At 45.6% G+C, this 288,358-nt stretch overlaps 6 protein-coding genes and 2 long non-coding RNA genes across 21 annotated transcripts; 3 read left to right on the forward strand and 5 right to left on the reverse strand.

The window, feature by feature from the left end:
* Positions 1-5,443: 5,443 nt before the first annotated feature.
* Positions 5,444-12,707, reverse strand: CCNG2 (cyclin G2). Its single transcript, XM_065686658.1, has 8 exons — positions 12,268-12,707; positions 11,959-12,096; positions 10,862-10,999; positions 9,637-9,887; positions 9,390-9,468; positions 9,203-9,301; positions 8,074-8,279; positions 5,444-7,587 (listed from the first exon to the last, which is right to left on the reverse strand). Exons 2-8 carry the CDS (start codon positions 12,067-12,069, stop codon positions 7,455-7,457), a joined length of 1,017 nt encoding a protein of 338 aa, XP_065542730.1. The 5' UTR covers positions 12,070-12,096; positions 12,268-12,707; the 3' UTR covers positions 5,444-7,454.
* Positions 12,708-13,289: 582 nt separating this feature from the next.
* On the reverse strand, positions 13,290-28,074 carry LOC136017940 (uncharacterized). 6 transcript variants are annotated; one of them, XR_010614155.1, is made up of 5 exons: positions 27,922-28,074; positions 26,267-26,387; positions 20,170-20,432; positions 16,552-16,626; positions 13,290-14,388 (listed from the first exon to the last, which is right to left on the reverse strand). It is a non-coding gene; the product is annotated as an uncharacterized LOC136017940 (long non-coding RNA). The 6 variants fall into 6 exon arrangements; XR_010614152.1 differs by lacking the exon at positions 27,922-28,074 and adding an exon at positions 27,000-27,244; XR_010614154.1 differs by lacking the exon at positions 27,922-28,074 and adding an exon at positions 26,955-27,244.
* On the forward strand, positions 27,092-53,590 carry CCNI (cyclin I). Of its 3 annotated transcripts, none has more exons than XM_065686679.1 (7): positions 27,097-27,548; positions 40,277-40,433; positions 46,651-46,785; positions 49,828-49,902; positions 50,071-50,211; positions 51,055-51,285; positions 51,926-53,590. In XM_065686679.1, the coding sequence occupies exons 2-7, from the start codon at positions 40,320-40,322 to the stop codon at positions 52,382-52,384; spliced, it is 1,155 nt and encodes a 384-aa protein (XP_065542751.1). In that variant the 5' UTR covers positions 27,097-27,548; positions 40,277-40,319; the 3' UTR covers positions 52,385-53,590. The 3 variants fall into 3 exon arrangements, with proteins under 3 accessions (XP_065542760.1, XP_065542751.1, XP_065542742.1); XM_065686670.1 differs by having other exon boundaries at positions 27,099-27,548; positions 46,648-46,785; XM_065686688.1 differs by lacking the exon at positions 51,055-51,285 and having other exon boundaries at positions 27,092-27,548; positions 46,648-46,785.
* On the reverse strand, positions 43,151-45,138 carry LOC136017956 (uncharacterized). The gene is made up of 2 exons (XR_010614164.1): positions 43,556-45,138; positions 43,151-43,349 (listed from the first exon to the last, which is right to left on the reverse strand). It is a non-coding gene; the product is annotated as an uncharacterized LOC136017956 (long non-coding RNA).
* A 5,672-nt stretch (positions 53,591-59,262) lies between the features above and the next one.
* On the reverse strand, positions 59,263-123,233 carry SEPTIN11 (septin 11). Of its 3 annotated transcripts, none has more exons than XM_065686754.1 (10): positions 112,985-113,111; positions 87,461-87,575; positions 84,174-84,369; positions 78,802-78,988; positions 76,510-76,671; positions 74,540-74,636; positions 72,672-72,840; positions 68,469-68,601; positions 67,244-67,431; positions 59,263-59,293 (listed from the first exon to the last, which is right to left on the reverse strand). In XM_065686754.1, the coding sequence occupies exons 1-10, from the start codon at positions 113,009-113,011 to the stop codon at positions 59,278-59,280; spliced, it is 1,290 nt and encodes a 429-aa protein (XP_065542826.1). In that variant the 5' UTR covers positions 113,012-113,111; the 3' UTR covers positions 59,263-59,277. The 3 variants fall into 3 exon arrangements, with proteins under 3 accessions (XP_065542826.1, XP_065542836.1, XP_065542817.1); XM_065686764.1 differs by lacking the exons at positions 59,263-59,293; positions 112,985-113,111 and adding exons at positions 61,722-63,393; positions 123,144-123,233; XM_065686745.1 differs by lacking the exon at positions 59,263-59,293 and adding an exon at positions 61,722-63,393.
* SOWAHB (sosondowah ankyrin repeat domain family member B) lies at positions 118,024-120,423 on the forward strand. The gene has a single exon (XM_065686732.1). The coding sequence runs from the start codon at positions 118,060-118,062 to the stop codon at positions 120,265-120,267; it is 2,208 nt and encodes a 735-aa protein (XP_065542804.1). The 5' UTR covers positions 118,024-118,059; the 3' UTR covers positions 120,268-120,423.
* Positions 123,234-136,051: 12,818 nt separating the features above from the next.
* Positions 136,052-138,609, forward strand: LOC136007263 (16 kDa beta-galactoside-binding lectin). Its single transcript, XM_065665177.1, has 4 exons — positions 136,052-136,160; positions 137,563-137,642; positions 137,752-137,923; positions 138,385-138,609. Exons 1-4 carry the CDS (start codon positions 136,152-136,154, stop codon positions 138,535-138,537), a joined length of 414 nt encoding a protein of 137 aa, XP_065521249.1. The 5' UTR covers positions 136,052-136,151; the 3' UTR covers positions 138,538-138,609.
* Positions 138,610-145,954: 7,345 nt separating this feature from the next.
* Positions 145,955-244,878, reverse strand: SHROOM3 (shroom family member 3). 5 transcript variants are annotated; one of them, XM_065686797.1, is made up of 11 exons: positions 244,863-244,878; positions 218,565-218,624; positions 177,924-178,052; positions 167,726-167,857; positions 161,696-164,951; positions 158,874-158,950; positions 154,342-155,259; positions 152,691-153,203; positions 151,728-151,878; positions 147,577-147,849; positions 145,955-146,923 (listed from the first exon to the last, which is right to left on the reverse strand). In XM_065686797.1, coding segments are annotated over exons 2-11 (5,811 nt in total). In that variant the 5' UTR covers positions 218,567-218,624; positions 244,863-244,878; the 3' UTR covers positions 145,955-146,563. The 5 variants fall into 5 exon arrangements, with proteins under 5 accessions (XP_065542869.1, XP_065542861.1, XP_065542850.1 ...); XM_065686789.1 differs by lacking the exons at positions 218,565-218,624; positions 244,863-244,878 and adding an exon at positions 208,092-208,153 and having other exon boundaries at positions 152,691-153,200; XM_065686778.1 differs by lacking the exons at positions 218,565-218,624; positions 244,863-244,878 and adding an exon at positions 208,092-208,153.
* Positions 244,879-288,358: the final 43,480 nt, after the last annotated feature.

Consider the following 288,358-nt stretch of genomic DNA (forward strand, 5'->3'; position numbering starts at 1 on the left):
TAGAAGGGCATTTCCCCCCACTTCAGTATTTAAGGCACTTAACGAATAGTTTGTAGGCTGCCCATAAAAACAGAATGCCTCAGTCTCTGCCAATTACCCCAAAATCAGCCTAGAAAGCCACATAAATGTAAAATCAAAGAAAGAATGTTTTCAGTATAGTTCCAGTAGAGCTCCCTTGTTCAGAAAGAGTTGTGGAGAGAATAAAATGGTACCAATTTCAACTATACTTTTGAGCAAATCCATCAGATATGCTCTGTTCACCCAAATAAGAAAATCTTGGGATCCAGACCCTCAGATAGAAGCCCTGCACCTCTCACACCAAATGTCCACACTGGGGATTGTTTCAGAGAACATTCCCCCATCTGACATACCTTGGGCAAAGGCATCTCCCATCTAAATGATAAACACACACAACAGCTGTCTAGCACTCAGCTAACTATGAATGAATACTTTACATCTTACATGACTGCACATTCCTCCCTGCTTGGCAGGACAAAGTACATACATTTTTTACATGGGAACAGAAATCCATGTTTTCAGAAGCATTAAGAGCCCCACAGTGTACACATAGATCAGAAGAGCATATGTCATCACCATCACTTGCTTGATGTTAAAGAAAACACCCAGAAAACTAATGTGGAATTAGAGAGCTTGGAGTGCAAGAGTGAAGCCCTAAATTGGGCCTGTAAGAATACTACAACTATTAAAGTGGCAATATGGAGGTAACTGATCAAAGTACATATCCTGAGAACAGAACAAACCTAAATTCCTTCAACAGAGCCACTCTTGATTTCACAACTGATCTAAGTAGCATTTCTAGCATCAAGTGTGTGGCTTTTCTCAGTTGCCCAGACAGCAGGATGAAAGTGGCAGGTTTACATTTAATGTAAAAATAAAAGCTCAAAAAGCAAAAGGCATCAGACAAGTGACCTCTGGATGCACTGGACAGTGCCTCTAGTAAGATGGCACTGCTGAACTCACCGAGTGGCATTCCAAGGAGGTCTCTGCTTTGTGAGCAGTACACTGAAATTGCTTCTTAAAGCATGGTTTTGAGTGAAGGACAGCACACAGCTGCTGCAGGAGCAGAGAGCATCAGCTGGGACCTGCAGTGTCCGCTTGCTCTCCTGATATAGTGAGGGAGAAGTATGCTGCTTCGCTGTCACAGAACAGCTTTTCTCTTCTCTTCATCTGACAACTTGCCAATGTCTTGGGCAAGAAGCTGGCACATAAAACCACACTGAGCTTCCTATCACCTGTGGCACAAACCATTAGACTATTGGCCTTTGCTTTTCTCATCCTGGCAGGACAGTAAGCCAAAACCAGGCATCACCTTAAGTCCTTTTGCTCCCTAACATAGTTAATATGGATGATGAATACTCTCTAGATGCCTAGCTCAGTCACTCTACATGAGAAAATTGCTATTTAAACCACAGTAATGTTTTCCACAGTTCCTTGGAGACTTGAGATTATAAATTGAACTCTGACCTTTGAAACATTTTACCCACAGCTACATGAAATCCTAAGAGAACAAGCATACAGGCCCTTGCAAAGTAAACAGAGATGCTGCATTCCCACTGTCACGTAACTTGCACAACTGCAACACTCTCTAGCTTGGTCCACATATGCACACGTAAGGCATAAGCAGGAAAAGCTTTAAGTGCACACATGTGTCTGCTCAAGAACAGGAATCCTTCAAGGCACAGCACTAGACCTTGCCAGCAAATGGAGAGTATCTGTACTTGGAAAATATCAAATGCTTCCTCCCAGCGCAATCTGAAAGCCCTTGAGAACTACAGTAAGGAGCTATTCCTATCTTTGTTCTATTGAGGGGGAACAAAGGAAGTGAGAGATTCAGAAATAAATAGAAGGTCAAGGAGGAAGCGCATGACAGAGGAAGGAGCTGCATTTGCCTTTATAACTCCAGGACAAGATTCCTCACCATAGGCTGGTTCTCCCATTGACTTCACTGGGTGGGAATGAAGCCAGCACCAAGTGCTCTGGAAATCCCATCATGAATGCTTCCTTCATTTCCATGTTTTAATATCGTTAGCATCTCTCTGATGAAGACATACTTGCTGCAGCCAAAAAAAAAAAAAAAAAAAAACACACAAAAAAACCCAAACCAAACCCACCCCCACTCTTTGAAGTAGAAATGAAATGCTTCATTAGTTCAAAAATTGTTGAGATTGCAAATCAGGAACAGAACAGTACAGGTCTAGAGGCAAGATAACTAACAATTCATGAGCAAAATGCTATGTTTATGCAACACTAAGGATGAGATTTTAATTGCTTATTATTCTAATTGATTTCAGTCAGTTGTTATGGCAACTTTTGCCTTTTAGTGTATGCACTACACCAGACACAGGATTAACCCATGAAGTAAGGCTAGGTGACACACCACAGCTGTGACATGTACTATAAGATAAGTAATACTGATTGTCTGCTCATATATGAGATCAGAGTTAGAGCTAGCACCTTCTAGACTAATGTTTTATTAGTATATCCAGTTTCTCTCGCTGACTTCCATACTTACCTGCACCACTATTCATGGTTTACACTACTTGGTACTCTGCTTGAGGAAAATCAGTGGCCATTTTGTGAAAAAGCTACTTAGTAACAGCAGTTTTGTCAGCACATACGTTTTATATTATCTCATCAATATTCTCTTATCCAGAGCAGCTTTTACACAACAGGAATTCAGAGCAAGAAGTCAAAACCCGACAGTCAAAACCCAAAGTCCAAACCATGCCTTCTGCCATTTAGAAGTGGGTATGCAGTTCAGTTAAACAAGAACACTCAGCAAAGGCTTTGTTCAGCTGGACTTACACATCCACTCATGTTTTTCTCTCCTGTCCAGTCTCTCTCCAGTGATGGTGGATGGCTCATGTGTCAACACATCCATTAACTTGTGCACAGCAGAACAGATCTTGCTCTCTAAGTATACATGCTAGCAAAACACATTCTGCTGGTCCTTGGAGTACACCCTTAAAATCTCTTGTGAGTAATCTGTCTCACATGCATCGTTTTTAGGGAGCTGAAAAGAGCAGCTGAGAATTAAATGTTTGGAAATACAAAGACTGACATTTTCCCTCATTAAAGGAGCTATGCAATGTCAGTTAAACCAGAAACTGCAGAAGCTGGTTTCTGACTTTGAGTCTCGCCCCAGTATCTACCAGTTCACCACTCATTTGGCTTCAAAGCCTTGACAGCTACCTGGTATCATGAGAACATTATGAAACCAAGCAGCCAAGTCAAGTTTCCTGTTTAAAAGTCCATTATCATTAATTATGGAATAACAATTCACCAGGAACTGAAGTGGTTCCAGTACTGATCCCCTGTGGCCCAGCTCAGCCACAGGAGAGCAGGTGAGCGGAATGATATCATCTCCAGATCCCCTCAGAAAAGCTCATCTATACCCACATGACCCTTCAGCTCTACATTTAAATCTCTCACATGCTCTTTCACAAAGGCACAGGGAATAACATCCCACAGCTCATCCAAAGCCATACAGCTGTCCCAGAGGATGTCTTCCCCACTGAAACATTCCTTTTCATCCCCCTCAGTCCCCACCCAAACCAGTCTTACTAACGAGGCAGTTATGAAAATGAGCATGTACTTAAGCTTGTGAGACTGCAGAAGTTCAAGGTTTCACCTTGTGGTACAAGAAAGCCCAAAAGAGCATTTAAAAACCATGCACACCTCTGCTTTTAAAAATCAAGCCAACCACCAAAAGCTCCATTCTTTGAACAAAGGCAGGTGAACCTCCTTTGAGTGATGCACAGCTATCAGAGCCAGCAAAATCAAAGTTGAGCCTAAATTATCAAACCACAGAAGTAAACCTGACAACGCTTCTGCAAGCAGATTTCTTTCCATGCTGGGACAAACTTGAAAGGGGCTGAATGGTACACCTCAAGCTTTATTAAACAGACTAATTCCACAAGCTGTTAGTAAACCTAGGGACATTGCCCATGGCTTCCTACCTTTGTTAACAGCCCACCTACACAGCACACACAGTATCTGCCAGCTCCCCAGCAAGGCAGTTGCTCTGCTGAAGTGACTCAAGGAGGCACCTTTGAAGTAGAAGCTGAACACTGAGCATGGAAGTTACTGCAGCAACAGAGTGGTCACAATGGACAGCAAGGAAGCCATTGCTCTGAAAGTATAGCACCTTTCAAAGGCAAACAGTTCCACTCTATAATTGACTTTCTGGGGTACATCAGTTATTCTAGAAGCAAATTTTGTAAAGAACTCTTGGTGATATCAAGTGCCCATCCTAGAACAGTTGTGAGCAGCCTTGTAGTGTGTTCCTGTGTTTAAAAAAAAAGTAGCTATAAAAGCCATAAAAAAAAATTACAACTAAAATATTGTTTCAACAGTCCCAGTGGCCCTATTCTTCCCCAACATGCTCCCTTCCAATGAATGGCAGTGCTCACTGTTAGCTTCACAGCACCCTATTCATCCCCAGCTTTCTAGCAGTAGGAACATCTTTCCAGCAAGAACAATTTGTAGCCACTAACTTCTTAGTTTTTGCAACACAGGCACTGTTTGGAAATACTCTGACAAGATGGACAGGAGCAGTCTGAAAGGAAACAAGTTTGCCTTTGATGAAATACCATAGGCATTTATGGGTTGCCAACATGCAGACATATCCCAAGCCCGGATTTCATTGATTAGGAACAGCAGTAACCACAAATCCAGGGCTGGAGTACCTCTCCTATGAAGATAGGATGAGACCACTGGGCTTGTTCAGCTTGGAGAAGGCTCCAGGAAGACCTTATAGCAGCTTCCAGTGCCTAAAGGCACTGAAAAAAAAAAATAAAAAAAAAAATCAAGAAATCTGGAGAGGGACTTTTGAAAAGCACCTGGTAGGGACAGGGCAAGGGGGAATGGCTTTAAACTGAAGCAGGGGAGATTTAGATTGGATATTAGGAAGTTCTTCCCTGTGAGGGTGGTGAGGCCCTGGCACAGGCTGCCCAGAGAAGCTCTGGCTGCCCCATCCCTGACAGTGTTCAAGGCCAGGTTGGATGGGACTTGGAGCAACCTCGTCTACTGGAAGGTGTCCCTGCCTCTGGCAGGGGGTTGGAATTAGATGAGCTTTAAGGTGCCTTCTAACCCAAACCAGCCTGTGATAAACCCTAGACTTGTTTCGCCTGCAGTGACCCTACTCTCGACCACTAGTGGGAGCTCCCACTTGCTGGATGTGCAATCAGCCCAACAGCAGCTGAGTGATAAGCTCACACACAAGCTTCTTAAACCTGACAAGAGCACCACCAACTAGTGTTGCTTGCTAGTCATCCAGTAGCAAGCCATGCAGAAATCTCCCCTTTGTAAACTGCTTATGAGGACTTCTGTGGAGCCTGTCACACAGCTGCAATACCATACAAGCTAGACAAAAGAAAAAGCAAAACAAGAGCTTTTAGTAACCAACCATAACTCAGGCTAATTAACAAATACAGCACTTGGTTTATTTTTGTTCTCAACTGAAACAAGACTCAGGAGGTTTGTTACCTGCAACCAAATTACTCCATTTGAGAAGTAAGCTTCCAGGTGTAGGACTTGCGGTAACAAGTCTGCAGATGTACAGTAACATACAGAGTACACAATAAATTACTATGTACATGCAACATACCTACAAAAAGTTACACACAGTGTAAAAAAATACAGTATTTTCTGCTCATTTGTTTTAAATTTTTTCTGTACATTTTGTAATTTACATTTTCATATACATTTTTGTAAACTTTTTCATATTTTTATGAAACTGAAATCACATAACAGTTATGAACTCACAGCACTGATCTTACCTTTCTACAAGAAGGCTTGCACCTACCAAACAGCTTTTAGCTTGTTTGCTCCTTCATTTCTACTTTGGCACCAACACACTTCACACCATTGTTCTGAGCTACTTAGTCTGCTTGCTACCTAGCTGTGTCCTCAGTATGAAGAAACCAATCATACTTCAATTTGTGCTTTAATAAAGCAAGGTCTGAAAACAACCCATTACATTAACTACTTCATCAACATCACATTTACCTGATATTACTGCATAATATCAACTTTTCCTGCACTGTCTTATATAAGCATGCAAACAAGTCTGATGATGACTCAATAACATGAATATACTGAAAAACAACTACAAGGGTTAAATATTTAAAGGAATGTAGACTTACCAAGATTTACCATGTTAGTAAGTCTAAGCTAGTAGTATGGATTGATATGTTAACAGTTAGCACTTTAAACACACTGAAATTGACAAAGTTAATTTCAGTGTAAAACCTATCTGTATTAAAGAAAATATGAAACTACTCCCAGCCACACACTTGGACACTGTCCTTCAGTGAAAGCTAGCATTAACTGGAAACGTCCTTCTTGCCACGCATACTCCTGTTGGGAAACAGGAATTTCTCAAGTTTACAAAAAACAAGCTTTAAAAAAAAAACCAAAAAAAAAAAACCTGCTTAGAGTACAAAACTCAAGATCCTGCTGAAAAGGTGCACAGCATGTCAAGTGTTAAAGCACTTTCAGCATTTGACAGTAAATCATTTCAGGCTGGTATTACAGATACATCTCATTCCACATAACCTACTCAGTATTTTGGATTAAATCAAGCTTGCTAAGAGTGGAGATGCCCTCAAGAGGACTCTCACCCAACCTCCTGGCTCAAAGAAGGGTCAACACTGAATTCAAAGCAAGCTTGGGACTGCATCAGTGCTGAATCCTGCGCACTCCCCAGGACAGACTGCACAGCCTCTCTTCAACCATTTACATGTTTAACTGACCCCATGGAGAAAAATTCTTCCATGAGGAGAGAACTGCATATTTCAATTTAATGCTCCACGCTTCTCAGCCAAGACCCTGAAATAATCTTCTCCTCCACAAACTCCTCTTTGATACCAAAAGCCTGCTGTTCAGTCCCATTTCCATCCCCAAACTCCCTTTTGCCAGGCTGAATAAGCTCATTTTGCTTAGCCTCTCTTCACAGGTCCTGTGCCCCACATCACTTACCCATCTTGGCAGCTCCCCATTGAACTTGTGCAAGTTGATCAACATCTTGAACCCCAAACTGGACACTGTTCCTAATGAGGATGCCATGTAAAGAGAGGAAAAAACCCTACTTCCCTCAATCTACTAGCTACACTCCTGTTAACATAGCCCAGTACGCTGTCAGCCTCCATTACTGTTTGTGTGTGTAGCTGCTAAGCATTTTGGACCAACAGATACAGAACTACATTTATGCTTATTGACAACAGAACTATACATGAACTTTTTTGCTGAACTGGGAACCTGAATGGGATTTTTTTGCCTTCCTTAAAATTACAGCAACAAAAAACCAAGGCATTTATATACCACAGCAATTCTTGCCTTAATACAGTTCACACATTACCACCTCACTTATTATTGCCAAAACACTCAATGGTGCATTTAAAATTTCAACCTAATACAATCAAGACTTTATGCTAAGAATGACAGCTAAGAGCTTGCCACTTTGTTTTCGGTTCAAGTTCGAAGAAGAAGGTGCCTTCCAGATCACTCGGAGGAGAACTGCTAAGAATTTCTTCTCCACTGCTCATATCTTCAGAGGAGTCTTCACTACCAGAACAGCAGAAAAAGTAATTCAAACAAAGCACAACCCTTTCAAAATGGCACAGTACTCTTCAATCCTGTGTGTTTTTGCATGCTTTTCTGTTCCTAGTTTAACAGCCCAGATCTACACGTTTCTCAGCGCTAAAGTTTAAATCATAAGAAGGTAATTCTTCTAATGCCAAAAATATTCTACCAACCAAGCAGCAAGCAGTCAAGATATATAACAAATTATTTTAGAAGGCATGTATTCTTTGTAATCATCCCTGCCTTAAGAATGCTGCTTCTCCCCACCCTGCAAAGCGCTTATAGTCCCCCCATCCCTTCTCTTCCCCCGCCCCCCCCTTAAGGTGTATTTTCAGTCCATCAGTATTTTCAAAACTGGCCTTTTTTCACCCAAATAGTAGTAAATGAGCTTTGTTATACAGAGTTGCCATTAACATTTCCAGAAAAGGAGAATTCCCAACAAATAACCCTGGTGTAAGTTTTACCAACCTCTCACTTTCATTGAAACATCCACCCTCTGGTATTGTTGGCAACTCGGGAACACTGTAGTAACTGTTTTGTAGATTCTGGGCTGTACGTCTAGAAACAATCCAAACTAGCTTCTTATGATCAGGCTTGCAACATTCAGGAGAGGAATAATCTGCTAGGCATTTTGAGACCAGCTCCCTCCAATAAAGTAGGTCACTGTCACTTATCTGAAAAGCAGAAAGAGAACCTATTTAGTCTGTTACACACAAGCTCTAAAGTTAACCCCTTCCTCCATTTTGCCTTCTTGGAAAGTACTTGAAAGTATCAGTCAAGATCAAGAGTGGCAAGTCAAAGTTGTGCTGTTTTTAAAGTGAACTCCTCTACACTGCCTAGAAATGTTCACACTGACATTTAAACTGACAGTTTGGCTGCCAGTTGCTGTTAACATTTTCATTATCACTTCCAAAGAAACAATGAAACAGACATCATGCCCTTTAAAAATGGAATAATCTCATGCTTTAAGGAACAACTTCCACCTCTCAAGAAACTGGGTTTCAATTCGACTGCAAGAGTGAAAAGCATGTTCTAGATCACAAACTAATCCAGCATCCAGCTAGAAGCTATAAATCCTATGTTAGTTATTCAGGCAAAAAGATGCCTGAATGCAAAAGATGCAAAAAGATTAGTTATTAAGCCGAGCAGTCACTGTAGTCCTACAAAACTATTTGAAGTTTCTCTACAATGAACAGCTAGCACTGTACAAGTTAATCAGCTTCTTGTTAAAGCCTGTGCAGGTATTAAGTCAGCATTTCTTCTGAGTTTATATACTTAAGCTATTTTTTTAAACCATAATCTTTCTGCTTGCCAGGCAGCTGACAAGATGTTCCAGTACAAAATGACTACCTGACTTCATTCTCTAAGCAGGGGTGGGGGGGAAGGTGCATTTGGCATTCTACCAACAAAAACATGTTAAGTTACAAGAATTGCAGGCAGATGCTTAAAGACCCATTTCATTGCTTATTTCAGCTGGTGCCAAACAGTACCTGTAAAGATTGCACATTGACAGTAGGGGTCCCTTTAATGTAAGGTCACACATCATTAATCACACCAGTCCCAAAAACTGCAAAAACAATCCATGGAAAATATTTACCTTAGAATGCTTCTGAACACGCAGAAGGATCTCGAATAGCTCAACAGATTCCAGAGTCTGAACTTCTAGAGTGAGAAGGCACAAGGCCAAGACAGATGGCTAGAAGGACAAAAAAAACCCAAAACAACATTCAACCTAACATGAAACAAAACCTACTCAGGAGTCAAAGAAAGCTACTTCCACTTACTTTTGCTTTAGAAAAGACTAGACGACAGTTGCAAGCTTTTAGCTGTGCTTCCAATTTGTCAAGATTCAATACTTCTTTCCTGTAAAACACCCAAGAGAAGCAGCATGCACGTCAACAAGCATTTACTTGTCAGGAAGCAAAAACTAAGGAGCTGCCTCCTCTACAGCCAAGGCCATAAGCATTTAAGAGGCAGCAAAAAAGGGCTTAGTAAACTTACAGACCACCACCAGTATGCAACTCAACTCACCTTTCTGAGGTATGACAGAGTACAATAGTATGGTACAAGTGCAAGAAGGTTAAGGCAGTAGTAGCTTTAAATTCAAAGTGCAACTTTTCTGAAATTATCTTTTCCATCCGTTTCAGGTCAGACACAGTGCATTTACATTGGCTGATCCGGATGATCTCGTGAGCAGATGGAATATTGCATTCCTCTTCGACTACTCGGGCAGCCAGTTGGAAACAACAAACTCCAATGCAAGATAAATGCTTTGGTTTCACCTAAAAATAACAGGAAGCACTATGAATACCTCCCCCACCTTAAACACCACGCTTACCTAACAGCAATACCAACAGATCACCCAGCATAGGTAAGCTGTTTTGTATATTCAAAGTTCAATAGAAAGCTGTGCTTATCTCAGCCAGACCTGACGTCAGCCAACTTACAGACCTTGCCTACTCATAACTAGTTTCATCACTTCAGTTTCAGCCAAACACAGCTGGCAGACCAATTAAAGCAGTATCAATCTGACATAGCTATGTCAGAGGAAATGAGTTTGAGAGCAGAGAACCCTCAACTGAAATTGTTCCACAGCACTATACATTGAATAGGCTGCAGTGAAAACTGTAATACCTGGCTTCTCCAAGTGGCAGTGCTCACTCACCCTCACTTAAAGCCAATACAAATCCAGCCTGAGCCTGCTCCAGGCAGTCCCATCTCCAAGGATTCGTTCCTACCTCTGCTATCCTCCCCCATATACCAGCATACCGTTTTGTGCAACCTCGGTCAGACCAGATTACTGATTCAACTTTGGTTTTTCTGCCAATTTCATAATGGGGAACCAGTTTAGGTTCAAACTATCTGCCACAGAACAGCACAAAAACATCCATGAAATAATCATTTGGCATTATTTCCAGTCCTAATCTAAGCTTCAACACAGTACCTAGAAACAGTCTGTAACACAAATGGTTTTGCTCCTTCTTAGTTCCTCCTTGCTTAGACTTCTACTTTTACATGGTGAAAGCTACAGAGAAAATAAACAATGCTATTATTTGCCTCTATTGGTAAGAGCTGTACTCAACATCAGGTTTTCCGAAGGAGAACTTCGGTAATGTTGCTAGCACAGAATGTGCAAACAGCCACAGTTACATCCTAGATCACAACCTTGCCCTTTTTGTCAAACCAGGAAGTTCACAGGAAGCTCACATACTCCCTTCCCAGCTGACACTGTATCAGGTCCTCTCCCCGACAATACCTTCATAAGAGCCAAGAATCTGTCCAGAATATTCACAGCCAAAACAAATGTTTCAGTTGCAAAACCAAAGAAGTTGGTCAAACTCCAAAGATCTTCCACCTTGGCATTCCTTTGTCTCGGACACAGAGTATTTTCATTCTGTCACAAGAAAAGCCAAGTCAAAATTACTCAGTTGCAGCAGTAATGACTGTGACCACTCAATCCCTAAGCCATCTCTTACTTAGATCAAATAGAAGCAATTCTTTTATCCTTAAATACTTGATTTCTCTTAAATTTAGATACTTGAGACTCAAAACACGTCCAGTTATAAGGATTTCAGTCAGGTCTTAAGTCTCAGTGGTGCAAAACCCAGCACAATCACATTTCCAAGTATGCATTTGTTATTTTAAGACAATAGTTACCAAGTGCATGAATACACAGTGACTCCTGACCTTATGGAAACAGATGACAAAACTCAGCTTATTCTCCTCTCTGCTTGCATGCCAATATTTAAGCAACAAAAGATCTGCTTTCAAAACAAACACCAAGACTGATTTCAGAGACTTAGTTTGTGAAACATTTGCAAAAAATACTCAAGTATCTGCAAGAACGTGAGCCTGCCCTAAACTCTGTAAGGAACTCTGGTCATTAACCTGGAAGTATCTCTACTTCTTTTATTTTCTGCTTCTCAGCACCCGAGCTTTTCTAGGTTCATCTCCCCAGACCCTGCTAATGAAAAGCCAGTCACTTCACCATTTCCAAATTCCCTATTTGACATCTCACCTTTCCTGCAGTGGTACAACACAGTGGTATGAAAAGCTCCCGAAATGAAAATAACGCATTTCTGTGGCTTCCACTTGAAAGCTTATCAATAAATGTTAAATATCTAAGTATCTTGCTTGCCTTTCAAGTCAGAGTTCTCTGATGATGTAGTCTATGTTAATAACCCCAGATTAAGACAATTAAAAGGCGAAGTGGCATTTATAGAGAGAATTAACTTCTCCAAATTAACGCATGCCTCCCTTGTAGCTCAGAGTTTATTTATTTAAAACACACATATTTCCTGCCCTGAGGAGGCTGCCTCCACCCACTCTGCCCAGCTCCTCGCCCCCTCTCACCTCGGCAGCGCACTCGATGAGACTGAGTCCCTTCTCTCGGGGCTGAAACCGCCCCTCCTGCTCCAGGTGGAGATTCAGCTGCTTGAAAAGCCACAGCGCCTCGCTGCTCATCTTCTCCCCTACCTCCGGTTCCTTTACCTTCACGGCAGACAACATGTCGTCAGCAGCTAGTAGCCCACCTCCCCACCCTCCCTCCCAGACAAAGGGAACCTCCCCACCTGGGAACCCCACAGCAGCGGGGAGACGAACAAAAAGGACCCGACCTGCCGCCCCACAGAAGGTGCAACCCGGGCCTACCGCCACACTCACCCGGGGCAGTATTAAGGGGGCACCGGGCCCCCCCCCCCGCGGCCCTCACGGCTCGCTTCCTCCGCTGCCGGGAGGGGGAGGCGAGCCCGGCTCCCGTCACCGCACCGACGCGGGTCGTCCCCGCCGCTGGCCCCGCATCCAAGCAGGGTCACGACGCTGCCCAAGGGAACAACACCATCCACAACCACTGCCCCAGCCCCGCATCAAAATGGAGGCGGCACGACCCCGCCCCCTTGTTTTTGTCCTGGCGGCCCGCAGATGGCCCCGCGCGGAGCGCTCCCTGAGAGGCCCGGCCAGCGAGCCGCCGCCAGGAAGTAAAATAGTCCCTCTCGCAGCTGCTCCCCCTAGGCTTGCCCAGGCAGGACCCAGAGAACCAGAGAACATAGAAAATATCCATCATCCCTCCGTCTCCATGAGGAGCGGGGAGAGACCGCGCTCCTCCGGAGGGAGTGTTAAATCGCGGCGGAGGGAGAAAGAGATAAACACATCACTCCTTTAAAGGGACCGAGCGCGGCACCCCTTTTAAAAAGTCCGCCCAAACCCTTCCCCGTCCTGATTGGTGTGCGGGCTGCCCCGCCGCTGATTGGCTAGCAGCGAGGCTTCGCCCCTCCCCTTCCCCACCCGCCCGGGGTGAGTTGTTTACCGGCCGCGATTGGCCGCCGACTGAGGTTGAGTCTCTTCGGATTGGTCGGCTCTGCCCCGCCTGCAGCTCCGGGCCTTAGCGACCCTGACAGAATGGGGTTGGGGCTTGGGAGGCGGTGTGCGGGGGTTTGTGTAATGGCCGGGGCTCGAGTGCAGCCTGGCGCCTCAGCGATGGCCGCCGGTGCGTCCTCTGCCAGAGCAGCCGCCGTCAAACACCTCCCGTCCCCACGGCTCCCCTGCGCTGTAATAAAGGATAACGGCAAATGCTGAGCTGCTGCCCCGGGGGTTGGGGGAGTTGACCTGAGGTAGCTCTGCTCCAGGGTGTGTCTCTAAGGGACACTTCTCATTCTGTTTCTATAAGGTTCAAATACCTGTCTGGATTTAAAAGGTCTCCTTCAAGCCAAGAGTTTTATTTACAGTCTGGTGTTTCATAGTGTTCAGGATATTTGCTTCTAAGCTTCTCTACAACTGCAGTCCATTCGTGGGGAGTGTGAGTCCAAGGTCTGACGCTGAAGGTAAAAGATGGCGCCGAAGTGAATGGCTGGCATCTGTGCCTATCGGCCAGTCGGGGGCTGTATCAGAGGGTGTCTCAAGCTTACCAAGGGCCTAACGATGAGATAAAACAGGATCTCGCAAAATAAATCATCGTCTGGAGGATTTGTGTGGCTGTTTCAATGCATTCCATGATCTTATTTTCTGTGGACAAACACAAAGGAACAAATGTCACAGGACAAAACTAACGAAACCACAGAGACTCGTGATGTGTATACACTGGAGACAAAAGTCTGTGATGGCGACTCAAGCAGATTAGCATTCAGTTTGATCTAATGAGGTTCTGCAGTTTCAATAAACAGAAAATGTTTATTAAATGTTGCAGCCTGGAAAAATAAGCCACCTTCTCTACAAAACAGTCAGCAATGTTGCTATGCCAATCTCTATTTCTAGGCACAGTTCCTGTCTGCAATGCCAGTGATAACAGCCAACAATTTCTTCAAGTTTATTTTGATGACAAGCGCTCTTAAATTCCCATAAATATGCACAACTACTCCGTGGGATATTCCTGACACAGGCCAGCACTCCTGTAGCTGAGCTGTGATACATCAGATGTATCTGAGCCCCCTTAAACACAGCATCCCCATGAGGGAGATGAACTGGCATGCCAACCAGTGTTTTGTTGGGTGGGTTTTTTTTTTTGATAAAAGTAGTTTTAGGCCCTGAAGTACAAGGTGTGGATCTGCTGCAGTTTGAACAACAATGATTACTCTTAATGGAGCTGACTTCAAATTGATTCCTTGCCACAGCATCATCTGGGTGATCTTTACAGTATGAGGCTTAGAGCTCCAGTCTCTCTTTGTGGTTTGTTTTTTTTTCCTTCCACATTCTTAAGTGTATCTTGCCATCACAGAGGTGGAGTATGGATGTTCTTCCTCCTCTGACTGCTGTATTGAGCCACATAGTGGAACATATGTTTCAGTTTACCTAAAAGGCAAAAAAAGGTTCATTTTGTAAACACACACAGCACAACAATGCTAAAAATGCCAATGCAGATTTCTGTGTCGACACAGACATTCCTTTCCCTTTACTGATTTCAACCTAATAGAACACTTCAAAAATATCATTCATATAATTTGAGGAGGTGAAATCTGTTAGAGCATTGGCTCAACAATCTTGCAACAGAAGGGCTCATTTATGACATTTAGGAGAGAAGGATCCCTGCTGCATCTTTGTTCGTGTGCAATTCACTGACTGGTTGCAAAGACCTGAGGAGGATCAAGGAAAAAGAAACCCCCAAAGCCCAAGGATCCTTGCTGTAAGCACTGCATTATCAGCTTTGGGATTATAAACAGGGAAAATGAGTCTGCTCCCAATGCTGTCTGGACCTGGCAGAACAATCAAGTGTTGTGGGCAAAGGAGGAGTTGTGGTAAGGCCTTGAAATAAAATCTGGTTTTGTTTTGTTTGTTTGGGTTTGGGGTTTTTTACTTATACAAGGAATAATTTTCTTTCAATGTGGCATTTATTTGTGATTGAGGGAAGTGTGTATGTGGGGAGAAAAATGAGAAGTGTTTCCAGTATAATGAGGGAAGATGGTGTGCTGTGCTTTACAGAATAGCAGTTCCTTCTTGACATTCTTTCGGACCTGAAGATGCAGTAAGTGAAAATTCATTTGTACATTCCTTAGCTACAGATGCTGTAACACTCAAACAGCCTTTGAGAGGGGAATTCTTGAGTTACACTGAACCAGAAGGCTGGTGGGAAACCGCAGCAAAAAAAAAGGAATTAAAACTGGAGGAAACCCCATCTGAAATATTTTGGGATCCTAATAACTGAAGTCTTAACCTCTGCATAACGACTTTTAAACTAAAGAAAAGATATTTCTTGTGATGTGAGACATTCCAATGCCATCAAATTAAATAGGTATTATTTTATTTGTCCTTGCTAAACTGTCTCCCAGTATCGATTGGCAGAATTTGTCCTGGCATGTCTGCCCACCAATTCACTGGGAATAGTTATGGATGGGTAAGAGCTGTGTATTGACTAGCAGGTGATGATATTAGACACATTAATTTGGCCTTGTGGCATGTGGATTTCCAAACTGAAATAGGATTACAAACCTTCATGATTAAGGGACAGGTGGCAATTAACACTCTAGACACACGCAGCTATCCCACTCAGCAATTGGACACCCAGGTAAGAACAACATGGGTCAGAACAATCGTTTCCTTGAACCGTTTAACCAAAGAGCTCCACGAGCTTTACAAACATTAATTAATCCAAGTACCCCGCTGCTATCGCATTATCCTGGCATGGAGGATAACAGCACCAGGAGAGCTGCAGTGCTGAAAAGTGGGAGGCAGAAGTCAGAGTTGTGACTACTTCTCTCCCCGTAAGACTAAACTTGCTATGTGATGATTAGGGACACCACACCTGATGCTAGGGGAAGAAAAAGTGTCTCGTTTGGCCAACATCCTTGTTTTCTGCAATGATGGAAGAGACAACAGCTCATGGCATGAATTACCATTTTCTTCAAACATCATTCAAGCTCATTTGAGAATATGGGTGAATTATCAAACACCAAGAGAGCCCACATTAAATGAGATTTGCCCTAGGATCCTTTCGCCCTTGAGAGCTGCTTATTCTTTTGTAACTCCTTAAAAGATATCACACGGGGGGAAAAAAAATCTCTGTGTTAATTAAATTGGATGATTTGACAGTTGGGGTTTTTCTGTTTCACTGAGTGGGGTAAAAGTAGGTTCTTTAAGTAAAATGACCTTAGTGCATACATTGTGGTTTTATACAGAGATATACCTATTAGAAAGGCTATGTAAGTATGTACACACGTATGTATCTGGGAAATATTTTTCAGATTGTGTTCCTTTTTCAAGCAGTGGGACCAGTGCCTGATGTTAAAAGCTATCCAAACTGAAACCTTTGCTGAGGTTTCTCCTCACCAGGCCCTCTGTGAGGGGACAAATCTGGGAGATGAAATGATTCATAAATCTGCCAGAACTTAAACCTTCTTCTCCTGAGAGGGGCCCCTAAAGGAGAGTGGCATTTGATCCTCTAGTAGGAGTAGGCGTAAGAGTTCCAACAGGTACAGTGCCTGTCCTCAGTACGGAGGAGTATAATTTCACACTTCTCACCTTGTGCTCATGGAAATTGGTCAAGTTCAGACTATCCATAAATAGATTAATTTACTGCAATTTATGACACGCTTCCTAAAAGACAGAAGGAGAACAAGGCTTGTTGATCAAGGGTTAATGTAAACAGGAGGTTGGTATTAGGGGAAAAGGTTAATTGGCAACAGAACAAATGTCAAGGCCAGCAATGACAGCACATGTGTGTCTGTCTCAGTGACCACACCTCCAGTTTAAAATAGCTGTTCAAATTGGGAAAGGAGGGTGCAGAAAAAAGAAACCCTGCTTGCTGGCTCAGGAAACAGCAGAACATACTTTGAGCCGACAAGAGCCATACACAGATCAATGGAAGCTTCATCAGTTTGGGACTGAATGCAATACACATACCTTTTTTTACTGGGGGAAAAAAAAAAAAAAGATACCATATTTTTATCATTCCATCATGTAAGTATCCTTCTACCAGCACAGCTGCATCAAAGTCCTGGGACAAGAGGAAGTGCATCTGTGTAACTTAAATGACAAAACTTCCCCCTATAAAGAAGGCAAATGACAGCAAACCACCAAAGGAGTAGCATGAGACTTCCAGAGATGAAATGTCATTGCAAAGTGCTGGAGGGGACTACTTCATACCTCCATTTTCACTGCCTCAATTAATATTTGGTCTGTTTTCACCCCATTTAGGCTCTTTTAATGCAGTCTTCTCAACCCTACCCACTTCATCTGGTTTCATCAGAGATAATTTTGACACTAAACCGTCTCAGAAGGTGTTTCTCAATGCCTCTGACAACAGAGAAACAAATTTCCCTCTGACAACAGAGAAACCTAACTTGTGATTTGTAACATGAGGTTGCTAGAAGAAACAGATCAAAAAGTCTACTGGACAACAGATCTTTCCTAGAAAATGTTATTACTCCCTGTACAGTAGCTAGCATAAAACTTGTAAAATATAGCTAAGAACGCCATTGCTTGATTTGTGAAGGAAATTCCAAGTCTTCCCTGAGAATTTTCACAGATGCGAAAGGCTTTTGTTCCAGAAATAACACCACAAATAAGCCCCTGTCTATTATTTCATGGTCCTGAGTAGGCCCACATACAGTATGTCGGTAACCACAGATATCCACAATCCCCAAAACTGACAGAGTGTGAGGAAATGGCTGGAAATTGAATTTGGTGAGCCTGATTCTCTGCCTGTGTTTTCATGAAGACCCTTTTCTAGACAGAGCTGAAGAGACTGAGTGGTGTTGAGGAGCTAACTGCCAAGCCTGCCAGCACAGTGTCCAACACATCCTATTGCTGTAACATGATCAGATCTTATTTTGCAGGCCTTGACATGGCTCCAGCATGAGAAGAGGGAGAGGAAATCACACCCCCACCAGTGCAAACCCTCACCACTGCCACATCAAGAATACTGCAATTTTGTTGCCCACAGGTTGTTGTTGCTTCACCTCATTCAAATTCCACTCTCCATGCAGTGAGAAAAGGAAAGAACCAGGAAAGACTCCAAATCTGTGACACATTTCATAACTTACCCAGTGAATACAATTATTATTAATGATTTCTGTGCTGGGTGGTTTTAGTATTAGTCCTCTTGCAGCTCCTTTGTCAGCTGGCTCAGTCTCACTGGTTTCCATTATACCTACTGTTAGAAATCTATATTGCATCTTCAAGTCTATTAAAATACTGCTTCCCATCTTTTTTTTGATAATAATATCAGATTAATATGTAATTTTTCTGTAGGAAGACGTTGCAGGCAGTGTTGCCAATGGCAGCTGAAGATGTAGACTCAATTCTGATCCCACTGACATCTTCATGCAGCAAGGGTAACCTTTCAGAAGCCAAGAGAATTGCAGCAAATGCCTGAGCAACATGCTTCAGTGCTTTTATGGCAATAATTTGCCTTCAGTGCAAGTTAAATTGTCTTGAAAGGAAGCTGTATGTTTCAATAATCTTGTGCTTTTCTAAGCATGACCACATAACTAGCAGTTTTCTTAAAGGTCTCCTTTAATAATAATTTGTTACTGGAAGGTGCATTTCATCCACTGTATATTTTTGTCACTTATTTCAAGTGGATTCTTTTATTTAATTGACAAGATAATTCTAGGCAATGTTGCACTTAAGGCTTTTTAAAGTATGTTTTTGAAAGGTAGTTGTGCATAGTTTTCAGAAGGCATTTTCAAAATCATAGGGATTTTGCATAAATGGAATTTAAATTAGTCATTAAAAGTTAAACCAAGAAAAAAAGAGCAGTCACCTCTCTGACTGTAAAACCAGGCAGCTGTGGAGTAAGATGATTTTCTAGGAGGCATTCCGTTATGAGGACTGTGAATAGTTATTTTAAATTTATTTTCAGATTTAACAGCGTGCAAATCCATTTTATATAATTTGGATTAAACACCAAGAGGCTAGAAGATCCTTTGCAGAAAGGATCCACACAAAAACAGGAAGATACTTCCATCTTGATTTCTGCTTTTTCATCATGCAATGCAATGTGTTTATCATTATCATGAAAGAAAACAGGTAAAATGGCCAAGTATGGATGTTCTGTACCACAAAGATCATCCCTAGCTGCTGGGAGATGACATGACAGGTCACACATGCAACTTACGCCTCATCAGCTCTTAGCAGCAACCCTGCCTGAGGAGCAGTCACTGACAAATTGCTGGCCAGCAGTCAGATATCTCCCTCCCTCATTCCTCACCATGCTGCTCTGAATTCCTTACACACTCACTTTTCAGATTGTGAGTTCTTGAATACAACAGGTCATTACATTTCAGTAAGCACACCTTCTAGTAACTCAAGCTTTAGCTGAAAGCCTCAAGAGATCAAAAATCCCTTAGTTATCTAACTTGCTGTGAACAAAACACATCTCTCTGTCCCTTCCCAGGGTTTCTTAAGTTACCCTCTTTGTATGTCTTTTGCTAAAATTGAGTTCTCTGGGGTAATGCCTTTTCTGCTTTGCATAGGGTAACCATTATCTGTAAATAAGAAATCATGCCAACCTGTATATTCTTCCTTTTATCAGACTATACAAACACAGACTGTCACAAATTATCACAGATGGAAGGTTTTTTCCAATTTTAAGTGTAAAAAAATTCTCTCCTCCCTAGGGGTGAAATTCAGTGGATTGGTTATTCTTACACAAATAAGTAGCAATCAGAGTTCTGGAAGTCTTGTAGAGTCTGCCAAGCTTCCTCTATTTCCTATGCCAGAAATGGAATATTCAGTTTTTTCCCTTTGTTTCTAAATGGTAACTACCTTTAGTCATCTAATGTCCACTGGTGCATAATGTCCTTCTTATATTTCCCAATAATAATTTATACTTTGTTTCACATGATTAATTGCTCTGTGCTAGCATGAACAGAGATGTACAAATTTCCATGCACAGTAGCACAGATGTTTTCCAAGGAACAGCTGCAGGAACATTTCCAGTATAGCTCTATCTTAAGCTACTATATCCAGGCACATTTCACTAACATACTCCTGATATTTGCCAGAAGAAATAATATAGATGTACAGTCAGAAGGTAGCTTTGCCTGTCTGGAAATAGCTGGGTCTAACTCAAAAGTTCAAACTGCCTAACCTCATCTGCAGGATCACGTATCACACAGTTCCCTAAATACTTACAGAGCGTGCAGAAAATCCTCCAACACCTTGCTTAATCTGTGTCTGCTCCCCTACTGCTGTCACTGCAGTTGTGGCAAAGCTCCCATCTCCTTCCATCGAAGAAAAGCAAGGCCCCAGCAGCAAGGATCTGGAGCGAGGACAGGTAACAGAGACAGATGTATCCAGTTGAGGTGGAAGGTGGTTTTTAGCAAGCAGGAATGGATGTCACTTCTCTAACATCCACAACCTTTCTTCTGTCCAAAACAGCGTCAGCAAACATGATCCTGATCCACAGAGAAAAGTGCAAGTGATGAATTTACTGGGCAGCAAATTATCCATTTAAAAAGGCAGGTATAGAAGTGGCACAGAAACATCATGCATTTTTCAAGTTTATAAACTCCTCCCATACCGATACTCTTCAGGACATAAAATACACAATTGTAGATGAGGATGACGTCTACACTGAAGTATAACCACAGTCAGGTAATTAACGTGAGCTGCCTTTAAGTAGTCACATGGAGAAAAGAAATAAATTTCTAAGTTCTGGAAGGGAAAATATATCAAATGTATTAAATGAGCCACAGAGAACGAATTTTTTAGGTACTGTTATATGTTTCTCCTTTCCTGAAGACCGTGATAAAACTGCTTTAGCTGAGCAGGTATGCTTAGGAGTACACAGCTGTTGTTGCCTTGATTTACCTTGATGTCCATCTCCACGCACTTACCCATCGTCTTTGTTACATGCAAAGTGTAAAACTATTCAACCTCATTTAACTTTAAAATTAGCCCTGCTCTAGGAAGGAGTGTGGCTTAGAAAACCTTTGAAGGTCCCTTCCAACTTCAGTTATCCTTCAATTTTATGACTAAGTTAACACTTTTGCATTTATAATGTCCATTTACTTATTGATCTTGGACTGTGCCAGTAGGTAGTTTTCTGCTTCTCCTGTACTTATGTATTACCATTCAGTTTTGCTTCTAGCACTAGTAGAAAGGCCACAAGAAATTATACTGTAATTCAGAAAGCGATTCAAGAAAACACATCTCTTCAAATCAAATTATACAAGAATTAAACTTAATGGCAGATGATGGCTATTGAAAACAGTTTTTTTAAAGCTGGGCACCATGTTATCCTTTGGAAGGGCAGATCAAAAAGGTTTGGATGCAGACAGTTAAACTAAAAGGAATTTCTTTCCTATAGTAATTTGGATTCAGGCTTGCAGATCATAGATATGAAACAAAATTAAGGAGAAATGTGCATGAAATATTGCTTTTAGCTAGCTGTTCCACCATATAATTCACGCTGCCAATACTAAAAGTGTGAAGGGGTAAAATTTCAAATTTTAAAAGGGTAAATTTGGAAATGCTAAAAAGGTAAAATTGGAAATGCTGTAGATACATTCCTGTCTGCTGTTGGCCTTCTCACATCTTGCAACATGCGTGTCTTACTATTCATCTACTTCCTAGGAGGAACGACTGATTTACAGGTGTGATCCCTAGGGTGAGTGACACAGTCTGGAGGTTTTACCATTACCAAGTTAAATGGAATAGATTTGAAATAGATGAGAAGATTTTCCAAATAGTAAAGCAAACCCCTGAAAATATCTGTTCTGGTTAAGAAAATCACATTGTGGGGCCATTTCTTTAGTAAAAATAAATCAGGTAAAAAGGTTGATTTAACACCCACAGTTGTTCTTTCTGAATTAATCACCAACTGTTAAAGAGGTACTTCATTTGCTAAACGTAAGCATGTATTTCACTGTTCTGGTTGAAAGCAGAAACGTATCTTGGTGTTTCAAGAAGTTCTATGGTGGGAACAGATAGTAAGGGAATCATCTTCAGCTCAGATAGAAGGGTTTATTTTCCTAGTAAGTAATTTCAATTCCTCCTTTTAGGAAGGAGTTGTAAGAGACTGATAGAAGGCAGCGTGGTAACAGTTATGAAGTCCAAAGAGGCCGTGGAGATGTTAAACTGGATCTGGCATTCCTGTGATTCAGTTTACAATGATTTCTGCTGTCAACAGACTTCTTTTAACACGCAGTCTGCGGACCTGCAATCAAAACCAACTGGCTACATACCTGAGAGTGCCTCTCTCTGCATGACAGGTGATAACTTCTGATAAGGGAGAGCACTAAAACTGACAATTGATTCAAAAGAGGCAGAACAGACTGCACAATTACACAATGTGTTGACTGTGCAGGCTACACATAGCCATGGCTGCTCTCTCTGTTATCTTTTTTATTAAAAAATGCGTTTAGGTATCTTAGACACTTTGGGTACAAGCTATTTCATTTGTTGGTTTGTTTGGTTTTGGTTGTGTTTTTTTTCCTAAAGCTGACAAGTATTGGGACAGAGAATTTATGTTGCTTTCTTCCTCCTCTGTTTTGGAAAAAGTAAACCAAGGCAGAGTACTTTCAAAAGGGCACTTGCTTGCTGTTAGGCTCTCTGACCCAGCCAGATGCTGCTTCTTGTTCTATGCCAGGACAACAATTTAGGTTCAGTTTCATGCATGGAACAGCTGAATTCTGCTTGTGAAACTGAAGCCAGGGATGGTCTGTCCAGCTGCAGTGGAAATCTACATTTGAAGCTGAAAGAAATTAAGAAGCCTGCGTCTAGTTTCTTTTTTTCCTTTACCACATACTTCAGGAACAGTAGATTTTAATTTTTTTTTCAAAGGGCAATTCTTCATGCCAGTAAGAGCAGGCATAGCTAATGTACTTACAAGGTAGAACAGTCTTACCATTTATATGTACTGACTTTCACTCTATTTGGAAAATTATCATTACATTGATTTATGGCACAGAAAGGGTAAGATTTGCAAAAATAATGAGTGATTTTGGGCAATTCAGTTTTCACAAAGGTCAAAGACAGTTCAGTTATAGAATCCCAGACTGGTTTGGGTTGGAAGGGACCTTAAAGCTCATCTAGTTCCAACTCCCAGCCGCAGGCAGGGACAGCTTCCACTAGACCAGGTTTCTCTAAGCCCTGTCCAACCTGGCCTTGAACACTGCCAGGGATGGGGCAGCCACAGCTTCTCTGGGCAGCCTGTGCCAGGGCCTCACCACTCTCACAGGTAAGAATTTATTCCTTATATCTAAATTGAATCTCTCCTGTTTAAGTTTGAACTTAAAGGTCTTAAGTTCAAACCCATTTAATTTCTCTTTGAGAGTTCTGTTATGCTGATGATTTTTATTTGATGCACACTTACTCCCAGAAAGCTGTGCAAAGCCTTGTTAGGTAATTTCAGCATCAGCTGGGTGTTTTTTTTTTTTTTAGGGTTTTCCTTGTTTTCTTCTGCTGGTCTTCCCAATGTTCCACACAGTGTTTTGCAAACTGTGCCTCCAGACAAAGAAAACAGTCTATCCTTGTTTGCAGAATGTTCATTCCAGTCTTCGAAAAAAGGAGGTCCCTCAAAGAAGGGAAGGCTTTCCAAGCCCTGAGTAAGCCTCAGTAGGATATTTCTTCAGTGTTATCAGCAGACATCTCTCTTCTCATTGCTTTGATGAGCACTCAGATACTTCTGTGAGGGTTTCCTCTACCTGCAGCCCAAGCTTAGCCTGCCCATGGATGCTTCAGGCCCTTCCTCTTTCATGATGAACATGACTTCTGATGAGAACTCTGCTGCCCACCGAATTTGACACCTGAGATCAGTTTTGAATTTATTTTTAACATTTTATTTGGTTTGTTCTTTAAACCAACATCAACATTGCCTTTTCTGGACTGGTCAAAACTTGCTTGCTATTTTAAAGATCTGAGGTTAGCAATAAATGTAGACAAGCTACATACCATAATGGCTGGAGTCAAAGCACAAACACAGGAATAACAAAGACTTACTCTGCCACACTACAGTATCCTCGACAAGCTGAAGCCAAACAGAATTATTATTAAAGGTTTGCATGTCTCTAGCCCCTCAGGATATTCAAATGCTTTACAAAATGTTTTAATTTAGCCCCACAACCAACCTGACACAAGGGTAAACTTATCCTTGTTTTGAAGTTGCTGCCTATATACTTACATGAACTCATTAAGCCTGCCTTCCTGTGCTGGTCTTCGTGTGCAGAAGTCGGGTGGATATGAAAATTAGTATTAACCTTTGCATCTGTGGGTTTAACTGACTGGTCAAAAGTCACACAGTGAATAGTACTTAGGTCTCCAAAGCAGAATACAGAGCCAAACCACAAGAGCATCTGTTTTTCCCTCTGAAGGGTGTTTGGACAGCATAAACAGAAATGTCTGCTGCAAAGATCCATGTCCTTCCCTTTTTAACATCCTGGGATTTGGCTGTGAATCCTGTAGTATTTCTTCTTTCCCTCCACTCCACGGCAGAAAAATCAGGCATTGCATAAGCTGAGACACAGGTACTTTACATGCCTTGTAAGTGGGATTTTCTTGTTTCCACTAATGTGGATCTGTCCCTGGTCTAATATTTACTGGACTGCCACTTCTCTAGAGCCCAGCCTGCATTAAGGCAGTGGCCACCTGCATGCTTTCACACTGTACTGGGAGCCAGGCTGGGACATGTTTCATTTTGCTGTAACCACAGCAACCCACATTGCTGCTGCACAGCTGGACAGTGAGTCCACTGTACCTGCTGTCTGTGACAACACAATTGTCCTGTCAAGTCTCTTTAAAATAAGATATGCTTCATTCCACTCCCCACCTGACCCCCCTACCCCCAGGGATGAACAGGGGCTTCTCCCTGCTACCAAAGCGTAGTGCTTGCTCAGCACATATGGTGTCTTCTTGGCATACGTACAACTTGTGCTGCTGTGTTGACCACTGGGAAGTCATTCCCAGACCTAGGCTATCTCCTTACAGAGGCCTGAAGTGGTCCTGGGAGACCTTGCCTCCTGCTGACCACCCTGCTAGGGCAACCTGCTCTGAGGTCTCACCTGTGCCAGGTGACTTGCTCCTCAGCCTCCAGGATTTCCTTGAGGAGGAGTATCCATCCAGTAGCTGACTAGTTTATCATGCTTCTTTCAATTTAGCTGGGTGCTGCCCCAACTGTCCCTTCCTACTGTTACAGAGGACAAAGGACTGTAATTGTACCCATCCAGCTGAGGGCATATTCAGCACAAGGCGGATAAAAGGAACTCTGTTGCAGTATGTTAGCACTAGGGGTTCCTGCCAAGCCATCAATTCCACAGTCTACTGGTCTGAGGATGTGCTGCACTGCCTCAGGCTCCCAGTGCTGACATGTGGAATGTTCTGGGAAGGGCCCTGATGGAAATCCCTCCAGCAAATAGAATACACAAGAAGCGCTGAAACTGCGGGAGTGGAACAGTCTTGGGACAGCATTGGTCAGACCTCCAGCAAGAATTTCCCAGCTAATTCCAGCAGCTCAATTACCTTCATTGGTCACTGCCACAAATGACCAGTGGGACAACTGATTTTGGAAAACCTCAACAACTTTACAGACTTACTTAAACACCAAGACTCAGAAGAATTAGAATTACATTGTGAAAGCTAGATAAAATTCCAGTGGGACTTGCCCTTCTTTGCAATTTCTTAGTTCTAAAAGACATATCCTATTTCAAGATAAAAAGGAAGAGAAATGGAAGGGAGCAGCACACCACAAGCTTAGATTCAAAGAACAGTTCCCCCTATGCACAGGGGAGTTTGGTTGGTGCAGCAAAATAGCTTTTCCTTTAAGTCTTATAAGTGTGGCCTGAGAATTAATGAGAGAAAGGGTTAAAATAGCTTATGGCACATGAAATTTTAGCAGACTGGTTCAGAGTTAATTTGTCAGGAAATAAACAGAAAAAAATCTATGCTCTCTCTATGCTTGATTTATGTCACCGTGTTTATTATCTCTAGAGGAAATCCTCATTTGTGTGCTGTCTGAACAGCTAATAACTACAGATACTGGAAAGAGTTTAAAGAAAATGAGTTGCCTTTGCTCTGAACCTCTTGCTTTTATCTGTTAATTTCAACCTCTGGTGGTATAGCAGGGTTTTGCCACTCATCTTCGCAGTGCCAGGATTTTCATGCAAAGCATTCATTCTGTTCCTGGTCTTTACTGCACAGCATTATAACACACCCCCATCTCCTTCCGGGAAAGAAAAGATTAAAAAAAAAAAAAAAAAAGAAACCTTATATTACAAAAGATTTGAACACTCACAACTTTAGCTGTCCAGTTCTTAAGGTGAGAGGACAAAAGGAATAAATGGAGCTGTGAGAAGACATCTCCGTTTGCCTGGTACTTGAGGCCATCTATGTCAGTGGAACTGACAGTGTGCCCTCTGGAAAGGAGAAGAAAAAAGATGGTGAATCAATCCCTCCTGCAGGCCTTTGTGCTGGGGAAAAGACTAATTAAACAAAGCAAGTAAAGGGTAAATTCCTGTTTACATCTTGCACAGTGCTAAATAAGGCAACTCTAGAGGCGACAGGAAGGCGTTTCCTAGCAAACACCGGCCAGGAGACGCGGTACTGACATAAAAGCAACGAGAACTTGACCCTTCGCTGCGCGCCCGCACAAGGAGATGTCTATAAGCAAACGCCTTTGCTTAAAAGCCTTGTAAATGCAACCTTAAAGCTTTCACCTGCCTGCTGCCAGTGTTACGGGGGGGGGGCAATTTAAGCCTCCCTCGAATCGGGGGCTGCTAGAAAGGGCAGACGGGAGTCCCGAGCCCCCAACCCCCGCTAGCAGGGTAAAGGGCTTTCGAGCGCGGCAGTGACAGCGGCCAGCAGCCAGGCAGGGCCCCGCCACAATGGCGCTCGGGGCTGGGAGCCACTGGAGTTCCCCCCCGGGAACTCCTCGGCACCTCCTCAGCACCCCCTCGGCACCGTACGGGTAACACTGCCCGTACCCCAGCCGCGCAGCCGGGCCTCGCCACAGCTTCTTGCGGTGCTACCTCCGCGTGATCCTTCCGCCCGACGGACTGAGGGAAGAGAGTCCCCTCTGCTTTCCTCCCCTCCCGCCCCCCCGCCCGCGGGCGGCGGAGGACAGTGCATGGGGACCGGGGGGATTCGAACGGAGCCCACCGGCATCGGACGCCACCCTCCCGCCCAGCGGTGCTGAAGGCGGGAGGCGGGGATGGGCTGAGGGGAGGCGGCCCCGCCGGCCCTTCTTTCCTTCCCCTGCTCCCCCCGGGAAGCGGCTGGCTGCGGGCTGCCTCTCGCTTCCCCCCCCTTCCCTTTTAATTTTGATTTTATTTTATTTTAACCCCCCCTTTCCCTTCCCCTCCCGCGCGGCGGCGGCGGCGGCCCGCCTCTCCCTTTCTCCCCCCGTCGCCGCGGCCCCGCCATGGCGACATGAGCCCGCCGGCCGCCGCCGCCGCCGCCGCCCCGGACATGGGGCCCGCACGGTGCTGAAGCGCCGCGGAGGAGCCCCGCCGCCGTCGCCCCATCATGGGGTGCTGATGGCCGGGCCCCGCCGGGCACCCCGCCGTCGCGCAGGGGAGGTGAGCCGCGGGGCGGGAGCGAAGGGGAGGGAGGGCAGGCTGGGGGGCCCCGGTTGCGGGATCGGGCTTGCCGGGTGCGTGCAAAGCGTGTGTGCGTTTCACGACGTGTGCATTGTGCGTGTGTTGCCCGCGGGTGTGCAATGACCGTCGTGCTCTCCCCTCCTTCCCCATCAGTGTGACTCCTGGTCACCGGTAGCTCTTCCTGGCGCACGCAATTGTTTTGTTCTCTCGTCTTCGTGCACTTGGTTCGCAGAGATTATAAATCCCTTTCTGCCCTCCCTATCTGCTATGGAAGAAGTTTCCGTGAAAGAAGAGTGGCGTTGTGTTCGATAAATTTATCGCCAAAGGGGTGAAATTAGAGGAGCGAGGTTACCGTCGGTTGTTTCATGCGGGTGGTACGAAGCAGACTTGCAAAAAATCCTCCTGCAAACTTGAACACAGAAAAAACTGTTCCCTCATCCTCCCCTTTCCACCCTGTGAAAGAAGGAAAAAAGGATCGATCCTCCGTTTTCCCACTCTTCAGGGCGTTAGGAGGCAGACTGTTTCCAGCCTGAATTTTAAAGAACTTTTCAGCACCAGCATCTGCACTGTTCCAAAACATTATTTCCATTGTGTGCTGCAAGAGCCTGTACACGGAAGAGTTATTTTCATTAAATATTTAACCCCAGTTTAAAGCTGGGGGGGGGTCCCATGTACAGCCCAGGTGTTACAAGGTGAGGCTAGGGAGTAGTTTGGCTCTCAAAAAGTAAATCACATCATCTTTTCCTTGTGTCAAGGGTTTAGTTTTGGATCCCTGCAAATGATTCAGGTTTTGTTTTAAAGTAGTTTTGCTGGCTTGGAGAGCTGGGGGACCACTCGCTCTCATTTGTGCTTGCACAGACCTTGGCATGGGATGTGGGAAGCTGGCTTTTCCCCAGCAGGAATTGAACTTTCACATGGTGTATATATATATATGTACTTCTGATTATCCTTCACCCTGATTTAAGAGCTTGTGTAGTGTTTGATATGGGAGAACTGATCTTAGATGCCTCTTTCACTGCATCTGTTCTGTATTCTTACCAAGTCCTGTTTTTTGTTTACTCCAAGTCCTTATTTTAAAATACTCTGAGATTGCCTCTTTTTGTCACTGCATGAAAAGAGCCTTGCTCAGTCAGGATCCTTTCTACAAAAGATCTGGCTTGGTGGACGCCAGCTGGGGCTGGGCTCTCCCACAATTTCACATTCAGGGTGTCATGGGGCTGCAGCCAGTGTTGATGAAAACCGCTGTTGATGAGCGGAGCAGCGTTCCCACAGGGCGTTTCTGCTCCAGTCTCGCTGTCAGCATCCATTCCTGGACACACTTGAGGGCATTGACAGGCTTCAATGCGGCTCAAGGTTTGCTGGGTGCAGGCTACTTGGAGAGAGCAGCCTGAGCCTCACAGGAGCCTGGTCAAAGGGACCCCATTGTCACCCTGCCAGACTCCCAGGCCAGCTGTGTGGCTCATTAAGGCTGGCTGTGCAGCCCTCCCTCCTGGGCTCTTCTGCACAGCCAGCTGGTAGAGGGGAGTTTGGATTGCTTCAGGTACCACTGTAACTCAGTGATCCATATCTCTACATCCTAGAGGCCTTGGGATGGCTTTGTCTGTAGGAATGGATAAGTCTGATGTCAGGATCTATGTTTTCCAGGACAGCACAGTATCCAAGGCTATCTGTCTGCCATCTTAAATTAACAGTTTGATCATTTACTTCCTAAAATATACTATTTTTCTATTTTCAGATTGTCATAATAATATTTGCAGACATTTCAGTTTAAATATACTTTAGTCTCAGTACAGGGCTGTTCGATTCTGCTACCTTTGCTTGTACAATTGCCGTGGGAGAAACTTTTCAAGTCAGTAAGTGAACCCAAGTGTTCAACTTTTTACAGCTTCGAGCATCTCCCCTATAACTACTCTCTCACGTTTTCTCAACTTTTCTAGGCTCACCTAATTCTTAGCTTACATCATGCAGGCAACAAATGAGAACATGAGCAGTGTTTGTGTGCTGCAGCTTGCCATTCCCCAGGGCCTGTGTGGAAGGTGCTTTACTTTGCACACCTGCAGCAATGCACTGGTTAAAGCAGTAATTAATCTTGACCTCATGCTGAACTGGCTTTTTGGAAGCATTTACGTTCATGTTTTTTAATCTTTGTGTTTTTACATGACACTTTTTTTAGGGAATAAGATTTGGTGCAGCTGTCATGGTGATGTAAATGATCCATCTGACCTGGGTGGATGGATAAACACGCAATTTACTGTTTATTTCACACTGCTCCATAGCCTGCAGCAGGAAAGCTAGACATCATATTCTGACCACCACATGGTGGTCACCCTTTGACTCTGTTGTCCAAGCAAAATGTGACTGAAGGAGAACACTTCTGTCTCAAGACTGAGTGAAATATGGTTGAGGGACCTGAAGGGTCTTGCCTGAAAATGGGCATCCAGATCTAACCTGTCCAGGAACAAACTGTGGCTGTCTTCCTTTGCTCCTACGACTTTGTGGTACTACAGGAGGTACAAACCCAAGTAGTTGTCATGAGGATACTCTGATGAAGCAGCAGGAAATGCAGGTGGATTTCCACCAAGGAGGTGGATTTCAAGGAGAATGTTGGTTCAATGAGAACAGAGATTAGTTGCTTTGATAATTCAGTATACAACAGTATCTATTTTCACATGCCAAAACCAGAAGGTGAAGTCATTGAGGTGGAAGGAAAATCTCAGGTGTCTCCCATCCCAGCATGAAGCACACATGGTCTGAAATGTTCCCTTCCTGTGTGTTTGCAAACTGCAAGTATTATCAAGACTGATTTATTAACCAAAATGGGTATTTGCTCTTGCTATGCAGTAAAATCATCTAAAAGCTCACTCATGAACAACATGTTACTGCAGATACTCCATTTTGCTCTTCAGCCCAGACATCAAACATTTTCTTTACCAGGATGATGGGAGGTGCTGGATAAACCCATTTGCCAGAGGCTTTTGCACCTTTTTGGTGGTATTTTGCCATATACAGCAAGATCCCGTTTCTTGGCTGGGGTGGCTCTTAACTACACTCATCTGTTAGCCAACAACTTGGCTCCCAAAGGCTTCAACCTTTACCTTCCTAACAATTTTGACAGTAAATCTTGGGGTTTAACTGCTGCCATGCAGCTGAAAAGCGCTAAGGATGCAGCTGCTGTACTAACACGACCAGCAAATGCAGCTTAGTCTCCACTTACGAAAGCATTGCAAATGTGTCCATACTTGCACTGATAGGAGAAAAGAGGGGCTTTGCACAAGTGGAAACAGCGGAAGGAGAGCTCCAGCTGTCCCTATATGCTGCCTCAGATATACTGTTCTCTCTTTATCAGCCCCCTGCACCTCCCAGAGTTTCCTTCCATAGATTTATTTTAGGTTGAGGACCTTTTTAGATTTTCTGGAACAGAGGCTGTCAAGGTTGTTACATTTATACTTGTTAGGCGGGAGAGACCAGCATTTAGGGAAGAGCCAGGACCACGTCTGTGCCCTGCTGTTTTTGCATACAATTGGAATTACCATCTTTTCTGTATTGTTTCAACAAGAGGCTAATTAGTCAGCAAGCACCAGCTCCTGGAGGATAATTAAGCTTTATAACTGTGGGTTCTCTCTGGTTGATGAGAAAGAGGAGACAGTACCCTCAGAGCCTAAGAATGCTGCTCTGCAGCTACTATGCTGTACCTCATAATTGATCTATTGTTTCAATAGCTGGTAATTCCTCATAATTGTCTCTTTTTAGTGCCTTACACTGTATCCTGATATTAGCTGTAATCACTGATAATTTATCCTGAAGCCAGTCAGAATCTGCAAAGTGCTTGGTGAGCATTTAGGCTTTCAGATCATTCTTTTTTGTTGGTGTCAAGAGGAATCAAGCCATTGTAGTAACATGTTTTTTGGATGTGGGTGTTGAACTGGGTATAAACTTGTTTGGTTTTATTGCCGTTCATTTATGTTAATGACCAACTACTGCCGAAAGACAAAGAGAACCACTGCTGAAGCCTGTTTCTGTGCCTTTGCACATAGATGCATTGCATTTACTTGGTTTCAGGGGATTATATTACTCAAAAGGTGGTGCTTGATGCTTTAGACTCCAAATGCCTGTTGGCCCTTGCATGTAGAGAGTTCATTTTTATGAGCTTGCGGGCCTCTGGCCCTATTTTAAGAAATTACTGCTCATTCATACTTTGTGAGCTTTTATTTTCCTCGGAGCAACTTCCTTCTCTTTACCGTCGATTTACACCAAGCCCTGTGGGTGATGGGGGATTTGCATCATACTCTCCATGTGTTGCTTTTAGGATACCAGTAGTGAAACATTACATAATGCCAGGTTTGGTCATCATTCCCTTCCCCCCCCACCCCTGTTTGCTACCTGAAGAACTGATGAGCTGCTCTGGGCAAACAGCTGAGCCCTCACAACTGTGCAAGCTTAAAGCCCTTGAGAGCAGAGAGTGGTTGAGGCTGGAGGGGACCTCTGAAGGTCATTTTGTCCAACCCCATCTGCTCAAGCACAGGGGACAGCCAAAACCAGTTGCTCTGTACCATGTCACAACACCTTTTCAGCATCTCCAAGGATGGAGACTCCGCAGCCATATGTTGACGATCCTTGAACAATAACCAGCATTTGAGACCTTTTTCCCTTCAGGGCCTTGCCCTGCGGGACTTTTCCAGACATATGTTTGAAGAGTCCAGGATCTGCTCATGTAAGGTTGAGGGTTGTGAGCTTGCTTCTTAACCTTCCTCCTTGCCCTTGGTATCCTGAACTCCACTATCCCATGGTCACCGCAGCCAAGACAACCTTTGACTTTCACATACCCCACAAACCCCTCCTTGCAGGAGGGTATGAAGTCGGGCAAAACAGCTCTTTAGCTTCTCTATCACTCAGGCAGGTGTCATCAATGTACTCAAAAAACTTTCTGGGTTGGTTATGCTCTGCTGTGTTGTTCCTCCTACTTACATCAGGGTGGTTGGAGTCCCTCGTGAGGGCCAGCATCTGCAAACACGAGGCATCTTCCAGCTGTGTGTAGAAGGCCTCATCCACTTGTTTATCCACCCACAAGTGTTACCCTTATCCATTTTCTCTTTAAACCTCACCCACATGCTCTCAGTTGGCTCAACATCCATCCACACAGATCTCCACACATTACAGCTGTTCTCTCATATCAAAGGAAGCTCCACTGTCCCCTTTGCAGCATGTCATCTTCCTAGAGCCTTTAGCCCTCCACTGCAACACTGGAAGTAATGGGAGCCACATGCGATTCCAACAAGCCTGTAGTCTTTCAGCTTCACACAGGTCTCTTCACCATGTTTATGCCCTACACTGAGTTCATAATCATACATGAACTTAAGAGCAGCACTCCAACACACTTCCCAGGAAGGGTTTGGGAGGATTTCTCCATAATGGTACCTCATAGGGTGGTTTAGTGTCAGGTAGCTTTAACGCAGATCTGGCTCCTCTAGAAGAAGTATGGTGAACCTGTTCTGTAGTTATAAAGCCCTAGGTGGGGCAGGGTTTCCTTTCCTTCTAAGGCCAGAAATAACCCGCTTCCATCCTTCTCCAGAGGTTTCACTTACCTTGATGTGATGGGGTGGACACCACCTGCTTCTCTATTGCAAAGGGAACCTGAGGCTCTTCAGGCTGCTGAGTCCTAGAGAAGGTTGTGTCCATCTCCTGAAAAACTTCTGTGATGCTGCACAGCTACTTCCTCCTGTAACTCCTTCACTTGGCACCACAGTTCTTCTAAGATAATATACTTCCTGCAGCCCAGAGGGCTGTCTGTCCCAGTCTCTGAGAGAAGCCCTGGGCATGCCCCCCAGCCCATCATCCAGAGTTCTGTCAGCACCAAAACCTCTAACCCTGCAGGGGCAGCTGCTCCAGCATCTGCTGGGAAACTGCCCCATACTATGCTACCACCATATCTGAGACCACTTACACAGGAACAGACCCTGCTGAGTTCCACCTCAGCCCAGCCTCCTCCAAAAACTTCTTCATCTGGTGGTACCTTGGGCCTGGCTGTTACACAAGCCTCACCAAAGCACTGACTAAGGGATGCTTGACCCTCCCTAATTAGGAGGCAACTGCATCCAGGATCAAGGGCAGCTGATCATGCTCATTAGAAGCTGCTAGAACTCCCTCAGGCCCATGATCTTGTGGTTCCCGGTACCTTGTGTTCTCTTAGCTGCAGCAGCTTCTTCAAGTTTCTCACAGGGTTCCTAGATGTTCCCCAATGATCCTGGACCTGGTCTCCACAAGGTCCCCAGGCAGAACCCAGAAACTGCTGCACAAGCGTCTGTTGGTCGCCTCAGGGAGCTGTGCTCATTCCTTTGCCAGCAGTATACAGAGTTTGGTACAGGGCTCAGCCATTGCTTTCTTGGATTTCCCCATTATTTAGGTTGGAAGCAGCATACACTCACTTGTCATTGCCTTGTATCTGTCTCATGCTTCAGTTCTGAGCAAGGAGGTGGCACCATCTTTTTGGCATATGCCTGCAAATTGTTTCATACAAGGGCTGCCCACCCTTGATGTGATACCCCAGTGCACACAATCAGTTCCTGACTTGCCAGCACGGTGATTTTGCACATTGAGAGCTGTGTGCAGACCACTGGCAAGGCCCATTCCTACCAGAATGTTATCCCAGATGCCTTGGGTGATCTTAATAAACGTTGTGAAGAGTTCACATCTTCAGGAGGCATCTTGCATGCATATCAGGAGCCAGATGATGCTTGTTGAAAGAGTATAAAATGTAGGCATTTCTCTTGCAAGTGTTCATAAAAAGGCATAGAGGGGTTTTGGTTTGCAAGGGGCTTGGTTTTGCTTAGTTTAATCCATGCAAGCAAAGAGCCTCCATCAGTTAATAACTTTCCCTTTGATATTTAGGTTCAAATAAACAAGAATCTCAAAGCAGAACTCATTAAATTATACTGAGTTTCATCTCCTCTGCATCAAACACACACGTTGTGCAGCTGGAGCTGGTCTCCTAGGGCTGGATTCCGAGTTTACCTTTTATCCACAGTTTACTTGGTACGCTGCCACATGCTGCCTCAAAGCTGGGATTGAAACAGCTCGTTTGCATCACGCCCAAGCTGTGGCATGGAAAATTTAAGCCCTGCTAGTGACCAGAGGCCTTCCTGGGCAAATGATGCTTGGATGGACTGATCTTGGCAGTTGCTAGAGACAGCAAGGAAATGCAAACCTCCTCTGGCATTTCCAACCAGAGACAAGGGGGTAGGGCAGGCATGGGTTTGGAAGCATACCAGGAGGGAAGAAGAATGGTGACATTGTCTGAAAGTTCGCTCAGGAGTTCATCTTCTGCCTTGTTTTTTTACAAGTCCCTGCTTTGGAACATGTCATTTAAGCTTCTCTTAAAAGCAAAGCCCTGGTTTCAGCCAGGAGAGGTTTGGTGAATGAAATACAGCAGAGCTTTCTTAGAACTACCCTCATTTGTGGTCCCTGGGTGTGGGAGAGAGCAGGCTGGGCAGCAGGTATAGATTTTACAAAGTGTGGTTGCTGTTAAAAAAAGAACAGCTCCGGCTTGACTGTGCAGAACCCCCCCCGAGTGACAGCTGTCAGACAGCAGCTTTATACTACTGCCATCACCAGTGGCTCTGTGGCACCTTCTCTCCTATTTAAAAATGTCCTCATGTGGGCCTTTTTTTTTGTCTTTCCCTGAATTATTCCTCCTGTTTTCTTGATTTATTTTTTTGCAGCCCTTAGGGAATACCATGAAGAACAGAAACTGTTTTTATATTTTCTACCACATTGCTTTACCAGCAATGAACACCAGAGTGTTCATGGTGCTGTCACAAATTCCATCTGAGCTTTCCTTTTTGAACAGAATAGAAACAGAAGATGATGGTGAGATGGGTGAACTGCTGCTGGTTCAAGCCTCTCCAGAGGGCCCCTGCTGTTGAATAGGCCCTGGGATTTCTCTGCTTCAAAAGAGACTCAAAACCGCCTTCCTTCCCTCCCATCAAAACATCATTCTGTGTTCTTGTTTTGCAGTTGCAGACCCATGTCTTTAACTGGCAGGCTTCTTTAAAATGTTTGGAAAAATCCTTCAGTTTGGAAAATGGGCACTAAAATGAGGTCAGCTTTATTTGCACTCCCAGGAAAAATCTGGTTGGAGGAGGAGAAGTGGCAAGTGTATGATGTACATGAGCCTGTTTGAGTGATGCTGCCAAAATATCTCACAGACTTGCCTTTGTAGCAGGCTGTGGGAGTTAGCTGGGGGTGAGTCACACACACAAGTGGCAAGGGCCCTCTTCATTCCCCAGCCTGAATAAAATTACCTCTTTCCGAGTTTAGGTCTGTGGGCTGGCTTACACACAAAGCAAACAAGCTGCTTGTTAAAGGTGCAATATCACACACGTACCTGTGGGATGTTTATGTTTGATACTAATGCATTTCTCATGGGGGAATGCATTCTTGGTTTAGTGTGTATTAGTATTAATTCCACAGAAGTAAGTTTATTGCTTCAAATACATGTTCTTATTTAGATGATGCAATTTGAAACTATATTCCCGAACATCTTTTTTTTTCCAGTCATTTCTCTTCAAAAAGGTCATTCATATACTGCCTCACAACTCTGTCAAGTTATTTCTGGTAATGGGCTGCAGCAAGATTCACTCTCTACAACTAAAACCGGTTGATTTTAACTCTTGCTGGTCATCCTCTTAATAGCTATCACATCAGGCTTTGCTTTGGCAGGTTGAAAAGACAGAAAGGTAGATATTGATCTCCAGTAATGAGGCACCCGTGGGGAATTTTACTGTAAACTTACAGAAACATCCTCTTAAAGCTATTATGTGGTACAGACATGATGCAAAATTGTAGAAGTGGTTGATGCCTGCTGTTTTTTTTAATTCTCGGGTGGAAGCAACACCACTGTAGGTATTTCCCTTTGTCTGGCATAGATTTCCAGACTGCTTTACTGATGTGGGGTGAGGAAAGAGTTAAGCTAAGAGAAAGCCCCAGCTACTAAAATTCATATGAATCCCCATTCCCCTCTTCCACCTTCTCTCCACACACCCCCCCACCCCCCTGCCCACAGCTTTGAAATCCCTAATCACAACTTGCACTTAGTTTCTTCTAGCAGTGCAAACTACGTTTTGATCATGTGAGATAACAGATGGTTGGCTGGAGCTCTGAGGGATTCAGTCTCCTTCCTCTCCTCCTTCTTCGCCTGCCTCCCCCACCCAGAAATGTCTGCTTTCAGGTCATCTGTTAAAATTGTATTATTGCTTGCTAAAGCTGAAAATATGTAAAAGGTCTGCAGAGATGCGTGTGGTGGTTATGATGTATTGGGATTGCCCCTCTTGTTCAGGATACCCACTTGGGTTTGTGCACAAAATCAGGATGGCAGGGGAAAATCAGCAGCTGTCTTAGGAGCATGTGGATAATGTGTGTAATGCATCTTCTGTCAGCAGGAGACACTTTTTATTGTCAGTTCAAATGACTGCAAAGCCAAAAAACCCTCACGAATTAAAAAATAGGCTATTTTGTGCACACCCCCCAACCAAAAAGGCTTGGTAGCTGTTGCAAACATGAAACTGCTTCTGAAAACTCTACCCTGCAGCATTCAGCAGTGTAAAACTTCTCTAGGGAAAGTCAAAAGTACCTCTTTAAGTAAAGTTAGCTATAAGCTCAGATCAAAAAGAGAGATCTTTATGAGATGGGTTACATTTTATGGACTGAGTTGGGGTATTATCAGTGAATAAGCAGGTGATGTTTAATGCCTTTCACAAGTGAAAAGCTCACACCAAAGTTCTGACTGTAATTTCAAAGCAGGATCCAAAGTGCAGCTTGTGACCTTGCTCGTAGGAGATGTCAACAGAAAGCTAACATGTTGACTTGGCTCACTTCTCATTTACTAACTTTCCAACTATTGGACATTGCTTTTCCACTGTGCTTGGGTTTTATCATCTCCATCTGAGCAGAGGGAAGAGAGTTTGGTCTCTCCACAGTCATCAGCTGACTTCCAAGTGCTGGATTTTAGGAAGCTGTTGATGTGCATTTATCTGATCAAGAGCTATGTAAATTTAGATGCAAACTGGTTTCAGCCCTCGGGGTGCTTGGTGTGATGCCTGGCATGCTTTTGGTGCTGGAAAAGTCTGCGCACCACTGTTGCTGCAAGGGAAACTTTGAAGCATGTCATTCCCTTCTTTTTTTTCCTTATAAAGGTTATTATGCCTCAGTCCTCATTGAATCACCTGCCCATTTCAGAAAGGAAAAGTAATTTTTCCCTCTCCTTTCCCCTTGGCAACTCAGAACAGTTGCCATCGTCGCTTACTAAAAATGTCCCTTGCAGGGCCATCGGTATGTCAGGGTGCTCCAGGGCTTTCTGCAGGGGCCACCGACCTGTCAGGGCAGTACTGGGCCAACCTAAAAGGGCACCAGGGTAAGAAAAAGATTTTTTTCTGGGCCCAGAGGCTTATGAAACCCATTTGTGTTGTAAATACAGTGGGAAAGTTTGTCAGTCACAACAGAAAAAGAATGTGTGTGAAGATGCTTGCTTCAGCCTGAAATTTTTCATGTTTTTCCAGTGATTTGAGGGGTGGCTAATTACTCTCTCTTTCCTGCAAAACCAAGAAAGGGCCATCAATATTTCATATTAGGAGACGTGGTCAGGCTAAATATAGCTATTGCTTTCTTTCTGACAAGCATGCAGAGAGGAGCTCACTGTCTCCCAGCTCAGCTCTGGTCCCCAGCTTTGGTCTCTACTCGTTTGGTCGAGCTTTGGGTCTGGTCCTAAGATGACCAGACATGTCTTTCACCTGATACGTAGCAACTGGCAGTCTGCAGGCTCGAATAACTAACTAAATAAAAAATAAATCTAAAAATCACCCATCTTTTGCTGTGCACAGGTCTGGAGAAACAGACCTCTTTTCTGGGGCCCCTCAGTGGCAAGGCGTGAAGGCTATGCTCAGCTAAACCCCCGTTTGCTGGATTATCCCCCCTACATGCCTGAGGGAATAGAATTATTTCACCTGCACCTGCAATTTGAACTGCTTTTCTCCATCAGTGCAGGGGTGCAGCCCTCAGCACTGCTGTCCTTTCCCAGGGCTATACACCTCCTTTGGAAGCACTGATGGCTCTGGAAATGAGGGGCATCCAGCCTTTGGGAGCCAGCCCAGCCCACAGGGAAACCTGCGATGTCTGATCAGAGGATAATGAGATGCTAATTAAGCCCCTGAGTGAATGAGCTTGGGTGAGGGGAAGGCTGTGAATGTGCATCAGTCCCATTTACAGTGGTATGAGTGACATTATCATCGCCCGAGGTTTAAAAAAGGTGCAGAAATGATTAAATGAGTGTTAAGAAGCCATGGTTCAGAGGACTATAATGACCCCTCTTCCCAGGCAGAGTCCCTCTCTTGTCAAGTGAGGAACTTCTAATAGGTATTTTTCAGTCCATGGTGATACTCAATTAGCCATTTGGAGGCTGATGGGAAGTGTTTTTGAGACACTGCAGAGCATTTTGGGCCTGTTCAGGAATTCTGAATCCAAGGTGTTTCCTCCAGCTGAAGAAATCTGTATATGGCTCACATCACCTTGAGTCATTACAAGGCTGGAAACCTTGTATAGGGGTATGCCAAGCCAGTACAGCCTCTCCTTTGTTCGTGGAGAAGCATTTGTTTTATAAAAAAATAATGTAGAAGGGGTTTTTGTTCAGGACTGAGAGGCTTGGCTTTTACTTGCCACTTAAGACCTGCTTGTCTCTAAGTGGGACTTGAGTGTGGTTTTGTGCCTCATGCAGGTTCTGTGTGAACTGTGCCCATTAAAAACTGCTGTAAATTGATAAATACTTGTTTTACATTTTTCCCTTAACTCTGAAAGCACTCTGAGCTTGTTCAGAGCTGCTCTTATTTATAATAAACTGATGGTTTTCACTGTGATTTTTGTTTATTTTCTCTGGTTCTGTTCCCTTATTTCCTGTAAATCCAGCACAAACTTTTGTGTTAACAAACTGGTTTTTCTCAGATTGCCTGGTTAGCATTTGGCCAATATCCACCTGCTGTGGGTTTCACAAGAGCCCACAGAAGGCACTGAAAGTTTAAATAACTTTCCCATGGATTTACCCTTCAGGCTAAATTGTTTTGCCTAAGTGATTTAGTACTGGTATGGAATCTGTGGCCAGGGCACCGGTAGATGGTATTAGAACAATTAGAATAAACTTTTCAATCAGATAGTCTTCTCCATTTGAAAGCAGGTGGTGGAATCTGTTGCTTTACAAATTTCCTATCATGTCAGTGATGTTCTTCAAAGGCTGTCGCTGGTTTTGTCACTTTTTTAAAAACACATTTCATATCTAAAATCAGAGCTGTGTTGTGAGGTTTTGTGGATCTGTCATATTTTCAGATTAGATACAAGAGGAACCTTCTTGAACTCCCTGGTACATTTCCATTGCAGGTGAAACAGGTCTTACTAAAATCCCCTTTATATTTGTCATACAGCTCCTCCCTCTTGTCAGGTATTTTTCATGAAACACCCTGATTTTTTATTGCTGTTGAAGCAGGAGAGGTCTTGCCTAATTAGCTACGTAACAGAGAACCAGAAAACCTCAAAGTGGCAAGACTCTTGAGGTCACATAGGTGTTGGAGACCTGTGGACCATTTTGGCTCAGCTTCATCTGAATTCCATTTCTTGGAGCTTTAGTGCTTTCTTGTGCTCAGTGTTTCACCAGGCTGTCTTTGATTTTGCAGGTAGCTGTATCCAGCTGGGTGGCAGGTGGATCCAAGGGTTACCATGAAGTTTTCAGGACCCCTGGAGAGCCAGAGGTTGTCTCTCCTTTTGGAGATGGCAATCTCTAGGGAAGCTCAGATGTGGAAAGCACATGTGCCGAAAATTCAGCCCAATCAGGTAACATCTCTTTTTCATATAATTCATCTTAGTAAAGGCATGAGACCATCCTCTGATGTCTTTTTATGTGAACAGATAAAGCTCTTGCATGAGAAGTCACCTTCTGCTTGAGACCTGGGAAATGAGGCTGTGAAGTAAGAGGTTACTTTTGTGTTTCAGGGACATGCCTGCCAGCGGGGGTACAGAACACATACTGTATCTTGTTCAGTCTCTGCTGTTACTTGTGAAAGCATGTACATACATTGTCTTAATTAAACTTGTTTTACAAATTGTGTGGATAAATAGCATACATCTCAAGTGGGCACCAACTGTGCAGCAGTGCTTAAAAGCAGCTTCATTTTCTTGGACTAAGTTCACTAATAGCCTCAAAACTCCACAGAGTTTTGTTCAAAACAAAACGTGAAATGTGAGGTTGGTTGTCACAGTTTCTGCTACTTGGGTGTTGGGCTGGGAGGAAATCACCACACTGATGGACTCAGAACCAGCCTTGCTGTTCTTGATTCATATAAAATGTTCACACAAGCCTGTCAGCTGTTGTCAGAGCTAATCAGTGTTGTGGGTGTGTTTTCTGTCTGGTGAAAGAGAAATTGCTGTTGTACAGGAACAGATATGTTTTTAAGGGGCTCAGTATTGGTTTTGTTAACCCAGGTTTAGGTTTACAAATAAGTGACCTGGTTGTCAGAGGTGTTGAGTATGTTGTGCCTGTGGCTGACTTGAGGCACGTACAATTTGAGACCCTGGTTTATAGTAAACCAGCCTGTTATTCCATGCTGGTTTAGTGATTATAATGTAGGGAGATAGGATTACAGTATAACAAGATAGGTTAGGGACTCACAGTGTGTAACCAAACCAGAATCTTGTGCAAAGACTTAACAGGGACAAGGCTCTTGCAGTTTTGCCTTGGTGAGGTGGATTTTGGTGGCTTGGAAACCACCACCTGCATTAGGCAGCCTTCCCAGGAATCCCTCCCTTGCCCTTTGAAGATAAGGTTCCCCGCCTGTGCCACATTCAGGTTGTCCTGCAGCAGAAGGACCCTTCCCCCTGTCTGTGGTGAAGGACAGTTTCCTGCTGGCAGGAACCTTGAGGGGATCTGAGTGTCATTGCGGCTGAGGTTTGCAGCACGTCATGGTGTCCTCAGTGGTAAACACTCAGAGAAGTTAACAGGACTTTTGGTGGTCTGCTGAGTATGAAACCAGGGAGGCAATTCTGCAGCCTGCTGGGATAAGTCAGAGGAGGACCAAGTATGAAAACAGCCTCATGGCGAAAGCCAGTGTGAAGTTTCTGCTCAACAGCAGTCTGGAGTCTGGCCTGGGGAGATACCAGATTTGTCCTTGTAGTGTTCAGTTACATTATGATGGTGAAGGATCTCTTCTTCCCTTCCTCCTCTGCACTTAGACAGATTGCTGAGGCCTGTGCTTGGTAGTGTTTCCTGTCTCCAAGCAGGAGACATGAGTTTCTACTCCTGGCATTCCCATCCCCAAAACTGTTGGCTGTGTAACCTTTTCCTTTATGTTTTCCTACATGTCGGTTCAGACATTGACTTTTATCAGCTAGAATGTAATACTATTAAACATCTTCTAGCAGGAAATAATCATTAAATTGGATTGAAATGTGTAACGTGTGAAGGTCAGATTTAAAAGAGAACATAAACACAGCTGTGTGCTCTGGGGAGATCCTGGCTCTTCATGGTGTTGTGCATCTGCAGTCACGTATTTCCCTCTGTGCCTCCATTCGTGACACCCAGCTTTTCCAACTGTTTCCCAACTTCCACAGCGCTTTTTTTGGCAGTATGGCAGTCATGGATGTTTAGTGTGGATTATTACATTTGCTGTGATATCCCTCATCATCTACTGCCTGCTTCTGCAAACAGCTGCAGTAGCCTAAAACCTCACTTGTATGAAACTGTTGTTTATTTCCCATGACAGTCAGGAAATTTGCATCGTTCTGTGTATCAGATCTGGCAGCCTGAAGCACGTGTAACTTTCCATTTCTTGCTACAAAGGTAGACTGACTGCAGAAAGGGTTTTAATCAAGTCATCTGCTTTGCAAATGAGAAAATGGGAGTGCGGCTACAGAAGTCTAATGCTGAGATTGGAGGTACCACTGTAACTAGTTTTCTGGAGTAAACTTTTAAGTTTTGACTCTAGGAGTCATTTTTGATTCTCATGTTTAAAACTGGAACAAATTCAGTTTCTAAATATGCATCAAGAGTTGAAATCTTTGAAAGGAAGAAAGAAACTCATAGTTACAGAAACAGGAAGACTACGTTTTTAGTACAGGATACAGATTCTGTTGGGAATGTTTGCCCTGGTAATGTAATGTATGTGATGTTTCTGTTCGTTTTACTTTTTGTCTGATAACTCCCATTTCCTACTGGCATGTATATTTCTTTTAGTTTCTCTCCTCTAAATGCAGGCCACTGGCTCTTGAGTGTTTGCAGTATATCAATGCCAGATCTCACAGGGGCTTTTCAGTCTGAAATAATAGGTGGGCTGAGTCTGGAACCCTGCCAGGGCTGCTGAATGTATTTGGTCTTTATGTTTTCCTTCCATTTCCACCACCACCACCACCCCCCCCACCCCCTCCCTTTGGTTATACAGTATCCAGGTGACATTCAGAAGCCTTCATGTGACTAAGGCTTGAGAAAGCAAGCAGTAAATACTGGTCAAAGTTTGACTATTGCTTGTTACCAAGTAACTTTGCAGCAGACAGGTGTGTAAACTGAGGATTTGCCTTTATTTTCTTACAGAAACAGTGTTGCTTATATGGTCTCTCCTCCTTTGCCTGTTCTGGCTGTTTCTGTCTTCTCATTGGTTCTGTGTATCTTCTGAGGAACCAGGAGGCCTCAGTTTATTTCCAGTTCTTCCACTGTAAGACCTTGTGTTGGTGTTTTAACCTTCTGGTGCCTGTTTTATCCTGTGGGTGAGTCGGGGACTGACTTCACAGTTCTGTACAACCTTGTGAAGCAAATACACCCAGCTCTTCTGCTTTGCCCTTCAGTCATCTGTCTCCCCGCAAGCCTCCCAGCCTGATAAAGGTCACCCCTTGGAGCCCACAGGGGGACTAGGCAGAAACAAAAACAGGAGAGAGGGAGACAGCATGCAGTAAAGAAAAAAAATTACCAGGTATGGTGTTTTTCCTAGATTAGGCAGCAATAAAATTGAATCAGGATTGAGTTCGCAGATACCATTTTTTCTAGACTGCACTTTCTAAAAGTCTCAAGGTTGAGTCTCCTTACGACTGGAGGTGTTTGTGTTCTCTGCAGGTGAAAGACAGGAAAAGAGCTGGGAAACCTCTTCTCTTACTCTGTGGAGGTGCCACGCAGGACTAAGCAGGATGGAGGGGAAGGAAAGGAGCAGCAGTTGCTGGGCGTGGGTTAATTTTCCCTAATTAAAGCTGTCATGCTAGGCTAGTGCACTCTGCCACCCCAGGGTGAAGTTCCGAAAAGGTGGATTTGAGGTGACAAAACAAAGAGTTGACCACAGGCAGACAGGAATGAGGCAGACAGGAAGGTACCTCCACGCCACAGGGGAATTTCTGCCTTCCAGCCTAAAGGGACTTTCTTGCTTTCAGCCACTGTGGTGTCTCGGTTTTGCTTTCAATTTTATATAATTAAAGAACAGTGACCTCACTGCTTCATTAGTTGTATTGTGCTGCCTTTCTTACTTGTGTTGCTGGGATGACGTGAGAAGCCAGATTTTATTTTGAAGCTGTACGCCTAGATAGGAGTTTACTTTGCAGTTAGAGGATCATGGTGTTCCATGATTGTTTTGTTTGTTTCGATTTTCTGTGTTGATTAGACACACTGTTGTTTTTCAGTGGTTTAGATTAAACACCATTTCTTTGTCACATGGAAGGGACAGTTGTTACCAGGGCCTGAGGGTGCCATTGCTAGTCTTTATGTTATGGCGTTGCCATTTCAAGTTACCTCCCGAGTCTGAAACTCTGCCCTTAAAGGGTGAGAAGATAGAAGGACAGATCTTGGGAGAACTGAAGGCAGCACAGAAAAACTGTCTCACCCTTTCTGCACATGCTGTTTTTAGGGGGAGTCCTAACCTTTTGCTTTGGCAGGCACAGGGTAAACAGGGTTGAGCCATGACAGACACTGCCTGGTCTGTCATGCCTGTTTCTGCTGGGATCTGGCAGCAATGGAAGGGGATGGGGAAAATCCCCCCCTGCAGGCTGGTGATTTAAGAGACAGAGGCAGGTTTTTAAAGTAAAGTTCATTCTGTGTGATGGGCTGGTTTCAGGTTGGCTTTTAGCCGGTACTGGATTCCCTAAATAATCCTTTAAGCTGCTTGAAACCTTTCTAAGTCCATATTGTCCAAACCTAGTTGGGGTTATCAGCCCTTTAGTGTGGCTTTGTCTTCTTCTGTTTAAAAATGGGTGCAATGAATAAAGCAACAAGGAACTTCATCTTAACTACCACCTCTCCTTTGTGTCCCTATTTTCTATTCAGCTACGCAGGCCTCACTTTGACCCAGGAGAAGCATGGCCAGGATTTCACACAGCATTGCCTTTTTTTCCTCCCCAGATACATTCTTGGTTCTTGTCCCACTGTTCAGGAGATGTTCTTAGCAGAGCATTTAATAAATCCCTTACTGCCGTGTGGTGCATTCATTATACTCCCAGTATATGCTTAACTAGCATTTTGGGAATGAGTGTGATGTCTGCAGACAGTGGGTGTCCTGCCCCCAGGGGGGCCTCAGATGTCACCCTTACATTGCAATAATAATTTTAGAAAGTATCATTATTTCTTGGAATTGAGAAAATTCAAACCAGATACAATAAGGCATTCAGAAGGGAAAACAAGGCAGGATTTTGTTCCCCACTGCCAGAGAGCCCAGAACTCGGCCCAGTGCTTAAGCCCTGCCACAGTCCCCCCTCTTCAGTCCCATGCTGTGGTGCTCAGCACCAGTGAGGAAGCTGAGCACAGAGCAGAGATGTCACACTGTGAGTAACAACCAAAGGTGTGAAGCTGGTATCATCATGGAGGCCCGACTGTGACTGATGACAGTTCTGCCTACAGAACTCTGCTTGCATGTGTGTTCTTGGCTCTGCAGCAGTAGATGTGTGGCAAAGGCCATTACTGTCTCTGTAAGGCCCGTGGTACTTTGGTGATGGGTGTAGCCTGAAGTACTCATTTTACTTGAGTATTGGGTGGGTTTATTTTCTACAATTCTGCTCTTTCCTGCCTCCATGTTATTCCTGGGAGGACAGCTACAGCCCAGCCTGGCAGTGATGGGTGTTTGCACAAGCCCTCACCTTGCTTTTCCACAGTAGCTGCTCATTCCATTTCTCTCTCTCACACCCATCTCAGCAGTAGCCAAAAGAGCACAGGTCCCCAAGCATGGCAGAAGAAATGTGTTTGGTTTCACCACTCACTTCTGGACACACTCTTGCTAATCACCCCAATTATTCCCCATAGAAGTGAGACATTTGCTTCGTTGGAGGGAAAGGGTCTTCTAAAGCTGTAAATACTTCTTTAGGAAGTCAGAGAGAAAGCTTTTATGTCAGTATGTATGTGTGGTTGAAGTTGAGCTATTGTGCAAACAGGTCAGTGATAAGCCAAAAAGTTATAAAAAACCCCAACCAAACCCAAACCCCAACACAAACATTTTGAGGCGAAATTGTACCTGCTTTGCAAACCCAGGGCACAGTTAACTGTACTGCAAAAGATCATTTCGAAGCTGTTTGGAAGTTTCTTCTTCTAACATACACTGAGCTAAAAATATCCCTGTAATGTGAAGGAAAAATAAATCTTCCTTCCCAAAACACGAGCTTGGTCCCTCCCCTCTTGTGTTTGTCAGGAGCTGAGCACCCGCCTGTCTCCTCCAGCACATCTGGGTTTGCATCTGGGTTTGCTCAAGCCAGGCACATCCATGTGTCAACATGGTCCTGAGAAGGCTAAAAATAATAACAAATCTCTGTGCTAAGCTGGAGAATACTGGGTCAGTGCTGGAGAAACTACAAGACATCCTTCCTCATTTCCCCAGCATACAGTGAAATTTCTGAGTGATGCAAGGAAACTTGTCTTTTCCGGCGTAAATTGCTTGGGATGGGGGAAGTAACTGCAAGCACAAAGTGGTGATTCAGGCTGGCCCGCCCCCCCACTTTCCAAAGGAGCCTTTGAAAAACTCCCGTGGAGGTAAAATGTTTGGTCTTTTCTGACTTGCTGAGCCTTTGTGTAAGAATGGTTTGTTTTTCTCTCCAGCAGGATGTAGCCATTTCTCCAAAGCAGAGGGATGAGGTCATTCAGTGGCTGGCCAAGCTCAAGTACCAATTCCACCTTTATCCAGAAACGCTCGCCCTGGCCATCAGCCTTTTGGACCGGTTTTTAGCTGCAGTAAAGGTAAATATTTGCAGATACACGAACTGGAACAGATTTATACCACCCACTCTGCTGTTTCTGTGTTCAGTCCTTCTGGTGCAGCTATACGGAAACGCTCACTTCACCCTCTGCCCTCACACCCTCTTCCCTTCTCACATGTGTAGGATTGTACCTGTACTGCTCCAGGAGCTTAATTTAGGGTTGTGGAACTGGCAGCACACGCTGCCACCTGGAGCTTTTGGAGAAAGATCCTTTTTCACCTGGTGAAAGCAGCCATTGCTTCAGTGAGAACAGGCAGTGCTTTTCACCTGCCGAGAGTATTTTCCCTCTTTAGGCCGTTTGTTAGGCCTATTTCCTTCGTGTAATGCAGCTCATTAGTTTAATTGCACATTAACCAAGAAAAAAGCAGCACCCTTCCTCCTCAGCTCACTCAAACCTGGTTTGAATGTTGAGTTCAGCACCTTACCTATTCCTTTAAGCCATCAGAAAAAGAAGCTGAATAGAGGTTATGGCTTAGATGAAAAGAGAATGGCCTCTACCTTAACCTAAATTGACTCATAAAGCTAAGGGAAATGCCTGCAGTTAGAAACCCAGGCCCAGTGCCCTCTGACAGAGAAGTCATGGGAAGTCCCTGCTCACCTCTTAATTCCTCTGGTGTTTCTAACTGCATTTCATCTCATGTATCACCCAGAATTGCTGGGAGCACCTGGTAGTGATGTACTGGCTGGAGGAAACAAATACTTGAGGACAGGCCTGGGACACTGGCAAGCGTGCCAGTGCTGGGAGAGGAAATTAAAAACAACATTAAAAAATGGGGGAAGCATATCCTGCCAGAGGGGGCTGCTTTTTGGGGGAGTCATTCACTACTGACCTGCTCTATTAGCCAGTTGGACAGACTAATAGCTTAAGGCTGATGTCATCTCAGGAGATGTGAAGGAGAAAGAGAGATGAGCAAGCTTGGGTGCAGGCCATCAAAGTGATGGACTGTCACTCCTGCTGGGAATGAAGAATGTATATGGCCATTTGGGTTTAAGGCTGCTACAGCATAGAAACTGTTAAGAAAAGATAAAATCAGCATTTTGGCTATCTGCAGCTGGGATGTGTTGCCCTCCTATCCCTCTAAGTCCACCATAGAAGTGGGTTAGATGTGGTGATTTGGGGCTGTTTCACATGCATGCAAGTGACTGAACAAATGGGACTGATCCAGAATCGCCAACCTCTGGTTGTCATCAGGGTTTGGGTTGCCTTACGTCTTACCATGTTTGCTCAAGTATGTCCTGTGCCAATCTGTAGTCTCACCTGTGTGTCTCTAGTCTCATCACCAACACTGTCAGGTAAGCAGTAGGGCTCAAGAGGTCTCAGCAGCAGGTTTTCTCAGCCTGTGCACTTACATTGCATTTTGAGTTAGTTTGCTGGAACATAAGTGACATGATTAACCTACCTTTTAAGTACTAATAAATACTGATGGTTTAGTTGCAAGCCATGGAAATTTTATTTTTAAGAAGATAGTAAAGTAGCTGATTTAGTGAAAGACTGGGATGAGAAATAGATTTAAATCCCTCAACATCCAATGCCCTCGAGTACAGTCTTCCTTTCAGTACTTTGCAGCAGCCAAAGAATCACAAAGTATAAGAATATGACCAGGGAGTCCGCTGGGTGCTTCAGGCAGCAAGCAGCAATAGAGAAAAGTATTCTGTCTGGGTGAGCATTGTTCAGACAGCTCAGGGCTTGGTGATCTCTCCACGTTTTCCTCTCCCATAAAGTTGCCATTCCTCTGATGCCGTTTAACTAGTTTTTTTTACCAGGTGCTACCGTGTGGGATTTTATTAAAACAACCAGTCTGCCCTTCACTGTGAACACGATTTGAAATAGCTCAGCCTAGCTGCCCCTAAGGCACTCCTGCACAACACTTCTTAACCCTCAGAGGAGGGGAGTTTATTCTCCTTGCTTTCAGTGACACCTGGATCCACAAGCAGATGCGTGCAGACACAACTGCCACCCCCAAGTGTGGATTCTTTATGTGTATTTAAGTTTAAATAACATTGGAAAGCCAAAGCTCTAGGCACAGCATGGTCCTTTTTAAGTAACTGGGGCTGAATGTAGGTAAAGATGTTCAGCTTCAACACCGTCTTATGTTCTTCTGTTGCTTTCTGGAAACACTGTTCTGGATTTCTTGACAGCTGTTTGCATGAGTGAGTGTTAACATGCAGCATCTCACCCGTCCACCACCCCATAGCTCTGCTGCATCTGTTAAAATTTACCAAGCAGGAATAAATCATGGCAACAGATCAGGCACCAAGCAGATGTTCACAGTAAGTGCAGGATTTTCACTTACCTTTGCTTTCAGCATCTCCTAACATGAGCAGGAGAGGAGGCGTTGCCCGTAGGCTATTGGGTGCAGAGGCTATGTGGCTGGTCCGTCACAGGGACTGGCTGAACACCTCTAGCCCATGTGTCCTGCTTCCCACCTCACCTCCAGTCAGGGCCTGGAAAAGGAGTTTCTGACGCCCATGAAAAAAAAAAAAATCGCCTTTTCTCCTCCAAATTTCATTTACTTTGCCTAAAACAACTCCCTGTAGAAGAGACCATCTGTCCTGATAATCCGTGTGCCACAGTTTTGACAACTGCAATATGAAATTACCCAAGTGGTAATTTTCATGGGTGTTTTACACTTCCCTAGGCAAGGAAAGTGGCTTTAATTCTCTTCTCTTCCTTCCCATTCTGTGCCTGACCCCCGGCAGCACTAACAGCTGAAGCTTTTTTGGCAAGTGACAGTATGGCCCTTCTGATTTTCTCCTCCTACTTCTCACTCAAAGCGAGCTTTTTCCACTCCAGCGCTGCACATCAGTGGGTGCCAGTTACCATCACGGGGCCAGCAGATTGCTGTTCCTAACGTCATGGAGCATGGATTGCTGCTGGAGGTGGCGTAGCTGGAGGTCAGCTTGCTGATCCAGGATGCGCTGCATGGGCAGCCAGACCCTGGGGCTCAGGTTGTCCCACCAGAAGGGGTTACATGTACTTTTCATATCATATTCATAACTTCTCTGCTGTTCTGTACTACAGGCCCGTCCAAAGTACTTGAACTGTATTGCAATCAGCTGCTTCTTTCTCGCTGCAAAGACCATTGAGGAAGATGAGGTAATTTTTCTGCTCTTACTATCTTAGTATTGTCTGAATACATGCTCCTCCAGTCCTGCCTTTGCTTGTACACGGTGCCTGGCACTTGCCAGGACAGGAACGAAGCATTTTGTGTGATTTCTGTAATGAGTGGTTCTCTCGCTTCTTCCTTTGCATTGGCTTTTGCAGAGGATTCCAGTACTGAAGGTTTTGGCTCGGGATAGCTTTTGTGGTTGTTCTCCAGCTGAAATTCGCAGAATGGAGAAGATTATCCTGGATAAACTGAACTGGGATCTTCACATGGCAACGCCACTGGATTTCCTTCATATTGTAAGTAAGGACAAGTAAGGGGGCTATTTACATTCATTCTGGTGCTGGTCAGTGTAAGTAATGATTCGGGAGGTACCTCAATGAAACCAGAACACAGATCTCAGGATGTGTTCAGAATTCTTTCATACAAGTAGTTTCTGATAGAAAAAGCCTTGCCACAGAATTCCAGAAGAGACTTTTAACACTTTGTGTGCCATTTCCAAAGTGCAGACCTGCCATCTCACCACCTGACCTATATTAAGACATGTTAAGCTACACACCAGGACTCACAGTTTCTGAAAACCTTGCACCTAAGTCTTAACTTCTAATGGCTTTTCTCAAAGCTAAATACCAGGCAGCACAAAAGCCCTAAGCCCAACATGGAGGAAGCACATATGCTGGGCAGTGGGTGCACTCTGTGCCTGCCGCTGAAGCGCACTGCCAGAGAACCAGGTTCATGGGTGAGACAAGACACAGGCAAGGAAAGTGTCCTCAGGTTCTCTGTTGAATTTCCTCCTCTCTGCTTGATTGGGGAGTTTTTTCTAGGACACCTGAAGTGCCAAACCTGTGTAGTCAGAGAAGGGTGGAAGGGAAGAGCCTTTTGCAGAGCCCTGGGAAGCCCTGTCTCCAGGCAGATGATGTGTGTGATGGCAGGTCCCAGCCAGAGAGGCTGCACCAAGCTCTTGATGGGTTCAATGCATTAGTGTGTTTTCTATGGTGTGGAAATGGCCTTGGAGGTTAAGCTGGAGGATCCTTGTGCATCCAAAACGTACCACATGCGGCTTGCGAGATCTGCCCCAGCTTGGCCTGTGGGGTTGCCTGTTGGCGACGCCAGCTGCCTCACATGCTTGTTTTCCCCCTCAGTTCCACGCAGTTGCGGTGTCCAACAGGCCTCAGCTACTGACCATCCTGCCCAAGCTGAGTCCCTCTCAGCACGTGGCAGCGCTCACCAAGCAGCTGCTGCACTGCATGGCCTGTTACCAGCTGCTGCAGTTCAAGGGCTCTATGCTGGCGCTGGCCATTGTCAGCCTGGAGCTGGAGAAGCTGCTCCCCGACTGGCTGGCTCTCATCATCGAGCTGCTCCAGAAAGCACAGGTGAGGGGGTGCTGGCACTGCACATCACACTGGGGAGGGACCGGGGGCTGCGCCTGGCTCAGAACTCCAGGGATCCAGCCAGCAGGGCTTTCAGATCCCTCACTGACCATCTGTCTCTGCCTGCTTCTGCGAGGATAGTTGTGCTTCAGCCTGAAGGGCTTGTTGGGATAGTTCCACAAGGTCCTGAGCTTGACTGCATCCAGTTGGTGATAAAGGGAGGAGCTGCATGCCCTGATGTGTATGGGAACTCTCTGCACCAGGAAGCAAATAACACACAGGGGAGAAAATCCTAGTTAACCCCTCTTAGTTCATTCTAAGCATGTGTGGTGGTCCAGCAAGTACTGGAAAGAGAAAAGTTGCTGAAAATACTCAGTGAAACCTTTTAATATCTGAAAGGTTCCCCCCCCACACTATTCCTATGAGGTTTAGGGAGGAGGGAGAGTTGATCTTACAAAGTCATCATGTTGAGGGTCTTTTTGGTCCTCTTACTATTTACTTTTGCCTGCACCCAGTGTATTGAGAAGTGAGGTGCAGGGGTAGGCAGTGTGCTCCAAGCCTGAGCTCTGCCGTGGCTGGCAGCCTCCCATGACCATAGCAGTGATCCCACAACTCTGGTTCCTTTGTTGTCTTCCCTCTCCAGATGGATAGCTCACAGCTGATCCACTGCCGGGAGCTCGTGGCACATCACCTTTCCACCCTGCAGTCTTCTCTGCTGCCCAATCCTGTATATGTCTACAGTCCCCTCCAGCATACCCTTGTGACCTGTAACAGAGGAGTGTTCCCATGCCAGCCCTCCTCTGTCCCAGGGCCAGGTTTCTCCAAGGACAACGGCAGACCAGAAGTGCCAGTCACAGGTACAGCCGCACTCTACCAGCATCTGCCAGCTCCCAGCAGCTGCAAGCAAGCCTCTGCCAAGCGTAAAGTGGAAGAGATGGAAGTGGACGACTTCTATGATGGGATCAAGCGTCTCTACAATGAAGACGTTGCTCCGGAGGTAGTGGCTCTGGAAAACATGGGCTCTGTTTGTGGTGCTGATGTCTCAAGGCAGGAGGGCAACGTTTCCCCTTGTCCACCTTTACAGCCAGTGTCTGTGATGTAGCTGGGAGCACACACCACCCGCTCCACCACAGAAGAGTGCAGAACCTGGCCTCTTGTCTGCTCGGTGGGAGGAGAAGGGGCCATACCTTCTCAGGCTGGACTGAAGGGAGCCAAAAAAAAAAAAACCCAGAAAAAAAAAATCCTAACCCTTTTTTGATTTTTTTTTCTTGTGCGGCTAATTATAGTTCCACTATTTAAGCACTTAAAAACACAAAAAAGAATAAAAAATCTAAAAAAAGACCCAAAAACCAAACAAAAAAAGTAGAGAAAATTGTTCCTTTCTAGTGTTGTCAGTTCCACTTCCACTGTTTTTCTGCTCCTGTGTCCTGTAACCCATTCTCCACATCCCAGAGCTCCCATCACTCCTGCAGAGCTGATCTGTTTTCCCAGACAACTTAACACTCTCTGGTCTGTTTCCATCTGCTCCTCGCTCTTTTTGCTTGTTCCTCCTTTAATTCTCAGCCAGTCTTGTGCATGATGTCCTGTACCACCCGACTTCCACATCACCCTTCCTTTTCCTTTCTAAAGAAAAAGACCCTTCTTGTTTTGCTAGCACTTTGGTGTTTAAATGTGACTAAAATATTTTAAAACTGGATTTCAACTAAAGGTTAGTCAGGAACAAGAGAAAAACAACACATGCAGGCTGCTCCATACTTCAGGAATAATCCCAGGAGTGTGAAGAGCACTAGGGCAGCCAGCCACAGGGCTCTGTGCCTTGCACAGAGACTTCAGCGTTTTCCAACACAGAAAGCAGTTAATGGAGTTTGCATCACTTGAACAAAAATGGTATTTTTCCCTTGTTTGCACCAAGGAACTTTGCGTTCCATGTGGATTTTCACTCTCTACATCAAGCATCAGCCTTTAATTGTGCAGAGTGTTTTCCCCCCCGTGTGTTTGTAAGCTTGGTGTGTGACCAGCCCTGCTGGGTGAGGTGCTGGGGAAGCTCTGTACACCCCAGGTTTGAAAGGTGCGTCATTACCAGCCACAAACTGAAAAACAAAGACCCTAACCTTCAAGTTTTGTGTTCATGTAACTTCTAACCAAGAGTACAACCTTTAAAATCATGTCTTTTCAATGTTGCACCTCTGTTTCTGAGAATGACCCATCCCAATTGTAAGCTCTCTCCACAGCCCTGAGGAAGGTATTGTATCTGGAGCCTTCGTACTGATGAAAGCCTTCTGGTAGCAATAAAGAAAGTTGTCCTGGATTCCAAGTCTGGTTGTGTGATTTTCACCCAAGTAAGGGATCAGTTTTACCTGGAGGCTGGAAGGGAGCTGCGCCATGCCAGACCTGTGCCAGAGCAGCTTGGTGGGGGTACGGACTGAATTCTTGCTCTTCTGGAAGCTCATTGATGACAGAAGGGATAAGATTCTGTCATCTTGACACCTTCTTGCTGGCTTTGGTCCTGTGCACTTCAGGAGTTGGCCCCTCCTGCTGCCTGTCTCCTGAGGTGCCATCCTTTTTATGGTGCACAGCCCCCCATGAGCAGCTTCCCTTGGGTTTCAGCTCTCTTCCCACCTACATCCTGGAAACCACCTCCTGAGGCCACATTTCCCAGAGGGGTGTGCACCATCCTACCTCCCTCCCGCTATTCCCATCCTCCCTACCGTATAACCACTCCCTGATCTTTTCTGGCAGTCTAAGGGCTTCACCCAGCACACCCCTAAGCCTCACCTTCCATTGGGTTCTACCCCACCACAGGTTCCTTCCTCACAGTTTAAAGGACACATTCCCCTTACCCCATATTCACCGGTATCGACAAACAGGCTCGTGAGGATCACAGCCCAGACACTTCTGCAAACACTCAAAGAAGAGGGTCTGGCAAGGGGCTGGGAAAAGGAAGGTGCTGGCTTGTGCCAGCTGGCAGGGACCTGGCTGGAACAGAAGGGGGGGAAGCTGGGCCCAAGGGGAGAGGTTTTGGTGCTGCAGGAGCAGCTCCTTAACAGATGTGTTGCTTTGAGAGAAGGTAAGAGCTTTACTTCTCACCGTTTTCTTCTCCCTAAAAGCGACAACTTTGGGGAAAAGCAACAACTTCTCTGTTTGCAGCAAAGGAGCAGGGGATCCTCTCTAGTGAGAAGTAGCCTGTGAGAGTCACAAAGTTCATTTTACAGTATCAATCATCAGCTGCTCTTAGAAATACACTTGATAGTGTTATTTCTAGCTCTCCCAGAGCTAAGTGTGGTGCTGGGAGGGGTCACTGCGTGGAAACCTTCCCATCCTCCCCCGGGCTGGGCAGAGCTGGGAAAGACCTCATGAGGTTGGACTCAAACCCCTCCTTTGCTGCCGAGGAGCTTTCATGCTCCGGAGCAGCAGACACAGGCACCCCCAGCCCCAGCAGACTGCAGAGGGAGGCAGGCACCTCTTCATTTTGTTGGCACGATGGACACAGGCAACTCCACCACCAAAAAACAAGGTTCAGCAGATGAAACCTGTCCCCTGCTTGGTGAACCTACCTCTGCAGGGACCTGCTGTCCTCACATAGGCCCTAGAATGCTTGTGGGCCAGCTCCCTGGCTGTGTTGCCCAGGCCAGGACCTGCACATAGACCTCCATAGGGGACCACAGCAACATCTCAAGTGGTCTTCAGCCTTGCAGCTCTCCTGCTGCGGATGCTGCAGCCACCTGTGTCTCAGGCCAGCTGGGGCAGTGATGAGCCCAGGGAACACAGGTCTGGTGTGCAGGTTTGCAGTGTTTTACAGCTAAAAAAGTGATGTACGAAGACTGACCTGCATCTGAAAATGAGGCACATCCCAGCAAGATCAGCTCCCCCATGCAGTGAGGTCCAGCAGGTTTGGAAATAACCTGCATTACCAGAGAAAAAAAACTTTTCCCACATCCCATGTTCCCTTCCCACAAAAAAAACAGGCAATGATGCAGCCCAAACCTGACCCCTATCCATCGCCTTAACACAGTACTGTGACTGTCCTGGAGCACTGGCAGGGCTCCATGTTACCCACAGGGATATCTCGATGCCCAGGACTCCTCACATTCATGTGACCTTCCCACAAGCTTCATGGCACCCTAGTGCTTCACACCATGGACCTGCCAGCGATGCTGAGCACAGGGTCTGCCCTCTGTAAGGCACAGGTCAAGTGAATGGCTGGCCAGAGGGGAAACCACTCTCAAACTGAAGATCAGTTCCCTGCTGTGTCGTCTCCCTCGGGAGCACTGGGATAAACCTGCTGCAATCATCAGACCAGTGCTGACTGTGCTGACATGCATCAGCACAGTCCCCAAACCAGGAAACACTTGAGTGCATGGCACTTCTAGCAGTCATCCGAGCTTACCTTTACATACTGCACAGCTGTTACTCTCTGCAACACCCCATCTTCCCTTAGCGCCCCAGGAGAGCTTGCTCTGGAGCAAACTGCATAGCAGTGACCTCTGCAATTTACTCCACAACCCTGCCTCAGCGAGATACCAAAACACTCTGCTGGGGACGTTTGGTGACACCAAGTGACACATAACCTCTCTGGGCTGTCCAACAGCAGGTTTCACACTGCTGTCCCTCCCTATGCTGACCCATCTTCCCCTAACCCTGATGGAAGTGATTCAAAGGGCAAGTCACCATCCCTTCCCCTCTTCACTGAGGTGTGAGAAGGCCTCTCAACACTGCTCAGTTCAGTCCCTTGCTCCACACTCACAACTCACTGCGAACACCACGTGCAGTGCTGCTCATACATGCTTTCTGCTCAATGTTCCCTCCTTCTGTCCCAGCATCCATCCAGATTATGGAAGTCAGATGTTTCATCCTGTTTTTTCCCTCCTTAGAATATTTATGGCTCGGTTTCCAGTGGACTTACCTTAAAAAAACCTCACTCAAAAGCAAAAACCCCAAACAAACACCAAGACCTTCTGTCACTATCTGCCTCAACAACCTGGGACAACAAATTCCATAGGTCTAGTACCAGCTCTGTAAGAAACTTATTCCATGGGTTTGAGCCGATTTCTTCCTAGCCAAGTGCCCCTCTGGCTCCAGCTGTGGCGGTTCGCTAACTAGCAGTTCAGCGTCCACCACGCTCACAACTTGGTACCACAGAATCACAAATAACTTCAGGCTTCAAGGGACCTCTAGAGGACATTGGCTGCAACTTCCAGCTCACAGCAGGGCTGATCCTCCCTCTCATCTCAGCCTTTCCCTCTCCAAAGGGAGGCCTCCAAGCCTCTGCAGTCTCACGGGGCAGGCTGCTGCTTCATCCCACTGTATCATCAGCGCCCTTCTGTAACTCCACTATGTCCTTCTGGAGAAATGAATTCCACAGCTGCATGCAGGACTCAGGGCACCAGCGCAGCAAAACTCTAGAGCTGCAAAATAAAAGCAATTGACGCAAGTGCTGGAATTTGTTTTGTGCCTATCTATCTGCTTCTCCTTACAGAAAGCTTTAACAAAAGTCTACTGGGAATTTAGAAGTCAACCAACTATAAAGTTTTGCCCTCTGCAGGCCTTGACACAGCAGCACTACTGGTGCCCTGAGTTCTGCCACTGATGATGAACAATCTCCTCCACCACAACCCAGCACTTGTGAAGGGCAGAAGAAACATCCTAGAAGTGGAAAAGGCTCCTTCAAAAGCTGGATGAAATCCCAGCAGACGTGAGCCAACCAGGATACTTCTTAGGCATTCCCAACCTGCAGATCTGGTCGTGACTTCCTACTGCCACACACAAAGTTTCAGAGAGTTACAGGGGACAGCTACATGGGTAAGATGATGGGGTGAGTAGCACTTGGTACCCTCTCTTCAGGTACAGGATAAAAACAAACCACCACCAACCCACCTTTTTTATTTCTTACTTGCAGTAAATGATGCCCAGCCACCCACAGCTGAGCCTGAGTCCCAAACCACTGTCAACAGCACAACACAGGTGACCTGACATGAGGCAGAACCCAGCAGAGTAGCTCTGTGCTCATCCATGATCATGATCTAAGTAACAGCTGACTATTTCAAGAGAGAGGCTATAGCACAAAGGTGGGATTTCAGAGGCTAAGCTCCTCCTACCATGTAAACCCATACTACAGTTTTGAAATGGAAACAAAGGTCCAACGAATGAGACACACATAAGGAAAGGATTCCTGCCCTAACAGGGGCTCTGGGGAGGGTCTCACCATGCAGAATGCTGCCGGAGCCATGTGGTGGATGGGCTGGACTCTGGGCAAGTAACCTGCAGGGTACTGTGGCAAGTTGGAGGCTTCCATGGAAGGGGGTTGCACAGACAAGCCACAGCAAGGCCCCCAAGCCTGAGGTGGTGGTCCCTGACCCTGCCAACAGTGGAAGAAAGGACACAGCACTTGTGAACTTGGCAAGACATCTCAGTAAACCCTGTCCACCTTCATGCATGTGAGGCACTGGCCACTGTGTTTTGTTGTCCTCAGAAGGCTGAATGTGAAATGTTTTCCAGATGTGGCTATCTCATAGTAAGCACTTATGGCTGCAAAGCAAGTATCACCTCAGACCCCTTAAGCCTAGAGAGCAGAACAGGCTCCATTTTTGGTATTAGCACAAGTTCTGCCCTAAGCTACATTTGTTCAAACATCGATGTCTGTTCAGTTTGGGCAACGGTCAGCAATTCCACTGACACGGGTAAATCATTACAGCATATGCACAAGGCCAGAATTCAGTAGATTCTGGCTATACAATCACTCAGTTCATTGCACAGGTTTCCAGGACAGATGCCTTTCCTGACACTTCAGAAAACCAGGCCCCTGGCTGGTGGGAGCTGATGATCATCTAACCCTTGTCACTAGAGTGCTGAGAGGTAACAGGTTAGAGCAGAGACCCTCATCAGCTTGCGCTGCCCGCACAGCCTGGAAGAGGCAAAACCCAGACTGTTTAATAGTACCTTTCCCATGGCAAGTTAAAGGAGGTGAATTCCTTGAGTAAGGTTCACAGATGAAAAGAACAAATCACTAGTATTTGGTTAACAAACATTGCATCACCCCACATGAAAAGACATACGAAGAGGATCAGGCTGTGTCCTTCTGTCCCAAACCAGCTAGAGGTCACTACACCCCAAGTTTGCAAGCTTTGTTTTTACCTTCGAACAATACTTTGGTATTCCTGAAGCTTTTTGGACTGAATTCACTTCCAAAGTAAGCAAGTTCAAAAGTTTACCAACTATCCCACATTCAGGATTGTTAAAAAAATAATCAATAATTAGGCTCCATGAAAACAAAATGAAGCCCTCAAGCAATCTAAGTACAAGTCAGCACAGCTCAGCTGTACAAGAGATGCCAACTTTGCTCTTACAGAGCAAATCAGCCATAAAATAGTAAGGCCTTTGACCATCCAGAACAGGTTTCCTCGACGCACCAGCACCCAACACTGGCCATCTCTGCTTCGTGCAAACACATACTGAAAACAAGAAGTCACCTACGTCTAAGGACTTCTTTCCAGCACTTCTCGGAGGAGCACAGGACATACTTGTGATGAAGTCATGGTGTCCAGAGTAGCTAGACTTGATTGTTAGAGGCAGAAATGAAGTCTTCCAGCTGTGCACACTCGCCACATCCACAGTCTGTCATTCTATTTGTCATCAGCAACATGTGCGTATTATGGCAAAAGGAAAGAAAATTGGGAGAAAACCCAAACCAACAACTAACCCAGTGCAATATCTTACATTAAGGCCAAGCTCTCTTCTCCAGCCGTTACCTCTGTCACTTTTGGTAGCCTCCATTCTGTCGGAGACGCGCCGGGAGCGGACAGATCCCGCACAGAGACACAGAGCACAGCACACCCTCTGACGCACGTGTGAGAAACAAAAAGGGAAGGAGAGAAGGGCAGACGTGATGGAGAAATGAGATGGCTCTTCTCCTGGTGAGGGTGCCCGTAGCTGCAGGCTCTTCCAGTGCCCTACTGTCCACTGGGAGGGGGGGGTGTGGGGGCTTTGGCAAGATGACGGTTACATAAAGAAGAAGCTACAGAAAAAGAGAAAAAACAGAAAAGATAAGAAACAGTGGTTCAGAATTGAAATGAAAAAGTGTGAGAGAGGAATGAAAACAAAGAAGGAACAACACTGTAAAGAAAGCCATGAAGGAAAGAGTGCACTGGGGAGGTATCATACAAACCAACTGCACTAAAGAGACACCCGGACATCTCCAAGATACTGGCTGATGTGCAGAACAAGCTGACAACTGCCACAAAAAGCAAGGGACAAACACCAGAACAACCCTACCAAGGCATCTCAAAGGGACGGGATGGGAGCTTGCTGCGAAACCTCGCACTTCCTCAGCCCCTCTTGTCACACCATTACAGAATGGCAACATCAAAACTAAGTCACAAAGGCCACACCAAGACCAAAGCATTTGGGTGAAAACGTATTACCCCTCCCCACTTCAAGTGTTGGCGCTATTTGTACATATAACCTAAAGCACAGACAAGAAATAACTGAACTTATGCTATAAGGTTATTAATCAATTTGTAATTCAAAACCTGAAATATTTTAACATCAAATAAAGTGACAATATCTAACAGATGCATACATATAATTTGCATTAACACTGTATGTAGGTTACACAATTTAGTTACAAACATCGGTTATTTTCAAATAGCAAGATAATAATGTTCTACATCTATAGTTTAAGGCAATCAGGATATTAAAAAAAGTATACAAATACAATATTTCTACTGCTGTTCACAGCTTTATTTCCCATTAATTAAAAAAAACCCTTCATATTTGTACAGTTCCATGCTGAGACGTGCTGGTGAGAGAGCATCATGGGCATCATACACCGCAAATACAACCAGGGTCTGCAGAGAAGACACCACTATGCACTCTTATAACATCTCAGAAGGGCAAATGGCAATTGGATTCAAATGGACAGATGTGATATGATCACACACAAAAAGACATTTCTGTTCTCACCCAGATGGTTTAGGAGAAGCAGAATGAAAGCTACCCGCAAAAACACTGGTCATGTTAAATAAAGACATGCTCAAAGAGAGGCACAGAGATACAAATCTCCTTGACAGGATTTCAAGGTGTTAAAAGCACACACAGGAAGGGACAGGAGTCACAGAGGAGCCCAGGGACCATGCCAGTCATTGCTGGCTCCCCTCCTCAGCAGCACCACACACCACAGGAGATGCAAGGTGATGCATTTAACGACCGTGAACTCAAAGGGTACCTTCTTACTTAGCGTCCTCCTGGAAAAATAACTGTGCAACCCCAGTGAGGTTCTGGGGTTTATTCCATGCCCTGGGAACACCATCATTCCAGGAACACGTTTTAGTGCACTATCCTGCTCCTTTATATTATTCTAAGGTTTGAAATCCACCTTGTCAGGAATAGGCAGCATTATCAGACAGGTATCATCACTGTCTAATGCACATTAAAGGCTGCAGTGCCTCTCAAGCAAGGCTTATGCCCATGGTTCCACCAGCTGGCTTGCTAGCCTCAAGCATGCAGGGAGCCTATAGAGGGTTGCTTTAGGCAGTCAGCAGGAGCTGGATGTTGTGTTCCCTATGGCTTCTTTTCAACATCTCAGCAGAAGCAGATTATTGCAGGAAGTTTAGGAGTAGTTTTAAACATGCCACTTGTAAGTAAGCGGACTTAAAGAACCCATCCAGAAAAACACAGCTGATTTTGTATCAGTAGTGAGGCAGAAAGGGTGAGTCTCTTACTACTGTACTTACATGCAAAGGTGAGAGCACATCCAACTAGATTTGAGTGTATCATTTACTCCATGCAGAATCAGTGGCTACTGTGAAAAAAGGCATAAGAAAAGAAAGAAGTGCAGCAGTAACAAGCTAAACATGGCCCAAGGGTTTAAGGAAGGAAGAAAAATGTCATTAACATCTCCTTTCGCAAGAAAAACAAAACAGTACCTTTAACTTCTGTAAGTTTATGGTTTAGTCCCAGTTTCTCCACAGCAGCTTGTTTTTTTGCTGGAGAAAGAAACTGAATCAAAAGTACATTAATGCACTTGGCCACAGCTTTCTGACAAAAATATATATACATAGCTAGACTCAGCTGATTTCCACTGCTAAACATCCCTTGAAGGGCTGTTAAATGAAGCAGGACAAATAAATGTTAAAATGAAGTTTTCTACTTGGCACAAACCACTGGTAATTAAAAAGAGGACATGCACAGAGACAGCTGAAGCAAAGCACACTGCCACAAGCATTCCATGATGTGCCTGTGATGTGACTGTAAAAAAACCTCAGGCCAAAGCCCCAACTTTTTCTGTGATAACTCAAGATTTTAAGGCTGGGTTTGCCAGAAGTCATAACCACCATTTACTTTTTCCAAACAATCCCCTAGCAAACCTATTTACCTTGACAAAAAGGGCATCATAGACCAGAAGGTCAAAAAACCCCCCACAAACCAACAAACACCTCTCCAAAAAGAGAAAAAGGCTCAACTATTTTATTTCCAGCTTATTTATCTCCAATCAATTTTTGATGTCTGTTCATGATATCGTATTTAGATATGCTCTTCCCCAAGCCAATGTTTAAGCAGTGAGGGTTAAAAAGCAAGACAACCCATCAGCTAGCCTCCGAGCACATTTTCACAATGCAACACTTGAGAAAACGCGGTAATTCTGCCTTCTCCTGTCCCCCAAAGATGCAAAAAATTCCATTCCAGAACCAAGCAAAGAACTGCAAAGAACTGCAAAGAGACTCAGGTGGAAAGAGTTATTATAAGAGTGTACTACAGAAACAGGAGGCTACCTAGCTAGGAGCAGTGGAAATGCTGGGTGTGCATCAGCAGAAGAGAAAGATAATCTCGAAGCCATAAGGTAAGCAGGGCTTGCCACTTCTTGGGAATGAATGGAAAGACTCTGTCCAAAAAGCAACGGCATAGAAAACACACATTAAACAGACCCATTTCCTTATGATTAGTCTCCTTTGCACATTCAAGGGATATGTGAATGGGATGTTGTCCCTGCTGCAGGCAGGCTGGTGGAGAGCATGGGGAATGTGTGTTCAGGCACCCTCGGCTTGTGAACAGCACACAGAATGTGTGTCCAGGCACCATCATTGCCTTGACATGAAATTCTGGATCCCACAGCTTTGCAAATCTGTTTATAAAGACATGCAGGAACCCTTCTGAAGGGTCTATGAGGATGCTGATGCTATGTCCTCTCCCCACCCAGGTATTTGATTCCATAAGGGCTGCTAAGATGGTGCACATGGGAAACCAGGGACTATTTTAAATGAGGTTTCAAAGGTTATGGTCAGACATGGGAAGCAGTAATGAGAAATGGTACTTCTCCCAGGCACCTGCAGCACTGCTGGGCTCCCACTGCAGCATTCAGCGGATAGCTACTACACTGAACTGGAAGGGTGGCTGTAAAAACACACCAGCATATGACAGTAAATCCAAGCCAACTAATATGATCAAGTCAGACAACAAGAACAGGAACTAATCAAAAATATCATGCAAATGTAATGGCATGCAAGGTCAGTTAAACTTTTGTTATCTACACACATTTACTCCCTCCCACTCTCCCAACACCGGGACTCCTGCTGTTCTAACACATAAACTATTGAAGGAATATGGGTTGGACTAGACTCCAGGGCTCAGCCACAGTAGGGACTAGGCTCATACAGCAGTAATTCCCCAAGGTTGGTTTCTGTGGACCCAGGGACCCCTTCAGCACACAGCTGTTGCTACCACGAGCAGGGCAGGCCAGCAGCACTGAGGACCTGATCCAGTCAATGATGTTCATCCGAGCTACTGATGTCCGGCCCTGACTCTCAGCTCAAATTTGGGGCCAAGAATGACTTCCTGCTGCTGGTTTTGATGAGAAAAATACATGGAATCATTACCTTGCCCCTCCACCCCACCCTGAACTTCCAGTTGCATACAGTCCTCTACCCAATCCTTCTTCCTTCTTGTTCCCACTATGTTATTAGATGAGTTAATAGTTATTTATGTTAAATAGTGGGGGGAGGGGGGGGGTAGAAAAAAAAAAAAAAAAAGGCAAGAAAACAGATGGCAGAGACACATTACTGCAAAAGCAGGTGAATGCAGGAACATCCTTGGCTGGACAGGCTTTATGTGAAGCTTGCACTGCAAGTTAAAAAAAAGAACAAAAAACAAAAAAGTTAGCAATAGTAGAACTCAAAATGAAAAAATAATAGAAAAACCAAAACCAAAAACCAAAATCCAAGGAAGCTGGGGGAGCCGACACCAGCAACCCACTCTGGTGGGTGGGCATGCAGATGGATTATGGAATTATAAAGCCCTTCAAGGCTGGGCTCTACTCCAGCCTATGACAAGCAAAAGCAAGAAAAAACCCCAAGGGGGCAGAACTACTGACCGACCAACCACCTCAGTTAGTCAAGGCTATAGCCTGTAACCGCACCATGCTTGGTGTCTTTAAGCTTCAACTTGAGAACGTGCATGGCTGGGGGGTACGGTTGCAGGTGTCTGGTTTGGGTCACTTCACATGGGTGCTGTCGCAGCAGGCTGTGTGCTTAGCCTGTACCCAAACTTGGGTATCTCGCATCTGGGCGGCACGATGTCCCCCAGCACTTCAGCACATCAGCTTTCAGAACCATGTCAGATCCTTCAGACATCAACAAACCCCTCTTTTTACAGAGTGTTTGGCCGTGTAACGTGTGTTACAGCTCTGGGATTGCTTTGGGACTAAGCATGGCCTGTGATGGGCAGACTAGTCACGACGGACTGGAAACAAGTTTTTCATCTTATTTTCACAAGCAGGCTGTAATAAGCAGAAAGAAAGCCCAAACAGATGGTCCCACCTCCTGGGGAGTTGGAGAATGAGCAAGTAACACAACGACACATGTTGAGGCATGCATGTGGCTATCTACCAGACAACAGGCAAGCACCAGAAAACTACTTGCTGGTCCTATTTGGTTTTGCCAAGTCCATTGCCAGGAACCATCTCCAGATCGCTCAGATTCAAAACACAGTCCCTCCCCAAAATTAGAGCAGGGGCTTGATAAGTAATGTTCAGCCCCACATTCAGGGAAGTACTTGAGTATGCTTTATTCTACAGATACACAAGTGTCTGAAGTACATGGATGTGCTGTCCTGAAGACAGCACACCTTCTGTCATCAAGCCAAAGCTGCAACAATTTTAGATAGAAAAACACATAAACTATAGGAATCTGAGAAATGGATTACAAAGAAAAATAATAATTAAAAAGGTATATAAAGACAAGTTGTTCCTACAGGAACAGCCTGGAAATCAAGAGGGCCAAGTTCTCCTTCTTGGAGTTAGGCCAGCAGCAGATTTCACTCCAAGCCTTCCCTCTGGCTTACACAGCAGAAAGGAAAGTTTCTGTTGTCCAAGTTGGAGAAATTGGATCCCACCTTGAGAAAAAAGCATTCCCACGAATTAGTTCTGGGAAGGCTACAAGGATCGTGCATGGCAAGGATCTCCTCTGGCAACTGCACAGGAACCACCACAGTCCATGTCAGCACAGAGAAAGGTTGAAAGCCTTACCTATAGAAACTGCTTTTCATTAGAGTGCAAGGAGAAACTTAAAGCCTTTAGAAAGCCCAAGGTGTGCTACAAGGCAGAAGCATCAGCATTTCCCTCTAAAGCCACCATTAGTAACTCAGACACTACAGAACACTCGAAGCGGTTACAGCACCTGGTGTGGAGTGACACTGAAAAGACACTAAAACACGTGCACGTTCCTCATGACTGGATTTCTGTGAATGCATCAGCAAAGCAGAAACTTTGTTTGTCATGGCTGCTAGAAACATCTGTATATCACACCCACAAGACTGCGCATGTGCCAGCCAACTACAGAGAACCAAGTAATAGCTAACACTGCCTACCAAAAGTCACAAACCTCACAGAACTCCCCAGGCCGTTATATACTGCACTGGTCTATATCTGTATCTATAGCTAAGAGGTGAAAAAAAATGAGCACAGAGTTATTAAAAATGTTAAGCTACCAACTCTGTGCAAGAGGTAAGAAAAAGGGCCTTCAAAATTTTCTATTCTTTTTAGGAAAGAGGTCACCATGTCTGAATTCTCATGCGAGACAAGACTGGTGTTCCAGCCTATCCTGTTTACAGGCATCCTAGCAGAATGGTTTCAGCATGCTTGGACGTTAGCTGCCAACACCGTTCCTACAGCTCAGCATGATCAGTTTGTCATGATTACTTTACCCAAGCAGAGCATGCAGCACACAAGCACTCTCTGTATTTCAGCGGGTGCCCAAGGCTGGGCTCTCAATTCGCATAAAGCAGCAGGGCTCCATAGGAGCTACATCAATTTGTAACAGCTGAGGAACCAGCCCTAGGCCCCTCCCCACCTACCCTGGGGCAAGCAACAAATGGTGGGCACCGACTCAGCAGCAGAGACAGGGGACACGCAGTGAGCATCAGCGTTACTTCCCAAAGTACAAAAATAGACTCATATATGCAACACAACAGAATCTCATAGGCTCAGGCTGGAAGACAGCTCAGACCTGGCTTAAGTTCCCAGGTTAGCAAGGGAGACACAAGTGTCAATACCACATCCCTGCTAGCATTTTGGTTCTTTCAACAGTGACAGCTTCATGTTAATAGGGTAGGTTACTCTGCCAGTCTGTTAAGGAATGTACCCCTTCACTACCTGCTATTAAGAGAAGCTTGGAACTGTCATTTTTATGTGTGGGTTAAAGAAGCCTTTCCCAGTGAGATTTGCGGCATCACCATCTCCACAGCTTTCCCCAGTGCTGCTATCAGCTAGTGCTGTTATCACAGGTGACCCAGAAAGGACTTGCATAAGTGTTCCCTTACTCAGGAGGGAAAAAGCAAATGGAAACTGTGACAGGAGGCCTCAAAACAGACCTCTGTTGCAGTAACCTCTCTTGCTGTGCTAGACTTCACCACTGCAACATCTGTCTGGCTTCACTGTACATACCACATCAAAGTGGAGCTTGTGTTCTGGTTCTTAAAAGTACAGTGAAGTAACCTGTATCATGTAGTAAGTAGGGGTCTTTTGCACTGATGGCAAGGTCAAGATAGCCATCTCCATGCAGAGGCTGCCAGAAGTAGGTAACGTCAATTCAGATTAATCTAGAGCTCAAGGTTTTCAGCAGAGCTTTGCAGGAACTGAGCAGAAGTCAATGGCAATGTTCCTCCAGTTTCAGTGGAAGCGGAGTTAGGTCCAAACCGAGCACAGCTGAAAATCCTGCCTCTGAATACTGACCACGGGACTGGCTCTGACCACAGATACACCTGGTGCCTACTAAGTTGCTGGAATCTCAGAGTATTGGAGGGTATACGATTATATTCCTAGCATACAAATATAAAACAGTAGAAGACAGTGCCACTATCTTTACTAAAAAGTATGGCTTTCTTAGCTTATTATGTCAACTTGATACAACCACAAATGCCATTTACCTGCAAATATGGTACCATAGTTGTTTGTTTTTAAAAAAACCCCACAAAATCAAACCTTCTTGTTTTTAAAGCAAGTTCCCAAGTATCCACTTTTGGCATTAAGATTTCCCATGTGAAAATACCATGGTGGTTTTGGTTTCTAATCTACTTCTATTTACAATTAGAACCTTAAAGAATAAGACCTGGAGGCTACTCTTAGGTGAAACAAAGGACAGGGAGAGACCCCCTTAATAATTTTGGCTCAGGAGGATAAATCTGAGTCCAGAACATCCCAGAGCTGGACAGATCTCAGGTCAAACCTCCACCATCCGATTGCTCTCCCATACCAGTCAGACTGACATAAAATCTGAAGGTACTCTTCTAGAGAAAAATTAAGATCATGTCCCTGGCCCACCCTTTAGAAAAAAATACTTTATTTCATCAGGCTGATCAAAGCCCAGGTTCCAGTCTGGTAATGGGGAAAAGCAAATACAGACATGCACCAAGAAATGAAAAACAACCTCCCAAATGGTAACAAACCCTACAAAGGATGTGGGTGACATCCGCTTACTTTTTCTTGTCCTTGTCTTTCTTGGTTTGTTGAGAACCTGCCTGCTGAGCCTGTGACTGTAATAGCTGAGCTGCTGCCTTCTTCTTTTGAAAGTTGTTCAGCTCTTCCTCAAGTTCCTTCTTTTTGTCTTCCACTTTTTTCTTCTCTTCTTGGTGAGTCCTCTTTAGATGGTCAAACTTTTCATGAAGCTGTCAGGACAGAGACAATGAGAATTGGACAGGAAGAGAAGAATGTTTCACCTTAGTTACTGGTAATGCCTGAAGTAGTTTCACTGCCTCTGAGGCCTCCCTGCATTAATAACAAGTCACTGTCCTGTCCCAAGCATGCCTGACTTTGTGAGAAAAGCCCTGCAGTTACACACTTGCACACATGAATGGCAGGAATTTCAGCTACCGTAGGAATACGACAGATCAGGAATATGGTGGTGACATCCCATGTCCCATCCCTCATTACTTTGTATCTAACAGATGCTCTCATGATCAAGCAAAGCAAGAAAACATGGCCATTCAGGGTCTTCTCTGGGGCTCTTTACCTCTGTACAAGTACACGCTCCTCCATGAGGCCCAAAAACCAGTGCCTTCCGCTAGCAGGGTATCTACATTTTCTCTGTCCCATGGTAACCATGCTGACCTACACACACTGAGCAAGCCATCATAGAGCAGCTCTCAAAGAACTCTGTCACCTCCCTCAACTATGCTGAGTGGGACTTAGACCCTATGGGAAGTCCTTTTCTACTTACTGGAAGTCTCCAGAAAGGTGTGACTACTAAAGGGCAGCGCAGGCTGTACCACAGCTAAAGATCCACCGCAAATCAGCATCACTGAGCAGCAAATATTCTCTCCTTTGGGTGGGACTGAAGAGGTGAGGGAGCAGAGAAGACTCCCACATTTCTGCAGGGCATACAGCCGCTGCCACTGCCACTCTACAGCACTTCCCACTCACTCCATGGTACGTATCCTCCTCCAGATGCCAAAACCCAGGAAATACTCCTGCTCCATTTTACAGGCACAGAAGAGCATCAGAGGACTTGTGTGATGGGGTCACACCACCAGTCCATGGCAGGACTGGGAAGCAAGTTCACATCTGCTTCTTGGGACTGTTTATGCACAGCAAGCACCTTTGCAGGCTTCATGCTGGAATCTGGATCCTCACTTTCTCAGGGCTCTCTTGAGAAAGCCCCAGCCTAAACCCTCACACACAGCCCCACAAATTATAACATACTCACATCTTTCTCTGCTTCCTTCAACTCTGCTTCCTTCTCCTTCACTCGCATGACAAACATCTGCCTCATTTCATCCTCCTTCTTCTGGAGTTCGCCCAGGAATTCGTTCCTCTTTGCTTCATAAGTCTCTTGGAGACTATTAAAAACACAGGAAAAACAAATAGTCAGAGCTGTGTTTCAAGCAGAGTCAGGAGTTTCCAGTCTTTTGTGATCTTACCACATTGCCTTGTAACAAAACATCATCAGAAGTCCCTGACTACAAAAGAGGCACGATCACCTCCACCAAAACCAGTGCTAGCTTGCTAGGTGGCAGCAGTGGGAGATAAATTGGCAAGGAAAAAAACAGTACACAGTTCAGGATCCTGCATATCACTTAGCAGGGATGATGACTGTCATTAAAAATAGACAAACACTACATAAGCAGTCCCTGATACTTCCATGGCCTGTGATCTTTTTAAGTCACACCTTCTCAGTTCTCCCACTGTTTGTCCCTAATTTTGTCATTTGAAGTGCAAGATGTGTGGAAGAGACACACGCATATCAGAGTGTGAAATCTGGCTTTACATAGTTCATTAAGCACAACACAGCAAACTCATGTTCACTACTCATTGCTAATGGATTCATATCAGGGGCTTTATTTAGATCAAGCCATGCTGGAAGACCTCTCTTTCTCCTTGAGCTGTCAAAGGAGGAAAAAATCAAGCCTTTGTGACTGAGCTGCAGCATTCCTCCTCCAAATAACCATGTTACTGAATTCCTTCATTCCTTTATTCCCCCTCTACTTCTTGGCATTCCTTTCTTTCCTCAGCAAAGATCTGGGACACAAAATATGTTGTCCGCACACCTCTGAGATTTTCAGAGCCTCTTAGGAACTCTGGACACCACATTCCTCTTCATTTTATTCCTTAAATGGATTTGGCTATTTCCTCCATAATAACAGTGTGGGAATGACAACTATTTCCCCCAAGATGCTTTTTTGAAAATGCATTTTTTAAGGGAAAACTCCACTGATATCACACAGATACACTGCATTTCTGCACCTTTCGTTAAGGAACACCTTAACCAAACTTGACAGATGAAACTCTTTTAACACTGCTAACTGACATGCATTTCAGTTAGAACAGGGCAAGATGGATCTCTGGATTCTGAACTAAATCAAGAAGCACAACATTCACGGCAGACAGAGATGAGGATACTTGAATCCAAAGATCTCTAAATTTTAGTCTTGGATTTAATCCTCTCACTGTGGACACTGAAACTTAAATTCATAAACCCTTCTGAAAGGTCTGGCTCGAGCCCAGGAATACCCTGAGGGCAGATTAACCTTGAATGCTCAGTGAGCAAAAACTGAATCTGTAATTAGTGACACACTATACTAGGGAGCAGCAGAGCCTTTCAGACGGAAACGGAAAACTCCACACGCTGCTCATCGTATCCTGTATTGCACGCAATATCTTGCAAAGCGCATTTCCAAAAACACAATGCCAGCTGATGGGCAAGCAGGAAAAGGCTGGCAGGAATGACGGTGCCAGGGTTTTGCTGTTAAATTTTCCCAGGTTCAATGCTAAACCTGGGTTAAAGCTTCTAAAATTCAGCTCTAACCTAAAGCCAGCAAGCTTAATTTTCTACTGAAGTGACTCTGACTTCCAGACAAACAAAGTTCATGGAGAAACCGGCCTGGCAGCTCCAGGCTGCATCTGATAAGAGCACTTAGAGCCCTAAGGAATAACAGTCCAAAGTGACTGGGATCCCTGCAGCTTCTCCCAAAGACGACCAGGGAATTTGGTTTTTAAGTACACAACCACATGAACCTAGATTACAGGAGTAACTTGATTCCCCAACACACCCACACACACTGGATGATGCCCTCACAAATAACATTCTTTACCAAAAAGAAGTGTTCTGAGAAAACTAACCAGAGCAGCAGAGAAACCAGCACACACAGCGGACCCGTTTCACAGAGCAGATGTCTATGGGGGCATTGGTGCTCCCTCCTCACCTCTTGCAGCTTGGACAAGTGTTGACGTCCTGCCAGCAACGCCACCCTCCCTTTTTCACACCTCGCACAAACATCTAGACAGCACCAGTGGTTTGCTGGGGTCTTTTGCCCTGCTCACCCTGAGATTCACAAAAGGCTCCCAGCTCCTGGCTGTTGCAAACTGGCTGAAGAGTGTCGGTCCCTGTGGCTCCCAGGGCCCATTCCGAGGGGACAGGCATCCTTTGATCACTGGTCTCACAAGGAAGATCAGAAAGAACCAAACCTCCTGTTTTCCTCATTTCAGATATACATCAGCCTCGTCCAGACAGCTTGGGATCACGGATTTTGTTTGTTTATTGGAGGAAGAGGCACCCAGAGCAAACTGTTCTCAATCTGCACGTACCAGATGGAGAAATTCTGTACATTTTAATTTCCTTTCTACTTATAGCTTGGTTAAAAGAGGCCTCGTGTACAGGAAGCAATGGAAATTCCTCAGATTCCTCAAAGGGAAGGGCTGAGCCCATCTTAAGCCATTGCTCTCCAGAAAGGATATCCAATAAAGCCTCACACTTGGGCTTTAGTAACAGAACTGGCCTTGACTGATTCCAGCAAAGTTTTTGTGCTGCAAAAGAAATGCAGCTGCATAAACTCGGCAAGTCAAATTCTGAACTGATGCAAACTCTGTGTTGTAGTGCAGACCTTGCTCAGCTCACCACGGAGTACTGTTTCCCAGAAACATGAACACAAGGCCCCCACTCTGCTTCTGCTCTGAAGCCAGCTAGCTTTCTCCTGTTGAGGATCAGAGATGAACCATGTCTGTGGTTACCTGTGGAAGCCAGTAGCATGGCTGCTGTCTCAGGGATTAGCACACCAATTTCTGACATGTATGTGTTATGGGGATAAATCCACACTGATAAATTTAATTAATTCTGAATGCCTTCTCCTGGAGCAGAAAAGAGTGTGGAATGTTGCTAAGGCAGTGGGCTCAACTATTGGGGAAAAGCTGGGGAGGAATGGGAAGCAGGAAATTAAAGGAGAAAACAAACACTCCCTCCCAAATTCCCACACAGCTGTTGTCCTTAGCTAATGGCTTGGGCTTCAGACCAATAAAGCTGACAGCACAAACTGTGCATTTAGTAATAAGCCAAACCTTGAGAATGAGACCATGGCACCCTCTTCACAGCGCACCTCGGACCAGCTACAAAAAGCTCTAGGAGGGTCAACAAGAACATTTATCCCAGGATATCCCCCTTGGTAACTAGTTATACCTCAACATGTGATGCTTTCATCTTCACATAGACATAGCTGCACTTTTCAAGCCCAGCAATGGCCCTGACTTGCAGAAGAGCAAGCTGGCTGCAAAACACAATTGAGTCTGCAGGGTAAGAAAGGGGCACTAATGTATCCCCCTGACCATCTCAAAACCTGCCCTGCATAGGCAAAAGGTGTCATGATGAATTTCTGAAGTCATTAACAAAGTCACTAGGCAACAGATTAACCCACGTCTCCATGAAGCTCATAGTACTACCAGTAGGAAGATGAACATAAGCTTCACTGCAGACTGGACAGTTCACAGGTTTCAGGAAAGCCGGGGGTGGGTAGAGGGAAGAAAAAAACCAAACAAAAATCGATTTCCCAACCCCAAATACAGGAATCTCCCAGCTTGAAAAAACGACAAGTCAACAATGTGAACAGCTCTCCACAAGGAGTGACAGGAGGAACATTTAGATATCAATCCTTTCAACACTTTCAGTACTGGCTGACAGATAACAGGTAAGAGGGAGACTGAAAGGCAAGCACTTGTTAAGAAACACTATCAGGAAACTGACACAGTTTCAGCAGCAGGGTGCAGGCAGATCCATGGACGTATGCTTCTTCCTCCTAAACTCTCCAGGCTGATCTCAAGTAGGTCATATGCCCCCCTCAAAACACATCACCTTCCATACCCTGGTGACATTCTGCAGGCTCTAGAAAGCCTGTATAGCCTCGCTGCAGAGAGTTAAGGCAAGAATTGGCTTTCTCAGACACCCAAGCTTTTCCCATGCTTCTGTACAAATTCTAAGCCCTCAGGGCAAGACTGCATTGCACAAAGGTCTCCTCTCCAACCGCACCTTAGATCTCAGCTGCTCTAAGTGACCATGGGTATTCCCTCCCTGCTTCTTGCAAACATCCACAACCCCAAAACTTCCAGTCTCTGGTTGTACAAGGCCTGAGTTATGCTTTCCTACCTGAAAGGCTTGCTGTCCGGATCTGTGTCCTTGAACCCCATCTCCTCAAGCTTGCAGCGCCTGTAGAGCTCATAGTGTCGGGTGTGTGTCTGCTCTCTCAAGTCCTCCATGTTCACTCGGATCAGCATTTCCCGCAGCTTCACAAAGTCACAGTGATTTTCATTTTCAACTGCAAAAAAGACAGAGAAGTTAAACCCAGGAGCCACGTCCCCCCTCCTTTCCCTGGACCTGGAGCTCCAGTTGAGCAAGGCTGATTGGTACAAAAGGAGAACCCCAAGTCAGCTTGCACCAAAATGCCTCACCGAACTGGGATGAAACCATCCCATGCCAACACATGAGCACCAGTCCAAGGCTTTTCACTGGATTTGCAAGATCTCTGTGTTTCCCTTCGTATCAGAGCTTCCATCTCTCCACGCATTTCTGCGCCAACAAGGGGACAATCCATTTGCACACAGGATTTCAGTTCTCACTCAAATCCACTCTAAATCCACTTCACCAATGGAGGCCCGGACAGGCAATGAAGTCTGTTTGCAGCAGTGATGAAAGGAAAGGTTATGAGAAGACCCATCAGAGACGCTGTACCCTTTCCATGCCAGCAAACCTTACAGAGGAGCCCTGTACCCCTGCTCCTGGCACTGAAGAGAAGCAGCACACAGCGTAAATCATGGCTTTACATAGCAACTTCTATGCGAAGTAGAGTCGGGCATGCCACTCTCAGCCCTTGGGTGACAGCAAGCTGGCCAGCCCACAAAAGGCCTGCAGCCAGAGTGCAAGCAAACAGATTGGGTCTGCTTAAATACTGCAGCTGCACGCATCTCTGCTGCTAACAGACCAGTCTGCAGCACACCTCCAGGGACCGAGTGAAGCGCTCCAGCTGCTCCCCTTTGGACTACAGCATCTGTCTCTGGAAAGTGGCCGTTCAGGGCTGGATCTTCAAAGTCTCCCTGGTACCCAACTAAATTTCTTGAACTATCTGGTTCTAGCTTCCTGGGAACAGCAAGAACCCAGCACGATACATGTCTAGTCCAAGACCTGCCAAGCATATCAACTTCCTTCCTAATTGTGATTATTCCCAGTATTATCCTCTGGTGTACACAGCTGAAGACAGCAAGTCTGAGGCTGCTTCAGGGTCAGCTTGTATGACTGAGAAAAAACTTGGTGAGTTTTGCAGAACTGGCCTGTGGCTGTTCCCCTGCAGCTTGCTGGGCCATCCTCCAGCTGGACACACAGCTGAAGCCACAAGCTGACCACTACCAGCTCAACCCTGTACTCCTCAGCACTGGTTGGGAAAGCAAACATCAGCCCTGTCTTTGGCAGCATCAGTACAGCCTGGACTTCAAAGGCTGCCCAAGCCAAACTGCTCTCCAACAAAATGGAGCTTTTGGTTGACTTCAGGGGGGTTGCATACTTCAGCTGCACATCTACATCAAGGATACCAGGACAAGACATACCAAGCAGCCAGTGCAGTCAGCAGGGCACCTGCTGACCTCCCTGGAAAATCCCTAACCACATTTTCATTCAGGCTTGGGAGCAAGGTCCAAACCACTCGGCTGCCCCAGCCTTCCCTTTGCTCACACATCTCTGCTGCCAGAAAAGCATAAGGAACAGAAAATGGCAAGTTTTCACTTTTCAAGCTAGTCATTTAACATCTCCCAAAACTGATCGCTAGGTTGACGTCACCACCCCGCCACCAAACCCCCTTCATGTCTAGATCTAGGTTGCAAAGCTCTGATTTTAAGGAGAATTCTTAAGGGCTGTGATCTTCCTTTCTCAAGACAGATTTTGATAAGGACCATGCAGAGATCAATGCACCTTTCATCAGAATGAGACAGGATGACAAGGTCTTATTCATGCTTTTGGTAACATACCCTGCACAACACCCCAGGGGTACTGCCTGGCTTTTGCCATCTTATTGCCGATCTTCACTTCTTCAGTGCTGCCAACTACAGCAAAAGGAAGGTGGACCTATAAAAGGAAAGGGACAATGAGGTTAGGGATTTCCTTTGTTGCCTTGCCAAGGATTGTATCTGAAGAAAGCTGTTTACTGTGGCAGCTGTGCCAGATTTAAGCTGCTTAAACGCCTTTGCTATTCATCTGGTGCTTTAGAAAGAGCAACAGGACAACTGGGATGAGAAACCTGACCAGACTTAAAGTCCAAAATCCTGAAGTCCTAAAAATAAGAGATGTACACAATTTTCATGTAATTACAAAGCACAACTGTCTTAAGCACAGAAGGCAGCTTACAAACTGGAACTGAATTTGAGCGCTGGAATTGAAATTGAGTTATTATTTGGAAAAAATAACTGTTTTACAATAAAAGAACAAAATGAAACACATCCTCCCAAGAAAGGTAGGCTAAAAATTCAGGGTGGTTCTGCTGCTAGAAATAGCTGCTAGTGCTTCCTCCTAAAGAAGGCAAAGCTGCGAGAAAGGGGAAGAGAGGAGGCGACCCAGCCCTGGGCTGACACATCTGAGTCATGGATCTCTGCACGCTCCCAGTCTCTCCAGGGGTGTGGTGGTGACAATCTGGGATCTGCTCCCAGCAGCCTGGCTGCTGCCAGCAGGGAACTCTCATCTGCAACCAGTCCACACCCAGGGTGCTCTCCCTGCATCCAAAAGGGCTGAGACTGGGTGCTTTGCTGGCCAAGCCATGGTCACAGGCTGGGCGGGGAAAGGAAGGAGCCAAGTGACAGAGGAGACATGATTAACTGCAAAGGAGTTTCAATGCAGCCAGGCGGCACCAGAGGAAGGCAAAAGACATGGTGCACCCTGGCACAGTCACATCTTCTCTGCCAGCTGCTCCCTGCTGAGAACACAACACAGGCAGGGAAAAGAGGCAATACAAAGGCTTGGAGAGGGTCTCATATCCAGCTGGATGTGCCAAGTGCCCATCTACATGCAGTTGTGCAAGGAAAAAAAACCAAAGTCACAAAAGCCGCGAAGTCACACGGAAATGTCTTGATCTTAATGCCTCCATTCCCTGTAAAAACATGGTTAATTAAACCCGGTGCTTGCACTTGCTTTAGAATTGGCACTCATCTTGGGTGTTATGCACCCTACTAAAGCCACCCAAGTGCCCTATAAGCACCGCTGGGATAGACATCACTGACAGAAACCCTGAGCTCAGGCTCTTCTCCTTGCACTCTGAGTTGGGCCCATGGGAAACAGTTGTTTCCCCTCTGTAAACTCCACTAAAACGATCTTACCCTAGCCCTGTTTGCCCTCAAATCCCACACCTACTGCTAGAGCAAAGGAGGGGAGGTGAACACAAGAGCGCTTATACTGATGGCCAGTGGCCCTGCCAGAGCTGGAACATCACTGATGGTGCCCCCACTCTCACCGGAAAGCGAAACAAAGGCAGAAGTGAATCACCCCCCATTACGCAACAAGTGGTGGTTTGGGACAGGAAACCCAAACCCCAGCCCTTTGCCCTGACCGTGCCGGGGCCCTGCCTCCCATCCTCTTCCTTTCCCAAGACGGGAATACTACAACAGGGGAAGGATGTGAAAAAATGCTCAGAGGAGAATCATTTGTCAGACAATGAAGCATAGCAGGCCAGGAAGCCCACATGTGACAGGTATCTCCAGCTCTGAAAGCCTTCTGGCCAGCCTGGTCTTTGTGCTTAGACTGCAGTTTTAAAGCCAAAAGAAACACGTTCAATGTGCCCTACCATCAAGGATGGGACCACACAAACCAAGGCAAGCAAAAGCGTGAGGCTTCTCTGCCCATACCAAGGGGTTGGAACTAGATGAGTGCTACTGCTGAACGCAGGACAAAGTCCTTTTCAACCCAAACCATTCTGTGATTCTACGACCCCCTCTCCCCCCAAGAAACATACACTCATCGTTGCATTTATCTCAGCCACTGTCTCTTCATCCGTCGGGAACTGGTAGATCTGGACACCGTTACTGACCAGCTCGCTCATGATTTTACTCTTGAACTTGTGCAACTCATTTTTTGCAATGGTGTCTGCCTTGGCAATGATGGGGATGATGTTCACCTGCAAGACAATGACAGCACCTTCACATACAGGCCTGCACACATTGCATCACCAGGAATGCAGGTATCCTGCATCAACAGTCCTCTGAGGGCCATCAATCACTGTCCCCCCAGCAGAAGATCTTCCCTGGGGCTGCTACTGACAGCACCACTGCGTTAGACAGGATTTTTCAGGCAGCTGTGATGATGGCCTTAAAAAGAAGTCGAATGTAATCTGGCAATATGCTGTTTCCTGTCCTGTTGTATTCCCCTCCTCTTCCAAATTAGCTGGACAGGAAATGCTGCCAAAGATTATTACAAGCTGTTCCAAAAAAAAGAGAGAAAAAAAAAAAAAAAAACAAAGAAGGAAATTGCCATCTCGGCACTTCTCTTCCACACCACAGCAGACTGTACTACTGCAAGAGACAAACTCAGACAACAGCCTCTCGCAGGTGTTTGTGTATCAGGGACACCCAGGTGGGCAGCAGTGCTGGTGTTCCCCTTCTGGAGATGGAAGCAGATGGCCCACATCCAACCACACAACATACAGAGTGGGTGATGGCAGGAATACAGGCACTATTCCTCCACCAGCACACCCTCACATGCTCCCAGACACAGCTGTACTATGGGAGGAGGGTTCATTTCTCCTTGCACAGCTCTAAGACAATCATCCAAAGGAATGCCATGATGGGATTAATACAGAAATGGAAGGTAAGGTCCTGACTCTTCCCTAGGCAGGCTGTTGGCAACACTGGCAGCAGGATACCTCTAGGAGCCAAGAGGAGATAACATGGTACCCCCAGTGTAGCTGAATGGCTCGATGCACAGCGAGCACCACACAAGCATCTGCTTTGTATGGAGAACGCAAGAATGCATTAGGACAAGGAATCCAGCTTGCTTTCCCTTCCTGCTCCCTCAAAATGGTGTATTTCTGCTCTAGATCTTGCAGGGCTTGCTTTTCCTTGCAACAGCAGACTGAACTGGTACTGAGGAAGATGCTGATATTGACCTTTACGAAGGGATTTTAACTACACAGTACCTGAAAATCCTCATATGCTTCATCACTTAGTTCTGTTTGGAGGGTGGCCTGGAGTTATTAAAGCCCCCTTTGCCAAAAGATAAAACATGAATGCCAATTAGCTTGCTTTGGGTAAATCTCCATAACCGTGTTTTAAGTTGCATAGGGCAGGGATTCTTCTCCATCACTGCACTAAACCCAGTTGATAGGCCACTCCAGGAAATAAAGAACCATTGTCACCATTCGTCTTCTGCTGAATCAGGATCAAATGAACCAAAGGTGCAAGATGGACTAATTTAAATTGCTTAAACATGATGTCAAGAAGCACAGGGAAATCTCAGTTTAAATACTCAGGTTTTCCATTTCTACCTCAGTTATTTTCCCTATATGAAAAGAGATTAAATATCTTTTCTTTAAATACAACCCCATGGCTGAAATCAAGCTCAGTTCTCGTTCTTGCTAGTCATAAGGGCAACTGAAAAAACATGTGCCAAGTAATGTATTTGTTCAGATTCTTCCTGTTTATCACATTATGGTTAGAACAACACAACATTTGCCATGAAATATCAAATCCCTGTTCGTGTCTAGCTGAATGCAGTCAGAGCACCCAGACACAGCATTTTGATTTGGTTTTCATTGATTAGTAAGACGACCTGAAGTGGTTTATATGTACTTATCTCATATACACTTACCAAATCAGGTTTTGTACAACAGCCTAATTGATTTGTTGGACAAAGTGAAACAGAGATGGCAACCACATCTTTGAGTGCTAGAACTAGCAGAGTTCAATTTGAACCTCTCGTTTTTAGTTACGCATTTAGGGAGGAAAACACACTTTTCTCTCTTTTTCAACAGCCAACTGAGCTTCTGCTTGTGAGCTGGGGAGCAAGCGGCCATGTTTCCCAACCCAAGATGGGAGTGGAAGAGACTTAAAAAATCTCTGCAGCATACAGATCAGTGAGTAATGATTCATTTTAGCAGCTAGCCCAAGATAAAGTTTTCATACAGCACCTCTGCAATTCCCCACTGCTAAAAACCGACAGCACTCTTCTAAACAGGTTTAACTAAGCCTGTGGCAAGACCACAGAAGCACTAGCAGGGCCACACAAAGGTTGTAACACAGGCAACAAGTACCTTACTGTCGAGCTTCTTCATGGTGACCAAGTCTAGGGACTTCAGTGAGTGTCCAGTTGGTGCAATGAAATACAGGCAGGCGTGAATTCTGGTGTCATGGTAATTGAACAGGGATCGCTTGATCTTCAGCTCTTCTTGCAAGTAGGCTTCAAACTGCGCATCAATATATTCTACTATAGGCTTGTAGCTGAAGAGAGAGAACACGGCACAGAGAAAACCAGGGCATTCACTGGTAGGATGACACAGGTCACTGCTGGACACTTCATGATGGAAGCTTCATGGGTGCCCGGTACATTATAGGACAAGTGCTGTTCTCACAACCCTCCCCACTCAACCTACAATCTCTCCTTAGCAAGTGTGTGCTCCCACTCAGTGCACAGGGAGCATCTTGTGGACCTATTAGCAAGATAAAGTGGCAGAGACCCTGGACTTCACGTGCATGGACACACAAGGCTGCCACCCCGAAAAACAATGTGTTTTGCAGTCTCTCCAGCTAAGGTCTGAGCTGCTGCTCTGCCCATGTCACTGAGCATCAGCTAACACAAGAAAATCCAAACACGACACTGCCACCTCACCGAGCTTGCCCAAAGGCTTGCTCGTGATCTCAACAAAGGGCAGACCTCCCGAGGTGGGCCGCTCCAGAGAGGAGCCTTCAGCCCCGGAGCGGGGGAAACGCCGCACCCAGGAGCCTCAGCTCTGAGCCGAGAGAGCCGCAGAGGGAGCCCCGGCCCCCCCGGACCCCCTCAGGATCCGGCAGCTCCGCTGAGGCGAGCGGGGGCTCTCAGGGGGCGGAGCCAGCAGGAACGGCCCCGCCCTGCGCGGTAAAACCCGCCCCAGCGAGCGCGGGAGCGGCGCGTGGCGCGGCAGCTGGAGCGGGGGGGCGCTCGCCTCAGGGCCCGGTCCCGGTCTGGGAGCCCCGGCGGCGGCAGCGCGGGCCCCAGGCAGAGCCGGGGAGAGGGGAGGCTGCGGAGCGGAGCTCGGGACGTCTGAAGGGCCTCCGCCGGTCTGTCGAGGCGGGGGTGCACAATGGGCAGGGCTGCACTCGGCTGAGGTCTGCCTGCAGCAGGGGCCGAGCTGTGCCAGGGGAGCTGAGAGGGAGCTGCTCTGCTTGGCCTGGGCCCAAACTGTGGGGCGGCCGCAAGCATCCATCATAGCACATCCAGAAAAGGAGGGCATTAATCCCGGAAGTTGGGAGCTAGTAACAAAACAAACAAAACAACAACAACAAAACCGACAAACAAACAAAAAACCAAAACAAAACCAACAGAAAAAGGAAGAAGAGGCCAATTAAAAGCAAGCGGCTTCCTCCTAAATCCTCCTAAATCTAAAGTCCCCACCCAGACCCTCTTCGCAGTCCTGCAGGATGCTGATGAGGAAACACACACCTCGCCACATGAACAAGCAGCTGATGCACCAGTAAAGCGGATCACTACTGGTGCCTCCAGGAAAAGGCGGTGGCTCATAGCAGTAGGGGACTCTACTTTGAAAGGGACAGAAGTACTCGTCTGTCAGCCTGACCCAGTCTCGAGGGGGGTGTGTTGCCTACGAGGGGCACGGATCAGGGATGCTGCAGAGAGGCTGCCTGGTCTAGTAAGTCCCACTGCCTATTACCCACTTCTGGTGGTCCATGTGGGGGCTAGAGATATATACAGCAGTAGCTCAGAGAACATTAAGGACTACAGAGCCCTGGGAGAGGTGGTTAGGGGCTCTGGAGCTCAGATAGTCTTTTCGTCAGTTCTCCAGGTTAAAGAGGAGGACCTTGACAAGGCCAGGTGGATTTGGCAGGTTAACAAATGGTTGGAATGGTGGAAGGCAGAGGCAGGGACTGTGAGAATGAAGACCCTAGGCCCACTGTAGGATAGGATCTGGTTTGAGACCATCTTAAGAACCTGAATGTGCACAAGTCCACGGGACCTGATGAAATCCATCCATGGGTCCTGAAGGAGCTGGCGAATGAAGTTGCTAAGCCACTGGCCATCGTATTTGAAAAATCATGGCAGTCAGGTGAAGTTCCCGACGACTGGAAAAAGGGAAATATAACCCCCATTTTCAAGAAGGGGGAAATGGAAGACATGGGGAATTACAGACCAGTCAGTCTCACCTCTGTGCCTGGCAAAATCTTGGAGCACATTCTCCTGGAAGGCATGCTAAGGCACATGAAAAACAACAAGGTGCTTGGTGACAGCCAGCATGGCTTCACTAAGGGGAAATCCTGCCTGACCAATTTGGTGGCCTTCTACGATGGGGCTACAGAACTGATGGACAGGGGTAGAGCAGTTGATGTCATCTACCTGGACTTGTGCAAAGTGTTGGACACTGTCCCACACCACATCCTTCTCTCTAAATTGGAGAGATATCAATTTGATAGGTGGACCACTCAGTGGATAAAGAACTGGCTGGATGGCCGCACACAAAGAGTTGTGGTCAATGGCTCGATGTCCGGCTGGAGACCAGTAACGAGTGGTGTCCCTCAGAGATCGGTGTTGGGACTGGTCTTGTTTAACATCTTCGTCGCTGACATGGACAGTGGGATTGAGTGCACCCTCAGCAAGTTTGCCAATGACACCAAGCTGTGTGGTCCGGTTGATATGCTGGATTGAAGGGATGCCATCCAGAGGGACCTTGACACGCTTGTGAGGTGGGCTGATGCCAACCTTATGAAGTTCAACCATGCCAAGTGCAAGGTCCTACACCTGGGTCGGAGCAATCCCAGGCACAGCTACAGATTGGGCAAAGAAGAGATTCAGAGCGACCCTGCGGAGAAGGACTTGGGGGAGCTGATCAATGAGAAAATGAACATGAGCCGGCAGTGTGCGCTCGCAGCCCAGAAAGTCAACCATGTTCCGGGCTGCATCAAAAGGAGTGTGACCAGCAGGTCAAAGGAGGTGATCCTGCCCCTCTACTCTGCTCTTGTGAGACCTCACTTGGAGTACTGCATACAGTTCTGGTGTCCTCAACATAAAAAGGACATGGAAGTGTTGGAACAAGTCCAGAGGAGGGCCACGAGGATGATCAGGGGACTGGAGCACCTCCCATATGAAGACAGGCTGAGAAAGTTAGGTCTCTTCAGCCTGGAGAAGAGAAGGCTGCGTGGAGACCTCATAGCAGCCTTCCAGTATCTGAAGGGCACCTACAAGAACACTGGGGAGGGACTCTTCTTTAGGGATTGCAGTGACAGGACAAGGGGTAATGGGTTCAAACTTAAACAGGGGAAATTTAGATTGGATGTGAGAAAGTTCTTTACTGTTAGGGTGGTGAGGCACTGGAATGGGTTGCCCAGGGAAGCTGTGAATGCTCCATCCCAGTCAGTGTTCAAGGCTGGGTTGGACAGAGCCTTGGGTGACATGGTTCAGTGTGAGATGTCCCTGCCCATGGCAGGGGGGTTCGAACTAGATAGTCTTAAGGTCCTTTCTAAGGGGATAAAAGGAACTTTTCAGGAACTGAAGCCTGTGAGCAAAGCTCAGCAAACAACTGCACTGTTTATGTCCTTTGAGGGGATTGTTTTATTGGAGGGAAAACAAACCCCAAGCTGGTGCAACATGCCCTGCTCTATATGACTGTGCTTTGGAAAGGAAGTGTTCCAGTCTGTTTCTCCCTAGACCAAGAGCAGCCCCATGACCTCCAGCCCAAGGAAACTCTCAAAGGAGGGCACTGAAACACCAGCAGCACTGTCTTGAGCACTGGATTTGCAGCAGTGTTAATACCACCCCTCAAAAGCAGCTGTGAGGAGGAACTAGACCACCAGCAGTTTTCAGGTTCTTCAGAAACACCCTCTAACAGGCAGGCAGTAAGGCTCTGGTCTGACCCCTCTGCTCCAGATGCCAGTGCAGCTGTGGAGCAGTTGCTCAAAACCCTTGCTGAAGCAAATAAGTGAAGGCTATAGCAGAAGACAGCCAGTGCTGTGTGAGTGCTGCCAACATCAGAGACCGGTAAGACAGTACTGAGCAGTGCTTGTTAATGTGCGGACAGAGAGGGTACCATGCATATCACTAGGTGCGTTTGTAATATTACTGCTGCTCTGGTTTCCTTGCTCTGACGATAAGACCCCAAAAGCCTCAGACACAGGTATGTTGCAAAGAAAGCAGTAAGGCCTTACACTGGGAGATCATATTAGATAAAACCACTATGGAAAAGCAGAGCAAAGGAAGACTGGGAGGACTCAAATCAGAAGTAAACCCCACCCACTGCAGCCATGTGTGTCAGGGCACATCAGGAGGACAAAAGCTCTCCCTACAGACTGCTGTGGCTGCCCCTCTCTCCAGCTGCCAAGAGGGGAAGTTGGAGGGGCTTTGCCACCAATACTGCTGGCTCTGCTTGTGTGCTGAATAAGGCAAATGCAAAACGACCTGGCGGTTAAGACGCTGCAGAGCATCCCTCCTCAGAGCACCTGCTCCTCCCCTGAACAGCTTTTGTTCTCACCTGGGAGCATATGGCAGTGTCTGGCATGCAGCACTCGCCCCTCGCTGTTCGGCTCTGCAGCATTAGATAGGAGCAGGAGCAGCAAAGCAGGGACAAGAGTTCCATTTTGGCGTCAGGTCAAGCAGCAAGCAAGCATTACAGAAAAAAGTATTTTAAATTTTCCTTATGGAACAGGAAGCAGAACCTGCTGATCTCCATGCTAATGGGGATCCCAGGGGAAACTGTGATGTTAAGCTGGTATTTTCAAAGAGCTGATGCTGTCTTATCTACAGTGCCCCAATAGCTCTTGGTTAGCACACGTGCTGCTAGCCAGTGTGCCCCTCACTTGGCAAGGTGCAGAGAAGAGAATCACAAGCAACCCTCCAGATGGAGCTGGGATTAGTCCAACGAGGGTATGTATGGCTCCAAGATACAGAAAATGCATTAATTAGTGAATTAGCCATAATAACAGAATGACAACTTTTAACACTACAGCAAAAGTCCATATGGATGGACACAAGTGATTGCGTAGGCTGCCCAGAGTATTTAATTCATGCATGCAACGTGACAATCAGCTCTTAGCTAAAAGTAAAACCCACTTAGACTTGAGCATCCCAGGATGGTGTGAACAGGAACTATGATCTGAGTACTGTTTCCCTAAAAGATGAAATTGCAATTTGAACTAATGCTTTCAAATATTTACATGTTTCAATGCAAACAGAGACTGCAACTAGGCTGCACAGAGCCCAGGGAGGCAGACAGTTTCAGTTCAGTATAGTTGATCTGTTTGTTCTTCACTTCAGTTTCTCCTTACTTCTACCTGTCTCATGTGGTGAATGATGCCAGCTGCCACACCTGGATCAGGAAACACCCCCAGTAACAGTGAGGGACCCACTCCGCACATAGGATCAGGCCCTTCTGATCTCAGGCCACAACAGTGCAAGGATTACTTCTCCTGACACAAATAAACTTACCTGTCATCTTTGTTAATCTGATCACCAAATCCAACTGTGTCAACAATAGTCAGCTTCAGACGGACATTACTCTCCTGGAGCTCGTAACTCCTGGCTTTCAACCTCACACCAGGTTCGTTGTGCGTCGCAGGTTCACTTTCAAACTTGGTATTGAACAGAGTGTCCATCAACGTTGACTTGCCAATGCCAGTTTCACCTGAGCAGACAAAGGCAACGTTAGTACGATCTGATTGCTTTTCCTCATCTCATTCTCAGGCACATGCACCAGTCTGAGGAGTTATTCCACATGGACAGCAATGGAACTGGGCTACGTGCACATGGCTAAGCAAAATCATCCCTTCAGGAACAGAGGTCTTTTGAGACATTCCCCATCTTTACCAATGCCAAGGGTGTAATCAGAGACTTTGTGGACACTGGAAGGTGACAGCAGCTATGACTTCTGCTTCTGGGCTCTGACTAGTTTCCTCCTCAGGTCACAGCATCCAGGTCTCTGCAGTGCACCTTGCAGACATACATGAGTAAAGCACCACACACTGGGGACATGAATCTGAAGTAAGGGCCTGTTAATGCAAAAGCATTTTACCCTGACAGACACCAAGATAAATCAAATGCCTTTAGAGCTAGAAGCCATCTCCCACAGGTGAACACTAGGCTGCTGGGCTGGGAATGGCAAGAGAAATTCGTGGGCTTACTGAACACACAGAGAGGCAGAGAGTCATTTTCTGTTATTAACATTTTCCACGGGATATGGAGAAATTGGAGAGGATGGGCTAAAGCTTATGGGACTCCCTGAAGAAATGATACTAAATTAAAAGGAAGAAAAATGCAAGTAAAAACACAGAACAACAGTTGATGCAGGCTCCATCCTGCTTAATGGCAGAAAGAGCCCCAAGCTTCTCAGCTTGCAAGTGACAACTGGATTCAGGACAGCAAGAAGCTGTTCTTACTGGAGAAATACTGAATTCTTTCCTTAATAGAACAGGCAAAGTCCTAGTTCTGATATAACTTTTTTTACAGAAGCAAGTTGTAGATTGTCTCAACTCCAAGTTAGATTCCCAAGGAGGTATCCGATTTTCTGCATGTTTTTATGCCTTTTTTTTCTCCCTCAGTTTACATTCCTTTTTCAAGAGCATCCAAAAAAATCCACAGTGTAACTTGGTCAATGAAAATATAAGACAGAAATATACATAAAAAGTTTTTTTTTCATCTAAAATAGCACTGCTTGAATACCAGCATTTAAAACTATTACAGGTTCACTAATCCCCAGTGCAATTAGTAACAATGATGAAAGCATTAGTCTAAAACCCATTTTTAAGTCATAAATGTTTGCTTAGCAATTACACTCTCAAACTGCTACTGCTACCCATGCTGTGAGCAGAGACTTGCTCCAACCAAAAAGATGCTGGGATATGGAACAGACCTCCTGGACTACAGTGGGTAGCTCTTGGCACTTGGAGGTCAGGCATCCCTACCTTTTAACACACACACACCCCCCCTAGTCTTAGTAGGAGTGAATAATAGAAAAGCAATGCAAAGCATCAGGAGGGAGAGGAGAGCCTGCATCTGGGATTGCCCATAAGCATCTCTGGGCTGTGTTCAGCTCTCCTAGCATGAATCTCTCTCACAAAATATGCTAACCCCCCACTTAAAAGGCCTCATAAAACCATGTAATATTTGTGTGCACAGAAACAAACACTACTCAGCAACTGCCTGTTATTCTGTCATACTCGACAGTTCATTTGACATTATAGCTCAAAATCATCAGTTGTAAACTGATGGCACAGACTGCTCATCTCTGAATCTCCCTGTTTTAGTGAGCTCCTGATGGGAATGCAGTGCTGTGCTAGATGGGCTTTGCAGCGTTTTATCCACGCACACCACAATTAAAAGTCTCAATTACAATGCCCAAGTTAATTTGGTCCTTTCTCAAAGCACAATTTCAAAACTTTGGAGTTTTATTAAAGGGGGAGATTTCTATTCCTTGGACAACTGCAGCAATTCGTGTGAAATTTTAATTTGGGGTGAAAAATGGTTGATCAGCACATTCTACAAGAAAAAAAGTTGAGCTGGACCAAATTAACGGAGACATATCAAGCCATGTTAAGAGAGGAATATTTACTGCAAGAGAAAAAGGCAATTAATTGATGCCATTTTGATCAAAGAGCTGCCTGCTAATCAGGCTGTTCCCTGCTGAATTTGAAATGGTTTCATGCTGCTAGGAGAATCACATGGGGGTTGGTGGCTTGAGTGTGCAGAAGTACAACTATTCTCTTATCTTGTTCTTAGACATGCAAAGCTAGAGAGAGGAGTCTAGTTTGTTGCCAGGTTTCTTTTCAGATGGCTCATCCTGTGCTGCAGACAAAAATTCTCAATTCAATGTAGAATAATAACAGTCAGAGAGTTGGGTTCTTTTTTCAGCTAATTAGTGTAACTAATTAGAAGGGACAATACTCCCTTGCAAGCTTTGCATGAATAGTGAATGGGAAAATGATGTTTGTAGGCTGCTCTGCCAAACTAAGAGTAAACCCCACTGTTTTTGTCAGTTTACTGAACCATGTTCTCGGGGTGTCTTGTAGAGGTCCAGCAAGGTTCCAAGCTGGTTTGGCATACAGCTCCCTAGCGCTGAGCAATGGATTTCCAATTGTGTAGTATCCAAACAGCATACCAAGACAGCAGGTATCTCTAGAGCCAACAGAAGAAGCTGCATCCCCGTATTTCACCTTCTGAAAACTAATGCAGTAACTCAGGCTATAAAACCAACTTGCAGCATCCATATTAAATACAGCAGAGAAGAGGTGACAGGTTTTGTTCTCAAGTACATCATCTGGAGACTAAATATGGCATTGTTTCCAACTGGAGAAACTAAGAATATAACAAGATGGCAGGTAAAGCCTGCAAGGGAAGGAAAGCAATTTATTGAGAAACACCCAACCCAAAGAAAGACAGATTTAAGTTCACATTCTTTTAAAAATACACTGAGTTCTCAAGTTAGCTCCATTTCCTTATGGGCTGCCCTTGAGGAAAGCAGGACCACAGGATGATTCCAAAGGTAGATTTTAACAGCCAGAAACTTCCATGTTTTGGCTTGGGGGACAGGATAGAGAAAAGGAAGAGAGGGATACTAGATTTGACACTGGAGCAAATTTGGGAAGAAACTGTCACTTCTCTGCCACTATGGTCCCCACTGGCCAGACCTTACCCCTCACAGGAGGAAGAAGATGTTCATCTGTGGATACCTGTGCACCCCTTCATGTGAGCTGATGACCCAGTGGCACAGGATGACTTACCCACACAGAGGATGTTGAAGCAGAAGCCCTGCGACGTTGACTTGTTGACCAGCTGATCAGGGAGGCTGTCAAAGCCCACGTGGCCAGAGAGGGACAGGTTCCTAAGGTCATCGTTCTGTAAGACCGAGAAGGAAGGCATTTAGCAGGGTTGCAATGCCCCTGTCAGGGAAGAAGGCTGTGCCTAGTGCTGTCAGAACTGTGTAACATCGCAGGAGTTTGAGACACAGGATCTTTCTGTCTTAGGTTCGCCTCCCAAACATGCTCTCCTTTTGCTTCTATCCAGCTCTCCCCTGTGTGGCTCAAGACCTAAAACATCCCCAAATCCCAAGGCATGCAAACACCACCAGACTTTTTCTACATACCATGATTCTATCCCAATTTGCAATACTCAAACATCGTTTCCAAGGCCTCAGTGTCACATATCCCTAGGGTTTCATGAATATTATTTAGGCAGACAGCTGGAATGGACAACCCACAGTGAAATATGGGTTCTCCTTGTCTTAGTTTGACAAGGGCATGGAGCAGTTCTCTCGGGCTCACTCTATCCTCCCAGCACTTTTGCTACAACCCTTCAGCATAGCCACATCATGACACCCCAAGGCCATTTTGTGGAGAGTAATGGGGCAGCACAGACATGGCAGAATGGAGACCTGAAACAACTCCAAGATTATATTTAGGACTCTTCCATAACAACTGTACAGTAATTCACAGAGAGGCTTGTAGAAAGAAGGCAGCCCAGTTATCTCTTCCCTGGCAATCTGTAGTTATGTCAATACCTGAGCATAGCCAAAACAGAAACCAATTAAAAAAACAGCCAACAGCTTGGTAGACCTAGAGCAGGTCTGCTGATATTTTACACATTTTTCTCCAAAATCTCTTATTCTTAACTTAAGATACTAACTTTTCTCCAAACTTAAACATTTCCAGCAGAGTCACTCCTCCAAGGCCATACTGTTGACCTAAATTACAGTCGTGGGCAGCTTCAGCCTGGTTTAAAGATGCTGGAAACACCAGCTTCTTCTCCACAAAATCAGTGGGCTCTGAACCATACATGGAAAAAAAGACACTCTTTGGTTGTTAAAATAAGAATCCAAAGCGGAGGAGGGCTTCTCATGCTCTGCACAATTGCTGAGCATCTCCACTTCCCTCCACAAACAGCCATCAACTGCAAGAAGAAATAGGTTACCTCTGGGCTGAGCGTTGATGAAAATACCATTCAGACTTGAAGACAAAAAAATGAAATTCTCTGGGAAAGGCAACATCGCAAAGTAAAAATGTCACCATATGGCACAAAGGGCTCCTTTTTGCCATACTGGCACACACAGCTTGACACCTGTAGTAGATCCCTAAGCTTTAACAACTGAACCGGGTTTGTCTGAAGGCTTAATGCCAATACACCAGACTGTCCATGTCCATCCCTCCATGTACTAGACAGCTATTCACCAGCACCCTACCACTGAAGCGGAGGGTGACTGAGAGATGCCACCTCCTTCACTCAGACTGGGTAAAAAAAAAAAAAAACAACATAAAAAGAGACCGTGACCTCATTTACCTGCAACAGTGATTTTCCTGGGAAAACCCTGTGTAATGGAAGACCACCCTGGGATTTATGCATGATGTGAATGGGTTAATTTAAATGTTTGCAACATTGGTATTTTTAAAACACCAGTGGGCTGGGTTTATGATGAACTGAAGAGAGCTCGGAGCAGATCCCAGAAAGCAGTAGATGCCCATGACTCACAGGCTTCACAGAAAGCGGTGGGTGTTGAACATCTCTCAGCAGAGCACCCATCTCTCTCTCTCTCTGATGTATTTTGGGAAAGCAAGTACTGCCTCATCATCAGTTACTCAGCAGGAACAGGAGTCAGCCTCATCTCCTGCATCTGTGTCAGTTATTTTTGCTGCATACCTTCTCATTTCCCTCCCCCCCTTTTTGTTTTCCTCCAAGTCCTAAACATCAACAGTGGAAAAAACAAAAGCTATCTCTACACTTTTCAATGTCAAGTGTTTTTCACAAGCTGTGAAATTATCAATTAGCCTGACTGACAATTCTGGCTTTATCAGCTCAACACTGCTCCAGTCTTCAGCCCTTGGCCTGCACAGCAAGGGGGCAAGGACTGAAACCACTACAAACTCAAGAGTAGCTTGTGACCTCAGGTTTTATTCTCATGGAACAGAAGCTTCTGCTGGAGAGCAACAAGCATGATTGCTCAGTGTATAATTAGCAGAATAGGCAAATGAGTCACACTTTCAGTCTGGCAAAATAGAAGTGTTTTAAAAACAATGGGATGCTAAGTCAGATGGCCACACTGCTCTGGCTGAAAATAGCTCTTGAGAGGAGTCAGTGGGCTGGGGTTTGGTCTCAGGTGAGTCACCCCACTGCAAACTGGGCACCTCCAGCTGAAGCATAGTCAAAGGCTGACCCAGGGCTCCTGCTGCACAGAGAAGAGCCCAGAGCCCCTGTGTGCACCCAACAAGCCAGGGGAGCCATGCTCCAAGCACTGATTTATTCCTTCAGCCACAGAAGGCAGCAGTGATGCCCAGGCACTTCACCCCAGGTGAAAAGGGATATCATCATCCTAACTCTTCCCAAGGGTATTCCTCATTTTCCCCCAGAAGATGAGCAGAGCTCACAGCATGCCTTCGAGTTCAGCACAACTCTCATCTTTCTCCAATCCTGCACCTAAATACAGTCCTGGACTAAACTCCTCAGCTGTCACTCACAGTAACACAGCCCTAAGAGATGCCTTATTAATGCACAGACAAGTCGCTGTATCTGGAAGCATTGACTTCTTACAAGAACAACTTTTGGCCAAGCACCTCCCCTTGCTTGCAGCTTCAGGAGTGATGGACAAGATCAGTGTGGGTAAAACCGCAGCTCCCCAGAGTTCTGGAGAGATCAGCCAGTTTGCAACACACACAATGCTAGACTTGGGTCTCTAGATGTTCTCACATGTCAGAGAGCTGAAGACATCAAAAGGGGTTTTTAAACTCTTCCTTATGACACAGCCATGCTTCCTTTACTGAACCTCACACTACAGGGCAAATCTTCCTTCCCTCTTCACATACCATCCCTGTGAGCGGGAAGGGATTCTGAACCTCCAGAGCTGTGTGCTAACCCCTACACAGCAAGACGAACAAAGGAATGCTTGTTTATTGGGAAAGATGCTGATCCATTTACTTTTCTTCACAGAGTGACCTATGAGACATCCCACAGTCGATATTTCTTGGGTCAACAACAATCTTTCAGATGCTGTTATCACAGCTGCTGGTTTTAACTCTAGCAGGATAAGGGAAGGGTAAGTAATGCAGAGACAGGCCTCCAGAGGCAGAAAGTCCACCATCACTATAGAGAGATTAACTGCCAGGACCCTATGTCCTAAGGCTCTTAATATTGAAGGTGGAGAAGGGGAAAGCTTTGCAAAAGACAAGAAGGGGTTTGCAGTCTCAGAGGTCTGTCAGGTCTGCTTCAGGTCTGGTTTTCTTCACACACAGCTCCTGGTGGCAAAGGTTTTTTAGGTCAAGCCATGCTTTAGCGGATGCTCTGTGGCAAATAGTGGGTTTGCCTGGATGGAATTCAATGAAGCTTTATAAAACAGTTTAGCTGATGAGGCACGTGCAAGGAGAGGATCAGCTCATTCCTCCTAAGCCACGGTGGCTTGGCAGAGCTTGCAGGAATAAGGGGAAACTTACTCTCCTCACCGGAGTCGGCTACAACACAGAATTACAACACTGTCTTCCTGTGTGCAGATGGAAATAAAGGTAGGTCCCATGATTAGAAATGTGTCACTTCTCCACGAGCCATACCCTTACACTTCAGGAGGTGTCTGGTAGCTCATCAGAGATGAAGCAAATTTATTCTTCTCCTGGCTTGATGAGCATCCCTCCCAAAGGGCAAAGGAGAAAAGTCCAGAAGGACACCTGCAGTTATTGCCCCGGTCTGCTCTCCTCAATTAGAACTTAACCATGATTATGGCTGTTCCCTTAACCCCCGCAAGCTCCCAGCTGAGCCCTATCTGCTTTAAGGCTGCCAGCAAACAACTCCCCTTCAGCCCTTCCTGGCCCACTGCTGCTGGCAGCTGGAGGTCACTTTCACACGGCCTCCCAAGAGTTAAAGAAAACAAAAAGTGAGCCTCAAATTCAAGAGGGGAAAAATGCTGGTATGCAAAATATTGAGCTCAACCACAAATATGGAGCAAGTGTTTAGTTATTTGAGGCCACATGACTTTGGAGGCACCTTAAAGAAATTCTGAAAGCTTTTATTGTCAGCATCTCAGGCCAGCTACATTTCTGCCCTATTACTAGGAGCATGTTCCCCTGTTTCTGCAGTAACCTTAGATGCTGCATCCAAAGCCAGGGACGTCAGATATTCTAGTCTGCTCAGACAAAAAGGCGGCTCAGAGAAAAGCAGTGAGCACAGAAGCAAAGAGCAGTTGGCAAGAGATGGATCTGTCATACCCTCTCCCTGTGTAAATGTGAGAACTGGGGCACAAAGTATTCCCAGTGCCTATGCCAGAGCCAAACCCACAGCACCCAGCACCCACAATCCCCATCTCTTCCTTATGCAGACTTCAGTGACAGTTGAACCCTTAATTCCTGGGACAGGGTATGGTGGGGGACACAAAAAGAAAGAACAATTCCTTTCCCCTCCTTGCCACGGCTAGTGCAGTCATGCCACAAGGAAATAGCCCAGAGCAATCATTTAATCAAGAAAGGAAAGACTGGGTTGTTGTTTTAGGCTAGGATAGCCACCAGTGGCAACAGCAGAGCAGGGGGAGTTCCTGTCTCCATGCTGTCTACAGACTCAGGCAGATGTCTCCAAAAGCTCCTGAAGTCTGGGAGGTCTTTTTTTTTTTCTCCCTCCTCTCTCAACAGGGCGAGCAGACCCCTTTGGAAGGCAGGTTCTCATCCTGTAGATTAATGTGTCAATCAAGCCATGAGGATTCATGAGAGGCAAGCAAGCTGTACAGCCAAGGCCTCCCACCCTACCACCGGCCTACCCAGCAACTCACTGCTGCAGGTACTGTCCCCAAGGGCTGCACCTTGGTGAACTATCTTCTTCCTGGATAAAAGCTGGCATCAGCTGTAGCTGCTTTGGGGCACACAGCTTCTAGACAGTGTGCTTCGTTCACTATGTCCCTTGCCCCAGCAGTGCGTCCAGCAGTGTCTGCAACACCAGCAGGGAGCCAGGTTGCCCTGCTCCCAGTACCAACAAACACCCTCAACAGTGTTCTGCCACAGCTGGCTCCCTCATTTAGTAATCATGGAGGTTACAGGGAACACAAAAAGGCTCTCCTAAAATGTGCTGTTTTTTCCGTTTAATCGTGCTGAACTGGGACAACAAAAAAGGTTATTTTATGGGAGGAAGGCTGGAAGCCATTTGGCCAACAAAGCACCTGGCAGCAGCAGATAGGGAAGGGAAGTGTGGGTCCTGTGCTGCCCTTCCTTGCAGAGAATATTGCTCTACAGATCGATGAGGCTGAACTGGGGAATCACCAGCCAGAGGAGGCTGCCAGTGAGACAGGGCAAGTGGTTCCCCTGAGGAGACACCATCAGAGTCTGGGTGGTGCTGGACATGCTTACAGTGGTGCAGACAATTTAGGTAGCCTCTCTCCAAGGCTGGCCACCTAAGGTAACTGCAGGATGACACCGGGGACAGTGAACAGGCATCACAGCCAGCCCCAACCCAGCTGCAGTCCACACAGCCTGTGCCTACTGGAGGAAAATCCACCTCGGCAAAATGCCTGCCCCAATCCCAATTCCCTCCGAATGGACACGGCGTGAGGTAGAAGGCACAAAGCCCATCTCCCTGACATCCAGCACCGAATATTCTGGTTTCCAGAAGCTTGGAATTGTGAGTGGCAGCTACCGCCACGCGGCAAGGCCACACTCCCACAAGCCAAGAGCTGCCACTGCTCCCGCACCTTCAAGGCAGGCTGGCAGGGAGGTGAGGGGAGCTGCTTACATTGGCAAGCTGCAGCAGCTCCGCAGGAGGATGGAGAAAGAGGATACAGTCGCATTCTTCTGGACAGAGGGAAGTCAGCAAAATCTGACAATTCAGAAGTGGCTGTACCAAACGGGAATGAACATTTCTCTTCCAGGCAAAATGTTTGGCTAAAGGTCAGCACAAGCTCAGAGCAGTAACGGTTCCATTTATGCCAAAAACTGACACGAAAGACATATTCCTGCACAGCTTTCCAAAAACCAGAGACCTTTCTATTTGGAATAAAAGTGACTAATGCTTCTAGCAGCCCCTGATGTCACAAACTGCTAACCAGCAAAAAATAAATAAATAAAGAACTGGACTTTGGGGATGATAAGGACCATATGTGCATTCCAGCAAGGCTTGTAAACTCACTGAAGGGAAAAAAAGGAGAGAGGAAGGAGGAAGGGAGGGGGGAAGAAAGACATAATGTGACAAACAAGAATGAAGACCATCCAAAGGCAGAGCCCAATGAGAACCAGATGCTCACTGCTTCTCTGGCCAATTTCTCTCCTGACAGGAGGATGACATGCAACCCGCTGCCTTTTTGACCGCCTGTATGAGGTTGATGGAATAAAGTGGGAGTTATTATTCAGTGCCAGGCTCCCCAGGTTGAAATACTCCACTCCTCCTGTTTCAAAAAACGGTGCATGATTTATTGCGATTTCCATGTCTTTGTCTTCCAAAGTGCCACTTGTGGCCAAAAGCAGCACATACATCCCTTTTAGCAGCTCCAGCCTTTTGCTCTCAGCAAGATGCAGCTGAGAGAGTTGGAAGACCCCTCACATCAGCCCTGAACAAAGTATTTCGGTGGGGACTTTTTTCCACCCCACCTCCTCTTTTCCAGCCCTTCTGGCTACACAGTCCCACACCATCACAGCCACTGATCTCATCCAGCAAGACAGCAGAGAGGAAAAAGGCAACAACAGCCATTTCCTTCTGTATTCCACTGTCATGCACTTAAAATAGCCCTGAAACAGCCGCATCACAGGCTGTTAAATAAGTGGATTTATACTCTGCTAGAAGTCCTTAGCTGGAGGCACAGCACAATATGGGACTGGGCACAGAGGAAGTGCGAGACTCCCAGTTACATTAACACAGAGGCCGTTTGCAAGGAGCTCTCTCGGACACTGATCCTCAGCACAGGGAAAAAAGAATTAACACAGACCCAGGAACAGAGTGTCTGACCCCGCTGCCAAGTTTTCTTCAAACCTTCCCCAAGCTTCCACCAACTCCAGTCCCGTTAGGGGTGTGAACACAACCAGAGCAAAACCAAGATTTTTAGAAAGGAAAACAGCCTAAAAGGCTTGCTTATAAAACTGTAACAAGGCAGCACTGTTCCAATACCTGAATCAAATTAAGGGCCACTCCAAACACTAAAAGCAGCAGTTTCCCTTGCAAGGCAGTGCAGGCAGAGAAGAGCAGGGCTGCCTTTGCAGTTCTTTAACCCCATGTTTTCTTTCCTAAACAAACAGAGCTGTACATTAAGGGCACGTTTTGTCAGCTCCTATGCAGCAAGCTCCAAAAAAAGTCCTCCATATTGTGCTCTGGATAATTAATTAGCCCTGAGACTTATTACCAGGATCTGCATTAATGCTTTGGCCTTATTGGCTGGCTCAGAGGCAGGTGGGGACACCATGGCACAGTGCTGCCCTGCACACAGACGGGCACAGCTTTGCACAGACCCATTTCCAAGCAGGGCACACAGAGGTGTGTATATAGAAGCATAAAGCTTCAGATAATTTATCTACTCGTTCTCTTGAGTCTGGACTAAAGAGTGCAGATTTATCACAGTAACTGCCTTCATATCAAAATCCTAAGACAATACTGATATACATACATGTACACACACACACCGAGTTTCTCAATGCCCTGGCACTACAGCAGTGACTATGAACAGGTCTTGCCTAAAAAAATAAAATGATCATCCAGCTATGTGATTTCACATGGTCAGTGCACCACCAACTTGCCTTGGGCTTGGAGTTACTGTTGGACCTGAACAATGCAGCCAAATGTACAACCATACCACGACTTTTAGGGTCTCAACCAGTGCTAGATACACACTAGAATTCCTCAGGGAAACTTCACTGGTTGAGCACTAGCAAGGGAGTGCCAATCTAGACTCAACTGGACTGAAAGAGCTGGCTCAGACCAGCCCTTCTTAAATCCATGTGACATACATATATGACTCTAAGGATATTAAATAAAGGGCCAGAGAAAACATTTCAGATTCAGACAAGTCCAGTGTTCCTACCCTCATCTGAGCGCAGTTCTGACAAAGTAATGCACACAACAACAACCATGCAGGAAAACCAAGCTTTTATTATGTTCAAGGCATGGTCAACTTAATTTTGAGCATTAAGTCAAAGCCTTTGCATCTGCTTAGAAAAGGAAAACAGACCATGCAGAGCCCCTAATGGTACACAAAGGTCTTCTAGAATGCCACAGGAGACATTCATCATTCATAAGGACAGGTCAGCAATCAAAGAATATTGAAAATTACAAATAACATTGCTTGCCTTAGCATGCAGCTTTCTGTCTTCAGCAGGAGCAAAAAAGGAATTAAGTTGAACTGAATCTGTGTGCAGAGGAAAAGGTGAAGGTTTACTGAATTATTTAGCTCTAAAAGATTAGTCCCTAGACTTCAAGCTCTCAACTGACTCAACAGCAAGTGCTCCCCACTTTCCTTCAGCATGTCTCTGTATTACTGCTTTTAACAGGGAAAGCCTAGATAAAAATTTTCATAAATAGGACAATGCTTCAAGGAGCAATTCCCCATTTTAGCTGGAGCACCTCCTTCCCTCCACATCATTAATTTCAAATTCCTGTGGCTGGCTTGAAAGACTGCTGTCTTTCCAAAAACGTTAATTGTCCAGAGTTCTTCCAGAGGAAAGCACATCAGATCTAGGTCCACAGCACAGTCATAACGCTGGTATCATTAGGAAGAGATGGGACTAGGAAGGCCACTCTCCACCAAGCTCGTGTTCTGCTGCACTGACAGACTGCTACAGAGACTTCACACTTCTGGACTCAATAGGCAGTGCAAGACAAAACGTTTTTCTTGCATGCAGCCAGCACACAGGAATGTTCCCACAGTCCCCTACACATCCATCACTTGAAGGGCCAGGATCACAAAGACTTTGATGACCACTGTAATCCTGGTGATGCTCCAAGCCATAAAGAATCCCTGGACAGGACACTGGCAATTGTGCAACATACATTAAAAAATGTTTGAACTCCATCAGCACACAAGAGGTAAGGTTAAATAAACATTTACAGCACCAAAAGAAAAGATTAACCCTGTAGTCTCAAGGAATCCAAGGATGAGCTTTACAGCTCCAGTTTTTGGGTTGTGGCAGAGATAAGTAAGATCTAAACCAGCTCCATAAACATTAAGAGCCCCACTCTGCCCCATACTATTTTCTGCCCTGAAATTTATGTTGATCCATTCCTCACCGTAGACTGAAAAGGGAAAAGGCTTTCCTTGCACTCCAGCTGCTCATGACTCACTACAAGTAACACAATGTGAAAGATGTTACAGAGCTGCTAGTCCCTACTACAACACAGGCCACTGAGGCCTCTTACACAGTACAGCCAAACTTCATTCTGCAGCTGAAGATGTCCCCTCTGAAATATGCCTTCAGCCTCCACTGCAAACAGACCAGCTAGGAAATCCAAATTGTATGACTCCTTTTTCACCTGGGCCAGAGGAGCTAGCTATGAAGTCACAGAGATGGCCCACCAAGCTTGCATCTCCAAGAGGGAAGTGAGAGACTTGAAATTTCATCTCCCATTGGAGTCAGCCTGGGCAGCCCCAGCTAGCAACAGAGAAAAACATGACTTTTTCTCCTTGTCCTCCCCAGAACATCAGACCTCCATGACTGCACACAGCAAAACATGGATGCCATCAACTTCATCTGCTAATTACCCCAGGAGGAACCTGTGTCAGCAAGCAAGTGAATGCAGCCCACATTAAAGTGGCTATCTACCACCCGGAACAAGCCAGCCAGAATGAGGCTTTGCAGACACTACAGCCAACGCAGAAAAAACCTTGTGCTGTCTTTCCCTGCCCTGTGCCAGGACACAGCAAGACAGCTCTGGGGGATCTTGATGGTTTTGTCAACCAGCATCAGCAAGAGACTCCTGCATCTGTGACTCTTCTCACCTCATGCTTCATTGGCTGCAGGTCACAGACAGGGATAAAAAGTAGCACATTGCTAGTGAGGCTGCCCCCCCCCGAAGGCACTAGGCAAGCAGAGGCTTCTTCATAGGAACATCTTCAGCTAATTCACAAAGCAGACCCAACAGCAACACTGCTCCCTCCTTCCCCCAGGCCCTCTGAGCACCCTTGCCTCCAACAGTGACCCAGGCAGACACCATCACCCTAAAACAAGAGCAGGGTTTTCCTACAGGAGGCAAGCCTGGGAACTTGGCACAGCAAGATCAATGACACCTAATATCAGGCTTGTCTGACAAGTTCCTTTTGCAAAGACCCATCTTCCAAAGACCTCTACTGCCAAGACAGAAATTCCTGGGGAATAAAATACAGTTTAATTGGTACAACTGGGGATGTACTATAAAGACAATGAGGCCACCCTACAACTCAGTGGATGTGGCAAGATCCAGAGCTGTTGGAGCACAGGTACATCCCCCTTCTCCCCTCCCTCACCCCAACACACACAGAACTTGCTTACCTCCTGGCTTGATTTTAGCTTGCAGCTCTGAGCCTCCAAAAGGCTGGGCAAGCTTTCCCACCAGACCCAGCCCAGATCATCACATCAGAAACTGCAATTCCTGCAGTCACCTCAGCTTTCAAAGGCAACTGAAACAACAAGCTGGGGGTAACCCAGGTCTGAACTTCTTAGCAAAACACAAGAGCACAGCCAGCTAGGCCCCTAAGCATGGGCAAGAGCCAAGCGATCATACAGTCATATGTAGTTCAAGAGCAGCTTCAAGGCTAGCACTTCCCCAGTCTCCCTGGAAATCCAGAGAGCAAGATGCTGCCTTTGCTGTGAGGTTAAGCTCCACACTGGAAATAAAATGGTTTGTACACAAATGCAAGCTAACAGAACCAACTTTTCACTGAAACCGATGCAACCTCCCCAACAACTACCCATTTTATACTGGGCACGAGACTACGGGAATATCTAAAGCCTGTAATAAAGGCCAATGTAAGGCTTAGTATGAAAAACTAAGTCACAGGTGATAACTGATAACAACAGAACGTGAGTGTGCAGTAAGGCTTTATAATCTGTCATGCAGACCAGGCAGCCAGACTGGAGAAACCCTTTCCTTGGCAACACAGCACTGGCAAACAGCAATTTCCCATCGTCAAGGATTTAAACCAGATTTATTAGTTTAACCCTAATAATGCAAATAAAGTCAGATGCAAAACTGGCTTATGCTGCTATTATGTGGAAAAACCTGCCCATGACCCCCTCTTCACAATTCCCTTTTTCCTCCTTCCTCATCCTCTGTAAGCAAAGTCAGCTCAGAGCTACCAGTTTCGTATTTTACAGCCTGCAATCTGCTTGTATGTATTCCCAGCTCGGCAGTGTTAGTGAATCCCCCCAGCAAGTTTTCAAGAAGCGTATCTAGATTGCAGGGGAGGAAACTCACTCTTTAAGAGATGAAACTAATCCCACATTCAGCCTCCCACAAGCACCAGTTTTGCATCAACAGCCATAAAGAGAAAAAGCACCACATTAAATTCCTGGGGCTGGGAAGGGGGAAATCTCTTCAAGACCGTCCAATATGGAAAGAAAAAACAATAAATAAACCCTCAAAGTCCCCCACTTCCCTTCATGAGAGGAGGTTCAGATGCTGCCAGGCCCTGAATCTTCAGCCAACTGTTCTGTTTTTATAAGCCTGGCTTTTCTTGGTGAACAATTCTAATTTTTACTCTAGAAAAAGCAACATACATACCCCAAAACAGCTCAATGGGAACAGCATCTAAATGCATAGCAGAAGGAAGTAAACAAGAGCAAAATATCTCTCTTTTGGCTGTTGCTAAGTTCTATTAACACTAATTATTATTTTCAATAACTACTAGAAAACAAACTCCTAAAGGAAAATACTATTTCTATAAACAATCTTACACCAGTGGCTCCATTCCAGACACTCATTAAATGCATCCTGTAACCATAAAATCCTATTCTTAAAAATAATTGTGAGACCTTGATCCAAAACCTACTGTCAGCTTTAGGGGGCCCAATGCTCCAGCCATAGGAGGTTTATTCCACCAGGAAAACACAAACACAAAAAAAAGGGGGGTGGGGGAGGGGGGTAGAGGGGAGGGAAAAGGGGGGGGGGGGGGGGGGTGGGAAGGGGCAAAAAAAACCCAAAACAACCTCAGGAAGCTTATTGCACATTAATGGGACATAAACCACAAAGGTTTCCCAGCATTAAGAGTTCCAGGGTACACTGGCAGGAAAGGAAGTGGCTCTGTCTTCTGTGGGCTTACTCTTGACTTTGCCCTCATGTTGGCAAGGGGAATCAGCCCTGCTGCACACGCCGAGAACTTTAGCAGGATCACCCATGCAGTAAGCTGATGACAGACTTTGCAGTCACGTATTTAACAGGACAGAAGAGCAAACTGATTTATAAACCCAGGGGGAAAGCAGACATATATTAACACCACCATACGCACTTAATCAAATCAATTCACTTAGAGATGATTAATAAACACAGCTACACTCTGCATGGTTTCCTGTGACTAATCTAAGACCCCTCTCATATAACACTCCATGTCCATAACTTGGCAAGCAGGTTCATCATCAAGGCTTGTAATCCTATGGGCCGTATCGGTGATTTATCATTTTCGAGGTGATTAAGAAAAAGGGGGTCCAGTAGCCTTTGGCCAGCACTCAGGAGCTATGACAGCAGGCATAGTTCTCATTTGGTAAATCCCTGAGCTCTGGACATCAGACAGAAGTCCCCTTAGAATCTATTACAAAATATAACATTAAATTTTATCGTTTGACCTGATCAAAGTATAGAGACATGCATCTGAAAGGGAAGGAAACTTACTGTCTAGTCACTGGATTTTCCCCCCCCACACCTACTACCATCAGTAAGGGAGTTTTGGGTCCCCCCCCCTCACAGTTCCAGAAACATCTTTCCTAGAGTTATTTTTTTAACTAAGCTGTCCATCCCAACACTGTCCCTGGCAGAGCCACATGTTCAGTGATCTCGTGGTCTACATCAAAGTTCCAGAACATCTGAAGATTACGCTGTATTTCAACCTGTCTGCTACGAAGACCAGCATTTGTACCAAGAGGCAGGAGGCAGTCATTTACACACATAGTAGGAGCAACACTCAGCCTGGAAATGGGAGGGAAGAAAAAGCAAGAGAAAGCCCTGTGCATTACAGCCAACATTCATTTAAAAATGAGTACATGGTTTATCAGAACATGAGGTCTTCAAACAGACATCAGTGAACTTGCATCTAGCTGGTGACTAAGCTCCTCAGGGGCAAGGCAGAGGTTCCTGATGTTCTCACTGTTCATCAGTGAGCTCTCACCCCCAGCACAGCCCCTGCAGAGCTCCAGCAGCCCCAGGAAACGATGGGCAGCACTCTGTACCAGCCATTCCCCTACAGCTGACAACCACAGGCTGAGCTACCAAGTGTCCAAGTGCCCCCTCTCAGGGAATAACACCCTGCCAGCCTGTGAGTCTTTGAGGAGTTTCTGCTTGGCAGTTTTCCATATTCAGCCTCCTGAAACAAACCTGACACAGGAGTTTCATCCTCGTGTCTGACAGCCATAGCTCCTCCATCCAGTAGCTCAGGCCATGAACTACAAAACGTTCCTGGGCTCTAACACCAGGAAAATAGCCCTGCAGAAGGCAACCACTCCAGCTGCCCAGATGCAAGCACTTCTCTGTGATATGCGTGCATCTGGAGGCACAAGGTGCAAAAACTCATCAGGTAACACAGATTAACTACATCAAGTCTCCTTCTGTAATCATTCTGAAAGGGACAAAGATCCTCACAGCTAAATGATGCACATGAACTTTTGCAGAGAGACAGACTCCGAGGGCTTGCAGAGGGGTAGCTATCATCTGAAGTGCTCCTCCGGCGCAACGATACACTTCCTTATTAGAACCAACAGGAGGGGAAAATGCCAGACTTAAGTGGTGTTTTCAGCCCTGCCACAGAGCAGTTGGGTGAGCAGAGAGCAAATAAACCACGAGTGAAAGGCAAGCACCAACACTACATGCTGTCAAATACTTCCTGTCCGCATACCAAGGCTCCCTTGTGAGCTGGACCTTTGGCTTCTGCAGTCTTCATGGCAGTTTAATTAAAAACAGGAGACTGAAAAGCTGGAAGCAGGCAGGGGAGTGCTGCAGGATTCACATCTGGCTCTCTACTTTGGTGCCAAGGCAAGGTTTCAATTTCTTCAGATGCAGAAAAGGCACCCAGCACCAAGCTCCCAGGCCAGATAAAAGGTCTGAAATGGTACCGAGCTGCCTTGGAGCTCCGAGATCAAGTGACCTGGCATTTGCCCAGAGTCCAAGTGCTTGAAACAAGGGACTTGTCTTCCCAAATGACAGAGATAATTGTAAAGGTTCCTTGGGAAAAGCTGGTAGCTGAAAACATCTCCCTGCATTGCTTCTACTTCTTGTTTTATACATGAAGACAACTCATATTTAATAAATTTCTGCTTACTTCAGAATATGCTGCCCATTGCTGCTCTGCAGAACATTTAGTCTTTAGGAACTAAGTGCAACACTTCCAAACATCACCCTGAGCTAATCCAGTGTTATTTTTCCTGCAGCAGGCCACTGCTCACAAGACTGTTGGCAGAGATTTGCAAATCAGTGGCATTGACTCACGTGCTCTCTGGAATGGCATTCTAAAATCTTAAGTTTTTCATACACAGGCTGCTACACCATCCGTCAGCCGTTGATGCAGCCCTGCTAAAAGGTTCAACTGAAGCCAGTATCCACATCCCCAGAGGAGATCATGTTGGTCACCACATTCTGCTTTCACTGTCCACCCTAGTCATGTTCACACGATAAAGGAAAGCAAAAGCTGTCAGATCCAGGTGTACTCTTAACTTCTGCCCTCCTGTCAAGACTTGTGCTGTAGCAAGCCATGCCACTCCTTGTAACAGACTGGAGGCAAATTAAACCCACACTTGCAATGTTAATCTGTGATACACCCCAAAAGGGAACAGAACAAATTCACTGGTGTACTTACTACCCACCTGAACAGTCCAGCTGCTCAGACTTCTCCCAGACAGTCCAGCTAAACACATACCTGGTAGAATTCAGAGTCTTGCAACCTCATGAGTACAGACAAGACATACTGCACTAGACTTTGTTGAAATACATAGCTCAAGGATAACTTTTGGAAGCAAACAATGGAACATTTTGCAAGGCTGTTTCTCTGAGTAACAGTAATGAGCAAGAGGATTTGCCCTTAGTTTGTGCCTGCTGCACTTACTTCCTGCTGTAGCTTTGTAGACTCATAACTCAGATTCCTCATCCTCTTTCTCCCCTAAGAGGTGTCACTCCAAAGAAGTGTGATCTAGTGCTCAAGTGCACCTCTCATCCTATCACGTAGTCAGGAGAGTGCAGAGGCAGCTCACAACAGGCTGCTCTCCCTTGCAGCAGACCACCAGGCAGCACACGGCCCCGTTAGCTAGGGTCTCACACAGTGCACAGACTGTCCACGCCAGATCCTATTCTCTAGGTTCAATCTCAATGGCTCCTTTTTCCTGGAAGACCAGGATCAGCAGCAGGGCACATCAGGCGTCCCTCTGTAAGCAAAGGACTGAACTGTTTAGCTTGGCCAACTACGCCAGCACATACAACATAACAGCTGAGCACAAGTCAAGCACAGAGCAAGAACAACTGACAGATGAGCAGGGTTCCTGCTGAAAGAGTGGACTCCACTGCTTCATCTCTCTGCTGCAGCAAGGCTGCAAAGACCTGACAGAGCAGGTAAATACTGTCACAGCTTCATGGGGCCAAACTGAAGGATTTGGGAAGACAAATGTACCCAAAGTCAGCCTGCTCCGAGCAAGTGTTTCCTGCAGAGGACTAGGCAAGATAAGTTCACATGAAGCAGCTCCCTGCTCCAACACGCTCTATGACTCCAACTGCTGCAGACCTGCCTAACCCAAAACTGGGGCACAATTCCCATATGCGGTGCACATTTTTGCCCTTGGCACGAGTTATTTAATGAGAAATACCAAAGCAAGTGATGTGCTGCTGCGTATTCCTTATTAGCACAGCAAAGGCTGGAGATGCAGCAGTCTCCACCTCCATATTGCTCAAGGTGGTAAGTAACACACAAAGCCACAAGCAGCACTGCATAGGTTGCTTACACCCCAGAGCAGCTGTGGTCTGATAGGCAAATAACTGGTCTGGGAACTTAAGCCTTCAAAGAGGAAGGATAATGCCCAACCTTGCTCCCTTGCTTCCTTCCTAACACGACTGTCCCGGAGAAAGAGCGGGGTTTGTACATGCAGCATTAAGGTTCTCACTGCACACACCACAGCAACAACACAGCACAAGAGCCTGGTCCTGGGTAGGCCAGTGTGTGTTGACCTCAGGGCAGTCAGAGCAGGCAGGAGAACAGCCCTTCTTTGGGTGCATGATGGTTTTACCTGCATCTCCTTGGACGCCCAGCCTCAAGAGCAGACTTGCACGATCTTTCTACTTTTATAGAAGCCAGGAGGATGGCACCAATCCAGCCACCTCCATCCTCTTTCCTACCATTCAGCACCACTGAACCCGAGACGCTGGGCCATGACCCTCCTCTGCAAGGTACTGCATCAGCCAGAAATACCAGGTCCCCTGTCCTGAACAGCTTTCCTTTGCCAAGACATTTCAGCACACACAGTTCAGAAAAATACCCATTCACCCCAGCTGGTGTGGATGAGGACAGCATCTGCATGCTCTTCTCCTGGGCCTCCCTACTGTATATTTTGCGCAGGGACCAACCACCTATTTCACATCGGAAATACCAACCAATTTTTTAGCCTGTGTGAACTTTATCCTTCCCTTCCCTGCATGTAAGCTGTATCACAGCTAGCCTGCCTGGATTTATTCCTCCAGCTTCCTGGCTCATCCCACTGGAAGAAATCATTAGGTTGCTCAGTTAGGCTATTAAAAAATACCACTTTCCTTAGGTTACATCAAAACCAAGTAATGCACATCCCATGGAAAAATGCTTTTCTGAGCCCCATTCCTGGTGAGGCCAAACCTGGGGGGGGAGGTAGCTGTGCTGGTAACAGACACGAGTCATGCATCAGACCACAACTTCACATCATGTTTTGTTTAAACAGCAAAACCAACACACCTCTGGCTTTCATGTTTAAATGGTTCTGGCCTACAACAAGGAAACTCACCATCTCTGAAGAATGCTCTGTGTGAAAAGTTGCCCCGAATTGCATTTACCTAAACCCAGAGAAACAAGGTCAGTGGAGTTATTCCCACCGCTCACTTTTAAACCCTTCTTTCTTATTGAAATTACTTTTTAATCCTTCCTGAAAAAAAAAAAATAACTCTCATATTACCCTATTTGAATAGTTATTTTCATGACAGTGTTTTTAATTAAAAGTGTTAGTCTGGTAAAGTTTCTGTGCCACAAGATCCCACTGGATTTGGTGCAATAGTGGTAGGTTTGTAAAGGTGACTGTTGCCGTGCTACTAATTCACTGATCACAGATCTGTACCTTAGAGAAGGAAGGGAGTTATCACCTGCTTTACATGTGGATGTGGAGGAAGCAAAAGCATTTGCCCAAGATCACCCAGCAAATCCGGAGCAGAAACACTTGTAGCATGCCAGCCACACAAGCCCTAATCCCAAGTGGCTCTTGTAATTAATGCTCTAATAATTAATAATTGCATAACTCCAAGTGCTGAATAGCAAAAGTGATTTCCAGCAAGATGAATATGCAGCTACCTGGAAACAAAAGCCAAGGTCCCCTGACAGTACTACTTTTTGGCAATTATACATCAGATGCCAAACTAAATGGTTCCAATTGCTCAGTGACCATCAGCAGTGCATCCCAGAAGGTAAGGCACTCCAAAATAACTTGTTTAGTTTCAGCTTTCAGCCCAGCTTCTTTGTAGCTCAGGGCACCCCCGAGGTGATACCACTGCCTCGCTGGAGAGCTGCCCCAGGCTGGAAGCAGACACTTACACACAGGTTCTCCCCAGTGAGAAGCAGCTCCCAGAACTGGTGTCACTTTCGACCTCCACGGGACACCAGAGACTTGTGCTGCAACCACTGAACCCCCAAGGAAAATAAAACAAAAATTAGGCCAAATGCTCCTGGAAAATGCCAGTTAATTTATACATAGCAGATTGCACTTGGATGTCATTTAATCTCAGCTTGCTGTTGTCAGATACCAGCTGAAATTCCCTGCTTTGCTTCGCTGCCATACTAAAGTGCCATGTATTCAATATTAATGAGACGGATGAAACAGAATGAGACTAGGTTGGTGCTTTCTGTGATAAAAGATACTTTGTGACAGGACAGCATTCATTTAGAAGAATTAAGGATTTTTCCTGGCTTGGAACTTACATGCAATACACAGAAAATGGAAAAAAAAAATTTTCAAATGTAATTAAAAATGTTGATTTTCTGATTCCATACACTAACAAAAGCATAATCATTGATTCATTGTTTCTTCTGTTAAAAACAGCAGCAAGGTGAGTTACCTGGCCACAACTAGGGAAAGCCGCTTAGACAAAACTGCTGGCATAGGATTTGAAAAATGACCTTTTCCCCCCCACACTGCATACACCCTCGCACTTACACGGGGCCAGAAAATTTCAGAGCACAGAACTGTGGCCGACCAAGAAACAAGAGGCACAATGAGACGACCTTCTATAGCTCAATCAGATCAAACAGATTCAGGGGACGAAAAGCAGCAGCCAAAGATGCGGTGGTGAAGTGGTATGACTTAGCACCAGAGCAAGTCACCAGACTATTTAGTAAAATCCCTGCTCCTACTGGGGTCCTGACACAAAGATTTGGCGAGTGCATATGTTCAGCCCCAGATGGCTGTGTTAAACCTTATAATCACTGAAAGCATTTGCAGCTAGAAATATACCTGCTCACAGTATGACAACCTAATCTTTTAGCTGTGAAAACAGAATAAATGTGAACTGTTTCCACTTAATTCTGAAGCTTCTCAAAATATCAGTCTTAACATCTCAAACTAGGAACAAAACCAGAGACTATTGAAGTATCATTAGCCATGCTGTTTCTAAGTTCATTCTGCAGATATCTGAGAAACTTAATTTTACCAATTAAAACAGAAAAAGGTAAAAGAAAAAAAAGCAAAATCTTTCATCATATGAAGAAGCAAAAAAGGGAAAATCCAACTATACTTATGCACAGCCTCTTTACTGACAACCCTGTACATTTCCTATGCACATCTGGAGGATGTAGGGTAATCCATGTTATTGCAGAGAGATGCCAAGAACGAGTGTCAATGATAACCAGACACCTTCACCTTTCCAGGCTGCAAATTTCTTCTTTCCAAGCTTGGCTGTTGCCTGCCAAATTTTGTCCTGGAAAAACAGAGCCAGGACCATCAGCCCGCTATCCTTCATTCATCTGGAAGCTGCCAAGAGCTCCTAGGCTGACTCAGGCTGGAGGAGGTGGGTTTTCAAAGGGACTGAAAGGAGAAGATTTCTGTGCTTTAAAAGGCAAAGATTTGGCTGTGGTTACAAGTGGGAACCTCTCTCTGAAAGAGTAAGTGCAGGCTTCTAATTTCATCTCTACTGCAGTTCGTGCTCTTGTGCTTCCCTGCGAGCCAGTCACTGTGCTGCCCTGCGGAAGAGGGAAAGACAAGCTCATGCTGTCTCCAAGCAAGCCGTCTACCAAACTCGCTCCTCTTCCCACCTTCATTTTCTTCACAGATAAAAACAGCAGCTGCCACCACCAGACTGTCAGAAACTTAACTCAAGCCATGTTAATGTGCTTAAGCAAAGCACTTTGCACACTTGGTGCTTACAACACATCCCACCAATAGATTCTGTTGGGTCTCATACAGCACACTGTACTTAGCACCCAGTTATTCCCCCAGCGAAACAGACTTCGCTCAACACGTTCAGATCCACAAACAGCCTGAAAGTCCTGCAAATCATGTACAAATATCCCCTCCAGGATTCAGAACACTGTTTCTCCCCTTCCGCTCCCATCATGCGAGAGAAATTATACTATTTCTGAATTAGACACAAGATACATGCAGATTTGCAGAAACAATTCATATTAGAACTACTGCTGTGCACAGCAATCAGTTCTCAGGAGCCACTGGCAAAGCAGGCAACATGTGGCAAACCCAAAATGTTTCTAAAACAAGTCTTCCTCTATTAGCTTCTGCCAAGTATTCACAACCAGATCTGGTAAAGAAATAAACCGCAACTACAGTTGTTCTTCAATAATGTATTTCCAGCAGCTAGATCCCGTCAGAAAATAAATCTGGGATGCAGAAACAGTAACAGAAAATCCAATTAGATAATAGAAAGATCTAAAGAAGCTGTAAGCTGAGATGAAAAACAACAACAAAAACCCCAGCACAACTAAGAACCACCCCCAAAACCAGCAGTAGTCTGCTCTTTGCCATCACCTTATGTGGGATGCTACTAAAGAAAACAAAAAGCCTAAGCCTGCAAGAAAAAGATTCAGCTCCTCCATATTTTCAGCAACTTCAAAGGCTCTAATTACAAATTCAGATCCTAAGGCCACTTTCCTAAACACTGGCACAGTCTGGATTTTAAAATAAGGAGTCCTAAAGATAGCTCAAGATACATGAAATGCAGAGCTCAGCAAGATAATTGTACTATTAGTGAAATGCCAATAATATCCTTTGGACTGCATTTCATCCAACAGTGGGTATCACTTATGCTGGACAAGCAGAGAGCGCAGTCACAGGGAGAAAGCTTGCAGAAGGGCTGAGCATTGCTAATGCAAAACCACAGGGAGCTCTTCCTCCTTCCCATGGCTCTTCCTTGTCTGCCTCATCAAGGCCAAGCAGGCCTTGCCTACACCCACAGCAACCATACCTGCCCAAGCCGCAAATGAGAACAGCTCTGGCATCTAAAGCAGCACCATGGTGTAGAGCAGGGGGAAAGACATCCACATGTAATGAAGTAGCCAAGAAAGATCATTTCTTATTCCCACCTTACTGAAAGCATCACATTGTGGCACACAAACCAACACTTACAGGGAAAAAGAAGAACATTTTAGGCAAATTTTTGTTACTGTTGCTCTTAGATAAGACAGCAAGATGCTGAACTTGGTTTTCTGTCTCCAATCTCAAGCATTCTTCACCAGTGCTAATGCCCAGTGCCAACAGCCCCGTGGTGTTTGTCTGAACCATTATTACGCATCACTTATTACAGTAGGCTGGAGAGCTGCTCATGGAGCTGGAAGCGAAGGCAGCTAGATAGTGTGCCTAAAAAAAGCTTGAAGCACTACTGTGGGGCTTTTGTTTCTTTTCGCATCACCTGGCTGCACCTAACTGTTCTAAGCTGAAACAGCTCCAGTAGCTTCTCCAGTAAGAGCCACTTATACAGCTTATAGGACTGAAGCCTGGAGCTAAACCAAGCCAACAAAGAGGATGGACAAGGCAGAAGCACTTGCCAAGCCAACAGAAGACCCTGTCCCCTTGGCACCTCTCCTGCAGAGCAAGGCATAAGCTACGGAGCAGCATCGTGCCCATGCTCTCACCGATACCTCGAGAGGGAGAGGCTCACCAAGGGCACAACAGAAGCTACAACACTCAAATGGCTCCGGAGCAGGCAGCCAGCCAGCAAAGCCATCTCTCTCAGGGGCTGCAGGGGTGGGAGTGGGACATATTAAACATGCCTCAGCTCTGAATAAATATTTTACTTCTCAGATTCATGCTGCTTGCTTAATCAATCCCCACCATTGTTTCAGAGGCCCCACGCACACACTGAAATCAATCCCCCATGATTCCATCCACACAAAATAAGGATTTTCTGAGTATCGCCATCAGATCCTGTCTCAGCTCAGCTCACTTCATGCTGGAAAAGCTAGAGGCTCCAAGACTGTGGCGGGCTGGACACATAACCTGCCCCACAACCGAGGGTGTGCTGAAAACAAGGCAAGAAGGCAGGTTCCCACCATTGTTAACATCAACAGGAGCAACAAGAACTGCCTGAAAGAATTTCCTACTGCAAACAAGGCACTGAGGTGAACAAAGGAAATTCAGAGTTCACAAACTAAAACCTGGGTGTGCACCACCCAGGCCTGCTTCCCTGGTGCAGGCAGCTGAGCCAGGCCAGGTCCTAAAAGCCACACTTGGCAGGTGAAAGCAGGCAAGGAAGCCAAACCCCATGCCCCTGGCCATCTCAGCAGCCCCAGCAGGGCCACACAAGCCCACAGAATCACCACATCCGTTGGGAGGAGAGTCCGCAGCCCCACAATGCTCCCTGGAGGATACCAGGCAGCAGGGCCAGCTCAGCCTTGCAGTTAACTTGGAAACGGACAAGCTGAAAAGTAGCCAAGGCACTGCTGACCTGTCAGCAGACAGAGACAAGGAGTTACCCCTTTCTTGGTGCTCATCTCATTGTCTAAACACAGCAGCCATGGTGGCTGTGCTCCAAAGGCTCTGCCCCACAGCTCCTGCTGACCCTAGCATCTCTGCCACTCAGAGAAAGACAATGCACGTGAAGCCTTCAGCTCCATGAGCCCCGCTCTACCTTCTCGCCTCCCTCTTTCATCCCCTCCACTCCATGGAAACTGACAGTTTCTCATTATCAAGTGTGTTTAAAACAGATGGAAGAATACATTGTGCTGTTTTAATTTCTCAGATACCATTTTCTATGTTCCCCATGTAAAATTTGTATTCCAGCTTCATTCTCCATCAATTTTTGTTTGACTTGGAGGGGAGAACAAATTTGTATATACATATGAGTAAACATTAGTTTTGCTCCTTTAGCTAGGCCAAGCTATGATTCTGTAAGCACTTAGGATAAACAAATGAAGAGAATGGCAGGGAGGACAGAGCCCTCTTCCATGCTTCAAACTACTGAGAAACCACCCAGCACTGGTGAAGAAGCTGGGAATTAACCCAGGAGAAGGATGGGAGTCTACTGCCCAGCACATCTCAACATTTTGCAGAGTGCAAGTGGCTTATCTCACACTGAGCCCATATGCATCCTTCCACCCTGACGTATGTTTAAGCATATGCACGGCTTTTATCAGCTGAGAGGTCCCATGGCAGCTCCCAGCACCAATCATGCCAAAACTCTGCTTATGTATGCCTTTACATTTGCATACCGAGATCCATTTCCATTAAGGCAAATGAAATTACAGGCAGTGCAGTACACATCTGCTTTCACATCTGTGGGATCAGGGCCCTCAAATGAAAGCTGCCCATCCCACCAAAACACGCCCTGCTCGCCTGCAATTAAACACAGGCACTTCAGAGCAGTTCACTCAGGTTATTTTTTATGCATGCTTTTACAATTAACATAATGTCATATCCTGCCAGGACATAAGAGGTTGTGACTCAGGAATGTGATCACTGATTTCAGTCAAACTGACTTGCTTTTCGTTTCACTCCTTCTCTTTTCTTTCCCCCTTCCTTTAATTCTACCCTCCAACAAGACACATACCACTAAGGGCCCTTATAAAAATATGATTATTATGTTGAAAGGCCAACATTCATCAGCCTTACTTTAACATATAATTAACTATTTCTTCGAACTCCCTACCACCCCCCAGCAACAACAGCAGTATGCAAAGCAGTAGCAGAGAGGATTAGATAAGAAGCTGTCTGAGACAAAATACCCCCAACATCTACCAAACACCAGCCCACTGTCCTTTCTTCTCTTATCACCCCAAGACAACCCTCTTCTCCAAAAGCAGCAATTTGATTCTGGAGGATGAACCCCTGACCACCAGCTGCTTGGGAGGAAGCTGAGTGCCCTCATCCTTCCCTCTCCCACACACATGTGGTTCTCACACCAGAGGATGCTTTATTCTGTAGTCAGTCTCGCTGGACTGGGCTCAGTGGCACTCAAATACGAATTTCATTTAACTGGTGTGAAACCCTCTGCAGATGCTGTTTGGAGATCGCTTGTGAACTTCAATTAACCAAAACTGTGAGAAGCTGAGTTTAATATAATGACAGAAAAACAAAGCAAAAGACATACTCAAGAACAAACATCAACCATGTCTTGCAGTAAGGCATGTTCCTAAGCCTATTCGTGTTGCAAGGCTGCTGCTCCACACAAAGCAAAACGGCTCTGCTTGGCAATACCCTTCAGCTTGCCGTAAAAACCAGCTCAAGTAACAATTTCAATGCATCTTCTTACACCGAAAGACAAACTTCTATTTCCAAGCATGCTTCAGACTTTAAGATCAAGGACACATTTCAAAAGAAGCTTCACAAACAGCTGGAATACTTCATAGGTATTCTGTTAACAAACATCAGCTCCTTTTATGCTTAGTAGCATTACTTCCCACCTCCAGTAACACCACGAACCCTATCTTCACACATTTGCCTCTGCCACATCAGAAGATCCACACAGCCCCGCAGATCCATAAGTGTATAATAAAAGCTGAGAGAAACTATCTATCTCACCCTCGTCACATCTTGAACACAGACCATGTGTTTATTACAAGAAGGAGCCACATTCAAGTCCTCTGCTCACGGGCAACATCTGTTTCACTCCCGAGCACTGAAAAAGTTACCGGGAAATCGGTCAAGCCTCTCTCCCTCCCCCGGCCGACGATGCACAAAAGTGCATTCAGTCTGGTCACGGCTCAGTTTCATTCACGTTTCTGCAAGCTGGATGCAAGGCAGATTTTTTTATTTTCTTCCCCTTCCCGGGAACAGCATCTGTTAGTTTCTGTGGATCTGGCGGGATGGGGTTGGGTTTTCCCCCCCTTCCTTTACAGGGGAAATCTTCTTTCTCAACACGGATGTAAAAACCTCCCGGACACCACATCCCCAGGAACGCGGTCACGCTGGAAGATGCGGAGCACGCGTGTGCCTCCGAAGAACTCCCACGCCGGGATCTGCACCACTGTTCCCGACGCAGCCGAGCCTCTGAAGCCTCTTCCCGGGGGCTGCTGCCCACCGCGTACGAGGCACAGCCCTCCCCACTCCCCAGCGTTCCCTTCATGGGAGTCGGCAGAGCAGAAACACCCGCGGCCAGCCACCGAACGCGGCCCCAGCCCCGACGGGAGCAGCCCGGGGACCACCGCGGTGCCTCCCCGCCGCTTCAAGCGGAGGGCTTCGGGGGGAGCTGCCCTCCGCCGGGCCCGGCCCCGCTGCAACAAAGACCCGCGGCCACAAACCGGGGAGAAAAAGTTTTGCGCGACCCCGCCGGGCCCTGGGAAAGGGGCACCGGCGGCGGCACCTCCGGCCTCGCACCCCGCGACCCTCCGCACTGCGCCCCGGGCACCGCACCCTGCCGTCCCCGGCGCCGCACGCCGCCGCGCTGGGGCAATGCCCGCCGGCCTCGCACCGCACCGCACCGCACCGCGCCGCGCCGCCTGTCCGTCCTCCCGGCCCGCTGCCCGCCGCAGCACCCACCGCCGGTCTCCCCACGGCCACGGCCATCGCGGTGCGGTGTGCTGCGCTCCCGGCCCGCCGCCGCTCTGCGCTGACTGTTAGGACTGCAACATGGCCACCCGGCAGGGAGGGCCCATGCGCAATGCAAAGGGGCCGGGCGGCGAGGCGGGATCCCCCCGGCCCTCCCCTGGGGATGCCGGCACCGCCCCGGCCGGCTGCGGACCCGCGGCCGGCCGGCGTGTCCCGAAAGCCGACTGGAGCCCCAGAGGGCCCCGACAAGGGTGCTCCCGATCCGCTGCAGCAATGACAATGAATCCCTCCCTCGGCCGCGCTGCTCGCCCCCAGCCCGGCTGACCTGCGGGGAAACTCGGCCCCCCTCCACCCGCTGCGCCCCAGCCCCACCGCTTGTACCGTCTCCTCCACCCGAAAGTGCCACACTGTCCAACACCGTCAGCCCCACAGCAGTGAGGGTACAGCTGACAATAGAGAGCATCTGCTCCAGGGACCCTACCAAAGGGATGGCCAGGAGGTCCTGCTCCTACTAGTTTAGTTAAAAAGGAGGATGGGGATTCAGTGAAGAGCTATTTATAACAGGGGCTCAGACAGGAGATACCCCAGCTGGGGCTGTTTGCCAACAGGAACCCCTAAAGCCCTCTTAATAACAACACAGAAGGCAAAACAGGCACCTCATTTCTCTCATTTCTCTGAGCTCTCTCCTGCTGCCAAACACACCCATGCTTTGCTTTTAAACAAACTGTGTACACCAAACTGTAGTCACAGCAGCTAGGTGCTTTCCTCCTCCAGTTAGTGATTTCCAGGGGTGAAGCTCCTTTCCAAGGGTGAAGCATAGCCAGCTCCATGCCACTCCAACTGACATTCTTCATAAATATATATAAATGCTTAATATCTTGATGTTAAGCATGGTAACATACCTCTTTACCTGCAAATGTGGGAGTCTTAGGGCTAAATTCAACACATCTGCTCAAGTCATCGACCAAGGCAGGGGTGAATGGCCCTGCAAGGCATAAAGCCCCAAAAGGCTACAGAAGACAGAGACCTAATTTGCCACACTCATGAAAGACATGATGAATTACAGATGTACCAGAGCTACCCCCATATGTGAACATCCACAGAACCAAAATGAGAAAGCCAAAAGGCTAAAAGCTGAGAGCACCTCCTCCAAGGAAACAACCCAGGACAGTAAATAAGTAGACCTTAGAAAAACACTTAACTATTTGTACAGCATTCAACCTGAAGCTCTTCCCTTTTCACTCCAAAAGCCATTCTTGTAGCACTATGAATAAACACATGGTTGGTGGAGAACTACAAAGTCCAGGCATTTCCTTCTTGCAGCTCTTCTCACCATGCTTTGAAGGACTCAGGAACTGGCATTTGAGCGTGGTGACGCATGCCTGCTCCTGCAGCCCCCTTCTGAACAGAAACCTAAGGGACCCACGAGCACTACCTGGCACTGCTCCTCACCTGGGGCTCAGGGTCTGCACCTCGGGCAGCAGCCCATAGCTGGCTGTAGCTGCAGCCATCATCACCAAAGCTGCTTCGCCAAAAAAACACCAGTGGGGTTTCTGCCAGTAAGATTTTGCAAGGGTGGCTGATGCGGTGCTTTTATTACACTAATGTGTCAGGCACTACTGCTCATATCCCAGGGAGGCTGCTATATTAAACTCATGTTATTGCTCTTGCAGCAAATTCCTCCTGCATGCATGGCTCCAGGTGAGGAGATGCTGAGTGTGCCTGTACTGGGAAGTGTGCTCGGACCAGTGCAGCCTCTAGTGGAAACCTGATGATCCTATTTAAAAAGCTGCCCTTATTGCACCTCCTGGGTGAGGCAGACAGCTTCCCCTTGATGAATTAGAGGCATGCAGGATACTCCTGCATCAGTGTAACTTAACTAACACAAAGATCTTCTGCATATGCAAAATCCTAATGTGACTCACCCTTCCTTAACCTGAAGCTGGGAGAGCTGTGGCTAAGTTTTCTCCATGATATTCATGCATACAGACCTTCCTGGGTATTGCTATTCATGCTGAAAGAGAGGGAAAAACCAAGTATCAAGACAAAGAAATGTTCTGCTGCCCTTCCAGATCACAGCTAGCGTAGTTCCTTGCATTCCTCATGTTCGGCAGGAAGAAGCAGATCCCTTGCTCCTGAAAGTTTCATAGCTGCTGCCAAGAAATTGGTACCTGAGCAAAGGGAATTCCCAGTATGTCGTTCTAGAGCCCCTGTGGGAGCTGTCTCCATTCTTCCAAAGCTGTTTTGCATCACTTTGCAGATAGGGTACATCGATGCTTCAATAACCTTTTGTGTCAGCTGCAGGACCATCTGTAACATTACACAGGATGAGAAAATCCACAAGTAAACACAGAACTTTGGTTAACTTACAGAACAAAACAGCCAAATGACTAAAAGCTGAGAGAACCTCCAAATAACTGTTAACTATTTAGAAACAAACACAGCTATGTAGCTCCCTAAAGGCAACATCTTCCTGTATAACAACAGAACTAAGTGGTGGACTGATTTTTTTGTGTTCAATGTTGCAGTAACGCTGATCCTGCCTCCATTTCGTGGTCAGCACTGCTCACAACTTGCCTACAAAAGGGTAAAGAGACATGGAGCTGTTGGAGCAAGTCCAGAGGAAGCCACGAGGATGATCAGGGGACTGGAGCACCTCCCGTATGAAGACAGGCTGAGGAAGTTGGGGCTGTTCAGCCTGGAGAAGAGAAGGCTGTGTGGAGACCTCATAGAACCCTTCCAGTATCTGAAGGGGGCCTATAGGGATGCTGGGAGGGACTCTTCATCAGGACATCAGTGATAGGACAAGGGGCAATGGATTCAAGCTTAAACAGGAGAGATTTCAGGTTACATATAAGGAGGAAGTTCTTTACTGTAAGGGTGGTGAGGCACTGGAATGGGTTGCCCAGAGAAGTGGTGAATGCTACATCCCTGGCAGTGTTCAAGGCCAGGTTGGACAGAGCCTTGGGCTACATGGTCTAGTGTGAGGAATCCCTGCCCTCAGAGGGCAAAGGATGGCAGAGGGGTTAGAACTAGATGATTTTAAGGTCCTTTCCAACCCAAACCATTCTATGATTCTATGACAGTCATAACCAAACAGGTTACAACTGACCGCTATACTACTGCCCAGCATCTAAGCTATCCAACCAGTAGTATCTCTCAAGTGAGACATGTTAGGTAAACCCATTTCACTTCAGCAAGTTCAGTGAGGCCTTTCCAACCTCAGCAAGGCAAAGGCATCAGTTTCAGTCCTGCAGGTACTTCAATAGTCACTTAATGTTACCTGAACATGTTTAACTGCAAGAAAAAGTTTGCAGGGTGGGAGATGATATTTCTCAGTAGAAAACCTCTATTTTTTTTAGTCAAAGCTAAGCTTAGAGTAAGCATGATAATACCTCCAAGGATGTTTAAATGAAAATACAATACTATGGAAAGCCTCCTGCTGACACCTTAGCCAAACACCACTTTGATAGTAGTGTTGTCATTTGCCACTGTTACTTGGTTTTTTATCTTCACAATCTACCTTCCTCCCTTATTTGTGATTACAATTACATTATTATGCTCCATTCATCTCATCTCAACCGCTTCTGCTGAGAGTGCTGCTGCCAAACACAGTAGTGACTGTAATTCGGGGCTTGTCATCAGACAAAGGAGAAAGGTATTTATACCTTGACAAACTGTATCAAAAGCATGTGCAAAGTGATGAAATATTAATGTGACCCTTACCCCCTTCCCAGCACTTTGCTCAGGTGAACACCCCTGATGGGAAGCAGCCATACTCTCCTACGATATACACCGGGATACGCGGCAGATCATGCAGCGCAGTTTCTCCTAGTGTGCCAAATCTTAGCACATGGGAAGACTTCTCTGATATATCACCTAAACTGTAACTTCTAACGAAGAAACTTTAACGTTTCTTTCAGGGCGGCTTCCAGAGGTTACAGTTTAGCCATCCTGCAGCACCACAGTGCAATTCATCCTCCTTTGAACTGAGGGTTCAGAGTCAGCAACCAGAAAGCACAGGCCCATGTAGCTGTCTTACTTGAGATCAACGTTGCTGCAGACATCCATCCTGCATGTGTTTGCAGGGTCTGAACCTCTAAACTTATCCTAGGGCTTTGTGTCACCAAAACAGAAATCACAAGCCTACACCCACCACCTATCTGCCTGGGGTTTGGGAAGGTTGCAGAGACTTTGGGTCATTGATCTTTCCATCCTTAACTGTAACATACATGCTCAATGGTAATAGCATTACCAATACAGAACAACATTAGATACTCACTCCAGTACAATATGTGTCCAACCTGTCCCAGCCACACAGTGAAAACAGAGTTGATATGAGATATAATTTGACTTCAGGCACTCTTGATGTTTGTGTGCGGTTGTCGTACATGGGTACAATCCCCCACACTTGCAGTAACAGCTACCCTGAATGACATCACATTCACATATCTTTATTACCAGCTGTGGTAAGTTATGGACTCTCAAGGTGGGTCAGGGTGGAAGGCATCTCTGGAAATGCTCCGGTCCAGCCCCTGCTCAGAGAGGGTCACACATAGCAGGTTTGTATGCAGTGGAGCTCTGAATGTCCCTGAGGATGGGGACCACAACCTCTCCAGGGAAACTGCTCCAGTACCTGACGACGCTCACTGTAAAAGAGTTTTTCCTCACGCACAAACGGCATTTTTTGCGTTTCAGTTTCTGCCCATCGCCTCCTGTCTGTTCGTTGGCACAATGGCTGAGGGAGTGCTCGTTCTCCTCACCGCACGCCAGCAGTTAGCCTCGCACTTCTCAGAGCATGAGCTCCTCCAGCCCCACTTCCCTCCCTTCCCGCTGCTGCTTCGCACCGCTGTCACCTCAGCCGCGCTGCCCCACGGGCCGCCACCCCGGGCAAAGGCACCCGGGGGGTGGCGGCCCGGCTGCGAAGGCGGAGGAGGAGGAGGCGCAGAGCCCCGGCGCGGCAGGAGGCGGGTTCCCCGCCGCGGCAGCGCTGCGCACCTGGGCGCAGAGCCGAGCACCGACGTGCAGCACCGAGGAGGAGCACCGAGAGGTGGAAAGCCCGAAGCATGGCGCGGGAGCTGAGCCAGGAGGCCGTGCTGGACTTCCTCTGGGAGGCCGGGGGCCGAGCCCCCAACACGGCCCTGCTTCGCCACTTCCAGCGCTTCCTCCGCGACCCAGCCCTGACAGAGCCGCAGCAGCGGGAGCGCCGCGAATACTTCAAGAGCCTCGTCAATTCCCTGGCCACCGTCCACCCCGGCGCCGCCCCCGGCGCCTCCAAGGACATCGTCCTCCGCCGCAGGTACCGCGACCTCCTCGATGAGGAGCTGCCGCCGCCAGAGGAACAGCCGGAGGAGAAGAAGGAGCCGCCACCGCCCCGACGCGACCCCGACGGGAGGCGCTGCCCCCCGGGGGAGGCGGTGGAGAAGAGGCACCTGGGCGGGGGGCAGCCCCAGAGGGCCGCCGTCGCGGGGGGCTGCTCTGCCCGGGGCCGCGGCGGACTCTGCTGCGAGTGCCGCCGAGCGCGCCGCGCTGCCGCCGCCGCTGCCCCGACGCGCCCCGGGCAGCCACCCCCCGCCGGGCCGCCCCGCTCCCGTTCCCCTCCTCCCCCCGCACAGCCGCCCCCCTACCGGACCCGGCCGCTGTCCTCGGGCCCCTGGACGCTTCACCCCGACGGGCCCCCGAGCTGCCGGCCCCAGGCGCTGCCGACGGGTCCTGGGGCGCTGACTCCCACCGGGCCGCCCCCATACCAGACCCCACAGGCTCCCTCTGCCAGACGGTCCCGGTGCCGGTCCCCACCGTTGTCCTGGGGCCTGCCTCCCTCTGGGTCAGCCCCATCCGGGTCCCTGCCACCACAACGCCCTGGGGGGTCTCCCCCAAGCCGAGCCCTGCCACTGCCGCCGGGCCACGGGGTGCTGCCCCCTGAGAGGCCGCCTCAGCCCCCGCCTCCCCCGCAGCTCCCCACCGGGATGCCCCTACTGAAGGCTCGGCCACCCTCAGCAAGCCCGGGGCGGCGGCCCCGCAGCGCACCGTCCCAGTCCCCCCTGCTGCCGTCGGGCCCTAGGGCGCTGTCCGCCACCGAGCTGGCCCTTCCCAGCTCCCCACAGCCTCCCCTCGCCGAGGCACCCCCGTCCCGGTCCCTGCCGTTGCTGTCCGCCCCAGGGGTGCTGCCCCTGTCCCGGTCCCTGCAGGCGCTCCCTGCCAGCACCTCCTCATCTCCACAGCATCCATCGGGCTCAAACGTGCTACCCTCTACCAGGCTGCCCCCGGCACAGTCGCGGTCCATGCAGCATCTCCTCACCAGTCCAGCCCCACTGAGGTCATCCGGGGTGCTGGCCCCCAGCGGACCAACCCAACCTCAAACCCTGCTGCTGCACCCACGTCAAACCCTGCCACTGCCACCACGTCCTGGGGCGCTGCCCCCCACTAGGCCACCCCCATCCCAGTCCCCACCACAGTGCTCCACCCAAACACCCCCTGCCAGGCCACCCCCGTCCCAGTCCTTAATGAAAGCGAAGGGCCCCGCAGGGCTCCAAGCCCCAGAGAGCAACCCCCCAGCACCGCCGCCTGTCTTCAGGAGCATCAGGTGCCAGCTTGCTTTGCTGGAGGTGCAGGGCAGCCCCCTGTCGCTGCCAGATGACTGCGGGCGGCAGCCCCGCACCCTGCCCTCCAAGAGCTCCCCTCGGCACGTCCCAGGCCGGGGGCTGCTGGTGCCGCTGGGGCAGCGGGAGCACGCCTGGCTAGTGGCGGTGTCAGCGGGGCGATGGGCGCGGGTGCGGGGGCTCTTCCTGGAGGAGCCGGAGCTGGCCCTGCAGCGGGACTTCATGTCGGGCTTCACCATCCTTCACTGGCTGGCCAAGCACGGCGACGGGCCGGGCCTGCAGGAGCTGGCAGCGGCGGCACAGCAGGCTGGGCTGGCCCTGGACGTGGACGCGCGCTCGGGCTGCGGGTACACGCCGCTACACCTGGCTGCCATACACGGGCATCAGCTCGTCATCAAGGTGCTGGTGCTGCAGCTGGGCTGCCAGGTACAGCTGCGGGACAGCAGCGGGCGCAGGCCCTGGGAATACCTGGGCAGCGCCACCTCGGGGGAGATCTGGCAGCTCCTGGAGGCTCCCCGCGGCACAGTTATGTTCCCCACTCAGCCCCTGGCCCGCAGCGTGTCCTCTGTCAGCAAGGCCTCGCTGCCCGCTGGCCGGGCAGCCCTGCCCGCCTGCCTGCGGCCGCAGCACGGCAGCGGGGCAGCATCCCACCGCACCGGCAGCGAGAGTGACTGAGAGACGGCTCCCTGGGATCCCTGCCAGTGGAGATGGGGCCTTGCTGGCCACCGTGCAAGGGGAAGCCATGCACACAGAAAATGCTGTGAAACAGACTGAACCTATTGGAGAATGTACTTTATATTAATCCAATGAACAGTTGTCTGAGTCCCTCTGCCCTTCCCCCTGTTTCTTGCTTTTCTACCAGTGGGAGGATGCAAACAACTCTTTTGGAAGCACACAGGACCCTGGTAGGCAAGTCCTATGTGCCTCACAGGGCAGGCACCAGCTGCTGGGGGCAGCCACAATCCCCAGTGCTGGTGGAACCATGGTGGAACCATGGGTTTGGGGTATTAGACTCTGGTGTGAAGCTCACAGCCTGGCCCCAGCCAGGGTGGAGTTCTCACTTTTGCTTACAGCAGCAGATTGGTTTTGGTCCTGGGTTTGCAAAACACTTGTTTACACTGCCTGAACTCTGGGCACTGGCTATGGCCGCATCCCTTTTTAATCCCAGCATGTTAAGGATGACCCCGCTTCTAAAAGTGCAGCTGATCGAGGTCCAGCCTTCCAGCAAGAATCCTCAGAGAGCACCTGGCCACGGCAGAGGGTGGCAGCTGGGGAGCCCCAAGCAGAGGACGGTGCAGCACTCCCACCCCATTTCTCACCTCACTGTGCCCACCAACCCTTGCAGAAAGGAATGCAGGGCACCACCGCAGCCCTGCTGCTCCCCAGGACTGCCCGGCAGCACCGATACTTGCACCTCCAGTCCTTTTCTTCACACTGCAGGACTAGGAAGTGGTACCTGCGTAGCAGCTAGAGCCTATTCCCATGCCTGGGGATGGAAAGTGTTGCCGGAGGAATCTGTGTTGGGCGTAAGAGGAGCTGTGCTGTGGTACAGGTCCCAAGCTTGTAGGGCAAAGGCAGTTTCATAACCAGAGCTGTATTTCCCCAGAGACCCCAGCCCTTAATTGCCTGTTAAGTGTTTATGTGATGGGAGTGGGTGGGATTGGAATCCAGGTGCAGGGCAGAGATGTCCAGTGCAGTCATTCCTAAGAGTTTACAAATAACAAGCTGGCTTTAGGAATCTCACTGAATTGCGTGGATTCTGTAATGTATCCTGCTCTCTGAATTAGCATAAATGAGCTTTTAAACAGTAAAACAAATACCACAGGTTAGCCTTGCACCTAATCTTGCTCTCCAATAGACCCTTTACACAGGCAGGAAGAGAGCTGAGTACATGCGGCAGGGATGCATCACTGCCTGGGTGATGCTCCTGCTGCTGCATGACCCCAGCCATAGGACCAGTGGGTGCCAGTGCCTGTTAAACTGGGGCTGCTGGCTCTGCTGCAGTGGGATGCTCTGGGGCACACCAGTGTGGTAGGTGGGACTGCTCATGTATTTGAATGCCTGCAGTTTCGGGGAGGAACGGGAATCAGGGCAGCAGAACCTGACCCTTGCATAACATACTGCTGGGGAATACCTCAAGTCTTTGATCAGGCACTAATTGAGGTCTCTGCTTTGGCTGGGGTTTGTCTGAGGGAGGAAGTCTTTCCTGCAGAGGGGAAACTACTCTGCCTGACTCTGCGGCCACAACCTTTTCCCAGCCTGGTTCTCTCCTTTCACAGAGGAAAGAGCTCAGTAAACCAGGGCAGTGTCCTGTGAATGATTGTTCCTCTCTGAAAGGACAGCACAAGCTTGAACTCATGAGAAATTCAACTCCTATGTAACCTCTGAGCCATTGGCATGGGCACCTGGGGAGCCCTCCAGGATTCCCTCATAGCAGGAGGAACCAATTCTATGTATCTTCCTCCCTCTTAGACCCAGTGACACCTTACAGCCTAGATCAGCACCAACATGCAAAGCAGCTGTTGCCTGGTAAAATGCCAAAGTCTTTTCCACCACATTCAGAGCCGTTGCCACAATTAACATCATGCACCAGGCTCCCTTGGGAAAGAGCTCACTACAGCCTTCCTCGAGCCTTGGCTCAGAGCTCTTAAAAGCAACCAGATTACGGGTATTAGGGATGCCACCAGAGCCTTTGCGTACAGCAAGCTTCAGGGAAGAGACCCCAAATGAAAGAAGTTTGTGAGCTGACTAAAGCTGTCTGATGGGGAACATGCCTTTGCTCCAGAGCTGTGTCAGGTTTTTCCCTTACTATCTCCAGTGTTGTTAAGACAAGACTGAGAAGGACGGTGCTACCTTGGGATTCTCATTTTACAGCCTTTCCATGACCTTTCTCCGTGACGCAAATCTAATGAGTGCTTTTTTCCTCCCCCCTGCACACTGTTGCAGACCTTGCCTGTCATCTTTTCAGAGCAGTTTTCTCTCCCTTGTGGTATTCAGTTCAGCAGTCTAACAACAAGGTGTGAAAAGATTTTGTGACTACCCTGTGCTCGCCTGTTGGGATGACACAGACAAGCTGCTTTCTCCAATTTTTACATTATAAAGCAGCTCTTAGGAAGTTTGGAACTACGAAAAGACCTTTCCCTACTGGATCCAGCATGCATTCACTCTGGTTTATCGCCCTAGGATGACTTAAGAGTTCTTGGACTGCTTGGTAATACTACACAGCTCCTACACCGCTCTTTTTAAAAGCAGCCAGTTACTGCTTGTGGGAATAACCACCCTTTTAAGCCATGGAAACCCTCATCCTCCAAGTTTCTGCTGAAATAAGCAACTGACAGGGTGAAACCCATCTCCAGGCCATGGTGGAAGGCAGGGCCAGATCCTTCATCAGCCATGCCTAGAGGAATCACCCTGCTGCCCTGGAGCATCAGGCAGGCAGAGCAATGCAGGCGTTGTAGGTCCAGTCCCCCAGGAATAATCCACCCCTGGATACACACACATGCAGCCTGAGCATCTCTGTTCAAAGCACTCACTACTTGCTTACTACTTACTCATCAGCCTGCCTGGCCACATCCACACCCGTGCACGCTGCTGTTTCCTGATTGCAGGTGGACGTGGCTCCTTGCCTCACACCCAGTCCAGGCATCTGATTTAGCACCACCCTGAAACACAGGACGTGCCATGGATTAATGCACAGCAGGACTCTGGCCTCTCCTCTCATTGCTTGTGAAAAGACACCTCCCACCTGATGGCTGCTGATGACAAAAGTCCATCCCCTGCTCTCCAATGCTTATCTCTAACCAACTGCTTTGTGCTCTGAGACACATTCTCCAAAGGGGGTGGGTGTTTATTTATGCAGTAGCCTTTGCCCATCTCATAACATCAAGTTTGTGACCTCTGAGCCTTACAAAGCTGTGGTAAAGATGACCCTGCAAGCACAGTCCCACTCTTCTCACCACCTCCTGCTCCTGGAGCACATCTTTTCCTACCTACTCATTAGATTGCTAAAAGCAGACAGCACAGCAGAGCTGGATGTTGATTCGAATTCATGCAGCTTCGTTAAGGTCTTGATTACATTCCCAAACTGTGTCTCTCATTAGACACACGAGACAGCTTTTACTAACAGAAGTTGGTGTGGCAGCCTGTTGTGATTGCTTAGCTGTTAAACCGAGTCTCTTATTAGTCACCAGCTGCCCTTTGACTATAGGGTCTTTTTCACTTTAGCCCAATCGAATGGCTTCTTAAACCAAAAGAGTTTGCAAGACCTAGTGCTTAAACCAGCAATCATTTGTGCTGAATAAGGTAAACCCAGCACAGAAGGGGTAGTCCTATTTTCTGACAGAGCTATAATTTGAGGACATGAAGCTCCTCCCACTCAGCATATCAAAGCTTTCCGTTTGAGAGGAGGTTCCCATATACAAACACACCAGATGTACATGGAATGTCCCAGTCTGACAGCAGCAAGGTGGTAACAAATGGCCATGCCTCAGTTTGGGTTTTTACAAGCCTCTGGGTGAGGACCAGGTGCTAGAGCAACAGTGGGATTCCAGCTCAAACAACCCAAGGGGCTTTCATGCAATTAAAACGGTGCTCTCGGGCAAAGCAGTTGAGCAATACAGCAGAGCATTACTAACATAAGCTAATGGCCAGGACACCCTTTAGATCACGGCACTTTCTGAAGCAGCAAGAATGAGAACTTGAAGAATTAGGAGAACACATCAACGTCCAGCACACAAAATTAACTTTCCTACAGTGACAGATGCCATTAATTTAAATAGTTTATATACAACTCCATAGTTAGAAGAATGTCTTGCACACTTAACAAGTAATGAGACAATCTCAATTGCTACTAATACCTGTTGAAGCTGGAATTTCTCATTACTACATCTACACTCAGTAGTACTAGATGGCAGGTTAGCAGGGTGCGTTTTACAAGAACAACAAACTCCAATTTACTGTACAATTTTCTGCAGCCCAGGTTTCCCCATTAAATTGAGAACTGCTAGTCCTTCAGGGGAAAAATATAGTCTTTGGGAACTGTGTCACACTGGAAAGCACTAAAAGTTGAATTCTCGGTTTACATAAATGAACACCCCTCATCCCCAACACTAGGCTATTTAAACAGATGAAACTTGTTTTACTATTAATAAAACAGTGAAAAAGAGACATGAACTTAAAGCTATTCTAGCAAATTCATTTAATGATAATTTATCTAAGCAAGCCACTAAACCATTTTTCCCCAACATGTAAAAAAAAAATAAATATTATATTATCTTCTTTGAAAAAGAAACCAATCAAAACAATTTGTTAAAATAAACTGTAATAGTTGCATCTCAAAGATTTCTAAGAGTACCTAAGAACATTTTTCTTTATCTACACATCTCCAATCAGATATAACCCCCAAACCTGAAAAATATGACAGTACCCATCCCCTTATACAGTCTCAGCACTGGGCAAAACCTGCTTAAAAGGAGCCTGGCAGAGACTTTATTGTTACCATATGTAGTGGGTCTCTCCTGATGGTAGAGTCTTGTTGGTGTTTCCTTTGAAAGCAGCAGGATGGCAAAATAAATAGTACAAATCACCCATGGCAGTAATTTGGGGGTTTTGTTTCATGGCTGTGCAGATGCACTGTGTTTCAGCTGTGCTAATTTTGAAGAAAAGAAAAGAAAAAGCTGACAGATTTTTATCTTACTCATAAGGAAAGCTTAAAGCTTAAATGTGGGGGTAGAGAACTTTTAGGACAAAGCATTTAATTGTTGACTTTATGCAATAGAACAGTGGAAAGAAGAGGAAGAATTCAAAAGCCAGAAGGAGAACAAGCCAAGGAAGGTATTATAAAGGATTAAAAAAAACCCAGATGGATAAACCCTAAGTTTTTCTTATGATGTGGAGAGAAAGTGGTATAGTTCCATATGTAAGCTATGGGGTGATTTTAGCTGGCGCTGGGAGAAGTCACAGCCTTATGCAGGATTAGTCACTGGGTGCACTAAGTACCGTGGGTGAGAGGCCTGGTGCTGAGGCACGGCTGTGTGGAATACCTAACCGAGCACAGCACCTTCCAGTGCAAGAGCTTGTCTGTAGAGGCACAGAGGTGTGACCTTGCATGTGTTATGTTTCTTTCACTGGAGCAGTTAATTTGACCTAGTAGAGCAAACTTCTCTCTGCATGGTTCAAGTGAGTCTATGGCTCATAGTGCTTCAAATCTGCACTGTACTTTGGCAAAGTCAAAACACTTACGCTCCTAAGGTTTATCAGGACTTCCCTACTGCACAGCCTGTTAACAAAACATAAACGAATCAAAATCTGGAATATACTTTCACCCTGCTATTAGTTTTCTTAGCTCTGATGGCACTGAAGGAAAGCACAAAACTGCTCATGGCAGATTGGTCTAAGATTTCTGACGTCTTTGTCTCTATGTGATAGTGTTTCCCAGGCAGAGCTGCTCTATCTGTTTAAAAGCCACAAGCTACTTAAAATGAATTCTTTAAGAAGCCAGTTTCTGTGGGGAAGGAAACACCCATCAAAACTATTCACAAGTTTCTCCATGAGAGCACATCAGGCTATGGGGACTGGTCTCAGTTTGCATTTCTAATGCTGCCATGGGAAGCAACGACGAAAATCCTTCCAGATGTGTCACAGCAGCTTACTCCTGGCTGCTGGGCCTCTGTCAGGATAGTTACTGGTTTAAACATTTTCTTTCAGTTTTCCTGTGACGCAGCTGTAGACGTGAGGAATGTTCTGATGGATCTGATACCAGAAGAGGTCTTCAATGTAGCTGAGAATACTTCAGTCAAAGTGGGAATCAGAAGAATTTGCGTGAGTGTGTCTTGTCCTTTAGTAACTCAGGAGGGGGCAAACAACTATGCACAGCCAAGCACAGAGCTGGTGTTATCACAGCTTGTTCAAAGTCCAAGTGGGAATTGTATGCCACTGGTAAACAGAAGATTGCTTAGGGAAATGGGAAGGTTTTGAGCCTCACTAACATATGACAAGAAATACTGCAAAGGCCTTGATGGGGAGTGTTATTGCTACAGGGATACAGAGCTGTGGTCTCTCCAATAACAAGCGCTTCCCCCTCCTTATCTCACTAGTGTTACTTGAACTGTGCGGTGATGATATCTCAAGTATGAGGATTTGGCCTGCTCTATTATCAAAGGTAAATGAGCGCATGGGGCTTCAGCCATTGTCTAAAGGGCTGACAGCACCCTTGTTTTTTTGGCACCCTGGCCTTGGCTGCCAGGAGCCAGCATTTAGCACTGTGCTTTTTTCTTCTCTGGGCCCTATAACAAAATGGGGAGTTCCTAAGGAAGAGGGCAGGGAATGTCCTTGGAGCCAGGCAGTTTGCAACTGTCTAGGGAAGGCAGCAGGGCTCCAGAGCAAAACCCAAAGGAAAAGCAAGTGCTCCTGCTCGCTTGCAGCCCACAGAGCTTTGGTATAGGCTCTGCAGGACTTGGGGGCAGCAACAGTCCCTCTCCGAACCATCACTGGTTCCTGACTTGTGCGACGTCAGTTTCACTGTGACTTTACCCAAGGGAAAGCCTGCCTGTTGCTGTGGATTGCTTCATGTCCCTGTCTGGCTATGCTGGCACCTCTGGTTTAGCCCATACATCCATGTACACAGGCTGGGCAACCAAGGTGGGACCCTGTGCTGTGACCCTGACTTGACACCCCAAATTGTGATACATCCTCTGTCTGATTGAGGCTGTGCCCCTTACCCAGTGCCTGCGTCTGTGCCAAGTGGCATCAAGTCACCCCAAAGGTTGGAAGACCTTTGCTATAAACATGCTGAATATTACTGAAGAGTTTAAAATACAAATACTGGGAGGGGATTAACTCATATATGAGAAAACATGTATAAAACAGTCCAAATCCATTAACAAATAATCTTGCTCTTTTCTTCTTAGATAGCTGCTTGTATGAAAACACTTCATCAGCTGAGTTTCCAGCTCTGCTTGTGAGTCATGGCATCAGTGACGAAGGAAGTAAAGCCTGAATCTTGCTTTAGCATATTTTGTGCTGGAGGTTTATAAGCCACAAGCCTGTTAACTGGAATTTGTTCTCCCCACATGAGTACTGGTCACCACAGCCCAAGGCAAAGGCAAGGGAAGAACCACAGCATTGGGAGACCGTAGTTCACTGCAAGCACAAGAAGCTGACAAACCCCATCAGAAATCCCTATATGCAAAGCCTCTTTTTCTGGAGATAGGGGACATGCAATGTTGTTTCATTACACGTAGGATGTATATATCAAAACACATCTGTTCCCATAAAAAGATGAGCAAAAAGATGGGCACTGTACAAAGCTGAACATCTCACTGACTAGATATGGTTTACGTGCTTTAGAGAGGGGAAAGAAAGCAGTGAAAATCTCTTGCCATGGCAGGGCAGCGACCAGGGAAGTGGCTTTAATAAATACCACCTCCAGGAGGTCAGTAAGCCTGGCAGTCTTGCCTCCGGGTTAAGACACACAGATGGGCATGCTCAAGGGAAGCTGCGCATTTTCCTTTTCATAAACAATAAAACTGGTTTAGTCATCCACTGACTGGTGTGCTCAAGGGAGATGCAGATCTTTGAGTTCAGGAGTTATTTGCATCTGATTTGGATTTTTTGTCTCTTTGCTTGATAAATATTGAATAAATGATGTAAACAAACATCCACGGTTTCCCATTGCTGTCTCACAACAAGCCCAAGGCTGCTATTCCTCATAGAGCTTGCCTACTGATTCTGTGTTGGACGGCTTTTTAGCTGCTGGATGGTGTGTGCTAGAGATGACAGCAGTCAGTCATGGATCTGCATGTCCATGCATACAGAGAGCATCTGCAAAATCCTGTTCTTCCTGCCTGTGGTTGAAGGGGAGGGCATTTAAGCGGTGCTTGCCTTGGATATTGATCCTTGTGGACTCTGGCAGGTGTGCTGCTTGACAGTCCTTGGGCCGAGATGCCCAAAGGTGCTGGGGGTTATGTGCAGTCAAGCTCTGACAGGCAGCTGTCTCTTTCGTCTCTGGCGCTGAGCACACCTCACTGCAGACTCTCATTTGCCACGGGAAGGCAATGCCTCAGAGGATGCCTCAGTGGAGTCTGCCACCTTTTGCTGTCTGATGTGGTGGCAGCTGCGTTAAGGTAGCCAGTTGCATTGGCGCTCTCCCATGGGACTTCAGGGCATGCTGGAGCCCATGCCATGAGTCATGGCTGAGGCCCAGCATAAGTCACAGCTCTCCCAGTTTCCGGCTGCTTGTCAGTATGAGAAATCCTATCGGCATCCTTCTCCCTTCATCCTGCAGTGCCCAGGGCTCCCCACTGCTGCCTCATTTCATCATGTTGTGCCCCAATCTTTTCATGGACCCACCCCAGAGCTGCAAGCAAGAGCACCACAGCCTCCGGGGGATTTTAGGAGCAGGGTTTCTGCTCTGCCCACAGTGCTCCATAATGATGCTCTTGCTTCCAAGCAGAATTTAGTACCTGCCACTTGTATTTCTCAGTATCTATGTGTGTACTTCTAACTGGCTCTTCTTATTTTAGCTATCAGCTGAGATGTCACCTTCCAACCATGTGAGAAACTGCCTGTTGATTGAATGGGAGACAATCAAATGATGCGCTTGGGTTTGATACTGTTTTAGAGCTGCTGTATTGAAGGGATCCAGTAATGTTAGTGTTAAACCTGAGTGCATTTTATTTTGTTGCACTTTAGCAGTCAGATAGGATCAGAGCTTGTTCCTGAAGCAAGGGGGCCCTCCTAAACTATTTCAGGTAAAGCCTAAATCTGTCTGGTAAGACACAGAGAGAAGGTGGCAGGAAGGGGAAGGAACTTCACCCCTAGAAGCATCATTTTGAAGGCCCTTCAGTATCTTGGGCCTCAGAATATACAGTGTCAATGCTTATTCAGAGCTAGTTGTTACATATTTCAATTGGCTGGTTCTTTCCAAGGCATTTCTCAAATACTTGCTGACAATATTCTTTTGCCTAAAATTGAATTTGGGAAATCTGAGCCAGCTTTAATACAATCCCTTCTCACTGTGGGTGGCCTGAAGGAGACAAATTCTGGCACACACATGTTCCTGTGCGAAAGGTCTCCAGATGGCTTGAGTTTCTAAACCATCATGGCATGTTGCATGTGCTACATGTCGGGCTAGAAGTGAGCTCTGCTAAACCAGCCCAGCTTAAGGTTGCTGGAATGTTTTTGTGGACTCTGGGCTGATGCAGAAGGCTTGGTCCCACCCTATTCAAAGTGATTGTGAGGTGTTTTCTCACACTGATTTGAGTAAAGATCCAAAATAGGAAGATACAGTCCTTCAGCCTAAGGAAGACCTCTACCTTGCAGGCTTTGTGTAGTGAGATAAATAAAATCAGGCCTTAAAAAGTCGTAAGGAGAAAGCATAAAAGGACCAACAGATCTTATTTTTGTCAGCTGCTGGGACTAAGTAAGGCATGTCACCGTGAGCAGTGCAGTGCTGCCTCTGCCTTCCAGCCCTGCTTAAAGCCACTCCTGTGTCAGACAACAGTAGAGGAAGTCATGCTTCCTGATGTGTCTACTGTGACAGCATGGATCCAGGCCTTTGGCACAGAAAGGGGCATATCTTTCAGAAGAGCATCCTGGCTTTCTTGGTAAAACCTAGGAGCTTTACCTTTATGGACGGCACTAAATGATGAAAGCTGATTTGTGACTATGACATGAAACAAAGGCTAGACCCCTCACCTGTGTGCTGTCACCATAGTTCAAGACAAAAACTACCTAAAGGCATGCTCCAGTAATGCTCCTTCTCTGTAGACACCACTCCTTTATCTTGAACCAGAAGAGGCTCTGTTACTTGTCATCTCCCTCTTCTTGCTCCACTCACCGTAGGGTCCAGACCCAGCTAACCAGCTTCACTGCCAAGTACCTTGGGAAGGGTAATGCAGATACATTCCCTTTGAGCTTTCCTCATGTCTTACCATGCAAAGAACTTCAACCCCCACAAGTCCCATCCAGCTGATCGCAAGTTACAAATCAAACCCAGCTTGTCTGGAGATAGACCACAGGAATATCAAAGGCTTGGAAAGTGCTGCTATCCTACAAGTTTGCAATGTGGTCATAGATGTGAAGTAAACAATGTTGTTAAGAAAAATACATACTTGGAACTGCCAGAGCTGATACACCTCTGGAAAACATGCACTTGAAGGGTCAGTAACCTGTGGTCTCTGCTATGGACTCATACTGTAGTAGTTGCTATAGGTTCCAGCTCCAGACCTTGCTGTTTGGGGCATGGTCTCACAGGGGAACAGGGGTAGGTCTGTCCCAGGTAACATGGGTCTCATACTATGGTAAGAAATGGGGAGAGGAGTGGCCTGGCAGTCTACAGCAGCAGGGCCTCACACTGCTTTTTACTGCACTCTGGCAAGCACGGTGACTTTGGATGGGAGATAAATCTTCCTGCTGTCTGATGAGCTGCACAGAGGAGGAAAGGAGGAAAACATGTACCTAAGTTCAGAGAAGTGGGGACCTCCAGTGAGGAACAAATGTGAACAACTCCTTTGAGATGAAGCAAAAAACTCGAAGGAGAGGTATTTGCTACCTGTAAAATTAAAAGGTATGGGGCTGTGTGTGCCAAAGTGAAATGAGTCCAAAATAACAAAGCCCCAGTTCTCCTGGGTAGCTAACAATTTGCTCTAGTTAAATGTAATCCACTGAGAGATGAGAGAAACACAGGGAATGGCAGCTTGGGTCAGTGTTAACGAGGGAAATAAAATGATGAGACATACTTTAAATTCCACTGAGGGCATCAGCAAACTCCTTTCATCACTCTGAGATAGTGCAAGAAGTTCTTTATAATTAACTTAATTGATAATTAACCTGGAATAAAGGTGCTTCCCTTTTAATGTAGGGGAGAGTTGAAATTGGGAAACCCTCTGGGATAAAAATGCTGCGGTGACATGTGGCCACGCAACCCCAGCTGGCATCCAGGGTGGACTGGACTGTCAGCCCTTCTTCCTGGCACAAACCTCCCTCCAAAGCAGTGCTCTGGGAGGCACGGTGCCTGTAGGCTGTGGGAGGGCCTCAGCCTCCTGCCACATTGGACTGTGGCTCCCCAGCCAGCCTTTGTCTTTCAAGTGCAGGGAGTCTGGCTCTAGTCCCATATAGACCAGACCAATCCTGAAGTTTGCCCTGTAGATAGGGCTGGAAGATGCCACGGTGGTAAGAGCATTGTTTTAGAAGGGACCTTTGCAGAAAGGTCCAGAGAAACTGTGCGACAGAAACCTTTAAGGGGCTATGACTGCTCAAGCAAAAAGGCAGAAGCTTCTCAGAGGAGACAAACTAACATGCTGCAGAGGAAACAGGAAGAATGAGACACTTCAACAGTGGCAGCAGAAGATTGCTTAAGTTAAAGTCCCCAGATAGTCTAAGAGGTAGAAAATAGCCTTGTGTGTGTATATATAATGTGCGTATCTCTTATGCTATAACAGCATAATGCTTAGGTTGCAAGAGTAACCTGGTGCTGAGACCAGGATCCCATCCAGACAGTGCTGACACAAGTATTCCCTAAAGACAGTGCAAGAGAAAGATGCTGTCTTGGCTTGATGAACCAAGAATGGACTTAAGAGAGACAAGCTCAAATCTTTCCTAAAGAAAGTGCAAAAGACCCTGAACTTACACCAAAGTGCAAGCTTTAGCTCTCACAAGAAAAGGGTGAGGAGTCTTCCTTGTCATTATTTTACCAGTCTGGCCCTTGTACTGGTGTAAATGAATTGGAGCAGTTTTTCTCCTTCCCTCATTAAAGAGACTGAGGTGCAGTGGTGCCCTCCCAGGGAGGCACATGCGCAGCATTGCTGTGCTGGAGCTGGGGCCAGATGCCACCTCCAGAGGAGGAGAAAGCTGCTGTCCACTCTTTCAGCCAGAAGTAAGGCCTCTTTCTCAGCTACAGCAGTGACTAATGTAGGATACACAGCACGAACAACTAGCAGTCTGTGTGGGTTCCATGCAAGACAAACCAGACACAGATAGTGACATGCCAGCAGCACCAGCCTCTGCATCCCGTGTCACGCAGGCTAGAGAATACACCATAGTCCTTGAGTTAGCAGAGGTGTGTTCTTAGACCTTCCAAAACCAGGGCTGACATTTCTAACGACAGGAGTGACTAGTCAGGGATATGACTTGCCAAGGGCTAGGGTGTATTTTTATTCACAGACTAAAAAGAGTAACAATCAGCATGCTGCATCCTTTTGGTATTCACATTTTTCTAAAGCAAATCTGGGGCATTTTGAGAGAGTTACAAGAAAATCAGACTGGCTGGTTCTCTGTGCAAATCAAGACATGAAATAAGAGCTTGAGTGGCTGGGGCCTGCCCAGCACCAGGTCCCCATGCCCTCAAGCAAGCCTGCAAGGTGCTGGCAGGGCACTCTTAATTTTCCCCACAGGGGTGAAATCCTCTGGCATCACCCTCTGGATGAGCAGGAGATCTCTTGCTGGTTCTGCCAGAGCTGCCAGGTGGATGCAATGCTTCTCCCCAGAAGTGTGTGTGAGCCTGGAAATGAGAACACATACACTGCATGCACCCATCTAATCTCTCTCAGGGCCTGTACATACTGCAGCCCTCGCTATAGTCCAGGTAAGACTTGGGCTCTTCTCTGCATTCTGTTTTCTGCCCCAGGTTTCTTCTCAGAACATCACCTGCTGGTCCTGGGGTGCATGAGCAGCTTGCATAGCACAGCACCTCTCTCTCTTCCCCACCTTTGAAGCACACCCTAATCCTCTGCCTGCCTGCTGTGAGCTTTACATTATTCCTTATGCACAAAACTCCCATCTCAGGAAGCAGAGTGGGGCAGGGCCGAGGCCCTTCCCTGTGGGCTGTGCAGGATGTCCTCTCCCTTGTGTCATACAGAGGGGCTGGGGCCACCCTTGATGGGGTGGGGATTGGCAGCATTGCCTCCCTTTACACACCCTCCGAAAGGGAAGGAGACCCTCTGGGAAATTTTAGGATCACAGAATCACAGACTGCTTTGGGTTGGAAGGGACCTTAAAGCTCATCCAGTTCCAACCCCCTGCCATGGCCAGGGGCACCTTCCACTAGAGCAAGTTGCTCCAAGCCCTGTCCAACCTGGCCTTGAACACTGCCAGGGATGGGGCAGCCACAGCTTCTTTGGGCACCCTGTGCCAGGGCCTCAGCACCCTCACAGGGAGGAACTTCTTCCTAATGCCTAATCTCAATCTCCCCTCTGTCAGTTACATCCATTCCCCCGTGTCCTGTCCCTACAGGCCCTTGTCAGAAGTCCCTCCCCAGATTTCTTGTCAGCCCCCTCTACGTACTGGAAGACTGTTATAAGGTCTCCCCTGGAGGGAGAGACCTTATTTTCTCCCACTGGAGGCTGAAAAAGAGAAGATCTTTATTCTGCTTTTCCAAAATTGGTATAATCCCTAAGGAAACTGGAGGGTGTTGGGCATCTCAGCATGGCAGTTTGAGAACAAACACTTTACTGATTTCACACCAGGAGTGCTTTAAATCAGAGGCAAGGCCAAAGGCTTTGCTGCTAAACCAACCAGGCTGCCAGTGCAGAGCACTCAAGGAAAACAAAGTACAGCCTCCACATATTACTAGAAAGGCATTTCCCTGCATTTCCCTGTCTGAAGGAAAGGGTCAGAGGAGGAGACTTCAGGCCAGAAAAGCAGCTCACAAGAAACGCGCATTTCAGAAGGGGAGTTAGAGTGGCCCACGCTGTGGCACTGCGTGCCCAGCACCACAACCACCCTCACCAGCAGCTCTTCCACCAGAAACACCGCAGCACCGAAAGGCCGAGAGGAGTCTGCAGGGATTTCACAGAGCTCAACGGAAAACAAACACAAAGCCCAACCGACCAAACAGAATTTGCTCAACCCCTCACACGTGGCAGTGAACAGGGAACAACTGCACAGAAAGCAAGCGCCCAAAGCCTGCCTAACACGTGATCCCAGCTAACACCGTGCTAGAGACTGGGGCAAGCTGAAGGTGGAATTATGTGGGCTTTCTCCAAACTACCCGGGGAGGGAGCCTGCTCTCAGTGGCGTTTGCTGCCTGCACCAACTCTGCAGTTAACTCCCAGCTTCAGCATGGACCTTGTGTACACATTGGATGGCCAAGGACTCAGTTGGCGGCAAGAGCTATGTGGGATTTTCTCTACCGTACTTTCAGTCAGCATTTTGCCCTCTTTTATACAGCCTAGTCACAGGGCTCCAGTTCAGGCTTGTGACTTTCTAGTTCAAACGCAGACTGGTTTTGGCTCACCCAGAGTCATACGGGATGCTGAAATGCCCCATCAGTGTTCAGCAATGGGTGTGAGGGATATCTGGAGCAAGGGGTGGTGTCAGGAGTCAGGATGCTGCTGGTGTAAGAGCAACCATACTTTAAGGGAGTTCCAGCATCCTCCAGCGGGGCAGCGTGTCTCCTCCTGCTACCTAGCCATAAATTCCGGCACTGTTTTGTAAGCTGCCCTGTGCAGCCCTTCCAAAAGTTGCCTGCAGATGATACGGACAGGTACTTCCCAGGCTAGGACTGGCTTAACCACAAGTAGCATCTATATAGCAGCTCTGGCTGAAGTTTTACCAGTGGGATTTTGAAGTTGCACGTTATTAATGTCACTTCACCTATGAGGGAAACTGAGACGCGGAGGCCTGAGGACACTGCTAAAGCCGATCCAAAGCTACACGTGGCACGCAGCTGATCCAGTCACACAAATCCACAAAGCAGCGGCTCCCACCCTCTTTGCAGGTCTCTTCCCTGCACAGACCCTCAGGGCAGTCATGCCGTGTGCTTTTAAGGAGCATAGTAACAGGGGAAAGCAGCCTCCTTCCTAGCCGGCTGCGCTCAGCCCTGCCCGGCGCTTCCTCCGCTAACAAAGCATTACTGTTTTCCCTCCGGAGTGTTTGCAACTGGAATGGAACGAGCGATCCTGCTGCTTTTCAAAAGCTGCCGCCTGAATTCTCACGCCTAGCAGTGCCCCACACGAGCACCCTTAACTTTCAGGCACTCTTTAAACGCTGGCATAGACGATAGCAAACCCTTGGGTTTCATTTAACTGCCAGCAGTGATGACTGTACCCAGGGGCTCCCGTTGACGCAAGCTCCTCACAGGCACGAGGCTGGGTTGGAAGGATGTGTACACATCAGTTCTCAGAGGCAGTCACTTTGCAGCAGTAACACGAGGACTCCAACCCTGATTTTAGGCAGGGATCGCTTAACAAAGAGCAGCCACCTCGCTGCAGGCACGGAGCCACACTGGCGCTCCCGGGATAACAGCCAGCGTACGCTGCGCAGCAGCTAGAGCAGCTTACAGTGAGGATTTCTAGGGTCACGCAGAAGCAAACAATCCCTAGCTCTTAAAATGACACACATACTGCTTGCAGAGAACAATATCAAGAGATGCCTCGGCGCTGGGAGCAGCTGGGAAAGCTCCAGCCCCCCAACAGCTGCGATTGATCTCCTTCGTCGCCCCCCCTCCATCATGTGATGGTCCTGCCCCAGTGATTTAAGCTCCGGGAGCTCGGCGCTGAGTCACTCCGTTTGTGGAGCGGGGGCTCGGGGGCGTTCTGCTTTGTGGGGCTGGTGTCTGCAGCATGGAGCAAGTGAGTGCTTTCCTCAACACGGACCTGTGCACTGAGCAGGGCTAGGGTTTGGCTGCCTGGGGGTTCGGGCTTGGTGCCAGAGGTAGGAGTAGAGAAGGGTTAGCTGAGGGAAACGCTAGACTGATACATGGCTGTGGGAGGTATAGGTAGGGCTGACCAGCTGTGTTCTATTCTTCTCTCCTGTTCTCTAGCATGTTATCTAAGTGGGGAAGCTGTTCTAATGCATGTTTATATCCTTGAGTACTCTAACTGTTTGGGGACACTTGCAACTCTACAGTTTGAATACCATTTATTTTTTCCCCTTGAACTTTCTTTTTGCTTCTGGAAAAATGACTTTTGGGTGAAGGATGAAGCTACCTCAATGCAACAGCGGAGGAAATCAGTGTGTTCTAACCTACCCCTGCCTCCCTAACCTGCCTTTTGCTGTGCCCCTGGATGCCGAGTCTGTGTTTCAGGCTGTGCTCCAGTGCTGCACTAAAAATAGAGCCAGAAGGCAGTGTTCGTGCTGCAATGGTAAGAGGTTTAGTGACTGGAGGAATTCTGACCCTAGCAGTCTGTGTGTGTGCAGAGCAGGGAGGAAGCACAAGGACACAGGGCATGGCCCTGCGCAAGCCAGGCAATTCATTTGAAATTGGTTTCCCCGCCTCATCTGGTGCGCAGTTAAGTGGAGCTCAACGTTGTGGCACTTGGGCCAAGAGCGCAGGCAGCAATGCATGATTTGAGTTGTGCCTGACCTCACCAGACAGCATCCCCCTGTTAGCTGTGGGAGGCTGGCCATGTTAAGTAGTTTTTTGGGGGGAGGAGAGGGGGCATGTGGCTGGGGGAATGAGTAACCGGGCTCTGAGGCAAGCTTCTCTGCAATTCAGAGATTCCTGGAAGGCTGTTTTAATTTACTGGGCTGCAGCCAGAAGTGGGCTCCACTGACCTCCCTTTCTGTGTGTAGGCTGCTCTAGGTCAAGGCAAGAAACTTTTCTGGTGGCTCCTGTTCCTAGGGAAGGGAGAGATCTAGGGTTAAAAAAGCTTTGTAACTAACTTTAATCCTATGCTAACGGCTCTGGCCCCTGCTGTCTTGAAAGTGCAAGCTTGGTTGCAAGGATATCTTCTGTAGCAGCTGGTAAATCAGTGCCTGTACCTTACTCCTGTTATACTGGTTTGAATCACCTCCTTGTCAGCTTGGGTTACCTAATGGGGTAGGAGATCCCAGGATGGGGGGGGTGGGGGTGGCTGTGAACTGGGGCTCCTTGGCAGAGGGCTGAGATAGGCAGCTGACCTGAATCAGCCCCTCTGCTCACACGAAACTGCAAGTGTGTCCGGGTCTGCCAGAGCTGGTTGGTGCCATGGCTCAAGCAGGTCTGGTGGGCCTGCCTTGGGACACAGTAACGCCTGTGCTTTGGCCTTGCAGGGACTGGTGGTTACTCAGCTGGACATCCAGCCTGGAGAGTGCATCAAAGTCAAAGGGAAGATCCTGTCTGATGCCAGAGGGTGAGTGAGACGGTGAATGGATTGACATGGCACTGAGGGAAGCCCAAGCTCCTGCAGTGTTCAGCTCATCAGCACTGTGTAGCTGTGTGCTACCTCTCTGTTTCCCCAGGTTTGCTGTGAATGTGGGGAAGGACAGCAGCACCCTCCTGCTGCATTTCAACCCTCGCTTCGACTGTCACGGGGATGTCAACACCATCGTGTGCAATTCAAAGCAGGATGGCACGTGGGGCGAGGAGGACAGAAAGGCTGACTTTCCCTTCCAGCATGGGGACAAGACTGAGGTGAGGCTCCAGGGGTGTGTGCAAGGCCCTGGCCCACAGCCTTAAAAGGCTAAGGGCACGGTTTTCCAGTGCTGCTTTGTACCTCTGTGATGGAGAAGGAGCAGGCATGGAAAAGGGAATAAGCAACAGCGGAAGAGTCTCTCAGTAAAACCAACTGTCTAGACCTGCTCTTGTCAAGTCAATGCCCAACAGCTTGGAGGAATGAAATGCTCCGCTTTGGCCTTGCTTTGCAAGGCACAAAAGTAAGAGATGCTAAAACACAGACCTGAGATTCAGCTCATCCTTAGAGCTCACCTTGGGGCAGAGCAAATAAGCCTATGATGGGCAGGGCAGAAGCTGAGCTAGTGAGCATGGCCTTGACACCAGCAGCCACATCTTGTCCTGCACATGAGCTGCAGGTAGTGGGGAGTGAGGCTTGCGAGTGGCATTGTATTAACCTTCATTCTTGTGGCTCTCTACAGATTTGCATCTCCTTCAATGAAACTGAGGCAACAGTGAAGCTGCCTGATGCTGAGTTCCAGTTCCCTAATCGGCTGGGCATGGAGAAAATCGAATACTTGGCTGTAGAGGGAGACTTCAAAGTCAAAGCCATTAAGTTCAGTGATCAGCTATAGCTTGGTTGGTTTGTTGTTTTTTTTTTTTTCTCCCCCCCCAGCATAGTGAAATAAACCCAAACTTGCAATGGCTTCTTCCTCTGCTGTTTCTGCTCTAATCTGCTCGCTCCTGTGTGCGCTACAGGGGTGGGCAGTGGGAAGGGGGATGTATCCATCTATGTGCCTACTTACGCTGTGGCCTTGCAGCTGATGCTGAGGTAGACCACATGCCAGGCAAAGCATGATTTAGTGTGACTAAAGCTACCTTAGTAGTAGTTGCTTCCTTGACGCTGTTTGATGCACTGAGGGGGTCACTGGCTGTTTGGTTTCTAAACTCTGACTAGCCCCAGCCAGGAAAGCTTGAACAAGTGCATGTTGGACATGTGTTGTGCCATGTGTGACCAAGGAGTGCTGCTCATATCCCCTTGCTGGGGTTGGGGGAGTCACAGGGAACAGGGCTTGTGCACTTGCTAATAGCTTTGCTTTCCAAGAGCATGCCTAGCAGGATGGCACTAGTGTACTTAAGGAGTAGAGAAGAGCAGGCAAGTCAGGCTAACTGCACTTGCCAGTGCGAAGGTGAGGCCTCACAGACAATTTAGGATTGAGGTCTTTAGAGGATCCAGGCTGCCTGTTCTGCTTCATGAAGTGAGGTCTTGACACTGTCAGAGACCCAGTATTGTGTTTTCCCATGAAGAAATTGGCTTCTTGGGAATCAGGAGTCTGTGGGACAGTGTCTGTAGCACTTGGCTGCTAAGCTCTAGGCGCAGTTTACTAGAGACACTGAATGCTGAGTGCACCAAGCACAACTAGCTGCAGTTAGGCAGACAAATTAAAAAACTTAGTAAACAGTGTTTTGTGCTCAAGACCTCTTTGCTGTGTTCATGCAATGCCTTGGAGTGTGTCTGCTGCTGCTGCTATTCCCAGCTGCCTGCTAGCCATGTACCCAGGGCTGGAGTTGGGACTGTGTCAGCATTTGAGGACCTGATGTGAAAGGTAAAACTGTGGAGTGCTGGGAGCCTGGGCAGGCTGCCCAGCTCTGGGGCTGGCTCACTGACCACTGCAGCTTTGTGGGTGCTGCCCCAGTGCAGCCTGGCTGGTCGCTGATTGCTGGTGACCTCTTCCATTGCTGAAGAGGTGGAATTTGAGTCCTGAGGGATAATCTGTCTGCAGGGCTGCATTTGCTGCTCCTTTGAACAGCTGAGTGGCTGGGCTGGCTGCCTGGCTGGGGGCACTACCAATCTGTAGGGTATTTCAGCCATGTGAGGGCTCTTTATGGAGAGGCTGACAGGACTGTTGCCTGATTGTCAGCACAACTGCTGCCTGGCAGCAGCACTGTCCAGATCTGTGCTACAGCAGCTGCCCCAGAGTATTGGGGTGGGGGGAAATGGCTTTGGAGGGTGGATCGCCTGCTGATGTACTGATGTCTTACCTCTTCTGACTGATAACCCTTGTTATGGAGGCTTTCTTGCAGCTCTGCCAGAAGGGCCTGAGTTGTAGCTTTGTCTTGCCAGTCACCCTGTGGGTACAGACATGGTGACTGTGCATAGACAGGGCTTTTCCTCTTTGCTTGCCAGAGCTGATGCAGCTACGGAGAGCAAGGGACTTTGTGCAAATAAGCAGGAGGCTCTCTGGGTAACTGAAGGTAAGCTAAATAACTGTGTACAAGCATTTAAAAAGTGAAGGCCCTTATGTTGCAGAGGCACAGGAGAGCTTACAGCTGGGTCTCTGTTATTAGCTGCCCTGATTAGATGAGATCTGTGTGTCTTTTGGCACTGACAAGAGTAAAGCTGATCTCGTTTTTTTGCTCGTTAAACTGGTGGCCCTGGTTGCTACGTAGGTTAGCTACAAGTGTTTCTGACTGCTGTGATCAGGGTAAACTGTGCCTTCATCTGAGTCTGCCCCATCTTGTACTTCACACAAGGGTTAATTAGACTTATCCTGCTTTCTATCACTGGCAGCGGCCACTAAGGAGATCACAAAACAGGAGAAAGGGTAGGAAGGAAGCATGCCTTTGCCAGCACTTCTGCCTCTTGAGGTTTGTTCTCCCATGTTCCAGTGCTGTAAATAATCCTGTTCCTATAAGTGACAGTGCTAAATAGGCAGAGTATGTGCAGAGCACCTTGGCTGGCTCCTAGGGTAAGGATAAGACTTCACTGCTACAGCCCCCGGAAAGCAAGAATGCTGTGCCCTGCTGCAGGCAGGGAGTCAGAGTAAATGTAAACCTGGGGCTTGTCCCAGACAAGTGCACTCTCCTTGAAGTGCAGGGTGAGCTGGGCTTGCTAAAATCTCTGGGAGAACCCAAGCCTTGCTTGCTCTGGGGAGGAGCAGAAGCACCACAGCATGGCCTAAGGGGGGTGGTGGTGTCTTTTATTTTGTATTTTAAGTTAAATCCTGCAGTGTGTAGCAGACTTGCAGTCCAGCAATATATCCCAACAGGAGCCTACAGGAACAATCTGTGCCTTGGTCGCCTGAATACTGAGACTGAGATGCGAGGGGAAACAACACTGATCCCTGTTAAGAGAGTTGCCTTTTAATCTTGCAAGCTTGTACTTGGCCTCCATCCCTGGCTATTCACTGGGAATCAAAGCTGACATGCTTTATTTCCTTAGACCATAATGGCAAGGGAAAACTGGACCTTGAAAACCCTGTGAAATGGCTGTGAGGGTTATAACATGAAGATTTAGATTGGGTGTTAGGGATTGGGTCTCCAGGGCTGTCAAACACTGGAATAGGCTGCCCAGCGACATGGTGGAGTCACCATCCCTGAAAGTATTGGGAAGATGTGTAGGGACATGGTTTAGTGGTGGACTTGGCAGTGTTAGGTTAATGGTTGGACTCTTATCTTGAGAATCTTCTCCAACCTAAATAATTCTAGGAACACAAGTGATGTATGATACCACGTCATGTCTAGGAAGAGGATAACAAATACCTAGTGGCAGAAAAGGTTAGATTGGAAACAGATGTGACAGGAATGTAATCTCATGGAGGACTTAAAAGACCAGTGATGGCTAAAACAGACCAGCAGCTTTGTCTTCTTAAAAAATAACCTGTCCCTGAGCACTTCACATTAACTTCATTTGACAGAAATAGGCCATCCAAGTGACTCTGTCTACACAAGCATGCATGTGACACTTCACCGTGGCCTCAAAAAACAGTCACAGTACATTGTGCACCCAGAAACTGTGCATGGTATAAGCATGTGCTAGGGAAGTTTATGGGCACTCCAGGTTGTAGTGAGATAGGGGAAGTCAGCTGGGTCACTTTCCCCTAGAATTTACAAGCTAGACAATTTCTTCCAAGCAATAAACATGAGATATGAACTGACATCTCTTGTACAAAATGAAAAGGTGACCACCAGCCAGCTTTGCAAGAGCATCCAGTGTGCTCACAGTCATGTTCTTTCTTTGACTCTCCTCCTGCTCCCTTGGTCCTAGTTTAAACTGTTACAGACCAAAGAGAACTTCTGTCGCTTAATTTCAGGAAGTCACCCTCAAACCTTAAACTGCACTACCTCATACCTGGCCCCTGTTCTGGTGTAGAACACACAAAACATTAACCATATAATTCCCTTTTCTCATAGTGTGATGGAGGTCTGAGCACAAGGCTGGATGCTGCTGGTGAGGGATACCAGGCCCTTGGGGTGAGACAGGCACAGATGATGCTATGTGACAGGAGCAAAGGCATCGCACAGGCTATGCTGAGATCCCCTGGGTGGGTGCACCATCACCTCCCCGCATGCTGAGGACACCCCTGTGGGAATCAACCCTCCAACGCACCTACTTTCCAACAAACTGGGATGTTTTCTCCCCTCAACCCCAGGCCCTACTCCACGGTGGGTACAAGCAGGCACACACAAGCTGCAAAGCCTTCCACAGGAGGAAAAAAATGTGTAAATACATGTAAAAAATGTACGTATTCACCTTTTCTTAGCAGGCTTCAGACTGAGGCACGCATCCTACTGCAGTGTCTTGTGTGTGGGCTTGTGGCCAGCGGCTCCCAACCCTGCTGCCCTCAGTAGCCCTGATTACCCTCATGTGCTAGCTATGGAAACTGATCTATTTTTTAATTGCAGTTTTATTTCAGCTCAGTAAAACACCTGTGGCACAACAAACTGTGCAAAAGCAGGTCCCTAAGTCTTTCCTCAGTATTCGGTCAGGCTTTCTCCAGCCCGTAGTCTCCCCATCTGAATTACGTGGCAATTGGTTGGTTGTTTGGGGTTTTTTTTTGCATTTCAGTCCTAAAACTTCATTAAGTGCTAAAATTAAAATTAATTAAAATGCTGCTGGCTTTTCTGGTTTCCTTTAAAGGCTATCCTCTCACAGAGCAACCCTAGCAGAAAGGCATGGTCTCACACTGCAAGTCACAGAGGAGAAACCTCCCTGGCTCACATGAACCATATTTTCTTCAAGGTGTAGCAGAAAACAAATCCTTTTTCCTAATCCCAAATCCCAACCTGGGTGCAGACATGCTGACATCCCCCTCCAGGACCAGCTCCATTCCATCTTGCGACAGGCAAGGAGAAAGCAAGTTTTTTGCAAAGACTTTTAGCACCAACACGCAGCAAGCTGCACAAAAGCCAGAGCTACAGCTGGAAGGGTTGTGTTACTGTACACACACAAGCAACAGTATAAGCAGTGTGCGTATAAGCGTCTGGCAAGCATCCTCTGGAGTAATTAACACCCTGAATTCAGCTTATTTCCACAATTTATAATGAAGAGGGTCAGCAGAGTCTGGCTAAACCAGGCAGGAGAGGACCATCTCCTAGAGTGAGACCACTCTGGCCACATAAATACATCCAGTTGCACGACACAAACAATGTTTGCTCAGTAACACATGGCTAGAAAACCCGTATAGTACACAAGAGGTGTACAACAGTTTATGTGCAGAAGCATGAACAAAAGTCCTGCAGGAACACAGCCAAACCATAATGCCATGCCACAGTCAGCATACATCCCCTGTGGAAGGGATATAAAGGAAGAAACAACTCTTAACGTGAATCAAACCCAGATGTAAACACTGGCTTGGTGGATGGTTGAATAACGCGTGGAGAAACCATAGAGATTGGGTCTCTAGATATGCCCTGGTTTGCTCACACGGATTTAAAGCATAGGCTCTCCTAAGGAGAGCTTGTTTTGTTTCCCATTCTGCAAATGACAAATCGCTGCTAATGTTAATATTCAAGATTTGCGTGCAGTGACTATGAAACGCTATCCAGCTTGGTTTGCTTGCTTCTCTTAATTACCAGCCTAAACAATTATGACAGCAGCCAAGTTGTAGAGATGATGGATCAAGCCTGATGCATAAACTGTTTCGGTGCTCTGTGTTTAATTTTATAGTTAACCTTCACAATAGATGATGTGTATAAGCCTACAAGCAGCAGGCTCTAGCATGTAAACACTCTTTACTAGATTTAGTCTTGAGGAAAGAATCTGACATGAATTCCTTGTTACCATCAACTGCCCAAGGGCTCCAGTATAAAACCCCAAACAGTAAGTTGGATCACTAGATTTTCACAGTGCTTGAATCATATGGCATGGCAGAGCAGGCTGTGGGTGCAGCATGTCACTGAAAGCATATGAGGACTTAGAGAGCTAGCTTTATAAGACCTGCTTCAAGATCTTGTGCAATACCATCATGGTGAAAGTGCATGCTTTCATGTTTTTGTGTTCCCCTGTGCTAGGTGTGGGTGCTCTCACAGCAATATAGTTTGATTACTTTCAAAGGCCAGGAAAAGTGCACCCCAGCCCTCTGGTGCTTTAGCAGGAGGCTTTGGAAGGATGAGTTATAGCTGCCTTTTTCCTGAGAGTTCCCTCACACACTGGCTGGAAATTGAAGATAATTATCCAAAGAATGCTGACTCAGGAAAAATGCTGTGCTCCTAATACACGCGCAAACACAACATATTGTAACAGGCAATGAGGAGCCCGGTTGCTTTTGTACAACTAGCTTTTACTTTGAACTGGCAATGCATGTAAAAAGTGTAACTACTTTGTCCCTACTAGGAGTTTTCCTCAAGCCAGTGAAGTGAGACTGCACACTTGCTAGCACTGGACTGTAGCTGGCTGAACTGGCCAGGCAGCTGTCACAGAATCCTTCATCAGCCAATGGACTTCTCTGGAGACTGCTCAGGAGAAGGTATTTGATTCAGATTCTTTGAAATGACCTGGGGAAGAGTCTCATCCACTGTCACCTATGGAAGGAAGTAGGCTACACAGGCTGGCCAGCAAACAGCCACTGCTGCTGTCCCTGTGGCAGGGTGGGAGGTTGGGTATGCCATTCCAATATCCCAAACATGTTTCAATTATAAAAATGAGGCCTATTGTTTTGGTAAGTGTAGGATGGAAAGGTGGCTGCAAAACAAAAATCTAAAGTAAAGCAACCTTTAAATCTAATAAACTAAAGTACTATGTAAGATTTCTTTTTTAGGACAAATTAAATATTTTGATTGGATTGAAACACCCCCACCCCCACCCCCCACCCCCATTTTCATGACTCTGCACTCAAACAAATAATTATTTTTTATTTTCTCTCTAATTTTGTTTTGATTCAGCTGTTAAGGCCTAAGAATCACTTCCCCTGCTTAGGGGTCTCATGAAATGTTGTATGAGCCCAAACAGCATTCAGTCTCAAAAGTAATGAAAAGGATATGTCATCACAGGTAATTGCTGCTTCTAAAAGCATTACAAACCCAGGTAAAATTTCTTTTGGGTATTGAAGAGCTGATGCTTGGTATGACAGAAGGGCACTTGCTCTAATTTGGCATTTTCCTCAGTTTGCCAAGCTGTCCGTGGAAGAACTATGATATGAGCTATTAAAAAAAAAAAATAAAGGGGCTTTAAAACCAGCACTGAAAGGAATGAATATTGTAATTTTCAGTAACATCCTAAAGTTGACATTCACAGTGAATGGACTTAAAAACTACATAACTAAAATCCCTGCAGTGGTCCTGGTGGCGAGATAGAATAGGATGAACAATGCAACACCCTGGAGAAGGGAGAAGCCTGAATCACTTCAAAGTCTCTGCAAGGTTTGGAGACAGGTGATACATATCTGGCTCATGAGCCATGGTGATAATCTGTTCATGCAGCTTCTAGGCATTTTGTTTAAATGGTGATGTAGTTTGTTAGAGAGGAAAGCACAAAAAGAGGGCCTGCCCCAGTCTACTTTACTGACTGCAAACAGGCAGCAGTCCTCTATCTGTGGTGAAGTTCAGTCAGGCAAATTTGGTTACTCCAGACTGCCCGAACTAGGAAATAATCCTATTATCCTTACAGCAAGCTCTTGCCTATCTAACTAGGGGCACAACATTATCATTGCATGTGTATGGCTTCTGTGGGTAGGAAGAGAACATCAGATTTCATGTTAATAAAAAGATTGTGTTCTCCTGGTCAAAAGCTCCTTCACAAGGCCACTTAATTTAGCATGTGTTGAAACAGGCTGAAGCTTCTTCTGGTAGCTCTTTATTACATTAAAAAACAACAACAGCAACAAAACCACAAAGAGATGTTCCAAGCTAATGCATGACTATCTTTGGGGTTCCCTCTTTTTGTTAAGGTTTTCACAAAATACAAAATTAAATGTCTTTTCTACATACAGAGCAAAGTAGAATCAAGTAACTGATTAGAGTATGTACAAAAACTTACACATTCTGTCTTGTTCTTTTAAAAATATAAATATCAATAATGTTCAGTAGAATGGGTTGGGTTTTATTTTTAAGGCTTCATTCTTTTAGATCCTTCATTATTTAATGAGGTGCCAGGTAGGCAGGAAAGAGAAGAGAGGAGGTCTTGGTTTTTATTAATGTGTATCTTCAGTTCTCATGAGACTCTTCCCCATCTCTGGCAGGAGATTTCCCTCCACACTGTTTTACATTTCCAGGAAGCAGAGGTGGAAGAAAAGGAAAATAAACCCTTTTTTTTTTTTTCTTCGTTAAAATCTTGTTCTAAACCTCTCTCTGTTCATTGTCTTTATAGAGGACCATCTGCCAAGTACCTGGATTAAATGGACTTGAGCAGGAGGAGTGTATCCCAGATCCACCTGGGAAAGGTTAGAATGAGGACGAGATCGCTGGAGGTGTTTTACCACCGACCCCTGCAGAGGTAGCAAGTGCTGCAGCTAGGGCAGCTGCTGCCTTTGCATCCCTGGGCGTGAAGTCTGTGGGGAGGCTCTCCATCAGGCACTTGAGCTGTTCCTGACCCAGTTTGATTTTATCATCTAGTTCTCGCTGCTCTATGAGGAGTGCCGACTTCATCTTTACAAAGTGCTGGTAATCCTGGAGCTGTTCCTCAGAGAGGTAGTTGCCCAGGATCTCCAAGACCACCCGTTCTCGACGGTCAAGGTTTTCCTTCAGTTCCCGGGCATCTTCATGCTGGCCAGCCAGCAGCTTCCTCTTCTCATTCAGTGAGCTCTGCACACGCCAAAGAGAGCACTTCAGTATCAGCAGCACCAAAATCACTGATCTCCCTTCTCCTTCCTCCCAACACCATATTTGCCACCTCTGGGGGAGGTGAGATGGCTGCTAAACTCCCAGACAGACAGTCAAAAGCCTGGGGGAGGAGGATGAATTCCTCATTACATATTAAACCTGAATCCCACTGAATCAGGACAATGTTCTAGTCAAAGTAGGACAGAAAGTACTCCAAGAAAGTCAGTAAAACTTCCCTGAAAGCAACAGCTACCAGGAAAACCTGGCTTTGCCTCTCAACCACCCAAAGAATGTTACAAAAAGCTCGAACTGAGGCAAAAGGCAGTGAGTGGGTTGTTCCACAATGCACAACACCATATACCCTTTCCTCCAGCCATCGTCACAGACATGCTGTCCCAGCCACGGCCATTCTGTTTTGAGACAAAAGCCACAGGATCTGAGACACTGATACAAACTGGGACCAAGATTCCCAGGGGCAGACCTGCATTTGCTACTGTATATACATAAGCCCTAAGACACCTGTGAGTCTTTGGAGGTCCTCGCTTATACAAGCATGTTCTTGTGACTGCTGCTGTCCTGCGGCTTGTAAAAGGCCAAGATACGTACAAGGCCAAGATGGCTGTGCAGATACATACCCGCTCTTCACTGTTGGCATCTTCCCCCAGACTGCTCAGAACGTTCTCTACACGGGCCAGGCGTCCAGAGAGGGAGAGCAAGAGGTTCACCACCTTATCCAAATCGCCAATGAACATCTTGTACTTGTCAAACTCGTTAGGTTTGCATAGCTTGCTGATCAACAGCTCCACCTCCTCTCCAAGAGCATTATTCATCTTGATGTCTGCAAGCAGGCCCTCCTTGGCTTCCTTCAGGATTTTCAGCTTGTGGGTTAAGCTCCCGATGAGCTCAGCCTGTCAGAAGGGAAACGCATTGCCACATTCATAATTACCATGATCTCCCTGGATTTATGGATGATGACAATGAAAGGATATGGCTTCAGTTCCTGAGGACCAGAGTCAAGTCAGCAACAGCTGACAAAGAAGACATTAAGGAGGAAACAGAGAAAACTCTGAAATTCCACATCTAGTTGACAACCTGAGTACCCGATCAGATCACATGAAGATATACTTGTTCTGCCATTGAGGGAGACATCTGCACCATAATCTGATACCCAATTTCCTATATCTGAAAGATGACAGTTCTTTAAAGTCTCCGAGTGAAAAGAGCTACAGCCACATCTCCTGCATATTCCCCCTCCCTGCCCCAGCCTGAAATGTCTTATTTGGATGTTGTATTTTATATGACCCAGAACTGTGCAAAACAACTGGCAAAAAATGAATTTAAGCTGTATTAATCGCATGGCAGGAGGCTGCGCTGACACTTACATATGGCTTAGTAAGAAAAAAGGAACTGCTACATATTTCCTCCTCCTGAAACTACTTACTGTTCCTTACTCAGCTGCCTTAGTGTTGAGGTGTGAGCCTCAAATTCAGCTATGACCAAAGCTTCCTGCCTGTGCAGGCACAGCCTCACAGAAAGGGGAATCAAGCAAGCATTTACACCAAAGATGCTCTGAATTTACTTAGTGACTGAGCAAAGACAAGGAGGGCAGACACCCATTTTGTGAAAATGCTGGCAACTCTTTCACTGCCAAAGAAAAGGAGGCCCCCAGAGTTCAGTTACTTCAGAAACAGCTATGCTGCACATATGCTGGAGATCCTAATTTCTATCAGGATTTAGGGGAAAGACATATGCAAAAGCAGAAGTGTATGGCCTGGGGCTTGCAATTCTTGCTTCTATTTAACTCAGAACTGAGATCACAGAGAGCAGGAAAAGCTCTTTGTATGAGGCTTGGGTATTTTCAGTCTCTTCAGTTTATGCACTGCTGAGACACCATTACATCTATCTTAATTTGCTCTGCATACAAACACTGTGAGATGAAAAAGAAATAAATCACAGGGTTGCCTGAAAATACTCTCAAAGTCTTCTTTCCATCAAAAGTGATGGTCATTCTGTGTAAGAAGACAGTCTACTCCAAAGCAGAAAGGATCTTCAAACCCAGGTCAGGCTGGGGATGGTCTGGATTGGCCCTGATCCCCGGGATGGCCTGTCAGAGCAGGTTTTAACAGGCTGGTTTTGCAGCAGGGACATCAGCAGCAGTGCTTAGCCAGACACCACTAGATGGAACACTTGGCGTGCATCCTCTGAGTGCATGGTTTTGCAGCTGCACTGCAGTCTACTGCCAGCTTCCACATAGACGAAAGGCTGAACAAACCATATTATTCTCTTAAAATAAACATCAGCGACCAGACTTATGCTAGAATGACTGCTAAGTCACACTATTAGTTCAAAGGTAGTTCAGGGAAGAGAAGAACAAAGGCTGTACTAAATCCCACCTGCTAGGATAAGGGAAAACAAAACCTTTCCTTGCATTCTCCCCTCAGTGGGACAGGTTGTGACCAACACTTGTCCTTCCCTGTGCCTTTGATCCTAATGCCACCTTCAGAAGAGAGAGCCAAGATCCTCACCAGCTGATTGCTGGACCATATCCTGGGGAGCAAAAGAAGTGACCTATTTTCAATGATTACTATACTAGAAGGGAAAACTCTACAGCAGGACTGTATGGGCTGAACAGAGTCCATCATTAACCTCAACAGGTTTTCAGGAGGATAGAGCTGCTCAGATGATAAGTCGTTCCTCCCTGCTCCAGGAGCTTTGCTCAAGGTTCAGATCTGCCCTTCAGATATAGCAGGAGGCTCTAGGATCACTGGGAGTGACATACCTTTGTTCTAAAGGCATGGGAGCTGTACAGGGCTGTGACACACTTGCTTTGTGTTCATTAATCAGTGACTCTCCTGAGAGATCCCAAATGCCAGCCAATATAGCTCCTTTGCATACTTAACAATGGAAATGAGCTTGGTTTATCCAAATGACCTCTGAGAGTAGCTGCCTTCTCAGAAAATGCCTATGCAAATGTTCTTTCACACAGACCACGAACAACATACCAGGCAGATCTTGCTGTCTGGCCTAATTACTCCCATCTATTTCTGTTTCTCCATGCAAATGTAACCTTTGAGCTCCGGGACTCATCCTCCATGGCAGGTTCACATCTACTTGCAAGCCTGTCAGATGCTTGCAGCATGTCCACTGACTCCATGGAGCAGCACCTGTTTCACCGCTACCTACCTTTCACGCTTGTTTAAGGAGGCAGGTGGTTTTGTAGCATCCTAAGAGACGATTGGGCTGATTACCTTTGAAGCTGGGTGCTCTATAACTGATGGCTAGGGCCAGATATTTAAAGCAGCATTAATTAGCAACACATGCATGATCTATCTGTGTAGACTTGCTATGCAGAATCTGTGTAAGACCACAGAAGTAAGAGATGGCAGGCATGATGAGTGCCCCAATCCATTCCAATGGCATGGTATGACAGCTCCTGAAGACTTGACTGCATCTCAAATGCTTCAACAAAACAGGGAAAGTCTCCTCGCTTAGCACTCCTTATTCATGTTAGCACTTTGATGGAGGTCCCATTCTAGCTGTCAGTGTATTAAAGCCTGGTAGGGAGCAGATTGTGCTTAGCAGATAAAAGCTGAGAACAGAAACAGTAAGGCAATGTGGAAAAGAGACTAAGCTCCCTAAGTCAGGGCTACAGGGCATCACATCTTCTCTCTGCTTTTTTACACGTGGCATGGGGATGAGGACCTGGAGAGAAAATGTGGAGCTGTGCTAGAGATGTGAATTCTCTGCACTATGATGGAGAGGCTGGGTTTGAGGGACTTTCTTTAAATCCATGCTTGGTATCAGTGCAGGAACAATCACAGCATATGGGACTTGCACAAATATTTGCATCCTTTAGTATGCTTAAACTCTACTGTTGTACAAATACGGGCTGGAATATGGGCTGCGCTACTCTGTCTGGTGCAATGTAGGATGTTTTAAATTTACAGGCACAGCTGCTTTTGACATGTAGGCATGTGAAGGGAGGCACAGACAGGCAAGTACCTGCCTGTGGCTCTTTGGGACTTGTGGGCTTCATAGCACATCTATAATTACCAGGTAACCAATGTGAGACAACCACAGGGGCAAATTAGAAGGCCCTGCAAAAGCACTGGAAGACAGAGCACCCAAGCCTGCAGCAAGAACTGCAGGGGCCATTCCTCAGTGAAATGCAATCAGAGGAAAAGATTTCCTCCTCCCCTGCCCTGCTCTCCTCCCACCCATCATATTGAGGTTATGCTGACTGAGCTGCTGAGGTGCACATCACTTTCAGCAGGTCAGTGAAACAATAAAGTGTGGAGGAAAAGGAGTAGCCAATGTTTCTTTGGAAGCAGTGAGTGCAGATAGCAGCTAAAACGGGTAAATTGCCTTCACTGAAGAGGAAAATCCTAGGGCAAACGTCATGCGCTCAGCACAGTCACTAGCTGGAATCTGTTCCTGTTTCTAACCTAAGCTGTACGTACTAAAGTCGCTTCACCTCTCCCTTTTCCTTCCTTGCTATGGGACAGGGACTGCCTCTTACAATCTGTACACTCAGCATTTGGTACAGTACAGACCTGCCTCAGGGTTGTGCAAGATTTGTACTCAAGTTTACTATGAATACTCAGATTATCTCTCTTTGTTCAGTCTGGGTCACTGTAACAAAGCTTCACAGGGGGCCTAAACACACCTAGCCCTCATGTAACTTGGGACTGCCAAAACCTGAGCTCAAATAGAAATGCATTTTACTTCAGGGCTTGATACTGTTTCAGGAAGTTACTAGCAAATGGTAGTGGTGTGCTGAATTTACCTTCTTTTCATTTATGTCCAGCAGCTCCTCTTCCTCACCTACTTCTTCTGGCAAGTCCTTGATTTTATTCAGCAGTTCTGCTTTGGGTGCTGAAACACTGTAATATGCAGGACAGGTGACCAGGGTTACGGGAGCTTCCTTTTCTTCTCTCCTACACCACAGTGAAGAAAAAGGAGAAGTTCAGTCAGAGCCTGACTTTTTCCCATGCCTACATCAATGGTTTTCCAGTATTTCCTCTTTGGGACCTTCCCAGTGTTATTATCCACAAAGGAAATGGCCGATTCCTGCCATCAGAGGGTGCATGTCAGCTGCTTTCATGCTTATCCTCTCCTTAAACGTAGACTCAGTTAACAACTCTATAAAGGACCAGATCCTTGCTGAAGGTAAATCAGAACACCTCAGCTGGTGAAGGCTGCACTGACCATCTCACTTAGCATGATGTATTACAACTTATTTCTCTATGGCTCTCCAGGTGTCACTTTGGAGTCTCTTATCTTATAAAATCCACACTGGAGAACTTGGGCTGAACTTTGTATCTCCCTGTAATAAGCAGGTGCCTCCATCCCTCCTTTCAAAATTTGGCCACTCATTATCTTCCTGCTTACCACTGTTTTAGTACTGATTTTACTCTCATATACCTGTTATTGTGCTTTGGCCTGAATTGCTTCAGATTACAAAGGTTAAGAGAGCAAAATCAAGTAACAAAAAAATCAAGTAACACATGTAACAAGCCCTGTTACTATGCTCAGCATGATTTTCCAAAGAGCTCAGAGAGGTGAGCTCAAAGGCAACATGTAGAGCCAAGCTCCTGAGAAAGGACTTTAAGTCTTCACACCTGGGAACAGAGAAGCTCTCTCTCCACCAGCATCCACCACCTGAAAAATTCAGCACTGGCTTGTCCTTAAAAGCAGTTAGTGAGTTCTGCAGCAGTGTTAGCCCACCACCCAAAGAAGTAGGGCTTACGTGTCATCTTCAGCCACTGTCCTGTTAGCTTTCTTCTGTGTCATCTTCCTCTTCATGTTGTTCTCCTTCAGCAAGCTGGTTCCACTGGGGAAAAGCCCTTCCATTAAGTCCATGGTTGTTTTCATTTTGGAATCTGGATCCAGGATATCAGCCAGAGACTTGTCTTTATGGACAATTTCTTTTGCTAGAGCTTCTGACTTAATATCCTCTGGGGTTTTTGTCTTCACTGGAGATGCTGCACTGTGCATCCTGGAATCCAGGCTGCCTTTTTCCAGTTCTCTGGTGATGACTGCTGGCTCACTGTGGTTTCCTTCAGGTTGAGTTATGGGCTGCCTATCAGTACTTTGAGGCGCTTCAGAAGCAGCAGGTAACTGGTGCTGTTTATCCACAGCAGATGGAGAGCTAGTCCTCTTTGATGCAGATGGGGAGAGGGGACAACTATTTTCATGGACACTGGTGCCCCATCCTGTTATCTCCCACTCAGCCAGGGCTTTGGGAAAGCTTTTGAAGCTGCTATGGACAGAAAGATTCTGTGAGATGAACATAAACTTACAACACAGGACCATTGTGAACACATGGCAAAGGACTAAGACAAGTAAGTTTTCCTTCTCTCTCATTAATTTTTGTGTCTTACTTCTCATTTCAACACAAAAACCCACAGTATGAAGCTACTGGCACCATAAGCATATTGTCCCTTCAACCTGGACACTGCTGTTTTGTCATTACAACATAGAAAGAACTAGTGAATGAGAAGGGCTTTTGACAAGGGCATGTAGTGACAGGACAAGGGGTAATGGTTTTAAACTGACAGAGGGAAAAATTGAGATGAGATCTCAGGAAGAAGTTCTTCCCTGTGAGGGTGTTGAGGCCCTGGCACAGGTTGCCCAAAGAGCTGTGGCTGCTCCATCCCTGGCAGTGTTCAAGGCCAGGCTGGATGAGGCTTGGAGCAACCTGGTCTAGTGGAAGGTATCCCTGCCCATGGCAGGGGATTGGAACTGGATGAGCTTTAAGGTCCCTTCCAGCCCAAACCAGTCAGTGATTCTATGACAAGTTACTTCGTTTTCTGCTCACAGACTGGCGACATTGCATTTCCCCAGCTGGAGCTACCATCCTGAGCTGTCTATACTCATTTATCCTTTTCATGTTGGAAAAGCCAATCACTACCACAGCCCTAGTCAGATTCTTCCCGGATGGAAATCAGAGCAGCTCCTTGGGAGTGAAGGAAGCTGTGCTGATTTAAACCAGCTGCACACTAAGCCCCAAGTCCTATCCTTCAGGAAAAAATCACTATTCAGTGTGCCTGTGACATATTTGTGTTGTCGCTTCTTGGCAGATGGTCACTGTTTCATAACATCATTACTTTGTGCCAGGTCTCAAATGTATTCTGGGAAACTCTAACTGCTTGGAAAAAACATCAAGGATTTTCACAATTCTCTCTCAAACCCCAGTAACTAGAAGGAGTCAGCAGCCATTTTAACTCTTCATGCTGGAGTAAGAAGCATGAAAGTGCCTGCTCAGCTAGCAGCTGTGGGTGGTTCACCGCGGTACACAGATCTCAGTCCCATTTGTCTGGAGCCCCTCATATCATGCTGTATATGGCCCTACAACGGCCAAGACTGTGTGTTCCAGGCCCCCCCCACCCCGCCCCTACCTCACTTTGGCGTCCTCTGTGAGACTGGTGGATTTGTCTCCAGATGCCCCATTCCCCTCAAGGGCCACAGGAGGGGGAGGAGGTGGGAATTCCTCTGTGCTGTTGGCAGAAGTGTAAGAGCTCAGCTCAGGAAGAGGATGGGATGGCAGTGAGGTGGGTGAGAAGGGTGGCGCAACGGCCCTGGCCTGGGAAGGCATGACAAACACCTCGTCGTCCTCATCATCCTGCAGCAGCGGTGGGGGTGTGAGCTGCAGCCCTGACTCTGAGATCCGGAGATGGGTTGTCCCCGGGGGAGAAGGAGTCTCTGGGTCAGAAGAAGTGCTGCTCTGTGTCGGCAGGGACTGCCACCTCTGGGGGAACTGTGGCCCAGCTGCTGGAGGAGACACCATAGCCCTCAGGTAGCTGTTGTCTTTGACTGAATGAGCCCACACCACTTTGGATGGAACAGATCTGTGGAGCAGCCCAGCCTTCTTTCTCCACATCATTTCTTCTGTGGGAGTCTTGGAGGATCTATCCTGGACAGCATCCAAAGACTGTGCCTGAATATTACCGTTGCCCTCAGGGGGAACAGCATCTCGTTTGGCATGGTGCTGTCTCAGAGCCTGGCCATCACTTGCACTCTGGAAGTCTGAGGGAGCTGGGATGGGTGTACTGGGGGAGGACTGGCCAGATCCATGAGTAAGGTTAAGGTACAAGGATTTAAAGCCTTGCTTTTGCTCAGGATAGTGACTCCTTGCCTCTGTTGGGGATGAGACAAATGCAGAAGTCCTGCTATCTGGCCTGGAAAGTTCTGAGAGCTTGTGGTTCTCGTTCAGTGTGGTGGACCCAGTAACCACCTCGCTGCTGTGGTGAGGATGGGGATAATAACTGGTGAATGCCATTTTTTCTGAGTGGCTTCTTTCTTTCTTGCTGAAAGACCTAAATGCCAAGAGACACACCATGATAAGATTAATGAGCAAGAAAAGCAATGAGCAAGAAAAGCTATTGTGTATCTCTGTAATAAGTAAATTATGCAACCATATCAGAGGCCCGGGTCAATGCTTGCTGATCTAGGTGAGGTGCAGTTAGGCTTTGAAACTGCTAGTAGAATCCAGTCTACTAATGCTAAGGACACAGAGCTGGATCCAGTCCCACCCTCCATTTTTATTTGCAGTGTATGCCAGATTACACACGTGTGCATACATGTAGCAAGCATCACAGCAATAACTTAATAGAAAGAAAACTAGGGAAACCTAAATGCCTGGCTTCCTTTGCAGCCTTGCTTTGAATTTTGTTTGTTACAGATGGGGCTAGTAGTAACTGCTGTAAGATAGACTGCTTGACATGATCTGCCATCAAGCTATGTTCTCAATTGCTGGTAACTTAAATAATTTAAGATTTATGGGCCCTGGCAGTGTTCAAGGCCAGGTTGGACAGGGCTTGGAGCTACCTGGTCTAGTGGAAGGTGTCCCTGCCCATGGCAGGGGCTTGGAACTGGATGAGCTTTAAGGCCCTTCCAACCCAAACCAGTTTGTGATTCTGTGAGAATTTCCGTAACATTATCTGCTCCTTTTGGAAAGGTGCCATCAAAACAATTTGACTGTCTCTGAGAACAAAGTGAGGCTGAAAAAAGCACTATTTTGACCACAGAGAAAAATAAAAAAACTCCCAACTCTCAAAACCTTGTAATCCTGTTATGAAAAAGAGCTCTACTTAGGCAGGTATAAGGAACCTAAAGCCAATGCACTTCAACTGCAAATGGATGTTGAGGCTGCAAAGCCAGCAGAGTACATTATTCCTTCCAGGTCTTTTAAAGTGTTTTCATGTGAGTCTGAGAAACAGTGCCTGGCCTCTGAAGTGAGGATCCTGCTCAGAATCCATAGCCAAACCTACTTGCCCGTGTGGCTATTTAAAAACAAAAGAAGCAGTAATAACAGTGCTAGCAGATGCAAGCATAGATGGGCTAAAAACATGAGGCCATACCATAAACCAATGAAATACAATAAAGCTCTACTGCCAGTCTATTTTCTGTTATTGAGATGCATTATTCTCATAATTCAACACTACCAATCTGTGATGTTTGAGGCTTGGGCCCCAAATGTGCTCTCAGATGTACTGGTACAAATTAAGAATAACTGCCAAAGACATGGGTTGTTCCGGCTTTATTCCTGTGTAACTGAGAATAGAATTTGGCTGCTTTTGCCCGAGGGTGGGGAAACTTCCCAGACAGACTGCTCTTGGTATTGTCTGTGGTTCCTGGACAGTAGCAATATGTATTCTTTTCGGATGCTCAGCGTTTGTCAGAAACGCCAGATGGTAATTCTCTAATTGGAAGATCTCTCCCACTGTGGAAACAATTGTGTATTCTAAAACTGGTGGAGCAACAACTGTTCCCAACAGTGCTTATGAGACAGTTATTGTATGACACATGGAGAGTAGCACAGAGTGTAAGTCATGGAGCATGTGTGACCGGAACAACTGATGGCTGACCAGGGTTTCCCTAACTTTACCACATGACAGTTTTCCTCCTTGAGCAAGAGAGGTGGTAGGGATGGTCCCATCTCTTCTTCAGCACATTAAGCAGCTGTGTCCCAAGGAACACTAAGAGCATAATTTCTACTGCCTGCTATTGCCTTCCCTGAAGAGCCCGTGCATGGAGCAGCTGCAGACAGCAGCAGGATGGTGATGGTTAGATGTGAGAAGACCAGCTAGAAAACAGCAGTTTGGGGCTGACAGCCACAGGACAGACAAAGACTGCATCTTGTAAGAGATGGATTGAAGATGCTACAATAATCCCCTAGGAACCAGACTGTGAAATACTCACACTGGGGCAGGGGAACATCCAACAGCATCCTAATAGTTGAACTCCTTCTGTGACACATGGGTAAGGTCTTTGTCTACCTGCCCCTTTCAGTCTGCAGAGGATTCAGGCCTTGTTCCCATTGAGATTTAAGTGTAAAACTTCTACCAGCTTCAGCAGTGCACGATCAGAGCCCTCTGGCTTCCAAAATTCCTGCCCATTCTCTTTCAGGTCATTTCAGTAGCAGTAACATAAGAAAAATCACTCAGCAGCCAAGGCTCGCAGGGAGTGATTTGCAGCCTGTGTAGTGGGACCTGGGGTCCTCAGAGCCAGGGCTTTTTCCTGTCTTCTCCCATCCTCTCAACCTATATTTTGGGAAATCCAATATTGATTAGGAAGGGAAACCAACCTCCCATCTCCCAGAAGAAATGGGTTTGCAGAGCAAGCAGGATGCCTATGCAGCAGAAACATCATAAAACTGTTAATACAAATAATCTCTGCACAGTGAAGCATGAAAATGAGAAACCTACGTTTTGTGCCCCAGTAAACTTTATTTTCAGTCTGGGTGTTCAATCCTGTTACTTGGAAAATAGGTTGGGGGATGGAAAGAAGCCACAAGTAGTTATTGGGAAGCATGATGAAATGCCATCTCTAGAAGAAATGGGAAGGCAGGGTGAACTAAAGCAGCTGTATTGTTCTCTTAGGAAAAAAAAAATGGAAAAAGTTATTCCAAATGAAAGTAAATGGGTGTGTTTTAAATAATCATAAAAGGATGAGCCTGAAGGCAGACTGAGTCCCTCTAGAATAACATTTATGTCTTCTTAGGGGTAAAAATGGCCAGCCAGTCAGCATTAAGATGCAGCTAGACTAGGAGCCTTCCTCTGCTTCTTGTGTGGTGAAACCTTTGGAGACAGCAGTGTTAACTCCCCCTGTGACAGCCCAGTGGGCTGACATTTACTGAGAGCTTATGAGCAACAGAGCTCCTTTGTGAATAATTCTTTGAGTCCCTCTTTACGGTCTTTACTGTAACATGAGTTAGCTATTTGAGCACTCAGAGCTTAAGGCAAACATCTATTTATTATTTAAATGTAAATACAGCAAGATCAACTTCAGTTCTAGTTAACTTCAAAACAATCCACTGCTAAGTGGATAGTTATGTAAAGTCCTAATATTATGAGTTTTATGATTACACTTTTCTATTTTTAAAAACATTTCTCTTTCCCCTCTAGCTGAGCAAAATATCATGCCTGCATAAAGGGAAGCAGCCTAAACAGAAGCTCCCAATTCAGTAAGATAAATGAAATCTGCTGCTTTTAGTCCACGCAAATGTTCACTGCTTCTGGGGAGGCAGCATCCTGGACTGGAGAAAACGAGACAGATTGGGATATTGGGATACTTTTTCCTTTAGAATCCGTCAGTTATGACAGAATCTGGATGCGAGTCTAACAGCAGATCAAACACATTTTGGAAGTTACACAACTGGAAATTCGTTGTACAAACATGCTCCAAAATGACATGAGGAGGCCTTGATAGTGAATTAATGTCTGTAATGGGAAAACAAAGGCTCTCGGCAACTTATTCCTCCTAACTCTGCTGGATACACAGACCCAGAACTGTGCCTTTGCAGATATTTTCTCTAGTTTGTTATGACCCATCCATTTACATAGACAACATGTGACAACTGCTGCTGGCAGCAGGATGGCAGGAGCTTATTCTGCACTGAGTGACAAAGGGGACATCAGCATGTACCTACCTGGCTCCTGCACTGACCACGTAGAATGGATCTCTCACCATGGGGCCAAATTCACTGCTTTCCCTTCTCAGCAGGTCCTGGAGTGCAAAGACAATATTAGCAGTAAGCAGAAGGCGAAGCAAAGTATGAAAACACTGACATTTCAGAGTAAGAGAACTCTACTCCTGCTCAGAGGACCTGCCTGCCTTTTTCTGGATGGACTGTGGACCAACAGGCAGACTTATTCAGAGACATGTCTTCTTAAAACCCCTCAGCAAGTCCTTGCCTCTTCTAAAAACATGCTCAAGGGTATCCTTGGGACCTGCTACTCAGCTTTGTTCTACATGCAGTCAAAAAGCTGAGACATCACTGAAGCAGCCTTAACTGGGAAGGTAAACAGCGAACAATCTGTGCCCAAGCCCAGTGCCAAAACAAGACAGAAACTCTGCAGAGATACTGAATGACAAAAAGGCTGGAAACTCCAGCCACACGCAGAAGTGCTGAAAAACTTCACAATGTTCAGCGCTTGGCTCTTTGGAAAACCAAAGCACAGGAACTACCTCCTCTTTAGGCATTTGTACCTTCTAAAACCAGATAAATGTTGCAGCTGAAATACCTTTGTGAACCTGACTCTCTCTGCCCTAGAGCTCCCACCATAGGACATCAGGCTATTATAAGACATGAAAGCAAATGCTCAGCCTGCCTTGGAAAGGGTTGGTATTTTCTCCCATACAGTCTTTCCAGCAGAGAGCATTTCAGTGTCCCCTTCCCTGCACCCTCAGTAAGTGATTTTTTTTGGTTAGTGTTGCTGCAGAGGGAGGGTAAGTGCAGATCTTGGTTTAGGAGTTCGGGAGCTGGGAGATGTACAGGCTGAGACAAACTAAAAAAGCAGAGAGGAAGGAAGGCTGAGAATGTGTTCTGAAGGCTGAGAACTAATAATTCAATTTCTTAATATCTTTAAACAAATTCCTACAGTGACATTGCAATGTGATTTATATGCAGCCTGAAAGGAATGTTAGACATTGTGTGCTGAAAAACATACAGCGAAGCAGAGAAATCTGCTGCTACCCTGGAAATAAACATTTCCCACCAAAAAATCTGAAAAGATTCCCAAAAAATAATAATAACAAATAAAAAGTCACCCTGTTTCTTTGGCTTCGTCCCCCACTTTCATAGCTGTGGTTTTGTATTGGAGACAGATCAGAAGCAAACCTAATGAAATGAGCACTTAAACATATACTTCCCATTCAAACAGACACTTATGGATTGGTATGTATATTGGAACGTGCTTTCATGAATTAGGATTTAAGAACAGGATTTTTCCAAGTGCCTGGCTGCCTATGGGACTAAATTCTCATTCCAGAAGAGGATACAGCTACATCCCTGTCAAACAGCAATAAGGGCTCTCCTCTCCTCCACTCTCCTCCTGTAAGTGTTCGTTGTCTTCCTCAAGTCACCTTCCAACAGGCAGAATCTCTGGTTTGGCTGCAAGATTAAAAATGAGCCAACAAGGGGGAAATAAAGATCTCCAGAACTACCCTGTATGTCCCCTGCCCAAGAGAGTAGGCTGGGTAAAGACAAACTAGGGCTGCCTGTCGTTCAACCTGTCACCGAAAAGCATGTTTTAGTGATATTTCTCTTTCTGGATGGCTGGTTTTGAGCTGCTCAGGCTGCTTGAGGAGGCAGAGAAAGAGTCACAGCTTGGCCTTCACCCAAGCCCTTTCTTAAGGACTGTCCTCTTACTGAACAAGACTTCATGATTGGCAAGTGTGACAAAATGGCACAGATGAGACTGATGCCTGGCAGGTGTAGAAAAACACTGACAATGGGATCAGACAGGAGTGGTTGTGGAAATGTATTCCGGTCACTTGATATTCACAAGCTGCTTTTTGAATTCTCTCTATTTAAAAATGTAGCGTGGGATCTGAGGTCTGTTGAAGGAGGACATTTAGAATGAAGCACACAGTGAGTTTGGGAGGACGGCTCCTTTGGTTGTTTCCTCCCTCCCCCCATGATGAATGAGCCTGGTGTGGAAAGAGGGATGGGGCAGCAGACTGTAAATCCATGTGGCTTGACCAGACGTAGCTACCTAAATAGGTCTAAAGAGATTTCAGGCAGTTGAAGAGCTGGCCTGGGCAGTTGTTCTTTAAGAAGTTAGCCTGTTTCTAGTATTTACCATCATCAGAGTCAGTCAAATTCCCTGTTTGTGACATCAGTGCAATGTTTCCAACTGCCAAGCAGGGTACATGGGATGAGCGGCCAGGGTCTCAACTGAGTTTTCTCCGCAATGTTTCCCTCCAGGGCTGGAGGCAAAACATAATGGTTATTGGCAGAGCCTTTAGTGCACACTTCCCAACACTGTTGGGCACAGTGTGAGCAAGGGAGATTTCAAGCAGCCTTTAGTCCTCTCTACTTTGCACCAGTGAACTTGGATAAGGCAGAAGAGCAGCAGCAGCCTATCACCACCTTAATGGTATGGCCCACCAGAAAGTGCTGAGTGCTTCTTCCGTGATGCTTTTTACCATGATGATTCCATGAAAAACAGGTAAAACAGGATGGGATGGGACATCCAGAGCAGCAAGAACTGCATTTCAGCGTCTCTGAAATCTCTGAAGTAGCCCCAGCATTAAGAAAACTGAATAGAAGCAGCACCTCACCAGTGAGCAGTTAAAACAGCATCCTGGTAATTTAAACACAATAAAGTGTCCCTATCTCAACATGTATTTAACCTCTAACGAATGGAGTAACAGCCATGACTGAACATCAGCTTGCTAATCCCACATCCCAACATTCCCTGGTTCAGAGCCCTTCTTGTCTGCACGTGTGATCCCGTTTTCACATACCTGGTGTTTCTTATCTGCTGTGGGAGACGACCTGGAACGTATATGCACAGGGAATGTCTGGTTGTCGTACCTATCAAGCAAGTCTTCCACAGACACTGATTTCCCAGATTTCCTGGCAGTGGAGGGTATTTCAAAGACCTGCTCCTGCTTTCTGTAGCAAGGCTGGCCCTGCATGCCCAAAGGGTCTGTCTGCGTGCCTTTGATGAGCTCTGTTTTGGCTCTGTAATCCCGGCACCTCTCTGCTTTCGGTCGGCTTGTGACTGAGCTGTCCTGGTGCCCTGTCTTCTTCTCATCTCCACTCATGTCAAAGCAGCCCATCAGACCAGGAGGAAGAGTAGAAGATATCTGCCTTGTCCTGGATATCCGCTCTATGGACTCTCTCCGGCGGTAAATGTTCTGGTCCTGGAGAGAGTTCATGCTGGAGGCAGAGGAAAGGCTCTGGCTGTCTGGGCCACATGGCTGTAGGTAGGAGCTGTGGGAGCGCTCCCTCAGCAGCCCCACATCTTGCGAGGATGGACGTCTCCCTGTTTTGCGCTCAATGTAGTCAGCAAGGGCGTTCTGCTGGAGCTGCTTGAGCTCCGGTTTGGAGAGGCTGGCTGTGGAAGAAGCTTTGCCATCCCCTTCGAAGATCTTACGGCGATCAGCCACCGTATTCTCTGGGAACGCAAAATGGATGCTTTTCTTCTGCAAGGAGAAAGGCGATGGCTCCCCATCAGAGATGCCCACCTCATTCATCTTCTCTGGCTCCGAGTAAGACCGCTTCTTTTGCTCTGCTGTCAGCCGCTTTCGGCCCCCAATGCGCAAGATGTGCTGTGTCTTGGCATAGTCCAGGGCGGACAGGCTGCCTTCTGTTGGGGTGATACTGTGCCTCTCCTTCGGGGTGTGTGGAGATGGCACCATGCTCCTCATGCCCACATGGGCTGAAGAAGGCCTCTGTGTTGTCCTCTTGGGTGTGCTCCCGAATGGGGGGCTGATGCGACGGAAGGAAGTTGCTCTCAAGACCCTGGACTGAGCATCTTTGATGCTGTTCCTGTAAGCTCTGTTAAATGGTGTGTCCAGCTGCGATCCGTGGGCATCATGGATGTTATCCTTCCAGAGGACTTCCTTCTCAGGCTCAGCTTCCAGCTGGAATGTGCTTTTACTCCTTGGGAGCTGAGCTGCCCGTATTTGTGCTTCATTTTCAGGACACAGGCTGTAGTATTCGCTGGGTCTTGCCTGTTTCTCCGAAGCCACCATTTGCAGCTCTACAGGGTGCCAGTTAGCCTCCTCCAGCTTCCCATTCCTGATGGAGGGGCTGGAGATCCTGCCCAGCTTGCAGGGCAGCTGGCTGGGCTCATGGAACTTGCTCTGCATGTCCTCCAGGCTGTACAGAGAGCACCTCACACTGGAGGGCTGGCTGGTCCTGCTCGGCCCATAGTGCTGGCCAAAGCTGGGAATACCAGCACTCTGGGGCTGGTTAGTGCTTTGCTCTCGCTGCTCAAACTTGCTGACCTTTTCTAGCACTGAGCAGCGGGACTTGCCAGCATCTGCTTTGCCATAGGGAAAGCTTTGGGTGCTGTTAGAGCTGAGCTGGCTCCTCCCGAAATCAGAGGTCTTTGGGTGCTGTGGAGAAGGGGGCTCCTCACACTTTGGCCCAGCAGCATGGAATGGAGTGACATTCCTGCCTCCCTCCTCCTGCCTTGCAAAGGCCTGTGGGTCCACATCACTCCACTGTTTGTGCCCCTGTCCCCTGTGATCCTTCTCTTTGCTGCTGCTGCTCAAGAAGGACAGTTTGGTGTTGGAATAACTCTCACCCGGTTGCACATCTCTGACCTCAGAGTTGCTTTGCCTCCTGGAGCTCTCTGGGACGTTCTGCAAGGAGGAGAAGCCATACTGCTGGGCCTTGCTGTGACACCACTGGTGGTGAGCAGCAGCATCTCTCTCGTTTATCTGTGCGCTGCCATTTTTGTCCTCCTGGGATTCAGCTGTCCAGTCCTCTTTGGGCTGGTAATGGGCTCTTCTCTCACCAGTATCCCTCAGCTGGGGCTGCGGAGCTTGAAAACTGTGTTTGGAGGCCTGTGCAGTACTTGTGCAGGTCTCTCGGTTGCTGTGTACTCCTTTGTAAGGAGGTAACAACTCCTCCCTTCTTGAGGTGGTCAGGCAGACTTCTGGGCCTGCCATGCTAGGAGCTTTTTGCTGAAGAAGTTTTGCTGCAGCATCACGCTTTATCTCAGCTGCTAGGGGCTGGTAGAAGACGATCGATCTGTTTGTAGTGCTTTGGCTTTCATTCTCATCAAGGCCCTGGGTGCTGCTGGCTATGGCCTTGTCATAAGAAGCTGGAATTGCAGGAGAGTACCCACTTTCTTTGGCCAGAGCTGGATAAAGCATCCCATTACTGCTTACAGAAGGCTGGGGCACCTGTGCATAGTGCGGCTCTGGGGAGGGTACTGGGTAGACACCAGTAGGCAGCAGGGGCTGCCCCGGCTGGGCTGGCTGGGAGTAGCTCTGCTTGGGCTTCATGGTGGGGCTGCTCTCTGGGCTCTTCTCCACCACAGTGTGCAGATGTCCTTCTCCAAAGGGGGTTTTCAGCACTGGCCCCTGGGACAGGGTGCTGACAAAGGGAGGCCAGGTCCCTTTCAGCTGGGTTCGACCAGGCTTGCTCAGATCAAGGCCAGTGCATGAGCTGGGCCTCTCGTGATGTCTGATTGCTGCATAGCTGTCGCTGCGGGTGGGAGGCAAGGGAGGTCCTTTGGGGAGTTGGTTTTTGCTGTCCAAGGGGCCCTGGCCTGGCTGAGCCCAGGAGGGAGCTGTGTTGTGCCGGCTGAAGAGCCTGCTGTGGCTGCAATCATCCAGTGAAACCTGGGCCTCACAGCTTGGAAGCAAGGCAGAGGACTTCACCTCATATTCCTTGGAGATCCCCTGCTGGGCATCGTAGACTGTCTTGACATACCTGATGTCAGCTTGCCTCATCCTCTCGTGTGGGCTGCCTTGGGGCTGCATGCTGTCTGTGGAGCAGGAGTATTCCTTGGTGAATGGAGGAGCGGGGTACTCGGGGATGCTGGAGTTGGTGGAGAAGGAGCTGTAGGCAGAGTCTCTCTTGTTGTGGAGGTGGGAGAGCTGGTCAGTGCTGTTGGTGGACTTGGCTGGGGAGAGGTGACAAGGGTGGTAGCCAGGGGAGGAGTGGTCCAAGCTCTCCATGCTGCCCCGGGAGCTGTATTGGTCAGGACTTCTCCTCAGATAGCCATGCTCATAGCCAGAGAGATCGCTGGTGGAGGAGCTGGGGAAGAGCAAGAGGAGAGTAAAAACGCACTGCCAGCAGAGGAGAGGCACAACAACTTATAAGTGAGCTCAGAAGCAAGATGTTTAGTTTTGAGATGAAAACCCATATTTGGGCCTTACTCCATCCCCTGTTTGCAGTCATCCCAGTTCACGAAGAGGAACTGCTTGACATTGCAACACATGGCTCTTATTTACCACAGAAGGGTGGGAGGGAAATACAGACAGAAAGATGGTACATCACTGGAGCCAGGGAGGATCAACCCCACCCATCAAACCTATCCAAGGCACTTGGAAAGCTGAATGAGCCCCAACGCCACCGAGGAGGAGGAGAGGAGCACGAGAGGCATTCTGGGGAGAATCTAATCTCTTCCTTTTTTTCCCAGTTTCATTTCTTTTTATGGAGAGGAAGGCTATGTCCTGGCAGGCTTCCTGGAAATTCAGCTGTCCCAAGGATAGTTTGTTTGCTGTGAGAAAACTAAACTGACAAGACAGAGAAAAGATGCATATGGTTGTGTGTGGAGGCAAGTGGGAGGTGCAACAGTAGAAGGGGTTTGAGAATGCCCCAGGAAGTCTTCACAGCCACCTCCTCACATAGGAGGACATGCAGGACATCTTGGCACCTGCTCTGAGGTACATGTGTTTCAGAAGAGGGCTCACTGCCTTCAAAAAGAAGGATATTCAGAAATCTTTCCATCACTGAGAAGGGAGCATCTTGTGCCAGCCACAGTACCTCCTTACAGGGGAGCCAGTTTCCCCTGGATAATCTCTTCTCCCACATCCAAGCAAATGCATTGAGGATTTGGGATTGTAGCCTGGGGATTTCACTCTTCTTCCCTCTGTTCCCAGCTCCACTCCCTTACATATTGTTTTTCTGTAGTTCCCTGTGCATCTATGTGCGCTGCGCTGGCAGAAACACAGGAAAGCACCATGAAAGGAAAGATTGCTGTCCCATGCAAAGGGTGGCAGAGCAAGGCTTGGAGCTGGAAGCAGGAACGGAGAGGAGCCTGGGTTTGCCAGAATGCAAGCTGGAAAGGCAAGCTCCATTTCTACCTGCTTTGCTCCACTGGAATAACAAACCTAACCCTGCTCTGTGTAGCGGAGGAGCTGGGGATGCATAGCAGTCTGGAAATCAAGGAGACAGCAGGTAAAACCCTCCCCAGCAAGCATCTGCTGAAAAGCCTAAAGCTTCCTCCAGTTGTATCCCAACCAGACACCTCCACCTGTAGCTGGATTAATACCCACAAGCCCAAAGAACAGACAGGGAGGGGAAGGCTGCTAAGGGTGAGGAAAGGCAGGAGGAATCCTGCCTGCAAGGTCGAAAAGCAGCAGCTCTGCAGAGGGATGCAAAGGAGCTCAGGCACAGGCAGAAAGAGATATGGCAACTCTCAGGGAAAAGCTGGCCTACTCGTTTAAATGCACCACTCTATTTTAGTTTCACGTAAGTATCTCCCTGGCAGTGCCCAGCACAGCCCTGGACAGCTGGCCGCTAGATGTTCCCCGTGCTCCTCTTTGGAGACTGAGCTGGACTGCCAAAGGCTCTGCCAGGAGCTGCGGGTGGGAAGCAAAGCCCCTCAGTGGGAAATGAATCTGCTACAGCATGATGTGTGCTGAAGTCCAGAGATGAACATACATTCTTCTGCAACCATCTCCTAACTTTATTCTTTTTAATGCTATTTTCTTCTTCCTCCCCTCTGCCAAGGCTCAGTCTTGCGTGTAAAAGGAATGTGTTAATACAGCGGCTATAAGGAGAGTTTCCCACACCTGAAACCCTTCTGCCTTACCAGGGAAAACACTCCAAGGGCAGATTTTAAACTTGAACCCCCTCAAGCTGTCCCAGGGTTTACCCCCAGTACATTTTTGGACTGCTGATGGTAGCTGTGGGGTCTGTCTCCTCCCCATACTCATCACACTACATGGCCTCACAGAAACAACCCCATCACTGCTTCCAATCTCCCATGGCCAAAACCAGAGTGGCCTCGTACCACCTTCTTTTAACAGCACTAAGGTTACTAGTTTAGTCTTTTGGGGACTGATAAACCCCTGTGCTAACTTCTTAGAGAAGCAGTCATGTACATACAGCTATGATAGAGCTGACCCCTGCAGAAAGTGATAGCTAAAACCAGGAAATCCCTTGCTGAACTTCTCATCCAGGGAGTATTGTTGGTGATGCACTAGTTGGCTGTTCCTGAGAGTGGCTTGGTTGTGCTGACAGACACAGATGCACTATACCTACACCCTTTCCTCCCTCTTTTTTTTTTTTTTAATAGGCTGACTTCTACTTCGGATTTCTTTTCCTTTGCTGGGGAAAAATCCATGCTGTGTTTCCACACAGGGACAGCCCATGGAATGCAGAGCAAGACTCTAGCTCCTGCCATCAGTTCTATAGAAAACTGCATTAACATCCTGACAGTGGGTTCCCATCTTGGTGGGAAGGGGGATTTTAAAAGTAATTAATTTCCTAGCTGTTAATCACCTCATAGAGCACTTAAAGGAGGAAAACACAGCCACTTACTTTATCTGGGTAACCAAACAGGAACCAAAGCCCTCCTAACCCTAATCCTAATGACCTGGCTGTTTGTAAACCTGTCAGCTCAGGTTGGATGGTGCTTTGAGCAACCTGGTCTAGTGGAAGAGTCCTTACCCATGGCAGAGGGTTGGAACTGGATGAGCTTTAAGGTCCCTTCCAACCCAAACCCTCCTATGATTCTATGATGTGATTCTGCTTTACCTCTCTGCCCAAGAAGCACAGGATCACAGCCATGTAGTGCTTACCTGGAGTGGTAGGACTGATGCCAAGGGGTGCCAAGCGTACCCTGAGATATTTGCATCATGCTGGGATTGGGCTGGTTCTCCACAAGTTTGCTTGAATGCCAGGAATGAGGCCGGCCTGGAGTTTCACTCCGCCTAGGTGAAAGCAGAAGGATTTTGCACATCAGCAACAGGCCAGACCTTCCATGGAAGATGTAAATGAAATGTATAGTAACACCAACAGCTGCTTAAAATTGCTCATGCTCACTTCTGTTTCACTGCTATATACTCACCTCTTCCAGCGAATCAAGCAGTGATCACACACAGCTCCTGACATTCACACAACACTCCCCCAATATTTGCAAGACAAGAGGCACAGGCACACAAGGCAGACAAAGCAGTTATTGCCAAATGCAGAGGATCTTCCCCTCTACCTCCCAGCCAGAAGCCTCCTTGCTTGGGATGAGCCTGGGATGAGTTTACAGGTTGGGCTACATGTGGACTCCCACATGTGATTGGAATAGGTGCTGGAGGAGCACTTTTCTCAAAAGGTTCTCTTAATTTTCAAGTGGCAGCTGGCAAAGTCATCTAAAGGATCCAATACCACGAGGGGGTGGGAGCCTGCACAATGCTGTTTTGATCTCTCCTCAGTGCTGGTAAAAATGCAGGAAGGGACATGACTACCAAGTGCCACAATATGCGTCCTCCAGCTGTCCCCCCGCAGTGTGTGCTGTCACCAAATCACCAAGGCTCAGGCCAGCCTCCATCAGCTCTTAGCAGGAAAAAAAAAAAGTACCAACAACCTTATTTAAAGCACATAATGGTGCAATGGAAAGTCAAAGCAGGGGATTAGCAATCAAGTACCCTGAACATGCTGCAGACTCTGCTTCCCCCCAGCCTTTGGGCTTGTCCTTAATCTTCTCACTGCTTTCCAGGGGCGATCTCTCCCCCTGCTCTAGCAGTCATCTCCACAGCTCCTCATTCTCCCTGTGAGAACAAGGAGCAGCACTGTGTACCACTGAAGTCCCAAATGTGACAGCCTGCAGGACAACCTTGACTACTTAGAAAGCATTAATGCAAAAAGAGGATATGACACATCTTTAAAGTCTCTGTCTCACTGAAAATGTCACAGTAAAGCATGTCCTGAATAAGTCGGTATACAGATTAAAATGCCCTCTGCAGATGCATACCAGATGCCAAAAGAGGACTATTCAGTACTGCCTAAGACTGTGAAAAGAAATGGTACAGGAAAATGCACAAAGTGAAAAATGTCTGTTATGTCTGTCATGTCTGTTACAAATAAATGCCAGCACTGGCTGATGTTCTATGACATGGAAAAGCACTGGCAAAAAGTGAGAGGTAGAACCACTTCACCAGTAGTTTTTCCATACAGATTTCAGAAGCACAGGTCACTCCCTTATCAGCAGCCAAAAGAGGAAAGAAAAAGTGACATTCTTTTCAACATTTGTTGTGACAGAGCTGTCTTAAGGAAAGCTGCAATGGAGGCATACATAAGGCAAGCTGAACTGAGCACTGCTTTACCATTACATGTGTAGGTGTTGTTTAAAACAGGGCTCTTTTGTTAAGTTCCTTCCCCATAGAAATGAGGAAGCTGAACACTGCCGGATGGGAAGTTGACAAACCATTAACAATAAGCCACATTCTTGCCTTTTCCGTTGCAGAGATTTAAGGACTCCTTGTACTTTAGAGTAGAACAAGCCTCCAGCATTAATTTTACTTGTGAAAACAAACTGAATGATCATAGCAAAGCATCTTATCCTTTGATTTGATCAGCAAAAAGCTGCAGGGAGCTGTGTAGCCAGTCTTCTGAGCCACAGGTATTTTAAACCCTTTTGGTCAATATCCTTGTAATAATACAACATATGGACAGCAAAGCTGTGAATTTCAGTCAAAAGACTTGCCATGCCAGCTCTGTGTGGAATAACCTTGCCTTGTTTCCACACCTACCTGATCCTAGAAACATGGATTAAGGGTAACTGAATCTTAGCCAAGCTTAAACCAAGAGAAGCACTGCAGTACACATGAACTCCAGCTCATGTTGCAGACTTACTCAGGGCATCTCCAGGATGGGAGTATGGGGGGTATTTTTGCAAATATGTGCACTGAAAGGCAGAGAACACTGGGTCTGATCCTGTTTCCAGGGTGTAAAAGCAAGGCACAGCTGATGCTGCCAGTGCCTGTGGGGTTGTTCACGGAATGCCAAGATGTTCATAGCTTCACCCTTCTGTGGCACCTGAAAATAGCACCTTGCTTCACCCTACCTCCTTAAGCTTAGCATAGAATCGTAGAATCAGAATGGTTTGGGTTGGAAAGGACCTTAAAGTTTATCCAGTTCTACGGGCAGGGACACCTTCCATTAGACCAGGTTGCTCCAAGCCCCATCCCACCTGGCCTTGCGCACTGTAAGGGATGCGGCAGGTACAACTTCTCTGGGCAACCTGTGCCAGCGCCTCACCACCCTCACAGGGAAAAGCTTCTTCTTCATATCTAATCTAAATCTCCCCTCTTTCTTTATAATTATTATTGCCTTATTAGGGGAAAATACTGGAACTGTTGTGCAATAAGACAGTGAGCACCACAGTGCTCACTCCACAGTGTTCTCTAAAGGAGAACAGCCACCTCTTATTACAGATTGAAGAGGAGTTGAACATGGTTAATCTGTCAGTTCTGCAATGACTTTTGGTTACACTTGGTTTACTGCAGAGCACAACTTCGGAAGCAATAAAAACCAGAGCAAGATTAAACTCAAAAGAGTTTAATCAAATGGGGCAGAACCATTTTTGTAAAGCCCACAACATGAGATCCTGATTCATCCCAGACAAACTGGCTGAGTGATAAAGCTTGCAAATTCCTGACTTGAGTGAAGACAAGTAAGTCACTAGATCTTTCAGTGGTATGAATTTGGCACGGCTCAGCTGCCTTCAACAAAGCCAGGAGCAACAGCTCACTCTTTGTTCCAGGCAGTTGTAGGATTTCAAAATGCAGAACTGTAGTAATAATAATAACAGTGACAATAATAATAACAACAAAAATAACAAAACTACCTCATCCCCCTATCCTTCACACTAGTTCCTCAAGGGCTGCACCTGCACCATACTTGTAAAAACGTCTGGACAATCTTAGTACTAAAAAATTCTCCACTTCAGATAAAAGAGAAAGTGATCCCTCTGTTGTAAATGCCAAAGCTGGAAAGGAGACCCCTGTTTCCTCATGGACACCTCCAGTGATCAGATAACCTGGGCATCACGACAAATGCCTCGAAGCAAAGATACCCAGAGAAGGCAGAGGACCTTGGTGCAGTGCTGGCACCTAAACAGGCCCCATGGCAGCTGTAACACTGATTACCCACCAGATATTGCCAAATTTACCACGTAAACTGGAAAAAAGGGAAACGAATAGTCTTTAATCTTGTCCAGCTGCTGTTATCTGGATGCTCCTTGTTGCTATACGAGCCACAGCATTTTTAGACAGAAACGTGACCGGCACATTAGCAGTCTCCTCTAATGCGGTATGGCAGAGGCTTGATGCCGTCTGGGCTGCAAGGACCATACTGACATTCCTGAGGCCCTTTACCATTAATAGCTCTGTAGCTAGTGCTTATTGCGAAGAGCTGAACATGTTCTTCCCTGTAATCCCTGGATTATTTTAACGCTTGGTATGCAAAACAGTGATGGAACTTTATAAAGATACTTTGTTACTAACTCTACAAATGAATCAGCATCTACAGAACAACCATCCAAAGCTTTCTTCACAGTGTAACTGAAAGACTGATGTATCTTTTTCCCAAGGTTACAAACTAAAACCATCCGAAGCCATCCTTGCTCTGTAGAGTAGACATAGCATAAGAGTATCAAAGGAAGATGCTGAAAGTAGAAGAGAAGGGTTTCACAAGGAAAGCACCTTCCCTTAGGAAACACAGACTGAATTTTATCTTTGCAGGATGTAACTCAGCCTTTATCAAAGGAAGATGCTGAAGGTAGAAGAGAAGGGTTTCACAAAGAAAGCACCTTCCCTTAGGAAACACAGACTGAATTTTATCCTCACAGGATGTAACTCAGCCTTTTAGAAAGCTAATGAGTGCAAGTCAGGGAGGGGATGTTGTGGCTGATCAATTAGCAACACAGAGTCATCAGTGCCCCAGTAAAGAGACCTATTTCTACTGCAACACACCCACGCAGCTTGTGGAGAGTTGAGTTTTCATCAATCTTATGTCTGTCAAACACGTCATTTGAGATGGCTGAAGAGACCATTTGTGAACAACTATTCTTCTGCCACTGACTGGGGGCTCATTTTTAACTCTGTCCCAGCAAGCTTCAAAAACCTCCTCAGCAGAGATAGGGAACACTGAAGAAAAGCCTTTCAAGAAAAGCATCTCTCCCCAAGGAGCAGAGTCTACCTGTGGATCCAGGCAGCAGCAGTGGTCACTGGGACACATTCTCCATGACCTGCAGGCATGAGTTTGACTAGCTGCTGCTGTTAACATGACAAAGAAAGATGGGAAAACTTAGAGAACTAAGGCCAAGAGGGTCACTGTGCCACCGCAGACAAATGTGCAGCATATCCCCTGTGGATATGCTTCCCCCTTCCAGCAGCCGTGTGGCCTAGGAGACTGTGTGGGAGATTGGTGGGGCTGGAAGGGATGGCCTGGCTCATTCATCTGGGAGGTAGGAAGGAAGGGTGTCCTGCAGCAGACACCCTCCTCCTGTAGAAGAGGAGAAATACTTGGATGCAAGTGCAAAGCTTGTGCCTTTTGGATCTGATCCCACGCATCCAGCAACACGAAAGCAAGCCAAAAAGGCAGCTGCACATCCCTATGGCATCATCCTCATGGTGGCAAAGATTTCAAGCTGGTGATATTTTTAAACTAAAACGTTCCTAAGAAGTAACTAAGAAGTAACACTAATAACAATGTGGCAGAGGTAGTATGGCCTGAGCTGTAACCTGCTGCAAGGTGCAGTAGGCTCTTCCTATACAGAGAGATCCTGATGGTAGCAATTCGTGTGTAAGCTCCCAGGGTGCTGGTGTACCTGCATCAACAGAAAGCAGAAACAACAATCTGAATTTTCACCTGTCTCCAAGATGGACACATCTAAAGGAGCACTAGCATAAGAGGGATACGTTCTACAGGCATCCTAATGTGCTGCTGCAGTCCCTGTGCGTGGCTATTAAGCAGGAGATGAAGGGAAAACTAAAGCACTCAGAAGCCTATTAGGGTTTCTACAGAGCAAGGCCACAATCTGCCCAAAGCAATGTCGCTCTTAATTAACATTCAGTCATGGTTCTAAAAATAAGCATAACAGACGAGGCCAATTTGAAAGAAGTTGGACCCTAATGGCTTCAGCTTGGTGTGTTTTTCACTGGATCTCTCTTTTTAGGCTCAATTAAGCCCTTCTGGTAAGTTCTGGGGCAGGAGACACCTGGAGTGAGCTCTGTCCCTTCATAATTCTGACTAAAAAAAGGGACTCTTTAGAAAAAAGTCCTGAACTATATGAAATGATATTTCATGTCATGCATCTTGGGCAAGAGTGTCTTCTTACCCCTATAGGACAGGGAGAGTCTTGTTCCCCAAAACCCTCTTTATGCTCAGACTAAAACCCCCTCACTTCATAAGGTTTAGGAGAAATGTGTGAATATCCTCATACCAAGAAACAACCTTCTTTTCCACAGTATGTTAATTTCTGCAACTTCTAAAGGCAGACTGCCCACTCAGGAAATCCCTTCAGAGTTTCTCACAGCCTTCCAGTACCTGAAGGGGGCCTATAGGGATGCTGGGGAGGGACTCTTCATCAGGGACTGTAGTGACAGGACAAGGGGTAACGGGTTAAAACTTAAACAGGGGAAGTTTAGATTGGATATAAGGAGGAAATTCTTTCCTGTTAGGGTGGTGAGACACTGGAATCGGTTGCCCAGGGAGGTTGTGAGTGCTCCATCCCTGGTAGTGTTCAAGGCCAGGTTGGATGAAGCCTTGTATAGGATGGTTTAGTGTGAGGTGTCCCTGTCCATGGCAGGGGGGTTGGAACTAGATGATCTTGAGGTCCTTTCCAACCCTAACTATTCTATGATTCTATGATTTTAGCAGTCTCAGTCATAAACTAAGAAAAAAAATGACAGAAACTTGATAAAAATACCCCAGCCAAGCTCAGGGCTCTACCCAAGGCCCGTCTGGCCTCATTTCTCTCCCCAGCCTCTTTCCCAGTGGCAGAGGCAGATGTCCTGCCTCCATGTTGCTTTCAGCTGATCTGTCAGACACTATTTGTTTTTCCCTTTGACAAGCGTCACTTGGATGTCTGTGTTGCATCAGGCCCTGAGCATCAGAGCTGGGAGACAGGTACCAGGCTCCCTGAAGTCCCTCTGTGGTGAAGAAACAGAGGATTAGAGGTTTCTGCTCAGATTTCCTACCACCATCGCAAGTCTTTGGGAGAAACTCCCCACCACATCCCTGGAAAGAAAAGTGCTGTGAGAAAGCAGAGATGACAGCCACGTGTACGTATTTTTTCCTACCGTTTTTCTGAACTCAACATGCAGGAAACAGCCTGTTTCTCATCCTCCTCTTCTCTCCCTGCTTTCACCAAAAGCAGGCAGAGAGAAATGGTACAGAAAGATTATTTTGTGGATGGGAGTGACTAAGGCCACAGCAGTGCTCATCATGCTGCCTCTCTGGTATGGGACAAGGTGTGCATGGCTGAGAGTGCATGAAAGCACAAGTGCTCCAGCAAAATTTGCCAGAGTTTGCGGAAAAAACAAATTGGCTTTTTTGGAAAGAAATGCTCTCCAGCCCAGGCTGCAGAAGGAGATGCTGGGATCACTCAGAGGTGATGGCAGCTATGAGAATGATTGCTCCTTAACTGAACTTGGGAACAGTCAAACATTGTAATTAATGGTTATTGGTCTTGTATGTCACACTTTTGGGTTATCATGTTTCTTTCATTGTCTTATCCAAGGAAGGGGCATTTATCCTTCTTCCAGGAAAGGAAACAAAGGCCTCGATAGGTGAAGTGACTTACATAAAATCACCCCAAATCACAGGCCTACCGCAGACTGCAGTATAGGAGCCAGGCTGGGTGCTGCAGCTTCATTTTCCCTCGCCTAAGCATATGTTTGACAGGCAATATTTAGATAGAGAACTTTGCCCCGCACAAAGAAAGGGTCTCACTGACATTACCTGACACTAACCAGACAACAGGCTTGAATAGGAACAGTGGGGCCTTGGTTATTAGTGTGAGAGTTGATGTATACAAGCTTCACTCTTGTTGATTACCGGATTCACAGATGTTGTCCTACCAGGACCTTCTGAGAGCTTTCTTTTTGAAAGAAGGCATTACCAAGCAAACACTCTGATTTAAATTGCAAAAGAAAGAGTATTTCAGAGATCTGTTTTGAGAAAGTACTTGGTGCCAGGATAGTCCATCTGTGCTGTTCGCACCAGGCTGCGGCTTAGACACGTGGGAGCCAAGACAGGCTCCTGCCTGGTACTTAGAGCACGTGTAGGCTAGAATGAGGGGCTGGTGAGCACTGGATTAGACACTCTCTGCAGCTTTGCGCTTCCTGCTACAGTTTTACTCCATTTCCTTTTCTGGAAAGAGAGGAAGAAAGAACAGACGTGGAAGAGACAGCTGACTGACTTAGAGTCTTTGAGAAGGACCCTACTGTTTCTTGTCTGCTCCAGATATCATCTCTCAGGGCATAGGCAGCCAAATCCTACAGTGGCTTCCTCTGCCCACAACTTTGCAGAAGCTGCAGAGCTGCATCGATTTACCCGGATTGATGAATTGGCCCAACAGGCTTAATTCAAGTAATTTTTCCTCATTCTTCTCCAGCCAGTAAATTTGTTAAAAAGACAGAAAAAAAAGCATAGCTTGGATTCTTTCTCACCCTGATATCAAACACACAGCAACTTGCAACAGGAGAGACTTCGAAACAATGGAAGGAATGTGTTTTCCTTGTTTCGTTCAATGCTTAGGAGGAACTTGGTGGCTGGCAGCAGGAATGCTGCCCTGTAAGCCCGATTATCCCAACGGAACATGGACAATGAGTCATGGCAGGTAACCAAGGGGATTTTCAGGGCAGCTTTCAGGCCATAGCTGGCTTCTTCTCTGAGTTACAGGGCTACAAATCACAGACTACACTAATAAACTTCACACCAAAGTGCTAATGTAGAAATGACAAATGGGAGATAGAAGCCCTTTAGGTGCATGTGCTGAATGTATGTACCTATATACACACATATGGGGAGGGGATATGTTCACAGACTGCTTGCTGAGGTACTGCAAGTTAAAAAAGAGCAAAAGGTACCAAGGGGAGCTAAAACTTTTAGCTAGTCAAGTGAACTAGCCAGAGTAAATTGTGATTTACTCCTAGCTGGGAATTCCCACCTTCCCACTGTTGCTGCAGGGAGCAGGTGGACATCCTTAAGTATATCAGTGGGGGTTACACCAGTGGGGTGAGCAGAATAGCAAACCTGCAGTGATCTAACACAACTCAAGCCACTGACCAGCTAACAAATCTGTCCTCTGCTTCAGGGAAACTTTCAATCACTTTGGTAATAAATGCGTTTTGTTGAAAAACACCCCTGCATCTAGACTTCTAGACCTAATTCTTCCCTCCTTCTCACCTCAGATTGCCCTTTACCAATGGGTAGAGATGTAGCAACATTGCTGCACTGGCTGGCAATACACCCTGGCCTTGTTTGTTTTGCATAGTGGAGGAAAAGAGGCAAAGCTTCAGTGACCAATCACTGAGTGCACACTCGGGAGGGTGAGCTGCAGATTGCTGCTGCGCTGTTCCTTTCCACAGATGCTCAATAACACCTGAGGAACCTGAGCTCTGGATTTCCCCTCCAATGGAGGACATTCATTCATCACCCCAAATTCCAGAAATTGATCGGACTGCTGACAGCCTGGAGCTTTCATTGCCTGGGGTGAGTCTGCAGAAAGTAAACAGTCAGAGGAATTGCACACAGTCCTGTGGCCAAAGCAAAGGCTGCTGAGTCTGAAATACCCTCCCACACTCAAATTCTTATACATTAAAGCAACTTCCTGTTGGTAACCAAAGCTTCAGTCTGAGTTAAGCTGAGATATGCAGGCACAGCCTCTGACTCTGCCAGAAAAGTAAAATAAAACAAAGGCTCTGCAGCCAAATTAATCCAACACTAAACTTTGGAGCTTCTGTGAAGATCTGCTATTAGACCCGCAAGTGGGATTTACAGACAGCATATGAATAACTCATTGCTATAAGAAGGTGGTAGACGTATGGAAGCTCTTTTCCCAAAGTTGCTGTGGGTCACATACCTCAGGAACTGCAGAGTCCCACTCTCCACTCAGTGATGAATCTCTCCTGATAAAACTACCTTGAGGGGAGATTTCTGCCTGCAAAATCTGCTCCATCCAAGAGTTGGAGGTAAGCCATACATATTTAGTGAGGTTACACACATGAACACAGGGGGAAGAGGTGTGCCTTTTCTCCTCTTTTTGCAGCCACCTAGGCCATGCAGGATTAGCATCCATAACTGTCTCCAGTGGCTAAAACCTGGAGCAACACCACTGAGGTCAGTGAATTTACTCCAAAAGTGCATCCTTTCTTTACGATGACTTCCCATGTGGCATTCACTTCTCAGCTGCTCACTAACAGGTGCCAGGCCACATTTCCTCCAGCTATAGGAAATCAGTGCAGCTTTGTGATGACTTCAAATAAGTCTGGCCTGAATTCAGTGTTGCCAATAAAAGTCACTGCTTTGACTTGATGGTGCAAATCTCAGAAGACAGAGACACAAAAATCTATGAGATCATCCAGATTACCATCTGAGTGATGCAAGAAGCTCTTCTGATGCCAGCAAAAGCTGAGTAAATGCTGGAGGATGTGATCCTAAATGGTATGTGCAAATGAAGGAAGTTGGGCTCTGTCACAATACTAGTCAATTCAGACATCCAGTTGATGTTTGACTCAAGGCCCAAAAGCTGGATTTATTTCCCTGGCACCATGCTGAGGGCAAGGTAGCCATGGAAAAATGTGGGCATGACTTTAAGAAACTGTCCTGGACGTCTTCCACTGCCTAATGCTGCATATGCTGGGGTTTCACACTGCTGCATTCCAGCAGTACTGCTGCCTTCACTCCTGTGAGAGGGAAGTGGAGTTTGCCAGCTGTTCTCCAAGAGCAACATCCACAAAACACAGCAGATAGGGGCACAGATAGACACATTCTCACCTGGTCTTCAGCCGTAACTTAACTCCTCCAGACCATGTGGTTTTGCTGGGCTGAAACTCAGTGGTCACACAATCAGGACTGAGTGGGCTGGGAGAGAGGTCAGTGCATCCTTTTGCTGCATGTGTGTCCCTGTCAGAAGAAACCAAGGCCATGTAAACATTAACACACAAAACACTCAGCCCTTGTATCCTATATTTGATGAGGATTTTAAGGAAGAAGGCAATACACAGACCCAGGGGGCGTGTGTCAGAGCCACATGTATGCCTTTTCTTCTCGACGTTGTTGCCCAGGCAGGCTGCAAGAGTGAGATTTTGCTCTCGTTTATACCTACAAAGCGATCATCCCCTGTGAATGCCCCTCACAGTCATTTTGGAGGAGCTTCATCATACCACAATGCTGCTTCTCAGCACACGAGTTCAATCAGCTGCAGCATCCACTGTGAAAACCTCATTATTCTCCATTTGCATTTTGGGATTCTAAATCCCCAGGTGTGGAACTCAGAGGTTCCTCTGTGAAATATGCCCTTTCCACATGTAAACACAGTATTCCCACTTGCTCCCATTTTTAGCACCAAAATGCGGGAGAGATTGGAACTTTCTGCTTGCTGAAGGAAACCCCACACTAAATAAAAGCAGGCCTAAAAGGATCTGTCACCCACAACAGGCCTGGGCCCGAGGTGAGCTGTAATTGCCTCTTGTTGTGTGCTTGGGCTGCAGGCTGAGCACACATGCCAGCAGCTGGGGCTTTGGATAGCTGAGATGGCTTGAATGCCATTCCGGTGAGAGACCAGCCGTCTTTGTGTTCAGCTCGGTCCCCCCTTCCCCGCTCCCTCCCCAAGCCCCCACGTGCCAGGCAGGAATGTTAAGCCTCACATTGCGGATGAGATATGCCAGGGAAGCGCAGCAGCACTTTCACCTAGACTGAAACAGCCTTTTTGCTCGCCCTGCTTAGCTTAATCTACAGTTTCCCCCCAAAATCCTGCCTTTGCTGCTTTTTCTTTCTGTGTGACAAATCCTGTTCTGCTTTGTCTCTACTCTGAGATGATGTCAAGCCTCTCATCAAACTGGAGAGGTTCCCCTCCCTGCTCCTGTACCAGCCTTGCTGTATACCAGGAGCATGATTTCCTTCTCTGCAGTCCTGCAAAGTGCCAATATCATTATCTGCTTCAGCCCCATTTGCTTACCGACTTTACCATGAGAAATTACCAGTTTTTAGAGGAGATTTCACTGCAAGATAGAGAAAAGACAGAAGGCCTACCAGAAATGAGAAGTTAAAAAACTGTACATAATTTATATCAACAAATATGTATACAATTTTGCAAGCAAAATATATTTACAACTGTAGTGTTTAAAGGACAAAGTCCTCTGTTCTAGGCTTCGTATGGCAACACTGGAGAGATGGTCCCAGCCACAAAGAGCTGCACTTCCGCCCCTACAATGCTGTCCTGGAGAGATTCCCATGATAAATTTCTCTCCAGAGCCCTGAGAGAATGCAAGCACAGCTCAAATTTGTGGCGAGGCTGCTGCATATCCTGCTGAAGCCTAATGTCTCGCTGACAGCGTTGTGTTTTTTCCCATTTGAGGAGAAAGATTCTCAGCACAGAGATCCAACAGCAGATCTCTCAGGAGAGAGATCATCACAACACCAAAACACTTCCAGAGTCAAGGCGATTTCTTCCAGGCAATTCTCAGACTGCTGTTTCAACCTGTTTGAAAGCAGATACTGACACAGGTAAGTGTAGATCTTTGCTATGTCCATAGCAGATGCCTTGTATCAGCAGTGAACTTTCCTAACACATCTCCAGCAGCTCTCAGTCTTAACTTCCCTATTTGGTTCCTAAAAAGCAGACTTTGGCTCTCCCAGGCTACACAACAGCTGTGCTCCTCCAGTGTGTAAAGCTGCTCATGCCTTCTCTCCAGTCAGCTACCCCTGAAGTAGTTACAATACTTAGAACTGGAAAATAGCTCGTGCTGCAAGTACATTAAAAAGAGTCATCAGTAGCCTGAGAAACTGATGTAGAGGAGTAAGAGCCTAAAGCTTCCCAGTCACCACAGCCAAATCATCTTTCAGCACTTACGGTCACAGAATCATAGAGTCATAGAATGGTTTGGGTTGGAAGGGACCTTAAAGCTCATCCAGTTCCAACCCCCTGCCATGGCCAAGGATACCTTCCACTAGACCAGGTTGCTTCAAGCCCAGTCCAACCTGGCCTTGAACACTGCCAGGGACAGAGCAGCCACAGCTTCTCTGGGCAACCTGTGCCAGAGCCTCACCACCCTCACAGGGAAGAGCTTCATCCTAATGTCTAATTAAAATTTCCCCTCTGTCAGGTTAAAGCCATTCCCTCTGTCCTGTCCCTACAGGCCTCTGTAAAAAGTCCCTCTCCAGCTTTCTAATTGGCCCCTATAGGCACTGGAAGCTGCTCTAGGGTCTCCCTGGAGCCTTCTCTTCTCCAGGCTGAACAAACCCAGCTCTCTCAGCCCATCTCTATAGAAGTCTATTTGTTTAAAAAATCACAAACCAAACCAAAACAGCTCTCAAACCACTAAAGAAAGCAAGAGACAACACAGACCTACACTCCGCTTCAAGCAGACCTTTCTGCATAAGTCACTTGCAAGTGTTCCCATATGGATGAACATGGATCCGACCCTCACAACCAACAGTGGGAGGTTAAGCAGCTTGGGTGTTCCCCTTGCCCAGGGAGAAACCCATGCTTGCCGGCATGCATAACTTTGGGGTTTACCTCTCAGAGACAAAAAAGCCTTAATTAGTGTCTGCATGGGCTCAAGGGTTGCTGTTCAGGGATAAGAAGGAAATGCGATAGAGTTTCTCCTGAGCCTCTTAAAAATCTATAATGACTGAGCTCTGTGTGGAGCAGCAGGCTCAATAAGACATTGAAAACTAATCAGCCAGTCTATAAATAACACCATTAATCAAGCCCAGTGGGGAACACAGAGATGAGGATCCTTCCACCAGTGAAGCATGCATGCCTCAGGGATGGAGCTCAGCAGCTCTTCAGCAGAGGCCTATGTCTATAAAAATAGTTTTTATAGAATCATGGAATCAGCCAGGTTGGAAAAGACCTTTAAGATCATCAAGTCCAACTGTTACCCCCAGGACTGTCAAGTTCATCACTAAACTAGGGGCCTCACCTACACGGTTTTTGAGCACTTCCAGGGGTGGCGATTCCACCACTTCTCTGGGCAGCCTGTTCCAATTCTTCACTCGTAACACGGAACCAGCTACCCTTGCGCAAAGACCATCCTTGAGGTCCTACCTTGCATCCTGACTGCCACCACTCACACCCTCTCTTCAGGGCGACTGTTCTCGTCAAGCTCGGGCTGTCCCTGGGATGGCACGGCGTGATGGCTCACTGCACCAGCACCCAGCCCTCCGGGATGCTCCTTAAATTCAGAGCTGCGTTTTATTTCTGGATATTGCAAAGTGCCTCACAATTGCATAGCTAAAATGTAGTTCCAGCAAGGAGTGGTCTGCAGTTGTTCTTTTTGTTATCGTGCTGTTTCTAGAGCTCACAAGTGGGAGACAGGAAACCTAGCATAGTCTATTTTAAAACCCCTTTACCTCCCACCTGAGGCTGGCAGCCGCCTCTGAAATCTTTCCTTTTTTCAAAGTTTGTGTTTAATTATGAATTGTTATTTATATTGCTGCTTCCATGGTGCCTTTGGTATTGAATACCACACATGTTAATGAGTAGCTGTGCAAAGACACTCTGCTCAGTTTTTCCCGTATCTAAAAATATGGCCTGATAGGACAGATTTGCCTGTTGCTGACATCCCATGTCTCATGCCTTTCTTGAGCTGCCACAATCCCAGCAGAACTCATCCACTGTTTTAGGGACATCCTTTGCTTCTGACCACATATGACTGACCTCCTCTGGCTGCCTTATCTCCCTCCTGTGCTGACCTCTGGTTACCTGCATACTTGAAACATTTCATGCCATTTATCTTCACCTTTTGGCTCTTCTTTCTCACTTGCCTTATCCTTATTTATACACATTCCAGTACAGATTGGTTTCCTAAATCCAGCCCAGACATTAAGTGGGGGTGCATGTCTCTGCTTAGCAGATCCCGCAACAATTATGCCTGAACTGGCTGTCCGATTTCAGCCAGGGTCTACAGAGATATTATTCTCAAGGAATATTGTTAAATTATAATTATTAAATTCCATATTTCATCAAAAATAGTTCCCTGAGCAATGGCAGTAACAGCAATCATTGCTTTCTTTGAGGAATGGCTGCAGTGTTTGTTGAGCTGCCTGGCTGTAATACTCAAAGAAGAAAGATCTTTTACACAGGGAAGCTGTACAAAACTAAACTTCTGAAGTTTTGACTACTCAGAGCATTTGTGTTCCAGCACATCAGCCTTACACTTCTGTCTGCACTACCACCCTGTACTCAGCTTTTCTGCTTAGCTGTCTGTAGTGCCAGTTATGAGACTAGGATACAGTTGCACCCATCCCTACACAGCATCTGGAACTATGTTTAAAAACAATTAAAGTTTTTGTCTCTAAATTTTTAAAAATGGGTGTTTTTCTATGGTTCCAACTCTTGGATTCGTGATTACTTATTTTAAGTTAACACCAGGTTTGCTGCCACAGTAATGGAAGACCTAAGACCCAGAGGATCAACCCTCCAAATGTTAATAGTTCTAGTAATTTTTAATGTCTCGTTACTTCTAAGATCAGTGTTATTCCTATGAGAGAGAATGGAACTTCTGATTTTTAAATCATTCAGGAGTGACAGAAGTGTTTATAAACACTATCAGAATTAAAAGCTTTCCTCCAAAAATAACTGCTCACACACTGACACTTCTGAAATTGAGATTAAAACAAGGAGCAACTCTTCCAAGTTTTACAGTAGGCAATTCCTGATATTTTTTCCCTTTGTCTTAAACCAGAACACAAGAGGCAACCCTCCTCAGCTATAGAAACAGCAACAGCACAGCACAGACACCAAAAAAAAAAAAGGAGAAGCAGCAACAAAGCAGAACTCTGCTCCAACAGCCCTGCGAGGAGAGAGCTGAAGGAGTTAGGGCTGCCAGTTTATCCTCAGGGCACCCATGTTACACAATGTCACAGGGCACCCAAGTGACTTAAGGGAGCTGGGTAGCTTCACCTCTGGCTATCCTCATCCAGCAGGCTTCAGGCAACCTCTCAGCAGCTGATAAGCAGGAATGGATTCTCCTCGTGAATGAAAACTCTGCCTTCACTACAGTCACTCCTCTCTTGGCAAACGGCAAGCCTTCTCTTCCTGCCTCCTTGGTGCTGTTAAAGAGACGGCTCCCTTGGGAAGGGTTGCAGAAGAGGAGATTGACTACACTCACCCCAGGCACCCACCTTGCTCTCACCAGTGGGCACGCTGCTTTGCGGGTCCTCCTGCTCCACCTCAAGTGAAAAGACTGGATTGCTGACGTATTGCTTATTTTGTTACCTCCTGTGGCTGGTCCAGAAATAGCCCATAAGCCACATAGCTGTCAGGCTCTCAGAAGCTCCTTTAGCTGAAGTGGAAGTGCCCTGTGCGTCAGAGCAGACGGCCAGGTCCTCTCCTGACCAGAGCACACGTGGGTCTTAGCTGACAGGTTTGTCAGTCTGTGCTCATGGGGCCACCCAAGCCACACAGAGAGCCAGGACCAGCTGCAAATATGTGGACAAAGGAATTTTTTAATCAGAAGAATTCCTCTAAATTGAACTGAAATTTCTCCCTGCAGAGTTTGGATTAAAGATTTTGCTGGGAAAAGTCTCTCAGTTCCTGGGTAAAATCTGTAGCCTGCCACTTAAGACACTCACCTGGGCAAGAGCCAGGTTCAAGTCCACAGTCTAATAAGGTAGATAAGGAATCCAAAGCTGCTCCAGGAACAACACAAAGCATAACAAGCTCCATCTGTGAAACCCCCTGGAAGGACTATTTCATCCTAATGCAGAGCAAGACAGGTGTTGAAATCTCAATAAGGCTTGTTGAGCACATGAATCTTAGGATGGAACTAGGTGTTCTTCCCAGAATTCTGCAGTGAGATCCAGGTCTCAAGTAGAAACAATAATATCCACATATTGGATTCAGACGGGTCAGTAATGCTCAGAGATAAAAAACACACAACCCTAAACTGCTGCTTCCTCATTGCTTGAAGACAAATTAAAGGCTAAGAAATGACAGAGCTCTCTTGGGATGGCCAATTTTAGATGGATACATCTCACCTTCAAGCACCCGTCTCTTTCAGTCTCATGGCTCCCATGCGGTCATGCCAAGCACATGGTATTTCAGGGCAAAGAAATAGAGAGGCTGAGAAGTCACTTGGAAATAATTCAGACACAGATTTGCTTTGAAAAGGGCTCTTCACTTAATGCAACTTTGACTTAAACAATGAGCACTGACCTCCAGGTCCACCCAGAAAAAGTCTGTAGAAAGGAGACTGCATTTTGACAGCGCAATACTGTCTAGTCCTATCTGATAGTAGTTTTTCTGGCTCTCCGTTTTCTCTGCAATTGGATGGGTTTTTATTTGACCTGGCCTCAATCCCTCAATCTGGCTGTGCTGTGTTTGCACAGACTCACACACGCAAGCTGCTTCAGCACTGTACCTGTTGGCAAGCTGAGGTCTGAAAGGACTATTCGCATTCATTTGGGTTACTCACTTCATTTGGTACTGGCCAAGGGACCTTTGAGAAAATGAACTCCCTCTTTGTCTGTGAGAGAGACCTAATCCTGGTTTTGCCCTGAAGGATTATTGGGCACTTAGAGAAAGGCACTCACATGCACATTTTTGGTTTGTGCCAGCTGCACTTATGTCCACAATAGGGAGTGTTCACTCTGGTCTTTAGGTATGACAATAGGCATTCCACTGCACCCAGACCTCAACCCCAGAGACTGCCACCCTTTTAAAGACACCCTAAACTGTGGGCCTTCCCTTGCTTTGCATGAGTAGTTCGGTGTGTGAATGCAGTGTGCAGGCCAGCAGCTGGGCACGCAGCCCTGAAGGCCAGAGTCTTTTCTTGTGCTGCCAAGCCGGTGGTCAGAGTGTATGGTTCCCTGCCAAAAAGAGCTGAACCCTAGCTGGAAAGAAGAACCTGTAGGGCTGAGAAATTAGCTTTTATCCCTACTTAATTCCTGGCTTTTTGTAATAGAAGTTTACAGTTATACTCAATTATAGCTTACTGTTTGTGCCACACTACCACCAAGATAGCCTGTTCAGGCACTAGAGCCCACCCTTCCTTGGCTGTACACACTGATAAATAACAAAAGGTAATTCCTGAGTCCTCTGCCTCCTCAGGGGAGATCTCACCTTCTCAGGAGGTGGGAACCGAGAGGTTCCAATTGTCTTGGTTTGTACCACTGCTCGATAGTGGAGTGCAATCCCTACACCCCAACTCTACTTGTAAGTGAAGTGCTTTTCTGCACCTTGTAGTCAGGGACTTTACCTCCCTTAGAAAACAGAAAAATTCTGGGAAAAATACTTTCTGCTTGTTGGCTATCTCTCTCTAAAACCCACTATTTCTTCAGCATGGAGGGCTTGTAGTCATTTCCCATGGAATAATTTTAATTCAAAATGAAAGTAAAACCACAGAGAAATGTAATTTTCATTCTATTCCACCCCGTGACTAACAGGACTACCTGTAAACTTGCTCTGGACCACTACTGAAAATCTCTTTAATTTTTTTCAGAGATATCAAGTCACACCAGATGCTGTGGGATCTGCTTGGGGAATCAGAGCATCACCCGTCTTCATGGACTGCTCAGGACTGGGAGGCCACGAGGAACGGTCTTTCAGACCTGACTATAAAAGATGGGGATAGACTCTCTCTGAGGTGCAGAAGTGCTCAGATCTGTTAGTAAGAGGTACCCAAAATGAAGACAATGTACTGCAGCGCTTGTGCAAGCAGAAGGATCATTAACACATCTGTCCCTTTAAGGACCATGACTACCACACACAGGTAAAACAATGATGTTATCTTTACAGGTTTCAGGGTATACCAGTGCTGATCAAAAGTCATTCTGTATAAATTACAGCATTTATGTACAAAACAAAGCAGAAGCCGGCTCTAAAGACAAGCATAAACAAAATCCAAAATAAGCGCAGCTCTTACAAAGAAAGGCAGCTGTAAGAAAGAAGCAAAAACCATATTCATGTAAAATAAGGACTGATTTCCATTTTAGGATTAGAGAATTCAAATGATTCCACGAGAAAAAATTACAAGCCTTCCATGCTGAAAAAACAATGATGTTTTTAGAGAGATATATCCAATGAGCATAAGGTATTTTTTCCCAGAATTATTCTTTTTACACTCACCCTTCTCAACAGTGACATTATCCAGATAGAAAAGCACCATCTTAGGGGGGGGTCTGACTGTCAGGCAAGGCACGTCCCACCTGGGACCTGGCCAGGGGGTGCAGACTGAAAGGCAGGACAAGCCCTCACCAGGAACCTTTCCCAGCAGCAAGCAGGAGCTGGGCCAGACTTGATCTGCTGCTGAACTGCTTTGCCTGAGCACTTCCTAATATGTTAAAGATAAACCAAACTAAGTCAGTTCAGACCCACAATTTAAACGGTTTAAAGCTAAAAATTAAGGGAGTGCTTACACAAACTGTTCCAGTGGCAGATGGAGGAGATCTCTGGCACTGATGAGCAAGCAAGGGCATTAATCATTTCCGCCAGCACAGCTGGGTCTCTCTTCATGGCTTACCCATGTACTTTAAGGAATTAAGTCCTGAAATGTCACCCTAGTAGCTCTCCTTTGAAAATATGGATGTTACTGACTTGCTGGAACAGTAGCTCAGCTGTTAGCTGAAATACTCACCTAAGCGGTGGATACTGAGTGAAAATCCAAGCTTCTACTCAGAAAGGGCAGAAGAAAGCCTCATGTTCACATTTGCCAAAGGTGTGGGGGACATTCACCATCAAGTCTGCAGCTGAGCTGTCTCTCTGCTCTCTCACCTGATTGTTTCTCAGTATTTCCTGGTATGTCAGACTTGAACTGCAGTAACATGAGGGGTGGAGTGTTCAGACCTGTACCTCCTTCATGGGTGTAGCAATGCCTAATCCCCAGAAGATGAACTGCTTCTTAGGAGTTGCTTCTCCATCCCACTCACCCACCTCTTCCTGGACAAATTCCTGAATCCCTTACTCAACACAGCATCCATTTACTTCCTCACAACTTCATCAGAGTTGCTCAAGTGAGAAATGAGTATAGACAGAGTAAGGAGATAAGGAGTTGGTCAGCTGCTTTAGAAAATGCAATCTCTGCAGCACCTGCAGCATAATTTTGTACAGAGTTCAGAGACCTGTAGCTCTCTGGGACTGTAGCATAGAAAAGCAAGGAGGAAAATGAGGTTACTATAGCTCTGCAATCTGTCTGATCACCTCCTTGCATATATATTTTTAAGGAGTACAGTGAGTTTGCTGTGGTTATTGTCCCCCTGCAGCAGTGACATCATAGATTTTTATAACTGCAGCCATAAATGCAGCTACAAATCAGTTTGGGCAGTGAAGGCCATGGATCTGAAGCCATCGGAGTTACAAGTGCCCCAAGCAAAGGCTCTGCCCTCTGAGCACTTTGTGACTCTTTGTGCCCAAAGCAAGGTACAGAAATGCTGGCTGTTAAGCTAATAAATCAATATCTGTTGGTCACTCATATAAATTTTATCATCTGCCAGTCTGGCAGAGATGAGAACCATCCAACAATTTGGAACAGGATGAAGACCACAGCCGTGCCAAGGCCCATCAGATGAGAGATAGGTCTCTGTCACCCAGCGCTGTGCTTCAGTGTGAAGGTGGAAAAGACAAGTAGGCTCCAGTCTCATGGTTAGCACTGAAAGGAGATGGATGAGAAACTTACACTGGAGCCACAAAACCCTTCCCAGTGGCCAGCAGCTGGGTCTCTGCTGTCTCTCAGACATTGTCTGTCTTTGCACAGCACAGCTAAGTAAAGATGTAACTCATTTCTCCCCACATTATGAAGTCTCATGCAGCCTTAGAAATGGGATTGATAACATCATCACCAAATCATGAACAACCGCTAAGAGTAAAGAAGTCATGAACATTTTTTTTTTCAATCATAGGACTGGGGAATGCAAAAATTTCAGGCCTCTGCCTTTCTCCTGCTCAGAAGATACTATACTACAAGCATCTTTCCTGTACACAGCCCTGTGTGGGAGCTCTTTTATGCGCCCTGCCAACAGGATAACTCCTTCCCATCACCTTGTCTACTGTGCTTTGGTCTGACAATCCTGAGTCTACACCCAAATCACTCCTTGGGTTGAAAGCAAGATCCGAAGTTGGGACCTGGGATGTTCCAATGTGCTGCAGGGCTGGGTTAGCACCTGTGGAGCCTGGGGGAAGCTCACATACTCACCTGGAGGAGCTCAGGTCAAGGCCAGTGATGCTGCCCTTGAGTACCAATGAGGCGAAGTGACTCCAGGAACAGTTAAAAAGAAATTACACCACAGATCAGCACTTGGCTTTGATTTCCAGGGAAATGCCCAATTCCTGTTGGGTTCCCAGAACATAAAGTTGCTACTCTGTAGATAAGGAACCTTTCATAGAGCTTGAGAAACCCAGAAAACCCCACTTAGCCTAAATGCCTATCAGCTTTTAATGGGACTTTCCTCACAGGTCGCTTAAGATGTCTTAAGGAGTCTTTGTGGAGCCAGTCCCAAACACAAATTGTCATTTGAGTTAGAAGTGCCAAACTCTTTCACAGCACGAACAGCAAACCCAAATCCTATTAAACAGCCATCAGTGTCAATATTTATTCTTCACAGATCAGGGACAAGTAGCCTAATCAATGGTGTCAGGCTGAGCCTGACAAGATGGAAGAGGAAGGGGATAGCCTTGGGGAAAGGACATGACATTAATCAGCATCACCCCTGCGAAACCCTTGACAGAAACAAGGTAGTAAAGTCATTAGCCACTTAGAAACTAAGCTCCTTTTTTGCTTCACACAGTGATAGCCAACAGTTTCCAGCATAAAGATCTGTCATCTTTCAAACAAAGCTACAGGGCCCCATGAAATCTTCTCCTTTCAATCTGCCTCTCGACACACACCTCTCTGGTCTGCAGGGGCTTTGCTGGCTTAAGGGCTCTCTTTCCCAGTACAGAGCAGCAATGTCCTGGGGTCCGGACTGCAGCGCAGTAAGCACTCGAAATTAGCACAGAGGAAGAGAGGTCCCAGGCAGAAGATGTCAAATAAACAGTTTCACAAGGCAAACTCCTTGGCTGCAACACCCACTTCAAATATCACAGTTTCTCCTTTTCCTTATGGATCATTCTCACCCTTAGGTAGAGGTATACGCTGTCTCCTGGAGTGTGCAGCTGCACTCAAACCAAGGATGGGAACCAGCCCAGTTTAACTTGTGCCAGGTGACACTGCGGAAGGTGCCTGTGCCAAAGCCTAGAGACAGACCCAGCATTCCCCTGCATCTCATCACAAAAAGTTCACATTGGATGAAACAGTGATGGTGCCAGATCTTCCGACTGAAGAAGCTCAGTGAGGATATTTGCATTTATATTTGCCCCTCGCTTGAGATACAGGCAAAATTTGGGGTTTGTTGATATGCTGGTGCTAAGCCTCATTTTAGCCCTGCATTTTCTTTTTTCTCTTTAATATTCGCTACTCTGTTCCTTATCCTCTGCACCTGGGATCTAACAATCTGCCTGGAACAGTCAGGACTAATACATAACCTTAAAAAACAAATTGTTGGGAAATCCACTTAAAAAGTACTTGGGAGCTGTGCAACAAGATGGTTTCCTTCTCCCTGCCTAGATGGGAAAACCAATACTAAGATAAATATACTTCAGGCTTGATCTTTTCACCAGGGCTATAGCTTAGTTTTCAGAGCTACGCCTTGCAGCACATATTTGCTCCCATCTATCCAGGGAAACTCCAGCTGCTGTGGCACGAGGAGGATGCAGCCATCTTGCATGGGGGGCCCAGTCCCCACTGTAGCTGTACTGTGCACTGGCCATCAGTTATCATCACGTACTTTACTTAAATTAGTCTGAAATGGAGACTGTCTCCAGCCTGGAGCCTCTTTGTAACTGCAAAGGAATCTGTGCCCTCTGCAACACACGAGACAGGATCAGGTCACTGCTGGAGAGCACTTGGCCTGGCTATTTTTATTGTCTGCCTGAATACTTTTCTTCAAGGCTGTTTAAAGTTGCTGGAAGAATAGTAAAGATGAGATTTTTTTTTTTTTTTTTTTTTTTTACGAGACAGATACATTGATAATCCATAGGAACTGTGTCCTTCTAACATTTGTACAACTCTCAAATCTTTGCCCTTGTTGCCAGGATGCTGAAGGCATTCTGAAGTTCCAACATGATGAAATCTAACCAGCGTGAAGTGGGCTGGTTTCATTTTCATAAGATTCCTCTTTCAAAGGCACAGATTTACCCTTCTGATCCTCCTCCTTACTATCAGAGCTAAGCCAATACAGCAGTCCCTGCTACATCAAAAATACCCAACCCTCTTCCATCAAGAACAACTCAGGATTGAAATTCTCCCTCTTTCTTCAAACCCAAAGGACAGCGCCACTAATTCAAGCACTGGTACAACTAGAACGTAAAGGATTAGGGAAGTGACTCTCATCTGAATACAGGCAAGCATGCGTCACATCATGAATAGTCAAGCTCTTCAGCCAAGTTAAACTTAGTAACAACCCCCTTAAATCATCACTTTCAAACACATGCAGGGCCTTTTCTTATGAGACTCTTCTTTCCACTCGAGTATGACAAAGGAGTGAATCATGTATTTTCAACACTGCACTTGCCAAGAAAAGGGAAATGCTTGTGAAGATGAGTGTGCAAATGGACAGTTTGCATCCTTCTCGGTCTCCTCCATAGCACGGATGACCCTTGGGAAGATCTCTGTGCGTCACAAGAGAGAGACAGCCAAGTGACAGGAGAAGGATGACCCACTCTCTGCTTGATTGCCACTGTCAAGATGAGGCATGGTGTCACCCCAGCAGCTGTTGGGCAGTGGGAGCCTATGAAATCCTGCTTTTGGAGTGTCTAAAAGTGGTACAAGAATTAGGGAAACACTGTCATTGCCTCTGCCCTGGTCTGCAGCAGTTAAGCCAGGCTCTAAGTATTGTTCATTCAGGGCAACAGGCTTTATCTCCACTCTGCAACTTGCCCCTACGTCTGGTGATATAAAGGTAGTCTTTGTGTGGTGAGACTCAAGACTCCAACTCTGCTTTTGCAGGAATCCAGAGCATAAATAATCTTCCACTTGGGGATATTCGTGAATAAGTGTTTGTAAAGGGCAATTAGTAGACAATTTCAACTGTCTGACCTGTCATAGATTTGGGGCTAGATCTTCAGCTAGCAAAAACCAGCTTCATTCCATTTCCACAATGACAACAGGTTTTTCCTTACCAGTGACTTGAGCATATGATACACTGGGTAGTGTAGCTACAGTGAGCCTGATGCTGCTGCCCATAAGCTGATCTCTACTCCCACATCCATTAAAGTCAGCTTGCCACTGCAAGCACCAAGAATTCATCACAGTAGTTCTGCTGAAACCCATGCCAAGGGTCAAATCAGCCTACCCCAGGTTTAAAATTGAGTGTTGTTGAATTGGAACCCTCAGAAGAGGGGTTCAGCCTTCGCCCCTTCTCCTACACCTGTTAACACCATTCTAGAAGCAGAGGTACTGCTGTGTTCACCTGGATGTCCAAAGGCCAGACAGTGAGCCATGGTTACCAAATACCCAGGGCTGGCCTGCTTCTTTGCCTAAACAAACATTAGCCAAGCTAGAAATCATGGTGAGGATCATGCAGGGCTAGGGAAGACTGGCATTATAGAATCATAGAGTGGTTTGGGTTGGAAGGGACCTTAAAGCTCATCCAGTTCCAAGCCCCTGCCACAGGCAGAGACACCTTCCACTAGACCAAGTTGCTCCAAGCCCCGTCCAACCTGGCCATGAACACTGCGAGGGATGGGGCAGCCACATCTTCTCACGGCAGCCACATCTTCTCTGGGCAGCCTGTGCCAGCGCCTCATCACCCTCACAGGGAAGAGCTCCCTTTTAATGTCTAATGTAAATCTACCCTCTGTTAGCTTAAAGCTATATAAAATACCCTACTTGATGTCTTATCCTGCTTATTTATTTATATACCTCCACTGAGGTGAGGAAGCCCAGGAACAGATCAGGCCCCACTGTGCCAGCTGCTCTGCAAACAGCATGGTGAACAACAATTGCTCAGTGAGAGGGCCTAACATTAAAGAAGGGTCCACTCTAACTAAACAAATGCAGGCAGGATGTTTTCCCCACCAGCACCCTTCTCAAGTCCATCTGCTGACTCCAACAGCATCCTCCCGCAAGGAGCTCAGCTTTTCTCTTACTGCTGCCGAGACCTAGGCCAATGCAACAGGGGGAGAAAGACTCTACATCCCACTACTTCTCATAAAAAAATCGAGGGTCTTCTTCCTTGCCATCTGCTGAACATGGGTGCATTGGCCAAGGCTCCTGGCTCCTGCAGAAACCCAGCTTGCCTGTCTCCCAGAGACAGGACTCACACCTCTTTGCAGGACAATGTCAAGGAGGCTGGAGCTGACTCTATATGTAGTCATTGGCTTCTCAGCAATGTTTTGTACATGAATTTCTGGCCTGCTGACCTCTGGAAGAAAAGCCTCTGTGATTATTAAATGACAGCCTGAACTTTCTTACGAAAACTGCAGTAATTCGTATTTCAGTCAAAGTGAACTGAAACTTTGATTCAAGAACCACAGGTGCCAAGCACCATTCAGTATGGGCTGACAAGGCCTCAGTCCTCTAAATCCCTATAATGTGGACCTGCAGAAGCACCCCTCTCTCTTCCAAGATGGTCTGGACTTCACCTCTTTTACTAAAAGGAGGTTTAGGGCATTGATTTTTCCCTAACATTGCTCCTGCTAGAGTAAAGGAAAATCTCTACTCCACTACTGAGAAAATACACTGGGATGCTGAGGATCACTCCACTGCCCACTGGGCAAAACATAGCTTGGCTTGGGGTGAAAAATTCACGTTTCAATGGGTGCAGCTGGTGTCACCTAATGGGCGGGGAGCACTGAATGGATCAGAGATTTAAGGCTGGGTCTAGGCAGAAGCACATGCACAGGTCAGTCTTTAAAGGGCGTTATAGCAGGGGACAAGAGAAAAAGGGCCTCCGGACCTTCCAGGCAGAAGACATTGAGGAGAAAACTGGAGTGAAGTCAAATGGGCAAACGAGGTCTTTGGGTCACATTCCCCCTCAATCTACAAAGAAGGTTTCTGGCTGACAGCGCTACATTTGAATATAATTCTGTTCCGAGCCACTTTTAAGGAGCTTGTGTGTCATTCCAACCAGGCGATAACATTTCTCAGCTTCAGCCCCAGTATCTCATTGCAAGGTGCCTGCCAGCAGAACTACATCCACAAACACTACACAGCTCACTAAAAAACTTGCAACTGCCATACCGGGTGCAAACACAGGACCTGCTCATCAGCTGCCTGGCAATTTCATCTAGAGAAAGGGCTGCCACCAAACCCTTCAAACACAGCAGCCCTCGGACAGACAGAAAAACAGGACAGTTAGACGACGCGCGGGCAACCGGAGCAAAGGTGGGTTTTAAATCCTACCTGGAGGACCAGTCTGAGTACTCACATGTGGACAGAGGGAAGCTGACCCTACACCTCTACCTCACTGACGGCCCCCTCCCTGCACCCAGAAGCTCCAAAACAACGAGCAAGCCGGTAGCACCTGGAACGGGAAGGGGTGGCGGCCACCAGGCGCTCGGCCGGTGCGAGCCGGGCTCCGTGGCCGCCGCCTTTGTTAGTCCGTCCCCGGGAGACCGGTCCCCCGCACGCCGGTCTCAGCTCCCCCCGCCGCCGCCGCCGCCACCCCGCTCCCCCCGCAGCCCGCTCCCCCCGCCCCGCGGCCGCCGCACGCCCCCGCCGCCCCCGGTACTCCGCTGGCTCTCACCGTGCCCCGCGGCGCCGGCAGCTCCCGCGCTCGGAGGCGCGCCGAGGGAGGGCGCCGGAGCCCGGCGGTGGCGGGGCCCGGCAGGTGCCGCCGCGGGCACCGCCCCCAGCACCGCCCCGCCGGCAGCAGCGGCCCTCGGGAGGGCTGCGCCTTGCGGCCCCTGCGAGGTCGCGGCGCGGGCGCCCCCCAGAGCAGGGCTGGACTCTGCCTGGTGTGTCCCGGTGGGGGTCACAGAACCGAGGAATGAGTTGGCCTGGAAGTGAACCTTAAAGCTCATCCGGTTCCAGCCCCCTGCCAAGGCAGGGACACCTTCCACTAGAGCAGGTTGCTCCAAGCCGAGTTCAACCTGGCCTTGAACACTGCCAGGGATGGGGCAGCCACAGCTGCTCTGGCACCCTGTGCCTGCGCCTCAGCACCCTCACAGGGAAAAACTGGACATTTAATCATCAAATGTGCTATATTAAATTAATTGAAAAGCTAGGTGAAGCTGTACTGCTGTATCTCATAAAGGGAGATGACAGGCAGAGACAAGATAATTCCTTGTAATTTCTCATATTTGCTGTGAGTAACTAAAAATCCCTTTCAAGCCATGGAATGATTTGTGTTATGCACTGGTAAGGAGTTGAAGTTTAAGGCAGGGATCTGTACTTGTAATGCCTTGTACTTCTGAGGCTGCTGGGAGCACCAGAGAACAGAGCACGAGGGAGACTGGCAAGTCCATGGGGGAGCATGACGCATCTTCGCCGAAGGAAAGAAAATACCTTTTGACGCCAAAGAGGTGACTGAAGGAGGTGCTGGAAAAGCTGCTCTTCACAACATGCATATCTGGACCATAAGGAATTTTTTATCCAGGAATGTCCATCCAAAAGCATCCCTATTTTATAGAGGTAAAAATTAACTGATGGAGGAAAAGGGATGTGCCCTTAATTCAAGTGGGAAGGGACCCTACTCTCAGCCTACTGTGTGGGCCGTCTGTGCCAGGGTAGACAATGCTCAAGCAGCTCTACTTTTCATGCTGACCGCTCTTCCCCTACCTGCTAACTCCTAACCATCAGGCTCCAATACTTTGTGAAATGATTCCAGATGGGTTCATTTAGATTTTAAACACTTGAAGTGTACTTTGCATCTTGGCCAGCAATTCAAAGATACCAAGTTGTAAACAACTTCCCAGCAGTTACCAGGCAATGAAACAAAGTCCTTTTTCGGGATGTAATCATAAAAGCTCATGAACATTTGTCCTTCTGTGATAAAAACAGTAAAATTACCACCCATAGCATAAACCTGAGACTTCCCATAACCTTGGAGTGTTTATCTAGGTAATATGTACTTGTGATAGCATAGGTAGCACCCTAAGACAGATGGCAGGCAGCTAGCCCAAGTGGGAATGAACCGTGAGGGATTGTAACAAGCACATTCTGCTGACAAAAGGAAAACTGCAACATAACTTCCAGCCATGCTGCCCTGCAATGTGACCACGGCTTGTCTTCTAAAGTGAACAGGTAACAGTGGCTCAGGCCAGCATCCATGCTTGGGAGCTGAGGTGCTGCTGATGGACAGCCACATCTAGGAGGAGCTCAGTGTCCACAGCTGACCTTGTGTCTCTCCTGCATCAGTGACACTACATCTATTTTGGATTAGACTGCAATATCTAATTCTCCCGCAGGATACAACCAGGCTTCAGGGTAATGAGCTGACCCTAGATACCATCATCGGACCAGTGTCCTGCTGAGTGGTAGTGGCAGTGTCCTTACCACCCTTACACAGCTGAATGCATTCTGTTCACATCCAAAGCCATGTTCACCTCTTGCCAGGTGATCTCTGGTCCTTCCACCAAGCACCAGCTTGGAAAGTTCCTCTCTGGCTGTAGTGCAATTCTCTCCTGATCCTGCTTCAACAGAAAAGGGGTTTTTCACTGGTTGGTTGGAGCAGTCACACTGTCTTCTATGGGCTTAAGTGGCTGCTGTGCCACACACGCAGAGGAGGGCCACAGCTCCAGCACAGCTCAGCTCCCACTGAACTACCTCCATAGGCTTTCTCCCAGCACGGACCAGGCCAAATGCCGAGCTCTTCAGTGCTTATTCTGGGAAGAAAAGTCCTTCCATACAAAGAAATGAATGAATATATATAACAAAGCATGCTTTCTCCAGCAGGCAACTCTGGTGACATCAGTATCAAATGATACATCCTGCTAGGAGTAGGGATGAGGGGGAGGACTCAAGAGGACAGTTTTGAACATTTTTTTGACAGGATTTTGTTTTCTTGCTTGCTGTTTGTTTCCAATGGCAGTTTAATCCTATTTAAACATAACAGGAGAGTTCCTACAGTCTCCCTCAACAAACTACAGTCATGGGCATACTGGGTTTTCAAAGGGTTCTCGCTTTGAAAACCTATGTCCTTTGACTTAAAAGAAAAACTGAAGAATCTGCAGGTGGACTCTCCCATGCCTACATGGCTTTCTGACATGTTTCTCCCAACTGTGGCAAGTTGCATTAGAAGCCGAGTGAAACATGGCAGAGACAGATACGAGTATGTGTTCAATGGGTGCGGTGAAGGCCTTGCCCATCTCACTGCCCCTTCCGACCTGGCAATGCTGGAAGTCAGATTGAAAGCAAGAAGGCAATTACATTTCTGTTCCCACGTCACAGCCAGCAGCTGAGCTGGAGCAGGGGGAGAGCCTAAGAAGAACTTGTGTACACATCACCTTGACTTGCATTGGCTGTGTTTGCCCTTGGGAGTAGATGAAGACGCCCTAGGGCTATGTTTGTACCATTCTTGCAAGTAATTGTTGGGAATTGGTTGCAGGAGCCATCACAATAGGTTTGGATGGTAAGGGGGAGAGTCAATCCATGGTTGTGGTGATTTGAGGGTCAGGTTACAGCAGCCCACTTTGTGTGCCATCTGTTTGTTCACTGTCAGCGGCCACTTGGAAATAAAATCTGTAATTCTGGTCAGTGTACCACACAACAGCAGCTGCACATCCTGTCAAATCCAGTCTAGGGGCATTACTAAGAGACACAGAGGCTTTCAGGCTATTACTTCCTTCAGTTCATGTCACTGATAGACTTGGTAATGGAGATGAGAATAAACCCAGCAAATTTCCTTGAGCCGAGGCCATTGCATATCAGCAAGACTGACGTGTACAGGTGGTAAGTGGGTGTAAGCACCCCAGACCTGCAAAGCACTCAAGCACATTTTTCGACTTGATGAATAGCTCCCTCCACATACCTCCCTTCCCCATGTATTCTACAAGAAATGACAGGAATAACTGTGCTGTGGGGAAACAAAGGACTTGGACATTCAACCGGGAGATTTGTCTCTTTTGCTTTTTTCTAGTTGACACAAAACAAACCCCAAAACCCCCAAAATGAACATCAAAAAAAATTCCAAGGGAAATAAATATTATGTGACCCAGTGGACAAACTGCAAATTAAGGAAATCTATAGGCTAACTGGCAGAATGAGAAAGCCCAGGTATTACAGAGAACGTGAATGCCAAATGCATTTTTCAGAGGCTGTACTCACCCCACTGCACCCAGGCCCTGCATTGCTCAGTGCTGCCCAAGCCAACAGCAGCCAGTGCTCCTGTTCTTCACCTCCCTGTCCCCAGGCTCCCTAGATGCCAGGTACTGCCCTGCTCAATGAACAGCATGCTCCTGGAGCACTGGATAACTGAGAAAACTTCCTTCTTCCTGTTCAAATAAAGCTGGGATGTCTCCTGAGAAGCAGGGGAGCACTGCATGCCCACATGCCCCGATGATGGCACTGGAAAAGCACACAGACTGTGCTCACCCTCATCCCATGCCTCCTGTCCTCTTATCATAGAATCAAACTTTTGGTTTGGAAAGGACCTGAAGATCATCTAGTTTCAACCCCCTGCCATGGGCAGGGATATCTCACACTAAACCATGTCACCCAAGGCTCTGTCCAGCCTGGCCTTGAACACTGCCAGGGATGGGGCATTCACAACTGCCTTGGGCTGGGCAGCCTGTTCCAGTGCCTCGCTACCCTCACAGTAAAGACCTTCCTCCTTACATCTAACCTAAACTTCCCCTGTTTTAGTTTGAACCCATTACCTTTTGTCCTATTGCTACAGTCCCTGATGAACAGTCTCTCTCCAGCATCATTGTAGGCCCCCTTCAGACGAGGTCTCCACGCAGCCTTCTCTTCTCCAGTCTGAACAACCCCAGCTTTCTCAGCCTGTCTTCATACGGGAGGTGCTCCAGTCCCCTGATCATCCTCATGGCCCTCCTCTGGACTTGCTCCAACAGCTCCCTGTCTCTTGTTTCTCACAAGACAAGCTGCTGGACACAGAGCCAAGCTACAGCTGGTTCACAGCAATGGCAAAAAGATCCTACTTGGAGGATGAAAGCACAATGTCAAATGCTCCAGAAAGAACCTGTCTTGTGCCTGTGATTTATGCCACTGGCTTGCTGGCTAAAGCAGATGCCAGGCTACAGTAAATTTGGACATGTTTGTGCATTTTCTCAGGCAGCTGGTGTGAAACATGAGACCTGTGTCACGTTTGCTGGTGGAGAAAGGGGAGGCATGGGATAGGCAGAGGAAATTAGTTTTTGAAATAAGGCATGGGATGCATTGAAGGAGGATGATTTCCTTTGAGGAGTTGTTTGCAGCACTGACCTACACACAGACCATGAAGAAGGAGAACAAGGAGGGGCTGGAGCCAGGGCCATCAATCAGAACAGAGCAAAACTCCACCAGGGGAGGTTCAGGTCTTGCAAAATGTGCCCAGTTACCTTTCAAGCTTGCAAATGTGAGCCACGAGTTGTTCAGAGCCAGGATGGTTTCAATTCAAGCCCATAAACCTGGGGGAAATTTAGAGAAACTCCACATCTTGGGTCATCTCCAATCAAAATTGACTCCTGGAAGGTGAGGAGGTGTGCAGAGAAATATCATGAACTGCTCCATAATGGATCTGTGCCATTTTTCTAGTGAATAAAAGTGATTTTTCTTGGATCTCTCTTACACTGCATATCTCAGACTTAAGATAGCTGTGAAAAGAATTGAGGAACCCTGCAGTAATGAGCATAATCCATTACTGAATTTTCTCATGGATGCTTCTCCCAAGTAAAATCAGTGAAAAATCAGTTCAAGACTGAAATGAATTTGAATGTAAGACATTTGTAAGGAAGTTCACTCTACGTCAAGGACAATTTGGAAAGAAATTATATATTCACATGTGCCAGCTCAGGAAAGGGAATTCTTAATGTTTTTATCCAAATATCCCATCCTCTCTAGATTATGTCCTTAAGCTTTTCCCTGGCTCTTGGAACCGCAGTCACTGTGAGCACCACTCTATGGGTGGACATATCCCTAAGACAGAAGTGATGATCATGGTGATAGCATGGAGAGGAAATAGAGGAAGGATTCTTAAACACACTAAGGGGAGGAAAGAGGCAGAAAACAGATGTGGATCTATTTTTCCCCTAGCATCCTGGAGAAGTGAAAGGAAGGCAGACAGAATGGCAGTTCCTTCTTGCTGTAAAACCTCCTTTTTCCTTCTGAGCTACTGACAAGCAGATTTAGGGAAGAGGTAAAGAGGACATTTGTACAGAGAAGAAGAAAAAGGAGGAAGCTTTGAAGACCTAACTTACAGACTCTGTCCCAAGTCACTTCAGTTCAGCTGCATCACAAAAGTCTGACAGAGATCCATGGGCCCACAACAACCTGCCTAAGACACTGCACACAAAAACAGTCACTGCAATCCCCCCATGCCCAAATGTGGGGGGCTGGGAAGAGGAGGAGGCAGCAGCTGAAGGCCTGTCTTCCTGCTCACTAATAAATTTAGTTTACAAAACCCTTTGTGGGTCCCTTTTAAGGTTGTTTATTGATTAAAGCGGCAAACAACAAACTTAGCCTTAATTTATGCTTCTTTTAAAGTTTCAAGCTTAGGGGTGGTGCTTTTTATAGAAGTTAATGAGGCAGAATAGGTTCTTTATGGGGAAGATATTTTCTCACCAAATTAAAACCTGTATTGAACATAAAATAATGAGATGAAGGTGGCTTTTCTTCACGAAGTAAATAAATCTCAGAGCAGGAAACTTCTCACGCACTCGGAACTGTCCTTATCGGAGAGATCTGAGAACTGCAGGTTCACAAGATGTTCTCTCTCTGTCTTTTTCATTTTGCCTTCCTCCTTTCACCAAGATAGCAATAAAGTATTATTTGCTGAAAACATGCTAACAGCTCCTGTGTGTGAGAGCAGGGAAACAGTGGGAGCTCAGCAAAAGAAATCATCCAGTTGCCCTTCACTACAGCAGAGCCATGAAAGCCCACAGCAGGGACTCCATAACCATGGGGGTATCCCAAGCATGGCAGAGAAATGGGCCATATCATGCCACCTCAGACACCACACGAGTCCTAAAGTAGCTCTTAGCAGAATCGCATGGAAGAGATCATTTTCTAAGAGGCAGCTTCCTTACTGTCTTAAATCTACTGCATTTCCCCAGTCTGGTGTAGCAGCACAAGGAAAATAAAGTACCTGAGTGGGAAGCTGCGGTGTGTCACAGGTAATCAGCACAGGATGTTATTAATTAGGGACAAACAGGCAGAACAAGGTTCCTATGTGATAGGAGAGCATGAACTCTGGGTCCTCTTAGTACTGGGAATGAAAGGCTTCCTTTCATTGCAGGCCACAAGCACACTCAAAAAGGATAACCCTGTTTGTCTTCACCAGAAAGACTGAATAAATGCAGGTCTCCCAGGTGTAAAAACGGGTTGGTGCAGTCTTTGCTGTGTACAGTGCTGTATATCCAATGGTACTGTTTTTCAGTGACATGACTATATTTTCTCTAGAAAGAAGACCACCTTTTGGCTTATTCATTACCAAAAAGCATTTTGATTTTTATTTGTTGCTAAATCATCCTTATTTTATGGGTAAGAATGGGGTTAAGCCTACTCAGGAGCACAAATACAGTATTTTCATAGAATTACAGAATCCTAGAACAGTTAGAATTGGAAGGGACCTTCAAGCTCACCCAGTACTAATCCCCTGCCACAGGCAGAGACACCTTCTACTAGACCAGGTTGCTCCAAGTCCTGTCCAGCCTGGCCTTGAACACTGCCAGGGATGAGGCAGCCACAGCTTCTCTGGACACCCTGTGCCAGAGCCTCACCACCCTCACAGGGAAGAACTTCTTCCTAAGATCTCATCTCAATCTCCCCTCCATCAGGTTAAAGCCATTCCCCCTTGTCCTGTTCCTCCAGGCCCTTGTCCAAAGCCCCTCTCCAGGTTTCCTGTAGCCCCTTTAGGCACTGGAAGGTGCTCTAACGTCTCCCTGGAGCCTTCTCTTCTCCAGGCTGAACAAGCCCAGCTCTCTCAGCCTGTCTCCAGAGCAGAGGTGCTCCTTTCCATCCTCTGAAACCTGTATCCCAGACAGCCATAAGCAGGCTGTAGTTTCCCACAGGACTCTGGGAGCTTTGCAGCAGTGGCGGGAATGCTGTCCTCATCCTCCCCCTGCTGCAGGTTGATCTGGGACAAGGAAGTGCAGTGCACCTGCAGCCTGCAAAAAGCTCTGGCAATGCTGGTTGCTTTATGTAATTGAGCAACAACCCACATCAAATTTCAAAGCAGTTGTAAGACCCAGCACTGTCACAGAAGGGTATGAATGGGGCTGTTTTCCTATCTCTTATGCAAATGTCTGTTAGCACAACAATGTTATCCCTTGTTATCTGCAAACAGCAGGATTTTGTCCCCTGCTCGGTCTTCTTCCCTGATCATGGAAAATGTATACGAAGCATAGTCAGAGAAACTTGAGCCAAAAGCCAGCCACTCCTTGTGAAACCACACACTGCAGGAATGAGAAAAGGAACTCAACAGGCATCAGAAAGTCAACACCCAGGGAAATTCCAGTGTTCAGTAATGGCTCGGGAAGATCAGGCCCTGCAAACCCAAATGCTGTACGTGGCTGATTTGCAAAGCAGCTCTGTGTGACAGAGAGGGAAATCAGCCAGAGAAGAGAGAGACCTGAAAAAAAGAAATTATGTGCTCTTCTTTCAGAAAGCATAGCAACAATGCACTGGCATTTGCTACAGACATGCATCCATGGAGAGGCATAGAAGGCACTTCAGGGGGAGGTGGGAAAGCAAGGAAACCATCCAGGTATCTCCGCAGAGAAGTCCCCAGAGTCCAGCAGGGAGAAGACAGAGTGTCAGAAAGGGAACAGACTCTGGATTAAGCTGTTTAAGACGCATATCTAAAATACCCAGCAGAAAGATTTGCAAGCTGTGAGACCATACAAAGTGGCAATGCAAGAGGCGGGCAAGCAAGGGAGAGATACTTTGAGGGCTAAAATCACACCAGATAGACAAAAGCATTTTCCAGCATGTGGCAGTTTGGAGGGATTCTATGATTCTATGACAGGAGGCAAAGATTCTCCATGAGCTTCCCTCTTGCTCACTGTCCACTTATCCACAAAGTGCAGTCTGCAGTTCTCTGATACACTGAGCATCACTTGGGCTCTCCTGCTGGAGATGATCTAAACAAAGGAAAGATCTCTCTTCTCAGGTGCTGTGGACATGATGACTGACTCAAGATTGCTGAATTGAACAGAAGACCATATGCTGAGCACTTCTAGCTCCCCTCCTCACCTATTATTGTTCCAAAGAAGGATGCATAGCCCTTACACCTTCCCTTCTAATTAAGAGCTATGAACTAGACTCCAAATCAGAGAACATGAATCTGCATAACTTCTTTTCCCCTCTATCTCTGGTGATGCTGGAAGGGAAAAAACCTGTGCTGACCTTGCTGGTTAAAGTTCAGGTAGTCTCAGTCACGAGGGAGAAGCTGCACCTCACTGCAGATACAAACAGCAATAGCTGCACTGTGCCTTGGGGCAACAAAAAAACGGGCCCACAGGCTTGTGAGTTCAATCCTCCTCAAAGCTATGTTCTTTGACCTTGAAATGGGATTTCAACTGGTCAAAAATTTACTACAGACACTCGTTCTGTTCAATGGAACATCTGCAGGAAATATCTACCAATTCACTGACAAGATTAAAAATAAATTGAATCTTTTTCAGGTTCTTTGGAATGAAATCAGAATCCTCCACATCTCCCACTCAGAAAAATAATTTGGTTTGGCTTGGTTTTAGTCACCCTGTTTGAGGCTTTAAATCTTTCATTCACTGCTGGGTTTTTTCACAAGAGTCAGTATCTGAAGTGAGGGTTCAAAACGTTGCTACAGGAGGAATGAGGCTGGTGTTTTGTAGAGCAAGCATCTCCTACTTAAATGAGAAGCTGGAGGCCTCCTGTAAAGCCCCCCACCTTGAGTAAATACCTGCTGTGTGTACAGCACTTATGATTAGGTTAATAAGCCAATGGATGTCAGTGTTGCTCTACATAAATCAAAATGGGAAAGCAAGAAAGATAATTAAAAACAAAATGAGCTTCTGGGAGAGAGTTGCCAAGGGTTTACATACAACAGTGTCTAACCTCGGGTGTGCCAGTTGGGGTGAACAGCTTCTTCAGGGTCTTCCTAAGTGCGTGTCTAACATATCATACTGTTAAGTACAGAGATAAGGTCAGGCTAATAGCTATGTGTAAAAAAGGAAGGCTATTACCAAGGCTAACAGAGATGCAGAATGGAAATCAGAGACATCAGTGTACAGATAACAACGCTTGCATAGCAACTTCTGCTCTGCTCCATACTCCATCATTCCTGCAAACTGCAGGCTAAGTGGGAGGAAACACTGAGAAACTGCCCCAAAGTCTGAAAATCAGGGTAGGCTTTTATGTGGATTTTGCACCTTGAAAGCCTACACTGCACACTCCCTTGGGATATTTGTGGGATTGGAAAAGCAAACAGCACAGCAGCTTTGGGATTAAACAACAGATACTAGGTCGCATTTCCTAAAACATCCAGCAGCTCAGGTGTCTGCAGTTTTAATGTGTCCTGGTTAATTTGGCCTGAGTCCAAAAACTGCGACTTAGTCAGATGAATCGGAAGTTATAAACCTCACAGTTCCTGCCAGTGTACCACTTCATCTGTGACCTCCCCAAATCCTCAGTGGGAAGAAGTTGATTAGTTTACTAGGAAGGATTCATGCTTGTGCAGTGTGATGCCCACTGCTTGGAGAAATTAGGTCACTGGGAAGCTATTTTAGTGATTGCCAGAGATGCAGCTGCTGTATTTCTAGGTCACTGGTCACTCCTGCTTTAGTGGCTTTGTAAAGGTTTAAGAAACAAATGGAGTTTTTGCTTGCACTGCTATGTGCAAGTCAGTAGCCTAACATTTAATAAGAGGTGGCTTTCAGTTGTTTCTCCCTGTTTCAGTGAGGGATGATTTACACTGAATTACTGGCAAAGCTCAGGGAAACCAGTAGAGAAAGACAAAACCACCCAAGCACAGAAAATATGTCCCATCCTTATGCGTTTGCCCTTGATTCATAGGGCAAAAGGAAAGATACAGGTCTGCAAAGAGCCCCATCAAACACAGTACCCAGCCTCCAACAGTTCTAAGACACATCTGCTTGTTTGGGACAGTCATAGAGGGAGCTGCTCCCAGGCAAAGCTGCCTCCTTCCTATAAACCCTCTGAGAGTCCACAGCCTGTGTCCTGCTGGTGAAAACTTCTGAAACATTAGTTTATCTAATATAGCCACCTTCTCAACTGCATCATAACCTCTGTGGGCTCAGTGTCATGTTTATTAATTATACACACTGTGTCACGTTTGACATGTAACATTCCCTTTTGGTTTGCTTTGCCTAATTGCTGTTCTACTTTAGAAGTATGTTTTTGCTGCTGCCACCTCTTCCACCCTCTCCACCGAACTACCTAAGAGGTCTGTAATCTAACGTAAGAGCGAGTTAGGAGCGCTGACTCTTATCAGCTAGTAATTAAATACAGCTTGCACAACCCTGGTGTAAGCTCATGACAATGAGGTCACCACACCGTAAGTGGCTTTTGGTAGGATCCCAACACCCTGACCACCAGGGTCACCATGACGTCACCCAGAAACAGAGAGAAAAGTTTTGAATGGTGTGAGAGAAAACAAAGAAAAATGCTTGGAAAGGTATCAGGAGTGTGAGGCTTCTGATTCAGATCTAATTCTGGCAAAAGGTAAGAGCTGTGATCTCAGTTGCCCCATGTATACATGGACCCTACCTCTGTCATAAGAGCTCAAATCAACTCTTATTTTTTTCCTGAAAGAAATAGTATTATTTAATAAATAGGGAAAGACAAGTGCCTGAGGCTTGCCGAATTTAAAAGGTCTGAATGCCAAAATACACTTGGGATCCCTCAAAGTCTTGGTAAGAAGAGTAGCTCAATTTTTTTTCACATGCTGTTTCACAAGTAACCACTATGCAAACCAATAAAAACAAAAAGGGAACCTTGACTGTGAATGATTTAGCAATGGGAGCACAGCTCAGCTACAAGCCACAGAAGCGAAATCTCTCAGCTAGTAAAGGTGGGTTCAGATCCACAAATTGTCATTACCAGGTTTGTAGGTCAAGTATGTTGTTATGAGAGATGTGACTTGCCATTGACCAGCGGCATGTAACCACTGAAACAAATTACTTCAGTCTGCTCTCCAGCAATGAACTTGGTCTGAGACATTTTCAAGATGCTGATGGAATGAATTGATATGCTGTCCTGTGTGATCCCTTAGGACAGTCTGTTTCATCACTCTGTTTCAGCACAGCCTGAGCTCATATAAGTCCCTCTCAAGAACTAGAATCCTGTGGGTTGCCATTTGGAATAAACAGGAACAAACCTGTGGTAAAGTCTGTGTCATGCACCGCTGGGAGTTACTGTTCATACCCACTCTGAGACATGTAGCTTCTTCACAGAACGATGACTCCATCTGCTCTGACCTGTTATTAGTCCTTTATGAGACATCTTACCAATTACTTCCTGAAATGAGAACTACACTTACCATATGTGTACAGGCACACTTAAATTAACATTTACTTTTTTAACTTTCAAAACCTCCAGACTAAAGTTTTGAAGTGCCTCCATTTCCTTTTACAGTCAGATGAAGTTCTGCTTCCCCTATATAGATCAAGTCACCGACTGCCAGTCATCAGGTCTAAATAAACCTTCCGCTGTGCTTATGAAAACAATGCCAGGTACAAATCATGTGGTTGAGTGTTATTGATGAAATTAGGCAGAACAGAATTTGCTCAGCTATTTCTCCAAACTGAGGGACACAGAATGTGGCAACTGCCAAATGTCAAGTGTTTCTTTCTGCTCCCAGTTAGGTCAGCATTATTTGGTGAAGCCTGGCTTAAAGGCTTTCTTCCCACCAGTACTGTCCCAGGCAGTACAACAAGGCATGGCTGGGAACAAATCCTCCTCTTCTTCCCAGGCATCACATGGAAGAGCTGGCCCCATGCTCTGGGCACCACAGAGGCGTTCAGCATTACATGCTTGCCACTGAACAATTACCGTTCCTGGGCTGCTCATCTGCAGGTGGGAGGTGTGAGCTCAAGAATGGGAAAGGAAAACAATAAGGATGTGGCTGACTCCCTGCAAAACAAGGCTAAAGCTCAGTACAGGGGAAAGAAACTGTTTTCTTTAGCATCAGTCTCTAAGGAACTGCATCAGCATTGCAACTTTGGTGCCATGATAGCATGATGGCAGTCACCCTGTGCTGTCATGCAATTAAACTCTTGTCAGCTTCCATCACTGGAAGAAATTGTGGTTTATTTACATTGGAAGAGGCCAAGTAGAGGAAGTCACACTTAACACTTCAAGTAAATAAGAAAGAGAAACACCTGAGTCTCTAACTGGTAGGGAATGACTTATTAGTAAAACACCTAAAATCTTAGACATCTTAATAAAAATACCTAGGCTCAAGTATGTCTAAGCTACAGCTAACAATGATTTCCTTGGGATTGTCATAGATATTAAATACCTTCGAAAATCCAAGCAGTTTTATTTTAATTCTCAATCAATCGGGACCCAAGAAAAGTAATCACTTGAACAGCAATGTTGTCAGGAATCAGAGAGTAATTCAAGACTACACGACAACAGAGCTCTGAAAGAGTAACCATTTAATACTTGTTCAGCACCACTGAAAACAAGCCCATGCCCTCAATCCACTCTCAAGAAGAGAGAGGCCACGCTCTGAAATACCTCAGAGCAATGTGTACCAAGCATGGTGACACCAGCAGACAGAGTGCCCTGGCAGAAAAGGAAGGTGCCCTGTAATTCTATAAAGTCAAGATTAAATTATAAGCTATGCTGTTCTTATAAAGCAAAGCTGCTCCATACCTGGTACCATTAGGTCCTTACTCCTGTTGGGTGAAAATACATCGCTCCACCACGGTCTCTGCAAAGGCAAAGCTGATTGTTTTTTAGAGTTGCACCTGGAAGACTGAAAATTCAGTGTGGAGTTTGGAAAATAGATCTCTCTGAAGTTTCTAGTACTTCAACTACTACACCAGGTTAGATGGGGCTTTGAGCAACCTTGTCTAGGGGAAAGTGTCCCTGACCATGGTGGGGAGGTGGACCTAGATGAGCTTTAAGGTCCCTTCCAACCCAAACCATCCTGTGATTCTATGGTTCGGTTGCATATACAGCCCCTGAATAAACAGACCAACAGAAAAGGAGCAAATATCATATACTTCATATTATTGTTGATCAAACATGCAACCCAAGTGAGCACACGACTTGTCCGAATGACACAATGTCCACCTGTAATTAAGCTCCTAGTGCGATATGATGCTATTCAGATCAACTTATCATCTATAACAAGACATTCAAGGACAGAAACACACCTTGTCACAATATGGAGACTGTACAGAGTCTTTGCAGGGACTGAGCATGAGGCAAAGGAAGAAAACAAAGTATCCCATTGACAGTACCATTCACAGGCTGCTGCTAGAGGGCTGGAACTGCTGTGCACAGCTGGTTGTATCAGCACAACAGATTCAACTGTGTTGACCTAAACAGTTTCATGCTTAGAAGAAGAAGAAACAGAAATGAGAGGTAACAGAAAAATGCAGCCTCCCAGGTCACCTGGTCTGAGAGTGTCCAATCCCTCACAAAACAAGACAGACAAAACAAGATACAGTGAACTGCCTTCAACTGTCACTAAAGGGAGCAAAAGTTTTCAAGACAGATGAGGAAGCCACACCAAAAGGTCTGCCAGGAAATGATTCACAGAAGACCTGGTGTGCCCAAGTGGGGAGTAAAATGCCAAACTGACTGAAAGAATTGCACAGGAGCAGCAAAGCTGTGGAGCTGGGGTACGCACCGTTGTGATGCAGTCCAGAAGGCCAGGATCTTCTTAAGGGCATGCAGATTAGTCTGCATCGTGTGCTCTTCCAGGAGGCCGTTCTCTGCGAGGAGTATGAAGTACCTTCACCATCAGTGCTGAAGGATGTGATGGCAGGTCAGGGGCAGGGAAAGAGAATAAGCCAGCCTTGCTCACCCTTTTAACAGGCAGGCAGTAATAATGACAGAGCTCCACTTGCCAGCGGTCAGACAGCCAGAGCTTGTTAGACGTTCACATTGCAGTAACTCAGGACTGCAGGCACTGAGCTGATGAGATGAGAGTAAAGGAGAGCAATGTGACTAAAACAGCGAAGGAACAGCAGAAGGAATGAAAGATGGAAAAGCTGGCTTGTTCGTTACATCTTAGAAAAGCACAGTCATCTGCTATGAAGCTAATGGCAGGCCCTGTGTTTCAGTGATCCTGAGCTGTCAGAGCTCAAACAGATCAGTGCTGCCTCACAGACTTGCACAAAGGAGTGATGATATATTCCAGCCTCATACTGACACTTCCTTCAAAGCCTTAAATATTTTCTCAAATAACTATGAAAGCTCCTATTTCAGTTTATCTGTGGTGCCACAGCTCCTTTGGAAATGGTAATACAAAGAAACAGAGGCAATACCAGCAGTTTTCACATCTTCTCTGGTTTTGATCAGTTACCTTGTGTGTGATCTCCACTACTCATGAAGAGAGATTGGAAACACATTTTACTGCCAGTTTCGCAACCACACCTATAGGTGCTCTCCACCCAGCCCTTACATTGGGAACTAAAAGCCATAGTTGGGTAATAGCCTAGTCTTTCCTGGCTCAGGTACTGACTCTTCAGATACTGCCTTTCCTCCTCTAGTCATGAGAAACAGTCCTGGGAAAGTCCTTTGCTTCCCTGGATGGAGTGATACTGCAGGGTTGATGACTGGGAAAAAGCTGCTGTCACACAGGTCCCTCTCCTCCTCCCCTGCTGCTGCTTCTCACCTGCCCCAGAGAGGAAGAGAGAGATGAAAAAGTCAGGGAGAATTTGATGAAATGAATAAAGGAGCCCCAACAGAAATGACAGAGAAACCAGAGAGAAGAAGAAACCCAGAAAAAGGCAGGCATGTGAATTGTTATGAGAAAAGGTCACCTTGCTGAATCACACACAATAACTTTTCTATGCATATTTTATGCCATTTTATCAAATCATTAATTTTCTCATAGAGGGTATTATAAAACAGTTATGAAAAGGATCACATTCCTTATTATATTCTGAAAAGAGTGGCTCGGTTAGGCCCATCATGTACCCATCCACGTGAAGTTAAACAAGGTTTTCCTACAAGATAAGGGCATTTCTGCTCCACTCCCCCTGTTTGAGACCCTTAAGGAAGAAGGAATCATTTGACCTGTCATATAGACAGGGAAGCTGAAGCACTACTAATTTATAGATAAAGATCTTTACAAAGAGGTGGCTAAATTCGCAGCCTGAGTTTCAAAAGCACAGAGCACTTTGCAGACACCGCTTATTTCAAAGAGTTCTGCTCAGCCATTCACACAGTTGTGGAAAAGAAGGGAAAAGAAAACAATCCCTTTTGATTGAAAGCTTGGCCTGCAGGTGAGGGTTAGGATAGTTAACAGGGCTTTCTGGGCAGTGAGCTTTGCTCTGCCCTCTTGCTGTCCTGGGACAGTGTGTATTTGCTAAATTTATGGTTCTTTTCCCCTCCTCATGCAAGGGGTCTATGTCTTCTCATTATATCAGTAACAGGAGATCACTCTACCTTGAGCTTCATTAAAGAGGTGCTGAAATTCAGAGTGTTTTCTTTAAAGAGTACACAAGCAGCAGGGCAGTGCTCTCCTTTGATCTTAAACCTGTTGACATTGCTTCCTGCTCTGCTCCTTCCTGATCACTTTTGATATTGAACTCCTCTGGATATCCCAAGGAACATGCCACCATAAAGCCATGAGGATGCTCTGAGAGCTGGAACACCTCTGCTATGGAGACAGGCTGAGAGAGCTGGGCTTGTTCAGCCTGGAGAAGAGAAGGCTCAAGGGAGACCTTAAAGCAGCTTCCAGTGCCTAAAGGGGCCAACAAGAAAGCTGAAGAGGGGCTTTTTACAAAGGCCTGTAGGGACAGGACAACAGGGAATGGTTTTAACTTGACAGAGGAGAGATTGAGATGAGCTCTTAGGCAGAAGCTCTCCCCTGTGAGGGTGGTGAGGCTCTGGCAGAGGTTGCCCAGAGAAGCTGTGGCTGCCCCATCCCCGGCAGTTTTCAAGGTCAGGTTGGATGGGACTTGGAGCAACCTTGCCTCATGGAACATATTCCTGCCCATGGCAGGGAGCTGGACCAGAATGAGCTTTAAGGTCCCTTCTAACCAAAACCAGTCTGTGATTCTATGAAAACAGTAGGACCATAAGCAAGGGAAGTACCAATAATCTTATGCCAAAACCAATACATCCACTCAGCACCACTAATTACAGACAGCCAAGGCAGATTCACAAGCCTTGTGCTGGAGACAGGAATGTTTTTAATTACATTTGTTCACTAGACTTCCAGGCAGACAATTGCTCTGTCAAATTACCAAGTGTGGGTCCTCCCTCCTCATCGTATACACCTCTGAACCTGTTAATGCTAAAAGCAGCTACACCCTGGATTAACAATGACCATGCATGCCAACTATGGCCTTGCTACTACTTCACAACAAGATGGTTTGCTGGGTGACCTCTCCTCAAACACTGTAGGCATTAGATTTTCCCTTAGAATTTGCCTTGATTATATTAACATCATCTGTCCAAGCACACACAGGGGCTTTGTGTAATGTTGCAATTAAACAAGACATGACAGGGCAGAAATGGAAGGGTATTGATTCACATCTCATATGTCAAATGTAAACCCTTGTGAACAGCACTCCTGAAAGGGAAATGAAATGTCCTGTAACTCATGCTCTATGGTCAGAATTTGCAAGCTTTTATAAAATGTCGGAGGAAAAGCAGGATCTGTCTCTGACACTGGCTTCAATTCAGATAGGTTGGCAGGGTGATGCTAATATTGGGCATCTCTGAGAACATGCTGTTCTTTAAAGTTCATTGAGCATCATTTCTGAAATTGTTGAGAAGCCCTTATGATGCCAAGTAAGAATCATAGAATAGTTTGGGTTGGAAGGGACCTTCAAAGGTCATTTAGTCCAATCCCCCTGCAATAAGCAGGGACATCTTCAACTAGATCAGGTTGTTCAGCACCACATCCAGCCTTGAATGTCTCCAGGAATGGCACATCTAAGAAGCAGTGGCTAAGGTAACCGTGATGCTGAAAATAAAGTGTGGATCTTGATACACAAGACATGACCAGGAAAGGCATTGTACGACTCCAAGGAATTAACTAAGGCTAGTTACCAATGATGAAGCAAAGGCTCTCCAACCACAGAGAAGAGGCAGAACATCTCAAGGCAGTGTAAACATCCTTTTATTGCAAAATAAAAGCTGCATTTAGCTTCTTAATCCAAATTATTCTGCCTGCAGAACACATGGTCAGGCTCTGACTCAGACACTTCTCATCATAAGAGAAAGAGACCATGATATCTTATAAATGCTGTGTCATCTCTTTTTCAGAAGTGCATTCTACTTAGGCAAACATGTCAGTGAGCACCTTTGTCAGTATTTTATACCTAGCTGAAACCTTTCTGTTCCTTAACACAACTCTTCATTCAGTTACCCATCTTGACCAGCCCTTGTGTAGAGAAGTCCCATTTCTAATTTTGGCGCAGCACAGAATAGGAGCGTGATCTTTTCTTATGAACCTCCCTGTCATCCTGAACATGGAAAGAACTATCAGCTTCTGCTTTTGAACCCTAACTGGGGAAGGTGCTTGAAGCTGGCACTGGCCATGGAGCACATCCCTACATCCTGCGCACATGCTTCATCTGCAGCATGATGTGAAGTACACTATAAGACTTACACACAGGCTTACATGCTCTCCTCAATGCAGGTGGCTGAGGTGTCTGTCTGAAAAAGACAGGGACATACCTTGCTTTGATCTGCTCAGCAAACCGGGTTTGCAGACTCACAAACCGTAACCAAATGGAAAATGGTATTTTTGCTTCTAAAAGAAAATCAAGTGTTTTCTGAGAGGGCACAAAGATTCCCATCTAGCATTCTACCTCCTTCCATCAGTAGCACAGTAAAATCCTGGTTCTTTGGAGGCAAAATGTTTTCTCAAGGAGGGCATCTCAGTGGCAAAGAAATTGTTACTTCTAAAGATCAGAACCAGAGTTGCCTTTAGTTACCAGACCTCACATAAATCCTTCTCCTGCAGAGCTATCTACTTGGGTGATGTATTTTGTTTAAAACAGTGATACTGAGAGAGCTTTGCAAGCTCCTTCACCTCTTGGAGAGCTTTAATAATGAAATGTGAAGCTTCACAGTGTCACATCATGTAAGTTCTTCACCAGTTCATTGGATATCACAGTATAAAACCGCTAGTAAGATTTCTTTGATGGCTGTCTTCAGACTGCCTTACTGCCACTATGACAAAATTTAAGCAGGAGAAGTTACCTGTTACAACCAATTGGTTGTTTTTTGTTGTTTGTTTTTTTTTTTTTTTTTATGTTTAAAGCAGGTTTGGGCTTTGTACTTACATTAGCCTCAAGTGCACACCCAAGAGCTTTCCTTGAAGCAGGACCAGGATTCCTTTTGCAAGTACTCATACATAACTGATGTTGCATTAAAACCCTGTCTGTTAATTTGGCATAATATTAGCTTGAACCTTCCTGTTTCCTGATGGCAGAGATGCTGCAGAAGATGACCTTTAGCCACGCTACCAGGAGCTGCCAATGTGCTGGAAAGGTTCACGGAAGGTGAAGTCGGTGCGCATGAGGGGATCTGGCTCTAAACGATCCTGTTACAAAGTTTTCATGTGTTTCTGAGAGGAAACGAAGTTACAAACAAAAAGTAAATGCTTTGTTTTGAGCAAATATGGTGATTATTCTCATGAAGAAAGCCAGTGCCATCCGACCAGGTGGGACTGGGAAATGACACCACACTGTCCTGTGAAGACTGCTATTTAGTTACCAGGTTTGGTCTGGAAACATCTCTCATGATGGTCTACCTCTTCTCTCTGGGCAGTTAAACTGTGATGAAATGTGTGACATAACATCTCATCATGAAACCCAGGCTTCTACTAAAGAGACTGAAAGAGCAAGCCACCTAGGATGGAACTATTTTGGCTTTTAGTCTCCAAATTTCCATGTGTTTTTCCCCCACTTCCAAAAGGGTTGAGGGGCCAGATCTCTGTCACAAGAGATCCATCCACTGTGTCTGGTTTGTCTGGTGGGTTTGGGACTGCCAGACCCACCCATGTTACCACTGATAGACTGTTGGTTATAGACAGATAATATTTACAAGAATAAAAAAGTGAAAATGCAAGTTTGAGAGCCTCCTCCAAGTCTGAGGGTTGTCAGAACTAGGGCTTTGGTTCAGTTCCAGTATTTTATTTAAGCCACTAAGAAGGCCTTTTAATTATTATTATTTTCTTTAAGGATGGGACCTGAGACTGAACATTTCCAAAGTTCAAAACTGAAGCTTTTTAATATCTACTGAAAGTGATGCTGCTCCCATGACCAGGGGCTGGGAGCAGACATGCAGCATGTCACCACTGAAGCCAATACATCAATGCCAGCAGAAGATCCTTCTGCACAAGAAATGTAGTAAAAAACAGATAAAATAACTGAGAGTATCTGGAGTGACCTGTGACACAAAAATGTCACAGGTGACAAATGTCACAATGTGACACAAAAATGAGGCATTCAAAGTCATAGTATTCCCTAGGCAAACAGACATGCAGTGCACACAATTATTTCCCATTTACTCCAGAATCAATGAGAACAGAATCAGACTCCAAAGTAATTGTTTGAAAACTGTTAGTGAACTTCCCCATAAGTCTCTGTAAAGCCACCTCTGACGAGCTACCCATCATGCATACAGTATTAATTTTAAGGGGATAAATAATGCAGAGCAACAAAATAAATCCCAAAAAACATTTCATGCAGTCAACCCACAACTTTCCAGAGTTGTTTACTGGGTGGGTATTTTGGGGTCATTTTATAGGGTTTTTTAACAGTTTTAAACACAGTCCTGCTTGATTCATTAGCTTGGTCTCCAGTGGATAACTGGAGGTTTTTACAAGCCTAACAAACACTCCACTATTATATTACTCTAACCCAAGCTATAATAGTTGGATCTGTGATAGTTTGACAGCTGCTACACATACAGAGCTGGGGCTTGGAATTTTTCAACTTTCCTCCTTTTTCCGCCCTTTTTGGTGAGTGCTGGCACAGGCAATCTTGGAACATGCTGATTTGTTCAGTGCGTGTCTCTTATCCTCCAGCTTTTCAGATGTATTTTTCAGCATCTACTCAAAACCTGATCAAAACAATCTCATAGAGTAAAAGGTGCAGGCAGCGACTTCCTGACACTTCTCAGGAATTGCCATCCCTGGGAATTCTCATGCCCCACCACCCACCCTGAGTAACCTTCATAACAAAACAGGGCTGAATGCCTTCAGAAATTATCTAGGTCAGAGCAAATGTTGCTCATGTTTTATCACCCAGGAAACTCAGAAACTTTCCAGGAATGAAGTTATGGGAGCTGGTCAAGGCAGGGAGCTCTAATGTACTGTCTCTGGCAGACAAGAAGGATTCAGTGTCAAAGCAACAACGCCAAGGGCAGAGAGAGCCGAGAAGAAAGCTGCCCTGAGAACCTGCAGGACACTGGTTACAAACAGGTGGCTGAATGGTGAAGAAAGAGACACTGAGAGAACAAGCAGCAAGACACAGGCATGAATAGAATATATTTTACAGCCTGGCATGAGGAATTTAAGGAATTAAGACGGTCCTTTTTTGTTTCCCAGCTTAGCAGAAAAGTTCAGGCTTTAATTATCACTCGTCTTGTTGATGGAACATAAATCCCCAAGAATCCCCTTCTGGGGCACTCTACAGTCTTTGACTTACTTGACACCCAGAAAGAATTTGGGTTTGTGCCTGACATTGCTGTTAGCAAATAAGAGAAACTGGTGTTTTGTTGATGTTAGCTTGCGCAGTTTGAGGACATGAGGCATATTGGCATTAAACTAAAAAGCCCAATGTGCTTTTGCCCTAAATTCCAGGGTGCTACTCTGTGACAGGAGTGCCACCTCTCTCTCTTCATCCAGCACATGGTCCCTCAATCCAAGGCTTGATCCTGCGAGTGCTGTCCCTGCAGGAGCACAGGGGTAATCCACATCACTGCAGTGCACCTACTCACATTCTCAAAGCTGATCATGATCTCAAAAGCTTTGCTGGATCAAACCAGAATATTTGGCAGTGCACAGGATTGAGTCACTTGAGAACTGCTTATTTTGGTAAGCCTTCCTATCTGCTGACCACCATCATGGCAGCACTGCCTATGAAACGCATTGCTGGATTGGTTTGCCTGCACTTTGCATTGCACTCTAGACTCCCAATGGCAGGCAGCCTGCCCTTTTGCTTGAGCAACCCAATGAACATCCCCTGTAAGTGACAAAGGCAATGAAATGATGAGCGGAGCAATCTCCAAACTCTGGGACAGATCAGAGCCAGATCAAAGTGCAAATCATGCATATTGGGCTTGCCTTTAACTGCATACTTGTGAGTAAAGTGAGTAAGGAAAACCTCATGGTCTCCAGGCCTTGAGCAGCTCACTAAAATTAGGGTGTCTGAGCCCAAGGTGAGTATTAACATCTTCAAGTCTCTTTAGCCCAGGTTTCAAGGAAAATCTCCCTCTAATTCACCTTCATTTCTGTTAGAGTCCAAACAAGTTTAAAAACACTGTCAGGTGAAAGATCTGTAGGCAGTTAAAGCCCCTGTTGTTTACCAGTCTGACTTTAATCCCCCAGCCATGCAGAACGTGTTTTGCCCTTTGCTCTGAGCTCTCACTATTCTAACCACATTTCATGGGCTGTATTCTGCCCCATTTGCTCAGCCTATTTCCTCCACTGGGGTCGCAGGAATGCGGCTGAGAATAAATCTATCAGCTAGAGAGAAACCTCCTTTTTACATCTCTAAGGCCTGCTGTAGTCTATGCAGAAGATTTAAAGCAACTCATTCTGTTGTTCCTGTGCCCTCTGGCAATCTACATTCAATGCAGGAGCTGGGTTTTATAGCATAAACGAAGCAGGTTGCTAAATAATTGAGCTGACAAACTGGTTGGAAAGGTTGTGCTTCTAATCTGGCAAAGAGGCAAGCTGGTCCCCCAACCTCAGGAACAAATCCTGCCCTTGCTCTTAGGGAACAGACATAACAGACATCACTAACATCCCCTGGACCTACCAATACGTCTGGTGATAAAGGCAAGTAATCCATAGGATGTCTCTTAGAGATTAGTGCCTGAGACATCAGGAATCCTGCTTGGCTTAACCTTGAAACACACAGGCTTGTAGGCAAGTAATTGCCTTTTAGGGTTTTTTTTTTTTTTTTTGAGGCATGGGCAGAAGATGTGTGGACAATTCCCAAGGATCCTCTTTCCAGCCTCTACCCCATCCCTCTCTATTCCTCCAGAAGAAGGGACTAGCAAGATATTTGGTATCTGCTTAAGGAGAGGAGGAATCATTAGAACCAGTGGCAGAGCTCAGGAACAGGGATGGGCTCCATGGCTGCACACCACCACAGTGAAATTTTCCTGTAGGTAATCAGTGAATGCTTCTCCTGGATTACTCTTACAAACTTTACTCATTCCTGTCTTACAGAAGCACAGCCATGAAGCATTTGCCTCCAGCATGAATGAAGAGTGCTTTGTTCAGCCAGCAAGCAATCCCAGCAGCTATTATATTGCACTCATCATTTCCCAGGAGGGAAGCTGAAATGGCAGCGAACTGAAAAATAAAAATCTTCTCACAAAGTAAATTTTATCCTTGGTGAATCCACCTTTGAACACTAGCTCTAACAGCAAATGTGAGTAAGGAATCTGAAATGTGACAGCATGAAGTCAGAGCTGGCATAATACTCACACTAGAGTCATTTTCATTAAAAAGATAAGATCATTCGGAGTTCTTAGGCAGCTTATTGTAACTATGAACCCTTATTCATTCTTTAAAGAAGCCATTTGTTACAAATTCTCCTAATTCCCCCCACACAGAGGGGTAAGTCAGATGAAAGATGTCTGCTCATTAAGTTCCATGACAGAAAATATTTTAATGGCTTTGAAATTAAATTAAGATCTTCTTTATGTACACCTTATCTATCAAAAAATGTTTAAGTCTTTTCTTTAAGAGAAGGTAAAGCACAAACCCAGTGCCACCCTGGAGATGAGTAGCAAAGCTGAGTGCATCTCTTCGTATGTTTGTGAATTAGTTCTGTGGAAATGACACGGAAAGTACAATCATCACAAAACCAGTCAAACATTGCATTTGCTTCTTATCATGAAACAGAAACAAGAAGTCTTACAGCTGGATGGAAAGCACTTGCTAAGCTCATGTGTTTCACAAGTCTCTTGAGCAGTTCCAGACTGTAGTGGCTTCTTCCAAAGCAGCTCTCAGCGCAGCCACTTGGTGCTTCTCAAACACAAACACTTCACACCAAATGCACCTAATAAAATATAGTTGAGCCAACTAACTGCAGGCTGTAACTTCACAGGCAATACATTTCTGTCCTATATGAATGTGGCCTGCTGGGTCAGCCCTGAAGGCTGCAGAGCTGCAATGGTATGAGGAGAACCAGATACCACAGGGAGTACTTGATACCACAAGGTGTATGGGGAGATTTCTGCTGCCTGAGGGCCTGACTCTGCCTTTTTCTCTGCTTTTATGGCAGCAAGTGCTGTTGGTTCCTAACCCAGAAGCAGAGCTCCTATCAGGTACAACCATGTAGATAACAACTAGCAAAGATTAGAAGCCAGTATCCTGAGTCAGAGGCTAGTGCTGTATCCAGCACATCTCACTGCCTGCAGCTCACATGCATGTTTGGTTATTTGAAAAGTGTTTTGTCTTAATCCCCTCATTTCAGCCACTTCTTTTCAACAAAGCATTGCAGGGCTAGACCTGATCCAAAGTATCCACTGGATAGGAACCAGTCATGAAGTTGACTAAGCCATTTATAAAACAAAGGTACAGGACATCGCAAAGGAGTTGCTTCACCTGACCATCTGCTAAGACAGAAATTCAGGATCAATCATGAACGTCAAGCAGAGCTGACACTGCTGGACTTTTCTTCATTGCCTGGACAGCACATTACCTCCCCAGGCTGTCCATTCCCCAGACTCAGACAAAACTGGAAGCAGAACAAAGCACCTTTCACCCCATAGCACGTTGTGGGTCAGAAGGTTGTAAGAGAGCTCAAATTAACCTTGCAACTGCTGCTAAAAAGCTCAGGGCCCCGGAAAATACTCCTGTGCACATCTCCCAGAGCGTAGTCAATGCTGGGAAAAATAAGGGTGAATGTGAGCAACACTTGGCACTTCAGGCCTACAAGCTTTTACTCACATGAGTAATCCTTACTGTCTGATTAGTCCCACTGCAGTCATAAGGGCAGCCCATGTAAACCTGCAGAAGGAGGAGAAGAGGCCTTAGCACTGGCAACTGCTGAGACAGACATGCTGGTATTTTCACAGCCTCTTTGTCTATTGTGACTTTTCCACATTTGCCTGTCCATCCCTTTGGTTTAGCTTTCTTTTCCTTTAGTTGTTTGTCCTTCTCAGTGAGGCAAAAGCCCTTGGGAAGGACTGATGGTGGTTTCCTGGTGGCCCCTACACATTGCAGGCTGGATGCGCTGCGTAGGAATGGCCTTGTTTGGTGTTGCATCACAGGGGTTGAAAAGACAAAGAAACACCCTTAAGAGAGGTTGGGAGAAAGAAGTGTATTAGAGGAAAACCTGTTTACAAGAGCTCAACTCAGTGTTACACATCCATTAGCTGCTCAGGCTGTCCTGTCCTGTTCACAGCAACTCACAGGGTCACTCCAGCACTTACTGCTGCCTCCTTAAACAGTAAATGTGGGAGAAGAGGCCCTTGCTTCACTATTTCCATCAATAGACATTTCTTACCTGCAACCTGCTTTTAGCGACTAGCTCTGCTTTATCTGTGTAAACCACGTTACAAACAAAATACCCCAAAAGACACATGGATAATTTGCAGAGCAAAACCAAACTCTATGTTGTTCCTCACATCTCCTTTCCCAGCACAGTTCCCTTAAACAAGCATGCAAAATAAACCTGCTTACTTCTGGTTTACTCTGAAGCAATGCATGGACCCACACCCACCCATTCCTACACCATGAGCTGTAAAATGGCTTCCAGCCCTGTGGCTTATGATTTATCTTCAACTTCAAACAAACAAAGGTAGACGTAAGGGAAGGTACAAAGCTGCATTTCCCTAGCTTCTCCCCTGTGGCAAAGCTGCTTTACCTCCTATGCCTTGTGGTGTGTTCTTAATTTTTGGTGAATCCCAAAGAGATCACTGCAGAATGATAGAATCATAGATTCATAGATGCAGAATCCTCAGGGGTCAGGAAATGCCAGAATTATAAGTGTAAAAGTGATTTTCAGCAGAGATCGTGGGTTATGGTGCAAGACTTTCAGCCACTATCCCTGCCATCCCAGTAGGCTGAAAGTCTACTGGGATGACAAGGCGCACACTGCGGACAGTGTAAGCTTCCCTTGGTAAATCCTACAGCTTATAACACTTATGGAGGGCTACAGGTACCTGGGGTGCTCTGTTACTCATAATTTCGGAGATGGCAGAAGTGCAAGTGAAGTTTGTAGTGCTCATCCCAAATGGGCCCAAATGGGCCCAGTGGCATACCTTTTCATTGCTAAGCTGCCTGTGCATTGTCTCTTTGCTTCTAGCCAGCACCTGCACAAAGCAAAACACCAAGTTGCACAAAATTGCGCAAGAGGAACCATTACCCGTCATTAGAGCCACTCAACAGGAGTCTGAAATTGTACACCTACTAATCAGACTTTATACAGCGTAACTACAGGCCCTTATTTTAATGTTCTGTATGAGGAAAGAGGTATATATCTTTTTGCTATATAACCAAAAAGATGGTTAATTATTCTTTCCTTAAGCTTCCAAGGGAATTAGAGCTGGGTAAACAGTCAAAAATAACACTAGCTGCCTGACTCCTAAATTTAAATGATGTTAAGTGCAGACAATTTGTATTTTTCTTTGCCCATAAACCTTCAGCTGAAGGCTTGTTGTCTCTGCAGATCACAAGATAAGCCCATGTACTAAGACTGCACACAGGTCTTATGGAAGGGCTCAATTTCAGACACACCAAAAGGCCTCCTGTCCTCCATGGTGCAGAACTGAACTGCAAAAAGACAATAGGTGCTTTCCCCACTCACTGGGGCTATGCTTAACCTTCAAAGTCTAAAATCACTAACAGGCAGTATGGAGGTCCTATCCACATGAGCAGTGCTAGACAGAGACACAGCCCTTGAAAACCTTTTTCAAAGGGATTGCCCTCTGTAAGGCCACTTCCTGACAACTTCCTACACACCTAACTAATAATCCAGGAAGCAAAATAGGACAAAGTCAGGGTCCCCATGTCTCTCCAAGAAGCTGAAGCAGTGGTACACAAAGATCTAAGAGAGTGTGTCCTACTTCACAGCCAAAGCTGAGCTCCTGGGACACACACCGCAGCCAACACTTCTGGCTGAATATGTTCTGCCAGCTGCTCCTGGAAAACAGTTATGGTCTGGAGAAGGTTAGTCCAGAGTATCCATCAAGATCTCTTTAAAAATAATTAAATAAAATAATTTTAGGAAGTATCAGCACCTGCTTCCATGTTGTTAAAGAATGGTGGCAAGGGATACATTCACTGAGTGCATTTGTTTGCTCTGAAATTATTTATTTGGCTTTGGCAGGGTTTGCTTTTTTCAATGTACCTCCTTAAAATGGTTCAGGGAATGGTACTTATTCTACACATGACTACATCTGCTTCCTGATGAACTGGTACCTCAGTTCAGTTTGTGCTTATGTGTAATAAATATTCAGAGCTGAATTTGCTGCTATGGAGGGGTAAGGTCAATCACTGCCTCCATTCAAGGCCTGGAGCAACATCACTCACTCTTGTCCTTAATGATATCACAGAGCTTGCACCCTTAAAAGACTTCTTATCAGCATCAGAAAAAAGAAATGCCTAGGAGGTTCCAAAAACTCATGTCTGAAGGCTTAATAGGTTGATTTATGAGTCTGGGTCTCTTCCACTGTGGCTCAAAATAAATGTTTAGTTATGATTTTGTTAAGGGCCGGCTGATCATTTCCTGCTCTGTCTGCTTTACTAGAAGGAACAGCCTCTGATCCTCTTCCAGAAGTACGGCCTCTCTGACAGGAATAATTTGAAATTCAAATTCCAATAGCACTAATTCATCATCAAGGCCAAACACCTTTTTGTTAGATCATTTTATAAAGGCCTGTGCCAGGAAAAGAAGATAAACAACATGGAATGGAAGCACTTGGATCCCTAAGGGAACATAAGAAGTGCTGTGCTTGCAGCACAGCAAGGTCAAGGGAAAGCTCAGTTCTTACCTGACTTCAGCAGCCAACCTGGCAATCTCCAGGAAGGACAAGGAAAGGGGGACAAATGGCTTGCTATGAATCAACTAGATGCTTTAGACATTTTGAGGGCACTAACCTGTTGTACTAGATGGCAGACCTGAGGTGTGTAATCGAAGCCTAAACCAATCCAAATCTAACATAATCCAATGAGTTTTGGTTTGGATATGCTGGATGCACACGTGGGTCTTTGAGGGACACCTGAAGTTGACTTTCAAGAAGTACAGAAATGTCCTTGGAAATTATTATGCTTAGTGCTTATCATAAAGAGATGACCAGGCCAACATGTAGCCTCTAAAAAAGAGAAACAAAATTAAGCAAGTATTCCTTTAGGAATCACTGGAAAAGCTGCATCTCCCAACCAATTCAGGAACAAGAACCACAGCTGAAGTGATGCCAATAGAGCATATACAGTACAAAAAGATGTATAAACTGAAGGACAAAAGACTGCAGATAGAAGAGATGTGGAAAAGCCACAAGAAAAGGTACAGAGCAGGCTGGTATGGCTGTTGTTAACCTTTCCAAAGAGAAATCCTACCACTAAAATGAGAAAAAAACCCACCTCTTTTTCTCTGATGGCCAAGTTTCTGAGAAACAGAACTTGCTGACGCAAGATGATATTAGGAAAAAATCCTAAAAAATGCAAGACTGAAACAAGAATCAGTCTCCAGGGTGTACTATTGGCCAGGTACATAACTGAAAGGAGGCAGTTCTGTGTAATCTGGAGCTCTCTTTGTTAATAACACTAGAGACAAAGCACTAGGTTAAAAGGAACACCATTCTTTTTTTTTTAGTAAGGGTCATTCATATGTTGCTAAAATGCTATTAACCTTCAAAATGTTTTGTATTTTAGATGGTCTCTGTTACGCAAATTCAGTGAAGACATTTTTCAGGGCCAGGCCCAGCCCGAGGTTGTTTAACTAGTTTTTGTGCTGGGAAGAAAGAAAGCCAGTAAGGGACTTGGGAAAGGAGGTACCGTTATCTGAAGGTGTCCCATGATAACATCCAACCTATCACAAAACCTGCTATTCACCACCTGGGCTCTCCTATGGAGACAGGTGCAAATGGAGAACATGCCTTAAGGTGCCTGGGGTGAGCATAGGGGGGGCCTGTGACAAGTGTTAGTGTGGTTGCTGCTCTGGAGAGCTGATTGTATAGCAAAGTTTGACTTGTTCCATGTGGTTAAAGTTATTAAGGTGAAAAAGATCTCTAACCAATGACATTGTATTGCCACCAACAGCCACTGCAGTATCTGACATAGACTGACAGCTTGAGGAGCAAGGACACATTCCTTCAGCTCCCCTCCAGACAAAGAAGAGATGGTACCTAGGATCACACTTTATGTATTTGCTAATAACAGGCAAGGAACTATGCCATTTCCTGAAGCTAGGCTCACCTCTTCAATGAAATAATTCCGTGAAAAAATCTGTCCCCCCACAGAAATGTGGCACAATAAAAAGAGAAGATTTACTCTTAGCCTACATCTACCTCAAATAAGATGAGATTTTCAGAGACACATTTTTGTGAACTACCTGCCTTGTGGCTTGCTCTCTGTCGCAAGTTGCTCTCACTCATATTTGCATATATGCACCATGTTATTTTCCCTCTAGCCCAAATGCATCTCCTTTGCAGGAGACAACTGCTAGGGTAGAACCTGTAGTGCTTCTTCCCCATAGGGTCCTATTGATGCTTATAGAAAAATAGCATACAGAATGCAATCACACTAAGGAGGAAGCTTAAAGATGCTACTGTGCAACTCCTGTGTCCCTGAAATGTGAACAGACATTTCCATGAGCAGGTTTTGCCAGCCAGAACTGCCCACTCAGCCTGCAGAAATCTGCAGGGTCAAATGATGGAAGGGGCTTTCCCCCACTTTGAAAAATTTGGACTGCCAAAACTGTCCTATTAAGGAAATACCATAAAAGTTAGAAAGCTGTGGAGGGGGGTGGGTAGCTGTCTCCCTCTTTTCAGGGTATCATGCCAGCGTGTAGAGACAAAAGGGAAATCTGTTAAGTCCACAACATAAGGATGAGACACTTTCTTTGCTAAATCCAGAGCAGAAAAAAAAAAGGCAGAGACCCATGGCTGCTGAGCGCTCACAGTGCTGATGAACAAAGTACACCTTTCCAAAACAGGTTCAAAATGTGATTCCTGCTGAAGTGCCAGTCTTTCTCCACATGGATAGCAGCTGCTTTTGCAGCACATTCTCTCTAATGTTTCCTTCTCCTATGGCATGTGGGTGACTCCAAGTGTGGGTCACCAACCCATGTTCAGACAATGGCATTTATTCACCAACATGTTGTCTGATCCTGCCTAGGAAATGCCTATATGCACAGATAAAGACACTGCACATAATATTCATGAATATCCACACTTCATCTGTCAATAAAGACCACTCCACACCACTAAGCTTACAGTAGGTGAGCTGTACAGCTACAGATATAGCTGTATTTGTATTAGTTCTTTCAGAAATGCTCAAGAACAATCCAGGCTATCATACGTTATAGTGATAGGCCTGAGCCCACAGCAACTTCAGCTGGGTTTTGATGCTCTCAGGGGACAGCTACAAAGATGAGAAAAGACCCTCACCAGCACACTGCTCACTGCAGGATGATAAGGAGTATGGTGCTCTCTCACACTTCATCCTATGAGACATGGAATCACAGGCAATCTTCAAAAGCAGGCATTTGAGAAAACATTTCCAACTAAAGAGCACAAATGAATAGGCTCACACATCAAGTGGAGTCCCAGCATCAAGATCAAGCCCCAGCATTACTTGTCTGCTGTATTTCAAGGCTCATGTTCTACTCTGGGAGTCTTTCCAATGCATCGAGCTGTTAAAATGGAATCATAAATCTGTAAGCAAGCTTATCATTCCAGTTCCAAACATTTATTAAAAATGTTAGGACAAAGAACTAGACCAACAGTGAGACACAGTGAGCTAATAGGTTTGGAGACTAAAGCTCACTCCAGCTCACAGCAGCAATCTAATATTCTTGGAATTCCCTCAATCCCTCAAATCTCAAATCATCCTTCACACTTTGGAAAAGCCGAGTTCTCACTTGGACTTCCCTGGCTGCAACTGAAAGTGCAACATCATGCAGCTCTCCCCAAGGTGCTCCAGAGGAACTGAAAAAGCAGCAAAGAAATGTCAACATGAAATCAAAAGATAAGAATTATTCACACTAAATCATCTCCCTCCAGTTGTCACCCCCAACGTCCTGCTCCAGCAAAGCAGATTCAAAAACTGCACTGGAAACAAAGCCCTTCTTTTGTTCTCTAAAGACTAGAAGTCTTTTTATATTTAAATGAAAATCTGTCAAACTAATTCAGTGAATATGTAATGGTCTCATTTTGTACTCATTAGAGAACATCGTAATGGCCATAAATTCCTCTGACGGAGTGTGTATGTGTGAACATAAATGTCTGGTAACGTCTTATAAACTTCAGGCTGGACTACGTTCTTTGTCTTTAGGTTAGACCTTGTAAGACAAACAAAAGCCCCAGTATTGCTTAAATTAGATGCAAAGTGCTATGTCACAGCAATATTATAAGCATGGTTCTTTTGCACACAAACGAGGGGACTTGAGCGATGATTCCCACCACGAACTTTGTGTAGGTCTGTAATGCCCTCATTGTCTGAGATGATGTACAATTTTCTGCTTGAAGATCTATGGGCAATACAGCTGTTGCCATGGATTGCTCTGAATATTCTGTCAGTATAACTTCAACGGGATGTGACATTCTCAGCATTTTTTTTTTGCTTTTTGATACTGAGAGATAAAAGAAAAATAAACCAAATATGGACAAGCAGCACTAAAATAAATGCCTATGTATTTTATCTCATTTATGATTCACATTCTTTTTCACTCGCTTGTCTGTAGCAAAGTAACTTCCCTCATGTACTGCTGATGGATAACCTTTGAAATAAAACTGGGTTGGAATTAAAACTGATCACAGTCAGAATTAAACACATGCAGGGGAAAACAAATCAGCATCAAAGACCATCTCATGCTACATGTTGAGGCTGAGGCAGAAAATATTCAAGATCATTAAGGATTCTAGAGTCCTGCTGTGGTGTAGGTACAGCAACAACAGTAGATGAATTTTATAGATGGAAATAGACTCCTGGGCAGAAATATAGACAGAGGATACAGACAGATCATCTTCTCATCCTAAGCTTGAGGCACAGTGTCTGTGTTTAAGTACAGATGGTGGGTGAACTCTTGGATGGAACCAAGCTGCTAGAAAAAGACTAACGCAGACCTGGTGATCATTGTTGTCCCCAGCATCTCCAGCTGGATCAGCTAGGAAAGACTTGGAAGTTCTGGCCAGCCTTCACGTGGAATCACCATAACCTTTCCTGTCACAAGGGTTTTGTCCAGCTAGGTGTGTTAAAGGCATTGTTTTCTGAACCTCCTCTTCCAGCCACTGGCTGAAGCAAAAACTCCAACTGGATGAATCAGTAGGATAGTTCAGTATTACATGATAACTTATGAAGCTAGGAATTGGGAAACATTTCTAGAGAGTTCAGATGCAAGGAACAGGCAACTTCCCCAGCCTCTTCCTTGAACAACTCAGCAGCTGTTCCTAGAACTAAGCAGATCAGAGACTTAATTTTCTCAAGATTTAACAGCTTTTGTGGCCAGCTCCTCGTGGTGTGAAGAAAGACAAGCTGGCAATGAGTTAGAACTCTCCCTTCCGCAGGACAGTTACTCTTCCGCAGACATTTCTCCTCTCCAGTCTCAAAACTTCAGTACTTTTCAGGGTGGGAGACTGCAATGACACAATGCCAAAGGAAATGATGCATTTTCATTCTCTCTCACACGCACACACACACATCCCACCCCAAAGAAGGTATTATAACACAATGATACATGTTGCTGTACTATTGTGAAAAGATGGATTTCTGCTGGAGCAGCTTCTCCCAAAACTGAGATGGAGGGGTGATCTCTTGATCCTGTGGGCTGGATTTTCAGGGGTAACATGGCACCAAGGGATCTTTATAGATAATGTGGCACAGGAGCAAGTGATCTTTATAGGAAGGAAAAAACTCTGCCCTTGCATTATGCTGAGGCATCATGCTCCAACTGCATAAAAGCTCCCAAAATCACATGAGCCGGCTAAAAGCCATTGACTTGTCACAATTAGTACATGCAGAATTTTGTCTTATAGGCTTTGAACCATGAGAGGCAGAAACTTGAAAAGCAGATAGCTTCACAAATTTCCTGGGTCAGAAGCTGCAGCTTTGAAAGAAGAACTGTACATCACATAAATGGCAAGAGCACCCTGCCTCAGTAAAGAACCTAGTCTGCATTTCTGGTTTTATTTTCAAATGTTCTTCAGAATGGTGCAAAGCACAAAACCCTGTAATAAACACTGAAGAGAAAATGAGATTGAACCTTAATAGTGCCCAGTCACCAACAACCTTCTTTACTGATCCCACTGCCCAAAAATAAACCAACCCAACCTAATTTCTTTTCCTTACACTTGAGGGAGTGTGGGAGCATCTATGCATGGATGAGGGATCTTTATTCTACATTATGACAGCTTTCAAGTAGAAAATACAGCAAACCAAAGATACCAAAGAAAGGTAGAACTTGATGCTAAGGTACAGTTAAATTGAGTAAGATGTTGTGTCTACTCAGTGCAGCTTGTAACATCCTTCATAGCTTGCTCTTGTTCTTTGTTTTTTCCACCTAGGCCAGATGTCCCAACAACCTCATGCCTGTAGCTTAAGCTGGCAACTAACAGTCCATGGTCCCCAGCTGCTGAAAAAAAGTTCCTGGGGAGGAAGAAGAAACTAAGGATGGAGGCAGCATTTCGAAACCCGTAAAAATACCCACTCACTGAAAAAATAAGCATGACTGAAGACACCAAGTGCTTGATTTTAAGTGCTGTTTTCTACACCTTACTCCCTTAGTTCTTCTGCAGGTCATTTACTGGAAGGGAAGGATGTAAGAGCATGGTTATGACCGAGTAAGCTCCTGATTAAAGTTAAAGCCCAAAGCTCTTGTTGCAAAAGCATTTCCATTTTCCCTGAATGATATCAAAAGAAAAACATATGAGGAGGTGAAGAGCTAATGGCTCCTGAAAATGGTTCAGTGGTGATAGGGCTGAGATTATTTCTTTGAACAATGTTTCTCTCATTAAAAGCAGGTAGATATCAGATTTTAATGACTTGTTTTTTCCCATCTCGATAAGACAAGAAAAACTTTACTCCCCTGTTCTCCACAGCCACCCTGCAGAAGAAATGCTTTACCTGCCTTCTTATCAGGGTTAAATGATACCTGCACTTGAAAGCGGAATTTTTACCCTTTTCCACAAGCTTAGGCAAATACACCTAGTTCTCAGACAGCTGACAGAAAGGCAAATCACCTACTGCAAACTGACAGCTGTCAAGGGATAATAAATACCTGAAATAGGGAAAGTTTCATCCCCCCATGTACCTATCAACTTTCAATGAAATTGTACCCTCCTTCCTGTGATCAAGTCACTAGAGCTGTGTGCATAGCTTCAAACAGCCTTTAGTGCTGGTGAGGGGATGTCTCTGCTGTTTTTCATTCTCTCTCCTTTTGCAAGACATCTCTTTGCAAAGGGCATGAAACATCTGAGGGATTTGTTTCAGTTCAGCAGCTCCCCAACTCCTTCTTCTCTACAGGGGCTTCTCTGAAGATTTCTATATTTATCTCAGGCTGTTAGGCATAGAAATACTGAATAAATCAATGTACTGTTTGGAAAAAAAGAGACTTCACTTCTGATTCTCTTGAAACTCTCACATGAAATTACAACATCTAATTCCTTGTACTAAAGGAATTAAAATGCTTGAAAAAATCCACTTTGCTGAGTCACAGCTAGAGGTTGGGCAATTTGCAGGAATGAGGCCACAGTCACTTGACAGCAGGAAAAAAGGGTAAGGTGTGGGGAGAACAGAAATCTGTATTTCAGGTGTGAATTCCAGGGGAAGGGAAGGAGTAAAACCATTCACGCAGGCAGACAGACACAGCCAGACAGCTCCTACCCGTGCTGCCTGAATAAAGGCTCTTTCAGCATTAACTCTTCCCAGCAGCACACCGGCTATACACTGCTGTCTTTAGGAGACAGAGTTCTTCTGTGGCAAAATCTTCCCTGGCACTAAAGTTTGCATCACGCCAGTGATGCTGGGCTGTCTACAGCTGCTGAGAATCTGGTCTCACCACTTCCCTATGCAGCAAAGCCCCTTAGCTAGAAGAGAAGTGCTCCGGGGCCTGAGGAAAGTGACAGGCATAACAAATCAATGCATTTGGGTTATCTACAGCAGTTTTAACCTTGGCTTCTGTAACAATAAGGCAGAAATGGTCTCTGTTTTACCAAAAAGGACAATGGGGTGGCTGCACATCCACTGTAGACTTTACTGAGTGTACCTCATGGCAGATACATATCCACTACTAATGTGAATAGAACGAGATTTTAGCAATTCACAATACATTACACACCTCAGCTTATGTTCCTAGAATGCCACAGGTCCAAAAGGAAAATGTCTCCCCAAACCAAATACAAGCTGAGCTCTAAAAGACCCTTTTATCCTTTAGCACGCATCGCTCTGTAGCAGGAATCTGAGCCCCTTTCCTACTTATTCATGAGTATGCGTATGCAGAAGCAGGGAAGACGACAAGGAAGAATTTCTTTATGGAGAAAAAAAAAAAAGCAGCAGCCCCATTCCTGAAGCACTGTTGCTATGGGCCTGCGGGGTTCACAACAGATGGCAGGAGAGCCATCCCTGTGCCTGGCTCTGAAGCTGTCCACTCAAGCATACCATTCACATTCCCCACATACCTCTGGCCCCTTGCTTCAGCACAGACTGGCTGTTCCCCTCAACACCCCACAGACCTCATCCTGTAACAGCCCCCTAAGGACTGATCCAGATCAGGGCTGAGCGTTGTCCTTCTCCCTGGATGGAGCAGGTAGCAGCTTTCAGGATCACGGCTTGAGGTGAGGAAGGCTGGCCTGACGCAGAGCCATCCTCTTTGCTGCAGAGGACATTGTCACATCCAAACCACTTGAGGGGAGGATAGTTCAGAGCCAAGGTCACTGCCAGAAAGGATTCACTGTCTAACAAGTATTATTAATAGCTAAAAAGTGTGAGAGAAAGTGGGCAGAGAAAACAACATAAAGATGGAGTAAGAGAAGTACCATGTGGGAAAAGCATGATTTAAGCAGCTGAGATATCCAGGTGTATAGAAAAGAGACACCAGAAGCAGCAGCAACAGGCTCCAGGTACAGCATTCTGCCTTGCTGCTCCACCTAGTCTAGCATAGGACACGATTGCCCAGAAGAGCCCCCCAGATATACAAACCCCTGCTGAGAAGTGCCCATAGCTGTGGAGTTCATGCTCTCAGCCCTCCTCTCTGTGCACTGAAAATTCCTGCCTGAGAGGCAAAGTGATTCCCAGCTCCCTGGGCACAGCCAGGCTAAAGAAAAGTCAACCCACCATCACTCCTGCATGCACTTTTGACACTTCAATCCTACTGTTCTGGTCTCCTAAACCCAAACAACAGACGTGTTACTTCAGATTCTGAAGGAATTTGAATGCGATTTGCCTGTTGCTTGCTGATCCCACATAAGAGGGCTCTTCAGGGCTCATTTGCATTTGGTTGCTGGAGTCACTGGTTTGTTCGTCTTTTTTTTGTGGGGGGGGACTTACAACAAGGATGGAGACAAAGCAGCAGATGCTGCAGGCTAACAACGATGAGGAGCAGTGCTGGATGTGTGCAGCTGGCCACTTGCGTTCCTGAATCTTTGCAAATAAGGATTTCCAGTCTTCCTGAGGATCATAATAGTCACTAAGGTTGGCAGCAGGAGTTGTTTGAGAAGCATCTAATTGACTTGCAGCAATGGACATCTGATTCAAAGCAATAGTGGTTCCCAGAACCCCCTTTATAAAATCTGAATAATGATCTCCCCAGAGCACGTGAATGTTTCTTGAGTCATTGTTAAGAAAAGGAGTCAAGCTGCAGGGCTGCTCCGAGACAGCCTGGGAAATGGCCTTGCTGCTCCGCAGCAGGTTCAACCAAAATCTTTCACCACTCTCCTTTACAGCTCTGACTTGCCTGACCCTCCTAAATGTTGTCCATCCAAAGCTAAAGTTATTTTCTGGTTTGTTTTCCTTCTGACGCAGACAAGGAGCAAGCATTAAGTTTGAGAAAAAACGCGTGACTTCTGCTAGTCGGTTTGTGCCACTGCATGTGCAGTCTTTTCTGTGCAGGCATGCAGGAAATTTTCCTCCCTCTCACCCACACAATGGTTTAGATTTGGTATTTATGAGCTTAAGATAGAAATAAAGGAGGAATGAAGTTTCCAGGTGGCTCTTTCTTTCTTTAATCTTTCTTATGTTTCTTCTTTTACACCCCTAACACCCTTCCCCCCTACTTTTCTATCAGTCTTTAATCAAATTCCTGCTGTTACTTTTATTGAACAAAGGAGATGCTGGCATAGCTCTGGAGTGCCTGTGCACATGGGCTGCCCTATAACAGCCAAGTTGCTACCGTTTATTGTTAAATGGTCACCGCAGGCTGTCATTTCTAAAAAGAAGAAAGAAATGTCTAGGATTTGGCAACTGACATAAATGTTAATATCTGATATTTCTTCAGCCACTTGGGTTTCTGTGAGGTGTTGCCTTTAACCCTTTGAAGGCTTCAGAAAGACTTCTCTTCAAGAGGTTATAAAACAGACCAGAGAAAACAGTAACATCACTTAGATGATTTTTTCAGTTCACTCAAAGGAGGCAATCATGAAATCTCTTTAATTTAGGCATCCCTTCAAATTTCAGATACTGTATACATCACCTTTCTTCACACTGAATACTACAGAGCACTGAACCACTCTGCTCAAATTGTTCCCAGGAACAGAGAAGACATATATGTCTGGCTCATATACAACCTGATATGAAGACCACAGGAGATGTCAAATCACTCAAGCAGGTAGTGGACTAGGATCCAAGTTAATCCCTTGTCTGCACATGACTGTCCACACTATACTGACTGTCCACATTAATAGGTGAATGCTCTGCTGCAATACTGCCTGCCTGCAGTCTGCCTGTCAGGAGAGAGTCACATCCTTTGCAGAGCTCCCTGCAGCCTCACAATGTGTGTACGAGAGTCCTCCAGCGAATGACAGAAGTTTCTGTACATCTCTGCAGCCTGGGAACATGCCCACCCATGCAGGCATCAGGCCATGCCTCAGGGTGATGGGATCTGTTCTGTAAAACAGTGTCTTCCCATGTCCTGTGGATCTGTCAGTTCCACTGCCCCAAGAATCTCCAGGGCTGCTCATATGCTGACTAGTTTTTCTCTTGATGGCAGGTACTTTAAGAAAAGTGGGATCCTGAGAGAAGGCAGGAAAATGCACTCCTTCACCATGCACAGGTCCTCTTCAGATGGGATAGCTGGCTTGTTAGCAGCCAGTGGAATGCTCCAAGGACTGAAGCTAAGAGCATATGAACAGTCTTTCCCTGGCCAAATGCTTCTTTGAATTTTGTTTTATAGAGCTGGGTCAGGCAAGGCAAAAGGAGTAAATTTAGGGGCCATTTAAAGTGACTGGGAATTTGCTGCTGAAAACAGTTCCAGTTGTATTGTCAAAATAATAGAGTCATAGAATCACAGACTGGTTTGGGTTGGAAGGGCCTTAAAGCTCATCCAGTTCCTACCCCCTGCCATGGGCAGGGACACCTTCCACTAGACCAGGTTGCTCTAAGCCCCATCCAACCTGGCCTTCTGCACTGTCAGCGATGGGGCAGCCACAGCTTCTCTGAGCAACTTGTGCCAGGGCCTCATTACCCTCACAGGGAAGAGCTTCTTCCTAAAATCTTATCTCAGTATCTCCTCTGTCAGATTAAAGCCATTCCCCCTTGCCCTGTCACTACAGGCCCTTGGTCAAAAGCTCCTCTCCAGCTTATTTGTTGGCCCCTTTAGGCACTGGAAGCTGCTCTAAGGTCTACCTGGAGCCTTCAGAATCTCCCTGCTCTTCAAATACTGGAATGAGTACATATTGTGCAAGGCAATGTGCTGCACCCACATGTTGTGGCTGTATTTCTACTCCAGAACAGGCTGTTCCAAGTTGCTTTTCTTCAGCAGATAATCTACCGCCAAAAACTACCCCATTTGACAGAGGGCCACAGGCCCCCATTTTCCACTACCACCACTTCAACATGCTTTCACCCACACTGCCAGCTTTCACTGAGCAACTGAATAACCACACTGTAGAAAAAACACAATTTCAGCCCAAGCAGGCAGCTAAAGGTTTGGCTGATATTCACAAAAAAACCCCAAACAAACAAACAAACCAACAAACCTGAAGTTAAAGATCTCCTAATAGCAATGAAGCAGGTAATGAGTTTAAAGATCATCTAATGGGTTTACTGAAAGAGTTAATGTCTCAGGAAATAAACAAAATCAAAGTTCAATGAACTTAACTTTATGAGTCATAACCATCTAAAAGGGTGTATAGGTGTGCAGAATATACAACAGGTCTTTTGTGAATGTAAATTTGTACAGGCCCATACTGGAGCAATACTGATTGCCATCTCCTAGAATCAGCCTCTTTCACATTCTCTTTCTGCTACTTGCAATGTTACTGTATTAATCAAACAAGAATATACCCCAGACTGTATGGCCAGCCCTTCTCTATTGAGAGAATAATGTCAATACAACATTGACACAAAGCATTCAACTGATTTGACACTCACTTTAAACAATTCTCAACATATAAAGGGTGAAGGCCAAGATGAGTGCCTTGAGCAGAGACTCTTCCGGACTATAAAACTAAAAATCACCTGCCACATCACAGTGTGTATTTTGAGTCAGACGCTCTGCTTATGAGACTCGTTGTCCCAAGTCCATTATTAGCACCCTTTGAGGGAGGGAATAGCCTTAAACATGCTGTACAGCTCAGAAGCTCTCCAAAGTCCACCACTCCTGTAAGCTTCTGGCACTTTTCTAGCCTAAAGCCCAAGAGATTTGCTTACACCGCTCAACAGCTTCACAGTGCCAGAGCCCAAGCAGCAGCTCAGCGCTGGCTCCCTGTGTGCTGTGAGCCTGCTTCCAATAGCAGCTTAACCCCAGCCACGGCACTGCCTGAACACTCACTGGCTCTTAAGTTTATGATGCTCATGATGTTCAGGACCAACAGGGTCCTTCAGACTCCTGTCTTTCTTCTCCTAGGGAGAGATCTTTCTCCCTGCCACGAGATCCTGCTGCCTCCACAGGCACAAAGCCCTGCCTGGCTTGCTTTGCTGTAGCTGCTGAGAGGCTGCTTACCTTCAGAGGCACCAGGCCAAGGCTCAGGTATTCCCATCCTTGGGACGGAGGCAGCCTGCCATTTGGTGAGTGCAGTCCTCGGAGGAGGGAATGGCACTACTGCCCTGGGAAGTGGAGAATCAGGAGCATAGCAAATGAGGTAACAAGTTGCAGATACAGGTGTTGCACACAGAGGCACCTCAGAACTAATCCCACAGTAAAAAGCGGGAGGTTTGCTCAGCAGAGGCAGCTCAGATTACTGCCCTCCTACCAAGCAGTCGTCAGCAGGCCTGATAGACAGGAGCAGAGACCGTGAGGAAAGGGGAAATTTGGTGAGTGAAAGTGCCAGTCAGCTCTGCCCTGACTCCCTGTAGACTGGGGGTTGACCTCCTCTTACAATGATCACTGGGCTTTGGGGGGAGAGAGAGGAAAAGAAACTGTATTCAATAAAGAATTGTTTTCCACCAGCAAGGAATTATACAGCGTTTGTCTCAAAATTCACCACTCCAATTTAATTTGAAAATTGTAATTGGAAGTAACGGTGGGGGATAAAAACCTGCCAACCATCAGCTCTGTGGGTAACACTGTCTCTTCTCCTGCACCAAAGCACCCAGCCTGAGCTCCAGCAGAGGAGGAGGCTGAGGACACATGGCTCTCTATTAAGTCCGTGGAAACAGCACATAAAAGTAGGTGGCCCTCAACACACTGGCCCCATCCTGATACAAGGGGATGTCAGCCTGATGCAGTCGGGGAAGTTCAGTTACTCTCTACCCAGCCAAGCTGTCTTGGCATCCAAGAAGATGCTGAAAACATATATTAAATATATGTTACATAGATTAATATGTTTTCTCTAAGGGAAGCAAATTTTTTCATTTCAGGCCAGGAGTAATGCCACATAAAAACATCTATCAGCAGAAGGAGCCAACACCAGTGCCCCAGGCCAAGCGCAGAAGACTAAGAGGTAGCTCTGAGCTGAGTTAACTGGCTCTTTTCACCTCCTGAAAGATGCATTTTTTAAACAATAGTTCAGATTTTAATTAGCAGAGGCACTTTTTAATAGGAAAAAAAAAGTTATGGTGTACTCCTGCAGGTATAACCGATATTAAAATGTTTTACATGCAGATACTGAAAACCAACCCTGTCTCCTTTCCAACACCAAAGTCAAAGTAGACAGAATGCTGAAGAAATGGGTATTGGAAAAGAAAATAATTCCATATTACAGAGCTATTGGCATAGCCAGAGTTCATCGTTCAGGTGCATACAGGTGAATACTCTGCAGTTATGTGAGGGAGTTAGGCTGCCCTTTGTTAAACCATGAACATTTATGCACATAAAAGGCCATTTGAAGCCCTCTGTGCAGTTTCTGCTCTTCATTATTCTTTTGACTGAAATATTCAATTTATCCAGCCACAAGGGAGAGGCAGTTCCAAGGGATCTGTATGACCCACACAAGTCCATTCATGAAAAAATGGAAAGTAGTTACAGTGACCACTACACCGTAACATCTGTTTTACTGAAGGAAATTCAGGCAAACTCAATTCATATCACAGAATCACAGACTGGTTTGGATTAGAAGGAACCTTAAAGGTCATCTAGTTCCACCCCTCTGCCACAGGCAAGGACACCTTCCACTAGACCAGGTAATATCAGTAGGATTACATTAAAGTTCATTAGCCTTTCCTGACACCACCTCCCTCCCAGAGGAAACTTTGGATCAAGCAAGAAAAGCATGGAAAAGCTTTTGAGAAATTGGCTTATATTCCTGGGTAACTAGTGTAGCTGAGCAAAATAAATATATAACTCAGCTACCACACAACAAATGTCTTATAAATCAATATTTATAATCAGCTCTCGAATTTAAAGCCTGTAAAAGTCCAGGTATTTGCCCTATTGACAAAACGTCAGCCTAGAGACAATCACAGGTAGAGAAGTGAGGCACAGATCAGTCAGAGAACACATGCTTGTTTGTTCAAATCTTCATACTATCATGATATGCTCCAGCTCCAAATTAAATCCTCAGGAAATTCCAAAAGCAGGAGGTTCATACCCTAAGAAGCACTTTGTACAGCACTGGCAGAGATTTCCCAGCTTTTCCAGTGTCATTTTCTGACAAATCACACCCCAGCTTGATTATTGCCTGAAGAAGGCAAACTAATCCAAATGCACTTGGTGAAAGCAGCGACTAATGCAGAGTGGCAGTGGCCAGAAATCGCTGTGTTTCTAACACAGCTTCAGGTGAGGGGTCAGTCTCTAATGTCCCATATAGGATAACACAGTATAGAGGCTGTCATTTTTGTTTTTCCATGGCATTTTCTTGCTTTCCCCATCAGTGGCCTAAATCTTTTTGTCAAAAACTGTATCTAGATCTTCTTCATATTTACTATCCACTGTGGGAAATTCCCTAAAAGCCTGGCAGTCCTAAGCTGTAGCTAATTTAATCACAGACAGTAAGGCTGTTGCCAGTGATGCCAAAATGAAATTCTGTTCACCTCTTAGCTGTCTGCCCCTTGTTTAGCATTGACCTTTCCTAATGAAATAGGAACTGCACAGAAAACTCCTCTAATGAAAATACTTGAGATGTTTAGACTTACGAGCTTCACCCAACAAGGACATTTTAAAGCCTTTACCTACCTGGGAACAGGCTGTTCAGACCTCAGGAATACTGTACAAACAATGGGCTAGGACCTGATGGGCTTTGGCTGGTCGTACACTTTGGCATCAGCTGAGGAGATGTCTCCTCATATGAGACTCAACTGAAGGCTGAGTTTATTAGTGTTAAAAGATGAACTTTGAAAAACCCCCTCCCAGTCCCAAAATCTCACACAACAGAAATTCTCTGCTCCGCTCTGGTGAGAACCCCCCTGCAGTCCTGTGTCCAGCTCTGGGGCCCCCAGCACAAGAGGGAAGTGGAGCTGTTGGGGTGAATACAGAGGAGGCCATGAAGATGCTCTGAGGGCTGGAGTGCTTCTGTTATGGAGACAGAACTGGGCTTGTTCAGCCTGGAGAAGAGAAGGCTCCAGGGATATCTTAGAGCAGCTTCCAGTACCTCATGAGGTTAGCAAGAAATCTGGAGGGAGACCTTTTGCAAGGGCATAGAATAACAGGACAAGCGGGAATGGATTAAAACTGAAACAGGGGAGTTTGAGATGAGATCTCAGGCAAAAGTTCTTCTCTTTGAGGGTAATGAGGCCCTGGCACAGGTTGCCCAGGGAAGCAGTGGCTGCCCCGTCCCTGGCAGTATTCAAGGCTCAGTTGGATGGGTCTTGGAGCAACCTGCTCTAGTGGAAGGTGTCCCTGCCCATGGCAGGGAGCTGGAACTGGATGAGCTTTAAGATTCCTTCCAACCCAAACCAGTGTGTGATTCTATGATCTGTGATACCTGGCAGCTGGGGATCTGAGAAATGAGATGACATGACCAAGGGCACACTGGAAAGCTGTGGAGGAGTTCACAACCGAACATACAACAGCACTAGTCACAAGACCACCCTGAGAGCCCTCTACCAGGGTAAGGCCAGCTTTGCCCTCTTGAGCTGTCAATCTGAAAACTTCCATGCGCATGTCCTTTCTCCCATTCCCCAAGTCATCACCCCTGAACAAATAATAACCACACCGCAGCACAGCTTTTTGGAATCATGCTCCTGCACTGCTACAGAGTGGGGTGGGAGCCAATGCCTATTCTAATTAATTTCATTAACAAAACTTGGATTTATTCGATGCAATTCTTTGGCATGCCATCAAATTCACCACAAAATTACATTAGTGTCATAAGAGGAAAGGATTAGTCCACAGAGTTCTTTGAAGAATTGTGTTGGCACTTGGCTTTTTGTAAAAATGCCAGCAGCATCCCCTCTCTCTAGGAATAGCCCATTTTCTTCTGGTCAATGAGGGAAATCATGGCTCAGTGAGGGTCTAAGCCAAAGCTTTTCTGAGTCTGTGGGAATCTTTCCACCAATTTCCATGGGCTTGACCCGGCCCTGAGCCTCAGCTGTCAGTTGTACTGACATCTTCCTCCCACACTTCAACACTTCGACAGGGTCTAAAATCTCAGTTATAGATATCCCTGTGTGAATTCACAGTCTGCTCAGCTCCTGAATTAGCCAGCTCCCCTCTGACACGCCTGGTCTCAGGATTGCAACGTACTTCCCCTAGCATCTCCCCCAGGTCTCGTCGTTGAGGCAAGGGGGCCCAGGGACAGGGATGTGTCAAGAGAACAATATATGAATAACCCAAGTGACACAGGGAATCTGTAGGGAAGCATGAAAACGAACACACAGATTATGGTTATAGCCAAGGATAAGCTTAATCCTTTCTTTTTGTACAGTTTTTAGCACAACAGGAAAAATGAGGATAATGTTTTCTATCCCCACTCCTCCTTTATTTGATTTGTATTTTTAGCTAAAGTCTCTTTGAGATGAAAAGAACTGAAGGAACTGCTGAGCTTGAGGCAGGCATAACCCACCAACCACTAACACAGAAAATAGAAAATCAACTGCCTTGAATACTGATCTTTGTTATGTATGTATCTCTACTTACACCTCACTACAGAGCTGTCCCTGAAAGAGAGAGATGATACAGTCAAATGCCCTTCACTTTACATAAAACACACTACGAGAACTGGGCAAACAGACACCCTTGGGACACGTAAAGGCATTAATAAATCTTTAGTTCGTAAGTATCAGGAACAGTGTCAGCCACATAGTTTAACTGCAGTATCTATCTTATCAAAGAATCACAGAAAGGTTTGGGACCATCAAAGGTCATCTAGTCCAATCCCCCTGCAATGGCGGTGATGGCTGGCACCAAGCCCAAAGCATCAGATCTCCATTCAAACTGCTGCTGATGGGCGCGAGCAGAGGAATCATACATGTTGTGTGTCTTGGAGGTGTACAGATTTGCTGTAAAGCACAGCTCCTTTGAGATACATACTTCTTATTGACTCTGTAAATGCAAGTGTCACCATCAGAGCCCCTCACATCCCAGATCAGAAACTATGTGCTGGCCTGAACCCAGCCTGAACAGCTAAAGAAGAAGAGCTAAGAAGAGCTCTGCAGGACTCCTGCATTTCAGTGTGTGCAGAGTAAGGGCCTAAAACATTAGTGATTCTCTGCAGAAAAGTTTTACTTGCTGTTCCACTAGCAAATTTTAATAGTGCTTTGCACTCATTAACCAAGACTGGTGCTGGATCCAAGAGTTTAAAGAATCAAAGGACCAAATTCTGGCCTGAGGTAACTCATCTGAACTCTATTCGAGTCAGTGTAGCTGCTTTATAGCACCAAGAGCAGGGACCAAAGCGCGCATGTCAGGATTACTTCACAATACCCTGTTGTCTCACAAATGACTTCATGTTTTCACCTCTGCCTTCCCTGCACTAGGCAATGGTGAATGCCACAGCAACTCTAAGTAATGGCTTGTAGGAGGCCTTAGTTCAAGCAGTGCTTGCGTTAGAAAGGGGGTCTGAGAGTTGTCCCCATGAGTGCAGTTCCCTTCAAGCATGATATTCTCAGAACAGCTACATTTGCCACCATGCCTCAGTGATCTAATTGCTGCTGTTACCAACATGTTGAATGTAAAACTATGTAAACAGTGTGACAGTATGACAGCCATTCCTGCTTACTGACCTGTGGAAAAGACTATTTTTGGCAACTGCTGTAGGCCACTGTGGTCACTGTAAAGCAGACCAGTCAATGCCTGCATTTTGAGCCTTATCCTCAGCTGATACAAGCATGCACAACACAATTAGATTGAAGTGATACCACTGAAAAGGCCTCGATCTTTTTTTAACTGCACCTAACTCTGCTTAGGTACTGAAGTTGGAGAGGAAGTGACAGAAAAAAAACAAACTGGAAAAAATAACCTGCCTTTCACAATTTAATAACTAAGCCTATTTCTGTGGCTTGTAGCTTTCAAACACTCACACTGGTTAAAGATAACTATCTAAGGTAGTTTGCTGAGGACAGTAGGCAAATTTCCCACTACAAAATTAAATCATAGAATCACAGACTGCTTTGGGTTGGAAGGGAGCTTAAAGCTCATCCAGTTCCAACCCCCTGCCAAGGCAGGGACGCCTTCCACTAGACCATGTTGCTCCAAGCCCTGTCCAGCCTGGCCTTGAACACCAGTGAGTTATACTTGCTTGTCCTCCCCTGTTGCACAGTGCTATCTTGCCTCTCCTGTGATCATATGAAAGGCTGTTCCCCTCACTCATTCTGTTTAATTGTGGCAATTTGATCTGACTAGCAGGACACTCAAGCAGCATTACACTTTTTGCCTGATTGCTCAGCTATGAGATATATCAAAAAGAAACGAATGTGCTTTTTTCTGAGCCAGCAGAGGAAAGTGTTCTGAAAAGCTCTCTATATAGAGCTGAGGAAGGAGAAAACAGGTAATTTCGTTGTACATTTCTAAATGTTTTAATAACCAGATGTCATAAAAAGGATTAGAACAGAGCACCAAGCTAAATTCACCTTGCCAGCAAGGTCTGCAATGCAGGAAATCGTAACTCAGCTTATCAGGGACTGGAAGATGTACCTAAGGTACACTCAATAAGATTTTCAGTTCCCTGAGATGCAGAGAAATTTTTACTCTGCCTTATTCTGGCTTCAGCACAATAAAGTGTGAAGTATCCACAAGCTTCTCCACAGCACACCAGTTGCAGACCTGAGGTCTACAGGAATTAACACACGTCTGGGTCTGTTGTCCTGGAAATGAATGGGCAAAACAGGCCCAGTGATGTAGGAAGGAATGGCCAGAAAGAAAGGAACTGGCTTTAGGAACAGCTTTTTATATAAGTGGGATATGAGCAGCCCTGTTAAAGAAGCAGATTAAGGTTAATGTTTGAATACTGCCATTGGGGGCCCCCAAACTGAGGAGGAGACAAACAAAATGCAGGTAGAGAGCATCAATGAAAAATCCTTTAACAGTTGTCTCCCAAATAAGGATTGTCTGAGGGAACAGGCACAGCATTTACTTGTCACTACAGTTCATTCAGTCATACTCTGCCTCTGCCCTACTGTAAATCCATGAGCAAGGAAGCAGAAAATTCACAACTTCACACGTCTCTCCTACTGCAAGTTCCTTTCTGATGTCAGCAGGATGTTTGCCCAGGAGTGAAAGGCAGACTGTGGTCCCTATAATAACTTCTCTGCTACTGGTTATTTATTTGTAATCATTCATATCCATTAATATTAATTATCCTTGTCAAATAGGTAATTTTTCTCACCTACTTATTTTAGTGTTTCCTCTTATACTGAATTTCCTCTGATTTTCCCTTCCTATTCCCTTCATTGAAACTATTCCCACTCTTCTGTTAAACTGATCAACAGGCTGATGAATAACATATTAGTTATTCAGCTTTGCAAATGGCATTCCAAGGGAAATGACATATCACTGCATCAGCCTGTCTACAGACCTAACAAGGTGTTGTAACATCAATTTTTGCTTAGTAACACAAGTAGAGGCTCGCTCTGCTACCACTGGTACTAAAAGCTTACCTTTGTCCTGAAATAAAAAACAAGATTAAGTAGTAACCTGAGTACGCTGCATGGGCTACACATGTGTACGGAGCAGGCTGAATGTATTCTGTTGCTCCTCTGATGGTCTCGCTACAATACATCTGAATAAAACCCATCTGTGCTTTCTGTCCATCATCGTGTCTGGTAACACATAACTTTGCTACATAGAGCTCCTGGGTTTTAATTTTGAAAAACAAACAACCAAATCTTCAAAAACATGATGACCTTGAATACGCTTTGAAAAGAACCAAGCCACATCCACCAAGCAGACTTTGCTATTGTTTGCATATGACTTTTAAGGGGTAAAGTCCCTGTCAGCCTGAGTTTGTGTCACTCCCTAAGCAAGAGCTCTCATCATATTGAAGTCACAGACTAAAAATTCGGGTCACAAATGACTAGTCAGGGAGTTTTCAGTTGCTGGTATTTGCAGCAAGCAACCCTAATCCACTTCAACTAAAACATTACAGATAATTTACGAAAACTTAGCATCTCAAGCACTCTAAAAATTATTTCTTTTCAGATGATATAGTACTGCAAAACATCATCTTCTTGGCTGCACAACAAAAACCAATCCCAAGTGTGAGGCACGCCAGTGCTTCCTTTACCAGTCTTAATGGTTAAACTCATTATGTCTGGGGTAAAGATAATCTGCACATCCTGTAGCTTTACCTCAAACCTGTGTTTGTTCACATTTCATCACAGAGGTATGCTGCCTGCCCAGCAGTACCCCTCTAACTGAGATGAAGGTGCCACATGGATCAGGTTCTCACTGAGCTGCTCCCCTTAATTTGTTTCTTTTGCATCTTGCCTCATTTGATTTCATATTGTTGGAAGTTTTTATTTAATGCAGACTCTCACTCTTCCCTTGCTACTGTCCTCTTTCTCATCATTCTTCTCTGGGATCCTTCTTTTATCCCCTCTCATGCACTTTTCCTCTAGCACTGGAGATAAAAATCTTTGTCTTCTATCTTGTCTGGAGGCCACCTTTGGTGGCATGGAGAGAATTCAGAGCATCTTGTGACCCACTGCCCACAAAGCAGTCAGGACCTCACCTCTCTGTTCCTTTGCTGCTTTCATGCCAGAACTGCAGGGTCAGCTGGGACTGTGTCCAATTACCTGAACTGAAGGCTGGGCTTTTAGTTCCTAATTGCAATTTTCCAGTTTGAAATTTATGGATTGTCACTGAGTTTTAAACATGCACAAAGGGCTTAAAGTACCTTAGCAAGTATGTGAATGTAACACTTCTTAAAGTTAACGTGTTTGATATTTCTAGTAGTGATGAAATGAAATCATGAAGGGTTCTGAACCAAACTTTCCTTAAACTCACTATAGTATTCCAAATGAGGAAAATATCAAATACTCTTGCATACTCATTAAAAAGGAGAAGAAAAGGTGAAAAGGTCTTGGGAACTTCAAAATAGTGGAGACAGAAACTATTACATTACACTGTGAAGTGTAATTTTGGAACATAAAAGACTGCTGTCTGTTGATTTTCCGCAGAGGTGAATCACCTCCTCTTTCAGTAACTCATCAGCTGTAACAAGAACAATGTGTTGGATGGCCATTGGGGTTGCTCTGCCTCTCATGGTTCCTTCTGCATGTGAAAAACTAGTCAAGGAAAGGAAAGTGTTGCTTGTGTTCTCTTTCAGCTTGAAGAAAGAGGCCTCAGAGATTTCTAAGGTTCTGTCATTTAGGGACCTCCCAAGGAAATATTAGGAAGTGCTGAATTTTCACCTGGCTATGACACTGCTGACCTTGAGTATATCATTCCCCTGTGTATAAAGACATCTGCGCATATACACATGTGTACATATATATGTGCATCTGTGCAACATAAGTTTACGTGTTTGTGCATACATATCCAGGCTGAGAGAGTGCTTATTGAATCCTGGTGTCTTGTTTAAGACACGAGGAGCCAACCTTCCCAATGTACTTTTCTCAGTTTGTAGGCTGCTAAAGGCAGCATGGACAGGGCTCAGTCTCCACCAGAGGAATGCCACTAATGAAAATACCCAAGTGAAGTGGAGAGGAGGTCTGGGATGAAACACCTGCAATGGGACTCCAGGATTTGTTTGTCTATCCTTTTCTCTTTCTTTTTCTTTTTACCTTTCAGGTGGACAGATCAAATGCCAGAAACAATTCTCAATTCACACTAAACAGAAGCAGTTATTTTACTAGATCATCTCAGCAAAAATGAAACTAAACTGTGGCAAAAGGATTCTATTTTCACAGTTTTGCTAAGTTAGTTTGAATTAAGCGTTTTGTTCAGTCAATAGAGTTGGACTACAATCTACATAGGCTTACATAAAAAATATTTACCAATGGCTACACAAAGCATATAACAGCTCTGTATATGAATATTCAGAATTTGTCCTAAGTTCATTGTCAGTTCCTAAAAGCACTTTAGGTAAATAACAGAACACAGCCAGCAAAAGCACAATATACACTTCAGAGAGCAGCAGGGTATCTGAGCTGTTGGTACCTGCCCTATTTGGACAGCACTGCCCAGATATTACTTGTTCCAACTCAGCAACCCAAGCTGACACCTTCTGTTTGGCTAATGACAGCCCCTCAGCAATGCTGATCTTGACCCAAATTCCCTTCTGACTAAGTGTGCAAATTCAGGACAGAGCAGGCCATAAAGTGATACAAGCTATCACATACCTGACACAGCGAAAACTGTTGGGACATGCACACAGTAAAAAAACATAAAAGAAGCATCTCTATAAAGGTCTTTAATGCCCCCAGTTCCAGACTCAAACAGCTCTGATTCAAAATGCATACCAAGATTCAGGTTCTACTTCCTGACCCCCCAAAAAACAGTTATTTTTCATGTTGATGCAGAACATGTGAGGTGCGAGATACAACTCATTCAGTGATATTACAAAGGCTGTGGCTCAAAAGATGCAGCTGAAATAGCTGCTCTTCCTCTAGATCACATCCCAAGAACAATATTGGTCAGACTGCTCTCGGACAGTGCAGCCACTCTGTCACTCACTTGCATGAAACAGCTCCAAATCTTGCTGAGGCGAGTGGAAATCTTCTGCTGTCTCAGCAACAGTGATAACATGCAGCAAATGAGGCAAGAGCTAGGTACAGAACTGCCACCCTTCCACGGGGAGCCCCAAGCACTTTGAGGGAAGATGGGACTGCTTGCAAATCACTGAACAGGCATTCCTGGATTGTCATGTGGCAGGGGAGCAGTGAAAGAAAGCTGGGTAAGTATTTCACATGCTTGGAGGTATCAGTGACAAAGGAGTCATAGATAGGTTACCTGAGACAAACAAACATTTGCTTGGGCTCATGCCTGTGTGCTTAAAACAAGGCTTTTGCCAAGACCAGGCCAAGTCAGAGGCTTTCAGCTGGAGATGTGAAGGGAATGACTGTGATACCCTGCAATGGCAGGAGAGAGGGTGGGAAGGAGTGTTGGGTCTTGCCTACCTGCGGACGACTAGCTTCAGTTTCCTGTAGGACCCTTTCACCAGGGAGATGGCCTCTCTCCTGGAGCTGCTCAGTTCCACCTCATTGATGTTCACCACTTCATCACCAGCCTGCAGCTTGGAAGGCAGGGAGTCTGCTTTACCTCCCTCTTCGATCTGCAGAGGAAAGAGAGGAGAAAGAAACAGTGAGACATGCCTGCCGCAGTTTGACCACCACTTGCAGAGCTGAGTCTGTATTTCTATTGAAGGAAACAGGTCTATCAGCCCCAGACTCAGTTCTCTTAAGAAATGTTGTCTCCCTTTGCCAGCCAGCTTCTTCAAAGGTCTGTACTTGCCTCTCCTATGTTTCTTATGGATGGAAGCAGGGGATCAGCAGCCAAATTAATCATGCCAAGAAGCATGGATTTGAATAAGCCTGAAAAGTCTTTGGTATTTGGAAGCAGTAAATGCCAGCACAACAACCACGGAGCATTTCCTGATGAGAGCACCCAGGCACAAGCCCAAAGGCAAAGCTGGGATTAGAAGAGCTTGGATGTGATGGTTTTGTTCAAGCTCCTTTTCATGCTATAGCTGGCTGATCAACAAACATCAGCTTCTTACTTACTCCCAGCTACAAAGCAGATGCACATAGGTATATGTAGTCTATGGCATGCAGCACCTCTGTAGGGATTTAAAGGAAGTAGAAAATTATTTTAATTTTAGGACAAAGTAAGCAGGCTGCTCAAAGCTATGTAGTGGCAAAGGTAGAAGGAGAATCCTAGGGCACTTTCATCTGTTTTGTGTGCTCCTTCAGAAGGATAATCTCTTCCTTCAGGCCTTCACCTTCTCAGATATCTTATTGAGACACAGAAATGTATCTGAATCGGATTAAGACTCTGAGCCAGCCAGGGGAAGGGCTGTTCTTTGCAGGGATACCATTTTCTGAGCAGTGAAATTGCACACACACTGCTGGAAGTTACTTTTATTTCAAGTCATGCCAGGCAACGTCATTCAGCCATAACCCAGACACGTAACTCAGCAGATGTAGATGTTTACCTGAACATTAGTTTCAGTGTTGAATGGTGATTTCTCATAGGCAAAGCCAGTCTGTTCTCCTGAACAATAATATTCCAGCTCACACACCTTCTAAAACCTAAAATCTAACTTTCACAAACATCAGCTAACAAATTCTTTAAGTTCCCCACAAGGCAGGTAAAAATCATTGTCTCGCATGCTACCAGGAAATCATTCCACTGATGATTTTTTTCTTTTCTTCTTAAGAATGAATAAAACCACAGGAATGAGGCTTCATATAAGGAGCCTTGTATCACAATTACCAGGAAGGGTGAGATGAAACATTAGATCTTGCTGCATCATAAATAAATATCAAACAAAAGATGCAGTATTGCTCCAGGTGGTTGCTCCTGTAGAGGAAAAGAGGTTGGTATTGTTTCAATGGAATACAATAGCGCAGGACACTGGGTTAGATTAACTTGTGATACACTCGACAGCAGGGTCTTTTTGGTTTTGTTTTGCTATGTTAGATCAGATACAATGGAGAAAAAGCATTCCTGGAAAAATATCTCCTGTAACAAATAGCAACTACTTCAAAGGCTGAGACACTCATCAGAAGCATTTGTATTAACTTCTGTCTTGATGAACTTGACCTTAAAAAATCAACAAAATCCTGCTTTATCCTCTAGTAATCGAAATTGTATTTATATTCTAGTTTCTATTATATTTATATTCTAGGTTTTTTCACTCTGCAGGATCACCGCTTTAAGGTTCTCTTTGCAATCACGAGCTAGACATTTCTTTTATTCCTCTCTTTTACTGAAAATTGGGGTTCTTCCATAATCACCTTTATAAGTAATGCGAAATTGAAGACTTTTAGGTAAGACTCAACCCCACAGTTCTGATGAGGTCATTATTATTCTAAGCAGCCCTGAAAGAGATCTGTCTTCAAATCCTGATGGGTTCCAGATTCTGCCCATGTCAACGGCTCTTAAACAGCAGCTTGCAAGGCCATACAGCAGCCACAGAATCCTAGTAAAGAATGCCTTTAAGGACAGTTTACTAGCACAAGTACAGAGTCATCTGCGGGTAATTCCAGAGGCTAAGAATGATCTGCTTTGCTCCTGTGTGCTTAAACTATCCACAGAGACCTAAACTAAGACCCACACCTTTGTGCTTAGAAGCTTTCGATGGCAGCATCAAAACCATATTACCTACATACCTAGAGAGAATATCAATGGAGATATGGATTGATCTTTCATTCTTTACACAGTTACCTCATCTGTTAATAATCTGTTAGCCTCTCACGTGCCTATTGCTTTCGTACAGTTGTGTCATCTATTTGGCTGGAGTTCCCTGGATTCAAATTCCTTAAAGCTCCTGAAGGATAACATTTACAAGAGGCCTGTGACCTGGCACTGCCATTCAGAGTCCGAAGACTCCCAGGTTTCCAACAGAAGTCCAGAAACAAGGCACTATCTCACACGCTCTACATTCATTTCTTCTCTCTGAATGCCTCTAAAAATATTTGTGTTTAAGGAGTGGTGACATTGCAAGAAAAGGACTGAATGATTCAAACAAAACCAGCTGCACTATAAACACAAAGCTCTATCTCTACCCAGTGCAACAATTACCAACAAAGCAAACAAACCTCAGTGTACATGGAACCTATATACATGAACACCTGCTTCACTGCACAAGGCTGAACAAAGCCAAGGATGGGACTGTGCTGGCTCTGTGATGCATGGAGCAGTTAAGGATGAAACATCCTGCAAAGCAGACAGATAACACGAGGGCAGGCCACTTCTGCATGTGGCTACCATCTCTGAGCAGCTATCTCATGCTGCGGAACAGGTCCCGAGTGAGAGGGAATGAGAAGGCAACTCTTTAGAGCTTCCCTGAAGCTCAAGTGGTTCTAAGTGCTGTCAGGCAGCAAAGGCAGAGCCAGCAATACAGCCTGTTGTTTTAAGTGTGCAGGTTGTGCTGGAGTAGTTCAAGCAGTCACAGCACTGTCAAAACCACCCTCAACAGTCACTTGCATAAAGGATGTAATCAATAGCCAGTAAGACCTTTTATGGTTTATTTAAGCTGAGAAAACAGGGTGATATGCAGCCAGCAAACTTTGTGGGTGTAGGAGTCAGTCAGAGCCTGCCAATGACTTAAGTTTTTTTCTTTTGGGCTGGACTGAGCCAACTCCTCTGCCAAGTTGAGTAATGAAGGAGTTATGGTGGAGGAATACCTAAAAACTAGGCTGGTTTTGGACTTCATGTGCAGGGCTAAACCTTAGCGGGCTGGATTCAATGCCTGGTCTTAAGTGCAGCTGCCCAGGCACTGCCACATGTGGAGAACCACTCTCCTTGAAACCAGCAGGAGCATCTGTACAGCAGAACATTTGCCCATAGCGTTATGATACTTGGTTTCCATGCCTCAGTTTCCCACCTGTAAAATGGACATTGTCCTTACAGCCTTTTAGTCTGTCCTGTCAATTTAACATGTGAGCTCTCTGTGGGTGATGATATTCCATGTCTTGGCACTCATTCCAGGGGCTGTCTCTGAGAATTCCTGTCTCACAGGCCCTGACCTTAGGGAGAGTCCATGACAGATAGAACCATGCAACAGGGAAGTATCCCCTTCCAGATGGTATCCCACCAACCATCTACATGATGTGAAACCATCTACTTCCTGTGAAATCCCATGAAATTTCTGAGACTTCAGCATCTCCCCCATATACACTGCTTTCCTTCTGTTTTCCACGAACATACCTAGCTGGTTCTTTCAGAAGCAGAGACCAAGATCTTCCCTGCCAAGCTGACCTCTCCTGAAATACACCCATTTCAGAATGCCTCAATAGTCTCCTCAGGCTGACACAAACTCAAGTCCCTTCAGTTGTCTTTGCTGCAGTAAAGTCTTCCATGCCCACTGCCCTTTCCTGAAAATTCCAAAGGCCACCCCTGGTCCTACTTTGCATTAACACTCCAGTCCATTTTCTTGCATTAGAGGAGGCTTCTTGTCATTCAATAGATCCTGCAGCAGACTTTGAACCCATCTGTTCTCCTTTTTTTTGGCTTACTGTAAAAGCAAGAAGTTGCTTAAGCAGATCACCAAGGATACATAAGACTTACTACTAGTGTCTTTTGTTTGGTTCGCTATGGTTACTGTAGGTTCAGAGAATGCTGTCTAACTGAGACCCTTTCTTGAGTATTTTAAAGAAGTTTTCTTTATTTATTCCTTTTTTCCCTTTCTTTGAGGAGCTTTTGTAACAACAAATTCTCTGTAGCTTTTAAGATGGATTATTCAATCTTTGTGTTGTTCATGTTATGAATGGTGACTGTGATTCCTAAACTGTAAACCTGATTAAGTTTCTTAATAAAAAAAAAAAGCAAACAAGCAAGCAAATATGTATGCACACTGTATGTAGTTGTACAAGGGAAAGCTGTACTACACAGCAACTCCTGAGGGACACCAGGAGGTGCTCTGGAAAAAACACGCATAGCTGGGTGTTCTCAGCAGCAATTGCAATGGCAAGTGACTGCCTTTTTGTGTCAGATATTATAATGATGGGCAGGGAAGCATCACAAATGAACTGCTGGAGATGGCTGTCCAGAATTCCTGAGCTGCCAAAAAAGATTTTATAGGAAGTGACAGGGTGAGAGAGGATGAAATTTTACTTCATGAAAGAATTGAGAGGCAGTTTCCATGACTTGCCCAGAAGCAGCATTACAGAAAGATGTTCTCTGCTTTAGACCTCTTGTTTTCACATATTTTACTGGAATCACTTTAATTCTTTGCAGTGGAACAATGCATTTTCAGGGAATATGTGGTTCATCTCTTCCTCACGAGGCCATTAGCACTGGTACAACTTAGGGGAAAGGGCTGTGCATCAGAGAGAAAACACAGGAAAACTGTGACAGATTCATCAGTCAAGGTTTTAACCACTTTTCAGTGCCCAGGCTGGAGCACCAAACAGGTTAAGACTGGGGTCTTTAATTCACCTGTCCGCTATTAGGTGTAATACACCCACAGCAGCATCCAGTAAGAGCAGTGCACACTCTTGCTCAGTAAACTCATTGAGTAGCTGTTTGATTCAGGCTTCATGTTGGAAACGCAGATTTTTCAGCCCCTGTGGAGTTCAGCAACGGTTCTCAATCCTAAAACCCAAGTTGAAGAGCTTCTGTATGACTTGAGAATATGCTGCTCTCCTCATTCAGAGTTAAAATTGTGTCACAACCTGGGGCAGAGAGTGTTTCCCATGCAACAGACAGAAATTCCTCCCCATTGTCCCCAACCTCTTGTCAGAGAGACAGACCAGTTAAAGATAATTCAATCAAAAAGTAGTTAAGTCAAAGGTCTCCCCCTGGAGCCATGTCTCTGCTGGATTTCCCCATCCTTGATGCAGACATGCATCTCCAAAGAATTCAGCTATCGACATTTACTCCAAGCAAAAGAAAGTGTTTCCAAATTATTGTTTCATTCTGCGGGGAAGCAAGGAAGGGATTTTTTCTCATGGTGCTCTGGATCGTTCTACAGTAGCATTTCTGCTCCCAGTTACAAAGCAGAATGGTGCAGAGACTAATTTATTCCAGGCAGTCACATAGGGTTCACATGGAACGAATTCACCTTGAGAGGCTGAACTTTATTCAGTAGAAGAACAAGTTAAACTACACAGTTTGAAGGGCTAGCAGGGCTAGGAAATCCTTCTGGAACTTCCAAAAAAAAAAAAAAATCTGTTATTTAACACAGGCCAAATAACATATTTCTCCCACACTCAGCCTGAAGCAGTTAATGAACATACTTACTTAGCTTGGAGCAAGAAACCTAGGAAGAACTCCAGCCCCTACCATTCACAGCTTCTGGCTTCCCCAGGCTTATTTTCCAGATACCACATCAGAGGAGCACCACTGTAAATCTAGTCACCACATTGACAGTGACCAGCTCTGATTTTAATGCTGTGGCTGAGAAACTCAGCAGTATTTGAGCCTGTACAGAGAAAAGGCATGAACTCAGGCTGTTTCAGGCTGTAACAGATAGCTTACCGCTTTTTTGAAGTGTGTGTGCCTGCAGACAGACAGACAGATTTATTTCCTACCTGTCAGGACAACATCAGCTCTCCTGCCCCTCCACTGAATTCATCATCTCATGCTCTAGGGAAATACATAATACGGTGCCTCGATTTTTAGAACTGCTCATAGGTTTTTTTCAGAGGAGGGATTTCAGGCGAGCAAGTTGTATTTATCCAAACTGGAATCTGTCCAGAATGCTGAGGGGAAACGGTATAGAGCCTCTGAAACAAAGGGGACCAGGACCTCACCTTTAATAGGTATTCCCAAAAGCCAAAATGAAGCATATGCAGCAGCAGCAAGGTGTTGCCTGCTCCGCACCAAGTGTTACAGATCCAGATGGAAATCTGCTGCCCCTTGATGACTGAGCACCACCCCTTCTCTGCAGTCCCTTCTCTCCCTGACTGCACCTGCACTACCCCAGGACAGCAGGAGTATACCTGACCCTATGCCTGGCTGCACACCTGGCTATCTCCTCCTCAGAGGAAAACCCAGCCAGGAGCAGAGGAGTAACCAGATGGCTTTCCTCTAGTCTCCAAACCTGGATGATCTGGAAAGGACCATGATCTTTTCCAGTATAATTTACCAAGGACAAGCACCAAAGCAAAGTGGCTGTGGGCATCAAGGCAGCAATCCAGCTGCAGAAATGCCACTGTGATCTATGCAGGATGGGTGCAAGTTACTGACAAGTGGGGAGGATTCAAGGTTATTCCTAGGACTCCCATGAAGGCTCCAACACTTCCACATCTTTCCATTTCCTGCATGATTGTTTCCTGCCCTGGGAGCAAGGTTAACCTCAGCAGTCAGCCCCTCAGCAAAAAGTGAACGGAAAACAGATTGCTGGCTTCAGCTACTAGAGATAAGAAGACATGCATGGGTGAATTTGCATCTGACTCCTCTTGGTGACTCTAAATTCCTAAGCCAGTGGAGGAAATAAGGCTTAGCTCTTAAGATAATTTTCCACCTTCTTAAGCACAGAACTGTAAGGCTCCCACAGAGCTTTTTACATTCAGAAGTATAAGGGCCAGGGAAAATCAAGCCTTCTTTCAATTAATGCACAAAGAAAGATGGACTTATGCTAGGGCCTTGATTCAGACCTTCAAGAAGTCTCCAGGATCTTTTCTGTAACAAGAGGCAAAACTAACAATAAATTTTCTCCACTATTCTCCATATGTACAAGACAAGGAACTAATCTGTGTTTGCTTTATGGAACAAACTAATCTGTGTTTGCTTTACGGTAACAGCTAGAGCCATATCAGGTCCCTCTTTTAGAGGCATAGTGCAAACACATCATCACGGATACTTCCTGCCACAAACCTTACAGTGTAAATGGACTGGTGTCATGGTTTAAGCCCAGCCGGTAACTCAGAATCACACAGCTACTGGCTCACTCCTTCCCTTTTCACCCTGCTGCTCCCAGAGAGATGGGGAGGAGAATCGGAAGAATATAACTCCCACGGGTTGAGATAAGAGCAGTCCAGTAAATAAGGTATAACACAAATCGCTACTGTTACCACCAACAATAATAATAACAAGGGAAGAGAATACAACTGCCCACCACCCACTGACTGATACCCAGCTCAACCCAAGCAGCAATCTGAGCCTTCTGGGTAACTGCCCCCAGTTTATATACTGTGCATGACATGCTGTGGTATGGAATACCTCTTTGGCTCATTTGGGTCAGGTGTTCTGTGTCTGCTTCCTCACGGCCTCTTGCGCTCCTCCTCACTGGCAGAGCATGAGACTGAGAAGTCCTTGATTGGGGTAAACACTACTTGGCAACAACTAGAAACATCAACGTGTTATCGAAACTGTTCTCAGGCTAAAGTAAAAAACACAGCAGTGCACCAAATACTCAGAAGGAGAAAAATAACTGCTACAGCTGGACCCAAGATAGCCGGTTAGACAGGCAGAAAGACAGGAAATAGATGTGGAAAAGCTGTGACAACAGCAAGCAGAAAGCAGCAAAGCCTGCTACAGTGACATTTGCAACATGTGGATTGAACGTAAAACCAAGGAGAAGCAAAACCACCTGCAGGACAGGGGGGAAATCAGCTTGTTTTCAGCCAGCTGTGACATGCCCAGGGACCAACGACAAAATGACTTTACAGTGGCAGCAGTCCTGCTACCCCAGGGAGACAGGAAAAAGGTGGCAGTAGGACAGGAGATGGCTTCTTCCCTGGCTCTCCCACCACTCAGCTCTCTGCTGCTCTGTGCCAGGGCAGCCAATATGTCAAACATCATTAACGTTTCTTCCTACCTTTCCCTCCTGTTGTTGATAGCACACAGCAATAAGGTAAGACAAGGAAAAAAAGCACTGATGTGCAGCTGAGTCACAGCCAGGGCAACCGTGGAAAAAAAACAATGCCTGTGCAGCTGTGGAGTGATGCTCAGCCCTTTGCAGAGTGAAACCTGAGGGATGGCTTCCTCCTGCTCTTGCTCTGTTTTCTGCACAAGACCAGCTTTTATCCCAGTGGAATCTTGCCTGAAGAACACACCTTCCCCATGCAAGTGGGAATCAGAGAACTTTACTTCTTTGCTCACTGTTTTTTGCAAACAATCCATTCCATGCATGCCACAAAGGGTATATTACCAGATGATACAAATACTGGGGCCTGGAGCACGTTAACTTGATCGTTTGGTCTGCAGTGATTATCGTGGTGGTTTCAGCTCAAGGGGCTACAAGAACTCATGTCCTGTTACTCTGTTGTATCTGATACAGCTCACCCCTCTCCAAGAGCACACAAAGCCAGTGACTGCACATGTCTGAGAATTAATATTTGCTTTGCAATGTGAGAGTTAAAAATAGCTTTTTGTTGAAGAGTCTGCTGGAAAGGTCTTCTGCTCTGCCCCAAACACACCCAAGGTTTACTCACTTGGGGCTTCTTCTTTTCACCCTGCTTTTGCTATCCTGTCCCCAGTTTCACAGTCCTTTCTCACATTTCTCAGAAGTTTTCAATAATTAAAAACCCAGTTCCCATGACATTTAGACAGCAAGCCTTTACAGCCTAGGCTGGGGGCTACCAAATATGTGGCTACCCAACACTAGAGAGCTCTGCCTCAAAGCTACTGCAGGGCGACCGAGCCTATCACAGTGGTGAAATTTGGAAGTGCATTGCAGCTGAGGAGCACTGGCAAACTCAGGTCTCCTCACACACCACTATTCCTATCATGTTCCTGGTGTGCAGGGTGCCACTCATCATCCTCGTCATTACCTCTATCCTGACCATTGTAGCAGCAGCCACTGCAGCTTTACCTGCAGAGATGAACTGAATTTAGTGCTTCGTGTTTCTCACCCAGTGTCATGCTTCAAAAGAAGCTGGAGATGGGTCTGTGGTAATGGTTGCAACTATTAAACCTGAGGTAAGATACTGTTAAAGGACCACCTGCACCCTAAAACCCCCAGGATTTTTAGTTAATGACATGAACTGCTCCCTAATCCTTTCCACAGGGACTTGTACAGACCCCCCCCACACACCATCTCCAGCGAGCCCTTCTTAATGGTTGCAGTGCATCCCCCAAACTGGGGGATGTCATGGACTAACAGCTGCTCATAAACCAGAATGTAAAATGTTCAAGGACTGCCCCACCTGAATGAATGTCACCTTCTGCACTAGGTGCAAACCAATAGGCATAGAAACGTATTATTACGCTTTTGCTGTTGGCAGTTTCTTTTGCTTTGCATACTCTCTTCTCACAGCATGACCTTATGTACCCTCCCTCCTCCTGTCCTTGCCATCTAGGGAAACAAACCAGTTGGAGATGCATCCGCAAAGTTATATTTATTACCTAATCCAAGGACAATTTTTTAAGCCTTGGGAAAGCCAAACATCACAGGAGCTGCCATAGTAGGAAATGTAGTTATTTCTTTAACCTCCCTCCTGTCTGTTCTAAAAACAAGGAGCAAATGACAACATTGGAAACTTGCCTTTCAATCCTTGTTACATAGCACTGCCTTGTGCCCTTTTTTACAAGATGCCTCATACGTCTTCCCAGACTTTTGTATTCTTTTTCTATACTTGCTGTTATCATATATATTGTCACAATCCCTGGAGGCTGTAGCTGGATGGGGTGACCAGCTGCCAGGAGACTTTCTCTGGATTGTGTCTTTTTGAGGTAACTGGAAAATATTTCTGAGAAAACAGCTGAGATGTACACTCCAGTGATTGGTTCAAAGAAGAAAGAAGTCAAGCAGCAGGCTCTAAAAGCGGTGAGAATTTTTTTTCAAAGGATTAGACAGTGAGCTTCCCACCTCAGCATATTGCTGATATGAATTCCAAACAGAAATGCCAAGAAAATCTGCCCTGCAATCAGGTAATTCCGTAAATTAGGCAAACCTTTGGGATTTTCTGGCTATCAGGACAGGTAGTACTTATCTCTCCTGGAGACAGATTCTTGGCCCCAGCATGGCCAGTTACTGCTTTTGATGTTTGTCACTTCTCCTTCCCTTATTTCCCTTCCCCAATATTAATAATTCCATTATACCTCTAATAAACAGCAATAATAATAGTAGTAGTGATCCTCAAGAACTTTTCTTCCCATAGCTAATTTGCCCTTCCAACACCATGGGAAGACGGCAGGAAGTATTGTTCTTAAATTAGAGAGAAGCAAAACCAGAAGCAAAGTTGATGTAACTTGCCTAGGGTCACAGAAAGAATCATACATTAGTGCTGGAGTTGCCCTCTCTGCTTTGACTGCTAGGTCACGCTGTACTGATGCCAAATGAGACTCTCTCTTCTCTTTAATGTTTCTACCATGGCACCAGCTGAGACATTTTTCTCTCAGGGCAATTTTCCCTTTCCTACAACCAAGAGGAACTGCTCTTGGACAATCTTCCATCTATAATTCTGGTTCTCCACTTACCTCCATAGTTTTCATTCTTACTTGCTGTGGTTTTCCTCTCCCTTGTGCTATCATTTCCCATCCTTTCTTTTGCCCTATATTCACTTCATCATGCTCCTCCTTCCTACTAATGCGAACTAATAACCACTAAATAGGCTATATGGGAAAACAAAACAGACGATGAAGCAGAGCCATGCTTGATGAACTGACTGGAGCTCTTGCCAGGCATTCAACAGCTGCCTAAGGGATTTAGGTATTCACTTCTTGCTCATTTTAATGAGAATCAGACATCAATATTTTTAGGGAGTCTTTGAAGATGAAAGCTTAGAGCAGCTGGCAGCAATTAAAACGCAGCTCAACATCAAGAGACATGTCCTTCAGGGCCAAGGGAGTTGAGCTGCTGGTAAGGAAAAGGAAATGGTAACAGGCTCTCCAGAAGCAGCAGGGCCAGTTCATTAAGGCGCAGCAGCACGATGCTCAAACACACGCCACAATAACACAGTGAGAACTCCCCTCGAACTAGGGAATGGCAGCAGTGCAAGGCTCAGGCCAACAGTGCTGGGACAAAAGAGGAATTTTACGGTCCAAGCCATTGTCACCACATCACACTTGGCAAACCCTTCCTTTATTCCCCTAGCCTCCTATAATTATTAAAAAGTCTTCTCAAGTAAATTTAGTGCCCATGAAAGATGCCAGGCTCACAGTCCTGGAGATTCATTTTCCCTGCCTACAGATCACCCTTCCTCCCTGGCCCCATGTCACTACTGCATCTCCAGTGTGTTTTAGCACTTTCTTGAAGGAATAGCCTCTTGGAGACAAAAGGAAGACTACTTCTTTGCTCCACAGGTCTAAGTGCAGCAGCTATTTTTAAAAAAATGGGCATTTGTACATCATGAGTGTATTACTTCTGATCCCACATGCACTGGAGTGTGGGAGCACATCATACAAAGGTATGGCTACCTGCAAGACCAGTGTCCATGGGAAGACCACTTCATGGCACCATCTGTAAGAGTCTTCTCATTCCAAATCAACCCATGAAAGGAATTCCCTGTCAACATTTTTTGTGACACCAAAATAACCCGCAAATAGTAAAGAACCATAATCAAACACCCAAAAATGATTGAAAGCACAAGAGGGAGTGGAACAATCAGTTTCAATTTCATACAGAAAGAATTAACATCTTAAAGATCCAAGTGTCCATGTAGCTCTAACCACCATCTACATACTGCTGTGCACAACTGCTTGCACATGATCCTCTGGCTTTATGCCAGGGTAGGCTGGCTGAGCATTTGAGAAGCTACTCACTACAAACCCTCATGCAAGTGTGCAGTCTTAGATGTGCACAAGCGTTTTTCTAAACAGAGTTGTACCAGGCTATCCACATGGAACAGAAAAGCCTGTTCTTGCTCAGGTCTTGTGGATGTCTTGCAGGACTTCGTGATCTTACTGGGAGCAGCACGGAGATGGAGCAATAAATTCTGTGGGGGAGAATTGCAGATTTGGTCTGTTTGTTCCAATCCCTTGCCCTGCAGTCACTCTCCTTGTCCCCTGCTGCCACACTGCGGCAGTTTGGAATTCAAAGGACAGTTGCTTTTCTCTGTACTATCTTCTTTGTAGCTGTGGCACTCAGCACTGAGGGATGATTTTCTAATGATGGCCTAAAACAGCAGCTTGTATAGTGTTAATGAGAAGAGGAATAAAATCCTGGCAGCTCAATCCTAAATCAGAATTTCACCCTTCAAACCTACGGGTAGTTCTGTTTTCAGTAATATGAGTTATGCACGAGTGGCAAATTAATCTGTTCACACTGTTCCTTGTTGTGAAAATAGTGCAGTTGCAATTTCTGCACTGGAGCCAGAGTGAATGTCTCAAAGGTTCAAAGGCAGACTCATGGATAAATTTTACAGTGTGGAAAAGCAAGAATAAACTGTTAAACAGGGGCATTAACCTTATCTCTCAATACAGGTATTGAAAACCCATCCAGACTCACCAGGGAATGCTGCAGGTACTCTGAATAGTTACCAAATGAGAGAAAAAGGGTCCTGACCTCTTTAGCCTTGCTGGCTGCTAACTTTCAGTCCTTCCCACTCCACCGGCCATCTCTATGGTCTCTTTGCTCTGCAACTCTCTAACATCTTTGCAGATAGTATCCTTACTCTTGTGGTTCAGAGGATGTTCCCCATCAGTTTGACCTGAAAACACCTTAGGCAGTAAACACTGGAGAACATTCATATTAATAAGCACTGAATTAATTTTGTTTGTGCTTTATGTCAATTCTTTAACTAGTGCCTAAGAGACCTGTGTCAGCCTAAGTGTCTCCAACCTGCACATGGAGGGGTTTTTGCCAGCTAAAGAAAATGCTGGCACAGTTTTGAAAGGAAGATAGTAAGAGCAGGCTTAGCTAGTGATTAGCAAGGCATTTCATATCAATCCAGGAACTTTCTTGTGAATTTTATGCTGTAAATGTTGACACTAATAATGCAAAAACTGCTAGGGTATGTAAGAAAGCACATTTGTTCTCTTCCACCTTAAAAATACCCCTTCAAATATGGGTGACAGGGGAAGATCACTAAAGCCACTGTTACAATAATAAGAGCAAAGATGCTAGTGCCTGTTCTGTGCTTCTTTTACAGGTATCCTGAAGATGATGCATGGGAAGAGCTCCTAGTCCTTGTACAGTACAATATCTGTTTTCCTAAGGTCTAACCTTTATCTTTTCAAGAGGGCAGTAGTTTTTCCCCCAGCTCAACAATTTTCTCAGCAGACACAAGCTTCCCAAGCCACTGTAGCTCATACAGATGCGCAGGGGTGACTTTGACCTTAGCTGAATAAAAATCACCAGCAGCAGAGCTGAGCACAGAGCTAAGGTTCCAGGATATGCCCCAGAAAATCAAGTGAACAGCTCAGGCAGTAAGGCTCTTCTCTATTTTGGCCAGTCCCAGCTGTACTAGCAGCAGTGAAGTTCATTAAGATACGTGCACAGCACCCATTCCTCTCCCTGCTTGGATTCTCTGAAGTAGCCACCCACATCTTCCTTGGAACTGTCTTGTTGACCCTCTTAGGGAAGGGGATTTACAGCTGCACTTTCAAGCTTACCCATTTATCAAGCCAAACACTTTCGGCACAACCATTTTTAGCTGCATTGGACACATAAATGAATTCAGCTGCAGTTCACATTGAGGTAGGTCCAAGTTTTCAGTGACAGTGCTGCTGCCAGTGCCATGGAGATGGATGAGGTGAGCATACCTGTGAAAGCATCAGGCACATTGCCCACTATCTTCCTCCTTTCTGCACGCCAGAGAGCTCCTGCTCTCAAGCTCATCTATTGAAACTGTTTTCTGTGTGAAGACAAACCTCAATATTCAGTCAGAAAGGCTGCTAACTTTGTGGAAGCTTATATTTACACCTTACTCTGCATCAAAAAGCAGGATTTACTCTCATTATATGACATGCAAATGCTTTTCTAGATTAAGGTTTCAAAATCTTATTCTGTCACACATGCCAGGAAACAGCCCACCAAAACCATCTCAAATACAAACTGAAAATGTACATTCTCTTCCTGCCTTCTCCTCCACTTGGTACCATTTCCTAGTTTCTCACAGTTGTCTGATTTTTTTTTTCTGCTCTTCTGTTTCAAAAAATGTCACTGAAAATAAACTGACAGGACAATCAGCTATGAGATTCCCACTAGTAAGGGCAATGTGAAATGACCTGTTTCACTATGGACAGCAGAAGGCCCTTGATCTCAGGAAAGAATTGGATTATAAAGGCATGTTTTCCATGAGTGCTGCTAGGCTTACTCCAGTTCTATACCTGAATGGGGGCAACACACAAAAAGTGACCTAACTCCTACATCATTTGACTTGCTGGTCTCTTCTTGCATGTAGTGCTGAGTCCCAGAGGTGACTGAAAAATCATATTCCTGCTTTCTGTGTGATGGGAGCAGTCACAGAATCACAAACTGGTTTGAGTTGGAAAGGATCTTAAAGCTCATCCAGATCCAGCCCCCTGACATAGGTAGGGACACCTTCTACTAGACCAGGTTGCTCCAAGCCCTGTCCAACCTGGCCTTGAACACTGCCAGGGATGGGGCAGCCACAGCTTGTCTGGGCAACCTGTGCCAGGGCCTCACCACCCTGACAGGGAATAACTTCTTCCTCGTGTCTAATCTAAATCTTCCCTGTTAGTTTAAAATCATTCCCCTTTGTCTTGTCCCTACACACCCTTGGTCAAAAGCACCTCTCCAGCTTTCTTGTCAACCCCTTCAGACACCAGAAGCTGCCCTAAGGTCTCCTTTGAGCCTTCTCTTCCCCAGGCTGAACAAGCCCAGCTCTCTCAGCCTGTCTCCCTAGCAGAGGTGCTCCAGCCCTAGCAGCATCTTCGTGACCTCCTCTGGACTCACTCCAACAGCTCCATGTCCTCTTGTGCTGGGGGCCCCCGAGCTGGACACAGGACTGCCGGGGGGATCTCACCAGAGCAGAGTATCAAGGGGGAATCCTCCCCCTTGACCTGCTGGACACACTGCTGGTGATGCAGTCCAGGTGGTTTCTGGGCTGCAAGTGCACACTGCTGGGTCATGGTGAGCTTCTCATCAGTCAACACTCCCAAGTGCTTCTCCTCAGGGCTGCTCTCAAGCCATTCTCCACCCAGCTTGTAGTTGTGCTTGGGACTGCCCTGACCCTGGTGCGGTCAAGAGCATCCGTCATTCCCTGGTGGAAGCTAAGTCAGTCTGACAGCCAGGATCAGGCCTTCTCAGAGGTGGTTTCCCTCCAACATCCACCTGACTGGTTTTACAGAGCACATTTCTGTGTCCATGCAGCTACATGAAGACTACACTCAGAATGTTACATGAGCGGGGCACAGGGGCTTACTGCATGCGCTGTTTACACACTGTACTGGAAGCTTTATGCTTGCATCCTGGGGATGGGAGGAAGAAGAAGGGGAGGGGAGCAGAAATAACAAGAAAGGAAGGGAATATGCCTGCTAAAGCCAGTCATTAAACATTGGCTAAAGAGCATTTCTGTAATTGCCACAGCTCCAGGGGCTAAGGCAGTAGGCACGTTTTTATAAGCTGAATCATAGATTAATGAAAATCCCAGGACATTCCTGCAAGAACAGAGGCATTAGTGGTAGCTGGGATGCTGGCCAAATTCCAATGAAGGTAACTATATTCTCTTTCCCTATGGCCTCCCTGCCACTTCAATGAATGTGGACAATTGTTTCGGCTCCAAGTCACTCCACAGCGTCCCTGAGATCAGATGAGATCAGATGCCACAGCATCCTGTACAGTTCTCTGGGATATCATTCTCACTCCAGGAGTCTTAAAAATAGGTCCTGTGAAGGGCAAAAATGTCCCTTCTGGCAAACAAATTTGCAACAACAGCTTGAAGTCAAACAAGCTGCAGAAAACTTTTAAGATTGCGTAAAAATTCCAAGAGGAAAGAACAAAAAGTACACTCAAAACCTCAAGGCACAAAAATTGCAGCAGACACTGCTCAGGCTGTTTGGAATTAGTTGAACTAACATTCTTCTGGGGACTAGACCAAGGATTGCTAAATTCAATATACATCTTTTCCTTGTAGCGGGGTTTGCATGAAGCCTGTAGATAAGTATTTTTCAGAGAAAGAGTCCTCCCACTGTCAGAGGGTTTGCAATGGGTATTTGATTCTGCCATGGCTAAAGATGGTCAGTAGCTACCAAATCCAAAGCCAATCCACACTTTGAACCCTGAAGTTTGCAGTCTCCCCTCTATAACAGCCTGATCCACTACCTCAGAAAGCAACCCCTGCCCATGCTAGGCCTGGCTTAATCCAAGGTGCAGCGAGCATTGATTCACCAGACTAACTCTGTCAGCTGCACACTGACCCATGCACTAAAAACCTGCAGAACCTAAATGATGATCTAAATCTTGGACAAGATCTTTTCCAGCTTTCTTCACACCAAGCAGCACCACAGATATCTCACAGAAGGGTAAGTTTTAAAGACATCTTCTCTCTGAGAGGGAGTGTCTTTAATCTAGTAAATTAAAACCAGGCACTGTCTAGTCTGTATTGAACCAGACTGTGTTCAACACGTGAAAAGCTTGGATGATCTTTAAAGACTCCAGATCACATTCAAACGGCCTGGCAGGAGAAGAGCAAGCCCACAGCGAAATGGGACAACAAAACTTAGGGCTGCCAGTCTGACTTCCCAGCTGTCCCAGCAGAGACTTTTGTTAACACTGATATTGAACTGCTGCTGTTTATTCTCACCCTTGCCAACACAATAAAAATGTACAGTACTGGCCCTTTGGCAAGCTGCACAGAGCAACAGTTACAGTAAAAATCCCGGCATCTGTTCCTCAGGCTGAGTTAGGATCAGAGCCAGCTGACCCTCTTTTTGTTGAATCTCCTTTTTTGCTGCCAGGACAGACCCCCAGATTTGAACAGAGCAGTTCAAATTTAGCAGTTTGAACCCAGCAGTTCAAATCTCTCCTGCATTTTCACCCTTACTGGTGCAAGGCTTAATGCCTTAATCCCGTGGGTAGCTGAAATAAGGAGTTTCTGCCTACAGTGATAGTGGTGGCCTCTTGACCATTACTGTTGGCAAAATGGTGGATCCTAGAGATTCTGACCAAAATGACGGTTACAACAGTATGCAACAGGCAAAGCATAGACAGGGATGGAGTGCTAAGCTACCCATTTCACAGGAGAAAGTGGGGGCAGATTGAGGGATTTGCCAGCTGCACAAAACAGCCTGCAACTGACACCAGACTGACCCAAGACATTCCTAAGGCCTAGCCGGGTGTTTAGCTTTCAGGTTGCCCTTTTGCTTATATTTCCTTGGCCTTACAAATTCACTCAGGAAGGTGAGTCTTGGTGAATCAGAGGTAGACCTATTTTTCACTCAGCCTGAAACATGTATCATCACTCACTGTGCTGATTGATTAACTAAGTGGGGGCTGAAGGAACAGCATGCAATACTTAGCTAGTTACACTGGCCAAGAGCTTTTGTTCTGCTACCTTTGGATCACCTCAATTGATCCTTTCAGCTCCTAAACAGCTTTGTGAGCTCTATGCTTGGGCAGAATAAGGTCTTTTATCATACTTTAATGAACAAAAATGATTTAAATTGTCTCCTTTTCCCTCCACCCCAAGTAGCAGTAAGGGTAACTTTGGTACAAGGATAGCTGTATGTGACTGATCAGCGTCTCTCATCTGCTTACAGGAATGTGATTGCAAGTGACTTCTCTCTGCACATGAACACACTCCTCCTATTGGGCTGTGGAAGTCTGCATGCTTCACAGCAGCAGCTATCTGGTCCATCAGTCTATTGAAGGTATCTATTGTCACCTTCATGCCCACGGGCTCTAGGGGATTTAGGTCTTGAAGATTTAGGGGATTTAGGTCTTCTAGAACTCAGATAGGCTCTCAGAGTTAAAATCGTGTTAAAAGCAATCACAGCTGTTTCTATTGGCCCTCAAACTAGTAATAAGTCTGATACCGGCAAACCAAGAGTACAGTCCAGCTGTGAAAACCTTCAGCAACTTTGTCTAGCCTAGACCCCTGAAGATACATACCTTTTGTAAGAAACTGAATCATTTAGAGGCTAACCCTATGGAACTGGCATCAAATGAGCTCTGTTACAAACCAAACAGCATTTCTTCCTGTGTCTGCTTTTCTCTTTCATCCCTTGGGTTAAGTGACACATTCTTTGTGATCAGGGCTGTCTCTTGCTGTGTGCTTTGGTTATCCCTAGAGCAAGGTGCTCCTGAAAGCAAATCATGCTCCTTTCTGCTCTTCTTAGAGCAAATGCTTTCTTAGCACTAATGCAGTCATAGTACTAAATACACCCAGCTTGACACTGGACTGATAGTTTTGTAAATTAAATGTCTGCAATAAGGGCAAAACACATTCCTTTTCCAAAGTAATGGATTTGGGGATGAAGAGAGCACCTTGGGACTAACAAGCAGTTGTTAACTTATGATGATCAGAAAACAAAGGCATACTGCTGCTTTGTTGCTGCTATTTACACTGAATTGTCCCCATGTCAGATTTGCTCCCTTTGAGTTAGGGTATGTTGGATAAAGTGCCTGCTTGGCAGGTCTGAAACACTAATTGTTTTGTTTCCCCTTCACACGTTGTCATCGTAATAGCATTTCTGGAACTGGAAGGCAAATGCCAGTTGGACTGATAACGCAGCCTGAAATGCAGCCAGATAACCTGCAGGTTTATTACAACTTCAAATGTGGCTTTTAGCTGGCCTAACAAAAAACTAAGAAACTGGCAAAGCTGCAAACGTACTGCTTTAGTTTAGACACTGCTGTTTCAAACAATGGCTTTTGCCCAGATGCTCCCAATATGATTAGGTGTCTGCTGCCTTTTGAGATAGTCTAGTACTCTTACAGTCTCAGAAATGCTTCTTGCATTCAGGAGGAACAGGAAACAAATCAGTGCAGAGCAGTATAAACAACCAGGTCCCCAAATGCAAGTGGGTAGTATCAGTTTGGAGTTACGTACCAAAATACTACCTGTATTTATAATTCCTTGCAGATTTTAAAGTACTATGAAAACAGAACGCATTTATAAAATCAGAATTTGACTATCTGGTTGACAAGGAAGAAATAAATGCATCCAGATCACTAATGTGATAGGAAAAGGCATTAAAACTTGACCAAAGACTGTGCCAGAATATCACAGCAGCATTTTACAGCCTTAGTAGCTTGTAATCAGTAAAAAACTCAATGTCAGCCAAGTGGGTACAAAGGTAAGAAAAAGAACCAAAAGAAAACTTGCCAGTTCCAGTGATTGTAATCACCCAGCAAACCACCTCCTTCTCCCACCAGAGAGCACAAGTTCCTGCTGGCTTAATTCTCTCAATGTATTCTCTGAGCACCGTGACTTACAAACACCTTTTGTGCAGCCTGTATTGTACTTCTCCCAGATGATATTTACTCAGTAGCTTTCTCAAGTGCTCAAGGACAAAGATGAAGTGCTAAGGAACATCCTGCAACTGCCATTTCACTCCCATGCTCACCCTCATCCCTGACTATCTGCTCTCTACACATCTCTACCACCTGCCCTTCCAGCACTTAAAGACCTCAAGAGAAGGCTTACACATTTGGCAATTCAATCTTTTTGCCTGAAGTGTCAGGCAAAGATGTATGGTAGATACAATCAATGGTAACATTGATACTTGACAATGCTTGTTCACCTTCTCACAATGAGGAGAAAGAATCACAGAGGAACATTGCTAATGGAGCAGACCACAAGCAGTTTTTACAATCTGGTTTGAAATACTCATTAAGTATCCTGCAAGTTTACATATACATAAACCTTGAGAGGAATGACTTAAGACACATAAGCATAAGCAAATGTGAGATTTATGTTGTCAGGTTGTCCTTTATTAGGAATAAATCAGATGCAAGCAGAAGCAAGAGGCTGAGAGTCCCTATAAATTATGTAGGCATTCAGAACAGATACAGCAGAAAAGATCATGGAGTTGAAACATATAACCTATTGTTTTCTACCCTCAACCTTAAGAATAAAAAGATCATTAAACAGCAAGAGCTGAAAAGCACAAACAACAACTTTAGCTTAATCATCAGGTTTCATTATACACACCAGAATCTCAGCCCTGGATCCTACAAAATACTCTTACTTAATGCCATTCATTACAGAAGCTTTTTGTATTGCAAAGACATCCCATCCACAGTGCAAGTCTAAGAAACTTTCCATTTTGGAACCATTTTCCCAACACTGTTAAGTATCCATGATGTTGCTTAATCAAGTTCTTTTGTGATCCTTTTGAATCTTACAAGTAAATGTGGAAGTGGCTGATCTTTAAGCCAAATGTCAGCCAAAAGATATTTCTTCTTTCTCACTTGGGACAATGATGAAGCACTCCTTGCCAAACTGACATTTTCAAAGGGAATACTCTCTGAACAAAAACCTTTATGTGGGCAGGAAAAGAAATCCCTCAGCTGAATGACCTGATGCATTTCTTAAGTTTCCCATCATGTTTTTTTCCTGTCTCTTCCTCTTTGAAATGACAGTTCAGAGATTGAATGTACTGCTGAAGCAGTACATGAAATTCTGTTACAAGATGATGTCACTGCTATTCTTGCTTTCCTTCTGCTGAATTTCTATCCCAAAAGCCAGCTTTCTAAGAACAAATAAAACAGGGCACGCTACTTTGGTCTCACTGGCATCCTTCCTCAAAAAGCAGGGGAAGGCAGGAATATCATAGAATCATAGAATCATAGAATAGTTGGGGTTGGAAAGGACCTCAAGATCCCACTGCAACTATTTCAAGTGGATTTTGCAGAAGACCTAGTTTGAAAGGCAGCTGGAAAATTATTTCCTCTCAAAATGTTGCTGAACATTGTTCCTGTGCCTTATGCCCACTGCTGCCTACCTGAATTCCTGAGTGTTGAGAGAGCAACAGGCATACAATAATTAGGTTTGCACCTCAGGGACACATTGCTCCTTCCAGCTGAGATCTTCATGTTGTTCCTGTAGGATCAATGCATTGATTTACATCAGCTAAAGCACTGGTCTCCAGAAATTAATCCTATGAACATGGTATCTGATGAATGTGATAAAGCAGATAGCTTTCATGGGAGTGATGGAGGAGGCAAAACTGAACCAAGATCTAAGCAAAAGGACACATCGCTATTAAGCATCATATCTTCAGAACTCAAAGGAAAAGGTCTTCATATATTATTTCTGCAGCAGTAATGGATTCTACTTTATTTACACAATTCCTCTCTCTTTTTTTTTTTTTTTTTTTTCCCCCAGACAGCATGATCCTGTGTGTATGTCCTTCTACTGGCTGTGAACCAAACCAGCCCAGCCAATAGAGGTACTCCATAATTTTCCCTGTTTCCAGCCTGATTTTCCTTGCTCAAGTTCCTATCTGCCCATTCAGGGCTCAGTCACAGTCTTCACCTGGGGAAAGAGGAGTCTCAACACACTGAAATAAGCTCAAAACAGCTCCTTTTATCTCAAAGAGGGAGAAGGATCATTTAAATTCTATCCTACAGTGAGACAGATCTTTTCCCAAGGTCTGGCCTCTCTATCTTACTAAAAGGTCATAGTGCAGGCACAGCTCTCACTTTTCTCCCATCACCAGCTAACTCAAAGTCCAGCTGTTGCCTGGAAAAGACAGAAGAAGCATAAAGCAAATGTGTATCCAACAGGAAAGAGGTATTTTCCCCTCCTGCTTGGAGAGAAGCAGATCAGATGAAAACATGCTGTCTTCTGAGGCCATAGAGCAGCTTTGGGATGCTGGCCAGCTCCCAAGGGCTGTCCTTGCATGACTTTGCCACTGTCTCCCAATTTCTCCAGGCAGATAATAATGTTCATCCATCACACTTCAATAGCTAGAATCAAATTCTGCCTCAGTTACATCAGTGCACAGCAGAAGGAGTACTACTGATGTTCCACTGGCTCTTTCCAGGTTTCCCACAGGACAATTTCAAGAGCAGATTTCCAGCCTGGGGATTTACTGTGCCCCTGACAGGTACACTCAGCAATCTTACTTTTAAAGCCTTTTTTGAAGTGGAACACTTCAAAAAACCCTCTGTGTCCATTTTAGTCTCATGGCCCATCACCTACAACCATTACTTTGTCACTTTCTGCCACTGGAAGTGTCTGCTCTTGTCTCCCATGGGCCAGTGGGTAGAAATCAAGCATGGGTATTTTCCTGCCGCATTTTTGTCTTGAATTGGCAATATACATACTGCTGACCCAAATCCTCAGCCTGAAAACTGTGTGCTGTCCCACAGCAGCACGTAATGTAATATTTGAGGAGGGTACAGCAGTGGTTTGTATCACAAAAAATCATTCTATATAAATTAAAACAGGTTATTGAAAACTCCACCTTACTGCTGCAGGCACAGTACAAAGCTGTTGTCAAAGAAAGAAGGCTTTTCATGACCAAGTTAAAAATTGTATTTCACCCTCAACAGCCTCTTCTGGCCCCAAACCCAAAGTGAGATAAAAGATGGCGTGAGTAGGGGCCAGAGGTGGAATCAGGTTGTAAGCAGAAGCTCCTTGGTCCTCTGCAGGCCCCCTTCTTTTGAACCACTCCTCTTTCCTCACTGCTCAGGAATTAAACTGCACAAAGCCCCAGTGAAGAAAGGATCAGGCCTGTAACCTGGTTTCACTTTTGTTATTTGTTCCTAATCTCCCTTCAGTTCCCACGCAAGTTTTGAAGTATCAATCACTCCATAGAAAAAGCTTAAAAAGAACAATGGAGTCATGGTTAATGAGTCTTAGTAACTCTGCTCACCTCACTTGAGACCCTGGGGTAAGAAAGTTAAGTGCTACTGTCTGAGCTCAAGTGACTGCTTACAATTTCCTTAATATTTCATCTCTTTGTATTTTGTCGTTTGCCTTCTTCTGAGCTAATGTTTATTTTTCCAGAGAGCTGTTATTGTGGTAAACTGGTATCAGCCTAGCAGTGTGGGAAGTGAGAGTTCAGTGTGTTCACTGTACTTCAGTACACCACTCAGGAAGGCAACAGAAAGACAAGACGACAAGGAAGGACAAGAAAAAGCCAGTCTAAGACCTTTATTATCTCTAAGAAGGAAGATGCCTTGCTGCTAGTGTCCCCAGAACTGGGGACTGACTTAACCCCAGCAGCATTTTTGTTTAAACTAAGGAATGGACAGTACTGAGAGGCAATGTGAGTTCTAAGATGCCCTTAAGAAGCAGAAAGAGGTGATGTAGTTGAGGGTGAGCCTCCTGATGTCAGTGAAACAATGCTGATATTTACCAGCTCCAAATACACTCAGCCTGTTCACCCCACCTGTGTGGGATGCTAGTCTGAGCAGTTATGCTTTCTCTTCTTTTTAGCATCATCCTGACCCCTATTCTCTCTTCATTCCCAGGCCCCATTTCTTTCCATTGTCCCTCCTCGGTGCTTACTGAGTCACTCTCACCAGTGACTTTCTATAACAGGGATGATTTAGATGCCAGTATTTTTTCCTAATGGAGAGACTACCATATTCCTCTGATTTCAGTGTGAGCACCCCTTGGGCACATCAGTATCTTCTGGTGTTTTCTGGGTATTTGGACACCAAGGTCTCTTAGAAACATGATTATTTTCTGTCTGCTTATCTTATTCACACACTTAAGCAAGTTTTACTTTAATTACATCAGTAATATCAGAGAAAATAATGGGATTTCTCAACTGAGAATGGACTAGACCCCATTCCCCATCCCTGGCAGTGTTCAAGGCCAGGTTGGACAGGGCTTGAAGCAATCTGCTCTAGTGGAAGGTGTCCCTGCCTGTAGCAGAGGGGTTGGAACGGGATGAGCTTCAAGGTCCCTTCCAACCCAAACCAGCCTGGGATTCTATGACTTGTGTGTTTACAGAACTTTACCACCCAAAATGTGGAAACAAAATTACCTTTTACTTCTGCAGTTGTGGAAAGCAGATGGTTCTTTATGATTAATATAACTAAGAACATTCTCTATTCTAATCTTGCGGACTAATCTTTCTTCTTCTGAAGTTTTAATCTTGCTTAAGGAATAAATGTGTGATATTGTGTTGGAAAAGCCACTCTTAGGCTCTAGCTGGGAAGTAATGTGAACTCCCTTTTGTATGAGTTCCTCTCAAATGCAATTGTTTCCCCAGTGTCAGATTCCGTGGATTTTAGCTTCTGAATGGGTACAAAATTTGACATGGTCAGAAACATGTGCTTATGAAAACTTATTATCCTTGAATAGATGGTGCATTCTTGGTGCACTCATGCAAATGACACTGAGATAGCTGCCTGGCGTCACCTCTGGTCCTCATTAGCACGCACACGCACAGATCCCAGAAAGGCTGGGATCCCATCCCACCCTCCCCTCAAACACCGTTCTGACTGTTCCCATGTTTCACATGGGGAAGAGATGCATGAGGCTGGCACAGAGTGAGCCAGCAACCTGCTTACAATAGCTGTCCTGACTTAACCTTACAGCCGGCTGAGTTGGTTAAACATCATGACTCCTCAGCCAGGGCAAGCCCTTGGGAAGTTGTGCGGCCCATGAGGGCGATAACTCACGTGCCAGGAATTACAGCCATCTCAATATTCAACTGAGAACAGAAACACCAAGTCTCGTGGACTTCCAGCTGGTGCTGCTGTGGACTGCTAGAGGGTTATGTTGAGCACCAGCACCCAGGTAGCTCCCGCTCCTGTAGTGCTCTCCACCGGGCTGATAAATAACAGCACCCTATATTAGGTGCCCAACATGAAGCGCACAGCATGGCCAGAGACAGAGCTAAGTGACTGAGGTGTGGGTCATGCAAAACTGAGCAAAGAACGGTGAAACACATGACTGTCAGTTTTCGCACCTTTGATCTCAGCAGTGGGAGAGCTGTAGGCCTCTCTGTGCTACGGATGTCTGTCACTCTAATACATGCCTACAGTGCCAATGTAAATAGAGCCTACGTGGGTGAACCTAGAGCAAAGTCAAGAGCTTACACTGGTACAGAACTACTGGACTGGTGCATATACATCAGCTGTAAGAAAAGCTGCTTCATTCTCAAACTGCTCTACTGATGAAGCCTTACACTACCAAAACTTCTTTCCCTGGATTAATGCTACCCCTGGATTTAGAGACAAATTTTAGAAGTTATTTGGAGTAGAAATAACAAGGTTTTGGCAGCTGGTGCTGAGGGGAAGGTTAAGCACTAATGGTGAGCGCACAGTGTCTCTTTCTTGCTCAGACTCTACAGCACATGGTGATTCCAGTCCATCCTTATTGCTCTTATACGCACGAAGAAAAGGAGTAGTAGGCACATTGGTGAATATCATTGCACTCCTCTATAAAATATGAGGCATCGCAATTGCATTAGAAATATGAAATGAACAGGATTAATATCCAGGGATATTACCACATCCATTCCTTCATGAAAATTTTACCTCACAACCTAAATTTTCGTGAGAGCTTAGTATATCACTTGTACTCTTAAGAAAAGGCCTTAAAGGAGAATTCTGGTGAGTTTCAGCTCTATTTCACCAGAAGACAAAAGGTCAAAATCAGACACAAAGATAATGAGGAATGTCATTCAAGAATTGTATGAAATCTAAATTGCTCCACATTCAAGCAGAGCTTTATTTTGAAGGAAGTATTTTGACAGAAGCAGGGCATCATTATTTTGCTATAGCGTGCTTCTGAGTGGCAGGAACAAGATTGCTCCCACATGTGGGTTAAATGTGGTAAACAGTGTTGATCCCAAAGAGGCAGGGAAGAAAGAATAACTTAAAAGGGTTGAAACTTTCAACTTTAACAGTTTCAAAGCAGAATATTTTGAGTTTGGTTTTGGTTATTATTTTCACTTCAAAGTTATGCTACAGGGTCAAACAACACTTCTCTGTTCAACACAGACCCCTATTTTTTTCTATTTCTTTTATTTAGCCACAATTTTGGTTCAGGTTCCCCAAGAGCTAGTCCCTTGATACAGGACAAACCAAGAACATTTTATAGTTCTACATTCTTTAAGCTTTATATGTATTAAAAATTAACTTTCACGCCATGATCAGTATCCTGTGACTAAATAAAACCTGTAAATCCAGTGAACAACCAAACTGATGCTGCCTGCTCCAAATGCATGTCTCCTCCCACACTCCCCCAAACCCAGCAACACACAGATATACAGATGTACAAAAAGATAAAAGGAATTTCAAAGTCCCCAGGCCAACAGAATTCTTCCTGTGGTCACCTCATGACCAGGGTCTTTGGGTTTCTAGCATATTTCTTCCTGGCTGTTGTTGATTTTGGCAAGAGCAGAATACCACTAAGAACTTACAGACCCTCTGTTCTATTCCAAAACTGATTTAGCTAACTTAAACAGGCAAAAAAAGCACCCCAAAACCCCACCTTCCTGTCAGCTGGAATTTCCACTAGTGCCTGAGGGGCAGAGGAAACCAGAGAGCACACTAAAACCCAGCAGGAAATATATTTATGATTAATGCAACAGTATCTTTGCAGATCTTTTTGTGGATCCTTGGAAGAGCTCCATTTACTACTCTCCAGGCCATATTTTGCTGTGAAAACCTTATCACAAACAGGAGCATTAACAGATTCAGAATAAAATAAGAAAAGATGTATTATCCTAAAGATTCGGAGAGTGGGGGAGGGCAAGTTAAGAAAGGCACACATGGTTTTCCTTTCATTCCATGTGATTATGCTGTGATAATGCCCTCTACAGACCTGTCCATCACTTGCAGACTCAGGTCAGAGAAGCTCTCTGACCCGACCAGCTGGGTGACACAAGCCATACAATGACAAATTCAGCTTCAGTTGATCTTGCCAGAAGGATCTTAGAGTTGCCTGGTGAGCAGCTATGAGATAACCACACTTGTCTTTTGTCCATCTCTTTTTTTTTTTTTTACTTCCCTGTTTTTTGGGATTTGGGGTGGTTTTGGATAGAGAGTTTGCAGGAACATATGTGGAATTTAGAAAGGAACAGTCTCTTATGTGCAGAGAGGTGTCTTTCTGACTATGGCTTCCTTACCTATCTCCTACATTACCAATTTGTAGAACGTGTATTCATTCATACCTTGAACTACTTTGTTAGGAAATGCTTTAAGCCTTTACTCTGCACAACACACTTGCCTTGCAGACTTTTAGGTACTGCTGAAGACGGCCAATGTAATTGCACAGCTGCAGGGAGCCTCACAACACTGGCACACAGATTCAGTTGCCACAGTCATTTGTGCCCTTTATGTCACTTGGGAATGCCACATACACATACACGATGGGAGATAACGCTTTTATTGGAAATGGCAGGATATTGTCACCATTTTCTAATTGCTCTAAAGAAAAGCAGACTTACTCTTGAGCGCTGAAGACTCTGCAACTAACCAAAGACCTTTTGACTGGGTATTCTGCCTTTTCTGCAACTGGTCAGAAAAAGTATAAGGGCAGAATGCAACTCCCTGTGAACTATAAAGAGGGCTTAAAAGTTAGATGACTGGATGTATAGACCAGACTTCTTAACTAGCACCAGTTGTACATTGTCACCATCAAAATGACATAAGTGTATTACACAAGCACTACATATTTGTATTTACTCGTTTCCCACTAATGCATTCACCTCCATTTTCTGTGGTGATGGCTAGTTTTCTCCCGCTGCCTACAGAACACAAATTTAAGCCAAGAGAAGAGTATGTAACTTGTGCAGGGCCCCCTCCAAATCCAGTTCTGCATTACCTTTCAGTTCTATATTCCAGCATATATTTCAACTCTGTTCAAAAGCATGGGTTTTTTTTCATCCTGGTATTTTATGGGATTACTGTCATACATACGCTCAGTTCACACGCACACACACACATATATATACATACTTAAAAAAAAACAACCATTTCAGTGCAGCACTGCAATCTGCTACCAAGGCATCTCACAACAGCTACCTGCAACCCTTAGCTGCTCTAGAACAAGAAAAATTTAAGATGATAGTGCTGGTGTTCGTATGTAACTCATCCCAAACAGAATTTGCTTCATGAGATCACTTTTTTTTTCTATTATAATATGCCACCAACTGACCTTCTATAATATCTCATCACCAAAGCCAGAATATTTCACAAAGCAGGCACTATCAGACCTTCTTCACCTCAAACTCTGATGGGTCAGTGGTTCAGCATTGACTCAGTGGAGGCAGGGCTACAGACTGAACCACTTGGTGTCATTTCTCATCATGTCATTTCTCATCATGTTTCAAAGTCTCCCATCCACAGAGTGACACAGCACAACCTATTAAGCTAATGAGAACTGACAAGATCAGAGCCCAGGAATAATAAAATATATAGAACAATAGATGCTCACCCTGGCTCTCTTCAGCTCCAACCAGCAGAGGAACCTTTTGTTTTAGCAGCTGATGAGATACACAAGAAGTCACAGAGAGTCACTCAAGCACACTTACTTTTGTTTCTGCTTACTCCTTTCTCCTAATTTCCAACTTCCATCGATGTGAAAGAGGCTCACTCTCTATCAATCTCCATTAAACACTGATATGAGCCATGGTAAGATCATTATGCTGTTAGACAGGGAAACCTCTAAATGCAGCTTGTTATCAACATCTGACAATTGATTAAATAGCAGCTAGTCTTAAGGAAAACACAGGTTGTCCTGAGACTTTTTTCCTATATACCACCAGTTTCTTAGAAAAACACTAGATGGACATGTTTCTCAACTCATTCAGTACTACAGTCTCCCCACAGTCTTGCTGCATTTCAACACTGGCCACATTGAAACAGAGTCTGAAGCACATCCACTTCTTGTGTCTGCTGTTTATTCTTTGCTACCCCAAAGAACTGGACTGCCTTTTAAGTCTTAGTCTTCATGTAGGTCATGAACAGAGGTCAGACTCTGGCTGACTCCCTAGCTTTACTGAAAACACTCTAGGAAAAAAAAAAAAAATTGATGTGCTAGGGAAGAGCATAAAAGAGTAAAGTAGAAGGATCTGTTAATAAATTGAAAATAGCAAGTTCTCTGGCAAGCAGGATTGGGGAGGTGTATTGCTGTGAGGTGCGTGGGCTCTAGGCCAAACCCAACTGCCATTGACTATAGCAGGAGTGGGAAGTGGGCCCTGGTCTGGAGAAAGTGGCTGCTTTGCACTTTTGTGCAAGGATAGGTGGGGATACACCACTACTCCCCTCCCCGTGTCTGTGGCTGTCTTTCTGAACTGATAAAAAGTTGCCCTTGATGAAGCTGTGATGGGAACCTAATCCTCTACAACAGCTCAGTGCTAAGAGACAACCATGGGTGCAGGCATGAAGCAAAGCAAGGACCCTTCTAAAGACATTTTTTTTCTACATCAGTCTTTTGTTGTGTCTTTCCCCCTCACCCACTTCCTCCCCTGCTCAGTTATTCCAGCATTAGTTTGCATGGGCTGTTTGAAGAGACAGAACAACAGAGGTCTGCTTGGAAAGCCAGCAGAAACTTCTTAGCTTGAAATCAGAAATGTGCAGAATCCCAAAAGAACCAAAATGTTTGAACTTGCCTTCCTAAAAGTATTGTACCTATTGAATTGCAAGCAGGAGGAACAGCAGTAGTAATTTAACCTAGGGAAGAGTGCCAACAACTTATTTAACTGTGGAGTTTGTGCCAACACCACCACAATACAACTATTAATACAAGCCTGCAGTACAAGACTAATTCTACTAACCTTTTGCTGTTGCCTCATAGTGAGGTCAGTGGCTACATCCCTTCTCTGCTGACACTATTCAACAAACACTGGCAAGTGCTTTTAAGCAAACATGAAATTGAACAGAGCAGGAGGGAAAGAAGTAGGATCATTGATGAAATGAAGATGCCCCCCAAGATCCCACCCACCTCTATCCAAATGTTTTGCAATTCTTTCTCCATTTCAAGCCTCTCTCTTGAAACTGGAAATGCATCTTGCTACATATTTGCTCCTGGAAAACAGCCAGATCTTTGGTCCAAATTCCACCACCTCATTTCCCATTTTCTATGAGAATACATTTGAGAAATGTGGATCTCTCTCAGTCCACTGGCAAGACTGGTCATCTATCAATGAGTCTGACACTAGAGACTAATCAATTTTTCTAAATGAAGTGTTCATTTAAATAACGCATATTTTTACAGGGGAAAAAAAAAAAGCAATAATAGATCCAGCACTACTGCAAGTTTTCAAGAACATTCTGGTGATTATGTGCCATTGTAAACAGTTCAAAATCCAACATTAAATAACACATAAACTCCAAGCAACATCCTTAGTAAAAGAGGTAGTAAATTCACTGATAGATTTGCACTCACTCACCTTGCTTCAGTCTTCATCCGCTGCTGTATTTGTTTCTCTATATTTACATCTCGTGACTGTATCACAACTATAAATTTTGAACAGGCAGAAACTGATTTACTTATTACACTCATAAGCAGCATAAAGGGGTTGTAGTTTTTAACTGAGACCTGCTGGCATTTCCACGATAGAAAAGATAAATACTTATTACAAGCTGAACAGAAAACCAAAAAAAATATTCCCATATGACTTGTATATGTGACTAGTAAACACTTGTCAGGAAATCAGTAGTTCTCTATAGGTGTTACAAAATTTTCTGCAACACGTAGTGGACTGTGTGCTCTTCCACTTCTGAAATAAACACCTTTTTCTACAGCATGTGTCTTCTTCAGGGATCCTGAGACCCTTCTGGCCTCCTTCTGCCCATGAAATAGTTTCCACTTTTTGAAATAGATATGTCCATTGCTTTGGCAAATATTTCTGTAACACTTATCTCTGCTTTTCTCTGAATTAACATTTGACATTTATCCATGTCTTTAAAAGGAAAAAAGTAATTATAACTCTTGTAAGTAATTACAAATGTGAAGATTTGGCATATAACTTGCCTTCAACAAAAGGGTGAAAAAACTCTGACGGCTTATGAAAAAAAAAAAACCACTGACAATACAAACCAATTCCCCAAAGACTTCAGCATCACAAATTGACTTGACTGTATATGTCAAGTCAGACTCAGATAGTGGCCCACTATTGACAATGGTTATTAAGAACCAGTCTCTCTTCTATCTCTGTTTGTTGGTGCATAAAACATTTTAACTGCTGATATGGATAAGACACAACTGCTTACAGCATCACTGCAGAATGTGTGCCTGTATCCCAGTAGAACATAGAGCTATGACATTTGTCAGCCAAACTCATCATTCATTCGCGCATTGGAAAATCCCCATTCTTGAGTGAGAATAGGGCATGGCTTTCAGGCTGGCAGATTATCTGAAGAGGTCTGTGGGAACTGCAGAACATTGTACCTGCCTGAAAAATGGCACCAAGTCAGCACAAGGCGTTTCCAGAGGGGAAAGCTAATATATGGGAGGAATGCACATAAATCCTGTTATTTCTTAATGGGATTTGGGAGCTTATTTCTCAGCCTGTGCTTTGAAATGTATCCCACAGCCTATTCTATTAATGAATTTAAGCACAGTGATTTTCTTATCAGCAGGAATCATTCCTCACTGGGGTTTGATTTTTTTGTGTGTGATTTTTAATGCAAGTGTGAAAAACTAATACTATGCTTGTATACCAGTTAGGATGTTAACAAGCTATGTCCTGGATAAGCTGGTCTTGTCCTTTTCCTAATTTCAATTGACCAAGAAACCTGGATACACTTATTTGTTTGGGTTTTTTTTATGTTCATGGCAAAGTAACAGGAAATAGATTTAGGCAGTGTCTGGCTGAAAATGGGGAGACCAGAACTTTATTTCCAGCTCAGGCATTGTACAAACCCTCCCTCACTTAAAACAAGCAATATTTAGGAAGATATATTTTTTACTCAGAGTTCCAAACTGTATTTCCACAAGGAAAAGATGCTTTCTGGCATTTAACAGCTCCTGACCTGAGCCTCTTTAAAGAGCTGGGATCCGGCACGTTCACCAGCAGTATACAACCCAGATCTCCCTCAGAAACAAGCATCTAGTAAGTGAGCCAAAACTGAGGGTTGTAAATGGACCTACAGAAAAAGCAGGAACCTTTTGGGAGAGATATAAACACAGGTATGGAAGCCTATATGAAATGAGATTATAAGGAAAAGGAGGAACATATTAACTGCACTTGGAATCCACACTTCCTAAATTATATCTGACACACAGCAATGACCTGGTCCAGCTAAGGGAAGTTTTTATGGAACCTCCAAACATCTAGAAACCCTTCCTCCATCACTGGTGTGGCACAGTCAGGGCTACTCAAGGGTTTGATTTCCGCATCTCACGTGTACAAAGCAGGCTTGGTCCTGTTCAGCACACACTCTGGCAGGAGTTCATCATGCAGACCATGCTCTTGACTTCACAGAAAGAAATCCAGATGTGAGATTGATATGGCTGGGTGCTAGGTACCTAAAGGATGCCAAATCTCCTGCAGCTAGTCCTGATGCTGAATTGTATTTTTCTGTTATTAACTGGATGTTCCCCGTTCCAAGTATAAGACCAGGTTTGTGACAGGAAAAGAAAGCCTCTCCTAAGCAAGAGCAGAAACACAGCCTGGAGACGCCAGAATGATGGCAAAAGGCCCATCGGTTTCTGTTGCTCAAGCTCAAAGGCAAAGTCTACTGCCTCTGGGAGAGATTTGCCTCCTGGGCTGAAGGGTACTGACAGATTCAGGGTTTTCCGACACTGGTCTTGGGTGCTCTCTGCTGCCACCAGACGGCTTTGAAATACACAAGTAGGTGCACGCGATTTTGTGGTTTCAGGCGATTTTCAAAGGCCTTTAGATACATTTTCTTTGAGTACCCATGTTTGTTGGCATGCAAATTACAGTTCATCTCACTTTTATTTTCAAAGATCCCTCCCAAAGTCCGAGTGGTTCACACCACACATGCTTGATGCATGCTTCACACTTTTGAGCTTCATCACAGATCCTGAAGGCAAACACTGATGAAATTTGAGATGAGATTAGCTCAGCTCCAGCTCTATTATTGATGACAGTTTTTCCTCCTATGCCTTGGGCTTCCAAGAAGCGTGGGAAAGATTGAATGTAGTACAGTCTTTCACAAGCAATCATGTATTCTGCACAAACACTGATTTAAAAAGTGCATTCTCTGGTTCTCATTCTAGGTTCACTGTAAATCTCAACTGGTTATACCTGCTACAGCCAAGCAAACAAGGATACATGGCATTTTTCTCTCTAATCTCCTTCATGTAAGCTAAATCTAGAGCAGGATTTACCAAGGCTCCATTTATTGACTCTGAGGATTACATGTTGTGTTTAATGACACAGGATTCCTCTTGGTCCAAGAACCTCTGAAGAAAATACTCCTGCTACATCTTTTTGTGAATTTGAAGGACATTACACTGCATATGGTCCTCTGTAACTCATGCAGTTGCAATGCAGTGGTAGAGACCTGGTCTTTTAGAGCAGCTATATCTGTGGGTTTGTGCAAAGTTTAGACCTTGCAGCCTAGATTGATCTCCCTGGTAAGGAGGTAACTGAAGCATGACTGGTCAGCTGGAGACAGACACCTGTCAGTCATCATCCTCACAGCTTGTCAGCACAGAGGTATAACTTTTTTCAAGGGTCATTTCCTTCTACATGCACGTTCATTAAAGTCACATCACTGAGTTTTCTGTGCACCTTGGGATCCATCTCTGCTGATCTTTGTTAGTACGGACAAGCAAGGTATTCCCAGTAGACGAGCTCATCATGATGCATAGCAGACAAACCGGCACTACCCCATTGGACAGCCCATCTGCAGTCTGAAAAGCTACTACTGACTTTGATGGTGCAGCAGCAATACCCAGCAAGCCACTGCTCACGTCAGTCAGTCAGTTTGTCTGCAATTGCTAATTCAGTGCTGTGGAACTGAACAGAAGTCTTTTTGTACTAGAGAACTGTCGGCAGCCTAATGGAGGGGCTGACAATAGAAGCCTTTTCATCAAGCAATTCCCTAGCTTTAAGAAAAGGTAGACGAGCCTGTCCCTTGTGCTGGCATCAGCAGTCTTTAGTGAGGCCCTAATCTGAGCCCTGAGAAACAAGAGTGGTGAGAAATTGCCCCTCTGCTTTCCGAAACAATTACAGCAGTTCCTTTCTGCATCTCTAAAAGCAAAGGTCTGCAGATTTTCTTGCTTTCTGGGATCGGGCATCTGCCTTCTGTGTTGTCACAGTCCAGCAACAAGAGTCAGTTGTGCAGGCAGATGCACCCCTTAGCTCATCAGAAGACAGAGCACACCTTTCTCCAGTGCCAAACGTAAAAGAAGTACTGGAGAGCAGGAAGAGGGGAATCGGGAAGAAACACTTTCTGCTGACCAGATTAGTTTGGTTCTCGATCTTTTTACTACAACCCAGATAGGATGCATGTCAGGCAAGGTCTGTACTTCCTTTCACTCACACGTGTACCTTTTCACCTGCCTATGGACTAAGACCAAGAACAAAAAATTACAGTATGGTACAGTCCTAGATGTATCACTGTCCTCTTACCGTCCACTTACTGCTTTCCCCAATGAATACAAGTGAAGGAACAACAAATGTGCCAACACTTCATGCCCTGTAAGCTGATGTAGTTAAATAGTAAGAGATCAGCACTCAGGTGATTCTTATGTACCATTCTTGTTCTGTTCTTACACAAGAAAAAACACATATTATATAAAACATGTTATACACATATTATGGCATATTATACACAACATCCATATCTATGTCCCTAAATGAATAGCCAGTGCTCTGAAAGAATGCATGAGTGTAAAATGGCTTTGAAATGGAAACCTTCATCAGCCCATTCACTGACTGGAAGTGCTTTGATGAGAGGCACAGAGATAAGTGCCTCAGAATGGCCTTTTGGGGCTTGTTTTGTCAACAGTGGTGGAACAATTCTCATTAAATATCACTAACTGCTATATCAGCTCACTCAAGTGGGGTGAGCAAGGCATCATAACCAAAAATATTAGAGAAGTAGCAGAGGCACAGGAGCCTCGTGGAAGACAGCCTGATCCAGCTCCAGTAAGCACCAGCTGCTGAGGGCTATTCATTTCATCAGAAGCTGTATCAGGCTCCCAACAAGGTTTAAACACCTTACAAGAGATTCAGGATTATTTCTGAGGCTCTGTCCCAGGCTATTCCTATTATTATTAAACTTTTATTGCTTCCTACTTCCCTGCTGAGAGGTAAACCTCAGAGTCTGTGCCGTGCTTCTGGCATGAGGTGCCTGTAAATGACCTACCCTTTTGAGTTAAGGGAACTGATGAACTACAGAACAGCATGGGAAAAGTGTTCCCACATAGCCACTACCCAAGTAAGAATGCTTTAGATGCTTTAATTCCAAGGCAAGAGAAATAACTCTTTTGTTTGTATCATCATCATGAAGTTCAAAAAAAAAGGGCATTTCAGAGCCCTACAACAGCTAAAACTATTGCAAAGGTTTGTGCGTAGCAATGAGAAAGAGAGTCCAGAAATAGATTGCCTGGCTTCAAAAAGGTTAAGACTGATTAACATTAATTATCGCAAATTAAAAACTCCTGAAGGAAATTGAGAGGGCACGAACACTTCTGTTACCAGTTTGCTCCTCCTGCCTAGAACATTCAGGGCTTTCATTTTGCAAATTTGATCTTACAGCTCAGGAGAAGCCAAAAAAAATTAACAAGGAAATGGAAATCTGGGTTTCCTTCTGGGATTATCACCGTCAATCCCTTTTGCATCTCTCATGTGATTTCCAGTTCCAGGTAAAGAAACATGTCCACTGTGTGGCAATCTCCCCAAATCTTGGCCAAAGTTATATGGTTCTGAAAACTAAACAGGTAAAATAAAAAAGCAGAAGTTGAACTATATGAACCAAGATCTGAAAATAGAGAAGTGGAAGTCACTACAGGAGATGTGACCTCTCCTGTTTCTGAAGTATCAGTGACACATTTATGATACAAAGTTACCTTTTAAACACTAATGAACAGAGAAGAAATGTTTAAAAAAAGTGAAAGAAATTGCAAATTTGAGAACCCTCTGGCCCAAGGAGTATTTGATAACTACGAGTGGCACATTTTCTGCAGATACAGGCTGCATTCTTTGAGGTCTATGAACTTGCAAAATTCTCTCGGCGGGAAAAAATTAGCACAACATGCTTGTTCTTAGAGAAGTGCTTTACTATTGGTGGCAATAATGGTGGCAAAACTTTTCCTTCTTCAAATCTGCAAGACATTTATGTGTTTGAAAACATAGGGAGAAACTGTGAACAGTTCCAAGTAAAGAATTTGACTGACAGCTATGGTCTAAGCTCTTATAAATGAGAAATTCTTCCCCAGAAAGAATGTTAAGACTATAGCTCCCTTCCAGACTCTTACCTACACTCTTCATTGACAACATGTCTTATACCAGAGGATCCATACAAAAGGGAAAAAAAACATTATGTTAATTTGCAGCCCACGACTTACCTTTTTGGACACTGTCCCATTGCTAACCAGTGACATTCTGGTGCTAACTTAGGTCTTTGGATGTTCCCTTGAGGTGAAGCCCATTCACCCCTTTCCTTCTGGTACAACAAAAATTAATGGTGGGTAGACTCCACAACGCTTATTTCTGAAGCTCCCTCACAAGCTGAGGTGGCAGACCAGGAGTACCATGAACAGTCCTGAAGTGCTGTGTCCTAGCAGGCAGCTCCAGAAGACAAAGTGAATGTCCTTATGTCCCCAGGGTGGCTGAGTGCTGCTTTAGGATGATCAACACCCTGAGTTTCCATTTTGCTGACACACTATTAGCATTTCCAAATTTCTTTTCTTTGAAAATCACTATATTCTTTTAAATGCCCTATACTGACAGAATTAATACACAAAGTAGTGATTCCACAGCCTTCATGTGACGAGTTACATATAGTCAGTCCAGAAATGAGATAGAAACAAACTGACTGGAGGAAACTGTCAAAGCAGCTTCCTATATGGAGAGGGGGAAAGGTGAGTTGGATGTAATAAGTTTGACTATGGTCTGCCCCCACTTCCAGCAAAATACATTATGAAGAGACCTGTTCTGAGGACTTTGAATTAGCTGTTATGAAACTGGTTTGTCTTTCCACAGGTTAAAAAAGAACAGCATTAGCACAAAAAGTTCATCCGCTTTAACTACCTAAATTCATGTTAGCTTCAAAGCCAACATTTCTGACAAGTTGCTTTAAACTTGGTTGCATGATGTGCTGATTATTGAGGCTGATTCAGCAAAGCATTTACTAGTTTAACTGTAAATTTGCCTATCTGTGAACTCAGCTTCACACACACACACCAAGAAACCACCTGTCTTGTTGCACAGAAGCACAGTAATACATCTATACAGCAAATGTTCTTACTTCAAAGGTGATACTAATACTATGCTATTAATATCCCTAAACTAGCACCTTCTATCAGCTGAGAATATAGGTCTCTTTTTTTGCAACTTGTACTCCCAACTGTTGCTCCCATTGCTTCAGGGCACTTTCTTGGCATATTACTGGCGGAAAAATCTGTCAGAGCTGCAAGAACAAGTTTTCATACACCCAAGCCCTTTGTAAATTCTTCACTCATTTTGGGTTTCATCACAGCCTTTGGTCTGAAGATGAGACAGGCCAACACTTGCGGATCTCAAATGAGTATCAGTTCCTGATGGCTAGACAGAACTACTGCATTCATACAGATTTGCTATTTGTCTGGTATTCTATATCAATACATCAATGTTACTTTGATTGTTTTAAGTCATGTTGCAAGCTTTCTTGGGTACCAGCTTCAATATTTGCAGAAATTTTTATTTACACTAGGGCCATTTAACACCACTCTGTCGATACAAACAGATAGTTAAGTGGACATAATGTATTTGCCAAAACAGAATAGGGAGCTAAAACAGAAACAGCAATCCTACCTTAATTATGAATAATCAGAAATTAAAACCTGATATCCACATTTTCTGATATTTATAGGTAATATGCTTTAGTACTCTTGGTGGTTCATTCCTAGTGTGTACCTTGTCCTGGGTTCAGCAGTAGCAGTCATTTTTCTCCTTCTTAGTTGCTGGTGCAGTGCTGTGCTTTCAACTTTCAGCCTGGGAACAACGCTGATAACACCAATGTTTTTAGTTGTTGCTCAGTAATGTTTATTCTGACCAAGGACTTTCTGAGTCTCATGCTCTGCCAGGGAGGAGGGGAAGCTGGGAGGAAGCAGAGACAGGACACCTGACCCAAACGAGCCAAAGAAGTATTCCATACCACAGCACATCATGCCCAATATATAAACTGGGGGCAGTTACCCGGAAGGACTAGATCACTGGCTGGGTAGGGCTGGGTATCAGTTGGCGAGTGGTGAGCGCTTGTATTCTCTTCCCTTGTTATTTCCCTTACCATTATTATTATTGGTGGTAGCAGTAGGGGTTTTGTGTTATACCTTCATTACTGTGTTATACCTTAGTTACTGAACTGTTCTTATCACAACCCATTGGGGTCACATTCTTTCGATTCTCCTCCCCATCCCTCTGGGAGCGGGGGGAGGAAAGCGGGGAGCGAGAGAGTGGCTGTAAGATTCTGGGTTGCTGGCTGGGCTTAAACCACGACAACCTGCATGAGTAGTGTGACCTTTAGTGGTCCCTTCCAACCTAAACCTTTCTATGAATGTGTGTGAGTACAGAATTCAAACCGTAACATGATTCAATTTATCATTTCTTCACAGTTTCTCAATACGTCGCAGTATAACTAGAAGAATACTGAATTAGCTAAATGACTAATACGCAAATAATTCTGAAGAGTACACAGCGAATTCACACACAAGGAATTTCTCAGCTGAAACTGGAAACCAAGAAACAGACAGAGGTACTGCATGAATTCCTGAAAGCACAGCTTTCACATGCTGTAGCTCTGTATCAGCGATGCATGAGGAATAAAACAAAATGCTAAGAGGGATAGCACAAACCAAGCAGAAGCTACAAGTGAAAAAAACACCAACCCAACCAAAAAACACCACCACATTTTTGCAGTGTTGTTTCACAGAAAGCAGGCACAAGTCACACAGCTCCCAGTGGCACTATGCACACTCCAGACGTGTTTGACATTAAGGGGCCTGGTTGTTGTGGCAACCAAATCCCATAGATGAAGTACTGCTCAGCAGCTAGAGCCACCTCTCTCCCTTTCTGCCTCCCTGCCCCCAGCTAAAGTTTTTTAAAAAGGAGTGGCACTTTTTACATCATGGAAGAATGTCACAGCAAAAAAGAAAACTTTTCCTTACAGACACAGAACACTACCAAAAGGAGTGAACAACCTGGCTGAAGTGTTAGTAGTCCCTCAAGTTTACAAAGTGCAAACACACAACACTATTTCAGTGAGGCTACTTTTCCTTTATGTGGCTATGCCAAATACTTCCAAGGAGGTCATGAAAGAATGAAGATAATGTGAAATTTCTGAAATCCTTTTCTAATGACAGAACTTTTATGGAAGTTCCCCCCATTCTTCCTTTCCACATGTAGATGCACCAATTACAAATGAATTATTTCAGGTGAACTATTCAAGCGACTGACAGTCTTCACGTGAATGTGTTTGCACAGTGAGTTGCAGGCTTTGAATGACATTGATTCTCATGGACTGATTATCACCACATTCTGTTAGCTGTCATCGGCTCTGACCCTTTAATTCCCCACATACATCCTAGCGTACAGGACAGAGGAAGATAAGACATAATTACATATATGCACCTAGCAGCTTGCTATATAAATGCATGCTGCACAAGCAGAATGCACAGAAGAGAAAAATAGTTAAAAGCCACTACAAGCTAAAATTCAGAATTACCTAAATTGTATTTTCAAAACAGTTTACTGGCCATAGGTCAAACACATATTAGATATTCATTAATTCAATTTGATACTTTTGAAAATATGCTGTCTTCAGTATCTGCATCTCAAGGTAACTGGGTACTCTTAATAGCCCTGCTCTGATGAGAATGAAGAACTCCTCCCATCTTTTTTCCCACAAAATATCCTTTTGAGCTATGCTACTTGCTGCCTGTTGACAATACTCAATCATGAATAACTGACATAATGAAAATATTGGAGGCATAGTTATTTAATAAGCAGAGGGTATGTAGGGTGAGAAAACCACTAGCATAATATAATACATACACACACCAAATAAGTACAAGTATTTATTATTCTGTTTGCACACACACACACACACACACACACACACACACACTTCTAATTAGCCAACATCACATCCTGTGACTTAAAGCACTTAGCTTCTCTCTTCAGATGAGGTGGTGATTCATTACTGAACCTGCTCAGATATGCTATGACTTCCTGACACACCATCACCTCATAAGAGTCCCCTACTCACTCTCATTTACAGTAGTGAAATAAATAGAACTAATTTCTAGAAGCCAAGATACTTCTTGTGGGACAAAACCTGCACTTTGATAGTTAAACAGTGATAAGAGCTCTCGTGTTTCTCAAACACGTAGCTCTTGAACAAACCTACTAACTTTCATAGGTGCTCAATAGTTTTCAAAACCAAGCCAAACACACTGTAAAATATAACATTTCAGTGTTATTTTATAGGTCTTGCCCTTTAAATGGGCACCACTTCTAATTTGCTTGCATTTTCATTTAAAATAAGAAAAATATACCTTTGAGATGATTAAGGGCTCCCCGTGCTCCAGTCCGCCTTTCAGTGTGAATCCCCATGGAGCACCTCCTAGAAGCAGTGCCTCCAGGTAGATATATCTTCCTTTATGGGTAACGCTGCACTCTGAAGATGATATGCTGGTGTTAATATTGTCTAACATCCTCATCTGTCCTATCACATACTCAGTCAAATACAAAACCCACTCAGGCAATCACAAAACAACAAAGTTGTTGTCCTCGGAAGCCCACAAGCCCTCTTCATCCCTGAAGAGGTGAAACAAAAAGAGTCGGAGACAGAAAATTATTCTTCAGAGCTGGAGTCCAAGATGATGGGTTAAAAACATTTCCCATCAACATTTCATAAGGCTGTTTCTCCTTCAGAACTGTGATGTTTTACTGGTGTTTCAGCACTGTGCTTTCCCCATTACCAGGTATCCTGGGCACAATAAAGATTTTCTGTTTTAAGTATATCAAACTTGTGCTTTTAAAGACGCAGGCAAAAAAAAAAAAATTTAGAAAAAGTTTACAGATTTAAAAGCCCCTGGCCAGCAAATTGCCAAAATCCAAACAAATGCTTCAGCTGTGATTGATTATCAGTCCTTTCTTCCTTTCTGCATGCGATTTACCATTACAATGGCCTTTTTGCCTCAGCCCAGTGCGCTGAAAGAATAGAAGTGTCTTCTACCTCTTCTCTCAGTTACTCTGCTCACTCCACAATTTTCTGACTTGTCAAAAAAAAAAAAAAAGGGCTGGGGGAGGAGACGAGAAAAAGCCCATTCCTAAAACTTTTAAGAGGGGGTTAAAATGTGAAATAACTCCGTATTTATTGGATTAAAAAGTGCAAAAATGTATGTCAGGAAAACTGGAGAAGCAGGTGAAATTAATCCTTTGGGAAAATAGTTAAGACGATGACTGAACTCTTTTTATGTTCCGCGCTCCCCCGATGATCTGCCAAAGCTGCAGCAGCTACTGCTGCTCTGAGGGAGGTTGAGGAAGTGAGAGAGGGGGAGAGAGATGGATTAAGGCAAGCAAGGCAGTGCTGCCCAATTGTGCACATCAAGCATGCAATTATAAAATGCAGTGTGCAAAAGCTGAGGCTCACCCTTTTATTATGCCCCGGAAACCATCATCTTTCTATTGTACTTGCCAAGGAATTCTAACAATCCAAACTGACAGTTGCTGACTACAATGGACCTGTTCCAAATCAGCACAGTGGAGCACTGCTGATAATTTTGCTCTCATTAAAGTCCTTTTCCTCTGCATGGAGCCTATCAGCTTCCCTACACGTTTCTTTCCCTCATTTAAATTGTCATAAAAGGTTGGCGCTTTCTCAGTGTATGGAATAAGAAATAACACTAAGAATTTCCAATACTTTTATTAATTTGGGCAGTTACCAATGACTACTGTAGAATTTATCAATGTGGGTGCATCTGTTCTTGCACATATACATTTACACTTAGGGATCTGACTCATCCCTTAAGCTGGAGTTGACATCAGCAAAGGCATTAAAAATATTTTCTGTTTTCTATCAGCTGTTGAAGAGCATGATAGAGACAGTAGCCCACAAACTGCTCCCTTTTCTGCTAGCAGAGCTGAGTAGACAAATAGCAGTGCATGTGCCTTCAAGGTGACCCTAACTTTTGATCTTAGTGCCTAGGATGTACATCATTTCTCCTTTGGGCTTTGGAAGTTGTGAAGAGGGGGAAAAGCTGTGGAGCTGTGATTCCAAACCAGAAATCTTTGCGTTTTTTCATGCCCTGCATGCTGCCCCATTCTCATCCCCTTTAAGATGTTACAGTTTCTCCAGAGTCTTCTACTTGCTCCATGCATCCTAGCTCTCGTTCCCAATAGCCATGAAAACGAATTCAGAAGAGAGGGCCCTTCCCTTTATTTTTCATGGTAGATGATCCTCAATCCTTGCTTATATCGAGCTTTGTCCCCCCTGCTTCCCTCCCACAGGCTGAGTTTTCATTAGCTTCACATCCTGGTCAGGCTCACCCATTCCTTTTGTCCAGAACTCACAGTTTTGCCTGACTCCCAATTAGATTTCTGTAGTTTTACTCTCCTAGTGTTTCACTGTAAAAATGTTCTTTCCAAGACACCACATTTCTGTCCCTCCACAGACCTTTTAGAGCCAGGCTAAGGCTCTGGGAGCTGTCTCTGGGAGCCATACATCCTCCTATCCATAGCCATCAGGACTGCTGGAGACTGTATAAGAACATGCCAGCTTGTTAACAAGTCAAGGTACTTCTTTGGATTCTATCAATTTCCAGTACAAAATGCTGGTCACTGCACCTGATTGCAGACCCCAGAATTTCAGCACAAGCTGTATTTTCCCCAGTGCCTATAGTGGCTGACAGTTAACAGTTACCAACATAATAATTTCTGAGTTACAGTTTTTCTTCTCCTCAAGAGCTGCAATTCACTTGAGGTGCTGAATCCAACACCATTTTTTCAAATAATTCTATCAAATTTTTTATGCTTTCCTGCACATAATTTTATCCCCCTACTACCTCCAGATTTACTAGTCCTTTACACTTAATCCAGCTCTAAAAAGGTCACA

The sequence above is a fragment of the Lathamus discolor genome, chromosome 1 (genome assembly GCF_037157495.1).
Source record: "Lathamus discolor isolate bLatDis1 chromosome 1, bLatDis1.hap1, whole genome shotgun sequence".
Classification (NCBI taxonomy): Eukaryota; Metazoa; Chordata; class Aves; order Psittaciformes; family Psittacidae; genus Lathamus; species Lathamus discolor.

Coding starts and splice junctions, on each gene's coding strand:
- SEPTIN11 (XM_065686754.1), bottom strand. CDS start 113,011: ATGGCCGTGGCCGTGGGGAGACCGGCG. Junction 84,370..87,460: donor CTTCAACATCCTCTGTGTGG/GTAAGTCATCCT, acceptor TTGTCTGCTCAG/GTGAAACTGGCATTGGCAAG. Junction 72,841..74,539: donor CCCCTGGGGTGTTGTGCAGG/GTATGTTACCAA, acceptor TCTTTTTTGCAG/TTGAAAATGAAAATCACTGT.
- CCNG2 (XM_065686658.1), bottom strand. CDS start 12,069: ATGAGCAGCGAGGCGCTGTGGCTTTTCAAGCAGCTGAATCTCCACCTG. Junction 11,000..11,958: donor TCATCGAGTGCGCTGCCGAG/GTGAGAGGGGGC, acceptor TTCTTGTGACAG/AATGAAAATACTCTGTGTCC. Junction 7,588..8,073: donor TGTTTCAATGAAAGTGAGAG/GTTGGTAAAACT, acceptor CTGTTCTGGTAG/TGAAGACTCCTCTGAAGATA.
- CCNI (XM_065686670.1), top strand. CDS start 40,320: ATGAAGTTTTCAGGACCCCTGGAGAGCCAGAGGTTGTCTCTCCTTTTG. Junction 46,786..49,827: donor GGTTTTTAGCTGCAGTAAAG/GTAAATATTTGC, acceptor TCTGTACTACAG/GCCCGTCCAAAGTACTTGAA. Junction 49,903..50,070: donor AGACCATTGAGGAAGATGAG/GTAATTTTTCTG, acceptor TGGCTTTTGCAG/AGGATTCCAGTACTGAAGGT.
- SHROOM3 (XM_065686778.1), bottom strand. CDS start 208,150: ATGCAGACTAATCTGCATGCCCTTAAGAAGATCCTGGCCTTCTGGACT. Junction 164,952..167,725: donor CATCAGTCCTACCACTCCAG/GTAAGCACTACA, acceptor GCTCTTCCCCAG/CTCCTCCACCAGCGATCTCT. Junction 151,879..152,690: donor ACAGTGGCTGAAGATGACAC/GTAAGCCCTACT, acceptor ACTGTGGTGTAG/GAGAGAAGAAAAGGAAGCTC.
- LOC136007263 (XM_065665177.1), top strand. Junction 137,643..137,751: donor ATCCTGTCTGATGCCAGAGG/GTGAGTGAGACG, acceptor CTGTTTCCCCAG/GTTTGCTGTGAATGTGGGGA. Junction 137,924..138,384: donor AGCATGGGGACAAGACTGAG/GTGAGGCTCCAG, acceptor GGCTCTCTACAG/ATTTGCATCTCCTTCAATGA.
- SOWAHB (XM_065686732.1), top strand. CDS start 118,060: ATGGCGCGGGAGCTGAGCCAGGAGGCCGTGCTGGACTTCCTCTGGGAG.